The sequence below is a fragment of the Periophthalmus magnuspinnatus genome, chromosome 3 (genome assembly GCF_009829125.3).
Source record: "Periophthalmus magnuspinnatus isolate fPerMag1 chromosome 3, fPerMag1.2.pri, whole genome shotgun sequence".
Lineage (NCBI taxonomy): Eukaryota > Metazoa > Chordata > Actinopteri > Gobiiformes > Gobiidae > Periophthalmus > Periophthalmus magnuspinnatus.
This window is the reverse complement of record NC_047128.1, coordinates 26399829-26686213: the sequence shown is the minus strand read 5'-3', so window position 1 is coordinate 26686213 and position 286385 is coordinate 26399829. Positions and strand designations below refer to the sequence as shown.

The 286385-nt window shown below is 39.4% G+C and overlaps 17 protein-coding genes across 32 annotated transcripts; 5 read left to right on the top strand and 12 right to left on the bottom strand.

The window, feature by feature from the left end:
- Nucleotides 1-874: 874 nt before the first annotated feature.
- Nucleotides 875-13600, bottom strand: cylda (cylindromatosis (turban tumor syndrome), a). Of its 2 annotated transcripts, XM_033983482.2 has the most exons (17): nt 13101-13600; nt 11678-12225; nt 10288-10608; nt 9149-9254; nt 8482-8577; nt 8129-8245; nt 6462-6850; nt 5908-6073; nt 5683-5824; nt 5418-5540; nt 5252-5343; nt 5091-5157; nt 4774-4906; nt 4487-4595; nt 4155-4273; nt 3681-3897; nt 875-3523 (listed from the first exon to the last, which is right to left on the bottom strand). In XM_033983482.2, the coding sequence occupies exons 2-17, from the start codon at nt 12167-12169 to the stop codon at nt 3339-3341; spliced, it is 2874 nt and encodes a 957-aa protein (XP_033839373.1). In that variant the 5' UTR covers nt 12170-12225; nt 13101-13600; the 3' UTR covers nt 875-3338. The 2 variants fall into 2 exon arrangements, with proteins under 2 accessions (XP_033839373.1, XP_033839382.1); XM_033983491.2 differs by lacking the exon at nt 8129-8245 and having other exon boundaries at nt 13101-13586.
- A 179-nt stretch (nt 13601-13779) lies between these two features.
- On the bottom strand, nt 13780-18413 carry nod2 (nucleotide-binding oligomerization domain containing 2). Its single transcript, XM_033991877.2, has 11 exons — nt 18228-18413; nt 17363-17894; nt 17153-17279; nt 14974-16759; nt 14818-14901; nt 14668-14751; nt 14513-14596; nt 14309-14392; nt 14151-14234; nt 13990-14073; nt 13780-13910 (listed from the first exon to the last, which is right to left on the bottom strand). The coding sequence occupies exons 2-11, from the start codon at nt 17867-17869 to the stop codon at nt 13841-13843; spliced, it is 2994 nt and encodes a 997-aa protein (XP_033847768.1). The 5' UTR covers nt 17870-17894; nt 18228-18413; the 3' UTR covers nt 13780-13840.
- A 12920-nt stretch (nt 18414-31333) lies between these two features.
- Nucleotides 31334-53500, bottom strand: nkd1 (NKD inhibitor of WNT signaling pathway 1). The gene is made up of 10 exons (XM_033991669.2): nt 53346-53500; nt 53223-53255; nt 52911-53029; nt 39225-39279; nt 36450-36553; nt 36236-36331; nt 35709-35847; nt 34799-34880; nt 34407-34540; nt 31334-33782 (listed from the first exon to the last, which is right to left on the bottom strand). Exons 1-10 carry the CDS (start codon nt 53368-53370, stop codon nt 33262-33264), a joined length of 1308 nt encoding a protein of 435 aa, XP_033847560.1. The 5' UTR covers nt 53371-53500; the 3' UTR covers nt 31334-33261.
- A 27833-nt stretch (nt 53501-81333) lies between these two features.
- brd7 (bromodomain containing 7) lies at nt 81334-87956 on the top strand. Its single transcript, XM_033991612.2, has 17 exons — nt 81334-81433; nt 81756-81949; nt 82028-82121; nt 82393-82453; nt 82534-82678; nt 82754-82864; nt 83466-83629; nt 84306-84420; nt 84929-85004; nt 85084-85191; nt 85269-85404; nt 85760-85877; nt 85968-86018; nt 86572-86629; nt 86843-86986; nt 87567-87707; nt 87789-87956. The coding sequence occupies exons 1-17, from the start codon at nt 81385-81387 to the stop codon at nt 87860-87862; spliced, it is 1839 nt and encodes a 612-aa protein (XP_033847503.1). The 5' UTR covers nt 81334-81384; the 3' UTR covers nt 87863-87956.
- Nucleotides 87957-87966: 10 nt separating this feature from the next.
- adcy7 (adenylate cyclase 7) lies at nt 87967-115944 on the bottom strand. 3 transcript variants are annotated; one of them, XM_033991609.2, is made up of 27 exons: nt 115814-115943; nt 101289-101909; nt 98367-98564; nt 97632-97796; nt 97394-97543; nt 96290-96450; nt 95101-95212; nt 94862-94989; nt 94636-94794; nt 94363-94495; nt 94105-94278; nt 93906-93949; nt 93159-93218; nt 92536-92613; nt 92377-92446; nt 92188-92285; nt 92021-92105; nt 91312-91449; nt 91074-91175; nt 90774-90970; nt 90563-90674; nt 90335-90493; nt 89916-90062; nt 89721-89828; nt 89513-89627; nt 89053-89177; nt 87967-88931 (listed from the first exon to the last, which is right to left on the bottom strand). In XM_033991609.2, the coding sequence occupies exons 2-27, from the start codon at nt 101460-101462 to the stop codon at nt 88785-88787; spliced, it is 3339 nt and encodes a 1112-aa protein (XP_033847500.1). In that variant the 5' UTR covers nt 101463-101909; nt 115814-115943; the 3' UTR covers nt 87967-88784. The 3 variants fall into 3 exon arrangements, with proteins under 3 accessions (XP_033847500.1, XP_033847501.1, XP_055088483.1); XM_055232508.1 differs by having other exon boundaries at nt 87996-88954; nt 115814-115944; XM_033991610.2 differs by lacking the exon at nt 93159-93218 and having other exon boundaries at nt 115814-115942.
- Nucleotides 115945-116047: 103 nt separating this feature from the next.
- tent4b (terminal nucleotidyltransferase 4B) lies at nt 116048-128002 on the bottom strand. 3 transcript variants are annotated; one of them, XM_033991611.2, is made up of 12 exons: nt 127133-128002; nt 124439-124562; nt 123580-123626; nt 122562-122682; nt 120104-120211; nt 119583-119711; nt 119101-119314; nt 118892-119018; nt 118619-118722; nt 118350-118525; nt 118139-118282; nt 116048-118064 (listed from the first exon to the last, which is right to left on the bottom strand). In XM_033991611.2, the coding sequence occupies exons 1-12, from the start codon at nt 127621-127623 to the stop codon at nt 117906-117908; spliced, it is 1944 nt and encodes a 647-aa protein (XP_033847502.1). In that variant the 5' UTR covers nt 127624-128002; the 3' UTR covers nt 116048-117905. The 3 variants fall into 3 exon arrangements, with proteins under 3 accessions (XP_033847502.1, XP_055087864.1, XP_055087865.1); XM_055231889.1 differs by having other exon boundaries at nt 116048-118282; nt 127133-127968; XM_055231890.1 differs by having other exon boundaries at nt 116048-118282; nt 119101-119301; nt 119573-119711; nt 127133-127951.
- A 483-nt stretch (nt 128003-128485) lies between these two features.
- heatr3 (HEAT repeat containing 3) lies at nt 128486-135550 on the bottom strand. Its single transcript, XM_033989426.2, has 15 exons — nt 135276-135550; nt 134815-134987; nt 134183-134270; nt 133934-134034; nt 133414-133523; nt 133072-133212; nt 132688-132980; nt 132118-132208; nt 131279-131433; nt 131112-131194; nt 130904-131040; nt 130740-130828; nt 130447-130590; nt 130209-130385; nt 128486-130056 (listed from the first exon to the last, which is right to left on the bottom strand). Exons 1-15 carry the CDS (start codon nt 135408-135410, stop codon nt 129943-129945), a joined length of 2031 nt encoding a protein of 676 aa, XP_033845317.1. The 5' UTR covers nt 135411-135550; the 3' UTR covers nt 128486-129942.
- A 127-nt stretch (nt 135551-135677) lies between these two features.
- On the bottom strand, nt 135678-137860 carry cnep1r1 (CTD nuclear envelope phosphatase 1 regulatory subunit 1). Its single transcript, XM_033987723.2, has 6 exons — nt 137780-137860; nt 137386-137457; nt 137212-137285; nt 136183-136292; nt 135982-136036; nt 135678-135897 (listed from the first exon to the last, which is right to left on the bottom strand). The coding sequence occupies exons 1-6, from the start codon at nt 137802-137804 to the stop codon at nt 135856-135858; spliced, it is 378 nt and encodes a 125-aa protein (XP_033843614.1). The 5' UTR covers nt 137805-137860; the 3' UTR covers nt 135678-135855.
- Nucleotides 137861-138692: 832 nt separating this feature from the next.
- Nucleotides 138693-139902, bottom strand: LOC117393725 (arylamine N-acetyltransferase, pineal gland isozyme NAT-10-like). The gene has a single exon (XM_033991724.2). The coding sequence runs from the start codon at nt 139893-139895 to the stop codon at nt 139020-139022; it is 876 nt and encodes a 291-aa protein (XP_033847615.1). The 5' UTR covers nt 139896-139902; the 3' UTR covers nt 138693-139019.
- Nucleotides 139903-140752: 850 nt separating this feature from the next.
- sdr42e1 (short chain dehydrogenase/reductase family 42E, member 1) lies at nt 140753-142607 on the top strand. The gene is made up of 3 exons (XM_033991632.2): nt 140753-140805; nt 141164-141231; nt 141466-142607. The coding sequence occupies exons 2-3, from the start codon at nt 141176-141178 to the stop codon at nt 142562-142564; spliced, it is 1155 nt and encodes a 384-aa protein (XP_033847523.1). The 5' UTR covers nt 140753-140805; nt 141164-141175; the 3' UTR covers nt 142565-142607.
- LOC117391222 (Wilms tumor protein 1-interacting protein homolog) lies at nt 140783-160948 on the top strand. Of its 5 annotated transcripts, XM_055232432.1 has the most exons (9): nt 140783-140805; nt 141164-141231; nt 148633-148734; nt 153825-153892; nt 154984-155046; nt 155136-155266; nt 155385-155436; nt 156628-156696; nt 157917-159195. In XM_055232432.1, the coding sequence occupies exons 3-9, from the start codon at nt 148689-148691 to the stop codon at nt 158070-158072; spliced, it is 585 nt and encodes a 194-aa protein (XP_055088407.1). In that variant the 5' UTR covers nt 140783-140805; nt 141164-141231; nt 148633-148688; the 3' UTR covers nt 158073-159195. The 5 variants fall into 5 exon arrangements, with proteins under 5 accessions (XP_055088407.1, XP_055088413.1, XP_055088418.1 ...); XM_055232438.1 differs by lacking the exon at nt 141164-141231 and having other exon boundaries at nt 140789-140805; XM_055232443.1 differs by lacking the exon at nt 140783-140805 and having other exon boundaries at nt 141150-141231.
- A 6332-nt stretch (nt 160949-167280) lies between these two features.
- On the bottom strand, nt 167281-171375 carry gpib (glucose-6-phosphate isomerase b). The gene is made up of 18 exons (XM_033991390.2): nt 171186-171375; nt 170970-171060; nt 170819-170887; nt 170602-170721; nt 170425-170508; nt 170212-170358; nt 170008-170079; nt 169890-169934; nt 169757-169810; nt 169338-169398; nt 169161-169204; nt 168928-169080; nt 168726-168855; nt 168273-168349; nt 168065-168193; nt 167809-167884; nt 167648-167714; nt 167281-167553 (listed from the first exon to the last, which is right to left on the bottom strand). The coding sequence occupies exons 1-18, from the start codon at nt 171302-171304 to the stop codon at nt 167430-167432; spliced, it is 1662 nt and encodes a 553-aa protein (XP_033847281.1). The 5' UTR covers nt 171305-171375; the 3' UTR covers nt 167281-167429.
- A 697-nt stretch (nt 171376-172072) lies between these two features.
- Nucleotides 172073-193518, top strand: LOC117393659 (granule associated Rac and RHOG effector protein 1-like). The gene is made up of 14 exons (XM_033991646.2): nt 172073-172162; nt 182673-183935; nt 186015-186227; nt 186671-186811; nt 186887-186982; nt 187584-187745; nt 188362-188517; nt 188971-189068; nt 189256-189381; nt 189470-190599; nt 190944-191112; nt 191275-191412; nt 191487-191562; nt 191640-193518. The coding sequence occupies exons 2-14, from the start codon at nt 183438-183440 to the stop codon at nt 191979-191981; spliced, it is 3345 nt and encodes a 1114-aa protein (XP_033847537.1). The 5' UTR covers nt 172073-172162; nt 182673-183437; the 3' UTR covers nt 191982-193518.
- A 13-nt stretch (nt 193519-193531) lies between these two features.
- On the bottom strand, nt 193532-194374 carry ss18l2 (ss18, like 2). The gene is made up of 4 exons (XM_033991647.2): nt 194254-194374; nt 193930-194006; nt 193759-193849; nt 193532-193678 (listed from the first exon to the last, which is right to left on the bottom strand). Exons 1-4 carry the CDS (start codon nt 194320-194322, stop codon nt 193616-193618), a joined length of 300 nt encoding a protein of 99 aa, XP_033847538.1. The 5' UTR covers nt 194323-194374; the 3' UTR covers nt 193532-193615.
- A 621-nt stretch (nt 194375-194995) lies between these two features.
- On the bottom strand, nt 194996-200971 carry lsm14ab (LSM14A mRNA processing body assembly factor b). Of its 2 annotated transcripts, none has more exons than XM_033988929.2 (10): nt 200660-200971; nt 200138-200301; nt 199928-200060; nt 199352-199549; nt 199124-199204; nt 198109-198285; nt 197875-198025; nt 196278-196304; nt 195749-195983; nt 194996-195676 (listed from the first exon to the last, which is right to left on the bottom strand). In XM_033988929.2, the coding sequence occupies exons 1-10, from the start codon at nt 200781-200783 to the stop codon at nt 195653-195655; spliced, it is 1314 nt and encodes a 437-aa protein (XP_033844820.1). In that variant the 5' UTR covers nt 200784-200971; the 3' UTR covers nt 194996-195652. The 2 variants fall into 2 exon arrangements, with proteins under 2 accessions (XP_033844820.1, XP_055088433.1); XM_055232458.1 differs by having other exon boundaries at nt 194996-195673; nt 200660-200959.
- A 452-nt stretch (nt 200972-201423) lies between these two features.
- LOC117390659 (transcription initiation factor TFIID subunit 4-like) lies at nt 201424-251455 on the top strand. 4 transcript variants are annotated; one of them, XM_055232412.1, is made up of 15 exons: nt 201424-202771; nt 203158-203312; nt 205932-206072; nt 207025-207168; nt 207652-207774; nt 207986-208075; nt 208877-209062; nt 212176-212251; nt 213139-213253; nt 218620-218789; nt 220837-220967; nt 222856-222981; nt 225122-225178; nt 235562-235684; nt 249753-251455. In XM_055232412.1, exons 1-15 carry the CDS (start codon nt 201448-201450, stop codon nt 249924-249926), a joined length of 3135 nt encoding a protein of 1044 aa, XP_055088387.1. In that variant the 5' UTR covers nt 201424-201447; the 3' UTR covers nt 249927-251455. The 4 variants fall into 4 exon arrangements, with proteins under 4 accessions (XP_055088387.1, XP_033844334.1, XP_055088391.1 ...); XM_033988443.2 differs by having other exon boundaries at nt 207022-207168; XM_055232416.1 differs by lacking the exon at nt 205932-206072 and having other exon boundaries at nt 207022-207168.
- Nucleotides 251456-251874: 419 nt separating this feature from the next.
- LOC117393756 (BTB/POZ domain-containing protein kctd15) lies at nt 251875-273919 on the bottom strand. Of its 3 annotated transcripts, none has more exons than XM_033991759.2 (5): nt 272818-273093; nt 271125-271300; nt 265530-265674; nt 260608-260913; nt 251875-254316 (listed from the first exon to the last, which is right to left on the bottom strand). In XM_033991759.2, the coding sequence occupies exons 1-5, from the start codon at nt 272827-272829 to the stop codon at nt 254158-254160; spliced, it is 798 nt and encodes a 265-aa protein (XP_033847650.1). In that variant the 5' UTR covers nt 272830-273093; the 3' UTR covers nt 251875-254157. The 3 variants fall into 3 exon arrangements, with proteins under 3 accessions (XP_033847650.1, XP_033847649.1, XP_033847651.1); XM_033991760.2 differs by lacking the exon at nt 272818-273093 and adding an exon at nt 273116-273919 and having other exon boundaries at nt 251918-254316; XM_033991758.2 differs by lacking the exon at nt 272818-273093 and having other exon boundaries at nt 271125-271694.
- Nucleotides 273920-286385: the final 12466 nt, after the last annotated feature.

The window sequence follows — 286385 nt, the reverse complement described above, 5'->3', positions numbered from 1 at the left end:
ATACTTTAGCCCATCTGTTCATGTAGAACCAGCTCCGGCTAAATTACCACGCGCTACGAGCGGCTGGCATATGCTGTGGCATAAAGCTACAAGAGGGCATTGTGTGCCAGCTGTTGTGTTGACAAATACTTATCAGGCACTTCTGAAGTCAGCTTGCTAAGCTGGTTTCAAGTTTGACTAAAAACTAAACGGAGGTGTGGAACATAGCTCCTGTGGGGAATGCATGTATTATACATGCTGCATTATCTCCGGGTAATGTTTTATCAGAACGCCTGCCAAACTGGGTCACTACATATCCTGGGCTTAATCTCCTCATGTAGGCCACATCCACCACCAAACCAGTACTGAAATAGGCTAACCACAGTGAAGTATTTTTATCCTTGTGTAAGCATGACAAACTAAGATTGTATTGTTGTAAGATATGTTTATAAGTCAGTGGATGATCACTGCTTCTAAGATCTGCAATGAAGATCAGAATGATCTTATAAAAAAAAAAAAAGCAGTAATTTTTCTTAAAAAAATATATATATATATAAATAAATAAATAAACTAAAAACAAATAAAAATAAATACCAGTTCATCAAAAAGGTTTACACTGCATCCCCTTAACATTTTCTTCCAGTATTGAACAATTTTAAGTATCATGGTGGCACAATAAAGTATAATAAAAATAATACTAATAAAAAACTTTAAATATTCTATACTATAATACTATTAACTATTAAATGCAAGAAAATATGTATATACTTTGTTGTAATAGTAGTAATTTTAGTTATGTATTACATCCTGGGGACAGATATTGGCTGCAGCTGCATACATTATTATTATATTTTTGAAAACTAAATAAAATAAAACAGTGGTCTTGAGTCCTGGAAAATGGGCTTTATTTAGATAAGATTTACAGGAACATTATGGACATTACTTTCCACCTGTCACATGTCTGCAATGCACAGATGCCACAGAATAGTTGAACTCTCTCATAGAGAACATGCTTCAGTCAGTGACCATAACAGTGCAGTTCACACAGATAGGCCTGTTAGATCCCTCGGTCACAATAAACTGCTGCAACACCAAAGAAGAGGGAGCCTTGTTTAAAAGCAGCCCCAAATACTCACTTTATAATTCCTCTGTGACTTAAGAAAATAAGGATTTGGACAATTGTATACTGTAATTTCATCCTAATGTTGGTTTCGTTTAATTTCAAATGGTGTGATCCGGACAATAAATGATATGCAGCAGGTGAAACTACATTAGAATGAAGTTATTTTTGTTCTTTAAATACATGCAGATATACAGTTTATAGTCTCAAAGCTTAGCACCCTGATGCCTCTTCATTCTTTACACGTTTCACTGTGTCACTATTAACATTCAGTAGTTGCTATTAGGACAGCGTAAACTACAATGATTCACTTCAAAATACAGTTGAAGAGCAAAAGGTGCACCCAACCCAGTATCAACCCTGTTTCAACTTCTTAAAAAGGGAGACAACTTGGTCGTCAGATTTATAATAAATAATATATTTTATTAGTAGTAGCTAAAAAGAAGAAACTCTCATTTACGAGTATTTTTTTTTTTTTTATAAATGTTACAGTATTTTTTCCTTATGGCAGGGCGTATCAGTCGTGTTGACATATTTCAAAGACAGTCTTTAAGAGACAGAGAAAAGGCTTGGAAAAGAGCAAATATAAATTAGTCAACACTACATTATGTCAAAATCTCACAAACCAAACACTGCATGTGTATTTTTCACAACACACTTAAAAAAAAATGACCAGACCATCCAGTCTTGTTATATAAATGCATGGAGGAGTGCTCACCCAGGCAGCTTTACAATAGGAGCCATTGTACAAGTCTCCCTTCATGCATTTATCTGGCATCTACTCTGCATCAGCAATGCAGGCCATTCTTCAGAGCTTAAGAGGAAAAGCAAATTTGTATTCTGTAAGACAAAACTCTTATGCTCCCCAACTAACAAACTAGCACTCACTGTGACTTCTAATGGCAGAGCAAAAAGCACAACCTAAATGTTTCCTGATAGGTCCACTTAAGAAAAGAGCAAAAGTGCAGCATTGTTTGAACAAAGAATGCAGTAAAACATGAGACTTTTATAATGGCTACGACTATTTCTGCTGGACATATAATGACATTTACACAGTGTAATGGGCAAATGGACAAAGCGGTTCACAAAGAACAGAATACTCTGGTCCTAATGCAATGCACACTAGGTTGACATCTATTTTCATTGTGTCCTGACCTGGTTGTATATATGCTACTAATGATTTACAGAGACTACAGCAGTATATAATAGGGCTGCAACTGACCATTATTTTAGTAATCAACTAGTCACAGATTATTTTTTGATTAGTAGACTAGTCAAAGAATTATTTCTTTTAAAAGAGTTTCAAAATATTTTTCATAACAATTTAAGGTTGAAAGATGGTGACTGTATTATTGATGTTAAAACAATTTTTTTTTCACATTCTAATTTAAAGAAAACATACCAGTATGCCATTTATCTGGTATTAAGTATAAAGCTATAACATACATATATTATTATTTTATGTTGTGTTCATTGTAAACTGCAATATTGATTTAAAACAGCTTAGTAACAGACGGGTATTGTGTTCAAAACTGCAGAACTTCATTTACATGTTTTTATTGTTGAAAAATGGCCACATGACTTTTTTGAATCCTTCGTATGATCCAGAGTCTAGATTTATAAAATAATTTCAATAAACTACAGAGCAGGGGGCAGAGATAGGTAGATGCAAATTGTATGAGGACAACAGAAGATTACTCAAACATGCAAGAATCAACAGAACACTCTTAGTAAGCTTATGATGAGGGAACACTGTTATAACATGATTAAAAGGCTGAATTTGCATCATACATCCCCTTTAATAATGCTGCTGTCTTTGTTATAAATGGTCATTTGGCATGTGTGGCATGCATCTATTAAATAATCCAAATCATATTTTGATAATCATAGTGACTATTGCAACCCTAGTATATTGGTAGGCTGAATATGAATATTATGTCTTGGGTTTGTTGAACTTTGTCCTCCTTGTGCAATAAACCCCTAACGCTCCTTCAAAATATGAAAGAAAGATTTGTAAGGCTTGCGTCAGTATCTTACAGGCTGTGAGAGCAGAAAGCTACATGGGACAACATGAGAACCACAACACTTAACTATTGCACAGTGCAAAGAGGATCTTCATCCGGAGGGCTGGACACCCCCAGAGCTGGCTGCCTTTTAAGTTGCATCTTTTAGTTGAGTTTGTCGGTAAATATGTTGCAAATGGAGGGTGGAGTTGTGACTAAAGCTTACAGAGATGACTCTACTTGTACAGGCTCATGGTTGGGCTCTGGTACATGCACATGTAAGCATCACACAGGAGGCGCCGCGCCTGCCCTTGGATACTCTTAGGGTCCAGGGCGTGCAGTTCTTCTGGACTCATTTTAAGGTAGGCTTCCACCTCTGGACATGGAGACACCTGGGGAATGTTAAACCCATTCTGTCCTCCTGCACACACACCACACACACAACACACACCACACACACACAGGACCCATTAGATGGTAGTAAATGTCATAATAGTCGAAGAGTGAAAGAATTATTACATGAAAGTAATTTTAAAATTACCACAAGAAGCATAATGTTGTTAGCCACAGGTACTTACCATCACGGTCAGCCATGCTATCAAAGAAGAGCCAGGCTGAGTCCGCACTCCCGTATTTGACGAAGGCCACATAGTGACTGGTTTCTATACAAAGCACAGCAAACAGCTCCATCCTCTGGCGGGGGAAGCTCCCCTGTCGACCCATTCCCTCTTGGAGCTCCTTGGGGACAGAAAGTTTACCATGTCGATGTGCTTTTCTCTTCGGGTGGAGATGAACCTGAAAGCAAATATTTATACAACCCAACTTAAATGTGAGCGGTATGATGTTTATTTTAGTATAATGTATACTATGGGGTCCAAAATCACACTTATAAATAATTAATCCAATCAAACCATATTTTAACATGAGTGCTTTGCTAAATGTTCTTTGCAGAGAGGCTGTGCCATTCCCTGGTCTACAGTGCCACCAAATGGACATTGTTGATAGCCACCTATGGTCAAATTGCTGATACTTTGGTGCCCTCTTTTGGTTACCTGTGTATTGCACTTCTCACAGAACTGTTTTATCTTGCCAGCAGTGATATCTCCATCCTCGTAGCAGTCTCGACACTCGTACAGAGCCAGGCCGCCACAGATTCGACATTCCCTTGGAGCTGGATAACAGAACAAATGACACTGTGAAAAGTAGCACTTGAAAAACCTAAAGGCTCACAGCTTTAAAGAAAGAAGGAGGACTCCTTTATCTCAGCAGAGTTGCAGGGACAACTCAGAGGAATTCCATTACCAAATGCCAACTGAGCTTTGCCTTTCTATTGATCTACAAGACCACTCCAGCACCATGGAACCAAATAATGGGCACAACTCACTGTCATCAAGTAGGTCTGTGATGTCCAACTCCAGTGAGGGGAAAATCTTGTTGAACATTTTGAAGTCCTTGCCAAAGCGGGGCATCTGGATGATAAGGCAGGAAGGAGCCTGAGGTGGGTCAACAGACACTCTCTGTTAGAGGGCATTACATCAGCAGAGGACAGTGCTCAAATACAAAGATTGTGAGGGTGTTTTATCTATAGTAACTAAGAAGAGTAAAAAACTAACTTAAAAAAAAGCTAACTTGAGTTAGTATGTAGCTATTTGCGAAAATGACTTCAATTACCTCAGCAAACTTGAGGTCACTGTTAATGAAAGACCATTCTAGAAGTTGCTGGATTGTGGGAACACCAACTTTGTCCTTTTTGTCCATAAATATCTGATAAAAATAACAGTCTTGAACTTTTTGACCAGCTGACCTGTAAAGAGAAGCATTTTGTGTAAGTGTAAATAAAATGTAGTTTTGTTCCTATGCCTTACACAGATGAATTGTGTGATTTCACGCAGTTTAAAAGAACCTTTTTGACTGAGGCATGAAGAGCCCACCCGAATACTGAAGAAAATTTGAGTACTGAGAAAGACATTGTTTTTTCATCATTTTACCTTAGTTTTAGTAAAGGATCCACTCTAAGAATGTGATGAAACAGGATATTTAAAAACTCCTCCGGGTCTAAAGAAGAAGACGAATGAAGACTCATTGAAATAAAAATATGATAGTGATTGCGCAATAAAATATATTAAAAGGGAAAAATGTAGTACTGTACCTTTCTCTTCTGATGTAAAACCTGATGCCGCCTCCACCTTCTCCAAAATTCTTCTTAGCTTCATAATTTTGGTGGCACACACATAACCATGTCTGCAGGGGCCAATTGAAGAAAAAGGTCAGAGTATGTTCAACAGACAGTAATGTTTTAAATCACGATCACTTACATTCGCAGGGGATTAACTATCTCTGTGCGCAGCAGCTCCTGGGTCTCTCTGTAATATTCCACATCTGTCTTAGAACGTGGTCTTAGCAAAACCGTATCCAGAACAGAGCTAAAAGCAAAAAGACTGCAAAGAAAAAACAGAATGTCAAATATAAGACTCTTTGATTATAACCTTTTACTCATTTATGTTGCTGCAGGGTTCACCTTCCATTTTGACTAGTGTTTCTGAATGAAAAATGTAAAACCCCAAACCACTGCATACTGACCAAAAGAGAGTAGAGTCCAGGTAGCAAGAGTTGTAGTGGCCCTGGATGCCCTTCTTTTTTCCCACCATCACATCTAGACCATCGTTCTCTGTCCGGGGTGGAGTGTTTTCATGCACCACCTCACTTAGGTAACCCCCAAAAGCTGCAGATACAAAAATAATACATTTATAAAGGCACAGTCTACTCTAATTTACCTTAAAACCCTTTCCCAATTCTACAACTTACCAATGGAGTTGCATCTCTCTATGGGGTTGGAGGAATGGTGTAAGGAAGGGAAGCGGGAGTCGGGCCGACAGCACTTGAGCTTTACAAACAGGGCTTTTTTTGGTGGACAAGTAAAGTAACGAGTACCTTTGAAGGTTCCATCAGTGCAACCAGGACACTCCTCTTCCTGAACATAAAGAGAAGAAAAGCACAAAATATATATGCATACATACAACAAAGTCATTGAGAACATTTTCTAAAAACAGCCTAAACACAGGCTTTATAAAACCTAGACTAGATAATGCTTGTTGAATTAACATTTTGAACATTTCTTATTACAATAGTGCATTACAAGAGTTTTTTGCAATAATAATAATAATGCATTTGATTTACATAGCACTTTTTGGACACCCAAAGGCAGTATAATAGCAGTATGCCCAGGAGTCACTGATGCTGTGCTTAGCATCTGAGATCAAACAAGATCAGGTATTCTCAAGTTCACAAGGTCGTGTTGTATTTTTCATATTCATTATGGGTCCATCCTACATGCACTCACACACCAGTAAACAGCTCACCAATTCCAGTCCAGCCAGTGGTTCCAATAGGCCAGGGGGCAGTCCCACCCAGCGAATGACACCACACAGAGGGGGATTCTCCTTCACTTCCACCAGAGAGCCCACCTCCAGGCCTGGCTGTCCATGAGGCGGTGTGGGAGGTCGAGGGGATGATGGTGCAGCAGGTAACAAGGCTTCAGGCTGCTCCCCCATCACAGACTGGACAGAGAGGGACAGGGATCCATGGCTTATGCTATCATTGGGCCCAGTCTTTCTGTTCAAGCTAAAGGGCAGGGAGTGGAACTTGTTATCACTGGACAAGGAGGCTGAAGGGGGTGCTCTGGAAGGCGGGGAGGCCTGGTTAAAGTCAGGAGGAGTTTCAGTGAGTGATTTCGCAGGGTCCTCTCCAACTGTAAGAGAACAAGAAAATAATAATCAAATTTTCAGCTTACACAAAAAATGTTTAACAGTGCTTTTATGAGAAGGGTCATGCCATGGTGGCACTTTTCTCAATGACAATGAAAAGTGATGGAAGATTCCAATGACAATTTTCTCATACAGATTACACATTACAAATTACACATTCAGTACAGTAAAGTTACAGAATCTACTCAATGGAGAAAAATGAGAAAGGGATGGGTTTCAGTGTTCCACCACTAGATGTCAGAACAGAAGAGATTTTTAGCCAGCTAGCAGCCAGATATTTTTAGAAATGAAAAATGAGTAATGAATGTGCTTCTTTCCATTTCTTTTTATTACTTATTTATTTTTTGTTCCAGGACAGACCTTGGGAAACCACATTTCACTACCACTTTCTTGCTACATAGAGAATGTTTAATTGGATGTTTTAAGTTGCATCTCAAGAAAGTGCAATCATAGAACAATCACAGGATGGCTGAAAATATTGGTGTCTATGTATAAACACCCACCCAATTTGATCCACACAATATAAAAAAATATAGAATGAGCTCAAAAATAAAATGTGACCAAAGAAAAAAATAGGCTTTTATTAATGCATTAGTTGTTTAAAGTACATTATTCTAAATGTTGTATTTGTGCAGTGTAATGTAGGAGAAAGTAGTGGTGTCAACATTATTAAAAGCCTTCACACAACACAGAACACATGCACGTGGTATTTGACACCGAATAGGATGAATAGTCAAAACTGGTGGACAACTCTTCATAACAAGCTACTGCAACAAACCACATTTGTGCTTCTGCTGAGATTGTGTTTCTAGCATATTTTATTATTGTTAAAAAAACAAAACAAAAAAAAAACCCAACAACACTAGGTTATAATAGCAGGTATTTAGAGTTTACTGCCATTTTATTTTAACAGAAAACTGTACATTATAAGTATCATGCAGTTATATAGTACACTATCTGACTTACAGCCTATTTTGGTTGATAGAGCACAGTGATAGTTGCAACATAAACTGAGTAGTCGTGCTAGGCAGCATTTTTTGTGACTGTTAAAGACTTGACAATGTTGAACAGACTCTTCATACATTTGTTATTTTTGTGTTGTGCTGTGCCGTGCCGTAGAAATCGTACAGTAGCACAATAAGCCTCTTGAATCAACAGAAAAAACAGTACATATGGACATATTGTTTTCCTCTCCCTGTGGAATGTTGTACACAGGAGCTTGTTGGGAAGATGACCAACATCCCAAGTGACCCATGTTTTACCTTCATCAATGTACCATGTGCTTTTGGATTTGGACTGAGCAGGGGGATCAACAGAGCTGCCATTTAAAGTATAGTAAAATTCAGACTTGCTTCTACTGCCACACTGATGACCTAAACCTGTAAATCACACAGTACAGCAACACACAGAAAAGGACAAAGTGTGACAATCATCGCTGGCCCAAAGAAGGAAACGTCTGAGAGGACTATGGAGAAAAGCAAGACCATTTAATAGGACACAGTCCATCACTCAACTGTTTGACAGTATATCTAAAAACATATTTTCCTAGTGAATACCTTAAAAAAACCAAAACTATTATGTCATAAGAGCTTGAGTAAGACTTAAATGTAAATACCTTTACTCTTTGGTTTGCTTTGGCCAGATTTGTCATTGTTGGGACCTCTGGAGGGAAAACTGTGCTTTTGCAGCCTTTGGTCCTGCATGGAATATTCTACAAAGAAAAGGCAACACTTTAAATCATTCACATATAATACTGGCATACATTTATTTATATTTATATTTATATTTATATTTATATTTATATTTATATTTATATTTATATTTATATTTATATTTATATTTATATTTTCTCTTATCTGGCCCTTTTTAGTAGTGTATATGGCCAAATTGGTAAACAAATTAACTATGATAAAATTCTAATATTGCAAATAATTATACAAACCTATCATCATTGTTACTTTTTAAATGTAAACATAGGTATGATTAACTACTCTCGTAATAAAGATTGAGATAAATTAATGTAATTATAATGTGTACAGTGATAGCAATGATAGCAGCATGTCCTGAAATGATTCAATATGGTATGGTGAACAAAGCAGAACCACAACTATTTCACTGGATAAAAACAAGTGTCAACAAAAGAGTCTTTGTTAGTGCTGCAGGCAAAACACAAAGTCCGAATACTCATGAAGAGGTCAGACCCAGCACAGCAGCAGTTTCAGAATCAGACTTCACATGTTTAGCAACAAAAGGCAAATTAGCAATGCTAGACTAGTACTTACCTGGCATTACGTCACAAATGGGGACTAGTTTTGTATGCTCCAAACTGGCAAAATTACATAGTAGCTTTCCATCAAACACACCATCCCAGTCGCCAATAGGATTGTCCTGAAAGAATTGGACACATAGTGAGGTGGCAGTCTCATCCCATGTGTCAAGCTTCCGCTTCTAATGTTGTAGTGACGGAATCTGTTATGGTCTTATTACTATAGCACACTTATGTTTACTCCTCTCCTCCTCCGCAGCAGCAACACAACCATGCTTTTCCCTCATTTAGTGTGAAATCTTGTGCTCTGACAAGCTATAGTCACTCCAGAAAGCAGGGCGAGGCTGAACACAGAGAGTGCCAGAGCAGTGGGCTCTCCTCAGCTGCCTGCTGGCCCCTAGCCATGCCGTTGGGTCATAGAGCACAGCGTCTTTACCTCACTCCCCTCGTGACTGCCTTGCCTTTGTGTGGGTGGCTCAGATACACCGAGTGGGATGCTGCTGCCGCTGCTGTTGTTGCTAACAATGAGCATTCTAATGGTTTTGTTATAAGTTTCAATCTCTCTATGACTACAATATCCTTCCCACCTGACAACAGTAGTCATAGATACTAGCCACTGTGAACCCCGGCAACAGAGCTGTAGAGTAGTAAACAGAGCCCTCTGCTTTATCATACACATTGATAGTCTTGGGAAAATGAAGACCATTGTATAAACATCTAAATCAGCTACAATAATATCACTATGTACCGGATATTCTTCTGGGAAAAATAAGCTTGTAATGTCATCCCTAAACCACAGAAAATGAATGTCTACACTTTTCCTAGCTATTAGAGGCTTTTAAGCTATAACATTTTGTACAAAAGATTTTTTTAATGAAAAAAAAAAACTTTTTTAAGTTGACTTCAGGGGTTCTGCGAAACAATATCTTGTTTTATGTGTGCATAAAAATGACAATAAATTGAATCCTGAATCTTGAAAAATAAACTTTAGAATTTAACCAGTAGCAAAACCCTTATACAAGATCTATGCAACAACAGATTTGTCCACATTCCCCCTCTGCTCTGTATGTATGGTTTCCATATATTCTTCTGTAAACAAAGGTCTTGCTGTTTATGGAAATAATGTCTGTCTCTTGTAGACAGAGGCTTACTCACCATGTCCACTCCTACATAGTAGCCCAAACTCTCATTTCCTGGCAGCAAATCACAAAAAATGATGGTGCCTCTCTCTGGGCCGCCTCTGGTCTGCACTAGGACCCTGGAGTTGATCTCCAGGGGTGGAAGTGGAGGATAGTCCTGATCATCATCTACCAGGCTGACATGTTCCACATCCAGCTCCCCCAAACCATCTTCATCATCCTCTTCCCAAAGTTCAAGTTTGTCCAGGGCCACAAACACACCACACTCGTCTTCACAGCGGAAAAGCTGTCGGCCCTGATAGGAGCCCTCTGTGAATCCTTGTCCCCTGCCCTCCTCCTACATGAAGACAAGATCATATTACATAATAGTATTAAAAAAAACAATTAAAAACATAACAATAGAATGCCCATAATCCATAATTGTTTTTGTATAATGCACAGTGTAAGATCACTAACCTCTGACCAGTGGAAATTGGAGAAGTTACAGAAGTCAATATAATAATATTAATAAGTTATTTACAGTTTACGGAAAGCCCTATGTTAAATACAATTTATAGAGGAAGTATTTTACTTCTATGGGTTATCAACTGCCAATACATAACATATTTAAATCACCACATTACCTGTTGTTGTTTTGAAAATGCTATATTAGCCAAAAACAACATATTAACCTGCAAGTTTCACTTGTTTTTGATGCTCTAAGTCTCCCCTCTCTTTGCTCTCTGCATTAAGTCGCTCCTCCTTCAGAGTACTACCACAACACAATCAGCTTGCATCATGCTAATGAAACTACTGCACATCAGTGTGTACAGTTTTGCATCATGTTTTTGTATATTTATGGAGAATTGCTCTGTGGGAGCATGGATGAATTGAGCATTGCACAGAATCTTACAGCTAACCATAAGGAGGGTTTGAATTTGCATAATTCCCTCTCTTTAGAGAGGAGAGGAAGGTCTCTGTGTGCAGGAGTGCTGCCCCTAGAGGTGGAAGTGGGGCACTTTGCAGGATTCCCAGAGGACAGGTTATGTACTGTGTGAAATATGCATGTTATGGATTTCATTTTATGGTTTATTTTCCACTGTACAGTGATTTAAGAACTGATTTGTATGACATGATTCAACAGAATCATCCTGACATGATTTGGCTGTCTGAAGTTCACCTATTGGTCATTTGAAAATGTTTATGTGGCAGGCCTGGACATTGAGACTAAAGACTCTTAGTTGTGACTGTTATGATGGATATTGTGACATGTATCTATGACTGACACTTTTGAAAGTGTCATATACACTCAAATGGGCTGGGCACCTTAGTGCATGACAGTTAAAATAAAAAAATATTCATTCATGTTTACTGTAAACATATATGAATAAAATCATACCAATGTGAGGATTAAGCAAGGCGCTTACCAGTAATTCAACTCCAAACCAGATCCCAGAAAGAGCCCTGTCCGGCAGCAGAGAGCCCTTAAAGCGGACCACACCAGGCAGCGGGTCATCTCCTGACCGGAGCTGGACACGGACCTTAGAGCCACAGTCAATGTCTCGCACACGCTCCAGACGCGACTTATTGCAGAGAAGGCTGTAGCGTTCTTCACAGTTGGTGATGGGGAAGAGGAGTTCAGCCAGTTTCTCATCAAGCTCAAGGACGTCCCGTTCATCCAGGCTAAGTACTACATTGGTTTGGTCAAGTATGCGCAAACTTTTCTTGCCCTTGCAAGGTGGCAATGTGCGCCCCAGGCTATTGCGCTCCTGGCACGCCTGGCCAAGACTTCCACGAGGAATCCTCAAGGTCTTTTGGGGAGGCTTCTCTACTGTGCACTCTTTGACCACCATGTAGAAGCGCCAGTCCTCCCTGAAGCCCCCACTGGGCTTCTCCTGGCTCCACAAGGCAGAGCTCATGGCTGCCCGATAGGCAGTGAGCTGCACATCAAGGCAAGCCCGAGTCAACTTTATATCTGGCAAAAAAAAATTAAATATTAGTTGACATACAGCCTATTCTAAATAAATTCTGGCATGGAGACAACTAGAGTTGAAAGTTATGTGAAACATATTGCAATTTCAATTGAGTGAAAAATCAAGGTGGTTTGGCAAAAAATAAAAAAACAAAACAAAAAAAACACTCATCTCTATGTCCAATAAATCAGAGCCTAGTGTCAACATTAACAAACATTAATACATTTATTTTGTGAGTTTATTTAATTTAATTTTAATTAATTTTATTTAATACTTGTAAGTCAAAATGGTACATTATTTAATAAAAGCATTAGATCAAATTAGCATTTAGATCTGATATCAGTTTATCATCTGTCTTATGGTATTTCAGTTTGCCTCCACTTCAAGAATTTTGACTATTCTGATGACACAGGTTTAATTATTATGAGGTATAATTACAACAGTTGATTGTGTATTAGGTATTTTTTTTAGAGCTTGCTGTGCATAAAAGTCTAAAGGCCAACATACAAGACTGATGGAGTTCCCCTAACACCTAAGCGGATCACATGCACTGTACGGATCAGTTGTTGTCAACAGAGCTTCTGGAATAAATGGTACAGGACCAAACTTTGAGCAAAAATGAATACTTACAATACTTATACGTATCGAACCCTTATATTAACACATTACTTAGGTCTTTGTAAAAAGAAAAAGACAAAAATAACAAAGCTGGTGTTCTAATAATAACAACATACACTGTTGCTTTGATAAAATTAATGAGAAATCAAATGTGTCGTCGGAGCTGTCAGCTGCGCTTGGGAGGGGGCAAAGTGGCTACAGCACAACAAGCTAATATTCACGTAATAAGCAATTACTTTCAGTAATGAGTACGCCTTACCTTGGATGTTGAAATGATGAGTCAGACTGCACAAATGACTGCCATCTCAAGAGCCCATTGTATTTGTACTTAAGCTTCTGTAAAAAGGCTGTGAGGCTGTATGCTCTGATTAGCTAAAGGGCTAGCTGCTGTTAGCGCTCTATGCAGCGGAGGCTTTGAATGAGGTAAACATCACGCTGGAGTCACTTCAGTCATCTCAGGGGCTGTTCGGTGAATGGCAGATGACTTCCACCCTCTTAACCATAGTGGCAGTCTGTAGATAAGAAGATTCTCGTCGGAGAGCGGAGATAGTTGTACAATGTGCTGCTTTAGATATGACATGTATTATTTACAGGAGACGACCTCACAGTGCTCAAAAGTATGCTGTCATCGGTGTTCTCGTCGCTCATTGGTCAGATTCATCAGGCGGACTCGCTGATTGGATGGAAATGGAGGCTGTGACTTAGGCCCACACTGTGGGGTTTTCCCATTGACAGCAGCTCACTGTGTTAGGTTGCAGAGTAGACACTGAAGGAAATGATGCTCTTAATGCAACTAAGTTACAGCTGAGGCCTACACTCTATTTTCATAGTTATAAAGTATGGCATTTATAAATTAGATGTCAGTTCTGCAGATTTATAATCAATGAATTTCATTTCAATTTCACGAAAGGCTGGAAATAATTAAATCAGGGGGAAATGTGTGATTAGTAGCTTAGTCTGTTTAATACAATTTACAAATGCACAATCAATATAAGGCTTTCAGATGATCAGTCGGGACTCCTGTGCAAATTCTTCAATGTCCTCCTCACTGAGGTGATTTTTTTTTAACCTGCCATAAAAGAAAAGAGATAATAATCCACTAGGCTACAAGAAGAACAGGTTTGAATGGAGACAAATGCAGCACGCACCATACAGACTTCACTCTGATGTTGTGTTGTAATGCTTCTCTCAGGCTGTCCACACCTGGACGGGTTATGCAGTTGTCAGTCAGCCTTTGGTAGGACGTAGTTCAGTGAATATGATGTTGTTGAACCAGGTTTATAAAATGTTCTTATAAATGTCGACTTACCAAAGCTCTTCCAGTGAAGTGCAATTCCTAATGACATTGGCGAGAGCAAAAGCTCCAGCATTCCCAACACCATTGCCTACCAAACTAGCATTACAAACAGAATTGATTATCTTTTGACAAAAGACAATATAAAGCTGTTCCGATTGCTCCTGCGTTACCTGAGCCACACCAGGGATTTGCTGTTTTCTAGTGCATAAGCAAGAGCTTCTGCTCCTGTGTCGCCTATTTTATTTCCCCAAAGTCTGGTGATGATAAAAAAATATATATTTTTAGGTCTATCTATTTCACAGACTACAAGGACATTTATTTAAACTTATTTACACTTATTAGTTCTGTTTGAATAGTAGTGTACTGTGCAGTACCCTAAATACTTCAGTGAATGATTCAGTTTCAAGCCTTCTGCCAGTTGTTTAGCTCCTTCTGCACTTATATTATTATTTCCAAGTCTGTAAAACAAACAAAAAAATGTTTTGTACAAGCAATACTTAAATAATCATTCTCAATTCTGTGAGCTGACCTCAGAGCAAAGAAATTTTGCCTGTTCTTCAGGAGCTCCGAAAAGTATTTCATGCTATTATCAGTAAGTTTGTTGTTAAAAAGCCTGGAAAATTATTATCACTTTATTAGAGTTGAGACACAGATGGAAATGTTGCTATTTACTACTTACGCAATTTTTTGGAAATTCTCACAGAGGATTCCTTTTGTTATCAATTTGGAAATGCCCTCATCTGATATGTTATTGTTTCTGAGGCTGCAGAAAAGACAAGTGCATCAGTTCTCCCTCTGTTTACAGTGCAGTGTTTAATAATATATGAGTACTTACTACAGTGACTGGCAGATGTGCAGACAGGGAAGAAGTTGCTCTATGCCAACATCCCCAGCAGAGTTGTAATCAAGCTGGAGGCCCACAGGGTTTTTCAAATGCTGCAGGACATAGGCCAGAGCAGTGCACTCCACTGGACCAATGTTGCAGTATGTCAGTTTGAGGTGTTGGACATCCATCTTGCTCATGGCATCTTTAGCTACTGCGCTCTCCTGCATCTCATAGATGCATTTGATGAGCCACACAAAGCCTGGCATTGCATGCATACTTTTCTTTTCTCCTTGAACTGGCTGAGGAATGGATTTGAAGTGTTTGTGCAAGGATTTGGACAGACATTTAGCCACCAGTTTAGCTCTTTTCTCTATATTGGCTCTGGAGCAGCACTGGAGCCACAAAAACTGATGTCTTTGGGACAGTAATCCACATAGAAACATTGCTGTTATTTGTATATTTTGATGTTTCGCTTCTATGGTGTCTCTGTCGTCTAGGGGTTTTTGCTGTTGCTCAGAGCTGGACAGACAACCATGGAAACATGTGCTGCCAAGGGGTGCCATCAGTGGGTCCTGGGTTTTAAAGAGTCTGGGTATGGTGCAGTGTTCAATGGTAGTAGACAAAACAATGAAGGCAGCTGCAAAAAAACACTGTATTGTTACATGGAGAAACTCAAATGTTTTAATGTGGTTTGAAGACATGCTTTTGCTTTGAATGAGAAAACCACTTCCAACGTCCATCTCTGTGACCCCACATTTGTTCAGCTCTGCCTGAGAGAATACATAAGCAGAACAGTTTATTCCAACAAAGGCTAGTTGTCCCAAATGTAAGACAGTTGTGTGATGCTGCAGCATCCAACTTAATCCATCAGTTGTGTTAACTGAGCTATGACGCTGGAAGAAATGCTGCAGAATCATAAGGTAAGCATGTGTAATCGTCTTTGGACTTTCCTCATGACCGTCCAGTAGCTCCTTATGGCACTGAGAGACAATCCAGCACAGGACTGGACTATGGCACAGTCCCAGTAAAGCTCTGTTTGTTTTTAAGGACTGCAAAACTTTGACTGCCACTGTTGGATCATTGTGGTGTTTCCTCACAAAGGAGTCAATGCCGCTAGGGGAAAATCCTTTTAGAATCACCTCTTTGCGAAGGTGCTTCTTCAAAGCAGGACTGACAGCTTGTGGTCGACTACTCACTATTTTGCGCACTCCTTTCATTAAACACCCCTGGAGTAAATTAAACAAGACTATGGGAACTGGTGCACACTGGGTTGGGCAGCAAAGTCTCTGTTCATCTGAAAAAGTATCTTTGAGTTCATCCAGGCCATCAAAGGTAAAGAGGATGAGATGGGGATTGTCTAAAATGAACTGAAAAATCTCATCTTTGTCCCGGTCCGGCCAACAACAGTGCTGAAACAGTAAGTCTATAACAGACAGCTCTCTTTGCTCTGAGTTTAATCTCCGACAGCTGAATGGGAACAACAGAAGAAATTCTTGTAATGCTGCCCCTCGGGCCCAAAGCAGGTGCAACCTTTGGAGGAGGGTGCTCTTCCCACTGCCTGCATCTCCAGATAGCAGCACAGTGTCAGCCTCAGTGTTCACTGTGCCCACCACCCCGATTATGTCCTCCAGGGTCACACACACACAATTAGCTTCACTTAAGTCCTGTGGCAGCTCCAACTGGCCCTCTGTGTAGATGTCATCCAAACGCATGACGCTGCCTCCTCCATATGTACCAACAAATGATGATTGGGCCAAAACGGAACTGCTCAGCTTTTTCTGGTATCTAGAAAACTCTAAGAAAAGAATGTTAGAGTAATGGCAAGAAGACGAGCATCCACCAAATACAGTTAGCAGTGTTTTATTTCCCTCAACTAGGAATGGTATGTGTAATTGGTTTTAACATTTGATTTTAGCATATTCTGATTATTATATATTTATAACTATTTCCTAAATTCCTGCAACACCATAAAACTATTTTGGTTACAACAATTAATATGCAGCTTCAACTGATTACTGATGAATACTTTTTCACTGAAAATATTATTATTAGGCCTAAATGTATTTTTCCAACAACTTACTAAATTAGGTTGATACACTGTATGTAAATAAATGGTTAACCTAAACTTTCCGTTGTGAGAACTTCCCCAATTAGCTTAAAAATGAACAAAAATTAATTCTATTGATACCTTTAGGTAAACTTTGTTCACTCCCTTTCACGAGTGAACCACATGTCTGTTGTTGCTGAGCATACTTTAAGACAACTTCTCCTGCAGGATCTCCTTTGGCCAGGACAAGGTCAAGCAAAGTTCTCACCTGATGAAAATGTAAATTAGATCAGTTATGGCTTTAAAGGATCATAAAAGTGGCACTGTCATATAAATGCTCTACAAAGTTACCTGCTGTGATGGTGTCCTTGTGGGGAGCTTGACCACGTCACAGTCCAGTGATGAAAAATGTCCTGAAGCAACCAGAGCATCCAAGAGTCCATCCACGTCTTTAAGCTCACGTACCAGTCTGGCCCTTTGCGTCATCAAGGCGTGGGCACTTGTTACGTCCCTCTCTTCATTTATGTTTTCGTTACTCCCAGCACGTGTAAATTTGGGCAGAACCTGTTGGAGTGCCGTCATCAAGTACATGCATGGCTCCACACCTTTGGAAAAAACCAGGTCGAGCAGCTGCCTGGTGTTTGTGTGGAGTGACCGCCCTGGCACAAGTATATTTTGGTAGTCCTCCCATGTGAGCTGCTCCTGTGACAGTAAAATATCCAAAACGCTTTCCAAATATTCACTTGACCCGCTACGGCAGAGTGCGTTCACGATATCTACCCTTTGTCTCAACACAAACTCCTGAGCCAACATCGTTGTTTTGTGTTCCTCCAACATCGTAGACTGAATCAACTGCATGGTAAAGACATCCTCCACAGGTTCACTAAGGAGGAAATGTTCATGGTACATCTTAATCCAGCACAGACCCAAAATAATGAATTACGCACAATTACGCACATGGCCTAAATCTTTCTTTCTTTATTACGCACATTGTCTAATTCTTTCTTTATCTTTATTTATACAGGGGAACCCAATGAGAGCACTTTGGCTCTTTTTCATGGACGCCCTGTTTAAAATTAAATACAAACAGATACACAAACAAAACAAATAAATGAGGGCCTATAGCCTAAGTCCATATAAAACATAAAAACATGTGCCAGTGTGTGTATAAAAGTTTGTTACCAAATTATTAAATTAAATTACTTTTAAAACTTACCGTCAGAGTGCTCTGTAGTCCATGTCTCTACTGATATATGTTATGTGCGCTTCCTCATTCCATTTTTAGACCCAGTGAAACCAAAACTGTGTTACGGAAACGACAAACAACACCATCACAGTCAAAAGTCAAGCAAGCGTCGATTATTCAAACTTCCAGTGCTTCAATTTTGTAGAGTACCAAGACGTGACGTGATTACGTAGCGCCTAAGTCAATTTACTTAGTTCAGTGTCATTGCCCTCTTCACATTTTGCTTGCCCCGCACTATGCAAGAAGAATCCCCTACCACTTACAAGTTCAACCAAGCCATTTTAGTTACTTTCTTACTGAAGTCGTTAATTATTTATTTACAAGATTTTGACAAAAAAAAAGTTAAAACACAATTAACGTACACACTTGCAATACTGAGAATCAGCCACAAGATGGAGATATTTGTCTGCATAAGTAAACCAGCGCGTCCTTATTTTGTAACATGTGACTTCAATTATTGTCTTAGGCAGCAGTTTAATTGTGTATGGGAAATTGACTAATCTGCCTATTTTCCCCCCTAAGAAATTTGTAGACAGTTTTTATTGTTAAAGCACAATTGTAGATTTGTTTGTACTGCATTGTGGTGGACACTATTTTCCTGTATCTCGAAAACAATTTGAATACAGAGTTCAGGTGTGTCACTAATTCTGCTGTTATTCAAATCACAGCAACACGTTTGGATATGGAAAAGAAGTTTAAGACATTATCAATAACACACACAATTCTTGAAGACATCTCTTTAGAAGTAGCCCAATTTTTGTTTCTTTTTCTCAACTTTTCAAAACCCTGCTGCATATTGACATATCACATTTGAATGAAGAAAGATTTATTTTCAGCTCTACCAATCTAGCCCAAAGAAGTCACAGTTTTCACAACTTTGGGCAAGTCCCAAGTCTGCGTGGGGACATAAAGGGATGTAAAATCAGATGTGTCATAATCATGTGTAATAATAATTTCATAAGCCATAAAGATTTGTCATATTTGCAATTTAAATGCATCTATTTTTGTAAGTAGATCTGTCTTCTCATCTGTCATTTTAGAACCCTGAATGTATTATTTAATATTTCAAATAATCACAACTAACTATAGGGATGTGGGCGGGTATAAGGGGTAGGTGAAAACAGAAATTTGCTCAAAGATGCATGAATCAATTGAAATACAACTTTGAGTAAGCTAATGGTGGGGGAACACCATTATAATAAGGTTAAAAGCTGAACCTGTGTTGAGTGTTCAGTGTTCAGTGTCATGTTCTAACTTTTGTTTTGTTTTTTAAATCAGTTAGAATTAGTTGGTTGAAGCCAGACACACTTAAATGAAGTTATAAAAGTTAAAGTCAGTTCTTTGAGAGGCAGTTGACTGAATATTAAGTGTCTTGCTACTGTTTACCAATGTACCCTCAAGTGCTCCATTCCTGTTTAATTGACAGAAAATTCAAGTTTACACACCACTCTCCTGTTTTCTGGGATGGTCCAGTTAAAGGCCCTCATCTCTGCGGCGCACCCGGGGTGTGGGTGCTGCTCTCAAGGTTAGCCCGGGCCCCCTGCAGTGCACCCGCTGTCTGAGATGGGTCCTACTTGTTGGACATTCATTACCCAACCCTATTTGGGCCTTTCATCTGGAGCTCTGTGCAGCACTCATGGTAAACTACAGAGGCACCTTGCAGCTTGACATCTCTCCATTCACTCTGTACCTTAAACAGCATGCTGCCACATCAAAGCGGCGCGCGGCCTTTGATGCTGCAAAAAGAAAGAGCTCAATGATCTACTAAAAACCAATGCAACTTTCTGGAGCCTTGTTTTATTCATCTGCGCACTCTAGAAATTTGTGAGAGCTCTACAAACGTCCAAACACATTTGTAGGAGCTGAACCAGGCTTTTTGCTAAATTTTGTCAAGTGGCATTTACTTAAAAGCTTGTACTTTGAATTAAGGTCATTGTAGAAAGTGCACCTCTGTGATTGGAGTTACTTTAGCGCATGTCAGGATCATTCAAAGCCCTCTATTTGGGTTTCTAGGTTTAAGTGTTTTATCTAATGTAAAGTGCTCTACTGAATGTTCATGTTCATGTCCTATAGTAGATCTTTGACCTGAGTATGGCCAAAATCAAAGACTTACATTGATTTTAAGAAACTTGTTTATTTAATCCTGTGGTTCTTAAAGGTGCCCTATGTAACTTTTCTGGTGGAGGGAGATGCTGTCTGCTTGAATAGTCCTTAAGCCTCCATGGGACAAGCAGGCTCTCAATAAGAATTCATTTTTTCCCAGGTATTCTTTACCAATAAACCAACTCTAATGGAACAAATGCAAGATAGGTAAGTTTAATGCTTCATCATGGAACATCCCAGGCAAAGCAATAATATCTCAATTAATTTAAACTGTGGTTTCTACTCTTCTTAATAACTTTTAAATTGTAATACAGGTTTAGTATTGATGTCATCTAGGATTAGCAGTTGAATTAAAAGTTTGAGATTGTCTTCCTGCTTTTTTACTTAAAATAAAAGCTCTTTCTTTCTGTACTATTCTCTCTATTTCTAGAAAGTAAACAACCTGGAAATTCTTTGGTTACAGTATAATGTGAACATGCTCGTGTTCCATTATTTACACTGTAGGTGCATAAGTGTGTCAGTGGGCTAGAGTGTGGTTCATCTTGGTGAAGGAAGAGTATAATGAAACCATCAGTCATCCCACTCCACACTAGGTCACACATGTCCACAGCATCCCAGGGGGCCCTTAGATACATGGGCACATCTGATCCTGCTCTATGGACAATATATAAGAAATGAGAGAAGTATATCTGTGCTCTTCTAACCAAGCATCTTGTTATTTGACTTTCAGAAATTGACCGATTCTCATTGTCGAGTAGTTTAAGACAAATTTAGTTATTACCAGCTGCCTTTGTGTTGTCCTGAGGAAAGGATTGATGATGATGTTGTGTGGGGCTCAAATAAAGCATGTTTTTCAAATATTAAAGAGGTTTGTGGTGCCTGCCTGTCATTAATTCAGTGGTCCATAAGAAATGAAGGTAAAGAGAAACATCTGTCTGATACATGCCCTGTGCCAGGTGGAAGATGTTAAGATACTTGTATTTCTGGGAAGGACTATTTTTCTGTTTTGTTTCAGGGTTGATTGGTTAGATTTGAGCATGGCAAGCTACATGTTTTTTGATTTTGCAGATTTATTTTTTCAGCATTTTAACCATTCTTCCTAACTTCAACTACGAATAGGCAGAACATGTAACATCTTGCTTTGTTGTAATTTTGAGGAAAACAAGATGGTTCATTTTAAGTGGTTTATCCTCCATATAAATGCATTTAAATCCCAATTGCTTGCATCTTGTGTGACGAGTTCGCAAACCATCTTACCAATTTACTACTATACGAGCATCTAGAGTTGCATCACCAGCCATGCACACTAAATCCTGTTAATTGATTAAACATGTTTATTCCACAGAATGTAGACTAATTCCATGAGAAATGAGTAATAGCAGGACAAGATTCCAGCAGTAGGATGACCTTTACAGTGGATGTCCGCTGGGTCGCTCACACACAGAACTGCAGTGGTGTTTTCTAATCGAGTGAACTTGACAATAATTGAACTGTTTTATTTTGCCCTTCTTATGCCACATAAAAGACAGTCATGCCAATTAGCTTTAATTCCCCTTTTTTCTTTTCATGCTCTGGAGCAGGCACAAACCGTCATATTGGGATCATTTGCATTATCCAAAGCCAATCTGCTTTGAAGTTCTGAGATCCTGTAAGAAAAAGGATCCACTTATCCCACATGAAAAACATGTTCAAAGCTCATAAATTCAGTGGAACAGATGTACATTATCATTGGATTTGCCTCTCTCCCTCTCTGCTCTGGTATTGGTAATAGTCTTCCTCATGTCCTTCTCATCCGTAGCATTTAGCATCTTGCTTTTACCGCGTCTCACACCCTGCTGGGCCAGTCCTTACTTCAAAGCTGCCGTGTATTGCTGGAAACAAAGCGCACACAACATATCATGGCAGCCTCTCATTTCCACATATTTAAGTCAATATCCCTGCCATCAGACTGGTGGCAACTCATTTCTACACCCATTTTATTATTTTTATTTTGGATGTTACTATTTATTGTTGGGATATTAGCAATTAACTTCAGATATAGTTGTCTTACAGATCATTTTCAGTGCAAGTCATAACAACGTATTTATTCTTACCAAATGCTTTCATTTTCCATTGATTACATATAGAATATATCACAGTTAATGGTCTTTATCCTTCTCTTCTGTGTTCTTCATAAACTGCAGTGTTCTCCAGATGACTGAAGTGAATATAATTACTCAAGCTAGTTGCTATGAGTTGTACTCATCTGTAAGAAACTCAAAAAATATTAAAAATGTTGTGTACATTACCATTGGGATTTACATGGTATAGGCCATTAATGAACCAATGAAATTCTTTATTTGTGGTCCTTCCATATATAGATATAAAGATTATCTTTACCAGATTCAGCTTTTGCTACTGCTCTCCATCTGCTGTCCCCATGGTGCACACAAGCATAAGAAATACATATTACGATACATATTACTTTAGATTACTTTATGATTAGATTAGAAACCAGAAAAGTTATTCCACTGCAGAAACCTGTCAGGAAGACGACTTGGTAATAATGCATCTTGCCTGGATCATCATTGCATGCAAAAATAAACTTCAGAATATTAGCACCCCTCCCTGAACCGCCACTTTAACGTGATGGAGGGGTTTGAGTGCCCGAATGATCCTGGGAGCTATGTTGTCAGGGGCTTCATGCCCCTGGTAGGGTCACCCATGGCAAACAGGTCCAGGGGGACAGGTCAGACGAAGAGTGGTTCAGAAGCCCCTTATGACGAGTGTTGAATCAAGGCAAGCTACGTCGCCTGGACCGGCGTTACCGGGGCCCCGCCCTGGAGCCAGGCCTGGGGTGGGTGCTCGACAGCGAGTGCCTGGTGGCCGGGCCCCGTGGGCCCCGGCCAGGCTCAGCCCGAAGAAGTGACGTGGGGCCGTCCTCATGTGGACCCATCACCCACAAGAGGATCCATAAGGGGCTGGTGCATGAAGATCTGGGTGGCAGTCGAAGGCGGGGGCCTCGTCGACCGGATCTCCGGACATGGAGACTGGCTCTGGGGACATGAAATGTCACCTCGCTGGGGGGGAAGGAGCCGGAGCTTGTGCGGGAGGTTGAGCGTTATTGACTAGATATAGTCGGCCTCGCCTCCACGCACAGTTTGGGCTCTGGAACCCAACTTCTTGAGAGGGGCTGGACTCTCCATTTCTCTGGCGTTGCCCGCGGGGAGAGGCAGCGAGTTGGTGTGGGCTTGCTCATTGCCCCACAGCTCAGCCGCTTCGTGTTGGGGTTCACTCCGGTGAACGATAGGGGCGCGTCCCTGCGCCTTCGGGTCGGGGACAGGTCTCTCACTGTTGTGTCGGCCTATGGGCCAAACAGCAGTGCAGAGTACCCGGCCATCTTGGAGTCCCTGGGAGGGGTACAAGACAGTGGACCGACTGGGGACTCCTTTGTTCTCCTGGGGGACTTCAACGCCCATGTGGGTAACAACAGTGACACCTGGAGGGGCATGAATGGGAAGAACGGCCTCCCTGATCTGAACCCGAGTGGTGTTTTGTTATTGGACTTCTGTGCTAGTCACAGTTTGTGCATAACAAACACCATGTTCAAGCACAAGGGTGTCCATCGGTGCACGTGGCACCAGGACACTCTAGGTCGGAGGTCGATGATCGACTTTGTTGTCGTGTCATCTGATCTCCGACCGCATGTCTTGGACACTCGGGTGAAGAGAGGGGCTGAGCTGTCAATTGATCACCACCTGGTGGTGAGTTGGATCAGCTGGCGGAGGAGAAAGCCGGACAGACCTGGCAGACCCAAGCGTATCGTAAGGGTCTGTTGGGAACGCCTGGCAGAGCCTTCTGTCAGAGGGGTCTTCAACTCACACCTCTGGGAGAACTTCTCCCTGATCCCGGGGGAGGTTGGAGACATGGACTCCGAGTGGGCCATGTTCTCCACCTTTATTGTCGATGAGGCCGCTCATAGCTGTGGTCATAAGGTCTTCGGTGCTTGTCGCAGCGGCAATCCCCGAACCCGGTGGTGGACACCGGAAGTAAGGGATGTCGTCAAGCGGAAGAAGGAGTCCTATCAAGCCTTGTTGGCTCGTGGGACTCCTGAGGCAGCCGATGAGTACAGGCGGGCCAAGCGTGCCGCGGCTCGTGCGGTTGCAGAGGCAAAAACTCGGGGTTGGGAGGAGTTCGGGGAGGCCATGGAGGAGGACTATCGAACGGCCTCAAAGAAATTCTGGCAAACCGTCAGACGCCTCAGGAGGGGGAAGCAGTGCTTCACCAACACTGTTTACAGTGCGGGTGGAGAGCTGCTGACCTCGACTGGGGATGTTGTCGAGCGGTGGAAGGAATATTTTGAGGATCTCCTCAATCCCACTGTCATGTCTTCCGAGGAGGAAGCAGAGACTGGGGACCCGGAGGCGGACTCGTCCATCACCCTGGCTGAAGTCATCGAGATGGTTAGCAAGCTCCTCGGTGGCAAGGCTCCAGGGGTAGACAAGATCTGTCCCGAGTACCTCAAGTCTCTGGATGTTGTGGGACTGTCTTGGCTGACACGTCTTTGCAACATCGCGTGGCGGTCGGGGACAGTACCACTGGAATGGCAGACCGGGGTGGTCGTCCCTCTGTATAAGAAGGGGGGCCGGAGGGTGTGTTCCAATTACAGGGGAATCAGCCTTCCCGGTAAGGTCTACTCCAGGGTACTGGAGAGGAGAATCCGACCGATAGTCGAACCTCGGATTGAGGAGGAGCAGTGTGGTTTTCGTCCCGGTCATGGAACACTGGACCAGCTTTATACTCTCCATTGGGTCCTCGGGGGTTCATGGAGTATGCCCAACCAGTCCACATGTGTTTTGTGGATTTGGAGGAGGCATTCGACCGCGTCCCTCGTGGTGTCCTTTGGGGGGGTGCTTCGGGAGTATGGGGTCCGGGGCCCTTTGCTAAGTCCCTATATGACCGGAGCAGGAGCTGTGTTCGCATTGCCGGCAGTGAGTCAGACCTGTTCCCAGTGCATGTTGGACTCCGCCAGGGCTGCCCTTTGTCACCGGTTCTGTTCATTATATTTATGGACAGAATTTCTAGGCGCAGCCAGGGGCTGGAGGGGGTCTGGTTCAGGAACCACAGGATCTCATCTCTGCTGTTTGCAGATGATGTTGTCCTGATGGCTTCATCGAGCCAGGACCTGCAGCAGGCACTGGGGCGGTTTGCAGCCGAGTGTGAAGTGGCTGGGATGAGAATCAGCTCCTCCAAATCCGAGGCCATGGTTCTCGACCGGAAAAAGGTGGTTTGCCCTCTCCGGGTGGGTGGTGAGTCTCTACCCCAAGTGGAGGAGTTCAAGTATCTCGGGGTCTTGTTCACGAGTGAGGGAAGGATGGAGCGTGAGATTGACAGTCGGATCGGTGCAGTGTCTGCAGTGATGCGGTCACTGTATCGGTCCGTTGTGGTGAAGAAGGAGCTGAACCGGAAGGCGAAGCTCTCGATTTACCGGTCAATCTATGTTCCTACCCTCACCTATGGTCATGAGCTCTGGGTAATGACTGAAAGGACAAGATCGCGGATACAAATGGCCAAAATGGGTTTCCTCCGCAGAGTGGTTGGGCGCACCCTTAGAGATAGGGTGAGGAGCTCAGCCACACGGGAGGAGCTCGGAGTAGAGCCGCTGCTCCTACACGACAAGAGGAACCAGTTGAGGTGGCTCGGGCATCTGCTCAGGATGCCTCCTGGACGCCTCCCTAGGGAGGTGTTCTGGGCATGTCCCACCGGGAGGAGGCCCCGGGGAAGACCCAGGACACGCTGGAGGGACTATGTCTCTCGGTTGGCCTGGGAACGCCTTGGGATCCCACCAGAGGAGCTGGAGGACATGTCTGGGGTGAGGGAAGTTTGGGAGTCCCTGCTTAGACTGCTGCCCCCGCGACCCAGCTCCGGATAAGCAGAAGAAAAAATGGGTGGAGAATATTAGCATTTTGTTTTTGCTTTCTTTATTTCTGACATGCATGGGATGGGGTGAAGTGGTGGTCTATGGGAGGAGCATGATTACAGACCATGACCTGTGGGGTGCCCCAGGGGTCAATTCTGGGACCCCTGTTGTTCAATTTCTACATGCTGCCATTAGGTCAGTTAATACGCAGCAAAAATTTGTTCCACCACAACTATGCAGATGACACTCACATCTATGTCTCACTGGCAGCAGGTGAATATGGACCAGTGGATTCACTCTGCCACTGCATCCAGTAGATCTGTGTGTGGATGCAAACAACTTTCTCTAGCTAAACTCAGGCAAGACTGAAGTCATAGTCTTTGGCTCAAAGAAACATAGAAAATCTTAGCACTCACCTCCAGTCTCTCTCTCTAAAACCTTCAAATCAGGGTAGAAATCTTGGGGTAATAATGGGCTCAGACTTGAACTTAAAATCATCAACATCAACAGCTTTTTACCATCTAAAAACATTGCAAAAATCAAAAGTATATTGTCAAAGCCAGCCTTAGAGAGACTTATCTATGCATTTGTTTCAAGTAGGTTGGACTGCTGTAATGGCCTGCTGACTGGCCTCTCCAAACGAGCATTAAGACAGCTGCAGTACATTCAGAACGCTGCTGCTCGAGTCCTGACTAGAACCAGGAAGTACAAGCACATACGCCCTGTGCTCAGGTCTCTGCACTGGCTTCCTGTAGCCCAAAGAATAAACTTTAAAGCAGCTGCCAAAGTACATCTCTGAAATGTTAGTGCCACATGAACCATCTCACACTCTGAGGACTTCAGGGACCGGCCTCCTGCTGGTGCCCAGAGTCAGGACTAAACATGGGGAATCAGCATTTCAGTTTTTTGCATCTAAAGCCTGGAACAGTCTTCCTGAAGATGTGAGACAGGCCTCAACTTTGACGATGTTTAAATCCAGGCTTGAAACACTTATGTTTCACTGTGCATATGACGGAAAGGTTTTTATTCTGCACTCTTCTGTTTTAATGTTATGCTTTGATTTGTGTGGATTTTAATGTTGTTCTTATTCTGTAAATCACTGTGAATTACTTTGTGTACAAATTGTGCTATACAAATAAACTCACCTTGCCTTGCCATGAGTTGAACTTTCTCTTTCTTCTCATCTCCTCCTCTTAAGCTGTGGACCTCTAAGCGTCTTCTGCTCTCATCTACTCTAAGACACAAACCTTCTCCATCACTTCTCCTGAATTCCTCTGGACATCTCTCTCAAAGCACCCATCTGCTTCTCTCAGGCAGTGGACCTCAGGGTTTCTTTTCAAATACTACTTGCTGCTTAAATGTTAGTTTTGTTGTAGCTGTGCTGATAATTGAAATGTATGCCTACAGTGTGTGGTGCAGGCAAAAGAGCTTGCGAATATTCAGTGTGACTTCAAGTCCTGTGGCAGTTTGGACATACAAAGACATGTACTGAGCAGGTGCACTCCAAACTCTATGGCAAACTTTGCTCAGTGGCGAAGCACACACCTGAATACTTACCATATAAAAGTCCAGGCTGGTTGAAATGAGAAGGACAGTGTCTCCCATGGTGTCATTTCAAAGGCGTGAATGCATTACCCAAGCGTTTCTTTGCACAGCTGAGGAAAATCTCCATGAACACCAAGGCTATTACCAATATACTGAATGTGAGCAGTTGAAAGGAATGCAGATCAAAGTCACAGAAAAAATGTTAAAAAAAAATAAAAAAAAAATGTTTCATGGTAGTGAGCAAAGAGCAGCCCATTCAGTTGTGGCTCGTGTGAGGTGCTGAGTTTTCCAAAGAAAACTTTAAGGTTTGGGTCTCTCTTTGAGAGCAAAGTGGTACAGTACGGTCTAGCGTAACTCAACAACTTACAGTTTGAATTTAGGAAGGAAAAACACTGTTACTACTAGAGACATTTTGAAGACATTTCAAAAGATGACATGTGCATTGGTGTAAAAGTCATTGCAAGTTTCTCAAATGTGCCTAGCCTTGATATTTTGTATGCATACTAAAGTCTATAGATATATGACATCTAAATGTCAGTCTACAAAAGCAAGCATAATTGTGGAAAACATTCAAAATGTTTTTGTAAGCCTAAATGCGTGACTCCATTGAGTTTATCACCCTTTAGGTGAGAGGTAATTCTACAAATGGCTTTAATTTGTGAAGCTGTGGCAATAAAGCCCTGGTAAGCTGTGTTGGTCACGAAAGGGCCTTTGTAATGATGACATTAGCTCAGAAGAAGCAATATTGTGTTACCAAAAGGCAGACCCTGATGGTTGGCTGTGTCCAGAGATAAGCTGCTAAGCCCCACATAAAAGTGAGTGTGTGTGTTTGGGGCATGGCACAGGGAGCAGCTGTGGGCCACCACATCTGACACCAGGCTGGCGATGCACTGACCAGCACTCTCATAGTGAGTTGCTGTGAAGGCTGCCCCAGACCCACACTGAAGAGCTGTCACCCCTGGGCAGGACCTCCAGACTCCACCCTCTCAACCATGGCAGGCATTTTAAAGGGGAGGTTTAAGTTGGGTTCAGTTAATATTATATATATTATGGATAATTGAATTCTAAATATAATTTTCTTCTGATTATTAAATTAAAACTAGTCCAACTACATCATCCAGTGTTACGTGCCACTGTCTTTGTCACCCCTTTTTGTTACAGCTAGTCTGATCAGCCACTTGTTTCCCTGTGTGTGCATTGTTAGGTCAGTTCTGCCATGTGATCAGTTCTGTCATGTGTTGTGTTGGGAGTAGATTTTGTTCCTTCAGTTGACATTATTTTTTTCTGCAAATTTTTTTCTTTCCCTTACAGATGATCAAAGGGATATTCCACACTGTTCAGCTCTCTGGAATTGATCTTATATCATTTGAATTTATCCAGATAAACATTATGTATAACCCGTGGTGGAATGTAACAAAGTAAAAGTAGTTAAATACAAATTATAGACACAGACATCTGTAATTTATTTAAGTACATTTTAAAGTGGATAGTTTTTGCTTTTACTTCACTACATTTCAGAGCAGGTATCTGCACTTTCTACTTCATTACATTTTTTAACTGGACTGTAAAGTAAAAGTATTTTTTATTATTGTCTGAGACATGCTGAAAAACTGGGGGGTTTATTTTCAACTTGCTCACAATTTGAGCAAACAAAATATATAGAAAAAAATGTATTCAGTTGTTTCTGTTGAACAAAATTCAGCACAAATCTGTATCAAAATCACTAAATTTGAAGCTTGATTAGATCTCAAAATCTGTGTGAAATACTTTTTACTCTTTAAGTGCATTTTTAAATGGGTATTTTCTTTTCTTACGTAGGTTTTTCTTTTACTTGAGTATTTTTTGCCCTGGTACCTGTTTTTTTATTTATGTAACATTAACTTATATAAAGCACAACTTCATGACATTCAGATGGTTTAAGTTGCTCGCATCAAATTAAACATCTCACATATTCAAACTTGAGAACACTATCTTGGGCCTGCTCTTCCTCGTACTATGTAACTTACATGTCCTGCACGTGTCTAGAGGGGAGAGTAGAACATAACTCTGTCCATGGCAGCCTTCAATCAATGTTTATTTATAGAGCACTTTACAACACTCAAGGTGATCAAAGTGCTTTCCAGTAAAATCAAATTAAAACAAGTTAAAATCATACTAAAACAGTAAAATAGGAGAATAAAATAGAATAAAGTACATTAATATAACAAATTATAAATAATGATAATGTGACACAACATTACTAAGTGTTGAAAGCCAGTCTGAATAAATATATTTTAAGCCTGGATTTAAAAAGACCAAAGTTAGTAATGGTGCGCATATCAGGAGGCAGTTTGTTCCAGAGTTTGGGTCCAGCCACAGAGAAAGCCTGATCACCCCAGTGTGTGTATTTAGTTTTTGGAACTTCCAAAAGGAGTTGATTAGATGACCTCAAGGCCCAGTTTGGATTTCGGACCACCAACAGTTCAGCCAGATAGGGCGGGGCGAGGCCATTAAGAACTTTAAAAACAAAAAATAAAATTTTAAAATCAACTCTAAAAGAAACAGGAAGCCAATGGAGCGAATAAAGGACTGGGGTGATGTGTTGGCGTCTGGTTGTGTTAGTAAAAAATCATGCTGCAGCATTTTGTACAAGTTGGAGGCGACCCAGGGACGACTGAGAGACACCAACATAAAGTGAGTTACAATAATTTGTTAAAAGACGCTGTCAATTTGTTTATCAAATTTAAAAGTGTTGTCAAGAATGACCCCGAGATTTTTAGCAGTTGGTCTGAGCCTTGAGGTCAGTTAGCCAAGATTTAAGGGGGCAGAATAACCAAACAAAATATATTCAGTTTTTTCTTCATTTAAGTGCAGAAAATTTTGTCCTAACCACAACTTGATATCTGCAATACAATTGAACAACGATTAAAGCGCGTCATGTTTCCTTGACATTACAGGTAAATAAATCTGAATATCATCTGCATAGCAGTGGAACGCAAGCTTGTACTTGGCTATAATTGACCCCAGGGGCAGCATATAGAGTGAAAACAGGACAGGCCCAAGAATGGAACCCTGGGGTACTCCACAAAACAGGGAAGCAGTAGAGGATGATAATTCACCTATCTGTACTGAAAAAGCCTTGGGTCAGACTGTCCTCTGTAGGTGTAAAAATTACTTTGCCAAACTACACAGATGAGCAAACATTTCACAGTGTTTCAGTAGTTTCATTTAAAAAAATATCAAACTATAAACTATGAACAATGTCAAACTATAAACTATAAACTACAAACTATAAACAATGTCAATGGTGAACAATGTTCTGTTTTATTATTTTTATTGTTTTGTATTTAAATATTCATATTTGTTAAATGTTGTGTGTCCAAATTGTGTTGTCCATATGTGCTAGATGGTGACAAACCAATAAACACAATAAGGAAGGAGGACATAAAAGCAATGTTGTTTAGTGATACTTCTCCCGATGAAAACATGGGTGACACTAGCGACTGTACTAAAGCAACAAAGGGTTGAAAAATAAGAACTCAAAATTTTTAAAACAGGGATATCTTTAATATTGTAAAATGGCATTTCCCTTGGCACAGATTTGCAATTCAATAAATAAAGCAAGTAATCAATAACCCATCTACTTTTTATTTTATCTAAACCATTTTGAAAACAAGTAGAAAGGATGGCAGTGATGAACTTTGACAACATCATTGTATGGAAAAAGAAAAAACTGATTGAATTGTGCACTGTAATAAATGGAGTGTGGTAGCTTAATATTGAAAATCATAAATAAACCTTAAATTCTAAACATGTTGTCCAAATGACAGAAATAATGCATAATATTATAATTTGAAGAACTTTTAACAGCCAATCACATGCAGCATCGTATTTGGTTACAAATAGTGAGGGTACTAACTTAAAACAAAGGGACAGTTTATCATAGTAACTATAGTTGTTGTTACTGTCCATTTAAGATTTATGCTCTAGTCTGGACCACCCTGCTGGAAGGATAGTGACCAGTCCAGATGCCATTTCCACATTACACGCTACACTAACACTATTTCAATTATTATAATGCTATGAGGCTAACTTAGCATCACAACAGCTGCAGAAGATGACTGCTGCACAAGAATCCTGCTCATCCCAACCATGATCACATCCAACTATGGGGCAATGAATGGCAGCTTGTACTGTTTTACACTGTGTTAACTTCAAGGCACTTCTCATTAAACTAATTCAGATGTCATGTAATTATCAAAATGCATGTTAGCTTAACTCATAATGTTAAATAAGTCCCTCAACCATCCAGAGAACATAGAATATCCTATATTAAAATTAGCAGACATTGTGAAGAGCTCCCTACAGAGACAGAGAGGCATCCAGTGTAGGAATGAGACAGCTGAAAGAAGCCCCGCCCAACCACACCACATGCCAGTCCTTGCTGACAACTAATGGGGTCATAGTGGCAAATACACAGGGCTGCATAGAAAAAAGGGGCAGAAATATGGCAAAAGTACTGTTAGAAAAACGCTGGCTAACTACCATGGAAGAATATAAATATGAAATGATTAGGTTTCTAATCCAAATTTGCTCAAAAGAAACTACAGAGCACTAATAGAGAGACGTACAAAAAGTGGATAGGATTTTATACAGTAGGTCAAGTGGTCATAAAGGACAAGCATAATGGTTTTAGTGAATACAAAGATATCACATTATCAATAAAGCTTATAAAATTGCTAACAATATACACCTATGTACAGTAAACGTTAATAAAAGAGTGTTCTTTACAACTTCAACACACCTACTCTTTGTGTACTTATTTTAAAAGAGCCGGTAAAGGCTTAGCTAAAATCATAACAATTAGGATTATATTAGAGGTAGCAGCAGATTTGGGATCTCGGTTTATTTTTCTTCTCAGCAGGTTCCTTCATATTTTTACCATTGGGGATATTGCATGTTCTAATAAGAATCTTCATATTTTTTGCAATAATTGTGGCCAAACATCCAGCTTTATACAGCATTCATTCAAGTGGTATCTCCATAGACACCAGTGTCGTGACACCCACAGGACAACAAAAGTCTTTCTCAGAGACACACATACACGCATATGCCCTGCTCTCTCCTATCCACTATCCTTCATTAATGTTCATTTTTACATCACAGTCTTTACTCTTAACATTCTCCCATCGCCTTAACCCCAGTGGCTTAGTGGTTTACAAATGTGGTGCTTTTGATACAGTTCATTTGTTATTTGAGAGCTTTGTGAAGCAGCAGCTGTGATTCTCATAGCCATATTGTGGCCTTGGATTGTGTCCCTGTTGCTTTACCAAACTCTGTTATGTCTGAACCATTTCCTTATAACAGTCTTTGTTGTGGCTTCCCAGTGACTGTCCTCCACTCCACTAAACCCAGTCAGTATTTGGAAAGAGGCTATCTGAGACAGTAGTTCACTGGAGCAGTTCAGTTTGTAGTTGTTCAGGACTGGTAGAAGTGGTGGTAGTGGTGATGGTGTTCGTGGTGATGGTGATGCTCGTGCCGCTGGACCACTTGCGCACCGTCGTAAAGCACCACACTGGGCATGTCCCGCACCTGCTCCTTCTCTACCACTGCCCCAGTAGTAGACACATGTCCCAAAGCCCGATAGCCCTGACTGTCCTTGGACCTTTGCTTGAGCTTGCGATAAGGTGCAGTCGATTGGTGAGGGGGCATTTGGTTGGGCAGGGTGGGGGCAGATGAATTTCCTCGGCTCCTTATTGCCCTGCTGCTGTTTTGTGCAGGAGGCGTCCGGCTGTGGGTCTTCGGAGAGCGAATCCCGTGTTTGCCTGGTTCGTGCACTCGTAATCGGACAGCATGAAGGCCATCTGGGGTATCCACTACAGCCTGCAAGCGGCGATGCTGCGAGTGAGAGTGCCCGTTTTCAGGTTCTTGAGAGCGGGAGCGAGTCTGGTTTGATTGCCTGGTCTGGGTCTCAGCTTTTGTTGTCTCTGCAGCAGGCACTGTGATGGAACATGGAGTAGTATTTTAGCAATAGACCAAGAAATACTACAGCATTCAGATTCATTAATGCCACACTTACGCTGTTTGCTTTAATAGATAAAATTTCAGACCTATATTGCACTTAATTCTATTACTTTCTTTTTTTAAAGATCGTTTTTGTGCCATCTTCAAACATATCTGGACAGTAAAGCAATGATTTTATTGTGTGATTTAGACGGCAAGAAACTGCTACTCACAGAAATGATGGGGCAAGACATATTTTCCTAACAGAACCATATTACAGTGATACATCAGTAAAGGAAAAACAGATATTTCAGTTTATTTCCCATTTGCAGTATAAAAACACAATGGAAGAAAGGAGAAAGAACCCCAAAACATACAGTTATTTGTTACAACTATGACTTCACTTCTAATGTGAAAACTATATTCCGATGGGCCTGAGACTAGACTAGTTGCTCTATATAACCAGATGTCTGTATTGGAAGTGGAAAGTGGAAGTGGAAGATGGCCAGTATTTAGCTAATTGAACTAAGTGGGTGCTGAAATAATGAGGACTTCTGAATAGTGATGACTTTTTGTTCATTTTTAGACTTAAAACATGTCTACGTCTCTTGCCCTCTTACCATCACCAGTTCCGAAACGAGATGTATAGTTCTCAATGCCAGCTAGATCCAAGTAGTGGTTCCTGCGCTCCAGGTTCTCGTCCACACAGTGGCGCTGGCAACCCGGCTGGGTGTGGTGGTCACTGTGGTGGCGCCTGTGAACATAGCAGTCACCTCTCATTAGGCGCCATTGGGCATTTCAACTTCAGAATAATGTGCTTGGTGAGAGTTAAATAAGTGTTCTTTATGACCAAGCAGCTGGAGAATGATGGTTGGGGAAGTAAGATTATGACTGGAAAATCACAGGTTTAAACCTCAGCACAAGCAACAAGGCAAAAGGATGAAGGTAAAAATAGCCCCAAAGTAACTTTAAACATGGATTCCAGACCAGCCTTAAAAGGATGTTGGTTTACCTTTGGAGAGCGCGAGTCTTTTTGTCTGCACTCTTAGGGTCTTCTATGCACTTGTCATTTTTCTCTCTGCCGTGGGACGTGTCTGTTTATGAGCCAAAGACATGAGGCTATTATCAAAGAGAGCTTCACACACGACAGTCAACCACACACACACACACATACCATAACAGTCACACAAGCCTAGAAGAAAGCAATCTCTGTTTTAGGATTTGACTTTGAAGATCTATAGAGAAGGAAAAACAATGCTTCATTTATTCTATTTCCATCTTCTGCTCTGTAAAGCACGGAATGAATCAAGTTGACCTCAGAAAGAGATTATTAAGGATGCAACTTCTGAGGCAGCTCGAAATTAGGATGAAGGCACACCCCAAAAGATTCAAAGCTAGTTCTGTCTCTTTTGCTCAGATATTTATAGCTAAAACAATAGGATACAAACACACAGGAATATATACTTTTTTCAGCTATTTCTCCCTGACTCTTGTTTACCAAGTCGTCAGCAGTAAGAAAAGTTAAGTTGAACGTAGCTATATTTTGCGGCAGCTCAGAGGAGGGGGGTTGAAAAAAAAGAACATTTGAGAAAAAAATGGCTGTGGTTATCAAAAGGATTCAGCACAACTCTTAAGGTTTCTTTCAGAGTATTTGAAGGCGCAGGGGGTGGGGGGAGGGGAGCTCTCTTGGCTCTGTCACTCCCCCCATCATTAAAAATGAACCCCATTGAGTAGAAAAGATGGAGCGATGCAGAGGCTGTGAGGAACAAAGCTGTGACAGGCCTGAAGCAGTTGCCTTTCTGCGTGACGCACACAGACGTCTCTGGGTGAGCCGCCAGAGCACTGCACATGGGGACCCAGGCGTGCCCTTTCTGCCCCTGTGCCTCCAGCATCAGTCTCAGCACTACTCAAAATGAACAAACCTTGTGGACAGCTTCTCCACCGCTGGCTAGAGTCTGGGGCTACAGAGAGCTTGACCCGGAGTGTCTTACTACTGCTGGGGGAATGGTTGACAGAGGCATCCACCACTTCATAGATGGTGTGAAGCAAGCTGGTGATATCCTACAAGATACAGTACCGTGGATAAAGTGGTTAAGCCTAACAAATGGTATTATGAAAAAATGAGAAAAGTTTGTTTTAAAATCTATATCACATGTCTGCCAAGTATATTTTAAGTAATGTGAAATAGGAGACAGTACAGAGAACGGGAAGACACTCTTGTCAGTAGCTGAAGTGATCAGACATGGTCTGATCCTGAGTTATACATTTATGAAAGAAACGTCAAGGCAGAAGCAGGGGAACATGACTGAGACGTCAGGCCTCATACCACCAACGTTACAGAGGTCTATACATCTATAGATTTTTTCAATGTTATGCTATGAAATGAAATTTAGTAGGATTTATTTAAGTAGGAGGTATTAGTGAACTGCGCAAAGTAAAATATAAGTACCTCTCTCGTAACTTTGCCATTGTTGTCAAAGTCATAGAGGGTGAAAGTCCACTCCTGTCTGTTATCTTCCTCCACAGACACAGCACACTCCAGCTCCTACAAAAGGCAACATTAATCCATCAAATGTACAGTTCGAGTACGCTACATGCAGTCCTATTGCCCTAGTTTCTTCCAGAGGGAGGCAGTAAACAGTGTGCTGAGGGCTGACACTCACTTCAAACTGGAGCTGTTTCTGCGGCCCTGCGGGAGACTGGCGGTCCCTCTCCAGCATCTTCTCCTCCGCACAGCAGCTGTCTGTCTTCTCCGGGGGTAGAGCCACTGTAGAGAGCCACACGTGAATAAAAGCCAGAGCCTGAGGATGGAAACCTTCGGTGCAGTCATAACCTGAGGATATGCCATTTCCTTCATGTTCCTTCTAAAACACTACTTCTAAGTTTGGCAGTCACAATTAAGATGCATTAGAGAGTTGTAATCTTGTGCTTTATGTTATTATATGCTTAAAGAATTGTTTTTGCAAAGTTGATACTGATATAATTACTGATATAATTACATTAAAATGATAATAATCTGGAATCAAAATGTCACTAATGGTAAAACTGTAATAGTAAAACCATACACTGTAATCATGTCCTGTATGTCTAGCCGCCTATTTGTAGACAGTCCCTGTGGGAGCACACAGAGGAAAAATGTCTGACATGAAACTGAAAGGGATAACATGTCTCCAACACGAGAGCCTTCTGTGGTATTTGAATATAAATGAGCGGGCTAAGGACAGAATGTGAACTTCAAAAGGCCTATAGGAGGCCCCTGGGTCTCAGCTCAGTGAAACAGAGCGCTCCATGCTATGGTGTGACATTTAACATCTATTCTCACAGACAGAACACAGCCTACAGAGGGGATGTTTAATATGTCATGTGCATTGTCTTTCCTACACTGTATGTTCACCACACTCTGACAGACAGGGCCAGGGGAAGTTGAACACCTTTACACCCTATCCTAGTCAACTGCAGTTTGTCTTTGTAATTTGGGAAAGTTTAGTACCAAAGGACAGCAGACAATGTTAACACTTTTTTAAGTAGAACATAGTTCCGGCAAAAAACCAAAAAATTATACATATTAAGTTATGTTATTGCTGTGTTGTGGGAAGTCTATTTCACAGATTTTTTGTAAAAAAAAAAAAAAAAAAACCTAAAAAAAACTGGCAGTTATCAACTTTAAGGAATACTGTAATCTAATATTATTGAGTTCATTTTCTATTGCACAGCTGTCAGTGTTTAGGCACATGATGTTTTGGTCTGCTGCAGGCCACAGATCTATCATGTGTGTTTGATTCACAAATCACACACATTTAACTGAAATATGGAGGCAATATACCCCTGAAAGCCACACTGGATTACACCTCTGGTCATTTATCTTAGCATAAGCATCAGACTGAAGTGCCACATCCAATCAGAGTCCTCATACACGCGCCACACCCCCTCCTACCCCCCTCTGTCCCCCACACTTTGAAGTTCCGTTTTCAAACCTTTTGGAAGAGGATCAGAACGGCTGTAAAACAGAATCACTAATTAATTAAGCCAAGTCAAATCTGAAACACTGTTTGTTTGCTCGCCAACAGAGCAGACACAACAGCCCCATTTCTCTCCTCCTGATCCAGAGCAGATCAAAGCGGACCTGTCTCATCCCTGGGCAGAGGAAATGCCAGAAATGAAAGGCATCATCCCAGGGAGCTTTTACCAACTTTTGGAGAGGAGCAGCATTCTGCGCCCTGCTGTTTGATCATCTGAGGTGTGCACAGGAAACGTTGTGTGTGAGGGCAAATCTCTTCCATCACAGACTCAATCTGGTGGAAGATGTTAATCTGGAGCTAATGAAATGCCAGGAGGAGTAACAGTAATCTGCCTCTCTCACCTCAACACAGTGATAAGCCTCTCTCTTTGAGAGAAACACCCTCAGAGGATTGGCTGGGGGATCTGAGAGGCAACATGAGGGCACTGTGGGTTGGCACAGACACCACTGTCCCGTTCCAGCGGCACTGCTCCGCACACGTGCAGCCACTTGAACAGAGCCGAGTGTGGGTTAGGTCTGAGCCAGCTCAGCACTACAGAGTACTGTATTACACCAACATGATCTGCCTCAGATCTACGTCTGGCTCCAGAGAACAGGTGAATTCAAATGAAGATAGACCACAAAACACTGGCAAGAATGAGCTGCTCCTGTAGCCTTAGACAACTGCAGAACACTTAGAAGAGCGAATAAAAGCTTGTGTAAGCCTTTCTTTCTGAATGCTTGCTGCATCAGTGTAACATATCCTAAGGATGTTTCATCATAGAGCCTCAGTTCTTTTTAATCTGCAGAAAAGTTTTCAATTATGATGGTCAAGTCATTTCTCTACACACTTTTCATTAGTGGTGTTTGTCATAATCTGAACACAGATTCTTCATGCATTACAAGCCAGTTAATATTTTGATTTATATTTTGATTATAAAATCCCTGTGGTGACGCTACAGCCAATATTACAACTATACTTCACATTAGGATAATAAAAATACCATATATAACCCTGTGTAGTCAAGACAAAATAAACAGAGCAGCCCTGTTTTAATGAGGTCCATCTGTCTTAGGTTGAACCTTTAAGGACTAATATTCATACAGACTCTTAATATAAGTGTCATTGTATTTTCCAGTCCATGAATCCAGCTAAACATTTTCTTACAACCTTCACACCCGCCTAACACCTCATGTTGACTTTAGATGCAAGACAAAGGCTTTCTCTTAGTGGAGCTCTTAATCCAGGATCACATCACATCAGGGATAAAACATGGGGGAAGGAGGCAGTTTGCAAAGCCCATAGGGGGAGGGTAGGAGTGGTAAAGAGACTGTCTCAGCACATTGTTGGGACTTTGAAAAGGGGCATGGAGATATGCCATACTGATAAATGAATGTAGTATGTTTTCATTTTAAATCAAAATGAATAAATAGTTCTTACCTTCTAAACGATAGTGTTCATTGCCAATTCCTTCAGCACAGACGTCAGTAGAGTCCTAAAAAATGAAAAAGAAATATATCATTGGTTTGAATCTGAAAGTTTTCACATAAAACAAACAAGATTAATGACGCAAATCCCAAGTGGCCTTCCCACAGGAATCAATGCACACAGATTAAAATTATAGTATTTCCAACTCTTTATATGGCCAAAGTTTGACAACTGTGCACCGGGCTTCCACAGAAGTAGACATTTAAATTGAACATAATTGCAGGACTGGGACCAACTGGCAGAAAGAATTGAAACTATGAGAGAAGTATCTAAATCACGACTGCCTGAGCTACAGTAGGTTCTGAGAAAGAGGTTTGGGCTGTGGGGCTATTTCTGTGGAGGCTGCTTGTTGTTGCAGAGATATGCTTGTTTTTATCCTGGGTCATTTTCACCCAGGCGTCCTGGCAGCTCTGTATGTGAGTGCATACCACAGTGACCGGAGAGACATGTGATCCACAGCTTGACCATGGAAAGGCCCGATCAGGTGTCCAAGTGGCATTACAGTCATTTGCCCCAAAAACATGACTTATTGCATGACAAACAGAAATAGTAATATTCTCCTGCTAAGTAGGCCTGTCACAATGATTACTATATCCAGTTATTGTTTAGCTGGAACAATATATTTTGGGGCCAATATTTATTGTGTGTACTTTTTCTTTGTACCACTGGGACATTTTTGGTTATTTTTTGGGTATATCATAAGATTTTACTTGCAAAAGGTTGAATTCACTTTTATGACTCATTATTATACATCCTACACAGTACTACAGTGTTTCATCCTGCCATTTATTTATTGCAGTTCATATTTTTTAACAATTCTATTTTAGAATAGTTTTTATGGTTTAAATCTGCTCTTGGGTTATTATGTAAATTCGTTTCAATATTAGCATTTATTTATTTATATTTATTTACATGAGCAATATATGGTACTTCAAAATTTGTTATTGTGACATACCTACTGCTAAGCCAATAGAAAGACCTAGTTCATTTGTAAACTTTGCCTCCATTTGCATTTATTCTCTGTGAACTAACGTGTTTACATGCTAAGGGATAACAATCAATAGCAGCACACCCTGTTCTAAATGTAGCCTATAAGTTCCAGTCCTGTTAATCAGACGTTATGTTTTATGTTTAGTAGAGCATATAATTGGACAAATGTCTCTGCTCCCCAGTTATAAAAGAGAATCTTTAGACATAAAAATAATAGTTTTGCTTTGACCCCCTGTGTGTGCCCTGACCTGGAGAATGGAGCAGGCAGGGTGCTCTCTATCAGATCATGAGGCTGAGGCAATAGAGCCAGGTCCCTGGATTAGCCTGTGTTTGTTGATGGTATGAGCAGGTCAACACTCGTACTATTATGGTCTGGACTCATGCCACACCTCTTGAGCTTGTTTTAAGCCCAGCTCAGTATGATTAATATCAGCCACAACTCTTCAGCCACAGGCCTCTAACTGAAAGAACCACTGCAGAATCAGGATTCGTTCAGTTCTGGGACACACAACACAGGCAACATCTCTGTTTTTTTAAGGATGAATGTTCCAAATGTATTGAAGGTTTTGTCCAGAACATAATAAAGAGGTAGATGAATGGGATAGTTTCTTGTTGCCTGCAGTGATGTATGGGAATTTTATTGAAGGTTGTCTTGGAATTCTCATGGTCAGCAAATTTTTATATAAAAGGGGCTTGGTTCAATATGGAAGTATACAGAAAGCCTTCATTTGATGAATGTAGTTTTGAACAATCGTTCGATTTGTGCTGAAGAAAACATGGTCGGTTGCAACAAGACAATCAAGACAAGATCCCACAAAATATACTATTATTTTCCCACAATTGACTGATCCAGTAAAACACATCAAAAACAAATTAACAAAGTGGTTGCAGCTGCATCTTCTATGAAGCAGACCAGCAAGACAACAGAGGAGGTCTATTATATATATACGAAAGCTAAAAAAATTGGGATGACAATACAATCAAACCAGTAAACTTTTCATGCTTTACATGCTTACTCACAACACCATATTTCATTTACTTCACATTTTACACAGACAACATTAAAATAAACAGTGGTCAGGATTGTTCTTCAAACGCCGTTAACCTGCCAAACAGAAACAGACCATATCTCACTAAATCTTTCTATAAACTGCACCTGATATCACACATTCCGATCACTCAGACAGACCACCTCAGACAGTCCAAGCATGATTGAGTGAAGACACCTCCTGGGGACATTCTATGAGCACATGCAGCTGGCCTGGACAAAGTGTGACAGCAGTTCTCCCAAGACCCGGAGGAGAGTCTGAAGTAGGCAGTGACATTATGACCCACCGTGCAAGCTGACAATTTATGCAACTGACGACAGCTCCCCTTCATTGCATGCCAGGGTGGGGCAGGCCTCAGGAGCAATGGCAGCCCCACTGGCACTTCATCAAAACCAGGGGAAAAATCTAATTACAACTGTGGCTGGATGCCTCCTGTTCAGTCTGTTGCCCTGGTGCGAGAAAACACCCAAAGTGCAACGACATCCAGTGCGACAGTGGTGCCGACATGAATGAGGAGCTGAGCACATAAAGGCCCATTTAGTCAAATGGGTGAGCCGAGTAGACTGGCAGCAGAGGCAAGGAGGAAAATGAAAATAGGGCCTAGTCCAAAACATGTCCTGGAGAAAGGTTTGCTATGGTTGGAAGTGCACGTTAACATGCTCGATGTAGTTAGCTTTACAGTCACAGCAAAACTGCACCCAGGTGTGTGAGAATTGTGAAAAGCACTTAAAAACTCATCGCAGAGAATCATTTGGATGCTCAGAATGTATAAGGTAAATGGGGAATAACTAGTTCTGTTTTTCACATTTTTAATACAGTAAAAATCAGGTATGGTAATTTTAACTGTTTTTTGTTAATATCGCGCACCCCTATAGGTTCGATACAACAAATCATTATTTTAGCTTTACTATTTATATGAGTTATATGAGCTTTGTTGGTGTTCAAAATGCCAGAAAGTTTGAACATGGCTACATGAACAATCATGCACATGCACTAAATATAGAGCACACAATGCAGAAAACATATGTGTGGACCCAACAAGCAAAACATGAAAAATCTTCTCAAAGTCTTAGACCTGCAAATTTGCTTAGAGGTGTAATGTTACTGGCAGAATGTCCCTGGTGAGGAAATACCCTTCCCCTCAACCACCCCAAAGAGTAAACTGAGATACACAGGAGGCAGTTTCAAAAGACTAAGCACAACACAATACACAAAACTGGAGCATGACCCATCCTCCAAGGTGAATGTGGAAGCATGTAAAAGGAACCACACAGATGGCCAGATAATGCAACACGTTTGAATAATTGAACATACAATTGATCTTATTATAAAGTTTGTTGTTTCAATCTGGACAGGTTGAGGCAGTATATATCATGCAAGCATGGCTGGCATGGTTTTAAATCAAGAAAAAAAAATGTTTTTCCAACTCAACTTCAGAAGTGAATAACTGCAAAGCTGAACAACCTGTGTAATTGGCAAAGATATATATATATTTTTTGTCATGCTACTTTATGGTATTCTTTTTTTGGAAACACAACTGTCATCACCGGCTTGTTTCCATGGAGATTTTAGTGCTTTGCCTTGAATGTTCCACAGAGAGAAGTAGAAGGCACCCCATGGTCTAGAGTTATTTCAGATCTGTGGAGGGTCGACCCTATTCACCCTAAGAATTAATGTTTTTCAATGTATTTCTGAGCAATTAAACCACCTGTAAATGAATCAATGCTGATGGATCAGTTTAATTCCATAAAAGGCAAAGTAATCATGGGAGCATACCCCAGTGCACCTTTAAGGATTTCCTAGTAATATCACTAAGGCAATAATAGGACTCTATTCATGTTTGCTTTCCAGTTCTTGCACCATGCAGCTGTAAAATGTAACAGGGCAAACTGAAGTCAAGAGCAAAGTTGCTGTTGATGTGAGGTAGTGAATCAGAGTGTGGCTTCAAAGGGGATCAGCTTTCACACATGAAATCAAGATCTCAGATAATCATACTGCATAACAAAGCCAACTGCAAGCAGTCCCATTTATGACAAGGATAGAGATAGGGCTAATTTGCCAACAGTGCCTGTAAATACAGAGCCATGGCCAATGAATGTTCACTACAGCCAAACAAGGTAAATGTGTCTGCACAAAGGGTTGTGTCCATGTGATGCAATTCTTCCATTTTTACTCTTTTTATGATTGACAGTATCAAAGGCAAACACATTTTCTACCAAACTTAAAAGCTGTCAAGAGTACCAGAAGCAAATCATATCTGCTGGGTTTTATAATACAATTTTACACCTTTGATAAGAATCAACGGCCTCTTCAAGGGGTCACAAGTGGGTGGGTCTTTGATGTGTAACCTTACATAATTTTTAAATAATGCTTAAAAATAAAAAAAATTAAAAATGGGCTATTGGGGTCGTAAAATGTATAGGAGATTTGCAATTTCTTATTTGTGGTTTGTTAAAAAAGTTACATTTTGATAGAAAACAAAACTAATATTATATCTAAACTCAGCAGGAATCGATACTATTAAGAGTCTTCAACAATCTAAACACATTTATCAGAAGCAGGGCTATGTAAAGAATTGCATTTAAATATTGATTTAAATTATTACTCTTTTCAATTACAAAATTGTTATAAATGAAAATACAATAAATTACCATCTGTTCAAAATTATAAGCACGCTTGTAATGCCACTCAAAACATGGAGCAAAGCCACTTTAAAGTGTCACATAATATTACCAATAAATTTTACTAAGTCTACAGTTCCTCTACAGGTCAGGTGGACAAGTAATTGTTTGGAATAATTGCGATTACAATTTTTGACTTACTTGAGCAGCCCTAGTGAGACTGCATGTTAACATTTTTTCTTAATATTGAAATTTTAGTATGGCAAGTAATTTGTTGAAAATGGTGTACAACACTTGCTCTTCTACATAAAGTGGTTACAGTATGTTCTAAACAACATTCACATAATTCAGAGTGACAGAACAGACTGGGCACTGGTCATACAAGTCATGACTTAAGTGTAATATGACAGTTCAGACACATCAAAGACACACACCTCCTTTGCGAGCAGACTGAGCGGCCCCACGCCTGACAACCCTCATTCTCAACACACCCACTTCTCTTCCTGCTGCACCCCAGGAAGTAAATTATAGCCACGGAGATGGGATACATCACCAGGCAGATTTGAAGGAAGCAGCTCTATGATTAAAGCATGCATGGTCAGCGACAGTGAGGCTGGAAGACAGACAATATATCAGAGGACATGCTATACTATAGGTAGACCTGTCAAAATAAGATGCTAAAATATTCTGATAATAACAACAATAATATTACAGTCTGACTAACAATATCATTTTATGAAACTAACATATAATTGTTGTTTTGGAGATATGTAATTAGAATATTGAGTATATCGTATATCTTTAATAGTATTAAACTATTAAAGATGACCTCAAAAAGAGAGAAACATTCACTGTAATCTTCCAGTCTTCTTAATCTGTGGTTAATTTTACAGTCCACTGACATTTTGGGTCTCAAGTGCAAATCAAAATACTATGATAAATGTTTAGCGGACAGCAGTATCTATGGTCAATAGTTAGAGTGCTCATCCACTAACCTGAAAGTCGACGAGTCAAAGCCCTCTCAGACCAGTCCATATTAATGTGTCCTTAGACAAGACACTTTGCCTCCAGAATCACTCTATATGGGTTTATGAATGAGAGTGTGTTTATGAGAACACTTAAAGCGAATGCAGGACAGTGGTTTGGATATTAGCCATCACTGCAATTCATCATGTTTGCATGCGTTTGTCTCAGGTATTCCATTAGAGCTGTGTACATAAAATTTTAATAGTGATCAAGATTCAGCAATGTTTAATCATCAATGTATAATGAAGACAGGGAGTACTTTGTTGAAATCAGAAGCCATGTCTCAGATCATATGGCCCTGACCTATGGGGGCCAGTTAATACAATAATGTGTCCTGCCACAACTATGCAGATGACGCTCAGATCTCTGTCTCACTGGCAATAAGTGAATATGGACCAGTGGATTCACTCTGCCACTGCATCCAATAGATCAGTTATGGATGCAAAACAACTTTCTAAAGCTAAATTCAGACAACACTGAAGTCATAAACTTTGGTCCACAGAAACAAAGCAAAAGTGTCAGCTGTCACCTCCAGCCTTTCTCTCTAAAACCTTCAAATCAGGCAAAAAATCTAGGGGTAATAATTGAACATCACATCAATAACATTTGCAGCTTTTTACCATCTAAAAAACATTGCAAAAATGAAAGGTATACTATCTAAATCAAACTTGGAGAGACTTATCCATGCGTTTGTCTGCAGTAGGTTAGACTACAATAACGGCCTGGTCACTGGCCTCTCCATACAAGCGTTAAGACAGTTGCAGTAAATCCAGAACGCTTCTGCTCAGGACCTGACTAGAACCAGGAAGTACGAGCACATAAGTCCTGTGGTCAGGTCTCTGCACTGGCTCCTGTGGCTCAGAGAATAGACTTTAAAGCAGCTCTTGGACACAAGTCTCTCCATGGCCTAGCACCAAAGTACATATCCCACATGTTAGTGCCACATGAACCATTTCACACTGAGAACCGGGCCTCCTACTGGTGCCTGAAGTCAGAACTAAACATGAGGTATCAGCATTTCAGTTTTATGCAGCTAAAACAGTCTTCCTGAAGATGTGAGACAGGCCTCTCCTTTGGCAATGTTTAAATCCAGCCTCAAAAAGTTTGTTTAGCTCTGTATATGTTTTTTATTCTGCACTCCTCTCTTTTAATATAAATTTTACAAAGATTATTTATGCTTTGATTTGCTTGTATTGCAATTTTGATGAATTACTTGTGTACGATTGTGCAATACAAATAAAACCTGCCTTGCCTTACAGCTTGGGTCATTTTAATCAAAAGGTTACAGCCAAAATATGGCAAAAAAAAAAAGCAGAACATATTCCTCTAAAGTCTGAACTCTGTGCAACTTTGGAGCACTACATTTTACATTTCTGTTAAACGACAACAATTATTAAAGTTCAGGATATTCATATTTAAATACATTTTGTTTGTTTTTAAGACAAAACAAGTGTAAAATCAAAACTCAAAATGATTCAATATGAGGAAAATGTTGATAAATATGTTATATAGCCCAGCCCTACACCTCATATTGTTGATCTTTCATATACTGAGCGTTAAGTCACATATATAGTGATCATTGTAATAGCTCTGACTATAGGAGAATGCTCTGTTCAGGGTGCTGCCAGTGCTGCACCAGCCATTTCCACATGTCAGATTAACATTGCAAACAATGATGGTCACATTACCTCACCCACATCAAAGGCCGCCTCCTCAAAGGCTCAGTGGAATATTAGCAGAGATTTACAGCCCTGCTTGGAGCTTCAGAAACATGCTGATTGGGAGTTATCGCCGCCCCTCTCTTTTTATGTGTTTTCTGTGTGAAGTTAGCCAACACTTTAATGACCCATTTACCAAACTTTTACACCTGCAAAGATAAGCTTTTATGGCCCAGTGAACCCTGCGGGAGCTAAACTTTACTCATTACTCAAAGTACCACCAGAAAATATTTAACTGCAGAAGCAATTAAGATTTATAATACCATTTATCAAACCTTTATCTTACCAGAGACAGGGAGGAAAAGTCTAAGAGGATAACAATCATTAACACAACTGCACAATGCACGAGTTCTTTATCAACAAAAACAGTGGTGTTTCTTTTTATTGGAGATGTGTGTTGTTCAAAATCCAGTCTGATGCCTACGAGGAGCTCACTTGCTGATTATCTGAGGTTGAACTATTACATCTTAGGATTGAGGTGTGCTCCCTGCATGCTTCTGGTTTACTCATGTTGCTTCCCATTGAAGAAGAGACTATAATGTTTTTTATTTGAATATTTAATCTTATATATGCTATCATTCAAAAACATTTGGAAACACTTTCTCATTCATTTTTTTTTTTTTCATTTTTTGTCTGCTTTATCCATTGTATACTGAAGACGTCAAATATATGAAGCAAGCCGTATGGAACTATGTAGACAAATGTTAAATAATTTGCTTTGTTGACAGCGCCTTGTCAACAAAGCCCTTTGGCCTTCTCTCAATGAGTTTCATCATGAAGTCACCTGGTTTTCACCTCACTGTTGTGGCTTCTCAGGGTTCATTAGTTGAACGCCAAGGGTACACAAAGCAGCGGTCAAGGCAAAGTGTGGCTGTTTTGTTTTGATGCCTTCGGTGAATATCCACAATGTAAATAGTCAAATAAAAATGCATCCAAATGTTCGACAGGTAGTGTATTTGTGTTTTTATCATGTATAATATAATCTTTAAACAACCATTGTTGCCCCGTATTTTAAATATTTATGGTAATCCAAATGACAACAAAGTATGAGTTTGTGATCCCGTCATTCTCCAGATTGTTTTTAGACTATGGCGGGAATTTTAGACACCACCATATGTCCTTTATTCATGGGAAACACTGGAAACTACAACATGGTCAAATAAAAATCTGTTCATAAAAAGGTGCTTCGTGTGTGGTAACAGTTAACGGCCTTGTCAAAATGCAGCAGATGCTTCTCTGTTTTCATCCTTACGTTTCTATGGGAGTTTTGGGGTTAACAAGGAATGGAAGATGTCGGGTTATCCTTAAAACCCATTCTACTGCAAGCAATGAGAACCAGTTGGGAATTCTGCAATCCTATAAGGAAGTTCTGCTTTAGAGGCAAATACAGACAGCCTGTCCCTTGGCCTTGGATTACAGATGGTCCATAGAGCCAAGAGCAACAAGTCACAACATTAAGTTTTAAGTAGAGCTACAGGCTAGTTCTACACAGAGAAAATGCATATACAAACTGCACACCTTTTTCTTGTGACAGTTTCACCCCAGGACATTTTCCTTCCTGTTGTAATTATGTGATATATGTCAATCAAATGTGCTGATAAGACTAAGAATGGTAATTGCTGACAAAACGTTGTCCTGGTGGTTCAAGTGTCTACTCTGTTAAAGTGAATGAGCTCCACTCTGTCTCGGGGGCCCTGGTAATTAGTCAAGACTTTCTTTTGAGGAGAGACAGTCCTTAAGGCGTCTGGGTGGCTTCAGACGCCACACTCAAGAGCTAATCCAGGGCAGAAATATGCTTCAATCAGACAGTCTACCTCAGGGGCAGCTGAAAGTTGACAGGTCTTTTAAACGTGTGCCACAGAGCTTGTGTGCACAGGAAACACCTCAGAAACTAGTGGAGTGTGTTTTTAGAGTGAGTCACTTGATCCATCATATTTCTGCACGCTCACTGGTGTTGTAACATTTCAAAGGGCTGCACTGTCTGAAAAAGCTCATTTGTTTTGGACTGAGGACACTGGATGTGCAATTCTGAGAAAGAACGGTTTCACCCCTTTATAACTATAGGGATTTGGATAAAGCTTCTGCCATGTAAGTTTTGATGTAAGTTTTATAAATACCTCTGCAACCTCACCACTAATATTCTGTTGGAGGTCAACGTTTTGTATTAGAGATCAGTTCACCTTTGACTTCTTGTTTCCCACAAACTAATTATTTCTTCAGTAACTTCCATGACTGTCCTGAGTTAATTGGCAATGGGTAGCAGTTTCCAAAAGCTGAGACACGTACATGGTACAGATATCAGCATCATTCTGTCCCCGTGTTCACTTCACTCACAGGCTCACAGACATTCACAGTGTACAGCAGACACAAGTAGCCACAAGCCACCTCCTCTAAACATCGCTCACATCCGACCTTTTAACTATGGACCATTCATTACTGTAATTACAGAGAGTATTTAAACTAAGTAAGTAAACATAGAAGCAGAAATAGACACTAGAGCTACTATACACAAGTGCACTGGGGCCAAAGGCATGCTGCTATTCTTAGGCTGTAGGATTAAGGGTTTTGTCATCACTCACTGTGATGAACGTGGGCCATGCTTCTAATTATAATACAAACAAAAATAAGGAATATGAACTGAGGAGTAGCACTACTCTGAAATAGCACTAGTCATTTGTATGCTATTATAATTATATGGATTGTTATAGTAGATTTGTGACTTTATTTCAATTTTATTTAGAAAGGAAAAGCATTAAATCTAGTAAGCTTTAAGTTAGTCTTGTCTGCAGACACTGTAGCCGGTGCAGTGAGGTCCTCCTGTGGAGCATAAACACAGCAGGGAGGGACAGCCTTCCTTTCAGCGGGGTTACTCTTCTGTTTGGTTTCCCTCAGATACATCCCCTCACACACAATCCAGACCAGCTCCAAGTCACAGGAAAAGTGTAGTCCTGGATCCACTGTCCACATGAGGTACAATGCCTCTCCAACTGTTTATCAAACCCATTTCCTCCATACATCGTATGTAAGGGTATATAAGAAAAACAAGCACATGAAGTCCCCAGTGTGTGCACTGATTAACAAATCAAATCAACAAGTACACAAGTACAGTGTGTGAAATGTCATGGGACTTCTTTAACAGTGTTGAACAACTGTTGATTGTTTCCTATTTTAGTACCATTTAAAACACTAAATCACACTCTCTCAGCAGTTATTGCCTGGATCAGAACAAGATCCACAGGGAAAACCGGTTAACAGACAGTTATATTGTTTATATCCAGACCCACTTGGAGAACACTCTAAATTACTAAATAAAATAGACTGCACAGATACAACAAACCAGCCCGATGCCTGGAGGCTCTCCACAACTGAACTGTGAGGTTCAGTATACAAAACATGACTATTTCGTACATACTGACCAGTATAATAACTTTTTATTACATTAGTTTTGGTGAGTGTATTTCTTTATCAGTGTCTATTTCATATTTCCACAATCCTTAGTTATAACAAATAAAACAAAATTCTTTGGCAATATTATTTATTATTCAAATAACCAATATAAAGACTGTAGATTTCTAGATATTGTTTTTTATTTTATTTATTTTTTTCATTTGATCCAATCAGACAATGAGCAAAAAAGCAATATAATTTTAATGACTTATATGGGACAGTGGTGTAGTTCCTCAACCAACCACCACCAGTGGCAACACATAAGATCTATCAGATGTCAACATGCCACTGGCACTACACCCTCTTCATGCTTTCCATTGTTCGTTAGGAGGCCCGTCATTCACAAAAGGGACAGTTATCCTAAATTCTTTGTTAACGCGGTCACACTGTTTAGTAATGTGACATGAGCTGACAAAAACCTACCTGCACACTCTCCCTGTCCTGCAGCTATTCATGGACTTCCACATAAGCCTTCCATACTGTATTCTCGTGGGAAAATTGAAAGGAAAACTCACAGGGCCCCTCTATGGGCAGGTGCTAGCCCTCTTTCCCAAAGGCTATGGCCTTTTCTTTTCTTTTGAATCTGGATCTCAACTTTTCTCTTCAAAGAGCAACAACAGACCCTCAGTCCCCTGGGAGCAGAGAGCCCAGAATGAAAACGCCATACGTCACAACAAATGCAAAAAAGGACCGTCAGTAGGAAATGAAAGGTGAGACGAAAAAGCAAAAAATAAAGGGATTGCGAAACCACCGTGTCCAGGCTGAGGAAATGCTTTGAAAGCTTCAGGGCTACTTCAAACAAAACCTTTTTGTAACTAAAATATTCAAATACCTGGCAACCAAGTGAGAGAGGGAGGCGGTGGTTGGGACGGGGGGAGTTCTGTCGTCAGATAAACCATTGCTTTTTAGTTTATAGTGGCCAATACATACAAACAAATAGAGAAAGAAACTGAGTGGCAGGCAGCAGGAGTTGTGTGTGTCTGTGTGTGTTGGGGGTGCACACTATTGGGGGGAGGGGCCAGAAATGTCACACAAACACCTCCCTGCAAAGCCCCTTAAATGCACAGGACCATTGGCTGCATGAGACACAGAAGGGCTTTGGAAGGAAGTAGTCCTTCTGGAGGGGAAGACGAAATTTAAATTAGTCTAGACTTTTTTACTTAAATGCAAAGATTACTGATTTAGTTAAAACCTTACTTAGTAAAATGCTAGAATCAGTTGATAAACTGTCAACTGCATTTTATTTGAATCACATTAAATGCACTCACTGTCATGGTCCTGAATACAGAAAGAAACTAGACTAAATGTTATACTTTAAACTAGATTTTAGACTGGGATTGTTTACTTATAGCTTTAATTATTGACCAAAAATGCATACATATTTTAGTCATTAATAATTACTTTCATATGGCAAAACTACATGATGAAATATACCCATTAAAACATTGAAAAGAAATGGAGGCTGCAGTAAATGTGCTTTATCTTACTACAGCTAAGTACAGTACATTCATGAAGCCAGTAAGTAGGCTTAGTAATGATAATTAGTAAAAATACTGTACTATGGATGTCTATGTTAGTGGCATCATTCTGGGGTTAGTGCAACATATCAAGGATAGGGTTAGTTGCAGTCACCACACTCCACACTGGGGAGGGAGCATGCCAAGTCTCACATGACTGAGGCACATCCACCTGTGCACACCACTCACTGTCTGAAAGCCAAAAAGCTCAAAGCCACACATCATGTAGAACTGCAATGTCCATGATGAACGCTATATGGGTACGTCATTTAAAATTATGATCCACCACTGTCACATGTCTGTCCTCCCCCGGTCAAAGTTGTAAAGACACATGACCGAACAATAGGGAACAGGCTTTTGAAAGCGGCTTTGTCCACCCTGTGAAACATATTGCTTAGGAATAATGGGAGTCAAAACTTTATAATAAGATGAACCAAAACTCTTGTAGATCCTGGTCATCTGGGGGAGTATTAAGAAGTAACAACAAACTTTCAACTGCAATATTTGATGCAATGGCAAGCATCCACATTACATTTAAGAACACTCCATAAAACAATTCGGTGATTTTGTTTTCTCCAAAAGTGGTGCACACTCCAACCACGATTCATCTTGAGCTTAAGCTTACTATAGCATATAGTGAGTACGGTAATGCTCAATCATAAAAGACACCAGTGCTGATTTATAATACCTGGAAGGATTTTGCAATTTGAAAACGCTATTAAACGTGAACTTTAGACCATGTGCTTTTACTTCTAAGACACATCCAGGACAGACTGCTCTTCCCCGATTATTTGATTTCGTAGCTCACCAAACTGAGATTAAAGTCAGTGAAATCCATTCCCAAAAGACAACAAAGATGCGGTGATTGTGGCAAAGCCTATACAAACCTTCAGTATGACCTCCCTCATTACTCCTGTCTCTACCATCGAGGCTTGTCACTCACACAGCAATGCTTTCAACTCTAGTTTGATCTATCGTTAACTTTAAAATCACATGGGGCAGCAGTCTTACATGAAACTACCATTTAACATTATTTTAAAACAAACTGGATATCCTAAATTAGATCCAGACAGAATGACTATGCTGTGCGCCTTTTGTATCCGAACAGATGGACTTTGAACCAAACTGACATGGGCTTATTTTATGGGGATTTTACGCACCACACAACAATCTATTTTTAGTCAAACAAATGTTGCAAAAATAGTTTGTTAGTGACCATCTAAAAAGTAAAAGGTTTTCGTGCGAGCGCGGTGCTATAGAGGACACTCACCCGTGGAGTCAGAGCGCAGTTGTTCTTGTGTGGATAGTCCTGCTGATAGTATTTCTGCTTTGCCAGCCAGTCGTCGATTCCCTTCTTTGCCAAACAGGCATTAACTACAAAACTGTCGCCTGAAACAAAGACGTGCACATCTTTAGCTCCAAGCGAGGCGCCGCTCTGGCAGCGAACATGTGTTTTTATGAAGCAATCCCAAGTGGTGTTCACTTGAGCCGTTATTTGACTTTTAAACTCATTTTTAAATAGGCTAATAGACTGGGAAATTGTGCTGAAATAGTGGTAAGTGAGTAGGAAATGAGTGCTTACCTTCTGGACTCTCCCTTGGTTTACAAATAGCAGCTTGACAGAAACATAAGACAATAGTTACTAGAAAGTAGCGCGACACAACCAGGACAACAAAAGCGCAGATTTCCTAAGAAAAAGCCTTACCATGTTTCGAATGCAGTTTACCCATTTCTCTGCATCGAGGTGAAGTTTAAAACCATCAGAATAAAATGTAATTCCAAGAAAAGCGAATAGCCGTGGTATCCAGACAGCAGCGCGTCCGTGGAGACAGAGCAGACTGCGCGCTGCACAGCGCTGTGGCTGCGCTGGGAGACGCTCTTTGATCCAGAGCCACTGACAAGGCGCAGCACAGGAGAGATTTCCGCCGATGTCTTTCAAAGTAAAATGCTAGAAAACTGTTTCTCGCTGTAATTATGAAAGGTCAGCGTCATAATAATAATGTTGAAAACGCTTCACTGACATTTTTAATCAAATAATTTACATATAATGGGGCTGTAGCACTATTTGTTTTTTGTTTTGTTTTTTGTTTGTTTTTTTTTTATGTAAAGTTAGTTGTTATAATGTCTTCAAAATGCACTTACTAATGCAATCAACATAAATTGTTAAAATATGGATGCTCAATACTGATATTAATGGTGGTGGTGGTGATAATGAAGCTGAGGATGAAGTCCTGACATTGGACATGCCTTTAATGCATCCTTAAAATGCTTTAATCCGACACAGTGGTTTGTGCATCCTGACTCTGTCATCACATGTTATAGAGGAATCAGACTCCCTTTGAACTAGTTTGCCACAGACACACTGATGAGCTTGTTATTATAGCAACTCACAAGAATTTGCTGGGAAAGAGGGCCTGTCCCTGTGACACACTTCCTGTGCTTTGAAGAGGCCAGCGGAGAGATGGCTTTGCAGGCCTTATTTCCCATCCCTGCCTTTGAAGCCTGTGAAGGTTGGAGGGTTTAAAGCCAGACCCTCTCTTGGACACAAACTCCCAAAGCTCATATCAGTCCCATTATGTGAACAGGTAAACACCCACACGAGTCATTTAATCAAAGTAACTGTACTGGCAATGTGTTATACTAATCATAGTCGCTTCAGATATGGAAAAATAAAAATCTGCCATAAGTCATACTGCTTGGTAAATATGGTGGGTCCTTAAATATTGGAAACAGCTACTATTCCCAAGACACTATGGCTTGTGTGTTTATGCCCTTGTAATATTGTCAGGGGACAATGCCAGGAGAACCCTCCAGCGGTGGTAGTCATGGAGGAGGAGAGGGGGATGTGGAGCACATATATGACCGAGAGGAGCAGCTGCCAGGCGCTCAGTGCTTTATGTGACTATTGCCTTTATCTTGAAGAACAAAGGGCCGGGAGACTTGTAAAGGCTAAAGACAATCATGAGTGAAGTACAGTGTTGTTGATTCCTGAAGCATTAGTAGTTCAGCCCATTGTGGTGTCCCAGCATGCAATGTGTCAAACCTCAGGTCAGTGTGCAGGGGCACTCACAGCATAGGGTAGTAGGAGCACACAAAAAAAATGATTTGGAACCCTGTTGGATTCTTTGTTGAGAAAGTCGTTGTGCTTTTGCTCTATAGTGGTTTGATTTCCTGCATTGCATTTTGGATGGACCAATCACAACAGACAGGTGGTGTCTTGTGATGCAGCAAATCTATGCTTTAAACCAACCAATGCTCTGCATATCTTAAATAAGACAGCAAATGGCTACTCTACTGTAAAATAATTAATAATATAAAATAATAAATAAATAATAATTTATAGTAATTACAAAATGTATAACTGGATGTTAAGGTATAGACCATTATGCAACTTCGGTAACTTCAGTAACATCATATCAAGATGTTTATGACGTTTCTTAGAGTGTGTAACTGAGTGGGTGAAAGTGACATGCTAAAACATGTCTAAATGCTAAATAACTTGTATTTTTGCCAACGTCAGATGCTACCCAAATGTAGGCCTTTATAATCAATACTTTATGCTTCTGTACTTCTCTTTACTATCTGCTCTCCGCACAAGCTGCCTTTTTGAAGCAGAGGGGGGTAGCCCCATCCAGAACGAGGACACAATTAGTGTATTCAGCCCAAAACAGTGGGGTTCCTTCTTTGATGTGGGGATCAAATGAAGGAGCCGTGTGTTTTTGTCCAAAATGACAGGCTTGCCAGGTTTACTAATGGGTAGCTAATAGAAAGAGACATTTATGATACTCATTAATTACACAGTCTGTCATGTGCTGGAAGTAGAGTACAGTGGAACAGGGAACAAGAAAGTGGAAGCACTGAGAACGCAGTCGTAAAAAGTTGAGGGGGGATTAGAAACGAATATGTCAAAAACAAAGGGCAATCCCGAGCAGAGGTGAGAAGAGAGACCAGAAGAAGATGGAGAAGAGACAGAATGGAACAGACGAAGATAAAATAATCCTTTCTTGAGATAAGAGCAGCCACCAAGACAGCAGCTTCAAAGAGCAGGAGCCACTCTCATGGGAGTGTGCCATAAACCTTTTCCACATCTTCAGAAGGAAACTCAGTCCCTGATCCAAACACGGCTGCGCTCACAGCACCCAGCGCGCGGCAGGTGTCCCGTGCCCGGCCACTCCCAGGGAGGTGTGCATACTTCCAAGCAACACTTCCTTTGAACTGTTGGACTCATGTTGAGTGGCAATGCTGATCTGCACATAAGGTGAAAGCATGAATAGCTAATAAGGATAGATGGATCAAAAATAAAATGCGGTCACTGCCACCACAGGAAACAGAGGCGATATGTGCTATCAGCCTGGACCAGAACAAGTCCAGTATTCTATAGGGAGGCAGTTTCTCATGTGTACTGGGGCCGAGGTGACAGAGCAGAGGTGTGACATGCTAGGTACTCCTATTGGCTGACTGTTGAGCTCAGGGTCAGTTTGGGGAGTAATTAACATTGGATCAATGCACTGACCTGTGAGAGACTGGTCAGCTCCTGTCCCATAGGGCTGGGCACCAGAGGGGCTACTCAGCCAGACAGGGTTTATTTAGCTAAGCTCACAGTCTCCCACACACAGAGGTTTGTTCTGCCATGGAATTCATTACGCGGGGCTGTTAACAGTGTTTTGAATAGCTTTAAAACTGCACTCTCCACTTCTCTGTAGCCATGGTACTAATGTGTTTTGTATCATATTTTCAGGTAATGATAAGTTGGGGTTTGTGTCAATATAACAACAATGCACTGTTCAGATCAAAATATTGAGATGCTTTCTAAGGCAAGAGGCCCTTTTAGAATAAGTGTGAGTTCAGACGTTCTTTTAGTATACTTAAAGTCTGCAGACTTTGTCAACTGCAAATCAACTGTATTCAGGAGTTCTGATAAAGTTCTTGTTGCAACAGAGTACCAAATATAGAACAAGTCACCAGATATAACACTTTTGTTTCATTCCATGCAACACATTTTTATCCACTGAGCGCTTCAGTATTTTGACATTATTCTTTTAGTGTGACTTATGTGACTTTACAAAACCTTGTAAAGCATATGATTTAACCAGACAAAAGCTTGGGCGTGCTGTCAGCAGAATCAGGCATGCCTCAAGCAGCATTGTAAAGCAACTACTTAAAATACATTTTTCACAAAAGTAAAACATCTCAGAAATATAGCCAGCTCCCCCAAGCTCTGACAGTTAATAGTGTGACAACTGCAAAATATATAATCTGATTCAACAACTTTGGTTCTAGATTTAAAACGATTAAAATATAGAATTTCAATTTACTTTACAGCTTTATTGATAGCCTCCTTGGGACTTCCTATGTTTTTGTGTGTTACCAGATCAAACTGATAAAGTATTTTGGTAGCCAGTGGTGTCAGTGGGTCAGACTCAGGACAGAGCAGAGGGCCAGTGGTCCACTGATCCGTTACATGAGACCCTATTCAAACAGAGAGTGAAGTGACCCCTGAAGCCAGGTCGTGGTTCTAAGGCCCAGTGTCCAGGGAGGCCTCGTCTGCTCCTGTGGAAAGAGCCAGTTTGGCCTTTACAATAAGACAATTCATCTACATAATGAAGTGGTGTTCCCAGGAAGAGAAAGGCTGAGCGCTCAGATGGCTGGCGACATGCTCAGGAGGGGTGGAGGTAGAACGGGTGGGGGCTGTGCTGAGAGGTGATGTCATCAAAGGAGGATGGAGGATATGGGTATTGTTCAATAAAGGAGAACAATGAAGAGTATCACAGCCATGTTGTCAGTGTATTAGGAAAAGCCACATGCATATCGTACATGTTGATGATAGGTATTAGCAGCATCTTTAAATCATTTAATTAATACTATATACATATACTATATACAATATACTATATACTATATACTAATCCTTTTTTGTTTGCAGGATGCATACCGAAGGTATAGACTCACTCAGACCCACATTTTGAAAAGCTCTTCTCCCTTAGATCTTTATCATTACGTTTCATGTTTAGTCTGACTGTACCTCCAAAGAACTGCTCAAACAAATTTGTCTGAACAAAGGCATGAGGCCTGGAATGTTGCACATGGTGTGATTGGTGTAAAAGAGAAAAAAGGTGAACACTTCTTTAATATTTTTTCTGATGGATTGTTGTCCAGTTAAATGCCTTGAATGGATGCCTCCTACAACGGACCTCATTTGTGGTTCATATGACTGCTGTACCCATATGAAAGGAAAGGTTACAAACCATCCCCACCTACATCAAATTCCTGACCCCTCTCCTGTTGTCTCTTACTGTCGCAAAAAAAATGACTCATGATTAAGTTTAAGGTACACTTTATTGTCCCTGTAGGGAAATTTGTCCACTACATGGAATACTCCTCGATGACCTTAAAACGTGTGTAGTTTAATCCAAGATTAGGTATTTTCTTTGAGCAGAGTACAAATTTCATCTTATCTATCAAAGTTGAAATGCTTTTGAAAATTGAAAAGCCGCTCTGGATAAATCAAAGCAGTGTCAGAAATAAAAAAAGACTATTGCAGTTCAGAGATGATTCCTTGGAACAGGACATGGGTAAAATTCACAATGATACAAGCTCCTGAAGAGTGCGGCTGGACTCTCTTCCTTGTCTTGTCTCCTCATGCTGTCCCACCATGAGTTTGTTTTGGGGCTCAGGTTGTTCCTCTGTGGGCCCAGGCGGTTTGAAGTTTTTTTTTTTAGTTTTTTTTCCACAGTTTGTGAGTCCATAATTGGGAGCAGATGAGGAGGCCCCTGCATGCCTCCACAGTGATGTCAGCCTGACGGAGCGAGCAGCATGGAGGGTCCACAGGGGCTGTATACAGTGGGATGAATGAGAGAGCTACAGGTGGCCCACAGGCATCCTAAACAATAAGACAGACCACTAATATGATATCAACTACTTTAGTATTCATAAACATTAGTAATTAATTCTAATTATGGCTGCCAATAAATAGGCCTGTTGTATTAGTAAAGTCATCACGTAAAAAATTAAGGCATGGAAAAAATTTGTTAGATGACCTTTTGAACAATACAATAAGAAATGCAGTTTTCTTTCATCTAATTCAACACAGCGTTTGCACTAAAATCCATGTTTTATATGGTCTGCCATTGTACATATTTTACACAACATTTTGATATACATGCAGAGTGGTTAAGAACGGTTCTCCTCTGAGAGATGGAACTACCGCTACAAAAAGTGCAAATTCCATCCTGGATTTGTGAATACAACCTCTAAATTGGTAGTTAACTATGCATACAATTGTGAATTATCTGTAAATCCATAGCAAATAAAGCAATTCTGTATATTTCATTCATTTTTATGTTAAAGAAAACTTGCATATTAATTATAGTATATATATTATTTAATTACTACGATGACAAAACTCTGAGTGCACTAAATAACGCTCAAAGAGCTGTATATGTGTGAGCATAGGGCTACAAGACATTCATGGGTGTCTAGTAATTTACCATTAACGGTAAAATTAAATTTTCAGATTTTCAGACATGCTAGGAACTGTGTTACTCTTGAGTTATTTACTCCCCAAGCACAAATAAACACAATAAAGCTGATGGTTTTTATTTTCACATAGATCACCAACACAATGAAACAACATGTGCTAGTTCATGGTGGAGGGACTGTACTTTGCCATTGCTGCTGATCTAAAATATTTATTACCTCGTGCAGTTGAATGTCTCTCCTAGTCTGCATCTAATGTAGTCAGATTACACTATTACAACAGAGGGCATCCAAGTATGTACACTTGGACTTCTCCAGATGTCTTATTGGGATCTGGTAGTTTTGAACCATTAATCCTAGTTCCTGGATTTACATGCATTTTGATAAATTGGTTTAAATTGGACTAGGCCAGTTATCCGTTTTTCAAAGTGTGCATGTAAATGTATGGTGACTGTCATTCTAAACTGTGGCAAGTTCATTGCAATCAAGTGCTCCGCTTTTGTTCCAAACACAAACTATGAGCACCTAGCTCTACCCTGACCCATTTCCCTGCATGCAGGACATTTGCATGAAAGGAATGAAACTCGATGCCAAAATAAACATCAATTAAAGCTGTCAAATGGCACCAAAAACAGCTGCAGCTTTGAACGGCTCGACCAGCAGGCTTCAAAAGAGGTCGTCTTTAAAGGCTGCCTTACATGCACCAAAGGCCAGGCTGGAATTAGCACGGACCAGACTGAAACTAAAATCACTGCTGCTAATGAAGTGAATATCCTCTATGTCAATACAAATTTATTATATAAATACAACCCACTGTGAAAGCAAAGACTGTAAAGATTTGCAAATAAAATACATTTAAAAAATGGCTTGAGAAGGGTTGCTCAAATTGCAAACATAAATTTTACAGCAATAGCATGACTTATTTGCGGTTCTCTGTCCATCATGTTTAAGTCTTAAAATGGTCGCTTGATTGTGGCTGATGTTGAATCTGCATGTTTTAATCAGGCTGAGAAAACATGACTTTGTTATTATTTGTGGTGAAGCTCCTCCCTCGGGAATTCCCCTCCCTAAAACTTTCTGAGGGAAAATTCAAATGTACACAAGATTCAGACAGCCACAGGAGCAGAGGGCACTGCAATGTGGATCCAGGCTGTGAGAGCTGCTTTGGAGGAAAGACTTTTCAAAGATTTTACACCCTTTCTTACCTGGAATGTAATATTTGTGCTTGCTTTATATGAAATTAAGGTTAATGTAGGGCTTGTCTCCATGAAACTAATTATTAGTATGACTGCCCAGTCCCCAACTACAAATGTGACGACTGTATTAATATTTGAATTTGTTGCTTCCACAGAGTCTGCAAACAAACAATGATATCCAGAGCACTGTGCTCCATCTGTGGGTTAGCTAACACATATTATACTTGATGTGTTGGGATATTGTGAAACACCATTTTAGAACTAGTGCATCAGTAAAAAAAAAAAAAAAGTGAGACAGTAAAATCTCTGTGTGTTTTAGATAAAGACAGGACTTTTGAGAACCACCAAAACACAGGTCACATATGAACACAGAAAGTGAACCAACTCAAATAATTTTAAAGGGTCTATTTTTTAACATACTCCCTAATGAAAATTTAACATCACTTGTATCTACAGGGGGTGTAGTAGTGGAAGGATTTTGTACCTGTTATTGAATGCCTCTTGAGAAAGTTCAAGTGGTGAGTGTGAGTGTTCTTTTTGCATTTTCTGTATTGTTTACTGTGATTCTGTCCTGAACTGGTCAATTATTATTTTTTTATATATAAATTATCTTAACAACTTTTGATTCCAGATATGTCCTGATAATATTGTCTTAGTTTGGAGTCTGCTGTATAAAAATCCTTGGAGAACTTTGTCAAATTTTGGACATGTGCGTATTCTGATTCAAAATTATAAGAGATAGGGAATGACCCCTTGACTTTTTTCTCAGGGTCATAATAATAATAATGGCTTACACTTGTAATGCGCTTTACAGGCTTGTCAAAGCACTACAATACAGTCATTATTCATTCATTTCCACACTTGGTGATGGTAAGCTACTATTGTAGCCACAGCTGCCCTGGGCCAGACTGACGGAAGCAAGTCTGCCAATATGCCCCACTGGTCCCTCCGACCACCACCTATCATTCACACACACACCACTTTGATACTAGGCAAGGACACAACGACAGAACTTGGTCTGAGCGGGATTCAATCTGCCGACCTTCGGGTTGGGGGACCAACACTCTAATCACTGAGCCACTGTCGCCCCATATAGGGTCTAATTTTGTATTACCTTCGCATTTTTAAGGCATAGCTATGGAAAAATCATTGCAGATAAGGTGAGGCCTTCATTAGCCTTTTTGTTCAGAATGACACTAACGCTCTATATACCAAATATAATTTGCTTACAACAAACACATTTTTTCCACCCCATTTTGGCGGATGTTGCCATTTGGATGTTGTCAGTTTTCAATAACTTTGCATGAAGTAATTTTTGTCTGTCTATATACATTCAATAGGATCTGAATAGTGGACGTTGATGTTTCCACAGGCCAAACAATAAAGAATATGACTTAAACCCAATTGACTGTAGAGATGGGACGATATACGTTAATATCGCTAATCACAATCAAAAATATCGCTAATCACATTCAAAAAATTAATTGTTCGTGGCATTTTTTAATAATCTTGATCATCGCACACAATTGTAATCACCTTTATGACTGCCTCATGTCTCCGGTTTCAATACAATGTTTAGATGTTAGTTCTGGTGGGGCCCTCTGTCATAGCAGTGAAACTTGTTAGCTTCTGTGCCTATTCTGAATCAGGGATGGTTCTTCACCTCAGTCACTGTCATGGCTAGAGGGCAGACAGTGGATCTGGATTCCAGTGACGGCGCACATTTATCCACCTCCACTCAAGAAGGTGAAGCCTGATGTGTGGAATTATTATGGATTTGAAAAACAAGACCAACAAGGCAATGAGCCACCAATCTGCAAAGCCTGCCAAAAAAAGTTGCGGCTCCTAGGGCAAACACGAGCAACTTACATGCGCATTGACAAGACAACCATCCTGCTTTGTGACAAACATGAGCTGAAAATATCCATCGTAAGTAACATACCATGTGAAATAAACTACTGAATGTAGTTTGTGTTAATTTGTATTTGTATGAATAATGGTACATGTTAGGGAGGAGCTAACTGCACCAAAACTATAAACAGTTACTGTTTCAGCCTAAATATATATCTCCATGCTCAGACCCAAAGCAAACAAAGGAAACAAAGAGAACAGAGAAGAACAGAGCTAGCCATTAGGCCCATTAAGGCTGAATGTAGGCCTATTTAGGCTGAAGCTGTAAACAATAGCTGTTTACAGTTTCAGTGTAGTTACTTCCTCCCTTCAGATAGATATAAGGCAGTGTCCACCAGTAATCTGACCAGCACTGAAGAAGAGGCTTTGATGAGCAGCAAAACATCTTCACACCTTCACACAACTTTTTGTCCAGTTAACAGATTTAACTTTGGTTTTACCAGGTGTAATGGTGGGGTGTTTTGGTTAATGTTTAGTTGGTCTTTTCCTCTTCATTGCCCTCATTGAGTCACAATGCCATTCACTCTGAATAGGCAGTGTGAATGATCTAAAACTGTAAAATGCATGGGTCTAATGATGTTTTATGATCAGGGGCACATAAAGGAATTTTCTGCAAAATTTGGACGATTTCTATCAAAGTGATTTTTCTATGCTCCCGAGTTCTATTGGTCGCACTGTAGCATTAAGCATGTGTGAAAGTGTGGATTATGACTTTAACTGGTGCCAGCCAGTGTGTAAGTGACACAAATTTCAACCTGATGGGATTAAGCATTGTAAGAATTTTTTTTAAAATTGCCATTTTGTTGAAAATTCACCATAACCATGCCCAATGTTATATCAAAAATCGAACTGATAACATTTAATGGCTCATGGGTTTTGTGCCTTTTGACCAAGTTTGAAATGTTTTTGATGAAAACTGTTCAAGGAGATGTTATTGTATGCACTTTTGTTAGTCATGGGTTTGATCCAATATGGCCAACTTCCTATAGGTTTTACTTTTCGTGCCAAGTCTCATCTTTCTACATTGATTTTCTTTCAGGCTGGGCTCCCGTTGGCCCCATGAAAGTCGATTTTCGAGGTGGTGCTACTGAGTCATCTTTAATAATTTTTTTCTCAGTTTCTACAATCAAAATTAGAGCTCATCAAGTTCTAATTTTTGATAACGGTCGCTCACATGTCCATAGGTACATAATGGAAATATAAAGGGTGGCATGTGAGAAAAGCAAGTAGGCCGTTTGGTAGAAGCAGAGGAGTAAATAACTATGTCCTCTGGCTGCAGAGAGCACAGAACATGCTGAGTGATCTGGCAATACAGGTTTGGAGCAGATTCTAATGAGTTATGACTTCTCTCCCCATTTGTTCATACAGAGCTTCCATTGAGTGTCTGTCACACCTCGTTGTAGCTGAAACACCAAACAGTTTTATGCCTGCAATGATTTGGACCACATAGAGATGAGTTACATTATCATGTGGCAATTGCTGATGCTTCTAGGCTTAGGGCTGGCAGGAAAAAGATAATGACATGTGAGCCCTCTTCTTAGCAATAGTTCTTATCTTCCTTAAAGATTATAATCCAAATGTGATGGTATTTAGATCATCAAGGTAATTCTGACCCACTTAGATCACTTTGATCATTTTTACTTTTCATCATTTCATTTGTGTGTCCTCTGCCAAGACGCCAAAGCTCCACTCTGCTGACATGTGTACTACAAGTTAAAAGTATTTCCTACTGCCGACAATCGCAAACAATTTTGTAATGGCTTGACTCTAGTGAAAATGATAGGATGGAATATTGTTAGAGAAAAAGCAGTTTTAATGTTCCTCAAAAACAATAATCAGAGAGTTTGCAAATAATCTTGTAGCTCCTGTATTCTTGTGGCTTTTGCTTGGACAGAGTGACAGCGTTCTTTGAGCATCTCACCTTTTAAAGTCTGGCTGATTGTGTGATTGTTGCTTGGCACTTCTAAAGCAGAGAGTGGGAACAGTACCTCACAGAATAGCTGTGAGGTGACAGCAGTGAAACACAAAGGAACACAGATGTGATTAAAGAACGCGATAACGAGACAGAAACACAAGAGAGCTGCACTGTGAAGTCAGCTCAAAGCCTTTTACACACAGATCTGTTCACTGTCAGGACTACTCCAACTTTTTTAGAACTGTGTTAACAGCACTTTGTCGGGGTTTGCTTAAATCACACACCATTTGTGCTAGAGAGAGACAAAACCTTTACAGCCACATATGCTCCTTGTAAAAGAACTGATAACACTCCTCATACTATAGCACAATAGGCTTCAGGCTTATGCACGATGTAACTTTTCTGGATGGTCCATCATCGGCTTGTCTGCATGGAGATGTTATTGCTCTGCCTGAAATGTTTCACAGCGTGGCATTAAACTTATCTATCTTCCATTTATTTAATCTTTTGTGTCTTTATGGCCCTAAAATACATTGAAAACCATGCATTCTTATTGTGAGTGGCCTCGCATCTTGACAGATCTGACCTGTGACTTGGCCTGGTGGCTTCACTTGCTTGTTTAATGAATATTCCAACAAATAATATCTCCATGTAGACAAGCAGGACCCTCCACCATAAAAGTCATAGTGCAACTTTAAGCTTACAATGACTTCTTCGCACACCTATTATATATAAGTATATAAGTATAATGAATGGGGTCATAAGGTCAAGTCACTTCTGATTGGTCTGAAGCTAACCCAATAAAAGCAGGGTGCCCCAACTGACAAAACTGTTTTGGTGTGGTGCTTTCTATTATTTCAGGGATTTTCTTAAATGTTTTACAAATGGGGAGCCAAACTATAGTACCAAAAGGCCTTCTTTTAAATTCAGTTTATTAAAGTAAAGATAAATGTTTTGAAATCATTATAGGAAAGGGGCATGTTTGCCCTGAGCTTTCACAAACCAGAGCCCCAATGACAGCAGTTATGTCCCCCTGCTCTGCATGGGACCTTCACTTTCCCAGGCTGAGGGAGGAATGTGCTCCAGCCGACCATGTGGAGTAAAGGCCTTTTAACTCGCACTCAAAAATTCAAGAAATCTGCAAAGAATGTGTCTCCGCTGGGCCACATTTGCAGCTAATGAAAAACTATTTGCAGTCTCTATGTTCATCTGTGGGCTGGAACAGTCCAAATGGTAATTAATCGATTCGTAGCTCCTCACTGCAGTTCTTGAGAGAAATGAAAGAGGCTGTCAGCATGCCGGCTGAATAAACAATAGCCTCATTTGGACACAAAAAACACATGTGATATATTTGCTTCATTAAGGGCTGTTTCTTTAGCAAAAAGTAAGTTTTTGATATTCCCATTTACAAAGACAATGAGTACTGCCCCTTATTAGTTATTTGTGTTGACAACAGATGGCTGAAGTGTAAATAAGTCTTCCTTCAACATCCTGCTTTCTTCAAAAATGTTAAAGGGCTTTTTATGCTAATGTCAGGCTTAATTGGCATTACAAAAATTGCTCTGGCATACTGAGGGGCTTCAAGATTAGCCAGAAGAGAAAGAACAGAAGATAAAGCCTTCAAAAGGCCCATTTCAGAGGAATTATAGCCTCCTTTGAACATCATCCAAGTTTTAAATACATTAAAAGCCTGTTGGCATACATGGAAATTAAGCGGTACCAAAGTGTTCCAAAGAATTCACGGTGAATCAGACCAAGGGTGCAAGGATAAAGTGCAGGGGAATAGTGTCCCAGAGGGTATGAGAAGGACTCCTGCCATCTCCCACAAGCCTCGCTCTCAGCCATTCTTCTTCATGTCCATTCTGCTGTGAGCCAAGTGGCTTAACTCAGATAAAAGGACAACAGCGAGGAGCTCCCCTGGCAGCAGGGCCCTCACACTGTCCACAGTGCCAGCCATGCACCATTGTGTACTGCACATACAAAGGGCTGTTCAGCAGCACTAAGCACACAGAACCAGAGAGTGCACTAGCTCTGTGACTGGCCCAACAGAGACTGGAGAAACAGTGTGTGCTCTGGACACGGAATGTCAGCCATTTGAACTGCCATGTTCAGAGAGCCACCTGCACCATGTGATCAAGACATACTCGCCACTGATACTTACTCGACCTAGTCTCTATATAAGCCTTCATTTAGTCATATTTCCATTTGACTCTGTGTATCCTCTTGACTTCAATGGCTTAACTAGTCGTGGAAAAACTCTAGGCCCAGACAGACAAACCTCTACACTGGCCTTTATGAAGCACCAAATTCATTGCACTGGAACATTGCAATAGTCAGTCAGTGGGACACTCAATAACAATATTGTGTGATTTACTTCATCTATCAACTTGCCAGTTCTGTTATTCTGACAAAAGAGACTATTATAGATTGTGTTGTCAAGGTATCATTTTTATTTATTTTTTACCAAAAGCTGACAAAATAACACAGTTGATCCAAGTTCAAACTCTATCCACACAGTATTTGATCAACATCTATTCCTCACATCTGAAGAGGATTTACATAGCAAGACAAACTGTGACATGAAAGCTCTGAATTTTCAAGAGGCTGCTGTACTTCATTTAACGTTAAGACGATTTAGATCAAAAGGTTGGAGGCAGGAAAAAAATGCACTCAAAGGACAACCGTGAAAATGCATGGCCTTTACAGTCTTAAGCAGTACGAGTTCACTGGACTGGCAGGGCACATGAAAGGAAAGATTGTCCGCTCACTTTGATTCACACTTGGCCAAATCACCCCACCCCCCACCCCCCACCCCCCCACCCCCCTTCCCTCAAAAAGAAAAAAAAGTTTGTTGTTTTTAAGTCTTGCAGCTCCCTGTCACTCTTTCTTTATTTGTGGTGATCCTGTTGGACTACTAAAGAGAAAGAAACCTCTATAATGTCATTTGTTTATTACCTGGAGGATTATTAAGAGAGATAGAGAATAGTAGTTTTGCGTGCACTTCCATCATATTTATTCTGTGCAACTAATTTAAAAAAACAAAAAAACAAAAAAACAATTCACACACTATTCTGATAATTGGTCCAAGTAGGCGGAACCTCCAATGCACCTGGTCTTACATGTTCCTTAATGAGACTTCAGATATCTCATTGCTACATTCTTTTTTTTTAAATGTGAAAGTTTACCAAAGGCCTCTCTTCTCTCACGTCAGTTTTTCAGAGCAGAGTTCCAATCACGCAGTTACAGCAGCAGCTGGGACGTGTCCACTGCTCAGATGGATTCGGATAAATCAACATGCGTGTGACTGAACACATGTTGTGGAAAGTCTGACTTGAGTCTGGTTTGACAACAGCTCTGGAGTGAATCAAACATTTTCAAAATTCCAGTGCTTTAGATCAGTTTGACAAGAGTAAGTGTTTGAAATAAATCTCTCTAATAACTTTCCATGAGAAAGCCCAAAACCATTTGATTCCAGTGTCTCTGATGTGCTCCTCAAAGTGATCCACTGTAGAAGACTTTCTGAATTAACTTCAGAGAAAGAGCTGGGTAAACAATAATAGAAAACAATATTTAATCACACACTTGTGTTCATGCCTGCACATCAGAAGAGCTGCTGTCTCTGTGGTGGAGCATGAGGCCTACTTCAAATGCAGATCACTTTAATTGACACGCTGCTTCATCTTCACAATACTGTTGACAATTCGCTATTCATGAGGATAATAATGACACATACTCACTGGGTCCAGTGAGCCCACACAGTGTGGATGCTGCTCTATCAGAGTGTACACAACACACTGTGATGATGGTTAGGCCACTGTTTGAAGAAGATGCAAGTCCACTCGTTCCAAAACGCGCTCAAATGCATTCTCAGCACTTTAATGGGCCATCGCTTTCACAGCATTGCATTGTGTTTTGTTTAACTTAAACTTGGCTGTTAACCTGCTCACCCCACCACAACTTTGTGTAACTGTCACTATGTTTACATTCACAGAGAAATCTGAGTGTGCTAAACAACTGAATTCGAGTCTTTGCCCCCAAATCTGTGAGACCACTCTTGTCCCAGTTTACATGCAGGCCAAAAAACTGAATAGTTGCAAACTGTGGGCTACGAGACATTCAGGGGCGTGTAGTAACTTAGCGATAGCACTTGGCAGCTAACAAAAATGGTTCTCCGCAGCATAGTAGACTTTTCATTGAAGCTCCGGTAAGTTTGATGTTCACATAGCAGACCAAAACAAACCCACATGTACATGATGGAGAGCCCATAGTTTGTCATCTCTGCCTCTCTAAAATGAGTGAGTACACCTCCAAACACATGTGTATTATTTCCCTGGCCGTTTGTTTTTGGTTTTTTTTTACCCCATGCAGTTGCACCTCAGCTACTCTGTGCCTAATGTAAACGGACAGAATGGTTACATGCAGCAGGTATCCAAGTACATATCAGTGTCTCCAGATGTGTCATTAGGATCTTTGAATTTTGATTCACAACACCTCAATCATAGTTCCCAGGTTTACAAGCATTTTAAAAAATCTGTTTGGATTGGGCTAGGCCAGTTGTCCAATTTTCCTGGCCTGCATGTAAACGTGTGTGTGTTTAATCCCAGATGTTGTGCAGGGCAAATGAGTTGAGCCACTGGAATAGCTTCTAAACCCATTTATAGTTGATGGAGTAGCCTATAACACAATAGCAAACACCACAAAGTCAGACTTTGAAATGCTGACATTTTACTCATCCCACATGTTTTGTAAATTAGTAAAACAGATCATGACCACAGTTTAGTTCCCACCTCTCTGCTCATATGCATCAATCACAAACTGTTGAATGAAGTGGGCTACCTGTACTCCGCTCTACTTAGCTTTGCTTCTCTTCTATTTTAAACTTGGGCACTTTGCACACAATTATCCTTCAAAGATATGCTCATTGTGGATAACTTCAGCGGCTTGTTATGGACTTGTGTAGCCATGTGCACTGGGCAACCCCGGTTTTAAGAACAGATTATAATATAGTCTAATCCCTATCGCCACTGCTCTCTCCTGTTATCTCCAAATGTGTATAGTTTAGTCTAATACACAGAGCAGAAACTGGTTTTAGTCTCTGATCCCAAATTCTTTATGTGGAATCCACCACAGTACAGGGTCTGGAGCATTGTGTCCACCTCGTATCGGTGGATGTTCCAGGTAGACTGTGTAAACATGAGCTGCCACTGCCTGATTGTGCACAGCCCGTGAAAATTGCACCAAGACTCCTACACCTGTATTTGGCTGCACAGTCAGTGTCCTGCCCAGGAGAACTCAGATACACACAGAGGCTCATGGGGTTCATTCCCACAGAAATGATTCAACAGTAGGCCGGCAATATAAAGTTCTACGTCCATCATGTGTAGTTTTTTTATTTAAGCTTTTAACTCAAATACTCAAATAAGCACCATTCTTTTGCACTCTGGTCATGGTGGCAAATTACTTTTTTACGTTTTTGACATTGATGTCAGTCTTAAAACCTTGATAAGATTACGTCTTTACTTTGACTATGACTTTATTCTCGTACAGTTACATTACAACAACATTTAATGTTGAAATGTTATCATTTTATTCTTGTTGTGGCGCATAATACATTTTGTTAATGTGACCCCTATACTCCGTCGTACTATAAAGATGATACTGTTGGTGCTTAAATGTACAGGAACATGTTCCTCCCCACTTGTCATTTGTCATTAGGAATGCAACTGAATTGCTGTGATATTGTATCATCAAATGTCTTACAGTAATCTTGGGGTTGGTCACAATAATTGAAACTTCCTTGTTGAAAGTCATTGTTTTGTTGCAGCAACCACTAAAAACAGAGGGAACTGCATGGACCATGATCCTTTGCTTCTTTTCAGTGCAGAAAAGCATGAAGAAATAACTGTTATTAAGCGCTTTTAAATTGTAATTCTTTGGATTGTGACAGTAATGATTCAGACAAAGTTCTTGACAAGGCATTTAAAAAGGAAAAAGTAGCCTGCCCACAATTCTGTTAGCCTCTCCATAATATCCCAATAAATATTGTACCGTGAGATTTGTTTATTATTACATCTCTATTTGTTATCATGACTTTTTAAATGTATTACAATTTAGTGTAAATAAAATAATAAATTGCAAAATTATAAGCTGTATTTGATACTTCAGTTCAAAGACTTGAAATGACTTGAAGCTCAGCCTTTGACTTGAGACTTGATTTGGACTAGAGGTCATAGAATTGAGACTTGCAAAACAAGGACTTGGTTGTACCTCTGGTAATGTCTATATCACACCTCTGCTCATCGAAAAAAAACCTTTATGATACATGTAATTGTTTTTATTATAATGTTTTAGTGTACAACTTATTAAGCTTGTCATGTGACTGTGTCATGGGGCTGTATCACTATTAATACCACTTGATGAAGACCATATAAAGATAGAAACGTGTTGGTATGTCCTTTAATAAACGATTTTTACTTAACATTAAAGCGCCTCAGTTCAATTCTCTCTTTATGACATCAATAAGTTAATTTGATTTATTGTTTTTCTTTCTTTTTTTAAAAAAATGACATGAGAGAAATCTAAATAATTTAGATTTGTGTGTGTGAGACAGAACAGCAAATGTTGTACAGATACTTTCACCTGTCAGGAGTTGAAAAGCAATGACGAACTTTCTCTGCTGTACTCGACACACTTGGTGGTTTGTTTTGACAGGTCTTTTTGTACCCGGGTGCTGTGAGTCACTCGTCTGTTCAGGGTGACTGACCAGCAGCTAAGTGTTCTGGAGGCTGTTACCATCAGCAGCGCCCCTCAGTTCTGCTCCATCAAAACTCTGCTTTACTACAAGACGTCTGCGGGTACATTTTCTGCTACACACAGCACACGTGACAGAAATTAATTTTATGTTCTGGGAAAACATCAAAGCAATTACTTGCTGTCTATGTTTCCAACATCAGCATGCCTTCAAAGATTTAGCTCTCAGATTTTTTCATTTGAATTATAAGAAATTTTGATATTTTGTATTTATTATGTGTTTGCAAATGAAAAGCCTTGAATAATTATTGTAAATGCAAAAAGAATGAGTGGTTTATCATAAAATGATGTCTTGATGTGAGACGGAGTTCTAGTTGCTGGCACACTGCTGTTTGGCACAGGTCTGACTGTGTAATCAGTGTTTCTGACAGTGTTGTAAATGCTTTCATTGCTGTTAGTTTCCAGAATGTGTATCTCAGCTTGGGGCTATAAACACTCCAACGCTTTACAACATGCAATGTTTGGAGGTGGACAACATTAATGGGCTGGATGTTTAGAGAGTAACGTGATTTAAGCCATGGCAGGTGCCTGAGCCTGGCTGCACAAGAGCACTGCTGTCCGGGCTTTGTAGACATGATAACCACAGATGTGTAGCCAGAGCAGATGGCACGTTCAGAAGACAGAGACTCAGAGAGAGAAGCTGGTGACACACGGATAAAGACGCACCAAGCCAGCCTGGAAGAGGGACAAGCCTGTACTAAACCATGTGAGCATTTCCATGTGTGCCTGACATTTAGCACGGCTCTCCACTGACTCGGTGTGTGAGGCTAAAAACAGGCCTGCAGGCTGTGAGGGACAATGACGGTCTTCTGCTTTCACCAGCATCAAAAAGATATGTGGAGATGAACACATTATGCAGCGGCTGTCAGAAGTATACAGTGCAAATGTGTGGAGATATCTTGAGTGAACCAGGCTTAAAGACCGTCCCTTTAACAAATGGGTCTTGTTCAATTTTCCTCACCCACCACTGTTACATATCTGCTGTATAATTTGTCTAGAGTAAAGCAATGCATGAATGTGAAAAAAAAAATCCTCTTTGTAGCCTGTACTTTTCCTACATCTGGCTGTGTGCCATTGTATAACAATGGGACAAAGAGAATATGAGATGAAAGTATTACAGTGACTTAAATAGCACTGCCTTCTTATGAAATGGAAAAGTGAGAGGCAGAAAGAGAAAGTAACAGAGTTTCTCAATCAGGCTAAAGGTTTCCCATTACTCTTCTAAAGGGGAGGACTTCGAACCTGAGAGGTCACCTTACCATACAAGCAGAGTAGAGATATCTATAGTCTTGATTCCAATGGTTTGTTTTAGAGCGGATCGCTACAGATTTAAAGTGTTTCCACTGTCTCAAGTGAACCGTACCAGGCCATATGAGGGGTCTAAAGGGACTACAGGAGGTATTACTTCCCAAAGAAGCCTAGCTCTGATCGATTTCAGGTCCTCTTAAGCTAAGGAGATTTGATTTTCACAGATTCTGGCAAAAATAAAATTGCAAAAAATAGGTATAAAAAGAATAATAATAATTTCTCACCAAAAGCTGACTTGATCTTTTGATGAACTGTTGTATTTCCAGTAATGGCAACATATATGTTGATCCAACATGCTTAGCAAAACAAAACTAGTGGACACATTTCCTGTTTATAATGAGGCATCAGGGGTAAGCTTCCAGGAGGAATCTTTGTTATAGTTTCATTATTTGCATTAGTGATCATATGTTCTGTTTATGAATTTCAAACTATTTAAAGACATGCAGAAATATAACTATAAATTACCTGCTTGAGAATAAAAGCTAAATCTGATCTACTAAAGGAAATTAAATTAACTTTTAAATCCACAACCAGTTTAACAGCAGCAATATTATAAAGACATGATAGAGCAAAACCACATAGTGAGACGGGACATAACTACTTTAGCCATATCCAGTTTAAACAGAATTCTATTGAAAGGGAGCCACATTAAATATTATATTTCAGACCAATTTGTCTTCAAAAGGGGCAAAAGGACCCATTATGAGTGCTGGGCTCTTCCTTGTCTCTTAGAAAGAGATGTTAGTCATGGCTGCTTATCTCACAACCTTATGAGCACAGGATTAGAGGATCAAAGGCTGAGCTAAGTTTAACATTATAGAAAAAGTAAGCTCCTATCTTCAGATGTGCCTTTTATCCCAGCTCAGTACTTAGATCAAAATGTGGAAAATTCATATTCATTTCAGCCAGAATCCAATGTGAAATTTATATCTGCTGTTCTGGGGTGAGAGTAGGTCTTTGACTGTTCTGTTTTGAAGTGGACCCTGTTGATTGCACAGCCTTTAGAAGTACTGCAAACAAACTGTTGCAAGAATGCTAAATTAAATAAAAACTAAATAATGTTTTGAAAGGGGATCTATAATATAAAATTTACTTTATTGCGTAATTAACCATGCTGTAATGGTGTTGCCTAAAGCTTACTCAAAACTAAATTTCAGTTGAACAAGTTTGGAGATGGCTTATGGCTTAAAACTGCATAGAAGAAGTTCAGATTTTTACCTGTGACGCAACAAAACGCAAACTGAGCATTTTTACACTTTCACAGAAGACAACGTCAACTGGATTTGTGGATTAATTAAAGAAGTGTGCTTGAAACCATCAACAAATACAGTGGTTAAAAGCTCAAAAAAGTCCATCTTGATTTTGATGCACTTGCTCTTAAACGGCTGCCCTTGTGGCTCCATGTCTTTCAGCCTCTGTAACGTGGGGGACCAGTATTCTCCATTCTTGTTCTGGTTTTGGTGTTTTCAGCTCAGATCAGGAAAGATAAGAAGCAGGCGAAAATATGTTTGCAATTATCCTCTGTCTCTTCAGTGCCTCACATCTGGTCTGCCTTTGGAGGACAGACATACCAACAAGTGTGCAGGCCAAAACCCATAAAAGACCTTTGTGGGTGTTTTATCATACCAAACATTCAGATGCCATCCTTTGTGTCTTGCTCTTCTTCTGCTTCATACACTAAATGTTTCTGTGACATTGTGAAATGTATAAAGAGGGACTGTAGTTTGTTTGACTTATCTGAAAGTCAAGACAAAACATGAAAAATACATTGTTTATTAACATCAAAACATGGTGTATATAGGTGTTTATAGTTATTTTGTGGCAATATTTAGTTTGGCTAAGTGACCAAAGATTGATGGCTATAGTAATCATAACTTAGGACCAGAACTGAATTTCTGAGACGTTTCTGTTCCCAAATTCAACTTATTTTAAGCTACAAACCTGAATCTTGTAATGGGGTGCAGGTGAAATTTTCTTTTTCTAAAATATGTGTGTAACATGCAATGTGTATGGCTTACATCATCAGTCACATATTGATGGTGAACTATATATAACTTTTCAACTGGAGGGCATCTGCATGTCTCCACCTGGCATTAAACTTATCTATACACCATGGAGACAAACAGGTGATGTCATTAAAGCAAGTTACAGGTCAGATCTGTGGAGACCCCACTAACAGTAATAATGCATGTTGTTCAATGTATTTTTTAGATGTAAAAATACCTGAAATTTAATACATGCAAGATAGCTCAGTTTAATGTCAAACAGTGGACCACTCCAGGCAAAGCAAGAATATCTCATGACGCCCAGCAGGTTACACTGAGCACATGCAATTATATAATGCCATGTACGATAGAAATTTAAATTTTAGTTTTAAAAAAAAGCCTGGGTGACCTGTGCTGAGGGTTCAGGGAGGATGCTGTAGTGTGAGTGAGCAAAGGAAGAGCAGGGAGACAGGCCTGGCTGGAAATCATTAGAGCTTGTTAGTGTCCCCGCTGCCTGGGGCCTATAAAGGGGCTTCCAATCGGGGGGCTCCTCTCTGATCCGCCTGAGAGCAAAGGCACATGTAAAAGCCAAGGCAGCGGGCCCAGATCAGGCTGCGAGGAGGGTGCACGGGGTCAGCCTTATGTACAGTAGACTCGCTCCCGGCAGATCGGCAAATGCTACTTTCTTCAACCCTATGCCCCACGGCCATTAGACAGTTTAGCTGGAAAAGGGCTGGTAAAATATACATCTGTTCAGTGTCAGCTATATGCAGTTCTGCTCCGTCTGCATGCCGCCGCCAGTCTATTCAATATTTAAATCATCCGTCTCCACAAGGCTTTGATGTCAGCTGCTAACGAGAGCTGTCTGTAGCATTGACGGGACTGTGGATGGAGCTGCTGTTTACCATCGGTGACGTTCAAATCTTGCTCTTTTTCTCATTTCATCCAATGACAGAACTTGTTTGAAAAGACTTGCTCATATGTGTTTTTTTTAGGAAGTCAAATTACATTTTTATCACTGGAATCAAAGTGATAGTTGAATTCATATTACATCACATTTTAGGAACTACATAGCATTGCATCAATATAACATGTGGAGCTTGCTTTAAGTGTGACATCTAATACAAATTCTAATCTGAAATCCTACTTGAGATTATATTTGTCTCTCTAAATATAATGCATTCATCTCCCATTTTGTTGAAGCACAGTTGTAAACAAATATATGGCTCTAAAATGTTATATTTGGCTTTCTTAGTGAGTGGGAGACATTTAAAGGCGTGTTTACGGTGCAGGGCAACCCATATTCCCAAAGGATACACCCTGATGTCTGCTCCTCTACACCTCCTGAACTTTGAACTATGAGCACAAGTGTGTCAAGTGTCAAGTGTGAGATCACAACCTGCCATCCAAGTTTTCACATCACTGAAAAAATAAAACACTGAAAAAACGTGCATTCTTACTCCCCACAGAACTGGAGATGGATAATGCCTTACTGTGAAACATTCCAGGTAAAGCAAAAATATCTCCGTGAAAACAAGCAGGTGGTGTAGCACGCTTAGCAAATATACACCCAAAATTCTTTCACCCTCAATATAATCGTCCAGATATTACAAAGCTTGCCACCAGTCTGTCTTCAATGCAGTTGTGAATGCTCTAATGGCTGACATTACCCCTCCTTTAAGCAGGGCCTGTTACTGAATATCCCGTGGGCCTTAAAGGGAGATTAAAATAAACAGGGCCATAATCACTGGGACTTGCTCCTCTCCGCTGGGCTGCTGACAGAAGGAGCCCTCTCCAGGAAGCAGCCTCAAATCAAAGCTTCCTGCTCGCCACTTGCTGCTTCGCCGATCCGTATCACAACAACAAAACCAGCAGAAACAATTATTTATTCCTTTTGATGTGGGTTTTGAAGTTACCCCACCTCTTCTACTGTGCCCCCTCCTCTCTTCACCCGCCTGTTCCATGCCCAGCCCCTCCAGCTTTCTCTCTCTTTTACTCCGAAGGAAACAAGGTCATGCCAGCTTCTGTATAGGGGAGGTTCCAGTGTTCTACAGATGCTTTAAGGAAATAAAGTCAATACATTACCATGCTTTGACAATTACAATTAGGTATTTTCAGTTTTTCCATTGTTTTCAGTTGTTAATTACTATGACAACAGTTTTTCATCACTCTGAAATTCATGGATTATATAAACTTTTTTAACAAATGCTTTCATATACTTTTCCATAGAGATGTTACCTTGACTGGAATGCTGCACAGTATAACATTAACCATATTAACCTTAAAAAAGACAAGCAAATAAAAAAAATATATAAACATCTCCTACAGCTGTGAGTTAATTTTAACTTCATCAAAGTCCAGACAAGGCACAGATGACCCATATTCTTATCATTGTTTAAAGTTGTTAACTCCTAAATTGGTTTAATTGAAGGTCACCTTTAGCACCTCTAGTTTTCAATGGGTTGTGCAAGATAACTCTAAAATATGCTGTTATTTTAAGATGTCCTGTGGTTTTGAAGCTCACCCCAGTGATATTCATTTAAAGTCTAGGTGGATCACATTTCCAGCACTTTTAATAAGTTTGAAGTAAGGTGCATTCTTAATTTATTGTCTAATGTAATTTATTAATGCAATGTTATCTCTTTACTTTTTAAAGTAGATTATGCATTAAATTTAGTACCGGTACAATTTTAAAATTACTGGTGATTTATCTCCCCTTTTATTACTCCCTTAAAAACAGTATAATGCTTTGTCTTTCCCCAGTGATGTTGTGCTTGTTAAGCATTTCATTTTCCATTTTACAAGTGTCTTTAATTTGGACTTTTTGTCTGTCTGGTTTTCAGATTGGCCTGTAATTAAATGTTAGTTAATTGCACATCTCAGCAAAACAAGCGTAGGCCAGCTGGAGAAGTACAACATGGCACAATGAGTGTGGAAGTCACATTATAATGCACTCATGACATCAGCTTTAACTCTAGCAAATAATAAAAAATAATGACGGTATAGCAAAAGGGAAAAAAATAGAAAACTATCATTAACTCTAATTTAATGTCTCATTATAATTTCCCATCTTCAGACAGATTTGGCTTGAAGAACTGAGCGCACAGTGAAAATAAGGGTCTTTACTAGATCTCCACAGCTCACTGGGTTGTCAGAAAAAGTGTTGAAATAAAATGAGCCTACTTTCCCTCAGCAGCGGTTAACAAATCCCCTGGCACTACAGCAGAGTAAAGGGTCTCTAAACTGTGTCTGAACCATGCCTGCTCCACTGAACCTGTCTACAGCAGCTCCACAGAGGGTTCACGGGGTCCAATAGGCTACCCACATTGGCTAGCACATGTCAAGTTTAAACTGGTTTTAGCTGACTTTAATGTAGACCTTATACCATTAATGTTAAGGCCACTTTCTCTCATTTCGGAGGGTGTGGGTAAAAGCACAAAGAGAATTTTAAGGTACAGTACGTGTTATGTTTCTAGAGGGGAGAACGCCACCTGCAGGTCTCCATAGATTGTGGTTGGTATCACTTTGATTGGAATGTTCCACAGTATGGCGTTACCCTACCCCACAGCTTCAAGGAAAGGTCTCTCTCGTCATCCTGAGAGTCCAACAATCTCAAGAACCACCACAACCATTCTCGAATCTGGAGCCCAAGAGCAAATATTTTCTATAACTTTCCATAGTGTCTTCTCATTAGAGTTACATAGTGTACAATAAAGACTTACTAGAGAATTTAACAGGTTTGTGCAGCCAAACCATTGTGTTTTTCAGCTTGCTGTCGGGTATCATATGTGGTGTACCTGTTGTGTGCACTGACAAGGTATAAATGAAGCACAGATGTGGCACAATCTGGTACGGTAAAAGAAGCAGGTGAGAAGACGTTGGACACTCTGATGAACACAGCGGCTGATGGGCCTGTCTGACACATCAGAGCTCCCTACAACATCAGGGAGAGAGAGTAATCTTCATCCTTTCCCCATCTTCACTAACTATACCACATACACAGCTGACCATGTAGTGTGGACCAGATAGGAAAAGGCGGCTTTGAAAATAACTTTCTGTGCGTTGGTGTTTTTAGGTAACACAAAGCAACCGGTGCCAGCATTTACCTGTAGATTCTTTCAAAGGGAGAGCGACGAGAAAGAGACATACCTGATGTTTTTAGTGTCCATATCCCTTTATCTGTCTTTCATTAGCACCTCGCTCGGCCTCTTAGCGGGGCAGGCGTCGGGGAGACAGTCACTTTCTCCTGCCTGTGATGTTTTTGCAGATTACAGAGGGCCTTTGAAGCCAGTGCACTCCTCACTGCCAGGGCTTCAGACAGATTCACGCCATCTGTCAGACTGACGACAAAGTAGTGGAATGACGCTCATACACCCTCTGTTGATCCACACTTTTTATCTTTTATACTGAACATTTGGACATGGCATGAACACCACACCTGTAATTTGTCACTGAAAGCAGAAAATGGCACCGTCAGAAACACAGCAACACATTCATACGGCAGGGAATAGAGGCCATAATAAACACCCATGTCCAAATGATGTGCGCTGTTTTGCACCTTGTTAGGTCCATAGAAATGAACACAAAGAAGCGCTTCATTAATGAATCAGATTGAAGACAGTGAGCACAAACTAAGAATTTACTTTGCAGGTACGGCGCAACAAAAAATAAACTTTAACTGAATATAAAATACAAATTATACAGTATGGATAGATGATCAGATTCAAACTAGCATGGACATGGATATGGAGAGACACAGAAAGATCCCAGCCTAAGACATTAGTCAGGGATCTCTGTACTGTGAGCACTACCCAGACAAACACCTTTCCACCAGTATGATTATGTTACAAAATGTGTTTTTTTTTTTTTGAGGGAACAGTAAACTAAAAAGCATGTCTGTTTTGTGACACAAAGCTTGTTTGTGAGACCTGCGTTCACTTCTCTATTCTGTGGAAGTAGACGGGGGGTCCCAGATAAAGCCTTGAAGGGGAGGGGTGAGATTACAGACAGAGCCTTTCCACCTCAAACGCTACCTCTCCCTGTGTCGAGATGATAAACTCTCATTGAGTTTGCAAAGACCATTTCCCAGCGGCTATCTTTCAGTTTATATGAACTTTTCAAACGGCTCCAGATCTGACGCAGAATCGTCACCGAGCTCGCAGTCTTTGAACGCGGCTCCCCCGTGTATTTTCTCCACCCCAGGACCACTGTCTTCAGAGGCTCTGGCAGAAGAAAGGCTGGCATCAACAGAAATCACTGGTCCCCACCCCTCAAAGCTCGCCACACCCTTCTCTTCCACGTCCTACCTTCCCGTCCTGTCACACACACTTGGTGAAGACAGTTGCTTAAATGAATGTCATGAAAAGACAGGCAAACAGCCCCCAACACGCATTCCCTGCAGAGCCACATGTCAGAATTCCTACTTTATAAAAACACAGCTCGCTATAATGAAGCTTTGTGAAAACAGAATAAAACATTAAGCACCTTAAAGGCAAGAGACATATTTCCCCACAAAAACATAAGCACGCTCAATAAAAAATACATTAGAGTAATTGGATCCAAGTGAAGCGTGACACATTCTACAGCAGGGCTGAGCTTGAACTGTCAACCACTTTGTGTGTGGGTAAAAACTCTACCACTGAGCCACTATAGCCACACACTACAAATCACAAAATAGCTGTCAATTTGACGAAATGTTTTATTCGTCTCTGACTTGTGCGCACCTGTCTGATTTTCCATCAACTTACCAATGTCCATTTATACCCAATCCAACCTCAGTAGACCAAAGATGAGAGCACACAAAGATGCGTGCGAGCAGTAAAATTGATCATCAAAGCTCCTTCCAGAAAGTGTTTTGGTTGCAGATAAAAATAGTGGCCACATATAAGACTTTGACTGGGCTGAGTGATTGATGCTCAAAGATGCCTCCATGACAGACTGGCAGACGCGAGAGAAAAGTGAAGCAGAATGATTGGCTTCTCTTCTTTGATGTCTCTGTCTGACTTAGTGCTGATGGCTGGTTACATCTTCAAACCAGTTGTGCGTTGTCAGTTGTAATGACCCCAAATATTTCATCTATCATATCTGAGAAACAGGCTGACAACTTCTGGTGAAAACGAATATCTTTTTTATGACCAAAGCAGACTGTGCAAGTTCAGAAAATGTTTTTAGATTCACATGAGATGAAATGGATCGTTTGCTGTTCTATTTGGGCATGAGGTGAGGCCAGAAAGGCTTTTAGTAAGTAGAACATTACACATGTGCACATGTGCTATGCTGTCCAAATTACCAGCTCAGATCAGTTGGCTTATTAAGTATTTTAGATAGATTACCAAAAATCATGTAAATATAATTTGAATGGCAATAATACAAATAAAGTGTCAAATTAACGTTTTATGAACTTAACAAATCAATCCAAATATAAACTAGCCTAAAGACTACCATATGTAGTGATGTGGCATCAGAAGCACAGAGATGCTGCTAGTTTGTGTTTGTTGTGTGTTTGCAGACAGACCAAAGATGCCACATCCCTTCAGCCTGCTGAGTGGGCCTGTTTCCCATGGTTCTGTTGTGATGCTACTTTTTATGTGGAAACCATTGGTCCTTTTGGTCCTTTTTTGGATAATAAATTTCATGACATTTGACATTCGTTAAGCATGTTTGGTGCATCGACTGATCTGCTTTAATCTACTTTGGAACCCACAACTTTGTTGGTTGGAGCTGGGAGCCCATGGGACGCATCTGGACTTCAGCTGGCACAGTCGTCCTTAACAGATACGCCTATTTAATGTGCTATTAAAGGAGTCTTTTTGTTCTTTTATTTGAGTCGATATGTCTGTCTATTTTGTCCATGTGATGGAAATTGCCCATTTGCAGCCTATTAATTAAAACCATGTGGCCTACTGAAAACAAAATTGATTTAATTTAACTGACATCGCACCGTCTATAATATAATCATATGAAGTAACGAAGATTATTTGCAAGATTTTGCTTCCGACTAGTGGTAAAGAGAAAGTGGCGCATGAATCCTCCGCACCGAAAGATGGCGCTGTACAAAAAAATAAATAAATAAAAAATCATTTTCTCTGCAGTGTTTCCGCTTGACTCTCTCAAAGACCATCCGCCGGGATCAAAATACAAACAATGGGAAAGAAGCACAAAAAGCACAAATCTGACAAACACGCTCATGAAGGTAAAGAAATAATTACAACATTTAGTTAGGCAGCATTTAGGTCTGTATAGGTTGTGTATTTTCCCACTATTTGTGAAAGTAGACGTCTGTAGCATCACCATCGAGCTTAACACTGATAAAACACATCCGTCTAGAGAGTAATAAAACATACACACGTTTAATGAATGTGATTTTATAATGTAGATTTTACATGTCTGTCTTTACAGTTCGTAAGAGTTATTTTATTCTGACCGTGGGGATTAGTGTTAGCTTCTATCGTTAGCATTGTTTCCAGCAGATGGCTTTTATTTTAGGTGAACTAATTCTTTGTTATTGTCCACAGAGTTCAATGAAAGGCCGCTCAAACTAGTGCTGAAGGTGTCTGGAAATGAAGTGACCACTGGAAGCTCGAGTCGGGACACTTTCTACGATGATCAGTCCACTGACAACGACAAGCCCAACAAGGATAAGAAGAAGAAAAAGAAGAAGGACAAAGACAGGGGCTTTAGTTCACCAGAAGATAAGGGCAAGAAAAAGGTACACCGTGACTGTTTTAGAAGGGTGTCTATTTTTCTCACTGATGTGGAAGAGTATTGATAATATATTTTGTGTCAGATGGCAAAGAAGAGAAAAGTACATGATGGGGAGGGAGACGAAGACTCAGAACAATGCAGGACACCAATACGCTCTGAACTGGATAAACTAGAAGGTAAGATACACGTTAAATTAAACTCAACGTTTCTCATTAATTGAGGAGACAATGGTGGCCCCCTATAGTCTAAGAACAAGTGGAACAAAAGCGTTACTTTATACTTGTTGTATTGCCAAAAGTACAAGTATCTAATCTGTAATCAGACCTTTTTCCATTATTGGAGGCAATAAGGGATCATCAAAACATAAAAAGATTCAAATACAGATTAGTTGTGCCACCAAACTGTCAATATAATCTGTTTTTCACTTTATACTTTACTTTACTGTAGCTGAGAAAGAGCAGACTCCTCTACAGGAAGCCTTGAACCAACTTCTCAGACAGCTTCAAAGGTATTTTGTTTTTCTCATCTTGTCAATATTAAAGAGGAATTAAGTGGGATGAGACTTATTATTGTGTGCATGTTTTCTAGGAAAGACCCCAGTGCATTTTTCTCATTTCCTGTCACAGACCTTATTGCACCTGGATACTCAACTATAATCAAGCGGCCTATGGATTTCAGTACAATGAAGGAGAAAGTAAAGAAAGAGCAGTACCAATCACTGGATGAACTCAAGGTATTTACTCGTAAGGAAACTGGAGCTATTTCAGACTGTTTGTTGGATGTGCTGAATACTATTCTTTTTTTATAGGTGGATTTCAAGACCATGTGTGAAAATGCCATGATTTACAACAAGCCTGAGACAATTTACCACAGAGCTGCGCGGAAGCTGCTATACTCTGGATTGAAAATCCTAAGTCAAGTAAAAAATAATTTTATTATATTTGGTTAATTCTACAGAGTTAGGTACAGAGGGACAGTCTGCTGTGACTGGCCATGAAGTTTACAAAAATGTTGTAATGTCAGGAAATGGGTTATGGTTAATGTGTTAGCAGCAGTTTTAAAAAAAATCAAATTTGTCACCTACTAGTCAAAAACAAAATGGCAACAGAAGTTTACACTTTATCTTGGTAATCAGAGCTACGTCATCCAAATATCCAAGAACTGTTACTATAGATTGTTAATGCCGTATTCCTACCACCAGAGATTCAGACGTACGCAAGTTTGTTTGTTTTTTTGTTTTTTTTGGGTTGTTTTTTTACATTTTTCTCTTTGTAAAAATGTAACCTGCTTTTTGTGTCAGGATTACTAATCATTATATATTGTTTAAATTTACCAACAGCATTGCATTATCCATAGAAGACCATAGAGTGGCAGTAGAGATCTTCACATCAGTTTTAAAGCATTGTCTCATGCTGCACAGTCCTAATGGAAGACTAACCTGTTATTTTCACTCCAGAAGCCTTTTGATATGTAGGTTTTAGGAGCTTGGAGTAAAAATAAAATGTTTTGGTTTTCTACAGGAGCGACTGCAGAGCCTGAAGCAAAGCATTGAGTTCATGTCTGGTCTTGACCCTGCTGCCAAACAGACAGGGAAGTGTGATGAACCCACAGGACTGGACCCGAGCAGAGAGGGAGCCATGACCACAGACAGCAGTGAGAGCTCCCAGGCTCCAAGCACTCCCAGGTTGTTTATAATAACACAGAATTTACTTAAGACCTGATACCGTTTGTGTTGACGTTTTTGAGTTTCAAAGATCTAAAATACAATGGGATTGTGTATTTTTGCTTTTTATGTGTTTATACATTTTCCACTGTAGTAACTATAGCTTAAAAATCTTTTTTTTTTCGCTTGTTTTTGCAATAATTAATTATACCTAAGTAAATTATACCTAAATTTTACATATCGCACTCTGTAATGACAGAAAATTAAATGACGTAAAAAGTAGATTTACTATGTTCACTGATTCAGCAAAACCACTTTTTTTCCAAGACACTTTAGAATGTAAGGAATGCCTATGAGCGTGCTGGGTCTTGTTTGCTGCTCTCACGATGCACCCTTCTAACTGCTGTGCTGTTTCCCAGTGATATAACCAAAACCAGGACATAAAAAAGAGAAATGGCCTAGAGATGCCTCTCCTCTCTGCTTTTGTATTCAATAGTTTTCATCCTTGTGTCTCTATAAACGAGATCCATTGGTTCACAATTTGGATTGTGCTTATTGACGTCAGTAAAATGCTTACAGGTAGTTTCATAGAAGAATTAAAGTCATGCGTAGGCGTTATGTCTCTTCCTACAGTAGTTAGCAGATCAGTAATAATCAGTATTATTTTTTTCTTGTTTTAAATGTTTTTTCACTGTAGACATGACAAGGACTCAAAAGAGGACCCAGCAAAGGCAGAGAAAGAGCTAGAGGAAATCCGCAAGGTCATTGAAGAATCTGGCGGAAAGCTCTCAAACCGAGTGCTGCAATGTGATGTAAGCCACTATCTTGCTTTATTAATTTGTCCTTTTCCCTCTAAGTGCAGAGTGAAGATGTTATGCAACTAGATATACATAAGCAGAAATAATGAAAGCATAGCCTTGAAGATTCGATTTCCATAGTGACGTGACAAAGAAAAATTAAACAAAGTTCAAAGTTCACCATAGCAGTACTATACGCAGATCAGTGATACTCAAACTTCACAGTATCACTTCACAAATTATTTTCTAAATCATAACTTTTTTCAGAAACTAATCAGCCCAAATTGTGGTACTATATCTGGTGCATGACTAGTTACCATAAAATACAAAGGAACAAGTAGGCGTCTGTATTATTAGAAGTGAAATGTTAATGCACTTAAGAGGAGTCTAAAAGCGCAGCATTATCTTTTTTAGTGTGATGTTTATTTATTTGAAATCATGTATCAGTCCAGTCCTCATGGAATGATTAAGAATATCATTCAATCCAATCAAAACTCAGAAATTTATCATATTTCCTCTGTAGTTGGAGTTTGCTCGTCAAAAGACTGATGGTTCCACTACGCTAGCTATTCTCAACCCTGCTGATCCAGCAGTGGGTGGTAAGGGGTCCTTTTTTCTAAAACGATGAGGAAAATACACAATGTTTAACACAGATGTTCTATATTTTTGTTTTTAAAGATGTGGGTTACTGCCCTGTCAAGCTGGGCATGATGTCCAACCGGTTACAAAGTGGTGTCAACTGTCTACAGGGCTTCAGAGAGGACAAAAGAAATAGAATCACTCCAGGTTGCTGCATTTTCTTCCACAGTAATTACAGATGAAAAAACAGCAAGTGCTAATTACCTGTGATAATGCATTTTCAGTGTCCTACATGAACTATGGGCCATTTACCTCCTTTGCGCCCACATATGACTCCAGTTTTGCTAACATCAGTAAAGACGATTCTGACCTCATCTACTCCTTCTATGGAGAGGAGTCCAGTCTGCAGGGCTCAGACAGGTATGTGACCACTATGGCACCCGCCTTAGACGTCATTTAAGACATTCCACAATGATTTCCTGCCAGATGTTGTGTGATGGACTAGACAGACATTTGCAGATGTTTGTATCCTGGGTGGATGATTATTCAAAAGCCATGTTTTTGTTTCCACATATTAGTGGCTTTGAGCATAGTGTGAGTGTAAGTAAAAGGTATTATTATAGTTCGCAGTGTCTTTGTGACAGCGTGTAGGAGGTGCAGCGGTGGCTTCATTGTGTTTACTGACTTCTCATTGTACTACTTTAACAAAGTAGTTCTGTGCTTTTCCTTCTAATACACACAAAACAATAGTGATCTTTCTTTCATGTGCATACAGTCTATCAGAGTTCCTTGCTAAATCTGATGAATATGTGTATAAAATGGCTGACAACATATTGGATGCAATGACAAATGGAGAGCATTCCAAAATCTTGAAGGAGACTGGGAAGGAACAGGTAAATGTTATTGTATTAGTGCTTTTTTTTTTTTTTTTTTTTTTTTAAACAGAAAGGAATTATACTTTTTGCTGTATTTTGTCTTTTTAGCCTGTGGAAGAACCAACAAATACTGAAGTAGATGACAAAGATGGCATGGAGGTGAGGGATGAAATCTGGCGTACTGAAATGTCAATCCATTCTTGCTGGAACCACTTGTTAAAGTATTATTTACCACAACAAATTGTTTTATCCTTTTTCAAAATCTCCTACACTAGGTGGAAAATGGAAGAAAACTTGGCATTATCATTATATATAGTGTTTACAGATGGTTGCTGCATCATCCAGCTGTGCCAACATAATTGCTAGTTAGCAGTGACCCAGTGAGCGATGGAAAAAACGGTTCCCTTCAAAACAGTGTTAGTCATTCAGAGCTGCTATTGGAAGTTGGGGAGGCCTCTATTTTCTTTCTGTGCTGGCTTGCTGTGTGCCTCAATTGGCCCTCAGAGCAGTGGAGGAAATGGGAGTGTAGCCCTTCGTCAGGCACACAGCAAACCTCTGTGTGCACTGTGGTGCTTGTGGCTGCACTTTGCTCTCATCCCCTTCTCACGTATCACACCTTTTCTCTTGTTAGGTTTGACTAGTGGAGTGACTAAAGAGCAAGTATAAATGGCTAAGAGGAGTCATGGCACTGACCATTTTCCCTGTTTGACAGGTTATGGAATCTGAAGCACCCAAAATTGAGAACTTGACTGATGAGGAATGCGCTGAAGGTAATGGTGTGACAAAAGCCACCTGTTTCAGCCAATATGTCCTCTGCCTGGTCATTCAGTATTTACTGCCTGTTCTTTGTCTTTGCAACAATACTTCTTGTAATATTTTCAAGATTTTTACAGAATACATGTTTTTATTGTGATGCAACTCCCAGGAGGAGACTGGGAAGTGTCTGATTTGTGCTAATGTGTTGCTCTTTCTCTTGGTCACAGAGGTTCTTCACATCCAGCAGAAACTGGATGAGACTACAAAGCTACTGCGTGACTTACAAGAAGCCCAGAAGGAGCGTCTAAGCACTAAGCAGCCACCTAATACAATCTGCCTTTTGGCCCCAACCACCAAGGAGCTGGAGCTGGGTAAGAGCCCAGCTTTGTATTCAGGGCCAGCCGTAGACCCCTTGCCAGGGGTACCCAAAATGCGTCTCGCGGGCTAAACTTGGCCCTTTAAGTGGGGTTTTCTGGTTTGCAAGGGAGTGCTGAAGAGATATATATATTATATATATAAATATATATATAATATATATAATATATATAAATATATATATAATATATATAATATATATATAATATATAATATATATAAATATATATATATATATATATATATATATATATATAATTTTTGCATTAATAATTGGGCAGAGGCCAAACCAGTCTATCCATCCAAAAGGAACAGTTTATGACAATTTGATCTTAAATATCTTTGCATATTAACTCTTTATATATAAATTATTTTTATTTGGTCCTAATTAAATTCTACCCAGTGAGGGAAAAAAAAAAAAAAAAGATATATAACTCATAATTCATGCCTGTTATTCAGTGCATTTTGTAACCATCTCCAGATTTCCATAGAACTTTTTTTTTTTTTTTTACATTTTACTGACATTTTATTTTTATATATGTGTATGTATATATATATATTTTTTTTCTTTTGCAGTTGAAAAAGTGACAGGCAACTTGACAAAGCTTACGGGACAGGTGGCTCCTAGTGATGTATGCAGTCTTCATGGCATTAGAAAAGCTATGGGCATTTCCTTACCCTTCGAAATGGCAGAGAATTTCATAGACCTCTCAACAGGTAAATGGCTTGTCCAAATACTGTTCAATATACAAATAACTAAGAACTAAGCTAATCAAATATGTCTGCCTATGTTTTCAGTTCAAGAAACGGCTGAACCTATGGAGACTCTTCCAACATGTCCAGATGTGGCACCAGTTGTAGCTGTAAACTGAATCACATTTCCAAACTGAATAACTTAAGTTTTGTATGAACATTCTTTTTGTGTGATGTTTGTTTGCATTTGAAACAATAAACATTTTATATAAATGTGTTTGTTAAAGATCAGTGTTTAGACTGACTTGACATTTATTACATTCTGTACAAAATTCAAGCTTGCATTTGGTCACAAAAAGGCTAACCACATTTTCCAAATGAGATGATATAATAGATAAGGCACACAAAGATAAACATTTAGGAAATGATAAGTAACCAAAAGCCTTCACAGCAAAGCCATGGACAGGACCAAAAGAGTCACATTTAACAGAGATTCTTTATCTGGGCACAGCGAGAGCGAGCAGATGGTACTCATGCAGCACATGGATGGGTATGTGTCCTCCTGTTAACGCAGCACATCTTTTCACTGAATTTTTAAATCGTCTTTAATCCAGCCAAGCTGCACAGACAATCTCTTATGTTGTGCTCATAATATACGCAGCCTTGAATGTTAAAGCAGAACCAGCAGGTAAAATGCATTAGGAATCCAAATAATTGGAATCTTGCTGAATTAATTCATAACCTTAATATGAACTGTATGAAAGCACATTATGGCACTGCCAATCTTTTTCACATATGCGTTGCTTGTTACACAGTAACAGCATTTTGCAAAGTGTGTCTTTCGATGTATGACCCAAACCGGATCCTTAGTTTTTTCAAAGTACCTTAGGTCTTCAAAATAGATTTAACATTAGTTTTTCTATTACATTTACATAAACATTAAAGGTTCCCAAAAGTAGCTGTTCACAGGACATAAAAGTGTTGAATTAGAAATCATACAACTTGAGTAATTCCAAAGACTTCATGGTATCCGTTGGTGGCGCTTTGTGGCGTGTAAACTGTTGACTTCAGTACATGAGTCCTTCTGTCTTTCCATTGGCCTCAGCTCAGACCCATGCCCTGTTGCTTGCTCATGTCCGTACAAACAAAAAAGGTCTTTAACTCCCCCTTGCCTTTAACATTGATGAATCCTCGACATTCACATGAGTAGCCCAATTTATCGAGCACAGATGATGTTTCTTCTGTAACCTACAAGAAAAATAACCAGATTGCTAAAATAGTAATTGGAACTGTGTATATGTAAACAGTACAACAACCTATACCATAACCTATACCATAAATGCCTTAAAAGTGACAGAAAATAATGTACCTGTATTTTTCCAAGCTCCCCAGTACTCTCCATTCTACTGGCTACATTTACTGTATTGCCCCAAATATCATACTGAGGTTTTCTTGCTCCAATCACCCCAGCTATGACTGGACCATGATTTATGCCTGTAAAAGATAATGGTAGTTTGGTATACTCAAAGAGCAGCAACAGAGGTTTGGTGAACTCAAGGACTTTATCCACAGCAGAGAAGATTTTACCATGTGCAATAATCTATCAAGTTATGTAAACATTGGCTTTTGTATACTATCATTTTTCACTGAAATGCATACAGATCCTACATCACTGTTTCTTAAAAAAAGTACTGCTAAATTCCAGATTCCAGAGATTGAAAGTGCTTCCTTTTATATCAAAGTTTGGTAACTTTGGTGTTTACATTGAAGTGATAAAATGTGATAATGAACCAAACCCAGTCCCTTACAGGGCAACTGTAGATACATACCCACACGCAATCTGAAGTTGTTGAAGGAATGTCTGTTTATGCCATCTAATTTGCCAATTAGAGCAATGGCAAACTCCACCATGATTCCTATCTGGGCATTTTGTCTGTCTGGGTCCTACATTTAAAATTTATAATGCATCAGTTCAAACTTTCAGGTGAATGTATTATGGCAAATACAAGTACAGTATGTAGGAGTGAAACCTCTTACCTGATTGTTCTCCTGGCCAGGTGTGCCACTGAGACCTGCTGCTGCCATGTATGTGCTTCCGATGGTTTTGATTTTTTCAAGGCCACTGAACTTTGGCTTTGACAGTAGCTGTAGTGTTAGAGATATAGAAGATGAATTAAAGGAGCTAAGGGTGTACAATGCTCAAGCTGTGACCTACAGAGACAGAATACAAACCTCATCAAAGTCGGCAATGATCTCATTGAGCAGTCTTAGACACTCCAGGCCTTCTTTGTTGATGTCACATTCGGTGTAGAATTCTTTAAAATCTGGCACTGAGGCGAACATCACACATACACAGTCGTAAGACTTGTAGTACAAGTCCTGTTGACAAAAACGCAAGCAGTTTGGACATACAGCCCTCTAAACATAGGTCCTCTATGAAACATTATAACATTTGTCTATAACGTTTACATCCAAATGATTGCAATAAATTGGTATCATATCTACTTTGCTTTAGAGCTACAATAAAGATTTTGTCCCTTTGATATTATAAGAGAAACACACAATAACATAGTGGAATTTTTCTAGGCCTATTGTCACATTAAGATGAAAATGTCTATATACATTTGTTTACAGAAAATATGAAAATTCACCTCATTCTTTTTGTTTTCACCAACAAACAGTGAGGCCACATGTGCAGGAAGCACGTTCTCCAGGAGAAGACGGTTCAGGTTTTCTCTTGTCTCAATCTCATCCTGCTCAGTGCGGTTCTTGTACTTCAGCAAGAAGTCCTGACGAAAGCATGCCTCGTTCTAGCAGACAGATATTGCATAACAGTTTTCATGCCAAGAGCCATTGGATCAGAATGGTTGTGTGTTTACCTGTTGTGAAATGATGAGCATTGTCACCAGGAATAAGGTGATGTAAATGCAACTCATCACCTTTGGGTGCTTCACAAGCCCTAAACATCTCAGAATAGACTCCTCTTCTTGACTGTTCAGCAAAAGGCATATTGGTCATTGATCATTCACTAGTCTATCTGTCTCCACTAGATATCACTGCTAAAGGTATAAGGAACATCACAGGACTTACCTGCTGCAGTTCCAGTTTCCTGAAACTTGATTAAACAAAGCATTTCCATAAAGCTCAAAGAGCTTCTGGTTTGATGTGAGTATGAGGACATAGTAAATTATGGAAGCCAGGGTCAAGAAAAGCACTTTGAGCTCAAAGCTCACTCTCAGAAATACCCCACATGCGACCAAAGACAGTATGCAGCAGAGAACTGAGTACTACAGGGAGAGAAGAAGGCAGACAATCACAATTAGCCTCAGCCAAATAGCTGCTCAAAAAAGAGTGGACCATTTTACTGCAGGTAAAGCAGTTTTCACTTACAGGGAGGTAGTAAAGGTCTTTTAAATCCTGCTGTTGGGACTCATTGGTGTGAGTCATGTCATGAATGTCACTGTTACTGCTCACACATGTCTGGGCAAAGCACTGAAGGTAAAACATATTTGACTCACATGTGACCAGAGGACAAAATGCTTTCAAGTGTGGTATGGCAGCTATGGAGTGTAGCTGCAAATAGAAAAGTACATAATGACCTTCTCCCCCCCTCAACACTAAGACTTACCAGGTTGAACACAGCCATGATAATGATGACTGCAGTAGTAGTTGTGGCCAAAGGGAGTCGCACACAGGGCTGCTTAACCACTGCCTCTGACACAGCTGGAAGTAACTGACAGTGTATCAACTTCTCTGAGAACAGGTGCTAGACAAGAAGATGAATAATGAGCAAAATAGAGGTTGTGAGTTTGGCACACGTCTGGCCCCTAAAGTTGCATCCCACAAACCCATGAGTTATGAGCTCTAAATCTAAACTTATACTGTGTTCAAGTATTCTGTTATTTTTACAGTCTGTAAAACAGCAAAAATGTATAGTGACACATGTATAGTAACAGGCAGAGGATATCAATAAATTAAATGATACAAATAGCACCAAGGAATCTTTTCCAGAGAGTTATTTTCAACATTGTGTGAACTGAAGAGTCACCATGACTGTTCGCGCTTAACACAAAATGTCATGTGATGCAGCTTCAGAAGTGAAATTCAGATGCCACTTTACTCTTCTCCATATAATCCATCCCATTTAACTATGACATCTGTTTTACCTTGGAGGAAAATGCTATACTTCACTGAATACATCACTGAAATGTTTAGATAAATGCAGAATAATGTTTGGTAGAGTAGAGCTTGATTTGTTTAACAATTTCTCATACTTGGCTAAGTGATATGCAAGCTCTTTTTAAATGTTAAATCCAAATTGAAGGTCTCGTACCAACCTGAAGGTTTCCTGCAAAACAAATGGCCATGGCGAGCAGTAGAACCAAAAACAACACTCCAAATGTAATGCCCAGCTTCTGTTGACTAGAAGACAACAATGCAATATATTGATTCATAAAGTTAAACTATGATTTGATTTTTAAAAACAATACCAAAGCAGACTTACTTTTTTGTCACCAGTATCTGGATCAAAAAGATACATATGAAGATGAAAGTGGCACAGCCAACATAATGCTTAAACATCGGCAAATCTAGGGCTCGATACTGTGGAGAAAATATATTCTTAACCACCTATTTCTGAAACATAATAACAATAATAGTATTTTTATTATATTTCTGCTACTGTGTTACTAACCTGTTTCTCCAAGTCTTTTTTGGGGAACCAAAGTGCTAAACTGCCAGTATCTTCTGACTTGGACCACTGCCTGGGGAGGATGAGATATGGTATGTCTTGTTCCAACTAGCCATAAAATCAAAGACATTTTTAAACAGTTGCTGAGATACATCCACCTACTTGCTGCTGAGCTCATCTATTGTGGTTGTCATTTCATTGTGGAGTTCCTCATCAAATTTGCTCTTTTGGGATTTGATCCTGCATAAGAAAGGACAATAAGTACTTGGCACAGAGATGAAAGGATGGGAGGGGGAAGATTCTAAACCAAATCATGCAGTGCAGGTGATCCAGGACAGCTACTTTTTATACAACTGAGAGCATTAGTTGGAGGGAAAAAGAGAGGATTTCAGGCTGTTAAAAAGCTGCATAGAGGGAAGGTGGGTTAGATGGAGTCCGAGGTGTCACTGCTGTGCCTCTGGAAACCCCCTTCTTGGACAGGAAGGAAACACTCACAGATGCACCAGCCCAAACGTACGCCTGCCTGTCCCATGATGAGTACAAGGAGCAGCCCTCTACTATTGTTACCACGTTAGACATATGATCACGAATAGACCAGTCCTGTTAGTTTGGAGACTACCAGTCGTTCTCACACTGCTTTTTGGCTGGTAATAATATAATTTGGTGATGAAAGTAAATCATAATAGTCTAAATTTGAATATTTTATTTCAAGGGAAAAAGCAATGTGGTCACAAGGCAGTGTGGGTTTGAAAATGGACCTTGCATACCACAAAGGCCCCACTCACTTATAGCTGCTGAACGGAGGAGGAGACAATGTGAATGGCTCTTCAAGAGACTCATCAAAACTATCCAGACGCAAGAGTGAGACAAAAACAAACTCAATCACAGAAATGAACGGTAGGTCAGAAATAACAGCAACGTATACCCATATATATGCACCTGTACAATACATGTATTTAACATCTGCTCCTTAACAGGGTCGATTTGCATTTAGTACATAATGATTATTGTGACCTACTCTGAAGGTCAACCCAGATTACTATGCCAATACCAATCTGCATCTATAAGACAGACAACAAAATTGAGCAAAAGCCTTTATAAAGCACTAGGTCTGGTTGAATATGGAATGTTTTCAATAGGCAAGGGTGTTAATAGCAATGCATAATTTAATATTCGTGCACTTGTCAGCTCCTTTGCATGGCCACACAACACTTCAATGCTATAGTGAATTTGAATGTTTTAGTGCCAGATGGCCTTCCTGTCTGACACTGTGGCAATGTAGGTCACAGGTTGGAGCACAAAACACTTGGTACTGGCTCAGAAATGTATTTCATGCCAAACATCCATGCTAATTATATCATAGAATTAGTTTTATTGTATTGTATCTTAATTTAATAATCCATTATTAATGTTATATAATCTATACATACTATATCTTTTCAATTGAGCAGAGCAAACTAATAAGCAAAAATCATTATAAATATATTGAGAATAATGTGAAGTCAAATCAGATTAGATCACATTGTTCTCACCTATCAGTGAGTGCAGAACCCACAGTCGATCGAAGTGGGATGTCCTAAAAGGCAGGGGAAACACATTCAATCATTACAAATGCAAGATAACAATAGTTAATACAATGCCCTGAGCAATGTCTGAGATGAATGTTGTTTTCTTCAATCTATTGTATTTACATTGTTCATTATGAAAACAAACGCAGAAATTCTAATCTACCTTGTGGGGTTTTCCATTCACATTGTTGTCAGAGATGAAACCCTCTCGGTTCTGAAGGTGGGCAAATGGTTTCACTGCTCCCCATGATTCCAGATAACGTGTCATGCGCACAGATGCACGCATTTTTATGCCGACATTCACCCGAGGTGCACTGCGTGTCGATGAGTCCTTAGACTTGAGCAAAAAACGTATACATATTACAGCAATATTATTCATCTGTCAAAGATATTCAATATTTTTTTTCCAAATTGAACTCACTCGTGGATCAATCACTAGGTAGGTGCGGACATTGAGCTCCTTGAGGTAGGGGTCCCTCAGATGGCCATTGCCTTCCTCCACCTCATATGCCTTGTTTAGGTGTTTCAGAGTGGCCTCTGTTATGTGAACACGCCTAAAGGGAAAGGTATTACCACTATGATTATCAGTACCTATCATGATGACTGTAATGTTCTTTTCCACTTTAGCTTGAGTATCCATTACAACATTATTTAACTGTCTGACAACAAAATGTTTTAAAGAGAATTGACATACCCTGGTACACCTCCAGACTCCATGTGATTGGCCAGAGTAACATCATGAGACCACACATCAAACTGCCACTTACGAAGGCCGATAACACCGCAGAGCACATTTCCTGAGTGAACTCCCACTCTCATGTTGATTTCCACAACTGTGGCCTCCCGCACCTGTCTACAGAGCAACACTTCAACATACACTCATGTTTGACCAGTCTTTGAGTTTGTAAAGTGACACTTACTTGATTGCCTCACACATGTCAAGGCCCATTTTGACACAGTTTTTTGCATGCTTAGGCAGAGAGACTGGCAGCCCTGACACACAGTAATAACAGTCTCCAAGGATCTTGATTCGCATGCACTCATTTTCCTACAAGCATAAATAGATTAGCTTTAAGTTCGTCAGCGTTGGACGTGGTTATTATATACCAAAACAAATTAAATGTATAACTTGTGTAGAAACAAAAAATAGGTGACTAACCTTTGCAATTTGGTCAAACTTTCCAAACAGCTCATTAAGCATGAGGACAAGTTCCTTGGGAGAGCAGTCACTGGCCAGTTGGGTGAAGCCAACAATGTCCGCATAAAGAATGCTGAATGTAAAGAGAGAATCAATGTATTATTGGAATAAAACCGTAGACACAATTATATTCATATGATTTGATTTATTTTTGCATGTATGGTCAATCGTCTCCATAAACAGTCAATTTACTCTCATTAGTTACTAGTCTCTCTAGAGAAAGGTCCTAATAACCAGTGTGTGAAAGATCTAATCACTTCTGTGTGCAGTTTAAGAGACAGCTGTAGTGTTGGCAAACCTCCACAAGCCATGAGTATGTAAAGACTGCAACTCATAAACGTGTGCATGAATGATATTCATGTAAATAGCAGCACTGAATTTGACACAATCTGCAATTGAATCTTCATCTATCATCTCAGTTAAGTCTACATTTCTGTCCAAATATAAAGAAAGAAGGTAATAGCAGTAGGGTACAAAAGATGACAACCAAACGGCACAGGGACTGACTGGCCTGACGTGTTAGCACATAAGTAACAGACTAAAACAGCCAGGTGATAGACAATGGAGTTAATGACATGTCTGACAAACGTAATTATAGAGATCGGTTAAGGATGCAACCTGTCGTTCAGCAAGTGCAGCACTAAATGTACACAAACATAACAATAGGTCTGTGATTATCAAAGCCCTAAACAGACCCTTCTAAATGAGTTGGAACAATTTCTTTTGAATCTTGGTTTAAGACGTAAGTAACAGACAAGCACAACAAGTATCCTTATAAAACCTATTCCTGTATATATGCCAAATGAGCTGCTGAGCCATCTGCCAAAGTTCAGTTTAAGCTGACCCACTGTCTGTCCGCACCAGTTAAATTAATGAAAGCCTTATAAAACAAAGAGCTGTAACTGGGTCACAGCACTGAAAACATAATAAGACATAACCTTGACTGTTTAGAGAATTGGACAGAAATATTCATTTTCTCAAGTACTTTACTTCTAACTACATCATTTATATTTTGCTATGGGGTAAACAGCAGTCCAAACATTTACTTTCAGTAGTAAAAAATTATAATATTGTTAAAATGTTTAATGGATTAAGTGACATCATTTGTGTTATAATAAGTACCCTGTGATCTATGTATTTGATTTTATACCTCACATTCTCATGTCTTTTCACATAGAGGCTATGGAAGTTGTTATCTTTGACCAGCCGCTGTTGCTCCTCCTTATCTTTACAGTCTTGTAAGCGCTCCATAATTGCCAGCTTCATCTTCATGGAGATGTAGACAGGCAGAACAGACTGCAATAGGTTTTCCTGTAACAAACACAACCAGCTACATTTAGATTCGGCTAAATAAATTTTGCACCATATATTATCGTGCTCCCGATATGGGTCTGCATTGGAAATGCCACACACAAAAATGTTGTTTTAGACATTAATCTCTACAAGTATGTTTCAAAACAACTTTCATAGGTCAAAGCAAGTGCTCATGAAAGCATTTTGATGACAATCTGTAGTTCAGAAAGTGTGCGTAATAAACACATAGTACAGTTTTATTAAGGTTTGTCCAACACAAAGATTAAAAAAACATTTATCTCTCACAAAGATGGATGCTTTTGTTTTTTATGTAAATTATGAGCAGATGTTATCAGTTAAAACCTCTATAAGAATGTCCTGTTTAAGCCCCACCAATAATTAAGATGATGCATTGCAGACACGTACTTAGTCTTTTTACATTTCATTTTAGTACATTAAACCATAGGCCTCCTATTATAAAGCACTACACGTGAGTTTATTAAGTACATATCTATACAAAAATAAATGCAGTACTGACATTTCAGCAATACAAATTTACAAGTTAAGTAAATACAATAACCAAAGCAGTATGCAAATGCCACCTTTCACAACAGAGTCAGCAATAGGGTTGCAAAATTTCGGGAATGTTCAAAGTAGGGAAATTTCAATGGTAATTATAAGGAATTTATGGAAATTAATGGAAATGAACAGGGAATTAACACTGCTCAAGCTTGTCTTTTTAGTAGGAGTGATGCACAGAAGCATCACACAAACCGTGCGTATGTGTGAAGTGATTGCTTCAAGGATGTAAAAAATATATTTTATTTTTGAAATGTAAAGAAAAAGTCACATCATTTAAATAAATAACAATTAAATGAAATGGAAAAGAATACTTAATGACCTGAACAAACATCTCAAAACACATGAAATAGGCAGTGTTCTTGGACCAGAATGCACTCACCTGTTGCCTCTTCTCTATCTCCAGCTTCATGCGCATACTCAGACTTCTCAGTGTGTCCTGAAATGTTTGCCGTAGTGTTTTCTCCATCAAGACCTTATGAAAGGCTCCCACTATACTGCCACACAGAAACACTACGGCATTTGACACCAGCTATAAAACAAATGGGAAACAAAATGTGACCAAATGAACATAGTCTTTCATAGAACATAATACAGTAATTCATTGTAACTTGCTTCACCTGGTTGGGAAGATAGGGTGGGGCTTCATTGCCATAAACTGTGAGTCGAAGAGTAACAACTAAGATGTGGGATACAGAGGAGGCAATGCTAAGGAGTACCGCATGCCACAGCTGGAATGGCAGCATTGTGTACATAGTGAAGATGATGAAGAGAAAGAAAGGCACCTGCAAATACAGTTCATTTAATTAATGAGGAAAGTATTAATTTATTCCTGTAGGGGGACACAGATGTTTGGAGACCCTCTCAGTATTTATGGGGTTTAAGTGGGGTATAATGGCCAGTTAGTTGGTGGGGGCTGACACAGTGACAACAATGACAAATGACCATTCATTTACAAGGGGGAATTTAGACTCATCAATTCTGAGAAGGCGTGAATAACTTTGGACGGTGGGAAGAAACTAGAGTAACTAGTTAACCTTAGTAGACACAGGGAGGACCTATATTGTTCTCTTCTAAGACAAGAAAATATACCTTGCACTGAATAGCTAAAGGTGCACTATGTAACCTTTCTGGCTGATGATTCACTAAGCAGGTGACCAGCTCCATGGAGACAAGCTAAAGGCAGACCTTCTGTCTGAAAAGTTACAAAGTGCACCTTTAATTGCTTTAGATTGTATAAGAAGAGGAGCAGGATGAACTTTAAAATAAACTTTGTGGAGAAAATGATTACATTAGTGCTGACTTTGGATATTGCTTTTATACAGGTATTCCATCACAAATCAAAATGGCATTACCTGATCCCAAGGCAGAAAGATAGGTCCACTGAAAATGAAGGTGAAGCCCATGGACAGGTGTGTGGCCCAGATGACGAGTCCCAGGAGCCGCCTCCATCTCTGCGACAGCACGTCCGTACACACGAACACGAAGACAGCCAGAAACACACACAAGCTGGAGCTCACCACACTGACAAAGGCACAGTGTTCCTCTGCACTCTACACCAGCGCCAGGAGAGAGAACAATAAACACATTTTATTACTGCCACATTGACTGTTGGTCTTGGGTATATTTGACGCTGTAAATCACAGGTGGATTCCAATAGACTGCCTTTTGCACAGGGGCTTGCTGGGTCTGCTTATGAGCCACGTCTTGTCAGTAGACATGTACTAAAAAGGTAGTTTTGAGTAGACTTGTCACAATAACACATTTAATGTGATATATTGTTTCAGAAAATATCATGATAAAGGATCATACTGAAAATGCTACAGTTACTATGCCACTGACACGATGACCCTAAAGCAGGTTAATTCCTAAATGTACACTAACATTGAAAAACTGGAGGAAGAGTATAACTTAAGTAGTTGGTTAGTGTCTATAATGAGTCAAAGGGGTACCCTAAACAGCTCAAATAACAACAATTTTCCTACTAGTGCAAAGAAAGGGACATTTTGATCAATACTGACCCCCAAAATATTGTTTTATCTACCATATGCTGAACAATAAGTCAACAAAATAATAATAATGCTGTAGTTTTGATTCTTTTAAATGTATACATTTTTTTATTCTCCTGTCTGGTCCGAAATGGGTTAACATGCCATGTTCGGGAAAACATCTTGTGTAGAACTACTGTAGCTGCAGTTTGTAGTTTGCAGTGCCTTGCCTATTTTTGAGATTTATGATAAAGGTAAAACAGGGCCAATGACAGATAACAAAGGGTTAAAAGCAAAAGAGTGAGACAGTCCCACAAAGTCAGAGTTTATAGATCCCCGCTCGGAGAAGGCCATCTCTGCATTGTATGTTGAGCTTTCTGGTTACCATGGCAGCACTGCTAAAGGGCACTTCTAAACTGAAACACTTTGTGCTCTCAGTGTTGTCTTAACAAAACCTGTGTTGAAAAAGAACAATTATTTTATATAAATAGGATCTTTTTCAGGTTTCCCCCACCTGCTGTTAACACTAATAGAGTGTTAACCTGCTGTTAACACTTACTTTTCTTTTTCTTGGAATAAAAACACCGAGAAAAAGAAAACAAAGTCACTTGATTTTACTTGACTAAATAGGCATTGAGACATTTAGAAATTACCCAGTGAATAACTGAGAACAAAATAAATGCAATGCAGAACGCTCTCAATGAACTTTAAAATACCAAACCAAATAGAAGCAGGTAAGCACCAGTGGTTTATTGGCTTACTAGTGCCCAATCAACTGCAGGGGCAGGTGGCGGTGAGAGTAGCACTTATCAAAAAGCCAGTTTCCCATTCAGAGCTGCTCTTCATTAGATGGTCTACAGAGAAGTGGTGTTATATAAGCCCACAGTGGCTTTCTGACACTGCTACTGGACCAATAAAAAGGCTGCTTCTTGTTCTGCAACTACAATAAAAGTAATTCTTCTAGCAGTGCTATATTAAAAGAATTGAATATCACAATTAATAAATCTCAAATAAGTTTTAAATGTAATCTATGTAAAAAAGTGCCCTAGTAGTATCCATTAGGTAACATTAAAATAGCAGGAAGGTTATGGAAAAACGTATAATCTGCTAAGACAGAGGCTGTCAGTTCGAAAATGGCCAATTAGGCCACAGGACTGGGTGGTAACCTGCCTTCAACCATGCCAAAATCAACAGCACTCTGCCAATACAAATCAATCTATAGAGTACCTGCCTCTTCCTGCTGCTTTAAGGAATCTTTTAGGATTTGGCAACTGCTCCAAGTTTCCTTTGTTTCTTACATTTTAGTAACAGTAGCAGTGGACCTCATTTTCTGTCCGTCTGACAAAAATTTGTCAAGTCACATACTAAGTTCATATGTTTCAGTGAGTTATGGAACTCACCAAATAATTGTTACAATTAAAGGTACTTGGGTTGCTTGTCATATTCATACAGTATGTTCAAATATATTGGGTTCATGTTATTAAATGTGATTATGTCATACTTTTTCATTAACATTACTTTATAGGTTAGCCACTGTTGAAATAAATATCCATACAAATAATTGAAAAAACAAACAAACTAAAACTAATAATAATAATAATAATGATAATGATAATGATAATGATAATGATAATGATAATGATAATGATAATGATAATAATAATAATAATAATAATAATAATAATAATAATAATAATAATAATAAACAACTATGGGACTGAATCCACAGACTTGTTATGCTTCTTATGAATTTCCAGTGACATCACGTCTGGACAAAACCTATTCATTTTATGCAATAAGCAGAGCAGAGATTGATTTTGTATTTCTGCAGCTCTCCACAGAACAACTTCTCTTGATCACTCTAATGTAATTAACTGCACCCTTGTTTGTCCGGTAAAGATGGGGCATTCAATGTGTAATCTGCAACTTCTATCGTTATAGTTATTACATTGGACTAAGATATCTGTAAGTAACTATCATTAGGGCTAGGCAATATGTATCGAACTGTGATCTCTTTCCTGTGACAACATGTTATTTTGGTAAAATTTCCCTATCAAGATTACCTGCTTTTTATTTAATGCAGCTCTATGGTCATAAACAGACACTTTCAACCACCTACTCCTGTTGTTCACTCTAGCAGGTTCATATCCAATCATACAGCTCTAGTTACCTCTTTAAGACTATAAAAGATATGAATCATGACCAAATCGAAATTGTGATCTGAATTTTTTGACATATGAACCACCCCGAACTATAATACAGAGCAGCGTTTACAGACTTGAGACTTACCAGGCCTAGGGCGAAGAAGAGAATGAGGAGGCTTGCACAGGAGAGCATAGAGAGGCCCAGCAGCAGCACCAGAGGCTGATACTGGCTGATGCAGGAGAATTTTCGGTACAGCGCCTCATTTTTGAGTTCCTGGTCATTCAACAGGTACTTTCCCTTGGCTGGCATCACTATCATACGTTATAGAGCCATAGTAGACGTAAAAGAGATCTCACTCCACAGAACAGTACAAAGTTGGTCCAAAATCTTAGAGGATCCCCTCGCTAAGTCATGTTGTGAAATTTAATTATCCTCTGGATCCGACATTGTGAAAGAATTGTCTCTCCGGCAACTTGTCCACTCTCTCCTCTCCTCTGGGCAGGGCTATAGTGTGGCTAGTACTGGCAGGCCGCTGTGCTTCATCTACAGTATCCAGTGGGTTAGAGTAATGAGCCCGGGGCTGGAGACACAGGGGTGGAGAGAAGGCTCTTGAAGAAAGGGGAGGGGAGCAGCAAGAAGGGAGAGCGACGGGAAAGGGCGTCAGGGCACCAACAAAGACCAACAGAAATCCCACTGGGAGTGGGTAAGAAGAGGACTCAGTAGCTATACAAGGGCCGCTCTCTCCTCAACACGTCACATGGACACCTGGACAAAGACACAAAGTGGGGAAGAAAAAGTTTTAGGTTAATAGAACATCTTGTAAAAACAGGTGACAAAAAATATTTCTATCAGTCAAACACAATCTAATAGACTTCACACTCAAAAAATGACAGTGTTTGGATTTGAATTAATGTGACCAGTTTTAAAGTGCACAGGTGTGTTTTTCTAATTACTTTGTTGGTGGGATAGTACCTGTGGTGAATATTTATCACATTTTGCATCAGTCAAGAGGATGTCTGTGAAGAAATGCCACTGGAAGACTGTACAGAGACCATCAGGGGAGCAGGGGCTGAGACTTAAAAAAGGGAATACAGAGAAAACATGCAAGGCATTTGATCCATCAAAAAGAGGTATCTCTTTGTCTGTAGGCATTTAAAACAAGGCTGTTACTGTTTTTTTGTAAAAAACAAAAAGACAAGGGGCAAAAGGGGCAGGGCCTTGAGACCCATTGTATTATATATATATATATATATATATATATATATATATATATATATATATATATATATATATATATATATATATATATATATATATATATATATTTATATATAACTATATATTAAGATTTTCTGTGAATGGGTAGTCTAGCATGTCGTAATCCACTTAAGTACAGTACAATAAATATTTTCTAACATGGCTCAAAAACATTTACTTTGACTTTATTTGAAATGAGAAAGTATATGTATGACCCAAAATAATATGACCTAAAATAAGCCTGTAACAAATTATTCTCAATGTTATCAATATTTAATGAAAAGGATGGAGAGACTGCAGCTCCAAGTTCAATAGAAAGCTGAACTTTGCACTGCTGTCAATAGAAAGCTCATTTCCTGCACAAGCTAATGCTCCTGCCTCAGTGTACTGGGCTTTGTTTGTATCTTACATGGCAACAGAAACTGATGGTCTGGTCCATAAAAAGTGAGCATGCACCTATAGCCTATTTACAACTGTCATACATGTCTTTGAATCAGTGAGTATCGATACACTTCAATTTCTTCTAGGATGTCTTCATAGGACAAAAAACAACTATCAGTATGAGGCTGCTCGCTAAATGTATCTCCAACTTATCATAAACACGCTAGTGAACATCGAACAGCTGTTGAAAGCTGAAAACTGTTGAAACATTAACATATATCACTTCTGTTTTGTCCAGCAGCTTTTAAAATTTGCTTAATCCAGGACTAAATGGACAATGCTCCATTATAATAAGCAAACATCAGAGAAAATAAGAGTGCAGTTGTGGACTTAAGTTGTTTATGGAAGCCACTAAGTCAGGTCATTACACAGAAGCAGGATACTGATTATCCAGATCCATACAGCGCAGAGAGCCTTTTAAGAGCATATGCGCCTCAGAACAATGCATTTGGCAGATGCCCTGATGGTCATTACTTCTACAGCTAAAGTCACCATGGTAAAGAGCCTGCTTGTGACACTCGGTGGTATTTCTTTTAACCACAGGGATGTACGCCTCAATGGAGAGTGGTCTCTCAGTGAGCAGACATGAATAGCTACAACTCTACAGTGGCTGCCAGCCCTTTTTATGAAAACTCTGCAATTGAAGGAATCACACAGCAGCCTTGTAAACTGGCGTCACCGGAGGAGAAGCACAAAACCTGACTGACGTCAGTGTGTGCGCAGCAGAGACAGAAAGGCACAGGTCCTGGTGTCAAACAAAACAGGAGACCATGTTTGAAGAGAAATAAGAGCTAAGAAATACAGCCAGTGTTCAGCTCAGAGCTTTAGACAAACAAAAAATACTGTGGACACGCAGGCTATTTCAGATTATGTTACCAAAGATAAGGACAAATTCTAAAACAGATTTGGTTGTCTAATGTGTTTGAAATGCCCGCAAACACTGAAACAGATACTGATTTTTGGGTCTAATCAAATCAAGTCAATATTGGCTCTTTAGTGAGACAACAAGACAGAGTTAGCAGGTGGTAAATGAAAATCACAGCCAGGGCCGTGTCCTCCTTAAAAACTGAATATTCTGCCTCATGGATACTATTGCCAGAGAGGCACTACCTGAGGCCATCCACTCCCCACATAACACACTATGTGTCACAGTAAGTAAATAAAATAGGGATTTACAATATAAGGGTGCTAATACTGGTATTGATGATGTGGGAGATTTTTCCATTTATCAGTACCAGAAAAATTCCCTGGAATATTGGATGAAAGATTTTTCTATATCAATTGGAAATAAATTTGCAAACTAAAGAAGTGGCTGCATGTTTACACAGTTATCATTAAAGTACAACAACATGACAATATACCAAAGTAAAATGTTTATTTGAGATCTTAATTTAAATTTAAGGGCATTTCATAGACTTTAAAATTGACTTTGACATCAGCATATACCGCTTATCAGCTACAGTATCAGATGTCATCTGAAAACAAAAAATCCATATCAGACCATCCCTAAAATAAAATAACAAATTTGATTACTCTACATATATCACTTGAGCCTGGATGGTTTCTTTTCTGGTTTATTGGTGGGATGGACATCTTGTGCAAAGATTGACCAAATCTAAACCTTCTAAAAGGTCACTTTAGATTTTATTGCTCCTATTGTACTTCTCTTCAATGGGACCAGACACTAGAAATACAAAAGGAGCCACCACAAAGGAGAGGGTTAGGTTTTTAGCCCTCAATGTGCAAAGTTCAGTGTGGCAGACCAGTTAAACAACAGACCTCTCATTTTACACCAAATTAAATGGAAGCATAACTTTTGAATTTAACATATACAGTTACAAATAATGTATTTGTATTATTTCTTGAATAAAACATTACGGTATTCAGTATCGCTGGTGTTGCCAAGAAAGCTATTGTAAATATTTAAACTAGTTACAGTGGCAGTGAGTTCTATCTGTTTGGAGTAATAGGATAACAATTTCAGTAGCTAGATTAAAGACATGATACGGAATATTAATTCCACATAGCCTTAAACATTGTCTAGACCATAATGTTCCATGTCTAATCATCAAATTAAACTTCACAATTGAATTTGTCAGCAGATTTGAAAACAAGAGAGCAGGGCACTTAGCCTGTTAGTCTGAGTAGGTTAGGGTTACAGAGCCTCCATAAACAGATGATGTATGTAGAGCAATGCACTGGACTGATTAGATTAGGATGGCTGTCCTTTCCCATCCTCCTGTAACATCTATTGGGATTGAATTAGCTGCATTCACCAGAAGGAGCTGCTGAAAGCTAACAACATTAACAGGATGCTAGTGTCTCAGGCCTGAGCTTCAGATGCGACGGCTTAATAAATAAAGGAAGTGCGGGTGAGGATACAACTCACCAAGCTCACACATACACTGCATGCTCTCACGTGCCAAACATAGATCATGTTTGCCTTGTGACCAAGATGAACAAAGAGGTTTACTAACTACAAGGGTCAATTTAGAAATAGACTGTTGTGGTGGCCAAAGCAGTAAATACACTTTGTAAAACCACAGTTGAACTTTGTCAATTCTGTTTCCTGTAATTATTTTTTCAGTATCAGATGAAGTGAAATTTTATCCAGGATCAATGTTGTCACAATATAATAACAAAAATTTCATAACTTGATTTCGATATAAGGCTTGATACGACAATCATAATAAAAAACACCATCTGGTCTTACACTAGTTCTGATACAGATCCAGACCTTTCTAAAACTATTCAGGAAATGTCCAATTGTCCTGTTTACACAAATAATGATTAAAATGTATTGAATGTGTAACGTTTTTGGTATTGATTAAAATGTGGGTATGGATTTTTTTGACAGCGCTATCTAGAATTCAAATTACGCTCCCTATCACCATCGCCACAGAGACCTGAATGTCTCAGAGGGTCATCCCTGCTCTGTTTGCTCTGAAGAGACAGGGCAGAGCTACGATCACAAGCGGATGGCGGCCTCACATTGGTTTGATGATGGTAATTTTCCAGGCTACCATAAAACCAAGGCTGCCGACTGGGCCATCTGGTCTACCACTGCTATGAACAGTCGTAACATGCTTTAACTGTACATGCGATTTACAATGGGGATGAGAGACGTGACTAAATATAATTATGATTTTCCCTGATTAGAAACAAATACAAATGTTTTCAATATTATTTTCCTATATTATTTTCCTGAACATAAACAATACATATTTAATCACTGGCAATTAACACAAAGAGCAGTCTATTTCTCCAAACAACATGCTTTTACTGACAGAGGACTGGCTATGTATCTATCGAGTGAATTTAATTTAAATATCAATTAAACGCACAGCCTCAGTTTACACAGAATCAGAGCTCACACAGATTTAATTGCCATTATACAAATAACACTTGACGTCACTTTATTAGCTTGTATATTTTGCCATGTTTCTAAATCTGAAGCCACTCAGTCTCCAGTGCATATTTTAAACACATCGAGCAGCACTATCATTTCAGACAAAACTGAAATATGAACTGATAAAATAACACAAGAATCAAATGCACTTTTCAGAACATGTTTGTAGAGGTGAAAAAACAGGGTTAGCTTTTCCAATAAATAGGATAATTAATAGTTTTCAGAGAACATTCTATTACCTAAATAACTGCATGTAGCATTTGCAATTTGATTCATATTTGATTGCAATTAATTGTGAAACAGAATATTGGCTAGCTGTAGTCCAGGAAATGAACTTGGGCCCTGAGTAGCGCACCACCATGTTGTCTATGCAATCATTTTGTTCTCCAAGTAAATTCCTAATAAAAATCCTGCTTTCACTGCAGACAGATAAATGGTGCAGTCACTCTTACACCACATCATGAATGGTTAAATTGTAATAGGGGAAGTGTCATGTTTGTAGTGTATGATACCATCTTCACCACACCCATCTGCCCAACCTGCATCCTGTGGTTTTGACACAAAACTGAGATAGCACACTAAAATTATTCTTGTGATGGAATAAACACAGTCACAGTCACTGATAAAAATAACTCCCAACAAGATAGTATTAGTCAGTATTAGGAGGGAGCTCTTTGCGGAGCACAGGGAGGTTCTGGTCAACATCTGATAATTAAGCTTAAGGCTGATTTTCCTGGCAATGTCATACACAAGTTTAACAGAGTAAAAGAGCATAACAGACCCATTGCAGTGGTAGTGTTAAGTGAAGAAAAGAAGATAAAAACAATCATAAAGAAAAGTACATGGCTGTAGACCAGAACATCCCCTGTTGAAGACAGCAGTGCTCAGGAGGGACATTATTGTGAGAAGATTAAAATTCCCAGGTTTAGTCCATGTGCAGGATGTGACTTTCTAATTGTCTCATTGTAATTACAGCAAATACAATGAGGCTTTTGATATTAAACCATTGGTCCTTAGAGTATGCCAATAAACCTGCTTACCGTATAATGTTTTATATAAAGTAAAGACAGGTGCAAATAGGTCAAGTGACCTCTGTGACCAAAACATTACTCGTATATATATATTTAAAAATGCAAAGAGTAAATCATCTTTCTATGTATTTATTGTTGATTTGTTAGGGACAGATACAACAAACAGATTAACATGTAGTAATCTGATGCTGGTATCACATTGTTTATAATTTGCAACACCTTTGTCTGGGATACTCCACAGTAGTGCATTAAACATATATATCTCCATGGAGACAATCAGGTGACACCACTAGGGTGAGGTACAGGTCAGATTTGTGAAGATCAAGTCCACTTATATAAAAAATGCATGTTTTTCAAGTTATTTTGTTAGCGACGCCATACTATGGAACATTACAGGAAAAGCAGTAACATTTCCATGAAAAACAAGCAGGTGGTGGACCTTACACCAGAAAAGTTACATAGTGCACTATTAAAGCAGCAGTACAAAGCAAGACGATGCCAGTGATATACATAGAGGGATAAGGTTAATATACTGGGTCTCTGTCAAAAGTGAAATGTTTAACAAAGTCACTTGGCCAAGGCCCTTTTTAAATAATAAAAAGCTTTACACTCTTCTGAATGTCCCTAATAACCTATGGCTAATAAAACATGACCTTACTTCTGTTATAATTTTGGTTACTTTAAGTCAAGCATTGTTTGTGTGGATGGTTGGTCCCAGGGCATTACGTAAACATACCCTGCTTCTGTCAGTCAGTAACTACAAGAGAACCTACATATATAATGGAGATTTTCAAAGATCTATGTTCAAAGCCTAATTATAGCTGTTTCACAATGTATATAGAATAATCATGAATAGCATTGTAACAGTGTTTGTGTAGAAGGTCCCTGCACTATAAGTGTCATTTTGGGTCTATACCTCACAGTCCATATGTGCAATAAGTTCTCTTTTTCTACTAACAACTAATTATAGAGTGTTGTTGTGTTGTACTGAGCTCCTGGAATCCAATGCTCACCACAGAACTCTCAGCCGCTTTGAATAGCTGCACAGTGGTGTAGTATGATCATATGCAAAACAAATATATAACACAAAATATATAACACAATAACTCTAAAGCAGGATTATCCTCCAAAAACATTATTCTAAATGTGCAATATTAAAATATAATGCAATAAATAAAAAGCAGAAACACTTAAGTAGTTAGTTTGTATCTATAATGAGTCATAAAAGTTATTAAGTTCCCTAGTACAAAGAAATAGTACCCACCGAAGCTGAATAATTTGAGGAAAATATTTAACTGATTTTTCTGACAAGCAGAGCGGTTGGGATTAGATTTGCAATTTATTAATTTTTAAGTTTTAATAATAGGATTCTGTTCAAAGGTCACAATTTAAATGTATTCAAGACAACTGACAAAACGACTAAAATATGAACTGACAAATTAATGCAAGAATCCCATTTCAGAACATGTTTGTACAGATTGAAGCTACAGGGTTAGCGGTTTTTATGCAGAACAAGACAGGATATTTTGTTGTTTATGGAAGAAATTTTAGTGCTTCAAAAATCAAAATCGCAGCCTTTGTGGTTTGATAAAAGCGTCCATTGAAATTGTGTTTTCTAATTAGTTGCATATTGACCCTTAAAAATGACTGCTCCATTTCTAAATTATGGACAGATATAGTTTAGTAGTAGAGGCCAGTATAGCATGAACAAAACTATGACATTTACATTTAACTGAATATGACTTTTGACCATTATATTATCAGTGTATGGTCGCAAGCAAAATATATGCATTACATAAAATCCTGAGTGTGCAGGCTGTAAGGACAGTATGACATAGTGCATTGTCCTAAGCTTTTAAATGACAGTTATGCAGAGGATCAGAGGTCCTGACGCAGACGCAGCTGAGCAGGGACCTCATTACCGTGACAGTTATAGATGACTGTGCATATGGAGGAACAGTTTGTTTGGTTGAATGTTGCATTTTACTTTGGAGTCTTTAATGAAATGTATGTTGGTACTAGGTCTGTCACGATAAATACTATATAGACTTATTGATCATGTCAGAGGTGAGGGGTAACTATATATCGTAGGGTTATTTTCTCTGCACTACTTTAAGATTTGAGCTTAAAGAGTTGTATAAATAATTTCTTTGACTCATTATGGTAGAGATGTACAGATACTGGTGTCGGATATCAGCGCAGATACTGAAAAATTTCCTGGCTCAGATATCGGCTTTCGAATATCAGTCCAGTCGATACTATGGTTGGTCATATAAATTGAAGTAATATGACTATTTACTGGTCATAGTTGGCCCAGAAAGTCCCGTAATGTTTGAATTTTCATTTATACTTAAGTTGTTCTGTATGTGTAATCCCTCACTCATCCAAGTATGATTCATATTTATCTATTTTGCTAAAGTTTTTCTATAGTTGAGAGATAAATAACAGCTACACAACAATTTGGATCTATTTTTTTGTACCGGCAGATAGTTAAAGCTATAAAACTAGTGTTTAATTCTGCCATTTATTTATTATAGATCATGTTTTGTTGTTGTTTTTTGTTTTTTACAACATTGTACATTTAGAATATTTGTCTTTGCTATTAGTTTTTTTTTGGGGGTTTTTTTGTCAGTGATATTAATTAAGTTTCAGTGTTATGGTTTATCATCTATATTTTCTTCAGCAATATGGCACATTAAGATGTCATCTATTCTTCCAAAGCTGCCTCTTATATATATTTTTTGTCCTTAAAGTTACATCTTCCGGGTAAAATAAATGGTAGCTTAACCCTTTACTACAGCAGGGGTTTTCTTTGACCATCAATAGAGGCCTTGTCCAGAGCAGAACTACACATTTTACAGAGACTGCTGCAAGCCCAGGAATGTGTATGAAAGCACCGGTGTTCCACAACTGCACAGTCAGGAATGTGAGGAGGTCGTAGCACCATTTCTGGGGTTTGTGCGGTGAAGTGGCATCCTCGCTCTGCACATGTTTTAGGCTCTGCGCGATTATGCATGAACTGGCTTGAGATGGCTTGAACCCCAGTGTGGTATTTTCCAATTAAATATTAGTCAGACTCTTTCACAGTAATTCTTCTAAAACAGGGACATGTGTCTGAACTTGCTTGTCATCCTGTGAGTTACACCCATGCTTGAGCAGATTGAAATAGGGCTGCACAATTTTGAATCTAATATAATAGCATTTTTTTTAGCATTGCAATTAGATTAGAAATATGTTTTAAAAGTAGGTGTTGTGAAAGTTGGATTCAGAGTGTACATTGTGATCAGTTCCAGGTGCATTAACATTTGGGAGAAGACTGAATTGTTTTGCAATGAAGAACATGTCTGTAGAGATCTAAACTAATCTAAACTACAAGTACAACAAACTCTTTCTATAAAAACATAGTATATTTTGTTCTTTACAGAGGACATTCTGTTATCTATTCTAAATGATTGCAGCCTTTGAGATTTAATAATGGCACCAACTCAAATGTAGTTTATTAAAGTATATTGTGCAACCCTAATTTTGGAACTATGTTACTTTTAGCTGCACCTGGTAAAAAATACTATTTCAGTAAATGTAGATTCCAGCTGTGATATACATCAGTACTAAATAGACAATGCTGCAAAAGACTGGACTCATACCGTGGATGTTGATGGATCTCTTCAAGCACCAGTCTATCCCAGCATCAAGAGGGAAAAAGCACATACACAAACCCTGATACACTGGAATTAAAAAGAGGAACTTAAGTTTTTGTTCTGCATGTAACTTCAACACAGTTGACACCTTAAACTTTGATCTAAATTTCATTGGTTAGAATAGCTATAGATGGACTCCACTCTTTAGCACAGAAAGTGCATTAGTAGCTGCACATTTTCAATTTGAGCACCAGGTGTGCAGGCTGTATTAAAAAAGAAACAACTTCCTGAACCTCAGACAAAAATGTCCCCACTCTAGTTAAATGTTATTCCACCTACGCTTTGAATGCTCTCCACCACTGTACTTCCATCATCATTTCTGAGAATGCATTTTCACATTTATAATGCTTAGATTCTCAACTGAAGGTCGACCATTGCCCATGTCAGTCATTTGTGTCTCCTTACTTCCTTAGCAACCATGACTTATTTCCTCTAACAACATTGCAACCACTGCAGATTGAGGAAACGATGCAACCACTGCAAAAAACACAAGAGAATGTCTTTGTACAACGGCCTGTTTCATAGGGCTGACAAAGAACTACCCTGAAACACTGAGTCAAGGGGAAGACTGACATGATTCTATAACAAGGGTGGGCAATGGTGACAAAAAATATCTCGATTTTTACTAATTTTCTCAATAACAATATTCAGATATATATTTTTAGAAATAGAAGAAGATTACATTGGACATTTCAGTCTCTTTTTGATGCCATTTTTAATACTTAAAAAATGAAAAATTAAATATCTGCCACCTTAATCAAATATGTCATCAACTTGGATAGAAAACGGGGACTAGCATTTTTTCAGTTTTTTATTACATATGATACTTGCAGTAAGTAGGACCTTCACAAACTTGTCTCAGTGGTACTTTTCCACACAGGGTCCTCTCGTATACATTGCGTAATGTTCTTGAACCACAGAAAGCACATCCAACTGGAAATGAAAAGGGGAAAGACAGCACAGGACACCCACACGAGAGTCCTATCCACATTCGGAGTATTTAAAGGATGCGCACAGAGGCTACAGGGCATTTCGCATCCAGTAACACACGTCTCCAACACCTCCTGTATGCAAACAGGGTCAGTGACACCAGCCATATCTGGGTGGCTCCAAGCAGCTAATTCTAAAACATCATCTTATATTTAGTGGAGAGTAATGCATTAACAACTCATCACCACTGTATGTGCGGTGGAGGGAACTGAATCTTTTGTTAGACATAAGATATTTATTCTAGCATATGCTTACAGTTTTGCAGATGAGAGCAGATTGTAATTAGTGCTTTCAAATGAGACCGTGGGCAGGAGAGGTGAAGAGGAAATGGAAAAATGAGACAACAACAGAGTAAGGAGGCATTTCTCTAACAACAGCCACACAGATGGAGCCCAGAAGAAGTGATTCTTCACTTGGTGCACAAGTAAGATGACAAACCTGCTATGGATGATTTGGCTGATTTCAGGACATCAACAGAAAAATATATTCTATGTGCCACAAGGCTGCAACAACTAATCAGGGTAATTGTTATATGAACTGTACAAACTCTAAAACACATGCCCAAAAGAACTTCTTATACGACGGCAGCATTATTAAATCAAAACTTATCAAAAGATATTTAATTTGGAAATTTACTCTAACTAGAAACCACCATATTTCTACATTTTGGATTAAAATGTAATTAATTAACATAATTGTTTGACTAGTTAACTAATGAAATTAATTACTGACTAAATGATTGTTAGTTGCAGCCCTAGTTACAACACAAATACTGGCTTGTGTGCTTTTATTCTCTGGCACTGATATACTCTTACAACACAATGACAGGACAGTGAGATCTCGATCCTGTTTGATTTTAAAGGGAAGCTTAGGGCAGTTAATGCAATTTATGGTAATTGGTGTCATTAGATACAAAAACAACGGTTTTGCTCAGTTGACCTCAGCTACAAAAGCCGTTGAACAGAGCCTTTGACATGTATGTTTGGAGGATCACAGGTGAAATAGTCATGGTCCATGGGATGAGCATAGGAAGTAAACATGTGATGCCATGTGCTGTTTTGGAAAGTTCACATTTGACTGTGATTGGTTAAATCCACATGTCATTCACTCACGCTGACCAATAGGAGATGTGGATATCGTCTGTTTTTGAGCATGAGATGCACTGAACAGATAACTGAATCACTATATCCAAAACAGCATAGCCACAGGTATGAGGTCATAATTAGATTTTTTAGTATTGTGACACTAAAATCTATTACAATATTTTGAAAGAAAGGGGGTAAAATGTGTTTTATATGAAAATCAGCTACTAATCAATACGAAAACTAGTAATGAAACTAGATACTCATCTGAGCAGGTATGGATATTAAAAAAGTCATATTCACAGGACAGAAATTAACCTTTCCTGAATGTGTTTAAAATGATCTTGAGCTGTATCAGAAAGAGTGTAAAACCACATCTGGTGTCGGAATTTATATTGAGTATTGAGTCTATTCCTGAGTATTGAAATTCAGTTTGATATTTTAGTATTTTACTGTGACAACACTAAAACCTATGTCAGCTAATATTAACTGCTTCAAAAATAAGGACTAGAGTAAGAATTAGAACTGTTGTGTCAGCATAAGCATACACACAACAGGCAGGAGTGAGAGCGCTTTGTCCAGAATGCTCCACATTATGGAATTATACTTATCTATGTCTATCAAGTCAGTGACAGACAACCACACTCACAAAATACTTGCTAGATATTGTTGAGGAATTAAAACTACTTGTTATATGAATAAATGTAAGTTACATCAACTTAATGCAATACCATGGAAATTGAACAACATGAAAAGGAATATCTCCATGGAGACAAGAATATCTCCATGGAGACAAACACCAGAAAAGGTACTCTACAAAGTGCACGTTTTAAGGGTTAAACAAAAAAGAACTGTCAAGTAAAGATAAGATCACATAAATAACATAAAAGACAAAAACAACAAACACTAAAATCTGAACAGAAGCAGGTCACCAGAGGATGAAATCATTTGAGAATATGTACAGACTCTCTGTAGATGACAAGAGGCACATGTGCATTTCCTGTGCTGGTTCCTCAGATTTCCTGTCAAGGTCACTGTCAGTCAGTCAGTCAACAGTATATACTGAATGCACAAGTTTGGTAGTTACAAGCCAACTGTGTCATGTCGGAAATACTGCAAATGGACAGAACGGGTGGGGAGCAAAAATAGAGATCGCAATAGTTAATGGGAAAAGGAGGACAGATGAAACATGAAAGACAGAAAGAACTATTAGTGATGCTAATCTGCCTTCATTTGAACTTGGGGGTGGGTTGATAAAGGAAGCAACGAAAACACTTTACTTTTATTTATTACAACAAGCACCAAAGACCATAATAAGTGCAAAACCCTAACTTATGTCCCCAGTCCTCTCCGTAAAAACAACACCCGATGTAGCACTGATACGGTATGTTCCTCATGACTGAAAGGTTTTTATAAAAGGTTTTTATTCTGCACTCTGTTTAAACGTTAATTTTATGATTATTTGTGATTATTTATGTTTTGATTTGTGTGATTTTGATGTCTTTCTTATTCTGTAAACCACCTTGAATTACTTTGCGTATGAACTGTGCTATACAAATAAACTTTCCTTGCCTTGCCTCGCTGGGTATGTGTTTCTTGTATTTGATTAGATTAGTGCTTATTAACATTACCAAATGTACCCACAGTTGCAACATGTCAGAAAATGAAACAAAGAATAAATACATAATAAGGCTTGAGGCTGCATGTACCATTTTCCTTCTGTTCTTTAACTGTGCGGTGCAATACTGGAATTTCCACACTGTGGGACTAATAACGGCATATCTTATCTCTTATCTTAAAACCACTATGAGGTATCCACTGGCCGAAGTACAAGGAGATTTGGGGGCCAGTTGTAAAAATGACACCCCGTACACTCAGTGTCATCTGCCATTCTGTACAGCTATGTAAGCTCCATATGTTCAGAGTTGCAAGGCCAAGCAAGTTGCCTGCATCATCTGCTATTATATTGGGTAGTTTGCTTCATCTTTTGAATATCATTGCAGTATTGTTTTGATGTATTCATGTTAGGCTGTTTTGGACCACTAGATAGTTGTTAAATTCACAGGTTCATCAGGTGATGTCATCATCTATTGAACCGATATAGACCTTCAGTATAGGCTTACTTCAATTTAAACAGAAAGAGAAAGATACAACAAAACATCTCTGATGTAAATGGTCAACTAGTGGGCCTAAAGAATAAAAAAGTGGCACATGTTCAATTAACCTAAAAAGGCCAATGCAGCTGAATTACTTGAATGTTGGTCCTATAAAAGGAGAAAACGTCGATTTAGTAGAATCTTTGCCCTATAGATCATGTAGACAAATTGCGCCATTATACATAAAATCTCTAGATGCTTTTAACAAGAGGCATGACTCGACCAAGAGGAAAGCCAAATAACCACAATCCGTGACAAACCAGGCGCACAATTTAACTGGCCAGTCAAGAATACACACTTGGCCAACATTTAAAAAGATGTGTCTAATAGCAGGGAACCAGTCCGGATCCAGGCAAGCGCACCATGCAATTTAAGGTTTGACCAATCCAGTGGAGGATAAAATAAAGCACAAGATAATCAAGAACACACAAAACAAGTAAGATTGTTCATTTAAATTCTAGTCAAAAAAAAAAAACGATGTCAAAAACTTTGGTCAAAGAACCCCTTCCTTTTCTTCGTAGGCTGCAGTTAGGTCGTAATATCGCCGATGTTCATCTAAAGAAATCATGGCGCTAAAGAAATATTTTCTTGCGTCCCACTCTTACCTGTTGAAGATTTGGGTGAGCAGAGGAGAATATTCGGTAAATGAGCTGTAGGTGCAGCCAGTTTCGGAACATGGTGTGTGCTGTCCGTCTGTAAACACGGTGCGCTGAGCGCGCGCACTGACGCCCCTCCTCCACAGAGCAGGGAGCCTACAACACTCACACAACAATCCACACACGTTTATAACTGCATAATTATTACAAAACATCTTTTGAATAAACAAAAATCAACGACCATTCCATTGCACAATTTTATTGCATGAATTGTAATGGCTGAAGATAAATCTAAGATATGCTGAGTATAGTTGAACAGTTTAAACTAAAGGCTTCCGCCTTTAAAAGGGCAGACATTCAAGTGACCGGCAGCCCCATCTGCCAACTCACTATTACAAACCGATCTTACACGCTGCATATAAATCAGGAAAGTAAAAACATTGATCTAAGCAGTTTAAAAGGTTGACTGATCCAATGGCTCCATCTACAGGTTAGTTTTTGTACTGCAGATTACTGGTGCTGGACAAATGAGACTTGCTATGATAGACATTTTGTATAATTTAAAAATCTTCCTTTAAAGTAGACCAGCCACATCAAGATACTCTGATACTGACTTGTAAAATGGTCTCTTAAAACTTAAAAGTAACTTGGTCACTCAACAATCTAAAAAAAACAACAAAAAAAAACATTGGCATACATGCCACAACAGACCTTTCAATCCAGCAAACGGGACTTAAGCTTTACCAGTTTACCGCTATTACACATATAAGTGTTCATATAATTCTTAAAAAAATAAATATATTCAACAATACAAATGATTTGTTAGGTAAATTACAGATGAATTGTAAAATCTTGCCAACATGTTTCATGTGTTTTCTTTCGGAGTCTGGGCACTATTACAGCGGGCAAACTGGCAGATTATAGCCAGACAACAGCATGGGCATCAAATGCACTTTCTAAAACAGAGCAAAATATCTTGATTGAGTGACATTTTACTCTCAGTATGTCACAGTCTCTTTTTTAAGTATTGCTTATAATTAATGAAAATATGTGGCGAATGCATTTATAATTAGAGGTAGGTATTCCCAGGTGCAAAAAACATTATGAAAATTTGATACTACAGCGGGGGCACCTTTTTAAGTGACAAATATACAAAATGCATGTATATTTTAACTATGGCAGTAATGTACCATTCAAATACCACACACATTAGTAATATCTTAAAATGCTGTCATCTTGAGTAAATGACAAATGCACTGAGATCACCAATTAGAACAGTTTAACATAAGGAGGATTTTCAGGTAAAAAAAAAAAAAAAAAAAAAACCCAGCTGCCTTGTCACTTGCAATAGTCACTGTGCACCTACAAAACCAGAGCCCAGTTATAAAGCATTATGTCTGTGCTTAGAAATTGTACCGTGCTATATAAAGAAAATGTATTAACAGTCAAACACTTACTGCTAACCATTCTAATAAACCAGAAGTTAGCAAAAGATGCTGATGATTTATGTTGGCAAAGAAATGAGCTTCCCCTTTGTGGAAAAAATATGAGCATGTTTTCACATCCCTCAATATAATTTGTAAAAAAGTTTATGAAACATTTTGTTTTGGGGGGAATTTTAACTTTTTTGACAAACCATTGCAGAAAAAAAAAAAAAAAATCACCAATCGAAAGATATCATGCACAAGTTGTCCCAAGTGTGCTGATTGCTTTTTATGTCAAAATATCGTAGTCAGTGTTTCTGTTCAAAAAGCTTTGTTTTTTTTTGAAGGTCATTTGCCATTTCGTCAGCCTTGATCCTGTTTTTTTTTAATAAACAAGCTCACAGTTCCAGGTTGCAGAGTTAAAAAGAGACCCCTTGTTCATCATTTCCTGAACAGCAGGAGGCGCAAGAGGCATGGTGCTGACTAAATGAGCTTCAATTTTCCATTTCATTTTAGTTTGAAGAAATACTCTTTATAAAATGTTATTTTTACTTTGTTTTAAATTGTTGCTTTTCTTCCTCAAAAACATAACGAACAACAATACGGAAGGTTGTAATAAACTCAACAACCTCCTGAAGAAGACTGGTAACAGAGGCATGTTAGTCAAGAGCAGGCCCCTATCTAAACAAGTCTTCTTGTGTAGAGTCTCTCACATTTTTCCTCTTCTTGCTATTGCCTTGGTGCTGTGGCCGGCTGCTCTCATGAGCTTTGGTGCTGGCAGGGGAGCCTTTCTGACTATGATGACCGCTCTTAAGATGGAGACGGGATGCTCTGGCCTGTGAGTAAAACAAAGGGTACAGATAGGTTTTTGACATACTGCCCCATGCACCTTGTGTAAAACGTAACTTGCCTTTCCACTTTTGTTGCTTGTAGATGTAGTGGTAGTGTTATGACTCGTTCGATGATTAGCTACAGAGACAGACTTTTCTCTGTGAGGTACCAAGCTCCGGCAAGGCTGCTGTTTAGCAGTCTTACATGGTGTGCCATCAGAGTCCTGCATAAAGGAAAAAGGATTACTAACTTTTACACCTTTTATTCAATATGCAGTTAGCGAGACTTACAGCATCACTGGAGCTGGATGAGGATGTGGGTGACAGAGGAGAGGACGAGGGAGAGGAGCGTAGTGATGGAGACGGTGAAGAAGAGTTGGAAGACTGTTTACTATGAGGGGCAACATCCTCCTCATTTGGAACGTTGTTGTTGCATTCATCAAGTTGTTGGGATAGTACATCATTTTCTACAAAAAAAAAAAAGGTACCATTTGTAAACAAAGTGACTTTAAAAATCACATTGTCAGGCATATGCAGGGATTTATTCAAAATAAACGTACTGTTAAGTGGCAATTCATTTTTACATTGGTTTCCCCAATTGCTTCTTATCCATTCTCGGTACTCATCAACTTCCTGAGTAACACGGATTATTCTGCCAAGAATACTGTGAAAAATATATGGAAATGCCTTTTAAATTCCAAAAGTACACAGTGAAAATGTGACAGATATTATGTGACATTCATAATCACTGGATATTTATGATACATTGTACATATATTTTATAATTTCATTTAAATGTGAATGTGTTAAGATAGATATTTTGAAGCACTCACCTCTCAGTCTCATTATTTGGATAGTACTTGGCAATGTGTGACACAGCGTGGCTGAGAACCACATACGCATAGTCAAATGCCTGCTTGACCTGCATAGCACCATATGAGCTTCGCCCAACATCATTGTCTAAAATTATGAAAATGTTCTTGTGAGAAATGTTGACATTATAATGTATAGTTTAATCAATTCTATAGGATTGTCCTGCTACCTGGCTGCAGAGGGTCTTCAATGTAGAGCATGGAAGGCCTGTATCCATCCATCATGTTCTTCTGTACCTCATCTTTGGCAACATAACAGCCTCCATCTGTTATCCTAATGCCTGTTTTCAGGTAGTTAAAATTGCGACCATAGAGCTCAAAGAACTCAATAAGCAAGACACCAATGTTGATATTGGGACTACATACATCTTCTCTATAGTGAAGCTGCAACACAAAGTATTTAATGTCAAGATATAAATATCTCATTAAAACTATTTTAATACTTGAAATAATACAGCAATAAAATAATTGCACATAATAACAAGCCCTGGTTCTAAGCCTTAGCCTCCACAAAAAACTGGAGATCTTGTTGGCAATACAGTATCACTACGGTCTCAAATTTAATTTATATGTAACTGAGCATGCTTTCGTACAAACCTAATATAATGATAATATTTATAATGATGATTGTATATTCAACACGTTTACTGACCTGTAGGAAGCTTACAGCCATGAGAAACAGACTGTACGAGCCGATTCCTCCAGTGAAAACCTCATTAAGGTCTCTCTGCAGCAGAAACTGCTTTAGCACCAGGACCAAATAAGGCAGAACAGGGTATTTCTAGAGAAAAGAAATTACAGGGTGTAGTCTCTTGTTTCTCAAAACTCTAACACACTATGATCAAATTACACTATCAAATAGGGATGCACCGATACGATACTGCTATTGGATAATGGCACAGATATTGAAAAATTTGCTGCATTGAATATCGGCTTCCTAATATCAATTCAGTTGATATCCCGATTAGACACGAGTTGATGTACTAAGACCGTTGTCTGGTTGTGTAAATAAAAGTTGAAACATTAAGACAAAGTTGTTCTGTTGTTCCTTGAGGGATGAATAACAGCTACATAACACATTTTCAGCAGTTTTGTCTGGATCGGTGCATCCCTACTATTAAAGTAGAATTTGATAGTAGATTTCATTGTAATAGTAAATTTCATTGTACAAACCTCTTTATATTCCTTTATAAGACAAGCAGCTTTAACTCCATTTTTAACATTGAAGCTAATGTCCACCTTGACCTCAGTAAAGGAGTCAGTCAGTTTGATAATAGGTACCTAAAACACACAAACTTGATTATTACTAAAAGAAGATGACTGTAATAACAAATACATCAACAAACGTATCTTTCTTATAAAAAATGTAATTATGTGGGTAGTCCATGAAAAACAAGTTCAGGCTTACCCAGAAATCCAAGGCAAAAACTAACTTCATTTCCAGTTTAAGACTCCAATCATGAACTAGTGTCTGTTAAACGTGTACATTTCTTTCAAGTCTGATGTTTAAGCTCCCTGTTGTTGGAAACAGTGTAAGACGTGCATCTGTCACGACTAAAAGTCAAGTTGTACAATGGCAAGTTTTTTTTTCCCCATTCTGTTCGGAGAAGTGGGGTGAAAGACGGGGCTCGCTCCCCTCTCCTGCTCCTTTGCATAGTTATTTCTTTGCAGAATATGAAGTTACCTAAAAAGTTTGCCAATGTTAGTGTCCACACACACCAACAGCTACAGCACAAGGCATATTTTTTTTTTACTTTAAATTAAAAGAGCAATCAAATCTTTGATTTAAATAGGGCTGAAACAATTAAATAGCGTAAATTGATAATTTGTCTAATTAACATAATTAGATAAAGCTGCACGAAACAAAAGCACACGGAACCATAGCAGAGGTTGTTTCTGCATGGAGCCTACACAGCACTCACTGCGCGGCACTCACTGCGCGGCACTCACTGCGCGGCACTCACTGCGCGGCACTCACTGCGCGGCACTCACTGCGCGGCACTCACTGCGCGGCACTCACTGCGCGGCACTCACTGCGCGGCACTCACTGCGCGGCACTCACTGCGCGGCACTCACTGCGCGGCACTCACTGCGCAATAGTGCGATTTCCACTCAAAACGTGAGAATCTCGTTGCCCACTTCGCTTTACACAAAAAATGTAAAATAATGATTACTATATGTTTTAATTTAATTTGAAATACTCAAAAAAAAAAAAAAAAAAAAAGCATAGTATGGCTTCTTTAACACATTTTCATTTTTATATCTTATTTATTTAATTACATTTGCATATATGTGTTAATTTGAAAATAACCTAAATAAGATTACACATTTTTTTTTACATTGACAATTGTTTAATCTGTTTAGTTTCGTATAATTTTCAATTTAATAAAATTTGACAGACTCTCAAACAAATATAGGGAGGATGCAACTGAAGTGCATGTTTTTTTTGGTCTAGTGGGATAGTAGTTGTGGAAAATATTTATCATAGTCATATCAGTTGGCAGTTTGTGGAAAAAGTTGAGAATAAAAATACAGGAAGTAGCAGGTGGTTCTAAAATGGAATACCTATCTACCTATTTTTCTGACAGATTAAACATCGATTTAACAAAATAATGGTGTTGTAATTTAGTCTAATCCTAACTATTGTGTAATTTAGACAAGTTTTAGCCTACATTAACATTATGGCGGTTGCTAAGTAACAGTTATGGAAATATCCCTATGTAAAGAATATCTGCTGCCCATGTCCAACCATAAAGTTATCTATGAAACATTCATTCATTTATTTTGTTGTTAATTCTCTTAAAATGTGAATGGATCTGCATGCATTTTTATTCAAAGTTAAGGCATATTAAAATTGAACGTGAAACTGCGATAACTAGATCAGAATGTAAAGAATACTTATTTTACAAACGTATTATTAAATATATTTGTAAGTATTATGGTTCTATTGGGGAAATTCTACATTTCCCCAATGTATATTATTATACAGTTGCCGTCATTGCAATAAATACATAAAACACAAATACCCCAAATCAAAACATTGTTTTAGATCTTTACTGTTTGAATATCGCTACTGTACTGGCAACTTTAAACACAGTAACAACGAAAAATCTCAGCCCATATTGAATACGCGCGGAATGTTACACCTGCACTCTTCTGACAATATGAATGTATACAATAAGATACTCATTTATGTAAAAGATAAATGATACATACTTTCCTATGTGAAATAGAATGCCCGTGTTATGCTTGGTTAAAGATTGTATTGTGGCATGTTGATAATTGCAATAAAAAAGGAAGAGCAATTGTAAACTAAATTATAAAATTATTAAAAAATAAGACTAGTGTTTACAGTTTTAGGTTTTGCGGAACAAACTATTTATTATTTTTTGTGAAATACAAATACGATTTTATGGCTAGAAAATAGCATTTTTTTTCCATCATTTGTAATAGAAAAGCAAACAATTCTACCATTCAAGTTGTTCTCAGTGCCCACCTCAAGTTAGCCACATTGCCTGGATTGCCAAAATAAAATGGGCTTTCACTTAGGTTTGCTTTATGGAATACCCTCATGTCTCGAAAAATGCATACAAAGTGTAAAATGTGTAGAAAACATATTCTGTTTACTTACAGTGGCTTTGTCCAAAACTTTAATAGAGTTCTCATCAGCAACATTCATTCTCCGAAGTGCCTCTTCCAGTGTCCAAAGTGGAAGAGTTTCCCATTTTCCAAAAACAACAAGGTCTATGTCACTGGTAGGAAGAAGAAGTTAAAAGATTAAGGTGACAATGAATGTTGATGAAATATTAATAAATAGGGTAAATATGTTTAAAATGTAATAAAGTTATTTAAGTATTGTAAAACCAATATTTTAAAATATATTCATTCAATCCAATTTATTCACAATAAAAAAGTATGCCATCTTTCCACAGATTACTGCTCATACTATGGGGGTTATTTGTTAGAGATTGCTTCCACCAACTTGCCATATTATGAATTTAAATCCTTTCAACAAGTTGAATGCCAATGATGTCTGAAGCCAAGACATTGAACTTGTTTGTTTTATGTAGACAGACTACATACAGTAACCATAAATCAAGACAAACATCTGCCTTTTGACAGGTAATAGGAAAATTTTGAATTTTGACCTGTCCTCCAGCTCAGTGTTAAACTATAGGTATTTTTGAAAGTGATCATGTCACATGAACGTAACCCATTTCATCTCAAACTTATTACTGCATATTTACATGAACAACTTGGTCAGGCAGGCTAATGGAAGAAACACACTCTGCCCAAAAAATGCAAACTCTTGGGGCAGATTAATGTGAGTAGGTGTTTAGTGCCCACTAGCCCAAAATGTGTTTAGCATTCACATGGCCAGGAAGCTTAATTTGTTTATTTTCTCATTGTTCATTACTGCTGCTGACAGGAGAGGGACCTCCAGTGCCTGAATAGCTCACTAGAAATTGAGATTTTTAATGTTTTATAATGTTTACATTTGTTTTCTAAATGTAGACATTATTTTAAGTTAGACACCTTGAAATATTAATCTCAAAGTAACCACACACATGTTTAAAAGGAAATTAAAGAACACAAAGCCACAAGAATGCATAATGTGTGTTAAGTGCTCCACAATATAAGATGCTCACCTTGTTGGGAGATAAAGACCAGTGCTGAAGCTCCCAAAAACTTGTACCTGATGAGAGTAAAACACAATATAAATAATAATAAAAATCAATGAAATCAATGACACTTTACAGTACAGTATAACATGAACGTGTATTGCACATTGCGGATGAGATAAACTTGTTGATATTGATCTGATTATTGCAGTGAATCAATATACTTACACTGGCAGTTGGTAATTCCCCAGCTCACACAGTATGGGTAATTTTTTTTATGTCATAATAATATGATAATTATGAGTAGTGCAGAGGATAAATCACTCTAGACACAAACAGTATGTGGACAACTTATTTTGAATTGAAATGCAAATACAACAATGAAGCTGCTGCACTTCCCTCCTATTAAACAAAGTTAGTGTAACCAGGCTATTCAGCTCGTACTTGTATTTCTTGTACATTATTTGCCAGGACCTTGGGGCATTTCTCATTATACAAAAATGTAGTTACACCCTAGAACAAAGTAAACTAACCAGTGGCCACTAGATTCTTCTGGCTAATACCTTCTAAAACCTACTTGACAGAAGTTGCCATGCCTCTACCCGATCCACACTTTTCAACAAGGGGTCAGCACCTAGGAGCATTGCTTGCCCTGTTCCTAGAACAGGTTGGTAGCTGTCACTGCACAGTAATATTGCATAGACACTTCTGTAATCTTTTTTCCACCCACCTACCACAGTGTTAGCATTTGCAGCTGGGGTTTGCTGTATTGCTAAACAAAATCTACACTTGATGATAACATATTGTAAAGAGGCAAACACATTGTTTGTTGGTGTACAAATGGAGAGTGACTCTTTTATCTATGGAATCTAAGATTAGCGGATACCTCAGCACTGGGCCACAGGTCGTGGATGACTGCTTTGATTCTGTCAACCACCTCCAGTCTCATCTTCTCTTCTTCTGGTCGTGGGGAAATGTATTTGTAGAAGTCTGTTATCTCTTCATGTAGCCTGCACAGAAGACAATAGTTATGTTTTAAAAATCAGTAAGTGCAGAAAAGGAGCACTATTTTGATTATTATTATCACCAGCATCATAAACATAATTCCCAGATCTTCATGCTTTATACTTTCTAATTTAATTAAAACTACAGAAAGTAAAAGTTTTTTACAGAATGTAAATCCTCTTACGACAATGTTCACAATAGTAATGTTATTATTTCAGACACCCACAACAGTCTGCTGACTGTCCACACACAATTAAGGTTGGTCAGAAATGTAACATAAAATGTTCAAATTTAAAGCATTTTTTTTATTGAATTAACACATATAATGGTCTTATTTTGCAAATCGAATTCTTTTACAAGTCTTATTTTACAAATTGAAATAAATTATTTGAAAAGGATCACTGTCTATAGCTTAAGTCTAGACATTACATTTCATAATGAGTCTGTGTAGTCACATGTTCCAGGTAAATGTATCTTATAAGACCAAACAAGTTTAATGGTGTTAAAGCCCTTCATTGTCATTTGCGGGTGACAGGTCTAAGCTGCTAGGGCTGGCATGGTGTCTTACAGTATTTTGTAGTAGTATAGTAAGAACTGGAGATATTAGCCCATTTTACAGGTTATAGCGCTTACAGACAACCTCACGGGGCACACACGCAGTGTTCAACTTGGCATCTCCATGGCATCTTCAGCTTGTTTTGTAGCGTATGTAAACATCTATCAGGCCTGATCTGTGCTCGCCCACATGAGGAGTGATGGATTTTATGTGCAAATTTAACCATGTGATATCAGCACTGTTCTGAACCTTACCCTTTTCAAGGAAAGCTGTGTGGTTTACCAGGGCATATTTTAGTCAAAACAGGCCATGCGATTAATTTGTGTTAATCCATGTTAATTAATTTAAATATTATTTTAATTTTTAAAGCATTAACTTAAATACAAAAAACAAAGGTTAACTATTGGAATAATCCCAGAGTCATTTTGTGCAAATGATTGAAGTAAAAACTAAACAGATCTTCAGTGAAGTTGCACTGGGTTTCGTTTTTCAGTAAATGGGCCATGTGTTACTCCCCTCTCATCAAATGGGAGCAGCAAAGAAAATCAGACCTCCTACTCCACTTCCCACGATCAAATTACAACTCACCCCAATGCCAAAAAAGCACACGACCAATTCGCTCTACGAAAGGGATAATTCTCCTTATCTCTATCAGAGTAATGTTATATAATCTTGAGAAACTGGTTCTGGGAGATCAGTAGGTCAAAGCTGCACCAGATTTGGACAGCAAAGCACTGTGTCAGGCACAGCTCTTTACTAACAACTAGAATTTTATTGTGGTTTGTAACGTTTTGTTTTTGATAATTTAGATAATCTGATGTTGCAACTATATCACTCATTACATTAACATGCAGAACAAACTATGTTCATGTTCATACAGACTTTGTAGTCCTGTTTAACTCTTATCTATGCTGGTCATAAAGATGACTATTGAGATAGGTAGAAGATGCATAACGCTTTTATTGCATTTTCTAAGTTATGATTAGGGTTATGATGATTTATTATTGTTATATTATGATCATTACTTACCCCAGCTGGTTAGTGTCTGTTACATCATCATCATCATCATCAAGTCATTGTTTAAATATATGGGAATTTATCTACAGCACTCACCCACAAAATATTAGTCAAATAAAAGGGACAAACAAAACAAACATCTACTAAAAATAAATAAATAAATAAATGCATTTATTTTAATAGAATGTTTTACTGTTTACATATGTAGCTGTAGTATTTTTAGATAAACCTGAAAAAGTCTTGGATGCACTGAAACGTCTTACTCCACAATGAAAATACTACGCATTGTACTAAGGGGAGTTTAGAACTGGCTGACTGTAGGTGGTGGAAGTATGCACTCTGAGCCAGACACTATTGCTTTTACATAGTATCTAAAATAATCCGTAATTACCATAATATTTACAACTCACTGAACATGGAAGAACCATGGACAAGAGTATCAACTTTAGTATTTGGGGAGATGGCTTAGAATGAAAAGTGTTGCTATCTTCATAATTAATTTGGTAAAATAAACAAGTTGCGAATACTGAGCAGATGTAACACTTCTGGGGAATCGTCAGCAAAGTGGAAGTTGTTATCAGGGTTCAGATAAAAATGTAACTCAAGTAAAATATTGCATCTCTTATAGGACAAGTAAACATCTATAGAGCTTGCTACAGATGAATCTTAAACAAATAGAAACTTATACATGATTGTGAAGGTCGATCAACTAAAAGTGAGCTCACTCATTGTGGCTTGTCTGCACATGACTCAAAATGGGAGTGTCCGATCCGCCAGAGAACTATTGTCAACGTAAACATTGAAATCTTTCCATGTTTAAACAGAGTTCTAATCTACGGGTTTTAGATTTTAGTTACTTGAAAGGAGGTGGACGGACAGTGGTTTGCCCTCAACATAGCATGTATAGACTGACACTCGTGAGTCTTACCAAACTTGGTACTGCATAGGTTTCAGGAGCTAAAATGTTAAGACAGTTTCATCAAATCTCTCCACTAAACTTACCCTACAATTCCTTCAGAGTAGTTTCGAACTTTCCATGGCGTGCCCGTGTATTCAGTGGGTCTTCCCGTGTTAGGGCCATTGCCAGTGTGCAGGAGGCTGGAATTGTATCCAAAAGTGCTAGCTTTGTTGTCCCTTTTCCTTTTGTTGGACAGTCCGTCTGTGAGCCCTCTCCATAGCACTCCGCTCCCCAGCTGCCCTACTCCTCCAACACCGCCCCTGCCCGAGGCACGGTGGTTGTGGTTGCTGTTGCTTTCTAGTGGTATGAAGTCTTGTTGTCCTGTTATTTCTGCGTCCTCCATTGGAATACCACTGTTGGAATTAGGAGCCCAGTTTCTGCAACTGTTTCCGGACGCCCCGTTTGGAGACCCAGATGTGAAGCTGGTATTTACATGCAGGTACCCGAGCCCTTGTGTCGTCTCCCAAATTTGCATCCACAGGTTGTTAGCTGGTCCACGCTGTTCTGGTTGGAACCAGGCTATTCTCGGATCCATCAAACGCCACTAAAGGCACACTGCCCCCCCTGCCCAGCACCGAGCAGCGCTCAGCCCGTGTGCTCCGTGCCGCTAGCCAGGTTAGCAAACGTTAGCAGAAGCCTCGTTACAGCGATGTTAGCAGGCTGTCCGCTGCCCGTTACTTGTACAATCTGCTCAAACACGTCTGAGCCTGAAACAACACGCCCGATGCCAACTACAATCATCCACCAAAAATAAACTACAGCTTGAACTCTTCGTAAAAAGCAGCGCAAGTCTAACTGTAGAGTTGGGACAGGAGAAACGTGCGACTGCAGTATCGGACTGTTTTTCTGACCCTTTCCTCTCAATGGCGGTTCAGTGTGTGAGTGAAGCATGGGCAGAAGGCGCATGCGCGTACACGGGCGAAAGAGGTGGAGAGTTGTTCTTACGCAACTCACAACTGTTTTTGGTTACATAACCAAAAAATGTATTACTCTAGGATTAAAATACACACTGCATTTTTAAATTCAGTTTAATGTAAAGTTTAATAGCAGGGCCCTTTTAAGTTCATAAAAAAACATTATGACATTAATATTTGGTTATGAATTAGAAAATGCTATGGAAACCTTTGCATTATTTAAAAGTGCATATGACAGATTTGCATGCATTTAGTTTGGATAATACATGTCGTTAGTGTGTTAGTATAAATCATGGTTTATATATTTATATATATATATATTATATATATATATATATAAAAATAAATAAAAGCAGAAAGTAAAATAACTTACGTTTTAGTCAAATTGGTAATGTAACATGTCACCTGCACTTAAACCCACATCTTAAAACTAATGTTCTCAGTTTACAATAATAATTAATGTGTTAGGAAAAGTTAAAACAATGAAAAAAAAATTGCAAATGGAATGCATTTCCTGTATGCAAAATTAATCTTTCATCATTTCTTTGACTTGCCCTCCACCAGTTTCCTTCCCAGCCTGCCACTTGATTGGGGTAAAACTATTAACCATATGTATTATCACCAACCAAGCAAAGACACAAAGAAAAACAAGTGTGACAAAAGACTAAATAATTTTTTTTTTTTCTGTTTTAGTCCAAACTAGGTTAATTTGCAGCTTTGTGATCCAAAACTGTGTATGCTGTCAACTATGCTTAAACTCTGCCATTACATTTTAATGCTGCATTCATAAGATCTTGGAAACTTGGTGTCCATTTTTCAGAGTTGGAGGTTCAATCTTCAAATTCATGTCAGATTTTAAATTCTGTAACTCATGCGGAAGACTTGGATTCTGAGTTCCAAAGTCTACATCGTATTGACAGGACCCCGCTATAGGATTTTGTTTCATATCACACTGACCTTTCTACTTCACAAATTTAACACATTTAATGAATTTGAAACCAAAAAAAAGCAAAAATATCTTATTTATCATTAAGTTATCGTCACCTCCTCAGACAAACTCACGCCAATAATCCTCTGAAAAAAAATCCAATTGTCATTTGTAAATGTTTTTATGAACTTTTATCAAGTTAATCTAGCGTGGTAGTCATCTGGCCAGTCTGTCTAGCTGAACAATTAAGTTTTCAAGTTTCTGAGATCACATGAATGCCGCACAAGAGGCCTATGACATCATACCTGCAGGGGCAGAGTTTGAAGTGCAAGTCGTGCTGTTCCTTGTTGGTCCAGACCCACCCCTCCTATCCCTCCATTCTCCTCAGACATTGCCCAGTTTAAGAGCATGTCTGGACTATGGCTCTGGGCGGAGTTTAGGTCCCACTCTAAACTGTCATATGCACTTTAAGTTTGTGTCTAAGTGGTTACGCAAAGAAATATGTATATCCTATAGAAGATATGAGACAGAAATGAAAAAAATTTTTTTAAAACAAAATATACTGCAAAATGCAGTACAAATATTTAAAACAGTAAATAGAGTAAATTAGAAGAAGCAACAAAGCAATATTTGCTTTACTGCCACAGTAATAAATAAGATTCTGATAACATATCTGTTGAGGTTATCCCTCATTCGTCCAGGAGCCATCCACGATATTCAAGCTTTGAAGGTAGCCATCTCGGCAGAGTTTTTGAAATCAAGAAGTTTTGGCCAACGAGAAGCCAATGTCTGTTATGAAAGTACTAGTGCAAAGAACTAGAATTAATCTAGCGCTCCACCCCTTAGGGAAGGATAAATTGTAGCTCTTCAGATCAGTATTTTAAGAAATGACAAAGACTTCTGGATATTAACTCAAACTAACTGTCTAGATAGATGCCTTCAATGCCTGATTGGATAATTGGCCAATTTGTACATATTTAATGGATATGACCTAATAGGGCCTTCTGAAAGATCATTTTTTCACCACCTTTTCTAAATAACTTATGAATCTTCTCAAGTTGGTTTTCACATTGTCTAGCACACAAAGCTGTTGTGGGGCATACTTTCCTCTTCCCTCTTTTCGAATCTAAGGAAAAAATGCATTAAATACATTAGATATGTTTTAAAATTGTTTGATACAGACATAAATGGCATACGTTGGAAAAGGATATGCATATATTAACTATTCACCCCACAATTCACTACTGATTACTTAAGGTTAAAGATCTTGGATATTACCTTGGCCTTAAATACAGGTTGAAGTGCTTTGAGTGCAGGGAGCAACTGAATGTTTTTGGCAGCCATCTCTGCCTCATCGCCATCCGCAAAAACGTCAAATAAAGCATCAAGAGCTTCTCCATTTACAACAAGGTCAGTATCTTTGGAGGCAATTTGTAGTAAGGCATTTCCAATAAGCTGCAAGAGAGATATCTGTCAACACCACCACATTGAAATTAAACGTTAATAATGCTTGTACCTGGATTGTTTCTGCCGTGTCTTTCTCCCTTGCCAAAATACTGCCAGTTATACCCAGAATGGCAACAGCATTGACTCTCACGCTGACAACATCGCAGCGGCTGGCTGCTTCACTCAGACTCAAGAGTTGCTGGGGTGTCATACACTGAAAGAAATGTCGAACAAATTAAAAGGGAATAATTGTATATAGTAGTGAACAAGTCAAATAAACAGCACCATATTCACTTTTCTTATAGGCAGAATAATAATTTTCAGTCAGGTACAAAAGCACAAGTGAAAGCATTTCTAGTTTACCTGTGGAATATTTTTGGAAGCAATGGTCTGCAATAGTGATCTCAAAGCACTAGTTACAGCTTCTAGAAATTCAGCATCATTAGGTATTTCTGAAAAGATAACACATGTAAGTTCACTATCCACACTAAGTCTATGAATAAATTCACTGACTGATTATTGGACACCTGACTCTCCAAAAACTAATGATGAGAGGTGCAGTGCTGCCTCTTGCAGAGCTGTTACTCCTCCCAGAGACTCCACATCCATCGTAGAAAGGATACTATGAAGGCATGTCAAAGCTCGTGTCTGTACTCTCTCCAATCTTAAAGAACCATGAAGAAGCTTTGAATTTTAGAGCATCAACACATTCATTTTAGGTTTTTACATCTTTACCTTTTAATTAGACATTTCCATGCAGGATTTGGGTGGCATATCTTAATAGCTTCAGGGCTAGGGAACTCAGTCTTTTTGATCACCTAGGGAGAAGAAAACATAACACATAAAAAAGACAGAATGCATTTTTAGAAGAGTACAAAATATGGTAGGGAGAAGATATTTGCCTTTTGGGGAATGCAATGCATAATTAAAGCTCCATGAACTTCAGCAGATAAACACAAGGGAGACATAAGGCTTGACACTCCATCACAAAGGCTATCTGGCCCTAATTCACTCTCATCACTGCTTGAGGACTCCTCCCATTCATCATCTGAAGGATCTGAAAAAAAAGACATGTTGTAGAGAAATTACAATTCTAGATGGAAAGTAATCCATTTGCAAAGCTCAGTGAGTTTTGAAAAATAAAAAAAGTTTTATTCTTTGTTTTAGCAGATACGGTCAAGACAGGGCCCAGACCTGCCCTGGCCACAGACTGGTAGCCTTCTGACATCCCAAGTCTCTCCCCTAGAGCATCTCTCCCCTTGGTCCTTAGTCTCCCCTGAGCATCTGAGCTCTTGAGTAGTTATACCAGAATGACAAAGCTACATACATTTCAAAGCAGTGACTTTTGTTTCACACCCATGCGATAATGAACTTTTACACCCGAGGACAGATAAGACAACGAAGGTTTTCCTGGAGGATGGGATTGAGCCTTCACACGTTAATGTCTGGTCTGGGTCTCTTCATTTACACAATGAATATACTTAAATTTCCATCACAACACAGGTTCAAATATTTGTGAGTGAAACTGGTTATTCTGAAACACTACACATTATCCCTTTTTTTTTTTTTTACAATATTTAATACTAAACTATAACATGCATAGATTTTACATTTTCAAACTAATGAACTGAGATACCGTGTTATCATTAAATACATGGCCATAACCATTTAGGACTGCCATATCATGAATCATTATTTGGCATAGTTTGTCAAATTTCAATCTGATGCCTTCAGTACTTACCATCAGAACAACACATGTTGACAATGATCTCCAAAGACGTTTGCTGGGCTGTCAATAAAGCTGTCGCCTCTCTCAACTCCTCTCTAACCCTCTGGACAAGAATTACATACAAATCAAATTTTAGTAAATCTACATTCCCATAAAAATTGTGTAACATTGTCAGAGCATTAACGAAGTATACACAAACATGCCAGCACATGTTAACTTAAGTTAATTAATTTGTTAGGTATAAAGAATAACTTAGTTAGCACTTGTTTGTTCAAATGTTTTTGCAGTAATGTAAAAAATATAAGATCAAAGCACTCCTAATAAGACAATAGGCTAGTCCTTTAGTCGATATCTGTCAGTGGTGTCTTAGTCCAATGATTTTTTTTATTAGGTGACAAAATGATTGTATTAAGATCAAAAGGATGTATTTGAATAACCGAAAGAAGAAAGTATGGACTGCTACACTGGAACTGCCATGAATGTTTTAACACTCCAAGTCAGTTTAGCCCTAATTTAGCAAATTTCTGTTCAACAATTGTAATACATCAACAGAAAATCTCCCCACAGTAAATCCCCACTTACAGGCAATAAGTCTGAGACATCATAATCGATATTGACAGCTTTGCTGTTGCCGTTTATCTTTGGATTTGGTTCTTCTCCCTCTTCCCCCATCTCATCCACAGGAAAGTCTTTCGAGGTTTCATTTTCCACACCAGCCCCTGTGTTCAGGTAGCGGTCCTCCTCTGCCTGTCTGAGTCTAGGGATAATGGCTCCAGCATCTATATCCAAACACTGCGACAAAGTTGCTACAACAGTGTTGAGGATTTGGGCCTGGTGAGCAGCAGGAAGACTACTTTTTATGTTCCATAAAATCCCTAAAAAAATAAAATAAAATAAAAAATTACTTTCTGACTCTGTACAGCACCTACACTAAAATTTAAATATGTATATAAATATTGCAATTACCTGCAGTTAGTGCTCTGAGGAGAGTGTGAGCCATGCTCTCCTGAGATGACAGCAGCACATTTTCCAGGGCTCCAAGTACAGTAGTGTTTATGCTACACAGCAGCTCTGGGTTATCCTCAGTCACAGTGTGTAAACAGTGGGCTGGCCATCACAAAAGGTTTTAAATTGTTTAAATTGTTTAAATCGGTTGTAAATAATTGCTGAGATTTATAATCATGCATAAAATCTAGGTTAAGGGTTATGAATGGATTTATGAAGTAAGAAGAACAGTGAGACTTGTGACAATTCAGGTTTGTTTTTTTCCTATAAGATTTTTATGTGGGGTTTTACTTTAATACCTACCAGCAGATATGGCCAGTTCTACATTGTGTGGGTATTTCTCCAAACATTGGACAACCACATCCAGGAGACCAGCTTTGTTAAAAATGGAGACAGCCTGTGTATTGCTCTCACTGATGAGAAAAGAAATTACAATATTGCTCTCACTGATGAGAAAAGAAATTACAATATTTATTAACATTTTAACAATATGTTATTATGGTATATGGTACTTAAGAATCTTGCAAATACTTTGCACTTTATATTTTATTTGCTGGGCAAGTCCAGAATGATATCCCTCTGTATGAAATAGAGATATATCAATCTGGTCACCAGTCCCTCTGAACAACAGATAGAACCATGCAATCACATTAGTTTATATCAGTGGTGCATGTGAAACAAAGGGACTCATTGCTTTGTCCCCATAACTGGCTAATCCACCTGTCAATCACACCCATCTGAACTTTGGGAGATTCAATGGTGACCAGAGTCACATCTTTGTTAAGTTTGTATTTTGGATTGCAAGCTAAGAAAAATAGATTACCACAGATTCCACAGCAAGTTCACAGCTTCATTAGCGACATGCTCCACTGGATTCCTCTTATCTTCCATTGGCACAACAGAAATCTCAAATCCAGAACAGCACTAGGTAAACAAATGCCCACAACACAAAATACAATTTTAAAAGGGTAACAATGGGAAATGGATTATATTAACATATGTAAAGCCACCTTGACAAAATGTTCAGATGAAAATAGAGTAATTTACATTCACAAAAACACCAAAGTCAAACCTCTCTCAGCAGAACTGTGAGTGGAGTCATGACATCATGCTTCACCATATCTTCACACACCTCCTGACCTCCACAGGCACTTAGATTCCTGTCCAGGTGAAAAAGACCCAGAAATACTGTCACATCTTTTTTAATGTCCACATTATATGAACCATGAATCACTGTTTCACACAAAATTGTCCAGAAATGTACAACTGAGATATCGTGTTATCATTAAATACATGGCCATAACCATTTAGGACTGCCATATCATGAATCATTATTTGGCATAGCTTTGGCTTAATTGAGTATATAAAAATGTAATCTTTCAAAAACTTAAATAATGGGAATTTATGCCAAATTACAAGACTTGAAGGGCAACCAATAAATTCATTTTGGGCAATTAATTTAATGAATTTTGCTCCAGCACTGTTTCAATTATTTTTAAGCTGTGTATTTTTCTTTCTCCAACATCTCATAATGCTTTGTGTGCCCTTGTGTAACTAGCCAATGTTGGCACTCCATTTTTGTTTTTAATTACGCATACACCTTTTGGGTTAGTACGCACTGTCAAAACATTAGACACAACAAGAGTTGTGTTACTACAGGTACATATATGCATGGTCTGAGTTGTTTGGCCATCATCATCCCACCTCAGGGCTCCTGTTGCGGTTTCTCTGACAGCAACACTGCTGTCCAACAGCATGGGGCCCAGGCGCCTCACAGCATCTCTTTGCAGGAATCCTGGTATAGTGTGGCTCTGCTGCACTACGCGAGAAATGCTGGCACATGCAAACTCTCGCACATCTGCGCTGGGGCTCTGTAACTATATGAATACATTCAGGTCATCAGATTGTCATTCAAAATACGCTTTCCCAATCTGAAGTGTATTTAAACAATGTGTGGAATAAAACACTTATAAATAGTGGCAGCATGGATGGTATTGGCATTACGCTGAGGGCATTGCATCACGTTTCACCTCTGAAGTTGTCGAGATTAGATCCTCTTAGTCACAAAAAGTGTAATGTAGCATACGGTCCACAAAATTAGGACATCACAATCAACTATTACAGCTTGGTTAACAAATGTACGTGTTAATGCATTTAGTTCATACTTTCTCCAACAGCTCAGCAGCAGGGCAGCTCTCGCCGTAGTTTTCGTCCTCATCTTCATCTTTCACTGCGTTCACTGGTAAACCCTCAGCGTTGAACTGCGGACGTTTGAATTTGGTGGTTTTGCTCTTTCCCATTTCAAAAGCAATTCAATGTATTTTGAGCAGAATATTTTTTTCTGACAACTCATCAAATTAGTATGGGTCGGAGTCGGAGGCCATGTGGAAGATAGCTGCTGAACGGTGCCGTAAACCGATGACGGATAGTGATGTGTCGCAAAGTGCCGTATGATGGGGGGGTAAACTTTATACAAAACTTATGTACATTAATCACATTAACCCCCATGTCAGATGAAGCAAGGAAAATATATAAAAATAAAGAAACACATTTAACCTTTTTTTTTTAATATTAAAAATACCCACTCAGCATAAAAACAAAGCAGCTTAGTGTTGACATAAATTGGCATAATTGCACAGTGATAAATAAGTTATCCATCCAAATAGAAAGGGAGTAAATTTACTTAAAACCAAAAGACATTGCAAGCTAACAAAATGATTTGATATCCATGCCGTTAGTTGATGGTCACTGGATGTTTGGTCGTGGCTTTAGAATGAGCTTTCCAGTCTGTAATAAAAACGTAAAATATATTATATTAAACAGCACATGGGATTCTGGGTGTAGAGTTGCAACATAACATTTTTTACTTACATCATCACAAGACATGTTGTATTCAGCTAAAACTGTTCGACAACGGGCAGCAATACTGAAGTGTCAAGAAAAAAAAAATTTTTACATTTGTGTTCTGTTAGCTCTGTAATACAGCACAATTGGACATTAGAGACCTTTCAAGATTTAATAAAGTTTTAATATATTAACAATGATTAATAAAAGCTGCAAGGCAAAGGATACATTGATGGTGCCACAACCCGTTTGTGTATGCCAGCAAAGAATAGCGCAATAAGAGTGATACAGCTGAGGGTAAAAAAGGGGTGATTCCAAAGTGATGAAAAAAATGACACCTGAAATGTAACAACATAGGTATTACAATGAAGGGAAAAATAAGCACAAATGTAAGTCTAGTGTTATAGTCAAGACCCAGTTTTTCCAACTGCATGTCACACTCATGTCTTTGTTGGTCAGGTCTTCTAATGCAAGTCCTCAGATTCATCATAGCTCGAGGCTCGATTAAAATAAAGTTAAAAGATAATATAGAACATTGTGTGTAAGGGTCTGCTGGGTAGTTTGAATGGTGGGGAAGGGGGTGTTGGAGTGTAGTGGAGTAGTTTTGGTTTATATTTGTCAACAACTCAGTTTTATATTATGTTATATTTCTTTGGAGTCCTAATTCTTTTAATTTTAATTTTATTATGTGTTATATATTATCTAAAAAAAAAACAAGCCAAACATTTAAATTAGAAAAATAAAGTTCAGGTCCAAGTGTGAGATAAGTCAATATCATTAAAATCCTCCATCCTCTTCCTAGTCCTTAACCTTTAAAAGCTACAGCATGAGGTCAACAATAAGGACCAAGGAGGTGTAAGGAGCAGTGAGGAGGAGGAGCTATTGCTGCTTTTTGTGGATCTGAATCCTCCTCCAGTCCTCCAGCTAGCTAGTCAGTGCAAACTTCAGAGTAGAGTTCCAACACAAGATGATTTTATTTGAATAGTGTCACATGTCGTGGAAGTGACTTGGAAAATTAATTACAAGCTAGAGTTCAGGATTCAAGTACATCTCTGGTTAAGATATTATAACCTATACAAATGTTAAATATCATTGTTACATCACTATAATCACAAAATTTTCCTCAAAAACCAAGTATATCTATACATTCACATTTTATTTAGCTCTGTTTAAAAATACAATATTAGGGAACAATCTTTAAGAGGTGGTTGTATAAAATCACTTTATCTGCATCATTTCAAAATAATATAAACAAACCTTTTGTGTGTCAGGGTCTATCAACCAGTTCCATGCCCCAGTCGCCGTGCAAACAGACACCACTATCAAAATCACTGCAAAGACAATACATTCAACAAATTACAGCAAATATTCAGAATACAGTGCAGGTACATGCATTGAAGAAACTAAAATTTTAAATGTGGTCTAACTTACTTCTCCATCTCCCAGTTGCAGGTTGCAGACATGAGACATATTCTGTAAGTCTTCTTTCAAAAGCCTTCAAGTCTGTGAAGATGTTTACATAATATTCAACACTAGATACTCCAAAATCAGTGTTGCAGGGCTGATGTTAATATCCGGATATATAGTACACACCGGTCATGGAAATGCACACGGGTAACAATTAGCTCAGTATCACAAGCTAGCAAACATGCTACAGTTAGGTGTGATTCGCATTAGCGATCCAAAACCTGAACGCAAAAAGGCGACGCGTTCTTGTTACATTATTGCTTTTGTATCGTTAACAATAGTGTGTTTACATCTGTATTATTTGTCAAAGGCCTATAAAACTAACAACGAAATGCAGTTAAATAGTTTGTTTTAATACCTTCGGCTTGTTCCAATGAATTCATGTCTGAAAGTCTGCTGCTGTTGGCTGCCGTTGAGCTGTTCTTCCCTGCGCGCGCTGATGGACAGCCCGTCCAACCAATCAGAGCCAGGTATTTTTGACGTAGTGATATAGCTTCTTTTTTTAAACAGCATCTGTTAATCATTCAATATAATAATAACATGATCATCGTGACAATTGTTGATATAATAATTAATGTTAAAATACAAGACGAAGACAGGCTTATCCTGGTTTTTGTTTGTTTTTTTCCATCGTCATATCTTCACTGTCAATGCATGTCTTATAATTTATCATTGGGTAGGCCTAGGTGAAAACGGGGATTTTCTAAGCACCCAAGCCTCAGATGCAGAACAATATTACTGAAACATGCTATTTTTACGGGAGCATCAAAAAACAACATTGAAGCTTATGATCATGGTATACTTTTTATGTTGATGTTGCATAACATTTCCCCTTTAGGCTATTGCTATGGCAAGTTGACAACTGGTTACACCAGTGACCATTTTTAATTACCCTGATCCCATTAACATTAAAAGAACTAACATCAACCATAAAAGAACTAACAAAAAAAATCTTTTGGGTTACAATTATTAATCAAGATTAGGTTATTGTTTTCTTAAGATGGTACTGTTCTGAATTGCACTGGTTTATTAGATTTTGTTTATGAATAAATATCAGAATCAGAATCAGAATCAGAATCACTTTTATTGATCCCCGAAGGGAAATTCTCTTAGTTACAAGATGCCACAACCACGGGATAGAATTTAAGAATAAGAATAAAAAGTCATTTAAATAAGAATAAAATTTGTGCAATAAGAAAGAAATATACCTAGACCTAGAGGCCTAAATGAACCAGAAAATGGTCAGAAAAAATCATTTATATTTTATTAGTTTTTTAGTATGGTGACAAAGTGAGGGAACATTCATCATTTGATTTAGTCAAAAATGCTGATTAGCAACACTGCATTTTACAAATATAGATATAGAATATAACCTTAATGTAATTATGGACTGATGGAAGCGAGGCTGCTATCGTCTGCTCAGACCACCAATCCCTCAAGTACACATTTGCACATGCATTTTTTTTTTTACATTGTCTGCATGTAAGCCAGAAAAGCATTACTATTTTAGCCCCATCGTTTCCATTGCAATTCAAGTCTGTTATTTGTTTATTGTGATGATAACATATTCTTGACATCCAATTCGAGGCCCACTTTTTTCAGAGTGTGTACATTAATGTCTTGTCAACTGGCTGCAATTTATTGGCCAGCTTGATATTGAATTCTTCATACAGTATTTTCTCCACCTCTTCATCACTGATGTTCTTCATGTCATAAAAATCAACACCTCTATCAGGGCTGTATGTGATTTGGCTGAATGTCCAGCCAATAAGAGCTTTGAATCCAGTTGGTGTTTGCAATGAACAGATGGATTTGTTGGTAAACAGTGTTGCAGGATCTGTCTGAAGTTTATAGCACGTCTCAGTGAAATGATCCTGGCCTCGCGGCTCCAAGGAAAAGCTGTATATTGTTTTTGTTAGCTTTGTGTTCACCAAGCGTGATTTGGCAAATGCTGGATTGAGTACTTCAGGTTTTCTACCAGTTTTTTCCAAGACCCACTTGTCTTCTTTGTCGAAAAGACAGAAAACACCCGCTGCCTGATTTTGTGCTTTCCCTGAGACAAGTTCCAAGGGCTCCCACAGTTGGCTAGAAACCCCAAAGCTTACGTCTGCAATGTAAGCTTTCCCTTCTATCACAACCTTGTTTATCAGATGAGAGTCAAGAGGACCAAAGTCATTCAGAGCAGTGTTAAAAACTTTAGAGCCAAGACTTGTGCTGTTATAGCCCATTTTTTGCAATACCCAACCAAAAAGGAAGTTGTTTTCAAGGCACCAACCCCCTCGCCTGCGATTTATTATCTTGTCAAAGACTAGCTCAAGGTCCATAGTGATCTTTTCTCCACAGTGAATGCTGAGGTTTTCAAAAGGAATGGACATTACGTGCAGTTTATGGATTAACTTCAGAGTTGCAAGGTCTGGTTTCTCGAAGGATCCAGAAAACCCAATTCTTTTGAAATACTGTTTAAGGTCCATCATATACCTGTAAAAGAAACATGAATAACTTTGCGATCTTTATGATAACTTTAGATTATTTTACTTTACAAAACTTAGAAAAATAAAATCCACCCAATGTGTTTAATTCATTTAGAATATGGAATTAAGCTTGTATTCTTCAAGGTGAGATAAAAACAAAGTTTAGGCCTACCGAGTACTCTGAAAACTCTAGCAAAACTGCTGTAACCGAATGCAAACAAAATCATATTACCATAATACAACCGGAGTAAGACAGAAAAATAAAGTCTTTTTTAGTAGAGTACGATGTTAGCAGTGAAGTCAAGCAGGCCTAAAATGCTTATCTGTAGTTTAAGGTGAAAATTTGCACCTACCAATTTATGTTTCAAAGTTCATCTGTAGCTGTACAAAAATCTGCGTGAAGGAGGAAGGATGTTATCAGAAACGCCCCTCTAAACGTCTTCGCCCCCAGCACAGACTAGTTAGACTAGTTATGCAACTTTAACGACTAACACATTATTATTTTCTCACTTGTATTACTCTGCGTTTTCGTCCAACAACATTATATAGTTACAAAAATATGGGTAACGGTATTTATTTGGTGGAACTATGGGTAGAACAAACGCACACCGGAAAGACCCAAGAACTCAAGAAGTCTTTCAGAATAAAATACGAACAATGTTATTAATGGCTCGGTTTTTTTTTTGTTTTTTTTTTGTTTTGTTTGTTTGTTTTTTTTACAGTTGATATAAATAAATGCATTAGTTAATCTAATCGTAAAGCATGATTTTTCCCCAAAATGTACTTTTGTGTTCAAAGGTAAACGTAAAAAAAAAAAAAAAAAAAAAACATTAATACTTCCGGTTTCAGTCTCACTCGCGACTGGAATGGTACTGCAGCTTGTCATACGGACAACGTGTGCGAAATTTACCAGGTAGTATAGCACTGATAGGAAGATTTGGATTTGTTAGAAGTGATCATTAATATCTTGTATGGTTTTCGTTTAGTTGGTTATTTTGGACGTTTACTTAGAGCTAACACTATGTACCGAAACTATGAAATAATTGATTGAGAGATTGAGAGAGATTGACGTTAGCGCATTGCTTAACTGATTGTCATTTCCTTTTCAGATTGCCTTACTTTGATATGGATTTATTGATTGGTTGAATGCATGTTTGGTGTTTGCACAATGTGTTTCTCGTTTAGCTAGCGTCCTATGTGATTTAACATAACGTTAACGTTAGTTTAACTTTTGCTGCAAAGCCTAAGTTGCTTTTATGTTGTTATTTCAGAGTTGATTTAATATGGACCTTTCTTTTTCGGTGTTGATAACGGGTGGATGTGGATATTTTGGTTACCGGTAGGTTGTATTTTATGCTTCAACAGTCAACATAAATTGGCGCAATAAATAATTCATCAACAAGGTGGCGTTGTCACACTAATTTTAAATTTCGCTTCATGCTAGTGTTAGCATAACTACCAATGTGACAATGTAACGTTTCTTTTGTGTGTGTGTGTGTATGTGCAGTGTTACTTAATTAAATGTTTTTGTTGGATTTAACTAATTGATGTTAAATTGTGTTTAACCCTACAGATTAGCGTGCACCCTCCAGGAAAAAGGGGCCAGGGTTACTCTGCTTGACACCGCTCTACCCGTGCAAGACCTGCCAAAGAATGTTATATTTTTGCAAGGTGATGTGAGAGACTATGCACAAGTCGAGAGAGCTGTCACAAATGTGGATTGTGTGTTTCACATTGCTTCCTATGGCATGTCAGGCAGAGAACAACTTAATTGGCAGTTAATTGAAGCTGTGAATGTCCAAGGCACACAAAATGTCCTAAAGGCTTGTGTTGAGCATGGTGTCTCTAGACTAGTGTACACTAGTACATTCAATGTGGTGTTTGGTGGCCAAGAAATAGAGAATGGAGATGAAAGTCTTCCTTATCTTCCTCTCCACCTTCATCCAGACCACTACTCCAGAACCAAGTCCCTGGCAGAAATGGCTGTATTAAAAGCCAATGGGACAGTGCTACAAGATGGTTCTGGGGTGTTAAGAACATGCGCATTAAGATCCGCTGGCATTTACGGTCCTGGGGAGCAGAGGCACTTACCAAGGGTTGTAAGTTACATTGAGAAGGGGATTTTCAGGTTTGTTTACGGGAAACCTAACAGCCTCGTGGAGTTTGTGCATGTGGATAACTTGGTGTTAGCACATATACTGGCCGCTGAGGCTCTGTCTGCAGAAAAACACCATCTTTCAGCTGGTAAAGCCTACTTTATTTCTGATGGCCAACCTGTCAACAATTTTGAATTTTTTCGACCACTCGTTGAGGGATTAGGATACTCTTTTCCAAAACTGCGTTTGCCAGTGACTCTGATTTATTACATTGCATTTCTTATAGAGATGATTCATTATGTGATTGGCCCTTTCTATAACTTCCAACCCCTTCTGACCCGTACAGAAGTGTACAAAACCGGTGTGACACATTACTTTAGCATGGCCAAGGCTATGTCAGAATTGGGATATAAGCCGCACAAATATGACCTTGATGAAGTTGTCCATTGGTTCAAAAGTCGAGGCCATGGGAGAAAGGTGCAAAGCTCTGGATTTGGTCAATTTATGCTAAATGTGTTATTCGTTACTGCATTTGCTGCTATAATACTGTCTTTTCTTCCGGTAGCTGGTAGTTGATGAATTGTATTTAACTTTTTTAATTTGATAAACAAGATAAATCAAATTATTATACTGTATGTAGACATTCGCACAATGTAATTTCATGCCAATATAATGCATTGTGTATGCATGTATTGGTTATTGTTAACTCTGAATAAATGTTACTATAAAATGTTGTTCATTGTTAGCTTGATGCATGACCCTTGTTTGACCATACTGCCATTACAATTGTAATTGCACTGAATAGTTATAACTTAATGCTCTGTTGACTATTCAATTTAAAATATATTAACAATATAGTGTTGTTAGATGGCGTGGAACGCATTTTCCCAAATTATAGAATGGGCTGTCTCCGTTGTAAAAGGTAAACAAACTTGAGCTGGTCCCCTATTAAGAAGTCGTATCAGGTGAGGTGTGCTTTGTGTTTCATTTTTAGTTTGCCTGGATGAATGCAGACGTCCCCTTTATTTCCTAAAGTTTTCTCTTTTTAAAGCCGGCAGCCCCTTGCTGAGTTGGTCGCAATCATTGTTTCTCTGCAGCATTAACCACATTCCACAGAGGCGCAGTACACCCAGTCTCCATCCTCGCATTCCTGTCACACAAAAAAGTCCCTTGAATGAATTGGCATTTGTTTGCATTTTGGGATCCTTTATTATTTCGAAACGTGCACATGCCGGTTACATGCATTACACATACATTTGTACCTAACGTGCCTTTGAAGCAAACCGTGGACAAATGAAATTGGTGCAAAAACTAACAAGGAGAAATTCCTCCGCGCAGCGCGCCGTTGACTGTAAAGACCTTTCAACTTAACAAAAACCGAAGTTGACAAACGTATCCTGCCGGCTGAAACGGTAAGAAAGAGTTTGTTTTTTCCACTGGACGTTGCCGAGCAAAGGAAGACGATGTGTACAACGATGACACATACTGGAAACAGGCGACTTTCCTTAAATGAGCAGCGGGTGTACCTCCGCGTTTTGTTTTGATTTCCATGTGAAACGTAATTAGCGCTTCGCGGTGCTAGCTTGTTGGACATCGGAGCACACACAACTTGTTTGAAGCTTCGGAGGTGCAACATGGAGCACTATCAGGAGGATTTAGGACTAAGGACCACTAATCTGATGGAGGACCTTTCCTTGTATGATGCATACAATGATGGGATGTACAATACGAGAAGAGAGTTGGACTTCCCTGCTCCTAATGTTGAGCATACAAGTGCACCAATGAACGGAACGTCTGTGCTTCTCCAGCAACATCACACAGTGGAGAATTTTACATGTGGAAGTAAAGTGTACAATGCTGCTCCGGTGCGGCCAGTGAACTGTAACCGGGCTGTGTCTGCGGATTTTTGTGCGCCTCAAGGAGACACAGTGTACGGGGAAGAGGGTTGTTGCGCCCAGTCTGAAGTAGCCCTGCCGTGTTACACAGGCGAGAGACATCGGAGGTATTCTCTGGAAGTGTTGGGCCACAGGTACAGCACCGGCTCCTCTTTTGACGGTGTCTCACTCAACAAACCAGCGGCAGTGTCCAGCAACAGGTGCAACAGCGTATGTATTACGAGCAATCACGACTGCAAGTACAATGCAACCAGCCCACGATCCAGTCTGGCGTCTTCTCTGTCCTCTCAAGAGCAAAGCAAGCACGCCAGTCCCAGGTCAAGCATTAGCAGTCCTCGGACGAGTCTTGTGGTCCCGGGCCAGGACAGGTACACGAGTCCTAGATCTAGTTTAGTTCACTGTGAGGGAAACGGCATAATTAGTCCTAGGTCTAGCTATGCAAGCAGCGCTAGCGACACAAGTAAACAATCTAGCCCACGGGCCAGTGTAAACAGCTGTGACTGTTGCAGTAAGCCCAGTAGTAATCGCACCAGTGGGATAAGTATGGGTTACGACCAGAGGCATACTAGCCCCCGGTCCAGCACAGCCAGCCAATACTCCTTCACTACCAGCCCCAGATCAAGCTACTCTGACTCCCGCTATGGGCCCATGCTCAACCACGACTTGGAGGGGGGCATTTTACACGCGCCACCGCTGGCCAGCCCCCGATCCAGCATCTGCAGTCAGGATGGGACTTCGCGACCAGGACCCACTGTTAACTGTGTAGCTAGTCCCCGTTCCAGTATCTCCAGTCACAGCTCCAGGAGTTCCCGCAGCTCTAGGGGGTCAATGAGCACTTACCCGGACTTGCAAATGCCCTCGCCCCGTTCATCTATGCTGGGCACCAGTTTACAGGAGGACACGCTTCTGCAGGATTATGGGGACTCAAGTGGCCTTCAGGCTCGTGTGCACCTGCAAGGACTTTTGCCAGTTCCAGATCCGCAGCAGCTGTCCTGTGGCACTGGGGAGACGATTGGCGGGACATCCTCAGTAGTTGGTTACAGCACGAAGTCCACGGTCCAGAGGGTGAAACTTCCCTACCAGGTGACACCCAGTAGGGAAAACGGACCCAGCCAGGCTGAGAAGCGGCTAGAGGCGCTCACACTGGAACTGGAGAAGGAGTTGGAAATGCACATAAAAAAGGAATATTTTGGTAGGTAATTCCGGTTTTGGATCAGGGTCTGGGATTATTGAATTCTTGCACTAATTTTCCTTTTCCTAGTCCATTCTCCTTACCCTCCTCTGAGTGAACTAATACTTAAAACATTGTAGCACATGCAGACATGTTATAAAACAGTGTAAGGAAGTACTCCTATTCTATTTATATATTTTAAATAAATAATTTATTGTCACTATAACAGCTGAGAAATTACCTTTGAATGAGTAAGCACTATTGAAGGGAGATGGAATAGTGTACTTGTCTTCAGTGTGTCACTCTTAAACCAAAGATTTTTTTTCTTTATACCTAGTGTGGTGACACGATGGTTTTAGTCTGATTTACAGTATGCTCAATAACACCTATTACAGGGTCACCTCACACTGGGTCACATTGACTACACTTCATTAACAAAACAAAAAAAACTTTATTGCTTGGTTGTTGTTTGCTGAATTAGTAGTAGTTTTTTGCACTTGCCTTTAACTTTTTGACTTGGTTGGCTTGAGAAATGAGCTAAACAAGTCCTGACAAGGTAGCTGTCCATGTTTGAATGGCAAGCCAGACTAATGGTCATTTCACAAAATTATGGGCTGTTGGATGGTTGCACTTACTCCGAGCTGGGGCACCCATTGATGTAGGGCAGGTGGGAGAGGCATGGGCACGATTAAGTACTAGAGATAAAGGAGTAAAGCCAAAAGACTGAAAAACATTGAGGAAGTAAGCGAGCGTAAGGACCATCCAATGGGGGCTGTTTCCTTAGCAACAGTGAATATAACTGCCAAATCTGTATTTTGGGCCATAGAGCAGTGCTTGCCAGGGTTATAGTGATTACTTGTGCCTGTGACATTAAAAAAAGAAAAGGTGCGATCTTTTGCTACAAAAAAATATCACAATAAATTACTTTTTTGAAGACCACTATTTTCCAGTAAAATAATAGCCCTAAAGCATGAGAATCCCAGCAAACCCTAACCATACTGTGAGAAAACTGCAGCAAGAAAAGATTTGCACAATGAAACACTTAAGTAGTCAGTTTCTGTATTTTAACATAAATCAAATCTCATTTACTGAAAACAAATTTGGCCTATTCTTGATTATAAAAACATTGAACCTGATGGTTAGGTTCTCATTTTCATTTTTTTCGGCTCTCAGTCCAATCTGAAAGCAGGTTGAGCTACTTTTGTTTGCCAGATCCTATTAATAAGCCATTTGGACAATAAACCTAAAATTACCTTCATGATCTGAATAGTTACTACCTAAACCAGTGCCTTCAGTCAATCAGTAATCGGTGCTAGTGCAGCCTCTGCTGCTGAGTGAATGAATTCTGGAGGTTCTGAGCTCTCACATGAGGCATGGCCCATCCATATACTGAGAATGAGCAAAATGTTTTCATCAGGACCAGTTGTGATTGTAGAGCAAGATTTAGTCAGAGTTCAGACTTTTAAGGAAGAAATACATTTTTATTATTAAATTATGATGATATGTAAAATATATATTTTATTAGTAAAAGTCTGTATTGTAAACAGAAAATCCTGATCCATCAATGTGAGGGGAATATATATATATATATATATATATATATATATATATATATATATATATATATATATATATATATATATATATATATATATATATATATAATTTTTTTTTTTTTTTTTGTATTACCAAGTTACTTTGTAGTAATTATCAGACAGACATAGTCTCAGGTCACACTAGAATCCTAAGAAGTAAATACATAATAGTGACAAAATAAGTCAAGTCTATGCTCCAAAAAAGTAAACATTTATTTATTTTTAATTATTATTTTTATCTGGATATTACATTGACTTCATCATTTTGATGTCATAAAGCTATTGAAAGTATGTGTTTGGTCATGGTGGCATTGTCAAGTAATTGTAAAAGTGTTGTTGTTTACAATAATTAATTGGCATATAGGTCAAATATAATGGACTCTTAAGAAATCTTCTTGTAACTGAAACATGGCTTGTATGTGTTTGAAACCCTCTGTGTGTGCGATAATAGTGCTGCGCAAAACCTGCACTTGTCAGTAAAAAAAACAATTGAGGCATTCTCAGGTGGTGGGCAAATCAACTGCTGGTCCAGTACAAGGCTGCAGTAAATAGCATCCCCTCCATTACCTATTGCATCTCCCATCCACCCCCACCTCCCCACAAAGCCCTTCATTAACCAGCCAGCAGGGTGTCAGGCAGCTCCAGACACTTGGCACACGATTCCGACCAGCAGGCCAGACATAGTTGGTGGGGGTCAAGTCTGATCACCTGCCCAGAATTTAGAAGGGCATTATGGCAGTAGCCCGGCCTGATTCAACAAACATGGTGACTGCTGAACAAATGCACACAGGATTGGGCTGGAGGGTCATTGTCTTTTTGTGGCATTACTTTTACTGTGGGATATTCTGTATAATTGCTTTCTTTTCAACTCATAACTTTTCATCTAAAAACAGACTAAAATAAAATCATGTACTTTCATTTGAGATGTTTTTATTGCACAGGAAAATGTAGAAAACCATGCGTTCTTACTGTGAACAGATTTGAATCTCCACAAACCCAAATTGTACTTGACCTGGAGAAGAGCTTTCACTTGCTCATAATTTTACAGCTTTTCACAAATTTTATTAATTGTAACTCCATTATGTAAGTTCTTTATTACTTATTCTAAAGGCTGGTAAAACTCCATACATTGGGTTTAAAGCCTTTACAATGAGAATTAGCCACCAAACATCTAGATTTGCGTGCAAGACAAATTCGTACGATTTTTGCAAGTTCGCAAACTCTTGAGAATCTGTCTTGTTCAGCTCCAGCTGACGCATTTGTATGTGATCGGAAACTGACCAATCACAGGGCAGCACTGTGGTTCCTGTGGAAGCTGACGCCGAACAAACCAAAACAAACATGGCAGCACAACATTCGTACTTCAGCCTATTTTAGCGGAAATGTTGTTTTTGAAAAATGCGTAGAGGGATGTGCTTTGAGCATTTGTGGAAGGGTAAGACACCTGTGCTATTCTCTCAACTCGGTTTAACAAAAGTCTGATTTTTTTTGGCTTGTTCCGCTGCTGTAATGCTTTGACTAATCAACGTGAAGTATTTGTTTGAACATTCCAATCATTGGTTCTGAATACTTTGAGCTAGATCTATTCTAGATTGATGTGTAGAACTCTATCCAGAGGGTTATACATATCAATCTCACAAACTGAAAAAATGGGGCCGTTTTGGTAAATGACTACATCAGAGTTTCATTAGAAAACATGATTGCTTAGAGCCCTGTTTAGATGAATGTACTGATGTAGCATTTAACATGAATGTTAATAACCATGTAATTAACATTTCATAACATTTGTCCTGGACAAATCCTACAAAAAATAAAAAAATAACTACAACAGTTTGACAAGGAAATGTTTTGTTTCACAAAGCCCTACAAATCCCATAAACTTTAAACAATATTATTACTGATTCATTACTTACTCATTGGCAAATGTTTGTATTGCTTGTATTGCCTATTGTTATAACTATTATAACTTTTTGCCTTTAACAGGAATCTGCGTAAAGTGTGGTAAGGGTGTATATGGAGCGAGTCAAGCATGCCAGGCCATGGGCAATTTGTACCACACAAATTGCTTCACCTGCTGCTCTTGCGGTAAGTTCAATTTAACTGCTTTAAAAGCTGTATGACCATTAGGGGTGGGCACAAGACACAAGATTGGACCCATGAGGTGAGATTTTAATATAATTTACAATAATAGATTTAAATTAATTATTTTGGCTGCACACGTTTCATAAAAATCAGGCAAAAACAGAGACACGTCATTTGTTAAAAGTTGAAAAGCTTTTATAGCATTTTGGCTTTTAAGGATAAAACTATACCAACCAGGCTATATGTTGCCATGGCTCTATGTTCCCATTGTCCTCTCACATTTAAATGATAATCCAAGGCAGGGCAAGTTTATTTGTTTAGCACAATTTGTGCACAAAGCAATTCAAATAGCTTTACAGAATAAGAAAGACATTAGAATCGCAGTACAACCAAATCAAAACATAAATAATCATTATAAAATTTACAATAAAATAGAAGCGCGCAGAATAAATATGTACCTGGATAGAACATTGTCAATGTAGAAGCCTGTCACAGATCTTCAGTAAGATTTTAGCTGTATAAAACTGAAACACTGATTTCCCATGTTTAGTCCTGACTCTGGGTACCAGGCTGGTCCCTGAGGTCCTCAGAGTGCAAGATCATATGACACGAACATGCCAGAGATGTACCCATAACCCCTACTCTCACCCTGGCACTAACCTTAACTATTACCCTACAACCCAAACAAATGTGAACAAAGAGCTGTCAGAACCTGGAACCATTTTTTTCAAAAATGTCTGACAAACATGGGGACATAGAGCTGACCCCTGCCTGGATGACACACCCTCATGGGATAAAGCTAGTCCAGTCTTTGATGGTTACATCATCAACACGTCATATCTGAGGGAGTCTCCTGGTTGTCTGATGTGTCGAGAACATATGTAAAAGTTCAGCTTTTCCGACTGAAGCATGCTGCTACATTATTAGTAAGACGGGTTGTGACAAGACACCCAAACTCTGTCCCATCCTCTGAAAGTTGTGAAATGCGCTTAGAAACTTATCTTTTTACATAAGATGGTAAAAATCAAGTACAGCACCTTTAAATCTGCTCCTAAAGTCGACGTGTATGAATTGTGTCAGTAATGTTCCTGTCACCTGACTCCAGTCCCCCTCTTCTGTTTCCTGGCCAAACAAGAGGAAGATGTCTAGAGAAAGCTTTTTAGCCAGGTTATGTCCATTCATATGTGTTCCATACATGGATAACGTTCCGCCACCCCACCCCCGCAGGCACTGGATGAACCGCCTATAATTTACATGTAATCGGAGCCACATACTTCCCCATTTATTGTGTCTGAAGAAAGAGGGGTCGAATGCCTAGTGTCCAATTGCTGAAGTTGTTGAGTTTGATTCTGTCCCGGTAAAGGTGGATCTGAAGATTGAATCATTCTCATAATATAAACTTTTTACTAACTACTTGCTTTTTAACTTTAATTTCATTGATGTCATATATTCTGACTTCATTTTATGAGTGAACAGCCGAGAATAAGCCCAAAGAATATGGATAAAGTCAATAACATGATTATATCAAGATTACTTTATTTGTCCCGACTCCCAAAGTAAATTTGCCTTGGACACCCCGGCTGCCACATAGAAAGATACACACTCACTTTTCTAGAGGGTTTATTTAGTGATGTCAGTTTTGTATATTTATCTGACCTCCTGTGAATGCAGATGTTTTAAGTTACGCTTTAAAAGTAAAGGCTTTAAAAGGATAGCTAAATCTAACAAAATTAAGCTTGAGTCAATGTGCCTCTAGTGTGGTTTCCTGTAGGATCCAGGACTGCAGGGTCTGGCTAAGTTTGCTGATACATGGCTCTCTGGTAGCCTTGGGCTTTGTTTAACCATGCATAATTGAGCCCTCTCTTGGCTTACTCCCATGGTTGCACCCTTTTTCATGAAATGGCCAAGAATGCAAAAACTACCCCCTCCACTTCAGCTGGCCTTCCTCAGAGGAACTCAATAGGCACTTTACCATAGGCTTTTGGGTTCAGGCAGTGTCCGCACAGTGCAGTACGTTTGGGTTAATGGTCAAGGTCCAAGGGATCTGTGAGCAGGTGATGTTATCCAAACCCAATGTTTTGTAAATAAAATAAACTATAATTCATACCTGAAACTTAAAGTTAAATATCAATGTACAGATACTAATTGATTATAAAACTAGCACAGTTACTAGATAATCATTTGAACAAGTATCGGTATAGGACCCTCTAAACAGAAGTGGCACAGACCGTGCCACCAGACACAGTACCACATTCAAAGAATTATGTAGCAGTAAGATGATTTTGGGGAGAAACACTTGGAAAGGAGGGATTGAGCTCTGTGTAATGCATTGAGTTTGGCTGATGTGCTGCAGAACAATATACTAAAAAGAGCTGTTGATTTGTTTCAAACTTTTTTTCCAAGCATGTCAACACAACATTTAAAATGCCATATGTGAGATCTTACATTTTTATCACAAGAACAAAAGAAAAATAATTAATATAAATATCTTCAGTTTATCGGCTTTTTGACATGTTTTTTTTCTTGAGTCTGCATTCTATTCTTCAATCATTCTGCAAATCATTTATAGTTCTTGTTCATGGTCTGTCCCATTTTAAGTCAATCATGATATTACAGATGTCAAACATTAGGCTGCGTTTATGCACGAATGTATAACTGCATCTTCTGCCTCTTGTCACAATTATGACAAGAACTATAATTCCTCATTTGAACTTATTCTTTAAACATACAGTATTTCCATTTAGGCAGATGCTGATAAAATAAGCATTGCTTCAACACATAAATACTTCAGTTCCAGACAGATATCAGCTTACAGACTTTTGTGAGGCTGCTGACTAATTTCTGTTTTAGTAATTCAGATGCTGGCAGCAGGCAAACATTATCCCGAAATCCAAGCATCTTCTCAGGCCAAATTCAGACTGAGCTGTGCAGTCAGGTTTAGTTTTTTCCAGTGACAATGGTCATCTATCATTACAACAAATTCAAACCTGTCTCACCTCTAACAAGCTGCATTTAATAACTGACATCACACTATTTCTCAGTCCAGTTTTTTTCTTTCATTTCCCTCACAGCCAGCCATGTTTGTTTTGATTCAAATGTACTGTGCATTTCTTTGATTAGTTAATCCACCTGACAATCATGCCCATCTGAACTCTGGGAGATAACACTGGCCCTCTTTGTAAAGAATAGGAAAAGCATTTTGTCTGGTCAGGGATTTGAAAATTCTCATTCATTTTCTCATTGTTCCTCAGTCTTGACTATTGAGTAACGTATTTGTGGGGGATCAACAATATCCACATCATCGTAATATTGTGGGTAGAAACTGACAGAAATACTAGGTCTATGTAGCTGCTTTTTATTGTTTGCTATCATGCAGCAATAAAATGCACTTCTAGCCAAGGCATTTACTAACCATTAAAGCATTTTTAGCACACAGGGTCCTACTAAATATACTAACAAGAGGAAAAACTTTTTTTTTTTTGTCGACTAACCCATAACCTTATCATAATTTTTTTTAATCACCCAGAGAATGTATTTTGATCATCTTGTAGTTTTTGTGTTCTTTTGTATAACACAAAAAATAGTCAAAAAGCCATAAAGTGGTGCATTCTGAATCGCAGTTGAAACATCTTGGTGACACAGGAAATGCTCTATCCAGAACATGTTTAGACCCAACCTAAGGACTGACCTAGCAATAAGGAAAACGCTCTGTAGTTTGGGAAAATAAATGGTAACTTTATGACTCCATAAAGCATCATGTTGATCACCTGATTCATCATTGTTTGTCAAGATAAATACATCCCACTAAGTCTGCCTTGTTTGATTTTGAAGATGGACAAAGTCACATAAATGAGAGATGGCAAAGGAGGGCTGTGCATGTGTAGGTGTAGGGTGCTGCAGGACTGACAAAAACACAAAGAATCCCTCCCTCTCTCCCTCCCGTCGTCCCTCTGTGACATTGGGCAGAGAGCGGGTGCTGGAGGAGAGGTGTGGGGGGGGTTGAATGGGACCAGCTAGTGACCTCAGGCAGAAAGAATGTCCCCGTTTGCTCAGTCAGCCCGCTCCCCAAGTAGCGCTGCACATAGTCATGAGCGCCCAGGCCATTGTGTTCACCTTTCAGAGTCCAGAGCACAGGCCATAAACGAGCGCCCAGGACACCTCTCTTGCTGCTGCTCTCACCTCTCCTCTTGAGCTGAGCTCCTCTTGTATTTACCAGTGTGTCCACCACAAGATTTCTCCTAAAGTTGTGCTCGTCTCTCTATACAGCACTACCAAAATGCTAATTGCTTCTCTGTCTCAAAGTCTTAAAAGTCTCACCTATTGTGTGGACAGCATTCCTGGGCTGTTCCAGCCATTTATGTGGGTGTTAATGTATTGCCATTCCCAGCATAGTGACATTCGGGTCTGTCTGTGAAATACAGCGATTGCATAAATTTTAGTGTTAAAGAGAGGAGGAGGTAAGCCTTTGTATTTCCCTTGGCAGGACATGCATTAAATCAAATGGCAGCCAGGTTGGGATGACAATTAAATCTAAAGGCATTTAAAGGAAGGAACTGTAAAGTTTGCGTGACTGTTGGTTAGAAGCCAAAGAACATTTATTTTAGGAACTGTATGAAGCCCACTTTCATACCATTTTTTTTTTTTTTTAAATGTACTATAATTACAACTGAGCCTGAGTTGCCATGCCTGAAACTACAATACAATATAGACACAAAACTTTTTTTTTTTTTTCATTCTCATTATATACTGCATTAGTATAATTATCTTGAGCAACAAAATACCAAATTATAAACAACTTGACCATTATATACAGTGTTTTTGTAACCAAGACTAGTTCAGCAATGCACTTGTTATGCATAAAAGCTATACTTGGTTTGGACACAGGTCACATAAAATAAAAATAAATAAAATATTATTCCAAATCGTACATACTGTCTCAAACTGTATTAGGTTGTATCAACATTTCCCAGTTTAACAATTTTATAAATTTTATATTTAAACCAGTATGCTTTTTATAGACTAAGGACTTGTGGTTGCAGTGTGTCTGTCAAAACATGTTTTTTTTGTTCATTTAATAATAATGTTCATTGCAGGACGACGTCTACGAGGCAAAGCTTTCTACAATGTCAATGGCAAGGTCTATTGCGAGGAAGATTTTCTGGTAGGTTGCTTTTTTGAGGTTTACTATGGTTTTGTTTGCAGGTGACCATCTCAGCTGGAGGAGTCCATGAAGCTTTAGCATTGCTTTGAGAAGCAATGCTAAAATGGTCTAAAGCAATCTGACTCATGAACTGGTTTGGCCGCACAAAGGTGGAGCAATTAGCGCTTCAGCTGCACAGTGAGAAGGTCCCAGGTTGGACTACCAGGCGGTGACATGTACATTTCTGATTCATTGTTAAAATACAGTTATTGAGGTGACGAGAAAAAAGAGAGGGATTCCATTTTTTTCCCAACATTGCACTGTACCTGGTGATCCTTGGGTAGCCAAATGGGTGTAGCCAAATGCGCCTGGCATTCTGGACCGCAGTTAACGGCCGGTCTGAGAGCATTTGAAACAGGAGGTCTTGGAACCACTCCACTCTGGAGCGGGGCGAGTGTGGGGTGAACATGGCCAAACTTGGGCCGACCTACAATCCGTGGTGACAGTAAAAGTACTTGGAATTGTGCAAAAAAGAGTTCGATCACATATCGTCTGATGAGGACCTTCGGATTATTTTAATAGCCTATTAGCAAGTCTCCTTCTGCTTCTGCGCAGGCGAGCCTGGGTCTGTCTATTCAAAAAGCTTTTTCTCCTCCACCACCAGCATGTACAGTCCTCACAATGTATTTGGCCACAGGTGAAAGAAAAGGTCACCACGTATAAGTGAAGTGAGCGCATGGGGCTCATGGGGCTCTGCCTGCCCATTTGAATCGCGATTCCATTTAAATCGCAAAATACATTCGGCAATCAGCTGATGGACACTAAGGTGTCGGTGCTGCAGATAGTTACCATATTATTTGCTTGTTTGTGGTTTTAGAGAAAGTAAGTTGATGTAGCCTGTGGTGTTTTTATCAAGGTCATGGGGCACTTTAATGTCTTCATAGTGAAATTTGTCCTCTGCATTTGACCCATCCTTTAGTCCAATGGAGCAATTGGGAATAGAGGCACAGAGACCCATCTTCAGTCCAGTCACATAAAAGACTTCTGAAACATTTTAAGAGGTTGCGCTGGAAAGATATCTAACATTAAATATTCTGGTTCTATTCCTACAGTACTCTGGCTTCCAACAGACAGCTGAGAAGTGCTTTGTATGTGGTCACCTCATCATGGAAATGGTAAATATAGACAACACATTAGGGTACATTTATTTTTTATCATCACAGTCCTTTATCATATAAAATGTTCCTATATTCATGCCATGTAGATCCTACAAGCTTTAGGGAAGTCCTACCACCCTGGCTGTTTTCGTTGTGTTGTGTGTAAAGAGGGTCTAGATGGTGTGCCATTCACTGTAGATGTCGAAAATAACATCTACTGTGTCAAAGACTACCACACGTAAGTACAACTTTTTAGTCCTTAAGCTCAAGGTACACAATTGTGAATTGTGAAATGAAACTACCAGACAATACCATCATCAAAGTAATTTGTAATATGACTTATTTTTCTGTAACAGGGTTTTTGCGCCCAAGTGTGCCTCCTGCAACCAGCCTATTCTTCCAGCCAAGGTAACATTCATTATGTTAAATCGTAGCTTTTACTTAAGGCCACTTCTTTCTTCATTAGAAGCTGGAACTTTGTTCTTGCAACCGGGGCTTCAAGAACAATGTTACTTCATTTAGTTCTTGCATCGCATCAGCTGACCAGAATTTAAGCCTCATTTCTTCTGGTTCACTTTGGAGTATTGGTACAGGCCTCAAGTGTCTCCACTGTCTAAAGTGGATCATACTGCCTCGTTTGAGGGGTCTGAAGTGGACCCTGAAGGGTACAAGTTCAAAGATGGGTCTGGGGTCAATACAGTACCGCTCCAGGCATGGTTAACATGAATGAGGTGATTGGACAAAAGAGAACATAGAGTCAGGCAAAAACAATGCATCTAATATGATCCAAACCCAATGCATTACAGAAAGAGATGCTGAAAAGTGGTGGAAAGGCACAGAGAAATTAAATACATGCAGAAAAAGTAGAAGTTTTGTGTTTATGCTACCTTTAGCCTCGTCTCACCGTGTCACACTTTTTGTGAATTGCTGACAATTACGAGTATAATTCAGATACAATTTAGATTTTATTTATTAAGAAAACATGAGTTACGTTTGGGTGACGTCAGTGTCTCTCGTAGCAGCAGTCTGCCCATAGACCCAGAGCCCTGCAGGGCACTTGGAAACACAACCTGGCTGGAGGGAGCCACACCAAACAGACCATGCTAGACCGTGCCGGAGCTGCACCAAACGAACCATGAGACCCTTCCCAGTAGGGCTGTTGGACAACTGCACTGTAGTCCACAGAGGGAGGAAATGGTCACACAAACTCACTTGGCACAGCTTGGTCTAAAATGAAAGAGCTGGTTGCTGAACTCTTTCATTTTATTTGATCATTGGCCGTGTAGCGTCTATCCAAAGAACAGCTAAGCTCTTTATAAAATAAAACCCAGCTGCATTTAGCAATTGCAGAAAGGGTCTGACCCAACTGTTGTTCTTGTAAATGAGTACATTTTATTTTGTATTAAAGCAATACTTTGTGACAAAATCAGACTGTTGCTCGCCATCTGCATCCACTACTAAGGTAAACACAGAAGCTGCAATTAGGAACTGCTTTCTTTTCTTTTTCTATCAAGAGTTTATTTCAGTTGTATGTAGTTGTACTACATCATCAGAGTAGGTGTAACATGATGTATGTATCTTGTTTGGTGTTTTTTCCAGGGCTCAGAGGAGACCATTCGAGTGGTCTCAATGGACAGAGACTACCATGTGGAGTGCTATCACTGTGAGGTGAGAATTTGCTTTCATGTTTTCATTGCTCTTAACAAGAATAGTGTGATGGCAGGCCAAGTTTGGGGCATTCTCCCATCTGAAAGTCCACACTTCTAAATATTTATTTGAGTTTTGTGTGTCTTTGCTTACTGGTCAACATTTGATCCACACAAGCACTCTGAGTCTCAACTACAACTAATTATACTGGACTATTGTCTGTGGAGAAAGTGTATCACCACTTAAGTCTTTGGTAAAAATGACAACAGAACATTGTTACTCTGTGACAAAAGCACAACATTTGGTACATAACTTTAGTGATCTATTACAGCTTTATAAAATTTCTCAAACATGCTTGGAAAAGCCTATTTCAATTGATTGATTGTTAAACTGCACTCTGCTCTTTACTCTGAACTTTACTTCAAAAATTCAATCTCCAGGTAATATGTATACATTTCAAAAATTTACGCAGACATTTTTGCAGCAATAAAAACAAGTAAATGATGATTTGCTTTTTGCCAGTAAAATGCCACTATGAAGAGGTAAAAAGCCATCACTTCTGCAATTTATTTTAAGAGGTAAATGGGCCTGTCTCTTATAATATTAAGCAGTTTTTGATCAGCAACATTGTTTATAATGGACAAAATGACAATATACACACATTATGAATAAATATTTTTATATAAATACTAAATACCTAAAGAAAGCATACTGTGTCTTAGCAGTTTTGAAGAAATAAAATACAATTCTATATCATTGTGAAAGTAAATTCATTTGTATGTAGGTGTGTTTCCATCATTGTCATGTCCAAAATTTAAAAAAAAGAAAATCAGACTTTGACTTTAATGCTCAAAATTGTAAAGTATAATCCCAGAGCTCCCAATGTATGTGGCGAAACATTAAGAAAAAAAACAAAACAATGAGTCTTAGTAAAGGCAAATGCTTTTCCTGCAACATCATTTACTTGTTTAAACTAATCAGGCCATTATGTAAGCACTGGATAATTATTATATGAAACTCTGAAGAGTGGTTCACCAGTGGACAGACAAAAGCTACAGTCCAAACCTAATTAATAAACCTAGTTGTTTAAAATAATCTTTGCAGTTGGTCTAGGCTACTAAACCAGGAGACAACTGCCTCAAGGGCAATTTCCAGGTCATGTTGTAATAGTAATAATAATTAGTAATGATGTATAATATGTTTAAAAGCTGACTCTTACTATTTTTGTTGTGTAATTTTAGGACTGTGGTCTGCCACTAAATGATGAGGAGGGCCACCGCTGTTATCCTCTGGAGGGCCACCTCCTGTGTCACAGCTGTCACATCCAGAAGTTGCAGTCCCAGGTCTCGGGCTCTCCTCCTCCCAGCAGCTACCCTCTCCATGTCACAGAACTGTGAGGAACAACTTCACCCTGCTCCACACACAGGATTTCCAGTTAAAGTCAGTGTAGTTTCTGACTGGATGGCCCCACCACAGCAGTCTCATGATGGGACTGGGGGAAACGATCCTGATTCCTCCGTGGGGAGTGTGATCCCTCTAAAGGATGTGGGCTTACCCAAAGGCCCATGGTGACGTCAAGGCTTCTGACCCTCTGTCTTCGAAGTGGATGTGTTTGGGTCAGAGGAGAAATAACAGACCATCCTTTTTTTTTTATCACATATCACAGTCCCAACAGTGTTGTGGCAACTGATACCATCAGTTAAAAGCTGTATGGACCAGACAGGCCCTGGATGACCAAGATGTGCCTTCAGAGCTGCCTGTCTTTAACAGCAACATGAACTGCTAGCATAATGCTCTTACACCCAATAACAGTAGCACAAGTTGCACTACCACAAAGCTCACAACTGACTGACATTCCACTTAAAGGTCTTAAACAAGACTTGAACGAGTCACATGCTGTGTCTTAATAATGTTATTATTAAAAAAGAAAAGCCTAGAAGCACATAGTATGTCATATTATATAGAAATATATAAACTATATATTTGCAGATGTTTCCACATACAGATCTTGACTTTGACTTGGCTCATTTGTTTCTTCTTGAAAAGACGTAAATGATGTGTATCCTGTGGTAATGGGGTCCAGGCACCATTTAAAAACTCAGATGCACCTTCAGTCGGTTTGGTCTGCACCCAGGCCTGCTGGGGTCTACTGGGGTACCGTCAGGACACATACCCTTTTAGCCTGATATTCTGTATGATAGAGGCCTGTTGGAATAGCGGCAACATTTTTAGCTTAAGTAAATTGTAAAAACAAACTGAGAACACTACAACAATGCATTATTTTCTGTTATTGGCTCTCCAGCATTGGATAGAGCTGCTCCATGCATATTTACATACTGATTTTCCATTGAGCAAGCACTGGTAAAAATGAGTAGCCCCACACATGTCTTAAAAGGTCCATTTTGTCTGGCTCCAATCTGCCATTGGTTTTATTTGCTGCTGTGGGGCAGAAGGTAGTGGCTGGTTCCACCCATGTTTCAAAACAGTCCTACTTATTATTTGGTGGTGGTTGTGTGAATGTATGCATATATGTAAGAGGACGTATGCTGCAGGATATAATGAGTGTATGTGTGAATAGCAAACAACGAAGTTAAATCTGTCAACTGGACAAATCTTGTAAGAGTGAAGATGTGAATGTGTATGTGTGAATATGCAAGACAAAAACTACACAAGAGGAAAAGAAACTTGAAACTTTGGGCTGTGGTGGTCCGAGAAAAAAACAATATTTTTTAAGGATGTGACTGGTAGTACAAGATTCTTCTTTAACAAATGTTTGAAGGAAACCTCATAATAGAAGACCCACTGACTTCCTTTCAGGCCCAAAGCAGAATGGATAGGCTTTGCCACTTCATAGTGACATTTCACCGTAGAAGCAGATTTGCATGTGGTTTTATTGTAGAAATTGGTTGTGATATTTTGGACTCCTGTATGACAGTCAGACTTTTTTTCTTATAGTCACAACTAAGTACAGAGCAGTAAGCAAAGATGGGCAGTAGGTGAAAGCAGACATTTTCTGAATACTGAAGCCTCAAATGCAGGACAATACAGGATTACTTAAACATGCTTGAATCAATCAATACACAACTCGTTATGAGCAAGTTCATGATGAGGAAACACTGTTTAATAAGGTTAAAATTACATTCTAAATAATATGCCTCCTTTAACGTTTTTATGCTGACCTTCTGGACATTCCTTTTGATCCCAATATGTGTAATATTGTAAAAATGTCTGAATGTGTATGCTTGTGAGTGTGGCAGGACCATGGTACAAGCACTCGCTGTATTCAGTGGGCAGCTCTGCTTCCAGTGAATTGACTCCAACATGTCTGCTTTGTCTACTATAATGCAGCATTTTGTTACATTCCAGTCATTGGACTCATATTTTAAAATGTATCTGGTGCTATATAAATGTTAAATGATAATCATTCACAAATCGCTCTTTTGTGATAAGTCTCAATAATACTACTGAATGTGTAAAATAATTAGACTGAAACAGGCTATATGAAAGTACTGTCATTTATGTTGCAAAAACTTTTCGAATGTAATAGTGTTTATCTCTTGTGACATGTATTTGTAAAGTAACACGGAAAGGGTAAAACATTGCCTTCATCTAGGGTTGGCAATATTGACAAAAATGAGTATATCCTTCCCAAAAATGTAATATTCAATATTCAGAGAAGTTTGTGGCATTCTACCAGAATTGTACTATAACATCTCAATAATGTTTTTGTTGGGGTTCAAATATGGCACAAAACATGAATGAACTGTAAAAAGTGCAGACATATCACATGATCCCTTAAGTTAAAAGATTATACTGCAGGTTTCTGTTATTTTTATTTATTATGTGTTTTGATCTCCAAAACAACCATTTACATGGAACTAGGGGTCTAATGATATGTGCTGCCTGAAAGACGACACTGGCCTTTTCTGAACAGGAAACAGGGAGCAGAGTGTATCCTCTATACAGTTAAATTATGTCACGTTTTATGCATTTTATCTAGAGCACATTGCTAATTGTCCCATAAATGAAAAGGTTGCTTTTATTTTCTGTTGGAAATCATTTGGAAAGAAGAGCACTGCTTCCTCTATCATCCACGATGGTCATATATTTTGTATAGCTGTATTTTGACTATAACTAGGTGGTTCATAAAAAGGAACCTAGATCTATTTATCTAAACATAAAAAGTTATTTAATGTATTAAAATTGGGATGTATCGTTTAACTATAGATGTCATAATCTGCTTTTTCAATAAAGTGGTTTTGTAGCTAACTACAAAAAAGGCATGTCTATATATATATATATATTTTTTTACTTTTGCTTCCAACAGTATGGTGCATAGAGAAATACTTAAAAAAAAAAAACTTGGAGTCAACATTGCTCCCAAAACAGAGTGGCTGTACATCAATATTGAAGTATGAATGTTCATAAAGCATGATTTGAATGTTCAGCTCGTTCAGGAAACAATGTTCTCAGAAGACATGCAACTGCTTAAGAAAAAACAAAACAATTTGATGAGTACTCTCAATTTGACGAATGACTAATGTTAATGTTGTATCTACAAAATGTACAGTATGGGCAGAACAACAAGCAGATTATAGTTGTTTAACATGACAATGACAGGTATTATAAGGTGTTCATGAGTCCATCGGCAGAAAGGAAGAAACTCCTTGTGGCGAGAGGTTTTGGTCCACCGACCTTAGCAGGAACATATACACATGTGCACACACATATACAAAAATAATGGTTTCAAGTGTAAAGCCGTGTGGAACTTTTTGCCAGACTTTCAAGGAAAAAGATTCCATAAGTCACTAACTAACTGAGCCTATATTTCCCTTTTGCAGTTAGGCCTACAAAAGTGATAAAGCTGTTGGGATGGTTGAGACTCGAGATGTAAGATGTAGTTCATTGAAGAATAGTCTGTGGAGTTCTGCTGTGAGCTAAACAGTGGTATTCAGTGTATGAAGCTGCTTTCTGGTGTAGGCTGACAGCTCGGTGAGTTGGGGCACAAAGCAGCCTTTATGTTAGCGAGGTTCCACCCAGTGACACAGCGAGCCTGAGAGGTAGAGGAGCCGGGGGGACTGGCTGGGAGGTGAGCTCTGTTACACAGCACAAAAGAGCACCTTCCCTCCAAAGCACACTGGTTCCACCATTGCCAGGAAGTTAGTGAAAATATGCTTGCCACAGGATTACCTCATTGGTAATCTTTGGTTTCCAATGGCCCATTCATTAATATACCCTATCCTGGATTCGTTCTTTCCTGCTTTTGTGTAAATAGTTTGTCTTGTGATGAATCCTGACAGATGAGAGACACATTTTCCTTATATTTCACACCTCTATTCTCTAGAACCAAGGAGTCCAAACTATATTATTGAGGACACAAAACAGACAAAACAAGCCATTAAATCACTGAAATGAAGAATCACCAATTTAGCTTCATGATATCAAGTACAATTTGGTAGCATTCCTATTTCAGTGTCAATGCAGCCAAGGAATCTATTAGAAGATTTTGATCCTTTTGATCTGCCACATAATAACAACAAATGGCCAGTATTAAGGATGATCTGATATGGATTTCTTTGATTCAATACTGATCTGCGATATCTATCTTGCTTTTGTGCCGGAAAACTGATATTTTCCAGTACAAATATATTAAGACCTTAATGTTTACACTCACGACTGAATTTAGGTTGCCAGGTTTTCTCTGTATGTTGACAGTCCAAGCCTCATGTGAAAGCTCACAACTGCCTAGAACTGATTAATGATAGGCTGCAGGTACTGGGATTTAGGTAAGGATTCAGATCAGAGAGAATAATTTTAGGTTTAAACCAACTGGATTTCAGCATTGAAACTGGCAACCCAAATGAAAGACTCATGTAAGGCTCATTCTGCTTTCTGATGGAAGGATCATCTTGGGAACCAACACCAAACTCTAACATAAATAAATGGGACATCATGTCTAATGTTTTTTTGTAATTAAGAATAAATCAGCATTAGAATTGTTTTCAGCAAAGGCTATTTTTGTGGGGAAAAGAACAAAAACTAAACTCTGGCTTTCCAGGAAAATAAAGATCACACAAGGAAAAGTATAGTTAAAAGGCCTTTATTTAAATAGCCAAAGCTAACATGTACGGCAGAGTAGCACTGCCAGTTCATACTTAATCAAAAATCGGTTATATAACGTTTAAACATGATGCTATCACGTTATTGCCTGATACAATATCAAAGATACTCCAACTGTCCATGACAAGGCATAGCAACTACCAGACAGTCCGAGCGGAAAATAACCACCAAACCTCCATTCTCTACAGTGAGTCAGTAGCTGGTAAGGGCGATTTCCAGCTCCACTGAGCTGCCTAGCAGCCTCAGGGAACTTGGAGATCACCTCTCTGCCTCTGATAACTTAGTCTCAGAACGGGGGAGCTTAACCCGCAGACAGCCTGTCCACAGTTTCACGCCTGAAGCCCATCACCTATTTGTGGTTTTGCCTCTGTGTAGTACCTGCACTGGTTCTGGGAAGGACAATGGATCCACATGTAATATTCACTGATTACTGCGAAGAAGAACATTGGACCAATTAGTCGATCAGAATGACGATACATGCACTTAAGTAGGTTTATTTATTGAAGGTGTAGGTTTGTGTCAACAACAGAGACCTGCTTCTTGCTGTATGCATGGCTATAGACTATGGGTACATACCTCAATCTGTTTAAAGAGGGCAACTCAAGTCATCCATCTCCCATAACTCTGAATTGTGGAGGACCACAAGTAGCTCACAGCGCTGACATGATCATTTCAGTGCTCCCTCATCTTACCATTGGTGATGTGGCCTTCTTCTTCTTTCAGTTACTCTGGGATGTTGAATGAGTTCTACATGCTAAATCATGTCTCAGGAAACAGAGTGATATTTTCTGTCACTTCCTATCACAACATAGATTATGATGAAACCATTTTGTGTTGCAGAAGATGGGCAATTCAAATAAAACAAATCAATGCCTGTGCTCCTGCCTTTCTGTAATAAGGTGACTCCAACCTTAGGGTTGAATGTTTCTGAGATGCATGTTTGTGATGAGTGTGTTTTATATTTACAGTATATGAGTGGCCTTTGCCCGAGGTCAGATGCACCATTATATGGAGTTAATATGATTAACTGATATTCAGGAGCAGGACCACAACCCAGCCTCCTTCTGCTACTCTCCAGCAAACCACAGCTCACTTTAACCACAACTCTAATTACCCAGAAGCCCTCTTTATACAAGTCTATCCGGGCAACACTGTCTGGCTCCTCTCTCTCGACCCCTCTCCACCACTCCGTGTCGCTTGTTTATCTTTCAGCCTGAAGACCTCACTATCTACAGAGAAGGAGAGAGAGACAGAGCCTCCATCCTGAGTCTCCATCCTGAGTCTCCACCCAGCCTCCACATTTATTCATATCATAAATAAATCTCTTTATTGTATACCATTGTTCTGTGGCATGTTTCTTGCTCGTGAAAGGGCAAATAGTAACATGCAACTCAATGGAAGGATTTAAATGGTAAAAAAAAAAACTATATATATCAGAAAGATGAACTTCTAGGCAAGGCAAGGCAAGTTTATTTGTATAGCACAATTCATACACGAGGTAATTCAAAGTGCTTTACAGAATAAGAAAGACATTAAAATCACACAAATCAAAACATAAATAATCACAAATAATCATCATAAAATTACCATTAAAAGAGAAGAGTGCAGAATAAAAACCTTTATAAAAAACCTTTCAGTCGTATGCACAGCTGAACAGAACTGTTTTGAGTCTGGATTTAAACATTGTCAAAGTCGAGGCCTGTCTCACATCTTCAGGAAGACTGTTCCAGGTTTTAGCTGCATAAAACTTAAACGCTGATTCCCCATGTTTAGTCCTGACTCTGAGCACCAGCAGGAGGCCGGTCCCTGAAGTCCTCAGTGTGCGAGATGGTTCATATGGCACTAACATGTCTGAGATGTACTTTGGACCTAGGCCATGGAGAGACTTATACACAAGCAGAGCTGCCTATAAGTCTATCCTTTGAGCTACAGGAAGCCAGTGCAGAGACCTGAGCACAGGACTTATGTGCTCGTACTTCCTGGTTCTAGTCAGGAACCGAGCAGCAGCGTTCTGGATGTACTGCAGCTGTCTTAATGCTCGTTTGGAGAGGTCAGTGAGCAGGCCGTTACAGTAGTCTAACCTACTGGAGACAAATGCATAGATAAGTCTCTCTAAGTCTGGCTTTGACAGTATACCTTTGATTTTTGCAATGTTTTTAGGTGGTAAAAAGCTGCAGATGTTATTGATTTGATGTGGCTGTTAAAGTTCAAGTCTGAGTCCATTATTACCCCTAGATTTCTTGCCTGAGTTGAAGGTTTTAGAGAGAGAGACTGGAGGTGACTGCTGACACTTTCTCTATGTTTCTGTGGGCCAAACACGATGACTTCAGTCTTGTCTGAGTTTATCTGGAGAAAGTTGTTTTGCATCCACACACTGATCTGTTGATGCAGTGGCAGAGTGAATCCACTGGTCCATATTCACCTGCTGCCAGTGAGACATAGATGTGAGTGTCATCTGCATAGTTGTGGTAGGACACATTATTGTTGCGTCTTAACTGGCCTAACGGCAGCATGTAGAGATTGAACAGCAGGGGTCCCAGGATTTAACCCTGGGGCACCCCACAGGTCAGGGGTATTTTATCTGATATACACTTTCCAATTTCAACAAAGTACTCCCTGTTTTCTAAATAGGACTTGAACCAGTTTAGTGCTGTACCAGAGATGCCCACCCAGTCCTCTCGTCTTTGTAAGAGGATCCCATGATCCACAGTGTCAAAGGCAGCACTCAGATCTAACAGGATCAAGACTGAGACTTTGCCTGCATCAGTGTTCAGGCGGATGTCATTTGTCACCTTGATAAGAGCAGTCTCAGTGCTGTGGTGGGGTCTAAAACCTGATTGGAAGACATCAAAGGAGTTGTTAATTTCAAGGAAGTTAATAAGCTGTTGGTAAACAACTTTTTCGAGGACTTTGCCTAAAAATGGCAGATTTGAGATTGGTCGATAATTGTTCAATATTGTGGCATCAAGACTGCTCTTCTTTAGGAGAGGCTTGATAACTGCAGTTTTCAAAGCACTGGGGAATGTTCCAGATTGAAGTGACATATTAACTATGTGAGTGAGTGGTGATAGCAAACTGTTGAGCACAGACTTAAAAATTTACTGGGTAACACATTAAGGCAGCATGTAGATGAACTCAGACTGGTGACAATCTCTTGGACAGTTTTGTCAGTTACAGGTGCAAAGTGAGTCAGCTCTAAGTGTCTAGGTGGCTAGAATATTGTGCAATTGTAGTCCAAATGTGAATGAGAAGGAATGAGGAGAAACATGCAGCCTAACACAGGACTCATCCGGATCCCTCTGTAACCCCCAGGGACCATGGAAAAAAATGACTTGCTGTTTTCATAGATGATTTGTTTCTGTTTTATATCCCCCAGAAGGAAAGAGTTATGTTACACAAGATGGCACAAGGATATGGTGTGAACAAACTTACATGATCTAGTAGTATATCTGGAGTGATTTAAATGAATATGTGATGAGCAGTGGTTTGAGTGAGTGGTAAACTCAGTGCAAGAGGCCCATTACCAGTCTGACACCACCATGAACTTGGGACGGCACAGTCACTGAGACAGGGGGTGACATTGCTATGGCAACCACCGCACAAGGCCAATTCTGGACCCTACTTTAGACAGGGGGTCAGACAGAACGAACTAAAGAAAGGGAAAAAATGAATGAGAAGTTCAACCAGTAAAGAATGAAGTGGAATGTGAGGGTATGCACAGCCATTGTTCAGAAAACATCCCAGGAACGCTCACAGAACCTATTTCATGCTTTCTTATTGCACTTTGAGATGGCTTTCCAAGAAATATAGCCTACCCTTTTTTTTATCACCCCTCAAACTTTTTGTGTCACCAAAAATTTGACATCCCTATGCAAGCATAAAGTCCTTTCAATACATTCAAGGTCACTCTATTCTGTACCATGTCTAACAAGAGATAAAATGGACAAGTTCAGTTTGCAGTAAAGTATAGTTGCCTGGCAACCAAAAATGAAAACCATGCAGAGCAGAGGGGTCATTTAAGTTTCACTTTGCCTGTATAAAATCTCTGTAATTGAACTCTGAGAGGAAATTTGCAGACACCATGTTGCAAAAATGTATGAAAAAAAACTGAAGTTACCATAAAGGAATTAAAATCCCGATTCTGTAGAAGAGAGCGTTTATTCTGGGAAATATGCAATATAGAGACCTATGTTGCCAGTGCTGTCAGAAAATGAGGTGTTTGGACAGATTGCTTTTAAGGACAGCTATGCAAACCAAATGCTGTGTAAGCCTATGTTTGTTTTTCTCTCTAAATGGATGTATTTGAGCCAGGGGATTTGAGGGGAGCAACAGTGCACAATTTTGACCTTTGTCCCTTTGTTCCATTAGATAAATGTTACAGTGTGCTGAGTGATGGTGGGATCTGGCTGCCTTATGCCCTCTAGTGACAGAAACAAGTGACTGTTTAGTCAGTGCATTGTGCAATAAACATGTAGACATAGACAGTTCTATTTGAATTTTCTTCTCTCTGTTATTCAAAGTGCAAACCAGCAAACAAAAACATTTAAATGCAAGCCAATGTGGTTGCAAACTGTGTATGATGGAACAGCTGCCTTCTTTGTGGAGCTGAAAACATTGTTGGAAAGGTTTGAGGTTTATGCAAAGTTTTTCTTGAGGAAGTTGATGAGTCCGTTGGTGGAAGAATCATGAGACTGGACTTCTTTAGAATCCTGCAATTCAGGTTCAATCTTCTGAGCCAGTTGTTTGCCTAGCTGCACACTAAAAAGGGTAAACAGAATGTTTAAATGGAAAAGGATGATTAAGTTATGTTTTGTGCTGGCTAAGAACTAAATATAAGATCATTTTAGCTTACCCCCACTGGTCAAAGCTGTTAATCTCCCACATTACACCCTGAACAAAGATCTTGTGCTCATACAATGCTGCAACAGAGTAGGTTTCCACATATTTTTTATTTTATTTTTTTTTTACTCCAAAATGTTGGATAAGTGATTGCTTATGGTGGCTAGTGCTTACCTATAAGTGCTCCTAGGGTGTACGGAGTGAGTTTTTTGAAAATGATTGAATTTGTTGGTCGGTTTCCCTGGAATACCTGGATGAAAATTAAATCATGATCATTTTAATTTGTGAGGGAGATCTAACTTGGTATTCTTTGAGGCCAATCCTCATGTGCTGAAGATTATCTAGGTGCATGAAAGAGTATCTAGATATTTTTTCTTGTTTTACTGTACATTTCTCATCACTACTTACCCATACTTTTCTATTTACTAACTTTATGTGGTAAGATCTTTTCCAAATCTTCTCCACTGAGTCCACTGGCCTCCAGCTCCTTCCTGGCCTCTTCAGTGGTTTTGCCTCTCATCAGAGCCTCTGTTTGGGCAAGGAAGTTTGCCAATAGGATCTGTAAGTGATATATGAATTGTGTATTAAAGGGAATGTAATAAAAATGTATTTTCTAACATTTCTGACACCATAACTACCTTATGGTGCAGGCTGTTCCTGATTGGGTGCTGAGATTGAGCTGGGATCAAAAAGTCAGAGGGCACCATGCGTGTTCCTAAAGTGAACAATTTGATAGTGAGAAGAGTAAACAAGATTCTATTCCTTTCGCTCTATCACTCCTTTTCTACCCCCTTCTCTTTTGCCCCCTCCCTTAAAAAGCTTTGTCTTGAAAACAAAACAAACTGGAACTGGAAAATACTAATATATTTAATCAACTGTCACAATCTTACAATACACTTTTGTACTGAACTGTATTTTAAATGTTTTTTGTTTTTCAGATGTTTACAGAAATATAGCAAGTTTTACTACAGATCCCACTGTAAAAGCCTTTCTAAATGACCCCTGGATTCAACCAACCCAGATCTGGAGGTCAGTTTTTGCATTATTACCTGCAGTGTCAGTTTAAAGTGGATGAATGTTGTTATGTTTACCCTGATGGATAAGCTGATAAAAGGCATGCTGTCCATTGGTACCAGGCTCTCCCCACACTATGGGTCCAGTGTGGTAGTTGACACGAGCCCCATGGTTAGTTATGTACTTTCCATTGGACTCCATGTCTCCCTAACAAATGCAATTTATATGTCACATTTTCAATATGCATTTCCTTTTATTCAAATTTAACATGCTACAAACCTGTTGGAAGTATGCAGTGAAGCGGTGCATGTATTGGTCATAGGGTAACATGGCATGAGTTTCAGCATGGAAAAAGTTGATGTACCAAATTCCCAGCAAAGCCAGAAGTACTGGGGCATTCTTACTGAGAGGAGCAGTACAGAAGTGGTTATCCTGAAGGTGAGACAGAAAATAAACAGTGTAACCAACAGAAAATAGAATTTACTCTGGTAAAACTCCACATTTGTTCTTACCATCCAGTGAGCTCCCGACAGAAGCTTCTCGAAGTTTTCAAAACCTGTTAATGACAGATAATATTTTCAGTTTATTTATTTATAAATACTAAGTATAATAAGTATTTTTTAAACCAAACTTATGTTATTATTTACGTGCATTATTAGTATAAGTATATTGTGGTCATTGTCACTTACCAATATGGAGAGCAATGGACAAACCAATTGCTGACCATAAAGAAAAACGACCACCAACCCACTAAAAAACAAAAAACAAAAACAAAACAGCAGAAGAATAAGCATTTTTTTTGTGTCAATGAATAAGAAACCAATCTCATATTTTTATATGCTCTGCATAACTATGTATTATGTTTTAACATTATAACTACATGTACTTCGCTGACCTTTGATGCAACCTAGCCTTTACTGTAACCTGTGCAAGAGAGAAGGTCACTCCCATTAATAACTGTGCACTGCAAGTGTGTACCCAGCAGCTGTGAGCCAGTGACTCTGTTCCACCAACTTCAGAGGTCATAAGTCAGGACTATTTTTAGCATGAATGTGAATTCGTAACAGAGGGGATATGCTGTAAGTCTGCTGTGTTACGGAGCACTCACGTCCCAGAACTCAAACATGTTTTCAGTGTCGATGCCAAAATCCTTCACTTTGGGCTAAGGACAAACACAAAATAAAACAATAAGCTGTGACTGCATAAAAATCCAAAGGTGTGCAATGACTATAATAGCTTACAGCATTTGTAGACAGAGCCACAAAGTGCTTGGCAACAGCAGCTTTCTGTGGAATGATCGAAAAAACATTTTAGACATAAGATTTCTTGAATTTTGTTACATTCTTTTAAAATACTCACGTCTTTGGCATGTTCAAGGAACCATGCTTTTGCAGATTCAGCATTAGTAATGGTCTCCTGTGTGGTGAATGTCTGAATAAAAGTACAATTATTATTTAAAATTGACAAATTAAACTGACATTTTGACACAAAAGTGTCAAATCTGATGGTGAAATGGTTTTGAAAGATCCTAAAGCCATGCAGCAAGCTGAACTACAGGTGTACCTTGGATGCAATGATGAAAAGGGTAGTCTCCGGATTGAGCTGAGCCAGCGTTTTGGCAATATGTGTCCCATCAATGTTGGACACAAACCACACACGTGGACCATCTTTTGCATAAGGCTTGAGAGCCTCAGTTACCATGAGTGGACCCTATAACACAGAACGTTATTATATCATGGCATGTGAAAAAGAAGCAATCAGCATAAATGCACTTACAAGGTCAGATCCTCCAATCCCAATGTTTACAACATCTGTGATGGTCTTTCCAGTGTAGCCTTTCCACTGTCCACTACGAACTCTCTGTAAGAGAAACCCGTGACCATAATACACTATTTATTTAAATGTAAGTAGAATATTTTATGATCTGACAATGCACTGAGTATTTTTTCTTACATGACAGAAGCCCTTCATCTTCTCCAAAACTTTGTTCACTTCTGGCATCACATCTTTACCATCGACCATGATGGGCTTGTTGCTGCGGTTCCTCAAAGCCACATGGAGCACAGCACGGTCCTGTACTCCCACAAGATAATTTTACACATCAAAGCAAACAGTACATTTTGCCAAAATGTTACCCCTTTGTTAAAGTTTGTGTGCAAAACTAGCTGACCTCTGTGAAGTTGATCCTCTCACCGGTGAACATCTTCTCCCGAGCAGCTTCAATTCCTCGTGACTGACCCTATAATCAAGGTTAATTTTAAAAAGCCATAACAATTAAGCCAGCAAAACATTGTTGAGTTAGCTGAAAAAAATTTACATACCAGATCAATCAGCATTTTCATAACTTCATCTGTGATCAGATTCTTAGAGTAATCAAGAAGAATGTCCCCATCTTGTGTGTTCAGTGTTAAGCTGCTCAAACACAGACAGAGACAATAATACTACCCTACTGTTTTGTAGACTACTGAGAATATGTTGGTAGTGTCAGTGTGTGCAGTTATTTTACAACCATAGTAAAAAGTAAATACAGTAAATACCTGAACTTGTTGAATCTCTCTTTGTCACTCTCAAACAAGTGCCTCATGTTGAGGCTGAGAGCATGAGCGGTGTACCAGTCTTGCAGTTTGTGGAAGTTTGGGTCGTGTGTGAGCCCCATGATGACACTACAGTCTTGCTTGCTGTGCTCCAGAATCCAGACTGAGTAGTGCAGAGTTGGACAGGGAAATGTTTATCAAGGGCATTCAGACTGGATCCTTCTGTGCCCCTCCTACAAGAGACACACAACCCAAGTGCTGTGCAATGAATCAAAGCCTAACCTGCTATAACCCCAAGACAGTTCAAAACCAATTTTTTTAAATGTATATTATGTAATTAAAAATGTGCTAAATTCAATATAATACCAATCCTAAAATGTGTGCTAACTTTTATCTAAGTTTACCAAACATTAATAGCCTGATAGTAACTTTAATTGACAAGTAAACAGTTATTATTGATATGAAAAGTAATTAAATTCCCATTTTACAACGTTTCATGGGGCCTAAATCTTGTTTTTTTTTGTTTTTTTGTGGAATGAAATTATGTCTTATTACGACCTCTAGTGATTGCTATTAAGAATTACAGTTTATCTGCAGCGTGCAATAGTTTCAATTTGACACTAGAGGGCACACAAAGGCTGATGACTCTAGATCTGAATCCTTAATCTATCACAACGTTATCTAAGAACAACATCATGTCCCACTGACGAATTAACTCAATTTGATGCAGGAGTTTAGTAAGGGAAGAAGAAATAGAAAGATATATGGCTACAAAGCATAACACATGTATCTTCTGCACGACACAAATTATTTGTGTGACTGTTTTTAACGCAGAGAACCTGTTTTTCATGTTTGTTTCCTCCCATGTTGTAGGTTTACTGCGAAGGGGTCACCGGATGTGTTGATCTTTCAGTGACGCCATCTTAACTGTGGTCAGAGACGGGGATACGCTGTCAAGAGAGGGTGGATGCCTAGAGCTGGTAAGCGACGTTCCTAGTAACTTAAACGTGAACATTTTTCTAGTTTGTTGCATTTACCGTGTTTGCTCGCGATGGCCGTGGTGATCACCGAGCATTTTCCGCCGTTAGTTGCCACTGGGCCGCTAACGTTTGCTGAGGCTCTCGCTAACGTTTATAGCCGTGTCGCAGAGAGCTAGCTGAGCGGCTACCGTTAGCATACGTAGCTCTGCAGCCTGTAGCTTGTTCATCAGCGAAAACAGACAGATGCATCCCTCATCACACCCACTGCTCACTTAATTGCATATTTTCACATGTATGTAACTGTTATACTTTACTGACAGTGATCTCCAGCGTTTACTCGGTCTACGCACGCTTCCATCGCATGATTTTTATTCTGATATATTTAGCAGCTGGAAACGACTGTCCGCCTCTTAAAGTAAAGGGCGAGCGTTTCTGTTTTCCCTTATTTAAACGACAGTGCTTGTTTGTGTGTACGGTAAATGGGGCTTAAATGCAATTGGCTTTGGAAATAGGTTAATTAGGTGTTAGACGCGCCGACCCGAGACTGTCCCATAGCCTAGTCGACGCAAATAGTTTGTTCACCTTAAATACCACATCGTTTACTTAACTGCACTTCAAGCCAAAGGGAGACATAAATAAAAGTGTCAACCTGCCTCCTAACCTGTAACCGCCGTGTTCAGTCGTGATTATAAACCCACCAACACTGAATCTCCGTGTGATCGCTTGGGATTGAAACATGTCGGGTTAAATGTCTTAACATTTCTTTATTATTACCACATCGGGAAAACCGCTTCCACGCCGTCAAACAATCAGAGCGTTAAGAGCTGTATTTACAGTAGCTGCGACATACCGTTCCCATTTCGTCTTGGAGTTTCGGTGAAACCGTACAACTGCGCTTGCGGGAATTCTCCCACACCTTCCCACTAAATAATGATAAAAAACAAACAAAAGGAACAACAGAAGTGAACACAAATATTATGATCAATTGCCTAGTGTGTAGTAATGGTAAGATGTAAGCACTGGCTGTTGCATTTCTATGTGATGACCCCAGAATAGGAGTGCTGTTTGATAACATATAGAGCAGCATCAGGTTCCTACTATAGATAGAGGTGTTGTAATCTAATCTCTTGTCCTTTTCAAAGAAATAATGCCTAGTTCTAGTGAAAACTATTTAGACATACACCATGCTATGTATTAATTTGAAGTTATAATTTTGCTTTGTTTACATCCAACAATGTTACCTATTATTATGGTCGTTAACACCAGGAGTTAGCTGTATTCATTCTTAAACCCAAATTTGACATAACGTTGCCCCACATAGACATACACTGTCTAGCAAGGAAGTTTCTCTTTTGGAATTTGGCTCGGTGTGTTTACTGTTGAGGTTTGTTCTTGCAATTGTAGCAGAAGCCAGTCAGAGGCCACCAGTATCATGTTCAGCAAGTACCTTTTATGTGATGAGACAATGGTAGTGACAGTCTTATTGTTTGGTCTTTAGCAGAATAGTTTAACAAAGTCACCCAACACACAAGGCCATATTTGGAATTTGGAGTGATAGTTCTGCAAATGATATGGCAATAATTTGAAACTTAATGTAAGGCTTGAAGTTGTTTTTGTCTTTACTCTGATGTGTAGTACATAAGAGAAATAACCTTACTAGCACAATTCATCCACGCAGTAGGTTTTTGAAACGCTTCTAAAACTATTGAGACTGTCTACAGCTGTTACATTGAAACAACTCACGCTGTGCTCTGCAGATTACTTCCATTTCAATGTCTTGTGTTCATCAGCTGTTTCACTGCAGTTATTAGCTCAGCACAGTTTGTCAGTGCTCTGTCAGTTTTTGTCAACACATGACCTGCTCAGGATGCATGTGTGAGGAAATCCATGCAAAGTCACAAGACGTGTGTTTGTGCTCCCTTTGGGTGGAGTAGAGTACCTCCAGCCTGCACAGTCCCGACTGATACTTCCTTTCAACAAAAGAGCTTTCATTCTTTGAATCATACACACAAGCAACTGGGGGGTGGGGTTAAACAGTCCATGGTATTATTAGGATTAGGAATTTCTGCAATTTCTCAAGCAAGTCCACTCTATTTCCAAACTGTTCATCTGTAAAACTGTAAGTTTGTCAAGTTCATTTTACACAAAACCCAGTGTTCCAAACAAGTTTTAAAAAAAACAAAACAGATTATTGTTTCATGTGTTGATTTTTGTTTGCTCATTTAGCACATGTCTGGAAGTCTTGTATTGAATTAATATGATTAATTCTTCAGACTTTTACAAATACCTTTGAGAAGCTTAACATAGGTTGTTTACTTTTATTAAGTTGACAAAAAGCAGGATTCAATGCAGTACATGATGGATGGCTCACGATATATCACAATATGGTGATGCATGCAGTAATTGATATATCACTAATTTAAAAAAACAACAATAACAACAGTATTACTTTGTCCTTTCCTGCGCAAGGTTAACAGTGGATGTGTCAAATACATTGCATTAACAAGTTTCCTTCCACTAGCAACCACTAACAAGCAAAATAATTGTAGCACTCACATTAAATAACATCTGTAAAAGATACCAAAAATTACTCTTGGCAAAAAAAGTAAGTGTACGGAGGCAATGCTGTGTGAATGGTAAAACAATTGTATTGGTAGTAGTAGTATTCAATTATTTCCGACTGTACATTGAGCATCATCTTGTGTACAATATACTACAAAGGCGTGTCACATCTGTCAGCATCTAGAATGTGAGAGGGGTAAGATTTTATAAGTTTACACTTCTTCCTACTCTGATTTGAGCATAATTGTACTACTCCTCAATATCTATCATAATATGTCATGTTGCTACCATAATATTTAAAGCTGCTTAAATAAATTCCCTGAGCTGATATCTGTACAGCAGCCCACAATAATGACACTGTATCACCAAATGTAGTATCATGATATTTCGATATTTTTGAACACCCCTATACTTAAGTAGAAACTACACCATCTGATTGCAAATGTGAGAGTGTGGAATACCCGTTCAACTATAGCTGCTAGCATTGAAGCTGGCTATTGGCAAGAAAAGCATTCTAGCAGAGGCGAGTTGAACATTAATGATTAGAACGAGCGTGCTGTAAATGGACTTTAAAAACATACACGAGCACTTACTTTAAAAACGGTGCCGCTGTATCAGTGTGTTCGTAGTGATCGCTATTTTATTGCAGTATTGCTCAGAACTTACCTGGGATCCAGAATACACACTTCTTCACTACGTTATGAAAATGTGAGTCTGTTCACTGGTGGATCTTCCAGTTTTCAAAAGGGTGGGATTGACAGGTGGATTTTCCAGCCAGGGCCATGCATGGCCCATTGTATTGGAAAGATTACTAAGTAAGGGATTACTGTAATCACATTATTTTTTTTGTAATGCAGTAATGTAACTAATTTTGATCAATTTTGAAATTGGATTACGGTTACTTGCTCTAGTAACTTGTAGTTACTTTTGCTTGCCAAAAATTTATGTAATTCACAGAACTGTGTCGCAAAACAGTAAAAAATATAAACAGGAGCACGGGATGTCATGTTCTGGTGTCATGCAGATCAGCTATGAGCCAAAGCAACACCAGTGGTGGTTTATGGAGGACTGTGTCTCTGCTTCATGTTAGATTCTTTAGCATAAACTGTCATTAGTTTGTAGAATTCAGGCTTTTTATAAGATGATTTCTGAGCTGTATGTTTTTCCTTTTTTCAAAGTAACTTATAGTAATCAGTAATCAGATTACTTTTGAAATAAAGTAATTAGAGTAGTAATTAGATTACTTTTAGACTGAGTGATCAGTATTCGGTAGTCAGATTAGTTTTTCAAAGTAATTTGACCAACACTGTTCATTTCACATGCATCACTGAAAAAAACAAATCTGATTGCACGATCACATTTGGCCAGGCTTGAGACGCAACTGAGGGCGTGGGGACCAGACTGATATCCACAAAAAATGCAGAGATATCATTCTGGATTTACCAGTCAAGCTCAGAACAAGTCCGGGGATGGTTTATGAGCTAACATTGCAGAACACTTACAATCGCATACACAACAATCTGAGCACTCAAATAAAATTTTCTAAATACTAAACGGGATGAATGAAACAAAATAGTACTCAAGGTATTTTGAGGGAGCAATGTGATTTAAAAGCCTAATAAAAGGCAATAAGGTCTTGTTGACTATAGAGCCCAGAAGCATGGGAACTCTGGGCCCTGTCTCCTGGGAAACCAGTTGAGCTTGAGTTTGTGGTCAGCTATTTGCCCTTCAGTTACATGTTCCCACTGTGTTGCAGGAGCCTTATCCTCTTATGATCAAGTTAAACTGAGAATAATGAGGTGCAAACAGAAACACAGTGCTTTTAATAAAGCTGTTTCTTTACTTGCATTCAGAGTTCATTAGCACACTGTCCTGTCTGTTACTCACTACCCTAATAGACAGGATATGTTGGGGGACAGTAGTCCAGATCATTAGGTTAAGCTGTAATCATTATTATTCAGGTCACATTATAATCCTAAAAGCTAAAACATAATAATTATAACTTACGTTGTGATAGGGAAATCTGCAGCTATACAGTTATTTGTGATATTGGAGAGTTATTGGCCCAATATTGAATTTTCTTTTTAAATATTTGGCTTTTTTATGTATGAGTTTTCTTTTTGAACAGCCTGATGAGTAGAAATGGAAGTACAATTAGGTTAAAACTGTGGTTGTATGTTGTTACACAATCATGCAATGATGCAAGAGATAATGCAATTATTTCCTAGATAAACCTTGTTGAAAAAGTTAATTTGTGAATTTTATTATAACATATACAATTTGTAGCACACACGAGGGGAGCTGGTGTGTGCAAATGCAAAATACAGAAGTACATGCACACATGCAGGACCATAGTAGCCTTCATGAATGAAGCTGATGCAAAGCCTTTCTTTACAGCTTTAACTTGTTGATAGCCAGAGGTTGGGCTCTGAGCACGTCCTATTGTCCTCTACAGTACTGAGCTCACTCTGTTTGCTGACTGTCCCAAACTGAGTCACGTATGTTGCGCAGAAGCTCTGATTGAAAAGTCTACTCCAGTGACATTCATACCTGAGCTCAGCTATCATTGAGATTCTGCTGCTGATTCTTATGTACATGATTCTTTTTTCTGTTAATTTCAGAAGTGCCTCTTCTTTAAGACCAGTGTACATTAGCAGTGTTTTATCTTTCAGAGAAACGATGTTTGAATATGGAAAGTACTCTTGTAGCTTCTTGAGCATCTTTCAAAGTTAATTTTATATCGCTTATTGAACTATGAAAAGTTGTAGGACTGCACAATAAGAACTTTATCTACTTTTTGTTCAATAATTATATCGAAATATTAATATTGTATTGTTAATAACAATATCAATATAATTATCAAAATTGCTAACATGTTACCAATTTTAATGTTATGATAGTTTTAAGTTACCAGTAATAAGTTTAATCTTTTAAACAACTATTAAAGCATAGTACCTATAAGTAAAAATGACAAAAATCATTTTGGGGGAATTATCACAATTTAAACTTTTATGGTCTTCCCTTTTTATTGCTGTAAACAATGTTTTCCCATCTCTAGATGTATATATAATACATAATTATAAAGCTGTTCTGTTGGAGGTGAAACATTATCTAAGGTAACCTGATACTGATGGTTGACATTTTTTGGTTATATAGCCAAAGTTTGTGTCTTAGTGTGCCTTCCCAATATTGCACAGCTGCATGTGTGAACTGGAGTGTTTTTCTCCTGCGGGCTGGTATGATCTGACCAGGCCCTCCACAATACACCCCTTGTGTGAGTATGAGCGCTGCCTGCCTCAGCTCCTGTCACACAGTTGCTCACAGCACTTGTCCCATCATTTGGGCTGACCCTCTTGACCTGTCTGTGAATCTGTCGCCCCACTCAAGCTCAGGGCAGTCAGTACCTCCTCCATTTTGCTCTGATAAAACTAACTATAACATTTAGTGGTCTGTTTTTTTATCATGTATGTTGTATTACTTTATTGTCCCCACGGAGAAATTTGTTTTGAAATTGTAGATTTCACAGGATGCACAACAATCATACATCACATCACCACACAACACAAAGAAGACATAATAGAAGCATAATTCATACAGAGTATGTGCCACTAGATTTTTTTTTTTATTAATTTGTGGCTGCCTTGTACCCTGTTTTTTCTGATGACTTTTTGAGTTCATACTAAAGTGCTTTTTACAAACATGCACTTTCAGATGGATCACAGCCTGCTCAGATGCAGATCATTATTTGTACGTAGTCACTGTCTCTTTTCCCATGTGGAGGTTATTGTCGGCTGTTTGTCCAGGGGAGGAGTGACTCGGTGTGCAGCCACCTCTGGTGCTAAAGTTCTGTGCATTTGACCACAATAAGTATACTTGGCGATATACTTAAGGTGCCTTCATATTTCTACTTGGGGTATAGGTCTTGCTTTCACTCCTCGTGTCTTATCTCATTCATTTTTACCTTCTGCACTCACTCAATAAGCTGCACTTTGCATCCAATTGTTTCATGATAATTCCAAATTTAATATCTCACCAGTGATATGATCTAGCCCAGCCTAATAGTGTGAAGAATTAGTTTCTTCGTTAGCTGTGAGTTGGTTGATACTGCACTGATACATCATCTTCTCCCACCCCCATGCAACACGCTCTTCCTGTGTGCAAATGCAAAATACGGAATTAATTGACATGTATGTATTGCACCGAGTAGAAAAAGAGGCAGACAGCACCCAGAGATCTCCTGGGTGCGCTGTTTGTAAAGGACTCAAGGAACTTCCAGGGGAAGGCATTCCTTTGCTTCATTGGCAACAGATGTAGGAGCACGATTATTCCCCTTTTGAGCTGAACTCCTCGGAGTGTCTAAAAACAGTGACTGTAGACTGAACGGCAGCTGTTTAGGCCATGGAGGCCGAAATAGACTTCACGAGAGACTAATACTGGTCCAGGACTGTGGCTTCAGCAGCAAAAGGCCTGTGGCTCGCACAGTGGTGCACAGATAAGGGGCTGTCAGCACGACTGACCGGCAGCTGTTCTGTTTGTGGGGCTGACTAGTATCAGTTTTTCAGACTTTTTCACACTTGTTGGCCTCAAAGATCCAATTTCAGTAGAAGGAAAAAAAACAACTTTAATAATAAATTGACTACAATCAATACAGAAGTTTATGTAATAAGACGTGTTGAGAGTTGACTGAAATAAAGATTTTAAAAGGCACCAAAAAGAGCAGATAAAAATGCTACAAATGTGCAGTATAATTTTAAAAATAAGAGTATAATATAGTATGGGGATTTTGTTGTTGGCAGAAGACATTTCATTATTTAATTATTATATAATTGCAAACTAGAGTTGGCGATTGTCTAATAAACTTACAATTTTGATTCGATTGTGATATACTATGGAGCTCTACTATTAGGTGATATATCTGCTCATTTGTGTTTAATTTTACTCAACCCTGACAGTTACAGGCACATTTTAGCACATTTCTGATGTTATAATATTATAATTTTGTTTCTGTGTGAATATTGTCATCTAGAGTTTTCTGGTCATGTTGCCACTTGCCAGAGTTGTGCATGTGCACAGACAGGTACATCACACTTGGCTGTGTGACTTACTACACAAGGACATAGGCCCTCAGTTTTTGTCACTGGCGACAGGGAGCTTGCTCCAGGAAACCTAAGCCCCATCTTGTTGAATCAGAGCAGCTGACATGTGCGGTGAGTGAGGAAGTAGAGCTAACATTAGCACTGAGCTCCGTGTTAGAGGAGGAACAGAGGAAGCTGGCAAAAGGCCAGTCCTTCCGCGGGGAGGACTCTGCATCACATGCATTTGTTTGGGTGCAATCTCTAATACTGGAGGCTGGCAGCCAAAGGAGTTCCCTTGTTAATATTGATGCCATGTCGACCTCACTTGAGCAAATCACTTGCAAATTTGAATACTGGAATTGGACATTTAATTCAATTTATTTGTACAGCCCAAAATCACAAAAGCAGTCAAGTTAGAAAATCAAACAGTGAAACAGTCTCTGGTCAGTAATGGACAAGCAGGTTAACCAACATTTACAGGAATCAAGCAAATGGATGTTCCAGGCACTCCAGCTTTGGGGGGGCAGTGCAAAAATGACACCTCGAGGAGAACCCCAGTGAAGGAGAGAATTTGCAGATGGAAAAAAAAGTTTGTTTTGTGTCATCATAGCCAACCCACAATAATATGCAATTTTGCCCTTTCGAAACATAGTCTAGAAAAAGGCAACAATTCAATCCAGTGCTCTCAAACGTTCATCATTGCATTGTCTCTTTCAGGTATTGACTTATTGACTAATAGACCTATCAAGAAGATTTGTTTTGATAAATTAAGGTCTTTAGTCCCCCATTTTTGTCAGGCTTAGACAAATGCCCATTTTCTGATGCACTTGCAAGTCATGACTATGGAACACAACAATTAAGGAGACTTCTCTTTAAAGCAAACTTTTTTGCGCTCTTAATCATCCTACTATTGCATTGTCAAAAACATAGAGTTTAACTTTGCTTAATTCAAAAAGGTTTCAGGAGTCCTGTTTACTAGGTCTCCTTTCCCTGAGCACCTAAGAAACAGTTTTGTTTCAGTTTTATTTAATTTTATTTTTTTATTTTAAAAATTTTAAAGCCCCAAAAAATGTCACCAGAATTGTAAGCATTTTGGCATTTAAATGGCATAATAGGAATGTGAACTCATATATATTATATATTAGTATACCAGTCCCTATTACCAAATGGCTTCTCAGGCATATTTTATTGGTTCCTGTTGTGAAATTTGTGAGCTGCATTTGACCCATCAATCATTGCTGCAGTAAGTGATGTTACGGTTTTAAGTCATTCTCAAACAGTTCTAAGGATGTGCACCTGAAAGGGGGAATTGTAGTTCTTTCTCTTGCTCCTACCACTGCCCATTTACTGTGGAGGTGCTATGTATGGGCTTAGGGATAAGTACCGTATTTCCCTTTTTTCATAGTTTGGCCGGGGGTGCGGCTTGTACTCAGATTCGACTTATATGTGAAATTATTAAAATATATAATTTCACATCTTTGTTATTGTTACACTGACAACTGCACGAGGCTTGGTTACCAGTATGGCAGCCATCTACTTCCGGAGCAGGCAGAGTTGTTCAGAAGCGACACCGTGGATGAAGAATTCAATGGATTTTGTGATTTGGAGTGAGGTTGAGAGTAAACTTGTTAGCTTGTTTTTTATGTGTTAGTTATCTGAATAACTGTTACTACCTTACGTTAATATACATAGCAAGCTTTGAATATCTGTAATCCATAGACTGCACTAGTTAGGGTCTGTCTTAATAACAGTTGACAGTGGCTATTACTGCATCTTGAAATATCAGCACAAGTTGCACTGATAATAATAGAACAGTGCACTGTTGACTCTTCCTAGACTGGATGTGTAAACCAACTCCTTATGTTTTGTGCATCAGATTATACATTTATTCATACATGCAATTTGCTGGATTAACTCAATGGGCAAGCATGTCTTTAAGTGCAATTTTTTTGGACTATGAAAAGGAAATGAAATTGAAAGGTCAAAATATCCATGTTACACAGAGAATATTATTTGGCAGTATATTATCTATTAAAAAAACAAAACAAAAAACTAATTTCTAACAGATCACAATGAATGATGTAATCTCTCTAAAAGGAATTTAATAGATGATTGTATTTAATTTGATATATTTATTTAATTTTATTATAAAAAGCCAACAGGAGAAAGGCATTTCTTGTATTGCTCTAGCATGATAGAATGAAGGTATTGTGTCTCCCACAATGTGAAGACCAACAGATCATTCACTGTTCTTCAACAATGGCCTCATGCTGAAATGTGTGTGCAAAGCGTTCACCCTAAGCAGACCGCCAGATTCTTTTCAGAGATCCAATGAGGTATGCTGTAATCGTCCATATAGGGACAGGCATAGGTCCTTCCATATTAAAACAAATATGCCTGCTTATGAGGAAAAACTAAAGGAAAAAATATGACAGAGGACTGAAAAACAAGAGAAATGTAATTTTTTTTGTAAATGATATGAGACCCATGAGCTCCTTAATTTCACATGTGTCACAAAAAACAAACCTAATTGAACAAACATGGTTGGTTCTGGCTCAAGATGTGGGAACCAGACTGATGTATATCTGTATAAAAGATGGAGATATATCATTCTGGATTTGCCAAGAAAAATGAATATCCACTATTCTTAAGCATTTTTTTCCTCAAATCAGAGGATAATCATGATAAGAAAAAGTATTGTCTGAAGATGGTCCTCTTGGAAATAAAAATGGCACTTGGAAAACACACACACACATTAGAAAGTCAGAAGAGACACAGCTCTGTGAAAAGATGGGATGTAAAGAAATCAAAATGGCTGTAACCCATTTGATCAAAAATACTGAACTTGGTTTTTTTTCTGTTTCTACCCATAGGAAATGACCAAGAGGCCTTACAGATACATTTGTGCTTTCGTCATTCAGTCTGCATCCGCTGCCCACAGCGAGATCTGGAAGCACACTTGTTTCCGCAGTGACTGATATCTACCTCAGCCAGCTGACAGGAGAGACCAAGAGCTCCAGAAGATTTGACCAGACAGAGTCATCGTCTCGTGCCCTGCTCAGAAGAGGCCTAAAGACAGACTGGATCTGTCTTCTATTCGCCTCCACAGTAACACTACCAACGTGGGCATGAGAAGACCTCCTGTCTCTCTAGTTCCAGCACATACTTTCCACAATTTCATGATTTCTTCCAGTGTTTAAAATGAACTACTGCTCTTAGTGCAAGTGATATATTTCATATACATGTTGTAAGCTGTAAATATTCTACTCTATGAAGGAGTCCTCCCCCTTTTCTGAAGGAGAAGTAGTAATGCACTTTAAAAGTTGTGGCTGTACTATCATCTTTTCCCATTCAATAAGGAGAGGTCATCCTTAGCTACATTATTATGATTCTTCTGTTAGACATTTTGCTGGTTTTTAAGCTGGGCCTGAAGCATCTGCAGCAGTGCTGCAGGTCAGCCTTTTGATTGACTCCTCTCACACACTTCTGAGATGTGCCTCTGGCAGGTGGAGTCCCCTAGATTTGTTTTTACAAAACTTGAACAGGTTCAGGACAATTGGATTGAGTTTTTGTGAAGGATAGAATTATTTGCATCAAAGACAGGACAAACAGGAGCTTCCGGTGCTGGTGCACCACTTATGTATTGTTGTAGTGCGCAGGAAAATAAAATGGACTACAAGCGTCGCTTTTTGCTCGGCGGGTCCAAGCAGAAAGTGCAGCAGCACCAGCAGTACCAGATGCCTGAACTGAGCCGAACCCTGAGCGCCTCCCTTGCCTCCACATGCTCAGCCTCTTCAATGGGAACAGGGGTGGTGAGTGGCAGTGGACACCCACCTGCTTCTAGTGCCACCACTGCTGTTGCCGATATTCAGCAAGGCATCTCCAAGTACTTGGATGCTCTTAATGTGTTCTGCCGGGCGAGCGCCTTTCTCACAGACCTGTTTAGCAGTGTGTTCAGGAACTCTCATTATTCCAAAGCAGCTATGCAACTGAAGGACGTGCAGGAACACGTCATGGAGGCGGCCAGCAGGCTGACTGCTGCAATAAAACCAGAGATCGCCAAAATGCTTATGGAGCTGAGCGCTGGGGCTGCCAATTTCAAAGACCAGAATGACTTCAGTTTGCAGGATGTTGAGGTGAGTTTGTGCACAGTCCAACACAAGACTCATATTCTCAGCACAAAGTTTATTCAGTCACTCACTGTTGATTGTGACTTGTTAGTGACTTGTGACCTGTTAGTACAATACTTGACTTTGTGTTGTGTAAATATTTTACTTGTAAGGCATTTGGCTCACTTTTAATCTGCTGAATTGGAACACATCCCAAACTTTTGTCTCACATGTCTTTATGGTATCCATTGGCTCGTGACATGTTCTCTTTTCCCAATGCTAAGATGCTAAGAGGTGCGCTGTCAGCTGCCTGGTTTCATTATTCAGAGTTTCCTTGCTCCAGTGGCATTCTCATGCCCAGTGTTAAGCCTGTGTCAGGATCTAAGCGCCAAGTGTGAAAAACACTCAGGAAGTGAGATAGAAAGTCACACTGCATACCACACAATCTTTTCACTGCTCTCAATCTGATATAATGCATATTATTTAGAGCTAATATCAGTCAGTGTAGACTTATGATAAAGCATGCGCTTTACGCTTGTAAACTGAATTACTGTTTAACAATACAATGTACTTATTAATAAAGGGGGTACATTCATGCCACTGTCTTTTAAATCCTCACAGTGTAATTGTGAGAGTGGACAATAGCTCTGGCTAGTCATGAGTAGGAATGCAGTGGATGTGGCTTAAACCATAACAGGAAGCACTTTTGAACCAGTGTTGGTTGGATTCTCTGGGTCTACAGTTGAATATTCTTTTAGGTTATTTTATGGTTACACCCAAATGCAAGTAGATGCACTTGTGGTCAAATTCAGGTCATAAAGGGTGTTTGTGTAATTCCTGATGAATCAAATACTTTTGTCTGGTACAGTTATTCTAGTGTCAGATGGAGAACATTCTGGCCGATCACATAAAAAAAAGAAATACTGATAACCAACTGATTAGCTTGAGGATGACATGTGACACACACACACACACAAAAATTATCTACTGACTAACTCCATATAATAGGTTTGCTAGATTTGAGAGGATCCCGGTTTTAGTTTGGCTATGCTTCTTCCTGATTTCTTCAAATTTTTATTTGTGCAGTTTGATATACTACACTGCTATTAACATTTCTCTCGTGTGTGCTCTTGCTTCCTATCAATGTATTCATTTCTTTTTATAATTCATATCATTCAAATGTATGAACAAAACAAAGAAATGACAATCAGTGAAGTATATATAAAGAGAATTAACATGAGGCATTTAATCATTAAGACATTTAAACCATAGCACATGTACAAACAAAAACTGTCTGCTCTACTCCATTCAACATTTTTTCACATGCTGCACCGCCCATCAAGCGCTCCCTCCACATTTTCAATGTAGGAATCTTGAGTCGGCTGGATTTGGAAATTGTGGAAGGAGCCCAAGTCACCAGTCCAGTACTTATCACCTTTAACACAGGCTTGCTTAGATGAGGCCCTTGTCCCTTGTTCCCCAGCAGACACAGTCTGGACTAATTGGAAGTCAGATGCCATCTAGTCAACACTTTCTTTCATATCAGCATAGGCCATATGGAGCATCTATCAAAGTACCTGTGGCATTGCCAATGTATTTGTTTTTTACATTTACATATTATTTATTCACATGTTTATAAAGAATATATCATATATTCCATATTATATTAATTACTCATAGATCTATATTTTATATGACTAGCCTTTTCTTTTTCTAATAAGTAAATGCCATATGCTTCAGTTTGTACACCCTGTTGTCATCTCACCCAAATAGCAAATACTTTTGCCGTTACAACATAGTTGCCCTCTGAAGATATTTTCAGCTGGTACCTGAAAAAGAACCCATTGCCAATAGTGGACTCTGTGGTGTCCAGTTTCAGTACTTGGAAGCCTGTTATTCTGAAGTGCATTTTTAATAAAAAAACAAAAAATTTATAAAAACACAAAACCTCAATAAAATATATTGTCTACTATGGATGGATAAATGGTATGGCTACCACCAGACTTTTCAGCTGAGTTAACGGATTTAGTCAACCGTACAAACTTGCTCTGCTTTATGGTTCCAATTGTGTTTGTAAGCACAAGTGTTATTGTGTTTGTTTTGTAGGTGTTGGGGAGGTGCTTCCTCACGGTGATGCAGGTCCATTTCCAGTTCCTGTCCCAAGCGTTACAGAAGGTGCAGCCTGTGGCTCAGTCATGTTTGGCAGAAGCTCTGGCTCAGGCCCAAGAGCGTTGTGCCAATATCCGCTCCCAAAGCTCTGAGCATGCACCCCTTACAGAGCTGGACGAAGCCTCTCGCTCATGGAGAGGGGCAACTGAGGTATGTAGTGGTGACAATGGGTGCCACAGGATCTGGGCTTTCTCATTAGATTATGTGTATGGCCTGTTTAAACTGGAAAGCTGTCCAGCAAATAGTCTGAAGAAATCTCATTTCCTCTTTTAAGATAACGTTTAGATCCTGTAGTCTTCTGCGGCCATGCTGATACCTGCTAAAGTTTAACTAAAGCATTGGTTAATGGTTTTAATGTAACAATATTTTTGCCTACACATACAAGTTGTTAGTAACAAGTATTGATTTTTGTCATTTGCTCCTGAACATGTAAAAACATTACATCGCCACACCCAGATCCATCCAAACAACTTGACCTCTACAGTCTTGAGATTTGTGTGTTGTTTTGTTTTCCATGTTCTTTTACTGTTGCAAGAGTCTTATTATTCCATTAAAACGGTATTGCTGTAATGTTTGGGGTGTTCTGTTCTTAGGCGACAGCAAGGCTAAGAGAAAGAGGCCGAGATGGCTGTCTGGCAGGCATCCAGGTTCAGCAACTCTTCTGCTCAAACACCACCACTATTCCTGAGCACCAGTTGAAGGAGCTCAACATGAAGATTGATAGTGCTTTGCAGGTACTCAAAAATGCAATAAGGGCAGCTTTTCTCATCACTGTTTGCTGTAAAAGTTGGTTTGTCTTTTAATTTCAGGCATATAAAGCAGCACTAGAAAGCCTGGGACATAGTGAATATGCTTTGAAGGCCGGCTTTCATCTCAGCCCCAAGTCCATAGAGACTGCCTTACAGGTATGATCATTTTGTATAAAGAGTATAGTTATGAACCTTGAACCCCAAGACAAGGATGAGTTGAAATGTATTTGATGATGAACGGGGTTTAACGGGGTTTAAACCATTATACCAAAAAAAAAAATGAACCAAAGGGACTGAAACCACTTAACAGAGGTCTGATTAATAGGACATTATTAGTTATGATGATGGAAAATTTTGTAAAGTATATATTCTGAATGTTGGCCATTGGAATACAGTGTATTGTCATTTTGCTCTTCTTGATCTTGTGTTGAGATTTCAGGGCAAACCCAAATTTTAAGACAATTCAAAATTGTAATTCCTATTAACTGCATATTTTGTTTCGATCATAGACTGTATAGTCTATGGTTTTGGCCCAACTAGCCTCAGAATATGAATTTCTAACAAATTCCCATTTCAAAAATAGCTATTTTTTTCTTTTATGGGCTGCAGCTCCCACTACAACCCATGGAAAATGTATGCTTCAATTGATGTTAAGTGGGTTAATATTTGTCATGAGTTTAGGTTATATGATTTATTAATTTAAGAAAACAACACTTTCTGATTTTTACTTATTTTTATTTTGACCTTTTGTGAAAAGGGCTGTTGTAGTGACGCAGAAGCCCAGCAGGCCGGCAGGATGCAGACCACCCCTCAGCCAATCCAGTGTGAGCTCCCAACCATCCCAGTGCAGATCGGCTCGCATTTCCTCAAAGGAGTTTCTTTTAATGAGTCAGCAGCTGAAAACCTTAAACTTAAAATGGTACGTGCTATGTAGCATTAGACACCCAAAGGTAGATTTATCCCAACTGTTGGCAGGACATTGTCATCTTCCTGTAGGAAGGGATTACTTTGCATTACTTCTGCCACAGAGTACTTACTGAGGAGTAAATGCAAATGAATACAGCACTATATCAATGCACACAGACTGTGGCTTGCAGCCAGTCAACTGGGGATCATAAAATGAGCTCAAGCAAGAACAACTGTGTAGACAACTACACCAAATGCCATAATTTGCCTTTGTGTCTCTTGAATAGGCAAGTATGATGTGTAAGGATCAGGATTAGATTTTACAGTTAAATGTATAAATTATAGATATTATAGAATTTTGTAGGAATAATTTTAGGATTCTTGGAGCAAAACTGATATTTACAAACCATACCTAAGAATATGAAGTACAACATTTGCTTGGATGACGACAAAACATATTCACTCTAAAGGTTTTATCCAGTTGACAGTTTTCAATTTTTCTTTTGCTATACTAAGCCTATTTAGACCTGCTCTCACTCTGCACTAAGTAAAAAAAATGATAATTGTCAAAGAATTATAGTAGCATTTAGATGCAGTTGTGCTCAATTTGGATTTCTTTATTTCTTTAGCACACAATGCTGCAGCTCATAAAGGATGTGTTGGGCCAAAATGGAGTGACCCCTAATGAGTCTCCTGTCACAGAAGTTCTTAACCAGGTCTGCCCATCCAGCTGGAGAGGAGCGTGTAAGACTGCTGTCCAGCTGCTCTTTGCCCAGGCTGGTCTGGTGAGTTCTTTCGTTCTTTTTTCAGGCATGTTAGTGTTTTGGGGGATATATAGAATTAATATGAAACGTTCACCAACATTCATGTTTTTACTTCTGATTCTGTTTTGAATGTAGTTTTTATTTGGCTGCTAGTGAAATCTGTGGTGTACTGTGGAGACAACTACTGCTTAAATCATAGTAAAACATACACTAATGTCAGATTGTTGCCTTGACTCTCACTGCCAGCACATTTTCCTATTATACACTTGTTTTATAATAACAATGGTGTAACTTCCTGCATTTCAGGAAATAAATTCTCCCATTTGCTCACTGTTGACAGCAGTCCAGCTGAACTTGTTTAAACCTTTAGTTTCTTGTTTTTTTTGTTTTAAGTTGATCATGATTCTAAAATTCATACTGTTATTTTTTGCCACGTGTTCTTATGTGTATTTATGAATTTGTATAATCTCATAGGTGGTTGTTGACACAGCACAGATAGAGAATAAAGAAGCCTATGCCCCCCAGATTACATTGGAGGGATCTAAGGTGTTTGTGCAAGTTCCCTCTACATGGTAAGTGACCTTGTTGTGCTAGAACAGAAGTTGTCTTTATTTCAAAATGGGTCTGGAATATGAGTACCTTTAGGCTAACTGTTAGGTGTTAATAAGAAATGTGTATATGGATTTATTTAATGGGGTACACAACTGGGAGATGGTTAGGTCGAAGAGGAAAATTTGATTTTCTTGCAAATATATTCAGGTGCCTAAAGGAGGACCCGGCTACAATGTCCTTGCTTCAGAGGAGTCTGGATCCAGAGAAGACCCTTGGGCTTGTAGATGTTCTGTACACTGCAGTGTTTGACATCAACAAGTGGAAGGAGAGAAAGTATGTTTTAGGCTTGTTTAAAATGACAGATTTATAGCAAGATACAATGTGGTAGCTGATAAATGACATGTTCTGTTATTCTTTGAAGAGAGCAAGCCCTTCCTACTATCCAGATTCAGTTACAGCGGGAGAGTCCAGATTACAGCAACCAGACAGAACTGCCCCCAGGTACCAGCTCAAAGACCTCCAGTGGACTGCCAAAAACTATATCCAAGCTGACGTCTAAATTCACTAAAAAGGTTTCTTCTAGCTCTAATAGTGGAGGGAGTTATTCTATTCCTAGCACCCCATCTCGCAGTACGCTAACAAACAATGCTTCTGAAGAAAAGAAGAATTTGGCTAATAGTGATAGCAGGCTACAGAGTGTCCTACCAATGGGGAGCCTGCCCTGTGGCCCTGCCTCCACACAAAACCAGCTGGCCAATGGATCTGCAGCTGATGACCAGGGAATGAATCTGCCCACTGACCAAGAGATGCAGGATGTCATTGACTTTCTCTCAGGATTTAATATGGGCAAATCCCAGCAGGCGTCACCCTTAGTGAAAAGGAGAAACTCTGTGGCCTCTGCCAATCCAGCTGAGCTCAAGCCCCCCAGTGGAGCCCCTTCAGCTTCTCACTCCATCTCTCATAGCACTCTCCAACCTCTCCAACCCACCCAGAGCCTGTCCCAATCACAGCCACAGGGCGGGCCTCCAGCCCCCATCCAGAAGCAGCAGCCCCAGCCCCAGGCCCAAGCACAGCCAGTCCCTTGTCAAACACAGCAGCAGGCGCCTCAGCAACAGCAGCAGCAACAACAGGGCCCCAGCCCACAACAGCCCTCTCCGCAGGCACTGCCATACTACCAGCACCTTCTGCAACCCATCAGCCAGCAGCAGCCTGCTTCTCCACATCCTCCACAACCTACTCCACCTCAGGTCCTGCCCCAACAGAGAGTGGCAAGCAAGTGGCTGGGCACCTCTGGGCAGCAACCTACTGCACAAGGGCCCCCAGGAGGACTCTCACCTCTAGGACCCATTGGGCAGTGGGGCTCCCATGGACTGCCAGACCTCAGCTCAGACCTGTATAGTTTAGGCCTGGTCAGCACATATATGGACAGTGTGATGAATGAGATGTTGGGTCAAAAGCCTCAGGGGCCCCGCAACAATACTTGGCCCAACAGGGACCAAGGTGATAGCTCTTTTGGTGTCTTGGGTGACACTCTCCCCTTTGATCCGGCAGGTAAGCAATAAATCATTTTCAAAAGAATAACAATGTATGATTTTAATATTTCAGATCTGCCATCTATTTGTGAAACAAAAAACACAAAACTGTAATAAATACCAGTAATTCTTCTTATAACCCACATAGATTATTGGAACTAACTCCCAGTGCCTCTAATGATTAATTCCCATAAATAATTATTCACGTAAGAGAGTTTGCTTACTATTTAGTACTGATTTTACAAGTCACTGTTATACTTTACATTGCATTGTAGCTCAACAGTGTGAGCCCTAGGCACATAAAAACAGAACAGCTGATTGTGCCAAAACTTATAGTTGCCTTTATCCTCTTTGTTTGCACAGTTGGCTCTGACCCGGAGTTTGCACGTTATGTGGCTGGTGTCAGTCAGGCCATGCAGCAAAAAAGGCAAGTGCAGCACATTCGTCGTCCTAGCAACAGTCGCAGTAATTGGCCAATGCCTGATGAGCAGCAGCACAGAACCTGGTCTCACCCGGAGTACTACAATGAGGGGTATGTATGCAAAATGTGAGCTGCAGTGCCATTAACAACTTGACGGATTAAACATTTCACAACCATGTAATTGTAGTCATTTGACAATGAAGGATGCTTCTCAAAAACATTATTCTGAGTAAACTATAGCCTCTAACTTTTTTTTTCTTATTTTCCCTTCAGCGATACTGTAAATAGCAGTTGGTCAACCAATCAAGGGGATTCAGCAAGCTCCAGTGATGAGACCTCCTCAGCCAATGGGGACAGTCTGTTTTCAATGTTTTCCGGCCCTGATCTTGTGGCTGCAGTTAAGCAGAGAAGGTATGTTGCAGATACTTGAACTGAAAGTTAAGCTATCCCTTACCTGAACTTAAACTTGAATAATTTGTCCATAGAAAACACAGCTGTGGTGAGCCAGAGGTATGCACGCTGCCCTCGCCACCACTTCACCATATTGGGGATGATAATCAGGTAAATTTTCCCCTAGATTTCTTTTGTAACAAATTGTACCTAAAACATACCCCATTTTGTAATTTTCATTTTTACAGGACAGCAAAACTAAAACCTGGCCCCCAAAAGCACCCTGGCAACACTCCAACACTCATACTAACACCATGCCCAATCCCAGCTCTTCCTTGTACCAGATGAACATCCCACCATCATCACAGTGGAGTGATTCAATGCAGATGCTTCAGTCGCCTGTGTGGTCCACTGCCAGTGATTGCTCCTCTGCCACGGGCATCTCCTCTGGTTTTCCCTTCACCCAGCAGCAGCAGCAGCAACAGCAACAACAACAACAACAACAACAACAACACAAACACATGACCAAGGGCTTTAAATCCTTTCCCCTCAAACATGAGCACAGGCCTTCTTACCTTCATCAGTACTAATGACATAGTAGTCCTTAGTTCATAGTACTGAAGAGCGCCTGGAGTTCTGATCATCTGTGAGCCACATGTGTAGGAATGCACTTGATAGCCCATACCTTCAATTGAAGATTGCATGGTGACCTGCCTAGTATAAAGTTGTAGACTCACTGGCTGGCCACACACCAAACAAACCCATTGAACTTACACCAACATTTCTTGAACTGCCATATTTTAATTATATTTAGTAGTAGAAATGCTAATGGTCGTTTCTGTCTGTTGAGCTAACCAGTCTATCTCCTCAGACAAGAGCTGGAGACTTGCAGCTTCTTCAGCTAAAATTTACAGTAAATTTGGTGTGGGTTGCCGAGGGGCAGGAATACTCTTTTTGGGCCCATAATATACTGTGTCAACATAGCTGTAACTGCCAAATCTCACAAAGATGACCCAGACTACAGCTAGCATCTACTGTTTCATAGCTTGTAAAATACTGAAGATAAAGTATAAATATTTAGTTCTTTTTTAAAAAAGGCTTTGAGCAGGCTCAGCATTAATATAGTTTGTCACTGCAGTGGTGTAATTTGAAAGAAATACACTGCTTTTTCAACAATTGACCACAATTATAGCAGTAACTGTGTGCCATGTTGGTATTGATAGCACTTGCAGAATATTTTTTTCCAACCAAAGCGTGCAAAGATGACTGGTGCTGGAGAGATGAGCGATAGAAATAAGCAGTGAAGTTACAGACCCCAGTGGATGAAAGCTTTGGGAGACTTCACATAACCCATTTGTTTCTACAATTGATAGTTTGTTTGAGATTAACACTAACTCCCATAAATGTTTTGAATAATACAATATTTTTGTGTATAGTTGACAGTATTAATCTTATTTTTGTATTTTCTTACATGTTATACCATTACTGTATGTTAGTATTCTTGTAGGCATATTTCATAATACATTTTTTCCACCTCCCAACATGTGAAAAGCACATTTTCATATAGTTATTCTTTCATCTTATATAAAAGTTACCAAATATGCCATTTTAAACACTACAATTTGGTGTGATGAGGGTGTTTTGGATCCCTTGTTTCTTTGGTTTCCATATGGCAATGGGTTGAATTTAAGCACCCAGAATGTTATCTATTGTGATGTTTGCGGATGCCAATGTTGCCTGTATTTGAGAAGACACCATGTTTTCAGAAAACTATGTTAACATGTTTACAGAGAATTGTTTGCTGTATATACATAAATATATCTTTTTTATAGTTATGTGCTTTGCACAATCAAGATAGGGTTTGTTGCTTTTTGTCTGTTGTTCCCCAACTGTTGCAGTCTTCTCACATACATCTTTACAGACCCTGGACTGTAACCGTTGGCTTCTCAGCTGTGTCAAATGGTTTACTAGCAGCTTCTACATAGTAAAAAATACACGTTGCCCTGATAGAAGATATGAAGGGGAACTGCTTGGCTTATGTTGCTTGTTGTTCTTGAGCTGGCAACTGAATCTTTACAAGTGTACCAGCAATGCAAAAAAATAAATAAAATTTATTAGCAGTAAAAAGTGTCACGTGGTTTCCATTATAATAAAAAAACCAAAACAGTAAAGGATCAGTGCCACAATGGTTACTTTGATGATATTACACATACAAACTACACAATTACGATCCATCTAGGTGACTATTTGCGGCTGATGTTGTGGAAGAGGTTTCACCAGATGTGGCCTGGAAAAGTAAAGACAAGATGACGTCTTAAACCAGTACATAATACCCAAATGTGTCTGTCATACAGTACTTATTCATACCTTTGAAGACGAATCCGATGGTTCTGTGTCAGGACTTGCATCGGCTATGGTTGCCAAATACACTATGTTTCTGTGCAATATCTGTTGATATCTGGGAAAAAACGACGGACAAATAGCACCAGAATATGAGCATGCCTAAATAGACAATGGACTTAGACGGCTGTGACTTACTGGACACACTCCACAGCTCGTCCCTTCTGCATGTATTCTGTGATACATCTCACCAACTGGTCGTTCTCGTCCAGCAGCTGAGGAAGAAACATAAACGTTACGTTATTGAGCATCAAACAAGACACTGTTCCCAACGCAGTTCTGCCAGAACCCTGTTTCTAACTTCAACAAACCATAATACTTCTTTCTAAACCCAACTCATTAAAAATGCCGATAAATATGCATTTACGAGTATTACGCCCATATATGATCCATATAGTCATAATTTTAGATAATCTTGGAAGACTGCGTGGGGAGCGACGTTGTGAGGTTAAAAAAACCTACTTGCTGTATTGTTTCTTGGCTAATTTTCGCTTTCCCTCGTAGCCTTTTTGGCACGAAAACGATGGACATGTTGATATTGCGGCGCTTGACCTAATGTGCTATGCTACATCTTACTCTGGAAGTATCAGATACGTGAGACGTACGCGTTTTACGCGTTACGTTTTTAGTTCTTCGTCAATTTCCATACGTTATCGAGACAGGGTCTGTTATTTAGCGCCCACCACTGGACTGGACAAGCAAAGACAATTTATAATACACCTGCGCCATCTTGTGAACTTTAGTACAACTACAGTGATCTCATACACACAATTTGTAAACATAACCAAGAACCATGGCTCTACCTCTTCTTAATGTATTTTTTCTTTGACGTTTGTAAAATCCTATATTGAAGATTGCAAGGCATGAAAAGAGCCTTTGTGGTTGCATTTAATGTGCCATGATGTTTTTTGTCTAAACCCATTAGAGTAAAAAATATCACTGCTACGAGAGTTGAACCTTCAAGCCAATAACCTTGCCCATTATTCTTCAAAGAAAAATGCAAAAAATATTTGGTCACCTTTGCAGCAATCACTGCAACTTCAAGTTAGTTAGTTGAAGGAAGAGCAGTGAAAATATAAAAAAATAAATAAAATAAAACATAGTAAAACCATAGCTGTAGTTAAATTAATGAGACTCACAGATGCAGGTGCATTTCATTTGCTTTGTCTTACATTGTTACTTTGAGTAAACTACAAATCACAGAAAAACAAAATTTTGGGAAAAAATATGTCAGCTTTATTTTTACTGAAAGATTCAATTTGGCTGCCCCATACAAGAAAATAGCAATTAATAATTACCAATTATGTTCTGTTATAATATCTTACTGGCTTGGTATATTAACAAATATCTGTTAAAAATGCAGTGGACAAAATAAAGCGCCAACGCTGTATGCGTGGAAAAATACCTATGCTTTAGGCTGCCATACTTCCACAGGTGTGCAGATGTAAAAACATGATTGACAAACTGACCATGTAACAAAAGGTAAACAGAGATGAATTCTGAAAAAGATACGTTCCAAAATATGAGCAACACATACATTCATAAATCACTATTTTAGTTTGAAGGCGTTTCCTTAATTTGGCTTTGTTACATTGACTTACTGGAGAAAAAAAAAACAACAAACCAGAACAAAATCTAGCTACTGATCACATAAAGTGATCTACTCACAGTAACAAAAGTGATTTTAGCAATTCACTTGCATTATCAACTCTTTAAGTAAAGACTGTAACAGATGTAAAAAATATTTCAGGTACAGTCTTCAAACTCTTTTACTGAGTATTAAACAACAGGGGCACAGTTGCTGTTGAAGTGACAAAGTTCATGATGAAGAGCTTCACTTCTTTGTGGTTTGTTTGTTGAATTATGCTGCAACTTTGTTATCCTTCTGAAAGATGGGTAAAAGTTACACATTTAAAATAAACAGCTTGCACCACCGTTTTTAAAATGGGTTATTTACCCTGTATTCAAAGTCAGAGAAGTCCCGTCCTCTTCCTCCTCTGTACCCCCCTCTGAACCCAGGTGGAGCACCACGAGGAGGCCCAAATGAACCCCGGCTGGAGGATCGCCCACGTCCTCCTCGAGGCCCAAATCCTCCCCTGCCACGAAAGCCGCCTCGGCCTCTGTGCCTCAGAGGAATGCCAAAGGTCTCTGCATTCATGCGCCTCTCCTCTGCCCAGGTCGGCCTTCTGTCCCTGGCACCAGCACACAAGACTCAATATACTTTGTTGTATAGAAAGGACAAATGACCTAAATATTTCATGCAAAAGTTCAATATTCTAAGGACCTGGGTTAACATTGTGACTGAAAACACAATACAGTACACTAATTATTCCTTTAACTAGTACCTCAATGAAACTAACTTTAATAATGAAACAATGTTCAAACATTATCACTATAATGAAGAACAGTAAAAAACAGATGAGAAAGTAGGAGCTTTCTTGTATCACTGCTGCCTCCTTCACAAGGACTTAAAACAAATTACTTACTTTGAAAATCCTCTTTCACCCGATTTCCTTAAGAGAAAAAAACATGCAGTTAGGTCTAAAAGTATTAGGCTAGTGACCAAAACCAAGATACAGTTATATAGTTGGCAGACACAGAGCAGATACTAAGTTTTATTTTGCAGCCATTCACGTCTGATAGGGAATATCAGAAACGTTTTATCCTCAGCATCAAAATTTGAGCAACAGTTCAGGTCTTTAATATGAAGTTGGTTCTTTTCAGGGGGTCTAAGGTAATTATCAAAAAACAACAAAAAATAGGAAATGTGTCAAAACTACAGTAAAGGCCAAAAATTGAAGAGGACATCCAGAGCCTGGTGATGTCAGTTAGTTGTTTATTGACTTTTGAGCCCTCGAATGAGGCAACTTTCTTTAAAAATGGTTGCAGTTTCTTTATGTTCCCCAGGATTTTCTGGTTCAGTCTCCAGTTCAGTTTTATCATTCTCAACCCACTGTAGTAGCATGCAGAACCCAAATCTTCAGGCACACGCTCCCCACAAAGGAATTTTCTATTCACAACTTGAAGTTCTGGAACACATGGACATCACCAAGGGTTGGGTCACCTCAGTCGTGATAACCTGGAAGCTCTATCCAGTTCTTGCTCATCTTCAATTACTTTTGACACATGAAACAGGTGGCATCATCTTGGAGAGCTGCAACTCCTAAAGCCTTGCTCCAATTTGGGCATCGATACTGTCAGATCGAAATGGAGTTTAAGCCCATATCAGTTACATTCGCTATATAAAGAAACAACACTGACCACTAAATGTGCTGCGTAACCTGCGCCGGCACCAATTTTCATATCAGATGCAATTCAAAATGCTATTGTGTTTAAATATCTACACTGTGTCTGCACTCTTTATTTGAGGGTTACTGCAGCCCTATACTCAGCTGACCAGCTCCTGCTGGCTGTGCCCAAAGCCAGACTCTTTGCCCAGACTATAGAGCAGCCTCCTTCTGCCAGAAAGATACTCGCAGTCTTTAACGCAGGTCAAGACTAGACTTAAAAACCCACTTCTCTCTGGCATTAATTCTAGTTAAGAAGTATATCTTGGGTGTTTTATTGGTGTCTATGTATTGTATTATCTGTATATTTGTTTTTTGCTCATTTTTTATGTGAGGCACTTTGAGCAGCTTTAGTTGTATTTAAAATGTGCTATATAAATACAGTTGAAGTGAACTGAACTAAATGGTAAATAAATGGTCACATTTATATAGCGCTGTTCTACCTTCAGAGCACTCAAAGCACTTACAGTACATTAAGGAACCACTCACACACACACATTCACACACCAGTGTAGATACACTGGAGGTGAGGAGCGTTGAGTGTCTTGCCCAAGGACACAATGTCAGCATTCATCTATGGGAGCTGGAATCGCAGAATTTGAACAGCCGGCCTCCAGATTGGAGAACGAGCACTAACAAATGAACTACTGTCCCCGGTGTTTACCCAGTAAAACTACCTAGTAGTGATACTCTGTTCATCACAGTGATGTTATAATTTTACTGCTTAGATGAATTCCATCCCTAGATTTGTTTAAATAAGACAGGCATGAAAAGGAAGTTAATTAAATGGATATACCTTGAGTCATCACAGGACAGGTTATCAAAGAAGGACTTGGATTTGTCATAGTATGTGTTAATGACAGCATCTTCCACAGCTGCTCCCTCATTAGTTGCATGTTCAGACTCAGCACTTTCCTCTCCATTTAGTGCCTTATCAGCTTTGTCATCTGTAAGTAGTGCCAAACACAAATATGTTAGTCAATATTCCTACATGTAATTGCAGTAGTTGTTTGATTCTGCCATTGTATACCTTTGAGTTTAAGCTTGTTTTGTAGTTCCTTATCAATATCATCTTTATGAAACTGAGCGTTGGCAGTTTCAAAGTCAAAATCCTCTTCAAACTTCATAGTACCATCCCTGCGCATGTTTACTCTGCCTCTGCTGCGGTTTCCTCTTCCACGACCACGCCGTACAGCCTGAGCAGAAGCTACAACAAAATATAATATATGTCAGTATCATTGCTCATCACATAAAACCAAGGTGGCCCAGTCCAATTTTCTCTCCCAAGCAGGATGATCGGTTAATTTAGAATTCCTGCTTAAAGATGAAAAATAAAATGTTTATCAAAGTATTACCATAAAAAGTAGCTACATTTAGCAATATAATAATGCTACTGTTAATAATGTGTAAATACCAGTAAAATGCAGACACAGAGAATAAAATAGAATACATTTGCTCAGACTCAAGGACAGGACTGCAAGTTCCTGTGGCCCAGTCGGTGCATGGGAGCTCACAAATATAATGCTCTGCTGACCAGAAGAGGATCCTCCTTCACCCTCTCCTTCACCCTCTCCTTCACCCTCTCCTTCACCCTCACAGACACTTTCTCACCCTATCCTTTCTGTAGAGTCCATAGCGTCATTGTTCACGTTGCCTGTGTGACACTCTATTAAACCATACTGACTTTATGTTACAGACTCTTGGTCTGCTTTGGTGCATACACCAAAACAAACATCCTTGCAACCTGTTCCACCATAGTCTCGACAAAACACAGAATAGACATTATGTAGCACTGTTGAATTTCTTCATGTCGCACATTATAAATTGCCATCTTTAAGCACTACATGAACCATGCAGCATCATGCCTCTAATGCACTTTCTCAGTATGCCATAAGCAACCTACCTATATGACAATAAAGGCACTCTTCAAGAGCTCAAAACATATTGAGTATTAAGCATCCCATTATTATTCTGCAGCTGCTATGGAATTTGCCCTAGACAAATTCCCCTTTGGGGCAATAAAATATATTTTATACATTTCTTACCAGCTTGGTGCTTATTAGCATCTTGGCTTTCAGCAGTGACAGTGTCATTTTCTGCCTCAGGCAATTTCTGAACTTCCAAAGCTGGGAAAAATAAAGTATGCAATAAAGTCAATTCAAAATATATTATATAACTCAAAACATTCAAAACACTCAAGTCATTAAATTAAGTTCTTCTATGTTTTCTAAGAAAAGCACTAAAGCAATTTATGATGTGAGATTAGTCCTTACATTTTCTCTGTTCCAGAAGGTCTGGTGGCTTCTGGTTGACACTGGTTGAAGAGGTGGGAGGGGCTTTGGACACTGATGCTACTGACTGAGTCCTTTGTCCTACAGGTGCAGATGGAGCAGGAGCTATTGTCTGAGGTGGCTTAACTTGTTCTAGGGTTGGACTTTTGGTTAAGGCATCCAGTGAGGGACTTGTGCGATCTGTCAACATTTTAAACGGTAATCAACTTTTATTATCAGAGGTCCACATCATAATGACAATCATGGCACAGTGTTGAAAAAATATAATTTGAACTATCCATCCATCCATTTTCTTCCGCTTATCCGGGGCCAGGTCACGGGGGCAGCAGTCTAAGCAGGGACTCCCAGACACCCCTCACACGTCCTCCAGCTCCTCCGGTGGGACCCCAAGGTGTTCCCAGGCCAGCCTAGAGACATAGTCCCTCCAGCGTGTCCTGGGTCTTCCCCGGGGCCTCCTCCCGGTGGGACATGCCCAGAACACCTCCCTAGGGAGGCGTCCAGGAGGCATCCTGAGCAGATGCCTCTAGCCTCTAGTTTGAACTAGAACACAAGATTTACCTGCTACAGTTGATCCAAATTGATGGACAACTCCAAATTGACTATAGGGTGCCACAGGTACACTGCTGAAGGAAGCAGCAGACTGAAATGATGAGGATGGTGCAGCTCCACTGGCAGAAGATCCAAGTGAAGACTAAAACCATAGCAAACATTGTTGAAACTGACTTTAAGGCACAAAAGCACAAGAACAATGTAAAAACTGGAACATACTTGAACAATGGCAGGATCATGTGGAGGGGAGGTAGTCGTCTTGGGTGCCTCACATACAGTCAAATCCTTTATGTCACTGCCTCTGAAGATGATGTACTCAAATATCTCATCTCGAGGAGGAATAGGTCTATCAGTCGGCCTGTCTTCAGTCCCAAAAGAGCGAACTGTGAAAAACAAACTGATCCTAGTTATTCTTTACATGGAAGTTTATGCATGTAATCCATACACATCATATAGTGGGTGACTTCTAGTGGTGGAGTTTAACTTTATTAATTCTTATCGATCGTGTTTGAAAGTTTTCACTGTCCTCTTTTGTGTCAATTTGGAAAAATGTGACGATACCTCTGATTCTCTTCTTATTTACCAAAATGTAAACAAAGAACTGAGGACAACTCCAACAATTATAGCATAGCATTAGCTGCAACCAGTCAGCTAACTAGCCAGTGCAACTCATTTTATTTACCTTTTACAGTTCTAATATTTTCCTCAATTTGTTAACTTACATAAAATGATTGACCTTACCTTTAGCAAGAGCCACAGTCGAGTTTAAAGTATCAATAGTGTACAAAATGCCTTCATAGCGGATCCCGGCCTTAGAAATTAGGCTAATTTTGCTGCCAATGTAAGGCGTCCCTCCTCCACTCATATTGGTGCTCAGTTTACGCGCTAAATCAAACGAATTGCGTACAGCCAGTAAAAAGCAGCTGCAAATTAAATTGCGGCATAAAGCTAACTACATTACACGAGAAAATGAGTTAGCCACACGTTTGAGTTGAACTAATCTACCACCACGACATGGCCGTTTTCATTTCTCTTCACCCGCCGCTAAGCATGCTGGGAGAAAAAGGATGGGGGGCCAAAACAGGACAAAGCATTTGACCAAGTTTCCTCCTTTTAAATCCGCCACATTTCACCCATAATTTTATCAACTATGCATATGTTGTGCGCTTTGTGTATGTTTTACAAACACTATGTAATCGCAATACTTTAATCTGTGCAAAGAAATAGCGGCAATTTGCTGTTGCCTCACCTTTAATAATACAAGGGTTGGTGTTTTTTCTTCTAGATTTGACTAGAAGGCTATAACCAGGCCACAATTAAGCGACATTTGTGTGCATGGTGTCGTGTAATTACACAGATATATGACATGAATAGCAAGTAGAGGGTCAGTCCTTTGGAGTACCAAAGGTCCAGTCTGCACGATCTGCAACCCTGTCTGCTCCCTTTATATAATGACGTAAAACTCATTCCCACAATGCCTAGTAACACGCATGCGCTATGTAAAATACAACAGCTATCTGTGAGCAGAGATGGCGGGCGCCTCCGACCCCCTGGAAGATATGCTCTTTTCAGAGGTGGATGAAAAGGCTGTGAGTGACCTGGTGGGATCGCTGGAGTCTCAGCTTACAGGCCAGAGCAACGCAGCGGGTAAAGCAGACGAAAACGGAGCTGCTGGCTCAGTGGCACATGCTAACCATCACTTGGGAAAAACGCTCCCAGCTCCAGGAGGTATCATAACACAGGAACAACAACAACAAGGACGCTGTAATAAACCTGGGATGCGCCAGGGTAATAATTCCAAAAGCGCTAATCCAGACAAAAGCATCACTTCTCCTTCTTCGGACTGCTCACAGTCTTTCGGTGAGACATCCACTCCTCCACCTGCCTCTGTGAACGCCTCTAGCAGCAGTCTACAATCACATGGAGCATCCATCACAACACTAACTGCAGCTGGCGTGTCAACTCTGACATCGACGGTCAGCATCAGCACCGCAGCAAACCGGAGCCATAAGGTTTCCTCCAGTCCGAGCGAAACCTCAGCCGGGGTTATCTCACCGAGAAAGCGCATAAGTACCCCGCGGAGGACTGTTGGTACCCGGGTTAAGACTTTGAACGGAGCCGCGGTAACGACGAGGAGGAACAGCAGCGCTGCAACAGTAGAGTCTCCCGGAGACAGTAGCGCATCACCCAACTCCCCCAGGCCTGCACATCCCTCTGTGAACACTTCAACTTTTACCCTTTCATCAGGACAGGCTGCGATTGCTCTAGACCGGGGTACTCTTACCATTGCCCTCCACAGACTACCTAACCACATCGTGGCCAGCATAGCCCAAAACGGTACCAGTGTATCCGCTTTGGTAGAGCGGGGTGCTCACATAGGACCCGTCAACACCACAGCAGCTCATCACAGTACCAAAGAGACTGGAGACACAGTAGTGTCTCCCTCTACTGAAGAATCTCTCTCTAAATCTGAACTGTCAAGTCAAACTGCTAGTATGAATTCAGATAAGAACTCACCTGATACTGCCTCTCCCCCCACAACATTAACAGCTACAACAACAGTAACCACTACAACCGTCAGTCAACCTCTGAGCTCTACATCAGTTGCTCCCAGTAGTGTTTCAGTGGTGGCAACCTCATCTATATGTGGTACTGGACAAACTACACTAGTAACTACAACTACTACTGTGGCCAGACCAGCGGCCCCCTTGCCAACACCCGTTGTGGTCACCTCTGCACAGCCCCGTCCAGGAGTCACTCCACCTCAAAGGATTGTAACTCCTCAGTTGATTGTCAGACCACCTCAACAACAAACAACAATACAGCTCCCTCCTGGGTTCACCATTCCACCTGGTAAGGTTTAAATGATTGAACTCCCAGACCAACAAAATCTTCAGTTCACACATATAATAAAACATAAAAGAAAGTACTTGTTGGGTTTTATTTTTTCCTTGGTAATGAGAGTATCCAATGTAATTTGTCTCAATGTTTAAAATCCTTCATCTTTTTTTCTTTCCAATCATGTATCCCCTGCTCGTGCACACTTGAAAGCAGTATTTGTAATCAGAGAACATAAAGAAGATTATCTAATAATATTATAACAATAGTTCAAACATGTAAAAACGTCCTACCACCAGTGTACATGAATGAAACAAGTTTTAATCTGATCTATTTTGTGTAAATCTGTGTCAATTGAAATAACCCACATTTTCCATTATCCATTCTTTGGTAACTTGCAGGAATGGTGTTGGTGCGCACAGAACTTGGCCAGCTTGTGATGGTTCCTCAACAGGCCCTGGCCCAAGCTCAAGCCCAGGCACAGGCCCAAAACAACACCAGCCCACGCCCAGCCACACCCACCACTGGGACACCCTTCAGAGTCACTACTCCACAGGTGAGAAACCCATATAGCTGTGTGTCATAGTAAATATTATTATTAACATGAATGCAACATATATGTTGTATTTGTGATTCTTTTGTGGAAAGTATTAGGTAACAATGCTAGCAATCTAAAATTTTAAGTACATAAAACTGAAGTAGTCTATTACAAAAATGTGTTTATTATTTTACATCTTGTATTTTTTTGTTATATTCTACTTTTTGAAAAACATTTACTGAATATCATGATCAATTAAATCCCTTCTCATTCTTTTTTATATTATTTGCAGAATATTTATGTTTTTTGTTTATATCAATACCTTGATTCATAAACAGACATTACACTACCAACCGAAACCGACCTAAAATATGAATTGGTTAAGTTGCAGTGAATATTTTCATCAGTCATCATAGGATAAGTAATGTTAATAGGTGAATTAACATCTTGTTGTCACTTTGGGAGCACTGTCATCAAACTTTAAAAATGTACTAAATTATTAATAAGATTTTGCTTATTGTCACATGTGGATTAATCATTAATGTAAAGGTGGATACTGAAAAAAGCTCCTCAAAAAATCTGTTTTAAAATAATTGGAAGTTTTCTATCCATTTGTATACTAAAAATTTATTAGAGGCAATGGAATTACCTAGCAGCTTTTTGGTATTTTAATTTATTGCAAAGACCTAGAAATCACACTAGGGGGCAGTAGTCTTTAGTCTTTCTAGTAGTATTTTCCACTGAGGCACCTGTATAGGATTTAACCTATATTACCACCATTGCTTTACAGTAGCTGGACTGTCTTTTCCATTTTTTGAGGGAAGTTAAGAATACTGTGTAAGAAAATCAATGAATAATTTATATATATTTTAAAAGAAAAATCACCAGGGTGAATTTAACTGCACTATTAGCGCATTAGTTTGTCTATTTTATATTGCATTGTTTTGCTTAAAACCTAACAGTATTTCTACAACACCAGTAGTTCTACATTGATGTTTTGCTGCATTTACTGTAAACGAGGCAAACTCTATATTAAAAATAAAGGTTGGAAGAATTAAGGTTATCCTTCTATCCAGAATGAGTCCTAAAGGAAAGCCTCTCTGAAAAGAGAGTCACAGATTGTCATTGGCTTTCACAGTCACATTGAAGACAAATTAGCAGGCTGGGGCATTGCCATCTCGACAGGAAAAGCTGGAGCAGAGAAATGAAAGGGAATGGTGTTTATTCCCAGGGCTCAGTGCCTCTGTCGGCCTGTCACTCTTCCCATGACCCTGAGGGGAGAAACGGAAGGCATCCTGAGCTTCCTTCCTTCCATACCTGTTAAATCATTCATCATCCAACTGCCTGATTATTTTAAAAACCTAACAAGGCTTTGGTTCTCTAGTTTGTGTATGTGAGACACACAGTGCTGGAACTACACGCTGATGGTGAGATGCACCCGCCGGTGGCTCTAAATATCTCCTAACCTCGTCTGCACCACCTCCACCACTCCTTTTCTCATCCTTTTCTTACTTCCTTAGCTAGCATATTTTAAATGATACAAAACTTTTAATACAGGGTCCCTCCTCCTGTTTGCTTTTCTACTTTTCTCTTTGATGGTCTCCTGTCCTTAACAGAGTTTTGGTTCTTGTACAAGACAAAAGCAGTCAGTCATGTGTCTTCTTGAACATATTTTTTGCAGCCATCATGATTTCTTGTTATGGAACTTTGCGGGTATCCCAGCATGTTTTACTGTGACACAGTTTCAAAATATTTTGTAAGATTTACATATAAGCTGAAGCTCATAGGTCACTCATGTGCCTTTCTGTTCATCCTCAGATCGATTTTCTTCTGTTAGTTTTTCTTTTCACTAATAGTCTCTTCCTAGTGGGGCTGAAAGATTGTGTAATCAGATCACAATTGCAATTTGATTGATTCAGATCTCAAAAGGAGTAAAATCTTACAAATTCACAGTTAGAGGTATCACGATTATTTTTTTAATTGATAGTTGTGATTGTTCAGAGAGAGTGCAATTGTAAGAACCACTAATATATAATGATGTCAATATTAAAAGGAAAAAAATAAATAATTTAAAATCAATCTATGCTTGTAAATTGCTTTTCATCTGTATTCCTTCTCTTCTTCTTTATTATTCAGATTTTGATTTCATAAAGCTGGCTTTTACTAGAACAAATTGTGAATGAAAGTGAATTAAAGATTTTATGTGTTATCATATTATCGTGATATTTCACCAAAATTCAATATTTTAAAAACCCTATTCATAGTAAACATTAAAAAAAATTTTGATTTTCTGTACAGTGTATTCATAATTATAGACATTTTAAATTGAGTAATAATTAATCATTTTTACTACATTTTCAGTTTCAGTTTAATTTTGCAAATATAGTCTGTGTCAATGACACGGATGACATGTTTCACAAAATGTGCAAAAAAAAAAAAAAAAAATTGCATATGATTTTATTGCTCTCTCAAACATTGAATAAAAAAAATTAAAATAACGGTAGTAGTAGTAATAGTAAAAATAACAATTAGACATTTTGCTAAATCATTCAGCCCTAATATCTACTGTCTGTTTGTGTTGTGAGAACACTTTACTCTATGTGCACTTTTTGTCCTGTGTGTGTTGCTCTCCTCCAGTCTCCTGTGACCCCTCAGACCAACAGACAGTGTGCTTTGACACCATCCAAGATGACCCCTTCTCCCTGTCCTCCTCCATCCAGTCCTGTCCACCAGACCCCATCGTCTTCCTCCTCTTCCTCCTGTCCTGCACTGCGCCCTGTGAGATACTTTCACTTTGCTTTGTTTCAGTTCTGCCCCTGTCTCTTTTAGCAGCATTTGTTGGTTTGATTGTAAGAATAGACTTTACTGGACCATTTAAAACATTTAATATTATATTTTAGCAAGAATAACATGCTAAAACTATTATAGTTAAATTGAGTATAATTATTGAAATTAAATAGAGACTTATGTCATTAATCCCTTGTGGGGAAATTTATTCTGGGCATTCAACCCATCCTTGAATACCGTTGGGGCAACCTGTAAGTAGAGCGCTCTGGGGACCTATCTCCAGACCTTGAGGTAGGCTTGGTCAAGACTACAGCTGGATGAGTGCCCATGCCTATTGTGCATGTTTTGGATGGATGGGAGATAACCAATGTGCCAAGACAAATCCTGGCCACATACATGAAGAACATCCAAACACCACACAGAATGGCCTGGTTTGAGGGTTGTATCTGCAGCCTTCTTACTGTGAAGTGTGAGTGCTAGCCACTCTATTTTCGATGATCTGACAATAAGGTATTATTTAATTATCTAATCAGTTAAATAATATACAATATCTGTGATATGCATCTATCTGATATGAATATTGTCAAGTATGAATCAGACCTATGAGAATTTGAAAGCAGACACTGTGTCATAGGAAGTTGCTGAAAGGTTGTTTTATTGTGTTGTTGCAGTTAACCAGGAAACACTGACGCTTTGAGCTTTAAGAACATGTTATAGATCTATAGATAAGAGTGACTAAAACACATCCTGAAGATGTTTGTTAAGGCCTTTAGTCTTTCTCAGCCTCCAGCTTGTTCCTCCTCCTTGTCTGTTGAGTGATGCTGAAGTCAGGACACCAGATGTGACAGGACCGCTGTGGCGCCTGCCTCCTGTTCTCTGTGGCCTTGCTCCAAGCAATGCGTCACGTCCTGTTTATCTCTCTGTCTCTCTGCACTTTCAGAAGGGGCCTGTGGCAGTGGCTGTGACGACGTCGCAGCAGACCCCTGTGGTGATGGCCCCCCAGGCTTCGTCCCAGGCTTCTTCTCAGCCAGTGCCAGCGGCTCAGACGGCCATCGCTGCCACACCCGGAGCACCTGTCGTGTCCCAGGTCTGTTCACCGCCCGCTTTGCCTCTCCACACTCTCCAGCCTCTAGGGGCCGGTGCTGTCACAGCTGCCAGCAAGCTGGCTGTGTCACAGGCTTAGCCATGGACTCACAGCCCCACACAGCTGGCAGTGGACAAGGAGTCTCGCACATGCTCACACTCATAAATTCACACATGCACATATAGCATCCCAAGGACATGCAGGAAGCCTACATTCAGTGACAAAGGCAGACCTATCTAGCCTTTTGCATGTTGAGTCTACGCTGCTGTTATAATGGACAAACACACTGAAAAAACATGATTGAAAATAGTAATAATAGTAATAATAATGGGGTAGAGTGATAGAAGTGAGGCTGCCCCTCTGCCCATCAGCCCACCAGCCCATCACCAATCACTGGACATTACACATCACTGTAGATGAAGCAGTTTGATGTATTTAACTTAATAATATATTTATTTATTTATTTTTTATCTATTTTTGCCCTAGGAGATGCAAGAGAATGTGAAAAAATGTAAGAATTTTCTGGCTACACTGATCAAACTTGCATCTCACAACTCTCCATCCCCTGAGACATCCAAGAATGTCAAAGCCTTGGTTCAGGACCTACTGGTGAGTCAAAACATGATAATAATAAAGTAATTGTATTGCCTATGTCAGTCCTTAAGATGGCAGCATAAAACTTCCTGGATAATCTCTGGTGACTGAGAGAGAGTCTCAGATTGACTGTGGTGTAATTGTATTCTTAGATTTCAAAATTGCTGTCCCTCTTACTGCATAATCAAACAGTAACATGATGACTCTGTTTCACTTTCATGGACAGGATGCTAAGATTGAGCCTGAGGAGTTTACCAGCCGCCTCCAGACTGAGCTGAAATCATCCCCACAACCCTACCTGGTTCCCTTTCTTAAGGTTAAACATTTTTTTAACTGTCTCCCCATCACAGTTTGCTGCCACTCAAAACAATACTAATAAATCAGTATTTTTCTTAATCTCTTTAACAATTTACAAAAGTTAAATGTGCACTATGCATACTTTTTTGGTGGAGGGCCTGCCACCTTCTTGCATCCATGGACATGTTATTGCTTTGCCTGGATCTGTGGAGAGATGAGTTCTTTAACTGTAAGAAGCCATGTTTTTTTAAGGTATCAATAATCACTTGAAATAAATGCAATATATGTTTAATGCAATACTTTGGGATTTTTCTGGCAAAGCAATACCAGATCCATGGAGTTCTCAGACCCTCCACCAGAAAAGTTGCAGAGTGCACATTCAATAAAAATATGTTTAATTACCAAAGTAACAATAAGTCTAGTATTTTATCATGCCACCTGCAATGATCAATTTTCCAATATAATATAATTAGATTTGAATGCCCCACAGTATGCTTTTTGTAATGACACACATACTCTGCATATGTCCCTTGGCTCGATTTCTGACTGTGTGCGACAATGGCCCTGAAGTCAGTCCGTCCAGTAGCCAGCAGGTTTCCTCATCCAATTGTGATGAGTGCACATCAAAACAGCCTGTCTCCAAACACATTCAAAGTCTGTTGAAGCACTCAGTATGAACTAACTCTTTTGAAGTTGGACTTTTCACATTTAGTGTTGTTTTTGACAGAGCATACACATTATGTAAATGTTTATTCATTCATCAGTCAGAAAACACTGCATTAACTGAAAATAAATGTATGTGTTACACTCTCATCAACAGAAAAGCCTACCGGCCCTAAGGCTGTCCTTGCTGAACAGTCAGCAATCACTGACCCAGCCTCCTCAGCAGGGAGTCAAACCCGTGCCCGGCAGTGTGGCCCCTGCCATCGTGACTGGGCCAGCTGTCCGCGCACGGCATCCTAATAGTGTGACCACCACTATTGGTGCCAGTACTCTTCCTGCAATGGTATGTATAGTCCTTACTGTTAAAATTACCATATAATATTATGTTGAATATGTTATCTAGGTTTCTACATTGAAATGGGACCTTCCAAGATATCATTACTATATAAATAGTTTACATGTAATATTTCTGTATATCAGTCAGGTAGATTTCCTTCACTGGTAACATATGATAGATGTGGACCTGCAGGGTTGTTTTGTTTGTTGGGGTAACTCATGTTATTTAGTAAATCAGCCTCAATAATGCCAAATGGAAAACAAATCGAATGAGGCACTGACATGTTGCATCATCACCTTTCATTTTTACATTTTGTGGATAGTTCATTACAGAGAAACAAATTATCCACTACTATTCTATTATACAATGTTTGTGTCACATGATAACAACTTCAACTCCATGACCACTGTGACTTCATCTCCAAGACCAGTATGGTTGTGAAATTTGTGAATGGTGATTCAGTTTGTAAACACAAAAATTCAACCACCCCAAATCACAGCATGTCCTGAGTGAGTGCTGTGTGTGGGGATTTATCATTTTGGAGACTGAAATCTGCATAGTCAAGTCAGACTTTATCTCTGTTGCACATTTGACCAAGTGATGGCCATGGTAAAATAGTTAATAAAACATTTCAATAAAACACAGTGACTTTAAGGGGACTTGCCACCATGCAAGTCAAATCATCACTATAAATTCAACAATATGGTATACATTTAGGTTACTGGTTTAAAAAGGGAACTGCAGTCACAACTGAATGGTTGCCATTGCATCACATAAAACTTTTTCTTCTCAGTATATGGACAGGCCATGCGTCATATGAAGTCGCAGAACCTTCAGAATTCACTGCACTAGCACTAATGAATGATTGGTTGCAGGTGTTGGAGGTTAGATAGTGAGTATTCAGATCATAGATGATCCTTTTAGATGTATTTCTAACTGGTTTTAATTATGAGAAATGGCAACTCAAATGAGAGATTCATATGAGGCTCATTCTGCTTGCTGATTAGATAACGGTCTTGAGAACCCACACAACAAATGAAACACAAACAACTTGGGCATCATGTACAATGTTTTTGTAATTAACAATACTCCCTTTGTTTTTAGTAAAATAAGATTTTATTTGAACTTTTTTTTTAACCTCATATCTGTGTAAGGGTGTTCAATTCCCCAAATTTTAATTGAGATTCAGTCATTTAAGTGATATGTTTGGGTCCTCTTAATCGAGAGGTCTACAGCCAATTGTCTGTTAGAGGAATGAAATCTGCCTTGGTTATGTTCTGGAAATGAATGTTGAAAGCCACCTTTTATTTTTAGTAGGAAAATTGAAAATCAAAATTGATCCATACAAGAAAAAAAATCATGAAACATTTTTTTGTCATATCACCCAGCCCTATATCTGAGGACACACATCGGTCATATTTATGAAATTTGAAATAAAAATGATATATACCCTCCATGGGACAGAGACAACATTGCCTTCTTTTATTGACATTTGTCTTCTTTTGATGCGCTGTTCCATCTTCCATCTCTTTGCAATTCTTCTCACTGTATCTCCACCCACATGACTTTATCTTCACCCACCCTCCACCCTCCCTCCAACCTCCCTCCACCCACTAACAGTAAAAAGGGTGAACCGAGGTAACTAGGTCAGCCCCAGGTCATTTTGAAAACGTCCATACTCTATGTTCAACATGCTCCTAGCCTCTCTCACTCTCACCATTGCTTTTACTCACATACCAACACAAACACAAGCTACAACACAAAACATTACATTAAGGTCGTTTTCACACATGTTTGTGCGCTCTGTGGACTGACCCCAGTGCGCACTAGATTTGGTTCTGTTTAGATTTAGATCTGTTTACTTTTGGGTCGGTCTTGTTCATCAGCTGATGTTGTCAAACTTATTTCAGTGACATCGCGGGTCTCGCGGGTAGAGCTCTGTGAACACGCGCACACGCTCCTTCCTCTATGTGCGGTGGTCTTTTCTTTCACCTGTGGCTAAATACACCAAGAGGACTGTATGCACTGATGGTGGAGGAGGAAAAGCCTTTTGAACGACACACAGACCCAGGCTCACCTGCGCAGACAGGCAGGAGGAGACAGTCGCTGATATTAAGTTGATCCAATTTGCCTCATCGAACGTGTCAAACCACAGCTCTGCAGCGCCAATTCATCCGAGCGCTTTTTTGCACAGTTACTAGCACTTTTACTGTCACCGCGGACAGTGTGGTTCGGCCCGAGGTCAACCTCGTTCACACCGCACTCTCCGGAGTGCGGGTGGATCCGTTTGGAGACCCTCTGTATGAGGCGCTCTTGGAGCGGCCGTTCACTGGTGGACACAGTGGGAATGTTGGGTTCACACCGGCCCGAGCCCACTGCTCTCGGAACAAACGCTTTTTTACGTCGTCCTAACTTGTGGCAGTGTGAAAACGACCTAAATGAGTGCTATGGGCACAAAAGCCAGACAAATGTGGCATTAGGCAAACTGTAAAGTTTGTTTGTCCAACTCTATTGATTTTACCATGAACATTTCTAAACCTTAAAAAATAATAACTCACGATGTGAATTTTGTCTTTGCTTACTCCCAAATTATATCTGAGCTCTTCTAGCTAGAGCTATGAGCTAACTGTGCTGAATGTATTTCCTTTTCTTCTATCCCCACAAGGCCCTGCAGTGCATCTCTGGGACAAATGGCCGGTGTCTTATTCTGTTGCTTGAACAGTAATATAGCATGTGTCAGGGAAAGGAAAACAAGGTGAAAAAAATATGCAGTAAGAAGCAAACTGGAATCAATGGATGACTAGGCCCAAGGTTGAGCCAGCGGCGGCTTCTAAAGACACCAGTGACTCTAACTTTCCACCATAGGCTCATATTCCTGTACTGCTTCTTGTACTATCTATTCTAACTTTGTCTTGTGACTTTTGTTTACTAATGAAGATAATCAAATTCACACACATGTTTTGACATACTACAAAATGCCATCTTTTCTCTTAACTGTACATTTACTGCTGAACTGGACAATATTTTTTTCTCCTCATTGATGAAATGCAGATCTTTGTTACAGTTACTGATTTAAACACTTCATAAGTGATCTCTCATTAACATCCTTTATCATTTAGGGTGTCAAGGCAACTGGTACTGTTGGTGGTCAAGTGCGCATGCCAGTGGTGATCACGCAGTCCATCAGAGCACAAGGTAGACTTCACTTTAAGACAAATCTACAAATCATTTTGTTATATTATTTTGGTGGTTCTGTTGTGAAATGCAAAAGTCCAAGCTCAATCGCTTACATATGGCAACACTTTTTCAAACAGCCTTGCCAAATTCAGCCTGAGCTCCTGGTGAAATAAACTGAACTGGCAGTAGGCTATAAGATCTGTAAACAGATAGGAGCCACAGAGAGACTAGAACAGGTGTTTTTCTGCCTGCTTATAAAGCCTTCTCAAACATTTGTGCCGCTGCTTACTCACACTGATTCACAAACCCTCATCCCACTGAAGCCTGCAAATATTGCCCCAATACAACACGAACGTTGCGCTCCCCAAAGAGAGCGAAGTGCTCTCAGGTGTTGTGTGAGTCTTTACCTGTTTTTGCTTATATGTTTATGTGTGCGCACACAATCAGAGGTGCATACAAATTTGATCTGCCCCCATCCTCAAGATTGCCTGTAGTGAAAGATCTGTAGGTTGTTTTATGCCCACAAATTGGAATGCAGGGATGGTTCTAAAAATATGTTTTATGCCTCTTGGCTAGGAACATGCCTGTTAAAATCAAGTTTAAATTCACTCTGTCAGTCCTTGTGCCTCTCTGGAAATCATGTCTGGAAGCAGGATGCAGTTTAGAAGTGTAAGGAGTGCCGCTGAAGTGCAGTGATATTGACAGAATGATGCTCTCCGCACCAACCTGGGGAGTGCGACAGCCCCCCTCCCCGAGCTCCTCTGTCCTCCCCTGTGAGGGTGGCAAATGCAGTTCAAGGTAGTCATTCAATAGAAAGATATTTGATGCAGATGTGGTGGGACACTTCCTTGATAAGATGACTGCTTTACACTTTTTATATTGTTTCTTTTTTCTTTGCTCAACAGGCACAATGGGGAAAGGAACCACCATTCAGGCTGGCAAAAGTCCCATGGGCCTGGCTGTTCAGATCTCTGGGAATCAGAAAAACAAGCTCAACGACCCCGGAGGAGGCTCTTTCAGGTAACATTCTCCTCACTGTAGGTTCACAGGTGATTGTTCCTAGGAGCTGTCACATGGGGGCAGCATTTCACTTAACTCTACATCACTACAGGCTACTCTCTTAGCTACAGCTTCTCAAGGGGGCTTTGAGGTTTTCCAGTTGCCTTCCTGGCCACCTGGCTGGGTGATGGAGAGTCCCAGAGTCTGTGCCTCTCATCCTAAGATCATATTGATCACCACCTTGACTGGCCTTCTTGAATCAGTGTCACAACCCATCACCTGAATACAAATGAACAAAATCTTGATTTAGAAATAAGTTAATTGGATCCAGATGGTTAGAATTTCTGGATGCGGCTCTGAAAATACCTTTGGTGAAGTCAAACATATGGTATTTAGCCAGAGGCTTTGCTCTCTCCCTCTTTTTCCTTTGCTCTGGTCTTGTATTCGCTTCTGCTGGGGTTTTTTCTCCAAACATAAAAGGTTCATCGCCCACATACTGGCCTTTGTTGTCCATGTTTGTGTAAATGTAATATCTGTGTGCATGTCTATACATTTGTCTGAGCATAAGTGTATGTTTATAGTCACTTGTGTGCCAATAAGATGCATGACAGCCTAAGTTATCAGCATAGTTATATTTTCTTAGACTGCTACAAAGTCCTTTTGGTGACTTTATTTTGCGGTTAGTTATTGCTTTTTGTTCAAGTGCATACAGTGTAACTGAGGCAGCTGTTTTGGCCTGGCCCAAAGTGACCGCAGCAGAAGAAGAGTTTGGGTCACATGGGCCAGTGGGTTCATGGTAATGGTTCCCATCTCCTGGGGGCAAAGGCAGTGCCCAAGGCTCTTCATTGATAAACCAATAAATCTTTAGCTTCATTGGTAATTAAGCTGTCAAGCTCGCTTGTTACTGACAACCTTTTTCTCCCTACGGTTATCACGATGGCCCATCACAAACAAACACACTGGTTCCACAACAAGTCAGATAATCCACAGCACCATATTCATAGATGAATGTAGCTCCTTTAACCTGAGCTGCAAAAATAAAAATAATTAAAAAATCAATAAAAAAATCTCTCTCTCTCTCTCTCTCTCTCTCTCTCTCTCTCTCTCTCTCTCTCTCTCTCTCTCTCTCTCTCTCTCTCTCTCTCTCTCTCTCTCTCTCTCTCTCTCTCTCTCTCTCTCTATATATATATATATATATATATATATATATATATATATATATAAACTACACCAGACAAATGTATGAATATTCCATATATAGTATATTAGGTATAGTAAAACTGTGTTTAACTGAAAAAAACATGCCATCTATTTACACATGCTCTTAGACTATTTTTTAACCCTTTTTTTAATCCCTCATGTCATTTTCAATTGTTTGCCTTCAGTGTATGATGCATGGATTATCACAGTCTGTAATGAAAACATTATTTCCCTACAAATTTAGATATATTCTTGTTATATAGTCATGTTATATTGTATATTGTATCACCAGTGCATCGGCCACTGTTTCAGTTGCTAGCTGCCTACCTTCCCCAGAACTATCACCATTCTTGGTGACCTCTCATTTTTATCAACTAATGCTTGATCAGCAGCTGACGGGTTTATGTGACTGACTGTTGGTTCTGCAGAAAGGACTGATGAGGGGTCCCTCTTGAAAATGAGACATTAAGTCTCAAGAGGCTCACATGTATATATAAAGGATTAATAAAATTATGTTAATGCTCCGTATTCTGATTTCAATTGCCTCCTTGATTCATTATTTTTATGTTTGTTTCTGTTCTAATAACCTGTGCACCATTCTTGTCCATTACACGAGTGTTCCTCTTACAGTGGTCTAAAGTGCTGCCATCTGTGTTTTGACACAAACAGAGCAAGTATTTCTGTGATTAGATAATTCAACTGCCAATCACTACTACTGGAGAGATAAGCTCCCTCCCAGATTATATGTCTTTCTAATGCATAGAAAAGCTTGTCATTTCTGCACAACCCACCTTCTCTCTGTGCAAATGGAGTGAGTGGCGTGTGTTATACTGTCACTATGAGCCACTGGTCCCAGTGGGCCAGCTGTAGCTCACACACACTGCAGGGCCTGTGCAGGGCCTGTGTAGGGCCTGTGAGGTTTCCAGTGCGACTGCAGCCCCCTGTAAGGACTTGTGTTATGTGTGTTGTGTAGTTTACAGTACAGAGTGAAAGCAGCTGCCCCAGTGCTGTCCTCCCCTCCTCCCCTCGCCAACCCTCTGTAAACACTCAACATCCGCTGTAATCACAGGCGAGCCAGCCCAGGCCCTCAGCCTTCTGCCAACCTCCAAGCTCGGGCTCAGTTCCTCGAATCCTACAATGTCCCCAAAACGCTGGATGCAGACCTCTTCCCGTAAGCACATAAACAATTTCATAACTGCATCGAAGAGGCAGACGGATGCTTATTTAAAAAAAAATGTTACAAAAGTGTTTAATCTCAAATTCCAGTTAACACTGGAATGAAACAGGCCTTTTCCATTGTCAACTAGCAAAGCAACTATAAACAGTCTCTGTGGAAACCTGCCCTGTTGTTCTGTAAACTGACATGTTGTGTGCCCAGTTTGCTAACAGGCTTTGCAAATAACACTGACTCAATTAAAAGTTAAAAGTGACCTCCCACAACTGTGCTGACTAAAATATTTGGAAACTCAGCAGCCACAAGATTGGATTATGTTCAGAGAAGCGTGGTACCATAACTTATTCATAACTTTTTCAAATTTTCCAGATACCGTAAAAAATGTGGAAATCCAAAGAATAGATTGCAGTTGTTTAATTTGACAAATCATGGGCTGCTTTATCTTGCTCAAATAAATTTTAAATCCATTAACATGGGTGGTCAGATGAATTATTAATAGATGCTCATGACACGGATGAGGTTTCATTATTCATTTTTTTAGAATGTTTAGTCAATAGAGATATATAAACCAATCAGTATATCAGGCAGTGTGTGCACTTTTTAGCTTATCGCCTTCTCTGTCTAAACCCCTCAGACTCTCAGGCTTTCAGGCTCTCAAAAGTCTACTTAGTCACTAAGATCAAATGAGAGCCCCCTGCTTGGGTACTGAGGGTGGAGATCTGGACATACTTCTCTGCACACATCAACACTCATATGCAAGCTCTAAATGGGATGCAGCCCTCCCACCACCCATGGCGTGCCCCGCTGAAGCACAAGCTTGATATGGAAACGACATGCATATGTATTCATGTGACCGCTGGCTCTATGTCCCCGAGCAAAGCTGAACCAATAACTGAGAGGCTGCTCTTTAGCTTCTGTGGAAGCTAATTACATCTCTGCTCCATTAATGCTGAGGTATAGTCTGAAATATTCTGCATTTCATATCTCATTCCTTCCTTTTAATGTCAGGCCTGTCCATGGAATTCGCATTTCATTTGCGCTTTAATTTGAATGCAGTTTTTGTCACATAATACTAACTCTGCATCATACATTTCTTATATTTTGTAGGAACACATGGGACTTAATGTATTGATCTGAATAAAATAAATCTCTCTTTATGTCCTTACCTAATTGGCAAAGTACACATTCAGTTCAAACCAGTTTTTGTATGAGATGTCCAGCCGAAGGTCGGAGGATGAATTTCCACTTGAACCAAATTGGTGTTGTTGGGTCCTTAGGCAAGACACTTTATGCACCTTGCTTAGTATGAATGTGGTGTGTGCGAATGATGGAGCTGATGGCGCAGACTGGCAGCCATGCTTCCGTCAGGCTATGCCAGGGCAGCTGTAGCTACAGCAGTAGCTTCTCATCTTGAGTCTAGATTGAATGAATAAAGACTACAGTGTAGCACTATGAGTGTCTGAGGTGAGGAAAGATTCCCTGCTTAAATTGTTGCCTCTGCGACCCTGCACCGGATTAGCATACTTCATGGGTAGGAATATGTCGAGTAAATATGAAAGTATATATATTCATTTTGTAAATATTAAATGTTTCTTTAAAGCTCAAGGACTTTAAAGAATAACAAGCAACATAATACATAACATCTTGTAAAGCAAAACATAATGCAATTCTTGTAACCGTTGTCACCAGTAGAATGTTGCTAATATGATAAGGTTTTTGTTAGGTGGTAATCATATACAGTTTGGAGATGGGAAAGTTGTTGCCTTTTTTACCTGAGCTAACATGGCCTCGGGCACTTCTCTTTTTAGGACAGGTCATGTTATTCAGGAGGATGTGATATCCATGGGGAAGAAAGCTGCATGGCCCAGGGTGCAGCAGAGGACATAATTCAATGCTGTGTGTTGTCTATGTGTTGTGTGTTTTTCAATGGTGGAGGAAAAATAAAAATAAAAAAATAGGTGTATGAAGTTTGAAAGGGTGCCTCTAATTGTCTTTGTCAACCTCCCACCGTGGTGTCAAGTTTCATATCAGCTTTATGCAGTCAAGAAACAAGGAGGGCCTCAGCAGGGTGGAGTTAGCTGATGGTGTGTGGCTTTTGTGTTGGCCCTGGGCTCTTAGGGCAGCACAACGATTGTGCCAGCGATGATGTCATGTTCTTGTTCGTATGACTGTGGAGGTGAGCCAGTGAGAGAGGGGTCACCCTGTGTGTTCTGTGCTTCACTATATCAACAAAATTTAAATGAAATTCTCAGGGATAGTCCTGCAAACACTAAACCTGATTTAAGTTGTACTTCCAGAACTTCCATTAAAAAGATACACACACACACACCTACAAAATAAATATGCAAAACAAATTAAATTATGCAAAAGGTTAACGCCATACAAAGGTCTGTACCAGTGTGTTGAGTTCTAAGGACTTTTGTGTGTCTTTTCACCACCACGGGACCTCATTTTAGGATTACTCAAAGCCCACATGGGTGTAAATATAAAATTGTGATCTAAAATTATACTGTTTTGCTTAGCTCACAAACATTTTCATCATTTTTCTGCCAATCCCCAACAGTGTCTAAATCACATATAAACACTTCCAATACATAATAGGTACATCAATAACTTTGTCTTTACACACTTTGTCTTGTGTATTGTATATGATTCAAACCGTTCTGAAAAATCTGCCATGAAGTTGGCTCAAAATACTCCATTGCTATTTCATTGTCATTATTAGTTTGACTTTTAAAAAATCTATTCTATGGGCCTTTGTCTGACAGTAATGGTGTTCTGTAGTAAATATAACGGGAAGGCTGGTGAAAAAGGTTTGCTAAAGCACATCAGTCCCCACAGTTGCCTTCCCAAGTGGTTATTTCCCTTGTGCCATTTGGTCACGTTCTGAAGACTGCAACCAACTCTATTTTTTAGAGTCTCAATTTGAACTCAATTATAACTCCACCTTTTTAAATGCTCACCTAGAAAGAAAATGACATTCAAATTTAATCTTTAATGTATTTTTTTTCAGAGATGATGATGACATCAATGACGTGGCCTCCATGGCTGGGGTAAACCTCAATGAAGAGAGTGCACGAATTTTGGCTACCAACTCAGAGCTGGTGGGAACCCAGATCCGCTCATGTAAAGATGAAGCTTTCTTACATCCAGGCCTACTCCACAGACGTATTCTGGAAACAGGTGATACTACTGTAAAAAACATATGTACAATAACAAATGTTCACTGTAGAAAATCTGTAGAGAATCTCTCTCTTCTGTGTTGACAACATATCTGTACATTGATTATGCGATCAGAAAAGACAGTTCTGATTTAGTCTTTTTGTTGCTTTTTGTTTGGCCTTGGTTTAAATTTGATGCACTTAACAATTCTTTCACCTCCTCTAATGAATTCTTCAGTGAGTGTCTGAACTGACTGAACCCCAGGCACATACATAAATACTTTATGGGTTTATCTTTTGAAGGCTGGCTGTCAGATTGTCCTTTAGTCCAAAGGAGCAGAATGTAGAGGAATGAGACTTGGCAGTAAGTCACTCTGATCATACACATGATTGCAGGAGCTAATCAATACCGGCAGATAGTTCTAGGTTTGCTTGCTGTATCACATGAAAATGATAGTGTCTTCATTACCACTTTGCCATAGGCAGTAACTTTTATTGCTTGGAATACACTTTAGGCTCTTGCTGCACGGTGGAACCTGTGAAAATGTGTAATGAACGTTATTACTCAAAATAAAACTGTGCCTAGTATCTTGCTCCTGTGCATCAGATCAACACACAGTGTAATTCCACGTGACGGGAGTCTAGCGCCCTCATTGCGCTTCATCTCAATTAAAGAATCTTTTAGTGCAGCACAGAGGCCCCGAGGTCACATTTTGTTTCATAGACTCCTGGCATGGTTGTTACCCTGTGACCTCGAGGTAGATCTTTGTTTAAAAATATAAATCTGACCTTACGGAGGAACTCAGCATGATACAGGGCAGGAGGCTACGGCGCTCCCTGCTGTGCAAGTGGCACTTATGCAGCTTTGTTGTGTCAGTGATTGGTCTAGCCACACTCCCAACTGACAGCAGTCCAAGGGAGGCTCCCGAGGCCTGCCAGCTCCGTTCAAGCTCTATTTTTTTAAATCAACACCCATAATAAAACTTGTGCTCTGTGTTTCTGTGTTCTGAGTCATTGCTAGACAGATAGTTTTGTTAGATTAATGGGAAAAGTATATCTAGAGGTTCACATGATGGCCACCTGCATATTTACATTGTGATTTTTATCTCGTGTTGTAAGCTGATTGTTTGTATTCTCTTTTATTTCACTCTGTATATTTCCCAGTCTCTTTTATTGCCTTGTACCCTTGGGACAAACATCGGTGCCCTCCTCCTCTTGTTTTCTTTCATGACCTCAGGCGTGTCCTTAAACCAGTGTAGGATTGTTCATTTGTAAAGCTGCACACACTTCAAGCCCCACTATGCCCAGGAACCACAACACAGGCACAGCATGAGCTCACTACAGCATCCACAGAGCAGTAATGAAATACATTTAAAGTAAATAAATAGCTCAGTGATTCTCAAACTCCTCACAAGTTATTACCACCAGGACAAAGTGAAATAAGGGACCCACGATATGAGAAAAAGTGCAATATATGACAAGCATGTTCAGTATTATTGATATTATTGATTCTATTATACATTGTTTATGTACTAGTTTAGCTTAGTCTTTATTTGAAGGGACAATGTACAGAGAGATTAAGCTAATGAAAATAGAAATGTTTCATACCAGGTTATAGCTAAATATCTAGTTTCCATCTGCACTCCCTGATTTACAGAAATAAATCATACAATGCAATTACACCAATCAACAATGAGAACAATTCACACTGTCCACTCTCTGATCCATACACTCAAGACACACAAAAACACACATAGAATACAACTACACATCTCAAACAGCAGTGAGCATTTTACATTTACAAAATCATGAGTTAGCTTAACTTAATGAAATACATTTTAACCTATAATTTCAAAATTGTACTATTAGAAAATATATATTAACCTACCATGTCTACATTCTACTATTACATCAGTCCATAGATAAAAAACAAACAAATATACCAGTGTTATTCAATTGTGTGTGGTATTGCAGTGCGGACAGGTTATATGAGGTGCATAATATGCTCTTGTCCCAATTGTTATGACTGTTGTTAGAATGTGCAGGTAACACTATGATTGCATTCACAGCCAAGAAATATGGAGTCACAGAGGTACCAATGGAGGCAGTGACATTCATTTCACACGCCACGCAGTCTCGACTTCGGACAATGGTGGAAAAGGTCTCTACTATTGCACAGCACCGACTTGACTCCTGTAAGGTAAGGCAAACACAAGCTTTGACAAAATTGCTGTTGATATTGCAAATCTTGTTTAACTGACAGTGAAAAGATCAGTAATAGAAAGTAATAATAAGTTTGTCATTCTGGTCTGTCCTTACTGCTAACATTCAACTTCAGTGAACATGCACATCAACACGTTATTAAAAGGTAATCAATCACACAGTAGCAAGGTGGTACATGCCCTTAAGTTTACAATCAGTGGAAGTTTTCTGTCACTTGTGAAAACTTGGGTTTGTATACTTTATATGCAAGGTTCTTAATCTCACTTATAGCAAAACCATATAACCGTATAATTGGTAAACACGCTCACTTCCACCTCCACTTCAGCTCAGAGATGCGGGCATGGAGAAAAGAACTGAAGGAAACTTTGAAAGTGTGTTTTTCCAGACAATACGATAGGCGACAGCGCTGGAGCGGTCCCCATCTTGTTTTGTGCTTTTGCTTTTCGTTTGCTGGCTTTTTGTGGTTTTGTAATTGAGGTTTGTGAGAGACATAGAGCTTTGTAAAGCCACTCTGTTGACATCAGCGAAAAAAAAAAGAAGAAGAGAAAGAAAAAGACCAAAAGACAAAGCGGCCTTAAAGAGCAACCGGGCTTCGGCAGCAGCGGCGGTGGCAGGAGCTACGGCAGGAGTGCAGGCTCAGCGCAGCAACAAAGACTAGTGACTGGATGAGAGAAGAGGGGAGCAGGAGGGGGGCAGAGGGGGGCAGGGGATGTGCCTCCTGTGATGTGCCTTTGTGCTCTGTGCCATCCAGCTTCTCTCACTCACGGAAGCACGCACACCACTGACAGTGATATCCAAATCGAGTTTGAGAGGCAACGTAAAGTCAAAATTGTGGGAACAAGCCATTATCCTATTAACTTTTGATGACCCAAAAAGTTATGTATGTCTTGTGTCTTTCCCTTTCCCATGTATGAATTGCACACCATATTAAAAATACTATTGATATCAATAGAAAAAGTTAGCTTTTGAAAGGGGGCGGCTGTGTTTAGTGGTGTTCTTGTGGTATTCTGCATGGGGTTGGTGGTTAAACCAAAATATGCATTTAATGAATAGGCAATTTTAACATTATAAAACAATGCAACAAACAGACTTTTACGGTCAGATAATCTGTACCTATAATATTTGAAGATTAACAACTATTTTAACTCTAAGGATTTTGCTCATTACAATTTTTTCCCATATTGTGCAATTCTACCAAAGTTGGCAACAGGTGCAATAAACAACTTAAACCAGACAATTTGTCATGTATTGAACAGCCATGACTGCATTATCAACATATTACTCTACCAGGAGGAGGCATTCAACAAACTGTTGGGGCCAGGAATTGCTCTCATGACGCTGAGGGGTCAAAGTGATCCCACAAGTGTGTTGAAGCCTAGACCCCTTGTCTATTGTGCTACTGCATCCCAATATACTGTGGCTAAAGACGTTATTGGGCTTGTGAGCATTTTTTCCCATAATAACATAGCTGCAATTAACATGAAATGCTCATCAAATATTGGTAACAAACCAAGTAATCCACACATGCAAAGGAATCAACCTATAGATGAAATTATGAATTTCAGTCGTTATCTCCGCTGAACCATTGCTAGGGTTTTTCTTCTTGAATGGATCACTTTGGCTGAACCAGCTCTTTGAGGATAAAAAAAAAGCTTCAGTGAAAAATGAATGTCAGTAGCACCTGTGGAAATAAAAAATGGCGATGGTCCAATAATACCCAGCCAATTTACAGCCGCTCTAAAAAAATATTGATAATGATCTTTAACCGAAAGACCAATTTGGATTGAAATAAATTAATCAAGAGCCAATGATCACCACTGAATTATCTCTGTGCTCATTACAGTCCTTCTCTGTGTTCTGCACAGGAGGACGAGAGCTACGAGCAAACTGCAGATGTGCGTTCCCAGCTCCGGTTCTTTGAGCAGCTGGAGAGAATCGAGAAGCAGAGGAAGGACGAACAGGAGCGAGAGATCCTACTGAAAGCTGCAAAAGTATGTTTTTGTTTGCACTGCAGTATTCTTATGCAATAGTGTGTGTTTGTGTATGACTGTCTGTACCTCTGCGTGTACAGCTACATGTACCTCTGTGTGTATGGCTGTATGAGGTTATACTGCATGCTCTGGCCCTGACAGATGAATTAGAGTGTGACACCAGTAGATGAAGTGACCTCTGTATGTCCTCTCAGGCTTCTGGCCTTAGGGTTCCTCTGTCCTGACTTTCTACTGGACACGGTGAGGAGAGGTCAACTGTCCTGTAGAACACAAGCCCCTTATATCCCTGTGTTATCCCTGTGTTAAGTATTGACAGCTCAGGTGAAATAGAGCATCACTTGTACAAAGACATGATTATCTATATGAAAATGTAAATACATTGTAACAAATTACAAACACCTGAAAGTTATCTGATTAACAGTCAAATCACAACCTAAAACCCTTTAAAGCCCCTTTTGTCAGAACATTTCTTGAAAGAATATTCAAAAAGAGAGACAGCAAATCTTCTGAAAATGAAAATGCCCTGCAGTGCAGCATTAGGACAAAGGTGGGTTAACTTAATTAATTTTGAATGGAGCCAATGTCCCAGTAAAAATCCTCATTGCAGCACACCTTACTGTCTTAATTGCACTATTACACTCAAGCCTCTCTATGCAGGATATTAGACTATCTTTTGGTTGATGAACAGAGACCACCAAACCTCCTGCCCATTTACGTTTGTCACGTCCTCATGTTTGTTTTGGTTTGTTTGGGCGCTTCAAACCTTTGAACCCACACAAGCACAGATGCTGGAGCTGTACATGGAATCTCTTGAGTTTAAAAACTCAGATAACCTCTTTATTAATACCATTATGATTTGATTTATGACTTTAGTTTAAGTGACTTACTGAAGAGACATTTCATTACAAAACTGATTGTATTGTACTGTATCACATTCTTAGTGTGTCTGAGTTTGGGGGGAGCCAATATATTATCAACACCATCAACATGTTTATTTTTACTGACATAAATAAATATTATAAGTATTGACCCCACTGCTCTGTAAACAATCCAGTGGAGGTCAGAGTCATCCCTCTCACACACACCTCCCAGATAAACTCTAAGTTACTGCTAACTGACCTTTAAACAGAAGACACTAAACCAAAACACCCATGTCGTCTTTTAATTTTTCATAACAAGATTTTGCTCCAACGTGGTGCCCGAATGATAACTGTCTTGAGTGAGGATCTTGTTAACAAGAGGGCTGATGCGTTTGTTTTAGGTGAGATACCAGTCAGTACATGAACAGCCTGATATATATTAGAACAATTTGCAAAGAAACAAAAAGGGAGATACATTGACTACAGAGTGTCATGTGGAATTGAGAGAGTTCCTGTCAAGTAAAATTGTTAATTGTTATAGTGTGTAGAGGGAGGGTTGATATTTCATGCAGTATATCTGTATCTACCATTTACATATTGTGGTGATGGTTTCCTTAATACAAGTACTTTTTCTTGAATCTTATTTGACAATAGTGTTAGGCGACATGCTGAAAATTATATCACAGCTTTTTAGAGTCTTTTGAGAGAATGTTGAGATGATCAGATCACAATTAAATTTTGTATTACCACCTCGCCCAGCGTGTCTGCGTACACTGGTGTATGAATGTGAATGGGTGAGTAGATCCTTGATGTAAAGCGCTTTGAGTGCCTTGAAGGTGGAAAAGCACTATGTAAAAATGTGACCATTTACCATTAAAATAGTCAGGAGGTGCCGTTATACCTGGGATACAACATAATTCAATAGTGACTCAATACGACATACACAGAGCTGTGGTTCTTGCCAACACCCTTTGCCCTATATGTGTGTATGTATGTGTGTGTGTGCTGGCTTGTGCAGAATTTTTAATAACCTCTTTTGATTAGAATCCCCTTCTAGCGGCTTATTTAGGCCCGGATTTGGAGTGGGTGTAAAGGCCACAGCCCCCGGGGGGGGTGCTCCATTGCACCTCTCTGAATTCAAATACAATGTCCTTGACACCTGAGTATCCTGTTCCCATTTTGCACTATTTTTGCAACAGCAGCAACAGATGAATAGTGAGGGAGGGGGTCTCCTTAAACCAGCTGTTAACCTGTGTCTCCCACCTCCCTTTGCTCCACAGAGCCGCTCCAGGCAGGAAGACCCAGAGCAAGCTCGACTGAAACAGAAAGCTAAGGAGGTAAGCTGTGCCGAGATCATTATCCTTGACATTTCCCCGGCTCCTGTGTATTAATTTTTCATGCCTCTCTACATATGTAATGCCATTTAAAATCTGACTTTAAAAAAGTTGGAGGTATTTTCACCTCAATTGATGCTCATATTTGGAACATGACGCTTGCTATTTCTGTCCTGATTCTCTGGGCAGAAAAGAATTCTAACAGCGACACGTAAATGGTTTTTGGTTTAATTTATATTTGTCTCTGCTTGGTCTGTTTCTTGGAAGACTCTGACAGTCCAGATTCAAGCATGTGAATAGGTCAGTTAAAGAAGACATGCTTTTTTCGGTATGTATTTTGAACTATAAGTTGATCATCATTTTACATTATATTCATTGTAAACTGTAATATGGATCTAAAAAGGCTTAATAATAGAAATGGGTCCATTTTCTTTCTGTTCACTAATGATTAGTGTCCAAAGAGCACCAAACCTTTATCCCAAATATTTGGGATTGTTTCCTGCTATGCCTGACCTCCAAAGGATAAAACAGCGTAAATAATAATTCATAGATGAATGTTTTTCTTTTTGAAAGAACACCAACTCTACACTGCAGCAATAACAAACTGTGTATTTACCGCATTCACTTTTTTCGCTACAAAGAATGTTTTCTGTGGTTTAATAGACCCTTGCTGTTATGAAAATGAAAACACATTATACTTTTACGTGCCTTTGTTGACAGTACAATGCTATGTGCTGTCATACTAAGTTGAGGACTTCAATAGTAAAATCCCAGTGGAACTCAAAAGTAGACCATCTTCTTTTTGTGGTTGGTTTAAGTTGTTTACGCAAACAACACAGTGATGTCACAATAGAACTTTGCATTTCTTTTTTCTTTGTTTACTCCAGAAGAACTTCAGTGGTTGATGTTAGTGCTTGGCTTGCTAACAGAGATCAAGAGGCGTGTGTGTAGCTTTCCGAGTCAGTGCAGACAGGAAGAAGAAACAGGCAGCACCATTCACCTGTTGTTGATGTGCAACTTGCAGAGCATAAATGGTTACCACTGTGCATAGGGTTTTATAAGAACTTTTGTCCATTCATGTAAAGTTTGTGTTGAGAATGTCTAAAGTTTATCCCCAAATTGTTCAACATAGAGGCAGCTCTGTGACCATTTGCATTGAGAAATATGAAGTATGCTTGGCTTAAGGGCAACTTATTGTTTATTTAAATGTAACATATTTTAACACCATTCTATTTTGCTGAACTTCTGACCGACCTTCAAGTGACAAGTGGACTTTCCTGTCCCCAGGTGTTGGCAGGAGTGTGCCTTTGCTCTGCCTCCTCTGTGGACATCTTTTGAGCAACATTGAGCTCTGCAGCAGTTAAGAACATTCACAGTAGATCTCAGCCTACCCATAAGCCCCACATATGCAAATGAGGGCGCGTAATAGGCAGTGCGATAGGTTTGCCCCAGGGGCTATGTGATCAAAGTGGATCTCCTCCCTGTTAAGTGGCAGTCCGCTCATCATCTGGATACGGCCAGATTAGCTCCTCGTGTAGAGACGCATCACACACGTATGCACATTTTCATTTTCATCAGGAATTTTAAGAAGGCGGTTTAGAAATTGTTACTTTATGTAATGCTTTCCCCACAAGAAAGTGAAACTCCATGTAGCCCCGCAGCACACAAGCGCACATACACAACCATGTACAGCCACACTCCCACACCTATTTCTTTTTTGCTTAATGGCCGTCGTTTCTCAGCCCCCGTGCCTCTCTGGTTTTCATCACCTGACTGGCTCAAGGGGACAGAGCTGGCTGTTTGTGTCACTGCGGAGTCTGTCGGCAGCTCACACATCTGTGCAAATTTCATCAGGATAATGAGCCCAAGCTACTCTTCCAGGCGACGGGCAGAGGAGCCAGCCTCTCCTAAAGCCCCTCTGCACCGTTCACACACATAAAATGCAGCCTGCAAACAACCATCATTTTGGCAAGATGGAATTACAGTGTGTTATATACTTGAACTAAAGTGTTGGAGCATAAATGATTTGGTTTGTTTGTGGAACCACAGGTGTAGTGCATTGTGGAAGTTATTGTTCACTGTAGTGTCTACACAGCTGCTTATCAAGTATATGAAATGAAAGATGGCATTGTTTCTAACACCATCATTTATGTGTGATGCCTGATGTAGTTTGTGCAGTATGAAGTAGATACTGGACTAAAAGAAATTATATTTAAACATTAATAGATGGGGTTAAAATGTAGAGTGCAACAAGTGGTCATAGTCTGCAGTTGTTATAGCAAGAGTACTTTTGATGAATATCCATATCTGGTTTTAGTGGTTGTTGCTTGCCATACACCAATTTAATAATTTGTAACAAAATATATTTTTATTCATATATATATATTTTTTGTATTTTCTGTATGTCTGATTTTTGTGTGTGTGTGGGGGTGTGTGGGTGTGTGTGGGGGTGTGTGGGGGTGTGTGTGTGTGTGTGTGTAATTTTCTCTAATGAAGCTTATGACTTAAGGTGTTGCTTGGGCCATTGTCATTCCTTCACAACTTCACTTTTCTTTAACCTACAACTGTATCACTGGTAGTCCTGGCTGTGCAGAGGTTTTGTGTTAGGGAGAAACACAACAGTCTGGCGCCTCTTGTTTCCTCTATTCACTACCATTTGGCCGAAAGGTCAGATGGGCTATTTCAGAAATGCCCCCAGTGAAAATCAATGGGCAAATCGTGAAGCTCAGTTCCCGTTTGTTGTCGGTGGTAGTGGTTGTGGGTCTGTGTGTTTTGTCCGCTCCATCACTGAGGCAGGAGGCCAGGCAATGCCTAATCATTGATAGCCAGAGAATGGGCGAGAGAGAGGGACGGAGACAGAGACGAGGACTGCAGGGCGAAGGGAAGAGGGAAGGTAGAGATCGAGAGGGAGTTATGGCCAGTGGAGATACATCACTATGTCAGATACACAGAAACACTGCAGCCACAGATTCATCATCACAACAGCATCTGCGGGCACAACTGGACACAGGAAACAAGTGAACTGAGGAAGAGGAGAGCGCGGACAGGAGAGGAACGAAGAGGGGAGAGGGAAAAAGACAAATTGGCCACAACAGCTGGACAAATTTGGCCAACAGCTTTTGCTTGGGCCGGGTCAACTGCGCTAGCAAACCAGGTCATCGAAAGAATACCAATATTTCTACTCAAATGTGGGCTGGATGCAGCTGCTAGATGGAGCTGCTAAAACTGTACATATGGACCAGACACTATAAAATGGACTAGTCTGAACTTATTGTGTGAACGTAAACTTTTGAAACCTGCATTTAGAATGTGTGGTGTTTTTATGAAGGACAACCTCATACAGTTTGATCTGAACTATTGCTATTATATGAAAGTGATTTGTAAAAAAAAACCAAAAAAACAAACAAAAAACCTTTACCAGTCTACATGAAATCAAGTGACTGCCCAAGATCCCATTGGCCCTTAAACACTTAACATGTAAATCAAATCAGCAAATCAAATCACAATTTGAATGGATGCAATTTGTATATCACAAAGGCCACAATTTTTGAAGTACCATAATTTTCATCTACAAACAACAAAATATAGATATCATCTGAGAACCACTAACCCTGTAGATTAGATCTGAACAAACACTGAAATGTGATTCTTATGTTATTGTCTCAGTTCATATTTCATTTTTTTTGTCAATTCTGCTAGTCTGCTGGACACATATATAAAGTGAACTTTGAACAGAATCATTTCATTAAAACATAAAATTGTGAAGCCAACAACAATCACAATGCTCATCAGAAAAATTGCAATTTGATATATTTCCTAAATCGTTCAGCTCTAACATAATCAGATCAGCTGTCATGATGGCAGCATGATGTTCCAGCCAAACTGGAATGCTGCATATTGGATATTCTTCTCTTAAGGCACATTTATATTTGCCCATTTTGACACTGCACCTTTGCCTGAAATATCATGAACTTGAACTACATAAATTCTGACCCAGTTAAACTTTGTACTCTTACTGCCTTCAATTAAAAGCCTTAAGTTCCTGCTATGTGTTCATAAATAATACCAATGCCATTGTGTTTAGCCTTATTTTAAACCAGAACAGATTATCTTTCTGAATATAGCACATTTTATGTAAATGTAACCCTCTGTTCGTGTGCACTAGGCATTAATGCACATATCCCTGATTTTGGATTGGCCTGGCTTCCTCCACAAGTGACCAGGTCGTGGAGAGACTGGAAACCACCCACACTGAGTGCCCCGTCAGCCAGAGCCTCGCACTTCTCCAGAGAGGGTATGCTTTTGGGTCAGAGGACAATGGGGCAGCCACTTAGTTTTTATTAAGCCAGTTATATCTGCAAGTTCATAGGCTCTCATCCTCTGGCCCTCCACAAACTGCTCAGCTCAAAGAGGCACTCTTTCCCTGTCAGGCAAGCCCCAGGGCAGCAGCCATTTTCTCTCTCTTTTTGCACCGACCTTCAAAAAGAATTCCTGCTGTTTTGCGTGTCCCAGTCCATACACATTATATTCCCTGTTCTTGCTGTTCACCTTAAAGCTACTTTAAAGATGCTGCTTGTGGTGGCATGTATTTTATATTTTTTTGCTATGCAGCTGTTATATATTTTTACTTCACTTGTGCTCTAACTGTTGGTGATAATTGATAATGATCACTGAATGTAGGCCTTTTGAAGATGTACAGAAGGCTAGTGTATAGAAAGTCTATTTTTATTTGCGGCTTTGTTGTCAGTGCACTGAACTTCCGCTTCTTTACCACCTCCAGACATATTACAAGAAAAAAGAAGTGGGCTTTAAAAGTACCTTTGGAGTTCCTGTGTGTTTTCAAGTAGTACAAAGTGCCGTAATGAGAGGAAAACAACAAAAAGGAGATTTTGCCTCAGAGGAAGATAGAAGCTCGTCTTCTCGCTCATAAGCCTGTAGGTTCTCTTTTCTCTTTGTGTAGCAATCCTTGGGACCGGAGCGACAGGGGAATTGGGTGTGCTGAGCTATGCTGGTGGCGAGGTGCCAGCCTCCTTTGCTTGGGATATCAGTGAGCAGGAGGCAGGACACATTTCAATTAGGCAACAACACTATACACACTGGCATAGTGGAGAAACAACCTCTACAGCTACTGTGGCAGCTCTCTGACCTCTGCCTGATCGCTCCTCCCACATACCACTGTTCCACCTTTTCATTTAAAAGTGTCATTTCAGTGGAATGCAAAAGGGCAGGACAGTAGGGAGGGTCTGTGAGAGGTGATGCTAAGTGTGCCAGTGTGGCCTGCATGTTCCATTAGATTGTCATGTTGGCTAATTAGAGAGCGGCAGCATGATTCACCTTGTTAATTAGGAGGACTTGCACACCATGTGCCTGAGGGCGGTGAAGGCAAGAAGAGCCCAGCCTCAGAGCCCGCCAGTCGCCTGCTGCCTATGAAGATTCCCCTTCTCATCTACCTTCTTTTCACTAGCTTTTTTGATTTGCAAATGAATAAATCATTGAGACCGTCCTCTCTCCAAGTGTGAATATCTGAGTTCTCATCTTTTCCTGGATGCAAATTAGACGTGATCAATAGAAGGTGACGAGCAGCGAATCTAAATCTAAAAAAGAAAAGAGACCAGGAGAGAGAAGAGTGCTAGACGAAGCACGGCAGCAGAGAATGAGACAAAGTGGGAGAACATTTAAAGTAGGAGATTCTCCTTAGATAAGCAGTATTTTTAATGATCACCTCTAACACTTGTCACTCTGGTAGAACACTGACAGTACGTGCTTTTTGCTGATGCTGTCTGTATCACAGAGAGCAAATATTGTGTATGTGCCAAGCGTAAATTATCAAACCATTTTTATTTATTAAGTTTTCACAGTCTACATTCTGTAGTTTGCAGATATCTTGCAAATGAAGAGATAGTGTAAGGTTGTGGTAGTGACTCTCACATAATGTCCTTAGCTATGGGCACAGCTCACAGCTCTAAATAATTGGTCCTTGTCCCTGCAAACTCTTCTGACACATTGAGCTTCAGAAGAAAGTAGGCACTGCAAGCCCAGACTGACACATTAAAATGCATGTGCCTAGGTGGAAAATACAATCAGGAAACCGGTTAAGCACATTATTTTGTGTGACTTTTAGGGAACAATAAAAATTACTTTTAATTTGTGGATACAAGTGTATAATGGAACAATAAATAAACACAGTAAACTTACATACACTACCGTCTAAGATAATAATATAATAATGTAATTTAATGTAAATATAATGCATAGTTTATTTTGAAAGTGGGGTCATACTGAGGCTTTGTTAGCCATTAGTACAAAGAGGCTGAACTGGACTCTTTACCGTTAAAGTGCAGATGGAGAATAGAAAGCTGATTGGTTGTTGCAAATGGTCTTTCTCCCTGCAGCAAACTAACTGCCAGGCAATTCACATGAAGAAAGGCCCCAAGATGTAGCTAGCAGATGTTCATGTAATGTTGGCCATGTGGGTGTCAGGTGAATGAGATCCATGCACTAACAAAATGCAAATAATAGCGCATAGCATAGCTAAAATTTCCCTAATTTTTAAAACACACGCAGACCCATTTTTAAATGCTGCTGAAAAGAAGGTGAAGTTACTGTCTAAGAACACTCTTGAGTGTAAGCGGCCATGCCAAGTTAGAGTTTTGCTCATGATGTATTTAATTTTACTGGTTTGTTGTTTGAGGTTCACAGTTGGACTTTAATAGATGTGTTTCACAAGATGCATCTTTAAGATCTATACCTTCGTAACACACTGCATTTAAATCAGTTGTTACTATTTTTCAAATGTACTAACCAATCAAACTACACTACGTTTTATGAGATGTTATGGCTGGTCCAAAAACAATTCATGATAGAAACATTACTTTGAACTTTTTTAGCTGACAGATTGACTGATTGAACAAAAGCCTGGTGCAACCATCTTGATGGATTGGATTTAGGATTGGATTATGCAGATTTAGGATTGGATTAAGGTACTAAATGTAAAAATATAAAATTCAAGATTATCTTCAACAGACTAAAAGCATTTACAATAGAACAATATTTATTGCATTTGGTCCTCATGTGATCACTGCTGTGAATGATACAATTTTGACTGTGTGGAGTGAAGTTCGTGCAGAGCTATTATCAGAGATTAGACGCCTGCTGGTGCAAGCATCATAATATACAATGTATGCATTAGGGCTATTTGGTGAATGAAACGGCATTGACCAAAAGTGGCATATGTTATGTGTGTATAGCGAGGTGCTCCCTGCTGTGCCCTGTTGGACCAGAGCTGGATGGAGGAGGGGTGTAAGACCCACTCCAAACCCACAGTCTGGCTTTTGTACTTTGGTCTTTGTAGGGACCAAAGCCTTTAGCTTCCTTCACAGCCCTTGAGCAGCTCTGACGTCAAGCAGCGCGTGTTCTGCTCTACCAAGGACATCTGTCTGTAAGCGTCTGGACAGCCGCAAGCTGCCCCTCTGGCCAGTAGGAAGGGGGAGAGGGAGAGAGCACAGCCTTTGTTAAAATGGCTACGCTGGAGAATGACAGGTTGGTCATCATGTCTTCTGCAGTGAGACTACACTGAAGCAGTTTCCACATTTAGGACATCTTTGCATCATAAGATGACATATACTGTACTGCTCATCTTATTGCAACAAAGCCCTGTTATTTCTTCAGATCCTGACAGACAATGTTGCACTTAGAATGTCAAGATGTCAAATAGGTTTGCAAAATGTTGGTAATTTTCAAACTTTGAAATTGTCCATTGGATCTCAAAGGATTTTATGGCCACATTCACTGCAATGCAGTGGAGAGTATATGGCTTAATGAAAATATACAAGGAATTAAGATACCTACCTGAAACTTGTTCCTTGAAAGTTGGACATGAACTGGAGCTTAACAGTCTGATTAATGACAATTTATTTATTGCAACTCTGTGCTTTCTTCATCACTGCCTAAAAATTATCAGTGTCAGATATACCACTGCGATGACCACCTGGGTTTAGTGAGGCCCAAGGTAGAATGGTAGAATGCCCTAATCCACTGGGCACAAATGTTTATTTCTGTGTGATGAGACAAAAGTTCTAATTAGACTTTGATAAAGCCGCAGCAACTGTGCTGGAATATTCGAAACTTGATTTAAGTTCCTGTGGACATTTCTTTAGTAATAATTGTAATTGCAAAGTTCCTTCTTTACTGTTAAGTAACAAAGAAACACTTTAATTTCACTTTTATACTTCTTTCATACATTACCTGACCTTTGCTGATAATTGGAGTTACCATGTCCATTTCTTAAAGGCCATTCAGGCTGTAAACAATGTGATTTAAGTGACTTGAGTTGCACACATTTTTGATTGATCCAACCTGGCAAATATATGCGCTTTACAACTTATTTTTCTAGCTGCTTCATGATTACTGACCTTTACTACACTATATTACCTCGTTTCATATTTTGATAAGCGTAACAAAATATGTGAATGAATTGTTTTCCTGTCTGTGCCACATCAGTGGCTGGTATATGCCTCTTGCCAGTTTTATTAGCATTTCTGATATTTGGAATTGTAATTGTGCAAAATATCTAATTTTGATTGTCGTCACACTAGTCACAGGCTGGTTAAATACTGTCCTAGATGCACAAACGGTTCTTTTAGCTATGCCAACATTTGTCTCCTGTGAGCAATAAAACAAAGGTGGATTGAAAAATAATGGTATCAGAGTGGCACCAAAAATCAGTCCTTTGTGTCATGGCGGCTTCCTTACGGTCGAGAAATGTGGAAGGTCTGCAGATGGTACAATGAAGACTTAATTTATCTTACAGTCATAAATCTAAGAATGCAGGCAGTAGCTTTGGGCGTTTGAAGCCCATGTCTGGTGCCAACTGCCAGGCAGAGATGCCGGCATCCTGGTGCCATCAGAGAGATAGTGGTCCTATCTACACCACTGCACTTTCTGTCCATTTATTTCTTTAAGGCCCACAGAGGTCTTTCTTTTATCCGTGAATCTATACATGTTATATACTTCATTGCAATTGCGATTCGACTGGATCAAGTTAGTCTCCCTTGGCCACTGTACACAAAATCTCATTTTATTAATTGCATGTCCTATGAAGAACCCCCAGACTCAAAACATTATTATTATCTTGATTAATGCCATCATGTTGTTAATATTAATATAATAGTTTGCCTAGTATTTCAAACTATGCATTAAAAATGTAGTCTATTCTTCTGGTTTGCTCTACTACTGTATTATTTCCTCTTCTTTGTGTTGTCAGCGTGTTTGAATCTTTCAACAGTTCCGCCATGCTAAATGTGAAGTGGCAACACCCTAAAGGGCATGCCTCGCCAGTGGGCTTTTCAGAAAAAATCAGAGGCAACTGCATGCACATTTTAGATTAGACTTTGTACACCAAAGCAACCTTTTACAGAGTGCCATCTGAAAGTAACATGAAATTTTCTCCTGATCAGACAACATGCATGCCTCACACAAACAGCAGCATCCACAGAGCACATGCTGAGCGCTAACATAAAAGAACATGAAAGACATGAAAGCGCCCATCGATTGTCCCTGTTTGCTTCAATCCGGGCCTCTCTCCCCCAGCAGGCAGTCACGCAGGCTGGCTGGTGGGTAGACATTCCCTGTGCTGTGGCCAAGATTGATAGTGTGCACTGTGTGTGCATGTTGGAGAGAGTGCTGACACCCTCTGTGCCATGGCCTCGGGCTGTCACACGTCCAGCCAATAGAAAGGGCAGCTCTTAGCATCGCTGGGCCCCCCTCCCAGCCCTGCAGCTAGACATGACATTACTTTGGGCAGTGTCTCCCCCAACCTCCCCCTTTTATACAGCATCAATTGCAAAAAGTAATTGGCAATGAAGCCATGTGACCTGATCCTTTCTCTCACATGGGCACGCTTCCTGATTTGTGTCAATGACTTAAAGCAGGTTACCAATTTCTAAGTGATTTCTTAACATTTTCTTCACTTCTTCATTCCTCACTCTTAAAATGTTTTATATTGTATATGTATTATGACACTGTTCATAACAATATCAATATTGTTGTTACATTGTTCCTTAAAAAGAAATGTTTACAAAGTGACAATATAGCTCTCTTCCTCTCCTTGTGTTTCTAAGTTTCAAATTGGTCTTGGATTTTGCTTGTCAGAACTTCATATTTTCAAAATTTAGCCTACCCCATGCTGATATCTCACAGTCAGATTAAGAATCACCTCACCTCAGCACTTAAAGCTAGTTCATGGACAACAAAAGCCAAATGGTTATAAATCTTGTAAATTGTTGATTGTTCCTTATTCTATATGTTGTTACATATATAATTAGCTGTATAGTATGCATTGTGTATTATCTGTTAGTAAAGACGTGTCTTGTTTCTGTCTTTTAACAGATGCAGCAGCAGGAATTAGCGCAGATGAGACAACGAGACGCAAACCTTACAGCCCTAGCAGCCATTGGTCCACGCAAAAAACGGAAGCTAGACTCACCTGGGAGCACACCATCAGGGACAGAGGTAATGTTAAGCTCTCAAAAATCTCTGGCTTTATAAGTGTTCTTAAGGAGGAAGTCACATAAATCTTTGGTTCATCCAGAAAATGGAGTGTATATTCTTTTGAATTAACTGTACTGTGTTGGTTAACTCTGTTAGTTCCCTCAATAATTGCATCATTGGTAGAGATCGACCAATATGTTCCATGGCTGGTTCTGATGCCAGTTTTTTGTAATCCAAAGCAACCAATACCAAAATATCGGCTTATGCTGGAGCTAAGCCGATAACCGATACACTGAATCAGCCAACCTATTGATTGGATTGTGTTAATATACCTTACTGTCCCTGATAAAACAGCAGTATGCACTTGCATTTGGGAGGTTTAGGCAGAGAACAGTGACATACTCTCCTGTGACTTGCCTCATCTGCTCCTAATTAAGCTGAACTGTTGCAGAGGATATGCTCCTGCTCAACATGTAGTGACTTAAGCATTATATTTCATACACACCAAAGTCTGTAAGTCATTATTCCCTCTGGGCATCAGGGGGAGCGTTCACATTCATCAAATATGATGAATGTAAAATAGGACTGGATTTTGAATGCCAATTGGTCATTTTAATAACCTGCTTATTGAGCTGCATCCTCGCATCCTTCGCTTACCAGCAATATGCTGTAGAGAAGCATAGCAAAGTAGCTGGTAAAAAGCATAAATAACAAAATAAATGCATTACTTCTGGTCTTTGAATACAGTGCCTTCCTCTTTCAGAATGATTTAGCCTGATGGGCAATAGCCCACGACCTTACGCATTTTCAAACAATGCTGTCTCAAACTGAGGTGCCTGATGTAAACATGGATAAACATTGTTCTAGTAGATTTTTTCCCCTTTGTCCTCTTTTTAATGTTGTATTCATGTTGATTAGAGGGCCATAATGAATTGAAGTCACACCAACCCCCTCTAGTGTGGTTGTGGAGGGCGGAGGAGGAATCTTAACTTATTTTCACTTGGTTTTCACCTCCTCACATTTCTTCATTTCACATGGGCTGGAAGTGCCGGCGGCGTTCTCTTTCCCTTCTCCAGAGCAAAGTGAATGTGACTTTTCTAAGGGGGTCACAGGATGCCTGCAGGCCTGTGGGTGTTACTGGACTGTTGCCTGCTCTTAGCTTCACTGAGGGGCTTGTCATAGATTTCATCTCCACTGAAATGAGCCGGGGGCCCTGGCCAGGAGCACAAGCAGCCAACGTTATGAGGGCCCACGCTGATTATTTCCCTCTGACATCGCATCCTGAGCTTTCCGCATTAATCCCAGACAAAGGCAGCCCTTCAGTGCTTTGCCAAAACTCAAATTAGGAGCCAGATAATGGCCTTGCTGGGATCCTACATAGGCAGAGCCCTAGTGAAATCACTCCTCCCTATTTCTTCTTCGGCTGGTTTAGTTACTAATCAGCCCACCTTTCTCTGTGTGTTGGAACTCTAATGGAATTCAGGTGACAGTTTCACTGCACTCACTCAAACCCATTTGCCCCTGCATTTGGCTAGGCTTGGGTATGTACCTGTATGGCCACAGGCTTTGAAACTGATACCATTTCAGACCCTGTCTGTCTCCGGTCTGTTCTAGTCAGTGGAAAGGAACACTGAGGCCTTAAAGGACTCCCTCCTCATGGAGGAGGAGACCCAACAAGCCAGTAACCAGTCTCTGAGGACCTCTGACCACTGACCATCACCACCATATGCTGCCTCTATAGAAGCCTTGGCGTATGAAGTGATGTTGTGCAATATATGCCTTTAGTATATACTTTCACATTGTTTGCAATGCATTTGTTTTGCTCTAAAATGAAGTGTGCATTTAGGTTTAATGGTTAAATATGCAACTTAAAATTGTTCACAATGAAAATAACATCAGACTGTATTAGACTCTTCACTTGTTGAAAATTATGCTTTTCTTTTTCATTATTGAGTTTGTGTTATGACCTGTCACCTATCGTTACGGTGCATTCTGCTCCAATGCCATGTCTGTGTTGTGTTTGAGATACTTTCCCACACTATGAGGCCTAGAGATGTCTAATGTCCTGTGGTATAAAACAGAGCTTTGAAACATCCTTGACACATTTACAAGCTTGCCGTTATCACTGCGGCACTTTTGCCATATATCACATCAAAGCAAGAGCTTTGTTTGTTGACGTTCTGGTGACAATGGAAGCTGAATTGCCCGGTCAAACCACCATGGTGTTTTTTCTCCTATCTCTCTCTACCAGGCACAGTTCGAGGGATAAAGGTAGGCAAGCGATTTAATAGTGCGCAGTCTATTTTTCCATTTGAATTCATTTCACCTTCTTTCTTTGAGGCTGTAGATCAGAAAGAAGGAGTGAGGCAATAGAGTGAGAGGGGAGAAAAGCACAAGGAAAACTGATGCCCTTTCCTCCAGCGAAATTAACAGGAATCACGTGGAAAACAATCTGAGTCTCCAATGAAGGAGGAGGAGGGGGGGACCATTAAAATTAGCCCCGAGCTATGGACTGCACCCAATATCACTAAAGCTGCACTCACTACAGATGTGGAGGCTGGCTTACAGGCAAACTATGCTCTGTTCTATAGCTACAATTAAAATCAACCTCGCTGCCAAAAAATAGGAGGGGGAACGAGGGGGTAGAAAGGCAGACATAGAACATCAAAGACAGATTGAAATGTGTAGTCAGTAATAAGAGTGGTCTCCAAGCCCCGAGGTTCTCCACGGTCCCCTTGTTAATGAGAAATTTTGACCTCTGGTTTGTAAGTTAAACTTGTAATCTCGGTTAATGAAGTAAATCAATCCCAACTCGAGAGTGTTCAGTGTCTCTCCCTTCTCGCCTTCTCCCCGCCAACCTCCCCTCTATCCTCAGTTCTTTCTCTCGCCGCCTCCTCGGTCCCTCCCCGTGTGCAGCCTTGGACTGAAGTGGTCAGGTCTTCAACCAGACAAACAGGAAGCCAGCGAAGCACAAGTTTTCCGGAGCTAGAAGGGCTTTGAGGACTCAGAGGACTAGGACACACCAGGCTGTTTGGTTAAGGCCAGATGAACGCTCTGCGAAAGGGCAGTATTGTAAAGACTTGCTCCTCCTTTCAACCAATTGAGGTTAAACTGCCCAGTCTATTGGCGTGTGTATTTCAGAAAAAAAAGAGTTATGCATTGGCTTTTAAGGTTTACAGATCTTTATGATTTTATTTATACTGCCTTTATCATTTGTATAGCACTTTTTTGGACATTCAGAGACCACTGGCACTATTCATCCACCCTATACACTCATCCATATAGTAAGCTACAATTGTCGCTACAGTTGCGCAAGAGTATACTAACAGAAGTAAGTCTGTGATCTGCATAACCTTTATATTACAGTGGGACAAAAATATAATACAGTGATGGATACAAAAATGACAAAAAAAACATTTTCAAAAATCTGGCAAAACAGCACAGAATTCTCAGAACCCAAACACAAACTTTCACCTCAAACAAGTCTTCATGTCTTAAGTATGCGCATAATCGGAATAGGAATCTATAGAAAGGATAGCATCATTTAACCTTCCTGTTTTATTCAACATGAAGATCCAATTTTATCCTTAACCACACAAAGTCCTTTAGTCCATGCTTTAACCACTGAGGGATTGCAGTGGGTCGTTAGCATAACTCATATGGATTTATAATGAAGCATATTTATTCCTATGTGAGTCCCCCTTCTTCCAATACTACATAAATATGATTAATAAGGGCACACAGAGGCTGCTCTTGGGTTAGTAATGTCAAGAAGATTGTAATATTAGTTTGACTTGAGCTCTCAAGGCAATGGTGTAGATCCAGGGAGGACACACAAGACAGAGGAGTCTTCAGAATGGTTACAGGGGCTCTTTGGCCCAATGCCATGTGTTCTTAGAGCTTTAACCGAGCGCACTTGGACAACTTTCGCTTCCCTACTCTCCACAGCACAGGCATTCTCACTAAGGGTTATTCCTTATGGTCTAGGGTTCAAGTATATGCAAAATACCACCATAATTTGCATAAAGCAGACCATATTTATTGTCTCATAGACAAGATAAAAATAGATAAAAAATATACAATAGCATCTAAAGACTCTTTATACATTATGAAGGAAACTACCTTAAAACAATGTGAAAACAATCAACATTATTGAATGTTTGATCAGTGATGATTGTTTACAAAATCCCTCTCCTTTACCCACTGACATATTTGTGGTCACTATAAAGGTCTTAAAAAGATCTTTTTAAAACTATGTTTAATCTTGCAGTTAAAAGTCTTAAAGCCTATATAATATTGATTCATTTCATTTATTTGATTAAATAATATTTTAGTTATTTTGGATACTTTTTAAATTATTGTTAACCCTTTCATCTCATTATTTGGATAAGACACTCCTTTACATTCATGGTCACAAAGTAGTGAACTACTCCATTGCCTTTAAAACTTTGCCCTGGAATAATGGTTAAATATACAGTTTTGACAACAAAGTTAAGCCTGGGGCACTTAAAAGATACCATCTTAAAGAAATTAATTACCTCCCTTGTTAATCTTGATATAATTAAATTTCAGAAGAATAAAATTGCTGTCTTTTTTCTCCCTCCCCCTCATTTCTGTGGAGGCGGGTTGATAATAGCTGTCTCTCTCTGTAGCCTGTTAACCAGGGATACAGGGACCGCCTATAACGTCCTGGGCCCCTGCTGTGAGAGCCCACTCCTCATCCTACACTCACCACTCAGGGATAATCACACTAGTCTCCATCTCTGTTTCTCCACTGTGCACCTGTGGGTTCGGAGATTTCACAAAAAGTGCTAATAAAGCTGTCATCGCAATACAACTATTGTGGTGGCTCTCCGAAATTTCTACCTTTGTCTAAATATTATATATATATATATATATATATATTTTTTTTTTAGGACCACCCGTCATGTTGTTGGATTAAACCTTGATTGCTTATGTGCACCACAACATTACCTGAGAGCAGCACGTTTTTCCTCTTGTTTTGAATTTAAGTTTGTTTTCTTTGACTGTGAGTTTTTGTCAGCTCCATTGTCAGCTGTCAAGGTTGGAGCCTAGGGAAAGAAAGGTGGAAAATATCTTTCATTAGTTGCTAGCAGGGGGGCAGAAGAATGCCAATGAGGGCAGGGGAGAGATGCTAATATGTCTGCAGTCGGCAAAATACTATAACTAAGAAGCAAAAATGCCAACCAAGAGTAATTTGAGTTTTCCAGAATCTGATTCAGGGCTTTTCATTGAGCATGCATTACATTATGCATCCTTCCAGCAGCAGCCAGCAGTGCTTAAAACTAAAATACGCTCAACTTGTCACTTTGTATTTTCCAACGCATCATTTATTTTTCTACAAAGAAATGTTACTGTAAATCTATATGGAAGTGTATGAACATGTGAGTGCAAAGGTCAGCAACAAATTAAATAGAGATTTCAAATGTCACTTGACTCATCAGTCATCTTGTGAAAATATGACCTATCCATACTATTATTGTTTAACTGTAGCATCAATTACAGTCAGCCATACAGCCATTGTTTTTATTGAAAATATCACAAAATATGATTCTTTTGTTATTTATTAAAGCACTCATTATCATTGCTCTTAACAATCCCCATTATTCTACTTTGTAAGGCTTTACCACAAGCCCTAAAAGTATTTTTCCTCTTAGTGTCCCATTGGGAGAGGCCCAGTTTTTTGCTTCCAGATCCACTCCAACAGCCCCAATAACAGACCAGTAGCTATTTAATTCACTCGGAGCAATTCCCTGCTTTTCCCGTCCTTCACTTCAAGGGCCTTTTATATCATTGTATTAAACTATTGTTGTGCTACACTGTCCTCAATTTTGGTCTTTTAGCACAAAACAGATCATCTAAAATTAGCTTCAGAAAACAGTGAAAGAGAACAAACAAGGCGATCCATTAGCGAGGATGGGTTATTGGCTGACTTGCCTCTTCTTATGGCGGCCCATTAAAAGTGATAATGTGTGCCTGCAGCAGTGCCTGGGGAGGGAGAAAGAGGCCATGGAAGCCATATTTCACATGCATCACACACTGAAATTAAATAGACCAATGTTCCCTAAAAAGACTGAAGTACATCTCCTTCTGATGTGCATCCCGGGCAAAAATTCATTGATCTCAGAATGTCCCTTGGCAATTATAAAATATTAAATCCAAGTCGCACTTTTCAGCTTAGCTTAATTTTTTTCTTCCCGCTTCTCACTGCTTTCCATTTGACCAATTTAGAAAAAAATAATAGAAATGAATGGCCACAAAAGAAAAAAAACAAACCATTATACAGTAAGCGAGTGCTGACTTTTAAATAGCTTTTGTTATGATATTTTCACCAATCATTAAATGGGATGAAGTCGCATGGCAAAGCAGTGCAACTTGCAGTTTCTACTAGTGCACTGGGAACACAAAATGAGTATAAGGGACACCAGGGAAAGACATGTCTGACATCTCTATTTCTGAGCGCAGGTCTTCTGAGAGCCTATAGCATGCTGGAGATGCCAAATATTTATCAGCTGTTCTTTGTCAGGTCTCTGCCCCTTTTTGTCCCTCAGTGATTAGAAGAGACATTCTTGCTAATTGCTCCCCACATTAAATTGAACATATCTCTCAATAAATGTAACCATCCAGCTGTTTGACAAGGTACACAGTTCATTAGATCCTGTAGCTTGTTTGTTGTTTCCCTAATTAAGATTTAGAATCGATCATTGGCGGTGTAATGTACAGTATAGCCTGCCTTGCACTGGGAGGCTCATGCTCAGAGAAAAAGAATGGCATCCGCTTACTAAAGCTTTACCATTTAGCACACTGACTGCAATGGGAATTAGACATCCTGCGCTAATTAGGGAGGCCAATTAACTGTGAAATTTAGGCATTTTTTGACAAATAATCTGCAGAAATTCAATATCACTGTGCTCATGAATTGTATTGGTAGTCTGAATGCGGAGCAAAAGGACATTATTGTGTCTGTGTGACTGATGAAACTTGTCGCTTACCATTAATGTGCTTATTTCAGTGCTAGTTAGCGTGAGATAATCTATGTACATCTAAGGCACACATCCATACAAACTATTCAATTTAACTAGCATTGTAAGTAGTTTGGTGTTTTCTTTTAAATTATGTATTTCAGAGGAGTGTTTGACCTCTTCTTAAATGACTGTGGCGCTATTGGTTTTGTTTAGCTAATTTATTTCCACTGTATATGTTCCATACCTCTTGCACCATCTCTAAAGCAGAGCTGTTTCTGTCTTGTGATTCATGACCACATGTATTTTTTAGATGTATGAATTATGTATTTGTTGGACTAATGAACGATCTTCAATGATAGAACTTTGGAGACTTCAGAATGGCTGGATATGGCCTCAATTCCCCACATCGCACATTTCTATTATGCCAGTTGTAGTTGTGGATTCAATGCCATTTGAACCAGTTGGTAAACTTTAATGTAACTTCTTCAAGTGTTGGCTTTTGTCACTTCACACCACAGTCCTCCTCTGCTTGTGTGTGGTCCGACCTCTTGATGGCTGTAAAACAGGCTCCTGCTCCCTCTCTAACATAGCCTAAATGCTTTATTTCAACAGACATGAAGGCTTGTAGCGCCATTCATTCACCATTCACATCTGTGTTCTGTGAAACAGGAAGCCACCATTGCGCCAGGCAATGTGTGAGGTTGTATTAGAAAGTGGTTTAGAGTTTGGGGCTTTGCTAGAGGTGTGTTTGCTGGGTGCCAGTGGGCAAATCCTGCAGCAGTGCGCCTCAGGTGTAGGAAGAATCAAGTACTTCCTTTTACAACATATGTAATTATGATGGCAGACAAGAGTGTGGGTTTAAACCAAGTCAATATGTAGATAAGCGTTATATACACAGACATGCACACAGCTGCCTAATGGTGAATTTGTATGCAAGATAATGGAGCAGGATGCCAAAATGCAGTGCAGGTAGAAAGAACGCCTTCTGGGCCTGAGAGATGAACCTGATGGGAGGGAAGCGGCTTCGGGAGAGTGTGAAACAAGAATAAAAAGCTAAAATTGTGACCAAACTGTACCTTTTTTTTTTTTTTTTTACCAACGTTTAATTTCTATTGTCACAAATTTCAATAGTATAATGTTATTAAAGTATAATACGTGTATAATATAATGCTATTGCAAACATTTAACTTAACTGTTGTGATTGCACTATAATATCACTACTTTTAATATTGCATGTTTCTTAATGTATATTGTACATTTTTCATTATTCAGACTGGTTTTGTTATAATACACAGCGGATTATTTTGTAATCTAGGTTAAATTCCATTAAAAATAGGAAGTATAGACCTTATAGTTTTCTCGTGGTGTTGAAGAGACTGTTTCATTCTAAGCGTATATAACTTCAGCAGCCTCATGCCCTAGCAGCTTTTATGATAAAAACAATGACACTTGGGGTCAGAGATGCTCCATAAAGACCCCTCTATAAAGTTTTATTCTGTCTTTTCTCATAAAACATGGAATTGTGCTCCTTTCCCTGAAGAACCTAGATTTCAGAGAGTTCCTCTTCTTCAGAGAGCATTGCCCTGCCTGTTTCACTTAGCAGGCATCGCATTAGTTGCACAGGGACCAGCCGCAGCACCACAGAAACACAGTCTGTAATGGCTAAATTATGTCAAAAATGGCCCCATTTATGTCAATTTGAGATCAAGGACCTAGTCTTAGTCAGAACCTCTGCTGTAAATGCCCTTTTTAATCTCTTCATCTACATATACACTGCGGCCCCTTGCCTCTCTTTTTCTTGTAAGTGAAATATGTCACAGATCATAGGAGGATTTATGAAGAGGCAGACGTGCTGCTGCCACTCGCTCCCATAACTCATTCCCTAGTCAGTATGTGCGCCGACCTGGCTTCCTCTTCTGCATAAGATTTTGCTTCACTTTTTTATAATTAGGCCATTTGCAAGATGCCTTTCGTTAACTGTGGTCATTTATGTTCGATATACACTTTGTTAACTGGTTATTCCTATTTTGCGCAACAACATCAAAGGGCAGACTATGAACCTCATTTGGCAACTTCTCCCAGCTATTCATTGCCTGCAAAACACTCTAGTGCCGTGATTATTAACTCAGTCACCACCCTCTCATTCAACTTGAATTAAAAATTAAAAAGCTGCAGAAATGACAGTGCCACACCACTGAAAGTAAAGTGTGGAAAACCAACAAGGGCTCATTAGTGAGTAGTTCAGAAGACAAGCATTCTGACTTGTGACTCATTACACTCCTCCTATTTTAACTCTAATTGGGTTCATTTTATATATGAAACGTCTTCAATATTTAATGTAGGAAAAAAAAGTTTTACTTTCACACTTATTCAGCCCAAGATACTTGGCCTGTATTAATTGTCCAGGTTATCAGAAAGTCTGCCTTGCTGCAGCTTCTTTCTACCACAAGGAAAAGAACTACATAGATAGTCAAGATGGATGCAATGACTATAATCAGATTAATATCAGCATGTTATCTCTATTTAAGTCCCTGTAATTATCAATAATATTGTGTGTGAAGATGTACGATTATTGATATTATTTGTCAAAAATAATGCTAAAATAGTTAAGATTCTTCCTGGCATCCGCAAAATACAAAGATATGGCATTAGATCCTTTGTTATACTTTACAAGTCAGCTGGCCATGCTTGGAGCACTTTAATTAAAGTGATTAAAAACATTGTTATGGCTTCCTCTGCTGTTGCCTTCACACAATCTTTTGTTTCTCCCAGGTTGAAAAGAATGAGAAAAGGGAAAAAAGCCACGGTTGTGTTTCCAGGCAGGAAAGTTGGAAGTTCTTTGTTTGGAGCAAGGTTGCGGGTGCAGCACACTGTTTAGCTTGGTGACCCTGTGACTGTCTTCTGAGGAATTGTGAGCAGCCCTGCAGAATATGCTGCAGGCTAAGCTTTCATCTTAGCAGTAACCTGTGGACTTTGAAACTCAGGGCGATGGAATTGCAGCTTTGTCAGTACACTACTAATTAGAAAATTCCTGACCTCAAGCAAGATGTTTTAATTATGTGTTGTGTCAACGAGTTTGCAGATTTAATCCACCGTTGATACACACAAGTGCGCACACTGTGTCGCACATTGTAGTACCTCAAGTGGAATGGTTCCACTATCTGCCCATATAACCTTGTGCTGCTCCTCCACCCTGCTTGTTAAGAGCCATCACATGCTTAAGAAGCCAAATTAGACATGCACTTAATGTGTTGGCTTGTACATTGTGACAGTATTGTGCCGAGTGTGAGCTCTCTGTTGCAGTGAGTCAGTGAGAGAGAAGCCAGGAAGGGGTTAAACAGAAATTGAGCGGGGATGCTGGGGGCAGCAGTGCTGCAGAACATAGCAGTGTTCGTGCGAAGGCAAGTCATTTCCCGAAACACTGCAGACACATGGCCTGCGGCGCTCTAAAACCTTTGGAGACCAAAATGGCTTGCAGGAGTTAGAAGTAATAAGGTGTTTTTTTGCCTTCTTTCTCCTTGACTGAAATTCTGCACAGTTGCTATGCATCGCCATGGAGCTGTGTAGCTGTTTTTATGTTTTATGTGGGCATTAAGATACTCCGCAACTGGCCATTTTTGAGATTTGCTATTCTTTAGTTGTGAAGCAAATGGAAGTTGTTTCTTTTGAAAGTAATTCTCCTATTTTTCTCCATGATCCAAGTGTCTTGAGCTGACTTTATCCATATTGTATTTCCTCTGAGAAAATGCAATAACGAAACCTGAGGAGCACATATGAGGGAAGAGGCAGGTACATGCTCTCTGCTTGAGAGCTTGTAACAGCCCAAAACATCACCAGGCTTTAGTATGGAACCTGTGATGCGAACAAAGGCTCTGTGTTGGTTGGACGTTAATCTGCGGTATTAGTCCATCCTGACCTCTTTGATTATCAGTGTGCAGAGCCAAAAGCCCTTTCATCCTTTCTCCTGGTTTTGTTAATCTTGGCTCACTTGTCTGCTTCAAAGGAAGCCTCGGCATATAATCTGGCTACGTACATCTGTGAATTATTATTCTAATTCTTTATACGTTTATTAGAGCTGAATAAACTCCACATCAAATACATCACTCGGGCAATGTCAGAAAGCCCGGGGCACATCAGCCGACATCTGTTAACTCTTTCAAAATGGCCTCATCCAGCATGTCTGTGGGCGTAGAGGAGCGAGGGAGCATGGAGGCGAGAGAGAAAGGCTCTGGTGCTGATTAATGGCGGCCCTAGAAGAGGCATTTGAGGCCGAGTGTGGAGCTGAAGCGGCCTGCACTCCCACGGCCCGGCCCGGCACTGCTGTAAACACTGTGCAGGGACAAGGCAGCGTTCCCCAGATCAAATGCAGCGTGGAGCACAACATGTGGGAAAGTTTTGCTGCCTGGCACACAGTCAGTCAACCAACCAGTCTTTCTTCCAATAGATTAGTGATGCAGTCTGCTGGATTTCAGGCCAACCACGTCTTCATTTACCAAGTTGTCCTAAGTTATGCTGCAGGTCGTCTTCTGCTGTAAAGTACTAAACACAACTGAAACTACTGGACACATCAAGACATACTTCATTCAAAGTTACTCAACAATTTGAGCTTATCTTTCCTTTGACCTTAAAAACCTAATACTTTATTGTTTAACAATTAAGCTGCCTGTCTTCACTGTGCCATATACAGTATACCAAGCCTCGAGCCAAATACCATAGTTTAGAGACTTCTTAGCATCAAAGTACAAAACAAGTTCAGGAATGTTGCATCCTCAACAGCTTATGTGTTTCAAATAAATATAGGAGTATTCTCTGCTAACGCCTCTTGATATGACAGTGTGTTACACGTGTTCCATATCAGTATAGGCCTGCTGGTTAGTGTGCAGTTGGAGGTGTGAGGAGCACAGTGCTGAGACAGCAGCTTGAGCTGAGTGGCGCACTGCTCTGTGAGCCTGGCAAAGTGGGCCATTAACCCAGCGCCTTAGGCTGTGACCTGGGCCAAGTCCAATATTGGCCCGAGCATCAAGGCACAGGTGCCACTCAGAGTTCAAAGCCACGCATCAGCAAGAAAACCCCACCCTGACTTTCCCACAAACAGTTCTATGAATTGTTTTTACAATATTATTTACTCTTTATGATTTCATGTTACAGCAAGTATGAGTCTGTGTTGATTATGCATTGATTCAGAAACCTTCACCCCCAAATAGAACTTAAAAAAGACTATGTCAACTTTTTTGGAAGGAATGTAAGAACCTTGAAATGGCCTGAATGTGTGTGCCTGTGCTTTGTGTCCCTCACTTCAGTCAAATGTCTGAAAAGATGTATCGAAGTATCGGTGTGCACGCTGTACGATGGATATGTTATATGACATAATGCCTCGCAGCAGCCATCACACATAAAATGACAGATGCTGTTTTTTGCCTCATGGATCTTTCCTGGCCAGGCTGATTTTTGAGTTTGACTCTTTGCTCTCCGCTTTAGCTTCTTTTCTCCCTTTTTTTCTTTGTATGACCTCTCAAATTCTGCTATTTGCTCATCTTAATTGCATTTTAGACACAATTATTGTGTAATCACTGGTGAAAAAGTGTGGCCACAGATATCTTGAGCTTAAACTGGCACATTGCCATCTGCTTTGTTTAGTATTGGTGTTTCCACCCTCACCACGCGTCCTCTGCCATAACATGATTTTCTTCCTCTAGTGGCTCGAGAGAAACAACTCCATAGATGCCAGTAACAACATACTGGTGCTTGGGTCGCTGGCATCTAGTGTCTGTGATAGTGAAGAGTAAGCCTTCTACAAAAGAAGTGACCTTTCTGCTTGTATACAAATCACTAAGGGCTGTTCTGACCCTAAACGTAACAAGGCATTCTGAGAGTGGTGGTACCTGAACAGGGTTCTAGTTTCCAACCAGGAGACACTTGATAATTTCCATTCAGGTGGATAGATGATGCTTGATTAAGTCTGTGTCCGTGTAATTGGCATGTCAATGTCCAGATCCTTGTTTCACACATAGTTAGTGGTGATTGACCTCAAATGTTTAAGATGGCTCCCAAACCTGGCGTACCGTGAGCTGCGCCAAATGAAACACCCAAAGTCAAAAAATGGATATGAGCTAGCAGAGCAGTGGCCTGGCTACCTTCACTCATCGACTGGAAGTTAGCGAGTATACATACAGATATTTTAGACAAAAGCCAGCTTCTCAGGCATACTTTGTTTTGCCTCTTGTAAATTCATACCCATCATATGTTTGCAATTAAGGCCTGTCTGTACTGTGTGTTTACAAAGCGCTGCAATCAGTGTAATTGTGAGAGGGTGTTCCTGGCCTGAACATCAGACCTGCCTCTTGTTGCTTGGTTCAAGTGGGCACTCGCTGAATCTGTTTCACTGTTTCTCATTTTCAGTGTAAATGGATTTGTATCATCCTCTCACTATACTTTGCGCCTTAATCCATTTAATTTTTTCTCATGTTCACAATGTTAGGTTTGCCATTTTTTTGTTTTGTTTTTGTTATCATTGATATCATTTCAGCCAGTGTAAATGTAGAGTTGCAAGTACTGTGTACTGCTCAAGTTAGCTACTTTCAGGTATCTAGTGTTTATACTAGTTTGCAAATTGTCTAAATGAGAGAGAAGATTTTATCTTGAAACAAATGTTTGAAAAACTGAATTTATAAAATTAGGCCTTAGTTTTCAAGCCTTTTGCCATGCCCCCTTTTTAGTCAACTAACTGATCGGCAGCACATGCCTTTAGTTGATCAAGAATTTCTTTAGTCAGTTACAGCTAGATAAAATCCTCATTCATTGTCAATCACCACCCAATAGGGGGCATGGCTAACTGAAACCAATCCCAGTAAGACCCAGTATGGGGCCTTACTTACACACATTCTCTTTGAGCAGTAGAGAATTTCTATTATACCTGTCTCTTTTATGATTGTAGGGTGAAGCCCGAATATCTTCACATGATGGGTTAAATAGGCAGAATTTTCCCATAAAGTTTGTTCTAAAAATGTTCTTTCTCCAAGAGCATTAAAGTTTGTCAGACACGAATGTTGAGTTAAGGTTTGTTAACTGGTATATGTTGACTCTAACCCGTCATTCTTTTACAGGTTGTTGGTAGTATGGCTGGTTCACCAGCAGGTTCCTCAGCCCCCTCCTCGTCCTCACGTCAGTACACACGCCAGCGCATAACTCGGGTCAACCTCAGGGACTTAATCTTCTACATGGAGCAGGAGAGAGACATGGCTCACTCCGTGCTGTTGTACCGGGCCTTGCTCAAGTAGCGGACAACCTCCTCCTCCTGCCATGTGCCTTCAGATCAGGTCCAGCGTTTCAGCTCTGTATCTTCTCTGTCCTCTAGTGATGTCTGTTGTCATTTTTAAAAAAATAAGAAACACAAGAAAAACTTACAAAAATGTTCTTATCACATCTTTTTGTATCATGCTCATGCATGTGGTATATTTCCTTTACCTATGTTCCACATTTGATGGTAGCTGTTTGTTAAACATTGTTAGCAGTATCTTTGATAAACCACCTCAATGAACAGATTATTTTGTGGTAACCTCAATATTCAGTTTGAGCTATTAGTTCAAAGAATGTAATAGCTGAACACTATACGAGATTACTATATGTTGTAGATTCCACATCACAGCATCCACCTCGATCCTGTACTGTATGTGTAAATATTTGGATTATTTTACAGCATGTATATTTTACTACACTTTGTAAACAACTAAAAATAAGAATCCATATGTCAGTGTTATATATGTTTTAAAACAGATGAAAATTATCTTTTTTTAAATTAATGGAGTGTGTTTCAAGGCAGGCAGACCCTCTTAAGGTCACATGACCACACAAAGTTTCTAATACGTCACCACAGATTCTACACTGTGTAAAAATAGTGCTGACTTGATATTGTGTCCTTGGATGTTGGTTTTAGCATTAGTAGATTTTCTTGCAGAGGGACTGATCTGAAAAAAATGTAAACATAAAATTCTATTTCACTTAATAAATACCTATGAGCCCCAAAACTCTGCAACAGACTGAAGCTTAAAGGTGTCTGCAGAAGCACTTAGTTCACCTCCGTTATGTCTCGCTGCATTCACATTTGGAAACTGAAGTCAAATCATTCCATTTCTTTGCCTTTTATCATTTCAATTATATGGCTTTTTAAAACATTTCATTGTTTGTTGCCTTTTTAATCAGCCATGTATTATGCACCATTGTCATTTATGTTTTTTTTTTATATATTATTTAAATATTGAACTCTATGCAGCTTGTATTCTTGTAATTACAAAAAAATATGAATTTTAAATTCTGACTGCACTTTTTTATTACCTTTTGCCTGACAACTAAAAGTTGTCCCTGTATTTTAGAAAAAAACAAACAAAAAACTTTTAATTAGTAAACGATGTTGCCAATTGTCAGCTTTTTAACAGTGATATATTTAATTTTTCTTTTTGAATTGGCTTTTATGCGTGACACATTTTGGTAAAAATGAGCTCTATGTTTACTGACAAGCACAACTCACTGGTGGAGAGTCCAACAGTTTCTGTGGTTTCAGGCGCTTTCACAAGTGAACATTTCTACAACTTTTTAGCCAAAAGACTAGAACAATATTCCTGATGTACTCACAAAATATCTTTTCAGTTGAGAATGATTTGTAAATATTCTTTACAAAATTATGTGATTATTAGAACCACAGTATTTTTGGTAAATCGTTGTACATATCTTGAAAATGTTCTGTTTGTGTGAAAAACAGTACTTATGTATTTGTACCTATTTTGTAAAGGAATAAATAAGCTGTTTACTAAATGACACTGATCACTGTCTGTTTTTATCTCAAAAGTCAGCACGCTAGTCTGAGCTAGATTTAATGAAATCTACATAGCCACTTGCTCTTTTCATTACCAAGAAAAATAAGCTGTTCTGCCTTTTCTAGACAATTTTACCAAAGTCAACTTCTAATGCGGCCTGCTTCATTTCCATTTCTAACGCTGCACACGCTAAGTACAAACTCGGTCGAGCACCGCTGCTCAATGATGAAAAGTCCCTCTAGGTTTCTGCTGCTAATTAAGCAGGAACATTTTTGAAAAGACTAAACCGTTTAACTTGGTGCAAAATATTGGGCTTTGGGAGCATATTGGTTTTCTCACACCAATGGCCTCTTCCTTAATCCCTCCAGAGGTCTAGATAGGCCATCTTTCCCCAGACACTAGATCAGTATATGTACAGTACATCTTTTTATTATCTCAAATGAGCAAGAAAAGTCCAATGGTGACACTGTAATTGACCACATGCCCTGTAATATCACAGTCTAAATGGATGACACTTTTTTTAAATAATATACATTTGAACATTAGTATACCCTTTTTAAGTTCATATGTACACAATGGAAGTCTTTTCCTGTATTTTCAATGAGACAAACATGCCTCTTGAAAAAAGCCCAGAGTAATGCTTCTTCTTATGCAATAACTGTACAAACAAAACCTGCTGACCGGTATACAATAGTGTGCCTTGTAGTGGAGGTGGCCCACTTTGTCATAAAGTTGGTTACAGTTCAAATGTAACTTGTTATTTGTCGTGTTGCAGAGCTCTCCGACGTGCCGTGCTGCATGTGCGTTTGAAATCCAGAGCATGGCCATGACAGAGCAGCAGGGGGTAGCACAGACCCAAGTTTTCTAGTGGCACATGAGGGGGGGCCCTGGGGAAGAACGCAGGGGGCAGAGCAGTGCTGTGCGCACTTGAAAAGGGCCCTGGTTGACCATTCCCTTTGAGGCGCGTGGATGCAAAAGCCCAGGCCACTGGCAGGTCAGAACAAACACGCACTTGATTGTGAGTGCCAGAGCAGGCTGTGGGCAGAAGCTGACATGGGGCTGGGAGCAACATTAGCCCCGCTACACACTCTTTAAACAGCAGGCCATCTGTATTGATCACACATTAAAGTCAGTTTTTAATAAACATATTTGCACTTTGTTGGAATAACAACTCAAACAAATGTTAGCAACCACAAAAGATCTGAACATTTTTGGGAATGCAGGAAAACTTGCTTGCGAATAAATAGTAAAAAAAAACAAAAACTTGGCCTTTCTTGTTACTGTCTTTGATCCAGAAGTGTTGAGAATAAGACCAAAAGAACAGGATAGAGTAAATGCCGCCCACTCGCCTCGATGTGGAGAACACTGATGCTGAGTATAGTTCACTTTAGGAGCTGCCAAATATACACATGACATTATCACAAGTGACAGACCCTCTATCTGATCTAGACCTGCGCCATAAAACAAATGAAACAACTGCTAATGCCCTTTGTCTAAATGCTATTGTTTTGTTTTTAGTTGTATTGATAATGAGACTGCTGTGATTCAGATTGCATTCTGCCATTGTATCCCTGGGCACAACACTTCACCCCCATTGCCTTTATATATGTATTATTGCTGCGCTTCAAAGTGGTTAGAGAGGGTATCATCTGTAATGGATCAATTGGGTTAAACAAGTCAATTAGGGCTGGATAACTCCAATGCTATGTGCAAATAATATATTTTTATACTTTTATAGTACATCTCTTATTGGCACAGACATACTTTTCAAGACCTCAACATTCAAACTCAACTGCAATTCTTTTCAGTTTGTGCAATCAACCCAGCCTGGATGAGTCCTTAAGGGATATGTTTTAGCATAGATTTTCAAATTACAAACCACTTTTTTTCAATGTGTACCATACATTTGAGTATAAACATTGTTGAAACTCCCAGGTTCTATTCCATGCGGCGTTTGAACAATGAGACTTTTTCCGTCTCGGAATGCACAGCCAGCCAGATCGCTTTAGCCACATAGCCTGCGGCCATCTTGAGTTTGTGCAGCTACTGCCAAGAAATGCTCTCAACAAGCTCTCCAAACGTCTAATGAATACAGCATTCATACATCCTTCATATTTGAGAAAAAGAGACATTTAAAATAATCCTATTAATAATAATTGTTTACACCATGTCATGATAGGAACAATAGAAACAACAATGAAAAAAAAAAACAGTAATAAACAATCATTTTGGCGAACAGTGCTGTTGTTTGAGGCCCATACAGAACAATGGGGCCAATGGGGGCAATAGGGTGTATGGACAGGGGGTAGGGGAGTTTATAGTCATAGTCCCAGACCAGACTACACGTGTCCCCAAAAGTATGAATCTTCCCTAAAATTACCACAAATAAAACAAGCAGAGCAGAGTTCAAATAGTCCCAGATTCTTTGGGCGCTGTTTAAAATATTCAAAAACGCATGTTGCTGATGCGTGTTTTTTTCTTTGTTTGGTACTACATTCCCCTTAAGTGTTCTGCAGAGCTGGCAAAGGTGCGCATGCCTCTGCTATTTATAAGAATTATACCTATAGCTGTCCAGTGCAGTAAGTGTTTTTGTACTAGAGAAGGGGCAGTGGGGTTGGGGTGATCCCGTGGAGGCAAGGGGGGACAGGGGACTGAGAAGGTGGGTACTGGGTTTGAAGTTTGTCTCTACGCTGGGGCTTTAGTCCAGAGGTTCCTGTTTTATTCTGATGGGGGTATTGATGCACAGACTCCGCCGGTCCTCGCGACACAGAACGTACTCGCTGAACTGGGATGAGTCCACTCCACCACCGCACGACGCAGCCACACTGAAGCCCTTCTGGAAGAGACGCTCCAGGACCTGCACAAGAGACAGATAGAAACAAATGGAGGAGATGAGAAAGGTAAATAATTCTTATTTAGGCACTAACAAATGAGACTGAAATGTGTTACCCACATTTTTTGCAATACTGATGCCTTTAATTGCCTGTAATTTGTTGTAGTGCTATGAAATGAATCTATAATTTAATAACCATTTTAATTGAAATAGAAGTTCAGTTATTTCTAATCATCAATGATATGCTTGGGTCTTTTTAGTTAAGATCTACAGACAATCCTCTGGGCCAATGAATGCAGAGGTCACACCTTAGAACGAATATAATTAATTTTATTACATATAATGAAATTAAAAAATTAAAATTGTTCAGTATGAGGAAAAAAAAGTGACATATTGCCCAGTTGTACTCAATTGTAATACACATTAAAGCCACTATCTTTAATTAGATGAGTCCACCAGTCCCCCCCATCCTTTAGGTTGGGAGAGGATGGGGGGTGGGAGACAGGGTGTATTCTCACATAATACCACTAGATGCTAGCTACAGTACTGCTGTCTGATATTACACCAAGAGACTAATCAAGTTTTCAGTTTCTGTTTCTGATTCTTAATAAGATGATATGGTATATAAATGATCAATTTAACAACCATAATTATATTTTCAGCAAACACAATACCTAGCCAAATACACAAAATAACAAACAATTTAGACTTTAATCTGCGTGACTTAATACCAATAATTCACTTTCAAATGTACAAGCACAACTGAATGTGTTTGAGTAATTAACCTGCTCACCATCCTTTCACACAGGACTTTTCTAAAACGCACACTGCAGTCCGACATCACAACACCTCTGTAATATTCATTCTGCTTGTGAATCCGACCCGCGGCACAAGCTGAAAGGAAAGAGGCAGCCGGGCACGTTGAGGTAAAGGGTCTGCCCTGCGTAGTGATTACTGCAGCTCCTAATTTGCGTAATGAAGAGAGCTGAGGTCCACAAGTGATGAAGACGTGTGAGGAATAGTGAGAGGGAGTAAGGACATAGGAGATTGTTAGCCCCTAGTACGCCATGTGTATTCACTTTGAGATACTTGAACTCAGTTTTATCTTCTGTTAAAATTTTGTTTTTGTTGAGGGTATATCTAACTAAATCCCACAGCAGTGTATTTACTTATTCCCACGTCCTTTTAATGGAGTGTGCAGTACATAAAAGTGAAAGGTCTAGCTGAGGGCAAAACCCTTCTTCCAAATGCGTGGCTCGAAAAGTTCACACAAAATAGATTACTTTAGACACTGGCAAAAAGTACACATTTGAGGGCATTGGATCATAGCTTAAACAAAATAAACGTAATGAAATGCACTCTGCTCACACACACTCTCTCTCTCTCTCCCACTTGTTGAAGCAATCGGAAAGCAAGCATTTCCTAATTAAAGCACAAATGTGGGATGACATGCTGCTAGAACGGACCGCTTGCTACAAAAAATTAAAATAAAAAGTTTAAACGCCCACTTTTTAACGTCCTTGGGCCATACGGCGCTGACAAACTTGGTAATGTGTGAGACAGAAGGGGCGGCCAGACAGCTGATGGTGCGGACGCCTAATTAAGAGACCTGCCCAAGCATCAAACACTCTCCCCAAATCCATGACAGATGACAGAGGAGTCTAACGATTATGGAAATGATATTACATAGGCTGCTTTGATCATTGCATCACATTGCATATTTTTTTTAACCCCCCGATCATCTCATGTGGGACTCGCTTGCAAAGATATTGGTCACAGAGGAGAATGGCCCGATCAATAAAGATACAGAATACTTTTATCACTTAATGGCACAGAAGACTTGAGGGTATTATTTTAGATAGTTTTGGGATATTTTAATGACTGTATGAGGCCGAGCTGTGAATGAGAGCGCCGTAGGGGGATAAACAAAATAATTAAGATGGGGTTTAAAAGACCACGGGACAATGCCCTAAAATCTATCCCAGATGATGACATACAGAGAGCTTTTCCTGGTTGGTTTGGTTCAACAGTGCGCACCGCAGGCCTTCAGATCCAAGCTTATGTTGTACTTCTCTGCTTATTTTCCTGACCAACTTGAGCGAAACCATAACAAACTACAAGGGAAGCAGAAAGTCGCATGCAAGCAAGCAACCTACCCGTAAGAAGTTTTTTTTTCTTTTTTTCAAACACGGGGATTTGTGTGAAATGGAATTACAGCTTGTTAGTATTCACGTCTGCTAACTGTACATATCCCCTGCATATATGTTTGTGCCCACAGTCTGTTTGGAGATCTTTTATGAAAGATGGGATTTATGACTTTTTAAACACAAAATCTTAGTAACAAAGACAAGTTACTCCACAAAAAAGGACGCGATTCAAAGCAGCTGACCTTTTGACCTTTGCATCATTTTTCAATCAACATAAAAAAAAAATATAAGTTTCTTTCTTATGTCACATATATGTTTATCCTGTGCTGCCTCTTGGCCAGGACTCCCTTGAAAAAGAGGTTTTTAATCTTAATGGGACCTTCGTGGATAAATAAAGGTTAAATAAAATAAAAAAAAATCCAGACAAACATTCACATTTATTAACTAGACAATCTGAACTGCTCAGGTTGTCTCATTTCATCTTTCCGATTATATAAAAAAAAAAAAAGTGAATTTTATAGTAAAGTGTCATTAGTATTGCAAACAGTGGTGTCAGAAACATATTCTTAATCATTTCACATAAATATCTCTACTACTACTACTTCAAAATAATCAACTAAACTTGTACCCATGTGACATTAAAAGTTATTTCACACCCTAATGTTTTACTGATAATATATTCTGTCTTGAGATGGAGTTGAACAATCTTGCCTCTGGCTTTCAAAACACAAAATATAGAACACAAAGTCAAGATTGAGCCCTGAACTTTGCCTGTGACTATAGCTATTTGAATAACAGCCCTCTCTCTGTGCACCATCACTCTTGACTTTGACAGATCAGGATCACTCTCATGTATTCTGGCTGTAGTTGCGCTGGGATCAGCCCTCATACTCTGTACACCTTTCATTCACTGAGCTGCCACCCATCAGGAGAATAACCCCTGCTCATCGTAGCTCTAGTCGCTATAGCATTTATAGCAGCGAAGATGGCGGTGTTGAAATCAAAGTGAATGATTCTTTAGGCTGTGAACCAGTGCTCTATGTATTATTAATGGTCACCGGAGTGCACACATTCAGGAGAGACTAGACATTTTCACCATATAAGCTGTCACACCAATGACACAAAATGCTTCTTCTGTCTTTAACTATTTAAAATCTGTAATGTACAATCAAAATGAGCTGTACTGTACACTACAAGTTTTGTTCTTTATTTACAGCTTGTATCTGGCATAAAATAGCCAAGATGCTTCCTTTCCAAATGAAGTAATGTCTCTGCCAAATTCTCAACAAAAATGTATTTGGACAATGAGGATGTAGCTTGGCAGTACAACATACACAAGCTGGCGTTATAAAGCTCAAATACATGGATGGACAGGCACACATGAATTGAGTTGAACTGAAAAGTATAATAATATGTAAAATATAAAAGTCAATACATATCAGTAGTTTATTTTAAAATGTCTAAAGTGTATTATTTTAGAACAATGTTACAATTTAGAGGATTAAAGTATATATGTACGGTTCTACAAATAATTATTTACCATTTTAATTAAGACACCACCTAAATCTATGGCACAATCCAAAGTTCTGACTATTGCTTCTTTGTTTTTAACAATTAGTTTATTTAAATTATCTTTTTAATATGTTTATGTGTGTAGGTTAATTACAGTCATGATCATGTTTGGACTTTAAAAGGAAAAACACTTTCTCTTTCTGTCTCTCTTTTCTCAGGTTGTAAGTCACTTTTCAGAGCTTGACTGATTGTCCAGTTCTGTGCATAAAATTAACAGAACATTGACATTGACATTAATTATGATTACTATTAACTCCTCAAAAGCCCAAGGAGACAAAAACATAGTCTTCCATAGTTACTAAACATACTTATCACCGAGTACTAGTATCTCCCCTCCGAACACAGTAGCAGTTTGATAGAGTAGCGGTGTGACATAGGAGTCTATTGGGGCGTGTTGTGTGGTGGTGCGGGCACAAGGGGACAGGGAGGCCTTGTCTAACACTGGCTGCGCTGTCACTTTGATGAAGGACAGATTGGACCAGGCCTGATCCCAGTGCTTTATCACAGTGATGTATGGAGCGGCAGGATGGGCGCGTGGGCACACCTCTGTGGCTCTTTGGCTAAATGTTTTCCCTGTGTTAAACTGTGGAGCAACATCACAGAACAGGTGGTTTGTATTATTCTCTAAATTCCATTGAGGGAAAATCATTGGCCAAGGTGGGGTTGTTTATTCACATTCTTGCACATTTGAATACACAACAAAGACAGTGAAATGAAATAATTATGCGTTTTGAAGACATCATAGTTAAACAACATGACATCAGAAATACACTGGTTGTGTCAGAAAGGGCATCTCTAGAAGATTCTATGCCAAATATGCAAATCACATACGATCTGAAGATAATTTGTTTGTTTGCCTTCAGAATTCTCGATTCAGTGGACAGTAAATATAAACTGCATTCTGGTTGTTGTGGCTAGTAAACAATAAAAACTGAGTAACATTATCTTATTGTGACCATATTGAGTATCACATGGTTTTTCAGTTTTGCAGCCTGAGGCGAGATAGCAACAGTACCTCCGTCCAGATAACATCACTACAGTCTGCCATAAGTTCTTTTTCTGTGACAGAGAATAAATACAAACATTTAAAGGTCTTGATAAACAACTCTATGTCCTGTCAGACCCCTGTCCCTGTGGGCAGGGTGTGGTGTCTGTTACCCAGGGTCGGGGTCCAATAATGTAACAGGATCATAGTGTCTTTGTCTGCGCAAGGACACAAGGCCAGCACAAGGATTATTTAGCTAACCTTCCCATACCTTCACGCAACAATGAGAGAAGACAGAATGAGTAAGTTGTTTAGAAAAATCTCCCCTTACAGTGAAAAACACCTCCATCTGCTCCGTGTGTCTTCATCTACATCAAGCCAATGAGGCGGGCCATGTTCTGCGCTAGCATATGTGTCTACAGCAGAGGGCGAGTGAGTGTGAGAATAAAGACAGCACTTTATGCCAGTAAAACTGACTAAAGGAAACAGGCAGCTCCTATGGATACAGCCAGTGTCTTCCTCTGCACTTTACCTCTTAACAGGATTTGATTTTGGCTATTAAAGCCGCACAATAAAAAGTCCTTTCAGACTGTGTTAGTGTGATGCGCTCACATCCAGCAGCAGCTCACTGGTAAACAGAGGGAGAAAATGTTGTGTTAGTTGATGCGGCCAATTAATTATATTGCAAGTCATTTAAAAATCTATAAAAGAAGTATAAACCGGTTTAGGCTGTTTGAGAAATTGTAAGTATGGTATTAAAAAATGCAATACGTGTATTTCAATTGCCTGAGGCAATGTTATATTGGAGTCTCTTTTTTTTAAAGAAGCTGTGTCTTGAAAAGGAGTAAAGCGTAAATTATGCATATCATTTCCCCCTCTTTTCCATTCCTCTTCTTCATTTTTCTCAGGAAAACATGGCCGCAGTCCATGCATGCTTTGTCCGCCTGTCGGGCTATGCTCTTTGGAGCGGTGTCTGGAGCAGAATAGTGTTGAGGGAGGGGGTGGGGGGTGAAAGGGGGAGGAGGGGATGGAGGTGTCAGAGTCCACATAGGGCCTGAGAGAGAGGGTGCTCCGGGGCCAGGCTCGTCTCAGCCCAAGCCTGCATGTGGCTGTGGGCTCTGTCTTACACTGCGCCTGTAGTGTGAGCTTGTTATTTTTCCACTTCTCCCTTTCACACAGCTCTCTAACTTTATAACTCATCTGACTGGGATGTTTCTCTATGGTTAATCTCTAAATGTACCACCATAGATCAGGATTACAAAAGGTACGATTACCTCACAGCTTTATGATATTGCGTGACATGATTCATACAGAGAATGGGATTGAGAGAATGACTGAATTATATTACAAATTTCAAATGATTGACTATGGAAAAAGACTCCCATCTCTCTGTACTGACATAAATCTGTACAGTAGTGACAGTTGCTCAGCACTGGGCTTTGCTTTGTACATCCAAATGAAAAGACAAGACACACACACTGTCAATCCAAAGTCAGACAGTAAATACAAAGAGGTTATTTAGAAACAGTGAGTTATTTTGTGTTACAATAACCGTGATTTTAAACTCTGCTGGCACAGACATGAAAACAGATCAGGCAATGTGGACAGTACCTGCACAGAGTTGAGCCTGCAGTAGCCGTTGAGGGGGAAGCGGATGACATGCGTGGGGTCCTGGTTCCAGCCAGCATTCACAGAGTTACACATGACGTCTCCGGTCTCAGGGAAGATCTCCTCGATAAGAACCTTCTCTCCACTCAGAGCGATCCTCTCGCCCAGGTCGGGTGTGACCCGCACCACCAGGCAGTCACAGGGCTGGGCCATGCGTCGTTGCTCACGCTCCTGCTTCCAGCGCTCCAGCTCCTTGATCATGGGGGTGAGCTGGTAGTAGCGCGCCTCCTCATACAGCAGGTTGAAGTCCTGCGCACAGGCACACATAGGGTCACAAGAGGGCATTGTACTCGGATAATCTGGAAGTAGCTTTAGGATGACAGCACTAGGTACATTTATGATGTTGCTAATGGTTTACCTGCAGCGACTAATAACAAAGTGTCCTTGAGCAAGAGACGTAACCTCTAATTACCGAGGGCACTTTGCCCTCTCCAGACAGACCTGGGTGGCACATCTTCTGACATGTTATGAGATAGAAGACTTCCAATTCTATAATTTAATAGTTGTGATTTTGACCACATATGACATTAGTTCAGGAGTAAAAATGTGATAGAAGAAAACAATAAATATGCAATAAGTTGGCCTTTGATCATCAGGACCATTGTGTCCATAAACAAAGCATCTCCATTCTGCTCTCTGTACAAAAGCTGTTGGCAGCGCGGCGTTAGCCTTTAGCATGTCTCAGTGAGTGGGCTCCAAAAGGCCGTGAGTGTAGCTCCAGTGAAGTGGCCCGGTGCATTCCTGTATGCAGTCTGCAGCAGATTTTCAGCCTCTCCCTCCAGGACATGGCTTGCTCAGGGCAATTTGCCCCTGTGCTCTTGCCTGTAATTTCCCACTAGACCAGATGGCACAATCATTCACCGCTACCATTGAAAAAAAAAAAAAAAAAAAAAAAACAGGCAGTGGAGGTTCTCCATTGAAGGAGGAGGAGAAAGGGTGAGGAAAAGATATGTGCAAGTGAACATGAGGATAATCATGAGCCAAGAGTTTAATGTATTCATTGTATGAAGTGAATGTTATGCTAATGAGGACTGTGTCCTCATGTTAAGCTGCTATTAGAACAAGATTTAATTAGGTTAGAACTAAACAATGAAAATCTTTTGGCTAAATAATTAGTAATTAATAAATCCCTCCTCTGATAAGTGGCAGAAGGAAAGACAGCTTCATTCAGACTAATTAGTTTAGACATCAATGTCATTTATTCTTATGCTTTCACATTATGAATAAACTTTGATTTTGTGCAATGTAAAAGTGACCTGCATATTGATACTTTGAGAGCAGATGAAATGCCCTTGAAAAGCTAATTGCTGTGGTGTGTTTGCACATGGGAAAAAACATACATCTAGAACAGTCTTACTGTACATGAATTCCCCAGAGCCCTAGGACTTACTGGACCTCTGTTGGGAATGAAACCAGCAAACAGCATCATTAACCCTGCTGCATCTGTCAGACTCTTTGGCTGCAAGAAGTCTTCCTCACCACTTTTCCTTCATCTGAATGACACTGACTGTAACTCTACATATGGTTTGAATGTTGACGCAACACATCATAAGCTGATGGTCCAATATTTAAGCAAAGTGAGTCGTTCTCTTTCTCTCATTCCTGTGGTCTTCTTACACCAGCTGACACTGATAGAGAGACAAGGCGCTTGGGGCTTCTCTCTGTATCAAAGTGCAACTCCTCTTCCTTCACAGGTCCAGAGTCGTGGATGGATATGTTTTTAATAGGGGTCTGACTGCCGGCCATTTTAGTCATTCTGAGCACAACACAAGGCTAAGGCTAAGAGCGCTAAGGTGATGATGAGAGAGACAGGGCCAGCTCCTCTGTCCTGTCTGCTGCTATGCTCCTATGCACCGCTGCTAGCTTTCACAGACACTTCAGTCCTCCGATCCTGTGTCCAGACAGGGCCGTTTGAGCTTCAAAATAATGATCCGACCTGAGCGCCCACCGGCAAGGCAACATCTCAGGGAAGGACAGACAGGGCACGCACAAAGGCTGAGCCAGAGCTGATATGAAGAACAAGTAAGTGATGAGATCTGTCACAAGAAACTCCCCAAAAGTCCACTGTGTGTTCTGGCAAAAAATCCACACAAGGAGAGGTTAAATGGGACCTGCACTGTATCCGTTTGTCTGCTATAGGAGCTGAACACCAAGAACGACAAAAGATGTTCTAACTTCTAGTAGAAATTATATATGAAAAAATAAAAAATGTACATAGGTGACAGAACTTTCCCTTTTTTAAAAACAAATCAAAATTGTTTCTCTGTTTATTTGGTCAGGATAGTGTACATTAATGAACATACATGATATACGGGATATACAATAAATCTGCCGGATTGTTGCCATGGGCTAGTTTCCATCTGTGGTCTCCTATTTGCTCTCACAAACACGCTCACACATTCTTACACCAGTGTACATGGACACTGAAGACAAGATGGGTGATGTGTATTGTTCAAAGAAACAATGACGGTATGCACTGGTCTAAGCGTGAAAATGCTCTAACCACTGAGCCTCTGCAGCCCCACTATGACACCTGGTATTCTCAGCAGTCGCCCATCCTGGTGCTAATCAGGCCCAGCCCTGCTAAGCTTCCGAGATCAAAAGAGATTGGACATTCTTATGGTATGTAAGTAACTTGGGATATAGTATTCGGAATGACCCAGTAAAATTCAGTTTTTCACAAGCTGCCTTACCCATCCACAACAAGCTCTAAATACCTGCAAAAACAAAGCATTATTGATTTGAGCCAGAATAAACCCACGCGGATGCCGCTAACTCTTTCTCCGCTCTGTAACCGTACTCTCAATACGACTGAGCAATGCTTACAGTCGTGTGATTAATTGTACTTTGAATAATGAGATGAGGAGGGTTATTAATGGTGAATATTTTGTTCCACTCATGTAAGCTGAGTAGAAGTTTTGCATTTTCTATTCTGCTCAGACGTTCACATTGATTTAGCAAAACACACAGCGCCATGGCAGCCAGCAGCACAACAGAGCCAGCCCTGGGGCGACGGCAGCCCTGATTGTGTTCCAGATAAGGACATGCACTATTCACTATTTGCATTTTTCTCCCTTTGCCTCCACACAAATTGTAAGGTACGCATATCAACACACAAGCTCATACAGAATAGTCATGATAAGTAGGAACAATGACGCTGTTGCATTTATTCACAGGGGTCGCGCCTGATTGGACTGTCAAGGCGTTATATGGAAGCAAATAAGAAAAGTAATGGTTAGTGATTCACAATATCATTTGCCAAACACGCTGTGCTTTCAAGTGTTGTATAAGGTTTGGATATGGTTCAAATCCGGGTAGCCTGGGGAGCTGGCCGCTGGACAACATGTCATGAATAAATGAAAGATGCAAAAATTACACTGCGATATAGAAATGAACGTGCTGTTCAATAGTGCAAACATGTAATAGGTTTTCACAATTACAGTTTATTATTAGTTTGGTTTTGGCACGGAAGCAGCAAAATTTATTAGAAATTAAGAGAAAAATGTCTGCCAATCAACAAAAGTAACAGAAATGTCAAATGGGTTGCGTAGAAACAAAATGCCACCTCAATTTGCACAGCTGACCCAAACTCATGTGTGGTTTTAATTATTTATTTATACCCTGCCTGAACACAAGCTCATTTGTAACAGTTTACCCTCACACTCACTCATTCGGGATTTGTGCCTGCAGCGCCCTTTATTTCTGATAGGAAAGTCACTGTTCAATACCTGGCATTAATACTTAACAGCTGCTGGCATAGAAAAACTGTATCTTTTATAATTTGTAAAATACTATTTAATGCAGGGCTGCGTTTTTGCCATCAAGGTGTGCTTTTGGATTATTTATCATTATCAGCGTTTTTTGTTGTTCTTACTTAACATACAAACCACCCTATTCAATCTGCAAAGCATGATAACTTGGGTCAAATGTATCAAATTTTGCAAGTGGTCGTAAATAATCGAACTTGTAGAAACATTTGCAAAGCATTGATAGCTAGACTAAAATTTTGGAGCTTGGGCTGTATTGCATATGTGCAAGCCCTGCAACTGAGTCACATAGAAGCTACAGTAATTACAATTCTTATAGTCTCTCACCTGAGTAAAAAACAGACTTTGAATGCAAATCAATAGTAGTGCAGGGCTTGACACATTAGCACTGGCTGTGCTCCATTTAGCTGGCCACATCAACATTACTGTACTTACTTAGTGGTCTATATTTCATTGTGTGCCTAATTACTGCTTGTAATGTTCTTGTAATTAACATTACGAAGAGAAGGAAGTGGGAAGTGTATTTGATGGGTTTTAAAGATTATTTGCTTATTACAGTATATATTTTTGGTGACATGCTATTTTTAGGGTGTACTTATCGATCTAAACAGCTGCTAATTTATGTCTTAATTAATTACTTTCACACTAAACTTCTATTAGTGCTTTTGAGTATGATGTTAGGACATTTTTGTACATGAATAAGTGTTAATAAGTACAAACTACCTTTCTTATGGTACTAGGCCTTAGGATCATTATTCATGTCTTAACATCATACTAATATGCATTTACTGGGACTTTATTAATAGAGACACTTGTAAACATCTTATTAGCAGTAAGGTTATGTAGAATAAAACATTAATAAAGACTGATATAACCCCTTACGAATATGCAAATTAGTGGCCAGTTAGATGTTAACAAGTGTACCCTAAAATAAACTGTTAACATATTTTTAAAGAAAAGGCCAGTGTTACTTCTCTCCCTCACACTGGTAGAGTCTATGTTGTTATGGTATTGAAACTGTGCAAGTCTGTGAAACCAACAAATACACAAATCATTGACCATTTGTACAGTGTGCGGAGCTGTGGGTAGTGCTCATACCTTGAAGTCTTCTGGAAGGAGCAATTTGCTGGTCCTGAGGAAACTGAGAATGTAGCGGAATATCTCTCCATCCCGGTCTATGAAGTAATGCTGCTTCAGACTGTCCAACACGATGGGCTCCGTGCCATTGAACAGGCGACTGATTCTGGAAATTGAAACACACACAAACACACACACACACAGACATAATAGAATGAGCAACTCCCTTCAAATGCATGAAACAATTACCCTCCATTTATTTTTCAATTTTATTAGCAGCGAGCTCCAAACGCATTAGCATCCCAGGTTGAAACAAGGGGCTTAAGGCGCACTCGCTCCATTTCAGACTTGTTTGAAGTGTCCCTTCTGCAAAGATTACAACAACACACACGCCCGCTGCCTGTACTTACAAAAAATTAATAGCATCAATGTAGCATTACAGCTCTATTATTCCAGCTGTCAGAGGGAATGGGAAAGAGGTACGAGCCGGTGGAGGACAACAAGGCACACCTGGCACAAATGTGTTTTATTATCTGACCAAATGTTTTAAGACTTGATGGTTTTGGGCTCTAAGTATGATAAACAGTGAAGAGAAGGAAGGCAAGAGATTTATGGCCATATTAATTTGTAATACGAGAAAGGTATATATGTACTTTATTATTAACAGTATAAGGATACATAATAAGGTATACATTATTGTTACTTGTGGTTGTCATGTTTCCTTTCTGATAGCACTGGTCAAAATGGTCAAAATGGCTTATGTGTTGATTTTAATATTAATTTGGCACAAATGTTATACCAGACGCCCTTCCTAATTCAACAATCCATTAACTGGGATTACTGGGACAGCATGGGAACTAATGAGGTTCAACTAACATCTTTAAAATTATAACAATGGGAATATTTAATGAGCTTGTTTGTACAATGTATAATTTAACCTCAACATTTACCTAGATTTGTCCTAGATTTTCCGATACCTGATTCCTTGACTGCTGGAATCTTGTCCTCAGAAAGCAAAAAATGCAAAATACTTTTAAACAGCTCTCAAATATTTCCATAAGTGTTTCAAATTGCAGTGAGACCAACACCTAAATTGCACTCATTTACTTTCATCTTTCCCTCTCTGTGCTCCTGTTGCCTTGGCGAAGTGAATAATCCGTAGTAATGATTTGCACTAGAAGTTGTTGCGTGTAACCTCTACCCGTTTCCATGCCTTTTGAGAAACTGCTCTTGGCGCGGTGCTGCGTTGCTGCTATTATCTTCATTTTGATGTAATCAGCTCTTTAATCACACAACTGCCTCTACATTAGCTGACAGAGCGACGTGACAAAGAATATTATAAAACCTATTTGTAACCACATGTGTAAGCCTGTGGAGGAGAGGTTGCATTGTCTTGCATTGATTTCTCAGGGAACACTGCTGTAATCCTATCCCTGAGTTAAACCAAACCACAGCAATTTATCATTTTACACTATAAAGATTTGGAAAGTCAGTATAAATGTGACTTTTCTTTGAGTGGACTGCACTAAAACCACACAATAAAGCCTCTGCTCTCTCCTTTTCTCTGCCTTTCTTTTACTTTCTGTCTTTCTACCGTCTCCATCCTTCTTCTTCTGCCGTACTCTCTGGAAATCGATGCAAAATGCTTTATAAAAAACCAATACTCATCTCCCTGTTTGGCCCGAGGTGTTCCTTTCTCATATGGTCTTGCAATTCTTCCAGCTAGAATTTCACCATACCCCTGCAGGCTACCTCTGTTTTTCATCTCCACTTTTTTAAAAAGCAATTAAAATGCTGCCTGTTTTTCTTTTCTTTCTCTCTCTCTTCTCTGCTCCCGCTCTCACTTTCTCTCTTTTCTGTGTTGGTCTGCTCATTTTTGCCTCTCATGCAAGAGGCACAGAGTTTTCAAACAGGTTGGAGCTTATAGTAGTGGACAACTTTAACTACTGGCGGCGATAATATTAGATTCACACGTTCATTTTCTTTGTGAATATTGGCACTGTTGCTCCCTAACAATATTTTTCTGTCAGATGCCCTTTCTTAGGCACCCTTTTCAACTTATCCAGGTTTGTAACATTTATTATAACTAAAGGACATTCAGAAAATCTACAATAAAGACTTAACAAAGTATTTTAAAATCTCCAAATAAGTTATGCACAGAATAATTCTATTATTTTTCTATAATATATATATATATCTATTTTCACAAATGAACTTTTCATTGTAAAGTTACATGTCACATGACGGTAATTCAATGCATTTATTCACAAGATTGGAAATGCCAACGTTGTTTGTAATCTGTTTAGAGCTGGTGCTGATTTGTCTAAGTAAAATCCAACAGTGTCTAAATAAGTAAATTCCAACAGTGCAAACTATGTTGAAGGGTTACGTATTTTCCTTAATTATGAAGCTTGATTTTATTTACTAAAATTCGATCACTGCATTGAGACACATGGGCAGCTGTACCTAATAATGTGGCCTGTCTGTGTATAAGCATAACAAGAATGTATAAATATGCTACAAAACGTGAAAAAGCAGAGAGTTTGAGGAGGGAGGAGGTGGGAGTGGGAGGTTATCAAGGACAGAAACAGCTCAGATGTGCCACCCCAGCCGTACACAGGGAGGCCACGCAGCAGGGCAGTGGGTGGGCATGATCTGGCAGGATACATGCAGCAGTGTAACTCAGTATAACAGCCGGAGGATAAGAGCTGAGGGAGGTGGGAGTACCCAGGTATCACTTAAACACAAGCTATCTGGAAATGTGAGCGACTAATGGACAATGAAAGCCAAAAATGTACGAAAGCTGGAGGTTGCCTGAGTTTGAGATACAACTTGGTTATAGGTATCACTACATTGTCACTGACATTTTTACATGAGCTTTTAAAATGTAGTGAATCTGCATTAATATTTCAATGTTTCAACGCTGATTTTCAAACAACATACTGACCTATATTAAATTCATATGTACAATATAGTAGAGAATTGCATTGAGTCTGAAGTATTACTATTTATCTGCAAATGAATTCATATAATTAACTTTATGGCAAATTTATAATTCTATCTGGTGTGGAAGTGCATATATTATTGGAATAAATGCAGCTCAGTGTTTAGATTCTGCAATAAGATAGTTTACGCAGTTCATTTGGTGGAATAATGGCTTTTAATTTCTGTAGCAAATGAAAAATGATTGGTAACCTTGTTCATTCAAAGCACTTCTTGAACTTTTATTTGAGTCTAACTTTGGTTTGTATTTAACCCCACTCATAATTTATTTAAAGGCAACAATTTTAAGTTTTTTTTTTAAGTTCAGTTCATTTATTTGAGCAACATTTGAGCAGGTTTTTGCAAGTTTATGTACAATAATAATTAATGCTACACTATATCAACAACAATAATTAATAGAAATTGTGATTGCTCCCAATAGATACATATTTTCAATATAATAATTTGGCCTAATTCTCCAGCGGTTCAAGTAACTGATCCACTGCCTCATGTGAATCTACGCAGAATTACATCAAACTTTCATGACCCTTGTCCCTTAATTTGGGCCATATAGAAGAAGATGAACAACCAGACATTAGTTACTAGACTAACTTTCTCTTGGCACTCTGCATTATTTAGCACCAATCTATTAAAAGTAATCCTCAACTTGAATCTCTTTAACCCTGTTCTTTTATACTTGTCATCTCTCTTATCCTTGCACCTCGAGACTGGACAGAGCCATATGCGCCGTATATGTATATGCCTTTGCTAGAGTGATTGTTTTGCTTTCTGCTGTCAGCCATTATCCTAATTCACACAAAAGAGCCCCTCCTTCCTCCACTGGCTGAGGCAGAAAGTGAAGCCCCCGGGCCAAATGTACACTGAGGAGGCTGGGAGAGAGAAAAGAAAGAGACGTGGAGGAGAGAGTGGGAGAGGACGCAGAGGAGAAAAGGGCTAAGACAAGAGAAAGAACATTCACACTAGTATTATTCAGCTTACAACTCCCCATTGCTTGACATTGAGGAGCTTGTCAGATATGGCAGTTCCCCATTTCCATGATTTCTATTAATTATCCAGGCTGAAATTAACTGAACAATATTAAACAAACGTCCAGTGCATATATGAGTTTGTATTAATTATACAGACTATACAATCCACTTGATAAATTTTTCCTCCATAGTCTAATAATAAAATAATCCAATAGTGTAGCAATAGTGACGCCAGTAAACTACCAGTCACCACAAGACAAGATAAATACAGAGGTTTCCATCATGTTATAACACATAAAATCAATATTGATGCCCCCAGAGTAGAAATACCAAGAGAAAAGGATGAAAAACTTACATTTCTTCATGCCAAAATGTTATTATGAAATTATATGACTAATAATTCCCTATAAAGTATACACAAATACTATAAGAAAACTTTGCCTGTTTTTGGTTCTTATGGATATATTAAAAAAGTGCACGTGTTTTGTCTTTAGTTGTCATGTAATTTTATTGGAAAAAATATGTTAAAAAGTAAATGTATATTAATAAAAACATGGAGAAATGTTTACAAAGCCACTGAAACGTAGGACTATTTGTTGAATGCCAGATCATTTTCAGTCCACATGTAATTGCTACTGATTGAGCAATACAACGCCGTGGTTCCAGGCTGAAAATGCGTCTTAATAAATAAAACAATGATAAATCCTTGTCTGGGATGAGCCTCTTTCTTCTCATGACATCTTACAAAGAGGAATAAAAGAGAGAGTTTGGAGGGTTTTCCTGTCAGCGTACTCAGTGAATATCAAGACTTTATTACCAGGGGATTATGGGGGATTGTTTCCTGTAGCCAATTTGGCAGAATTTCTAACAACCTCCTGTATGTTTACCTTGGCCCACATGGGAACCTGTCAGCTGATGCACAGTCTGAGGCGGGAAGTAGTGGTGAGTGACAGGCTGTGTACAAGGGAGCAAATGCAGAGGGCTTAAAAGTGATATATTCTAAAAGGGCAATGTTTAGTGAAGTTACAATTTGAAGTATGTGTTTTCTGAAGGAAATTTCAAAATACAGAATCATAAAATGCACAATGTGGCTTATCGAGACTAAAGCAGCAAAAAAGAATAGACCTATAATTCTTCTTTTTTTTTTTTTACTATTATTATTAAATCAATTTCAAAGATCTAATTCTAATCTACTTAATTATAATGCTCAAAGCTACACTATTTTGAAAGTGTGAATGTTCAATGTTAAATGTAAATGTAAAAAAAGCTGTCACTTATAATCCACCAGGCCAAACAGAGCAAAGCATTATGAGCCTGAGTCGCACTGGCCCTGTCATTTTGACAGCTGTATAATATAGCCTAAAATAAGACACAATGTGCCTTTAAGCTTTTTGTATTTATTAGACTCCATAAAACTATTATGGCTCAAACTAAAACATTAAAGGCAGTTTATTGCTTTAATCCTAAAAGAAGATGGACCAAAGGAGATGTTATCTATAACTATAAAACTCTAATAATTTGGGTATATCTTGCACTTAATGTGGCACAGCAGAGACAGAGGCTAGTGTTCATTTAGAATAAGAGTCCAAATTATATGTTAACAGATAATTCAGAACTAAAATGCCTGAAATAGTTGAAGGGTTACCTTGAGTCGGGGTACTTGGTGAGGGTCGCCAGACTGCTCGTGTACATGTGCCCTCCAACGTCAATGTGGACAGGCGCGTTCGCCTTGGTGAGCTGCGCCGGCAAAGGGATGCCCTGAGCGGCCAGAGGAGAGACCGGGGACCGGGTCAGCGACAGCCGAGACATGCTTCTGCCCTCCTGAAAGCAAGTGTAGAGAAAAGCCATGGGAACCACAGAAAAGGAGGCAGTCCGCGCACACCGTGATCCTACACGGGGGAGCACCAACTATCTTTTCTGGATACTATCATATCACTTCCATGACTGTCTGGTCGCATGTTTAGCCCGGAAATTATTGCCACCGCTCTAATTAAGTATGTTTGCATCTTTTCTTGCAGCACCGGAGGCGAGGATCGGAGAATGCTTATTAGAGGAGCAGGGCGAGAGAGAGAGATAGACAGGCAGATATGGGGAGAGAGAAAGCGAGAGGGAGGGAGGAATGCTAGGTGCCAGCCTCCAGGGGAATAAAACAAACTGCTGCTGCAACATTCTAATTAAAGGTCGCCTTATGTGTTAGACGTGATGCGCACAGACACACCAGCACCAAGAGGACACAAAGAGTCTCTCCCTTTCACTTGACAACTTTTACAAATCGGTTTACAAGAAACGTAAAACACAATCTATCTGACATGCAAGTTGAGATTTTATTGCATCATTTATGTGACTTTATCCGAGTCAATCACCTGATTACAAAGTGCGCGCAGGTGTCAGAATTACACACTGAGGTCAACATGTGGCAAAAAACAACCAAATCATGTTTAAATCGTTTGAATTACGGTTACTGGACTACAATTGTTGGTTTTCAGTACTTTGGTAACCTGTATTAAATGAAATAATACGGCTAAATCACAGTAACTGCTATAAACAGACAATATGGCTCAGTGGCTTGATGAAAATGAGGGCAGCTGCTATTTGAGTGTAACTGAAGGCCACATGTGCCCCCCGGCTCTGAGCTGGAGGTGCCTTTGGACTAAAAGTGAGACTATTTTTCCACCGTGTTTTGTCTCGGTAGGATGTTGGGTTAACGCGATTACAAGAGGACGAGATTAGGCTGCACTGCAAATCCGTGGAGAGAGGGAAACTTGGACAGACTTGACAAGTTTGTTAACCCACGCACAATTGTGAAATACCTTTATTCCTCGGTCACTTTTTACAAAATCCTCCTAAAACGCGCACAAACACAACAGAAGCCTCTACTCGATGAAAAATTCCTTCACAACACCTGTCCACAGTGACTGTAAAGGCATGAACTTTCTCATAGGAGCAGCTATTCTTTGCACTGACCCCATTCATTTAACCGAGTATCCCGTTTCCTCTCATGACATCCATCAAACAGACTGAATACCCCACACACGGAAAACTGTCACAAAACGAGCACAAAAAGTCTGCAAAAAAACAATCAAAGCCAAAAAAAAAAGCCCCGCGCATCCAGAGCATATCCTAATTCTACCAAATACTCAACATGGCGTCTTTTTCCTGATGTGAATTAAGATCTAAAGCTTGAAACGTGTTATTCAGCTCCTGTTTGACAAAAAGGGGTAGTGTCCAAGATTTGAGAATAAGTAACACGGTTAAAATCAAAGCATACTGCACGATAAAGGCTCAAATATGTAGTACATGTCATATGAACAAAGCATGCAAATTCATTTCAGCCATACCGTTTCAAACATTGTAGTGGGTCCGGAAGAAATCCGCACCGGTAGACAGTCCCAGTCGATGTTAACGCAAGGTAAAATAGTCTAGTATTGTCTCCAAGTGCACTGGAGTTAGTAAGAACTAGCTCCTCTGTGATTGCTACGCTGTCTCACGGAAAACCTCTGTACCGGGCGAAAGTGTGTGACCGAGATGGACTGGCTGCAAAGAGTCTCTGTGGCTTTAAATGGTTCAATTGCACGGCTGCCTCGACCTGTCCTCAACAAGCCTCTTTGTATCAAAGTGCACAGGAAGCGTCCTTACCTTGAACATCGATGAGACGATCTCCTTCCCCTTTTACGCTCTTATTTGGATACGCGTAAAATCGTGCGCTCCTGGTGTAAACTGGCTCCGTATTTGAGCTTCTTATCTGCCTTTTTGCCTAAATGAAACAGTCCCTTCAGTTTGTTATGAGAAGAAGAAAGCCAATAATCCGTCTCTAAATAACAGAGCAGGGCTAAAAAGGAAGATTCTTGCTCCGGGCTGCCCATGCGCCTCTGGGCCAGGGATTAGGCTACAATTAGCTCAACTCCACTCTATCGCCCAGACAATTTTCTCAAGGAACACAACGTGATACCCCCTACTCTCCAAACGATCCCAGCTCACGTTTACTAATTTTGAACTAAAAAAGTTGTTAACGCGGTTTGCCCTCTCTGTCTCCGAGATGATTTGGAAAAGCAGAAACACATTTGAATCATTGTCATTTGGTCTGATGTAAGTCCCCAGGCAGTTCCAGCTAAGAGGCATTCATTTCCATCTCCATCTCCATTCCCAATGTAAACTTTACAGTGCCACAGTGCCGCTCTGAAAATCTGTAGCCAAATAAATAACTTGTTGATGAAGTCTCAGTAGATGTCGCAAATGTAGAGATCCTTCACCCAAAATGTTTGACCCGGTGCTTTCCCCCGCGTGCCCGCTACGCTCCCCTGTTCCTGCTCTCTCGTTGCCTTAATGTCTGGAGTTGTAATGCCAAATTTCCTGCAGGCCATTAAAATCAAATGACGTCCATGGACATGCACGCGCGCCGCCGCAGAAAGCGCCCTCACAACCTGCCTGCGGCCGAATGCGCCATTTCAATTATAGCGCGGGGCTTGGATGGAGCTATCTCCCCGTAATATTCTCACTTCACAGTCAAAACGGGCAGCTTCCTCTGTTTGGGGGGAAATACAGACTCTGTTGGATTACTGTTCAATGCTTAAACACTGGATATAATGTAAAGTCAAAGCTACGCGGTTATAGAGACAGGTGCGCTGAAAAAGCACCATTTAAGTGTTTGTATGTATGCATGTTTATTCAGTATTAAATAACTGAATAGTTGAACCCGGGGATGACGAGTATGACTCTGGAACCGAGTCTAAGAGGGGCTGTCCGGGTTGGTTTCTTGATATTTGGCGCCAACCAGTGTAGAAAGTTGTTATTGTCTCACTGAAATAACTTTACAAATAAGTTTCTGTGTTTTTTTCATTCATTGTATTAGATTTTTATGATGTACAAGACCATAACTAACTGGCCTATTTCAGTTCTTCGCGCGCCAACATGTGTTCCTCTTGTGCATCTTTATAGATCTACCTTTTTAATGAACATTTATGTTTATTTCAGGCAAAAAAAGAGAGTAACATTACCCTGGTGTTAAAGTCAGTTGGTTTATTTGGTGAATCTGACTGCAGTAAGCGCGTGAGAGTGAGAGCGTCTCCTTGAAGCGCGCCAAGTGTGCGTAATTAGACAGACCTCAGAAAGCTCCCATCATCCCCTGCGGCGCAGATTTGTTGTTTCCAGCCAGGGGTTCGAACTGGAGGGGAAACTGATTTTTTCTCTCATTAAAGGAAACAAGCCTGGAGTTACTTCAATTACATGAAGTATGCAGGCATGTTGTAAATTTAAAGATTTAAATAGCTTACAAAGTGGCCCCGGGCTGCATCAGTTAATTTCCTTAATTTATGGATTTTAAAGGGGTGTCTATGTGAAAGGGGAAGTAGGTCATTTGGAAAATTTGTGTTCAGTTTTTGGATGCTATGACAGATATAAACATTGGCTCTAAAGGCCACCTGCTCCAGAGCCGAGAGGTCAAAGAACAGATAAATACTCTATTAGAATCTTATATAACCTGGCATTGTACTTGACCATAATGAATCAATGCATGGAACTTTAACAGCAATATAGCCTCTAGTACAATATGCAAATACATGGGGTAACGCTTTTCATTTTTACACTTATATTTCAGTTAACCATATTTCGTGTATATTTATCATGTTTTCAAGAAGGTCTCAAAAGGAAAATCATTTGAAACCCAAACATCTTTTCCAAATTTGAATAACGCAGAGTGACAAGCAGGTATATAACATAATAGTACCCTCTACTGGTGTAGTGGCAAAATTACTATGTTAATTATGTTGTGAATTAAGTTGTCTGTGTCGTTTTGTGATAATGATAATGAAAAAAACAATGGCCAAAATTCAGTTGTGTTCATTTATTTTAGTGCAAACCTATCTCACTCGGTTTCGTCCTAATCTCTGCATGTTCACCAAGTATAGATACTGTAGTTTATGCTGTATGAGAGCATTGAAGTGCAATATGCTATATACAGTCATACAGTCAGATTCACCCTTTTAAATTTGAACTTTGTGAAGATTTCTTTCAAGCAATTCATACCAGATCAACACTCTTACACCCCCCTCGGGCGTGTGGAGAAAGTTTGGAAAGAACACGGAGAACTTGCTCTCAGTAATCTGCATGCCTGGCAGAGCCGGTGGCTGTCAATCGCTGGGTTCTTGCAGCCATTTGACATTCTGCTTGATGTTGTGCGTGACTGAGGTGGCGTACTGACACTTATTGTTCATTATTTCAGGGAGAGAGAGAAAGATGCAGCTAGAGAGAAAGAAAGACTTTGTCAGTGTATGAATAACATTTGTAGGGTTGCACACAATCACCTAACAAGCACAGCCCTAAACTTACCTGCTTGCTTAATGCCAGCATTTAGTTTCTGTGAGAGCTACTGTAAGGAGCTACTACAACTTGGTACTGCATCAAGCACCTAGGCCAGTCACGATAATTACTATATCAACTTATCATTCAATATATGAAAGCTGGAACAATATATTTTGGGGCTCAGTATGTATTATGGATACATTTTTTGGCAAACCTTGAGAGATTTTTGTTATTTTAGTACAATACGAAAAGATTTGGGCTGTAGAGGGTTGAATAAGTCACTCTTATGGCTAATTATTGGCACATTCTGTTATTTATTTGTTGCAGCTCAGGCCTTTTAAAGAAGCTATTTATTTAAGAAGGGTTTACTGGGATTATCTCGTTTAATTCTTAATCAGTACCATGAAGTAGTTTTAATATTATCGTTTATCGTGATATTTCCTTGTAGTGATATATTGTGCTTCATGTGTTATCATGATAGGTTTACATGCACCTGGTGGAACACAAATTGAGCTCTTTGGGGAAAAACAAAAAAAAACAAAAAACACATGAACTATAATATACTTATTTTTCCACATCATATTATATTAGAAAGGAATCTCTGGTGGTAATTGTAAATTATTACAAATGATCTGACTTTCATAGTTGTAATTTGGTATTTCCTTTATTTGCATCACCTTGTATCATCTCTGCTGTTTTGTAAGACAGGGCCTGTTTGATTTAAAAGCAGAGTCCCAGAACATGTATCAATCTGACATTAGATCCTGTTCTAGTGATTACAGTGAAATGTCTTTGACCACCATAGGCTTTATAAGTCCTGGGCAAGTTGTCCTACTTCTGCCCTTCAGCTCTCCATACAGCAGTGCAATATATTCTTGCAGAACTCATTAATGAATTCAGACCATTTTGTAGACACATTTGCAGTATTACACTCTCCAAATATAACAAAAATGTACATTCCAACATTGAGGAATTATGTCTGTCTCTGTTTTGTGTCATATGTGTTACTCTTAAGTCTGCTCAGGAACCCATGTTACTTGTTTTGCCATTGTGTTTTTTTGACCAAACTGCACCTTGTAACACAGTTCTAATTTGTCAGACCTGTCCTGAGTTACTTTGCTTGTGGCTCTACCCAGTTCGCCACACATTCACGTCTACATGTTGAATTGTTGCGCAGAGGAAAAATGATCTTATGCTTTTGTTGCTGCTGCTACTATTTGGTTAACAGTAACAGAATGAACTGTGTGATGCCTGCATATCACATCTGGTATGCATCATGTAGCAGTCCCTTGGCTTGAACGTGCCCTCGGGGGGAGTCCCTGGCACCACACGGCACCCACAGTCCTCATTAGAATGTATGTGTCACTGTGGCATCAAGCAGAAGCCTTGACTTATGCTTTAGATTTACAATCATCCATCAATGTCATCAGCCCAAGCCAGAGCAGAACAGGGATCTGCACTTTTGAAGAGAATGGTGATGCAGTTGTGACTCCTGGTACACAGAGCATCCTCCAGGGCATGTTTCTGTCAGCGGCCATGTTGTTGGGTCTAGTAATGGCCTGAGAAAGAAACTTCAGTCTCTGTCCTTTTGTTGTATGCTGCACACCCTAACAGCGGCGAGTTTTGATGTGTCTTCTGAAGGAGAGCTGCTTTGTCAACACCCAGGCTTGACACTATGGGAGCCGGGGCCCGAGGGTGACAGAGAAGGGAGGGTGGGGCCACGCAGCAGCCTGGTTAAAGAGAGGGACAGACAGACACACAGACAGAGGAGGAGGGGAGGGACAGGGGGATGGGGCTTGCTCAAGTGCCCAGTGCCTAGGGCCAGAGGAGAGCGCTCTATGCTGCACACTGCCTGATGGCCACTGGAGCTGCTGGCTGATGACATTTTCTGGTCACACCATGCAATCCCCCAACTTATTTAGTGGGATGAGACTTTTTATGCACTTGCTGTGTTTGTTCACAAAGAACAAGTTTTGGTTGTGTCGCAAGTTTTGATTCTATTACACAAAACAAGAAAGTATATGAACTATAAGACTTTGCTTTAGAGACCTACCTCATAAAGAACTGATTTATTCATTATGAGACATATGTAAAAGAATGATAATCTAAGATGTTTATTTATTTATTTATTATCTATTTACCTTTATTTAACCAGGATAAAAACTCATTGAGATTAAAGATCTCTTTTTTCAAGAGTGTCCTGGCCAAGAAGCAAAACACGCACAGGACACAGACATACTCATACACAACACCCATAATCACAAGATAAAACATCAGACCTAATTGAAACACTTGCAAATTGAAACCTTGCTTTCATAGTCAATTGAAATCTCTTAAATGAGTTCAATGAGATCATATCCTTTAAGTTCAAGTCTCTCTGCAAATCATTCCAAGATTGCGCTGCAGAGATGTAATAAATATGTCTTATTATTTATTTAATGGTTATTGTACTTCAGTGTTCTCTAATAGGTTTCATGTGTCACTCATAAGTGTATTAGTTTTGGCTCAGAAACATCACATGTGAAGTTGCTGCAGAGGAGAGCTCCATGGCTCAGTGTGCAGCTGCCTGGCGCCTGGACACAGCCCTGCAGCCCACAGGCACAACTAGATAACTCCTGTCTGATTAGCTCCTAAGGAGGACATTGTTCCAAAAGCAATTCACTCCACTCCCAGTATTAATTTAGTCCCCAGAGAGAGCCATCCATCGTGGGCGGGACGGGCCCTGCTGTAGGCCTGGCCCCTGGTCTGGTAATAGCGCGGCCCCTCCTGGCCTGTCACCATAAGTGATAGTGTTGGAGAGTTTGTAGCCTGGCCGTGTTTGTCCCATCAGGAGCTGGCCCCTCCTCTCCTGAGCTCAGTCAGGGCAGGTGTCTTCTCTGTCATGTCCATTACTCATGCTGCTGGACATAAGAAGATAAAGTTCACATATAAGGCTGGGCTACAGCTGATTCATGGGAGCTGTGAGAGCAGGCAAGAGAACTGATTTCACCAAAAAGAAATACTCAAACTTTTAGCCAAAGAGCCTATCACTTCAAAGGTACAAAATAAATAGTAATGTTCTTCTGCAATATAAAATATGAGCTGGATATTTGCATATAAGACATAATGATTAATGAAATATACCACAGAACTCAGTAACAGCAATTTTATAATTTATGGAAGACATTTATTTTTACTTATTCTGTGTAAAAGCACATGCCCTCTGCTGTTCTGTATGTGTGCTTTCAGCGGAGGCCTGACCCCCAGGTTAAACATCCGTGTACACTCTGTATGACTTCATTAAACACCTGTTTTTATTGATTTGGGCTTCATTAACACTGCTGTAGAATTGTTTTATCACTGCTAGATAATTACATCATTTGATTAGAATTTGTACCAGTTCACGTGTGCAAAAGACACCTTAGATATAGATGAAAACATTTGTACACGTGAATTTATTCAGAAACACTCACCGTGTTTAAATATATGGACGCAACAGAGCGCCTGGGATATTTACGGAGATTTACCGCCATCATATGGCCAATTGGGGGCACTGCACTGACTCAATATTCCATTTATCAAATCACTGGGTAGAGAATATGTAGATATCTGTCTTATACCATAGTTTCATTTTGTCAGTGAAAGTATTTCCACCGTATTTACAACATAAATATTCCAAAGCAGAAACTAAGTAGCAATAGGATATTCAATGAAAAAAGAAGAACAAATTCACTTGCCGAAAGAGTAGAGTTTAATGACAATGAAAAATCAAACAAGAGAATAGTTAGGTGGGTTTATGATTGTTTGATAAGCTGAAATAAACAATATGGTGACCTCTAATGACCCAAGTTTTCCCAAATTTGCCCTTCCAACCCATTTCCCACTGTGGTTTAAATTTGGGAAGTTCCTTAGAGTCATCTGAGTCGGAGCTGGGGTAGTAGTTAGGCCGATCCAGAGACGGGACAGTCCTGGAAGAAGGTCTGCAGAAGGCTTGCATCCTTGCATTCTTCAGAAGCATACATTTGGATCCTACAGGAAATCACAGAAACACATTTTTCTAATCTCAAAGTAGTTGGTTTAATGTATTGACAAGAAAATTTATTGTAAAGGATCTTAACCAAACAATAAGCTCGACATGTGTGCACAGACTTACTCCATAAACACGTTGCTCAAGCACTCAGCATCTACGTTTGGTTCGGCGCCATTGGTCACAGCTGTAGACAAAAGCACACAATTATTTTAATATAATAATAATAATAATAATAATAATAATAATAATAATAATAATAATAATAATAATAATAATAATAATAATAATAATAATAATAATAATAATAATAATAATAATAATAATAATAATGTCTCTAAATAAAACACATACTAAACTGCAGAAAGCCACACGACCACTGGTTTAAGAAACACTGCTCAAGTCTATGCCATTAAAAATGTATTTATTAAATTGACTACAATTTGGACTACAATATACACAACTCACAGATGCAGTTTTGGAGGCATTGGATCAATCTGTCTACATCACTGCCGGAACCAATGGATGGATCATTCAAGAGCTTTTGGACAAATGATTCCACTTGACAGACGACTACAGGGAGAGAAAAGAGAGAAGACCTTTATCAATAAATGTTAAATGGGAAATATTGTGCTTTATGCATTCAAGAGTCTGAGTGACTGAGTGCAATATTAGATGTGACCACAGACAGCAAATAAACAAACAAACAAATAGATAGATAGATAGATAGATAGATAGATAGATAGATAGATAGATAGATAGATAGATAGATAGATAGATAGATAGTATTATGTTGCCTAATGTCTCACCTGTTGCCAGTTGGCTGTCCAACACCAGTAAGTTCCCAAGGTTTTCTTTGAGCTGATCTCTGAGCTCACAGCGGTTTACACTGTCCTCACACAGGACAGGCACCAGCAGGGCCAGAGCCAACACCACGACAGGCTTGAGGACCATCTTGAACTGAGACAAATAAGGAAAGAAACAGGCAGATATAACTTAATTCATACTAATATATTCATGTTTTTTGGCCTTATGTGGCTCTATGAAATATGTTCAAGCCTGTGTACTTCATAGGCCTTGGGAAATTTAAGTATACGCCACAGAAATAAAAGTTGAGGGACCAAAAAAAAAAAAAAAAAAAAAGCTTATGTTTTAAAATAAAAGACAGTAATTAATTCAAAAATATAATAATGTAATATGTGGAAAATATAAGATAAGATAATCTTTTTTTTTTTTTTAACCACAAAAAGGATTTCAGTTTTGCAACACAGAGAAGGAAATAAATATGCAAAACTATAGATAAATAACTATTAAGAAGAACTTAAATCTAACCTTTATCTAATATTAAAAACGCGCTAAATAGATTTAAGATACAGAGCGGTGTAATCAAAATAATAAAACATAAGTCTAACTACTACAAGGCTACTTTGTGCAATATATGATTATGCACAAAAATGAGTAAGAAATAAAATAAAATGATCCAAACTGTGATTTCTTACCAGCTTGATCTTCTTCTTCGTCTTTCTAATTGGAGAAGTTGGAGAGTCTATATTCGAGCTCTTCACAGCTCTGTATTTATACTAAGCACTCAACTAGAACCCACCTTTTTTTGTTGACACAGCACACTTTAAGCATCAGTGCATCACAATGAATACCTTTTGATGGAAAATAAACAACAGGGAGGGACTGTGCAGGATCAAAGACTGTCTGTTCACATCATGATTAAACTAATCAGTGATCCAAACATCCACAATTGGTGCTTTCCCAGGTAGTTTATCTACTTTCTGGCTATGGTACTAATCCCGATACTGGGTAATATCCACTGTATCCGCAAGACTTGATTACTGTGCAATCTTCAAACTGCACCCTCAGATCTTCAGGTAGCATGCACCTTCATGTCCCCCCACTAAGCTCCGTACAATGGAGGACCGAGCCTCCTGTTCAGCTGCACCACGACTCTGGAATTGCCTCCCTGTCCAGCTGAGAGCCACACAGAGCCTGGACTTTAAAAAAAAATTTTTTTTAAAGCTAATATAAAGACCTTTTTATTTAATTTTTTTATTTGATTTTATTTGTTTTCAATTGTAGGTGGTTTAATATCTCAAAACATTATTTAAAGTGCATGGAGCAGACTATGAATTTCACTAAAACCTACTTATATAATTATAACATAATTATTATAATTATAATTATGATTATAATTATAATTATAATTATATAATTAATTATTATAATTAACATAATTATTTGCTTTAGTTTTTTAGCTTTTAGTCTTTATAAGTTTTTAAGTATTAATTAATATTTGGTGTTGATGACATGGGTAGAGGCATCCGGTTTTACAACTCAGTGCTACTTCTTATAATCTTGTACTTTTTATCCTCAACTTTTTTCCCACAAATTGCCACTTAACAGATAACATATATAAAAATGTTGAAATTATTTGTATTTATTTGTAAAGGGAAAGCACAATAATGGAGATTTAAAGATTTAAAAATGTTAAAATGTAAAGATTATATCCAACGTGGCTAATTTCCTTTCCTTTTCTTCAGTCCCTCGGCGGGTTGATGTAAAAGAGTTTACAGTTTACAGGACAGAGAAAAGAGCCGCAACAATCATACGAAATTGAATATAACACATCAGCACACTCACTATACACACAACACATTCTATACACACACAGTTTGTGAAAGACAATGTTGTTGACACAGCAAATGGGCCATGAAGAAGTGAAATTACCTTAGCTTCGGTTCAATGATTCTGGTTAAATAAAGGATGGAAAGAATTTAATTTATTTTATTTTTGTAACGCCCAAAATCAAAACAACAGTTGTCTCGAAGGGACAAAGAATGAAAATGATTGAACGACATACAGAAAGTATGACCAAGAAGAAATTATATAAATGTAGTATAAAAATGATTTTCTTCCATAGCCTAAACTCATAAATATTTTTTGATGACATTTTATCAAATCACTGTTAAATCTAAATCTGACATTTTCACGTGAATCTAGTAAAAGTCCAATTGAAACACTGTCTTTGTGTTTTTTTTCCTTTAGTTTACTCAAATAATTGTCAACCCTTATTAAAACATAAGATAAAGCAAACAGTAGTAGAGTTTAAGTCGGTTTCTGGGTAAAGTATATTTGTTCTTCAGTCAGAGACATTTGAACACACATTACCTATGAGGCCTATGTCCTCACATGCCCTTCCAACCTGGTTATGTGTACAAAAAAGTATTGCAGCACTTCATTTATTACATCACAGATACCCGTGTCATTGTATTTCTTATACCTCATGATAAACAGACAAAACAATGGTCTGTTGTGGGCAGTCATGATTCAAATTCCCACACAACATTTTTCATTCAGGATGTATTTTTCTGAGTAGAAGTCTATAAACTGTTTGAAATATTTGGTATAACATTAGAGCAGTAGTTCTTCACCTGGGTTCGATCAAACCCTGGGGGTTCGGTGGAGGTAAAGACACGCACCCAACTCATATGATTTGCAGACTGCGAGCGTCTCCAGAAACCGGCCTTAAATGTGTCGTTCGAATGGCGCATTTAAGGGCACTTAGGTGAATTGAGACACAGCATGAGACACGGCCAGAGTGATGCCCCGGCATTAACTGGGAAGATCCCGGTGACAACTGCGCTCTGGTTGGTCATCTTCAAGGGACCACGGAAGCACATTACTGTAATGACAGAAACATATTTAAAGAGCCCCATGCCTCTGCTTTGACATGCCGTTTGAATTTACATGAGAGCACAGTTGGTTGTGAAGTTACGGTGTGTGTTAAAATGTTAAAAATAATGAATAACATAAATACAATAAGTACATTATTGGAATACATAAGGTTAAAAATGAAAATAACTTCAGTGTGGTAGTAATAAAAAAGGTCATGTCTTTGTGAAAAGGTATGCATGTAATTTGTTGTGAGTTCATGCATTGTATTGGTTTTATTCTTTGAACACAGTGATGTTAATGCACGGTTCATTTTGTGCACCAGTAAAACACACATGTCTTGAATTTGAAAAAAATAATATTTTATTTTTCAATAAAGAAGGGTTCGGTGAATGTGCATATGAAACTGGTGGGGTTCAATACCTCCAACAAGGTTAAGAACCACTGCATTAGAGAGTTCTTACTGGGGCAGCAGCACTGGCCCAGAGTAGTATGCGTAGTAATTGTGCCGTCCATGTTATACTTTTACCCTGAACCCTGAATATTTATAACCATACTGTCCTCTGGTCCTCTGTTCAAAAACAGAACAAACAAACAAACAAAACAGACAAACAAACCTGTGGGTGACGTCATGTGTGAGTGTCCCAAATGGAAACCAGGACCAAAGCTTAAACTGCGGCCCACTACAACGTCTTTCTGCACTTAAACAATGACATAGTTTGTTCATGTCACTCAGACACATGTACGTGTGTGTTTATACAGAAAGTGTGAAAGAATTAAGAAGAGTTAAAAATACACTATTCATGGGTTTCACGCATAACGATTCCTGATTTGATGGATTTGACATGGCAGCAATCCTCCCTGTTATATAAGTAACACAATTCAAATCTAAATATTATATCTATTGAATGGGGAATGGTCCTCACAAAATTCTTCAAATCTGGAAGGAATGATTTGAATAATGTATAGCTGATGAGACAGGGTTCATTTATAACTTTGTGATTATTAACGTTAATTTTAAGAGTAAATTAATCATCTGTTTTTGACTCTCAGATGACATAACCAATTAAGGACAAAAGACAGAATGAACATTGAACAGAACACAGAACACTGAATGCATTGTGTGTTCTGGTCAGACCAGTATTTTTCTGTTTACTTATGGTGTTGCGTCATATCACATCCAGTTTGTGTTCTTTATGTGTGATGATACTGTTGTGCTAGAAAAGAATGTCTTGTTACAAAGACTGAGGCTTTTCAGGGTACAACAACAAAAGAAGCACAGTGAAGCATGCACATTAAGTACGGTCTACCTGAAGCTTGTGTTTCCTTATTAAATCTGACCTGTTGTTGGGATTACACAAAAGTATCTATCACAACAGCTGAGTCTATATTAAGTTACTGCTATTGTGTGTGAACAACATCACCTAAAAGGGTTATTTGAAAATCTTTGGGGAAAGTCAATAAGTGATAATTATCAAAAAAAGTATGGATAAAAACCTGTTTAATATATCAAGTTTTATTTATTTAATTTCCTCAAATTCTTAAAAAAAATAAAAAAAATCCACATATATATAATGTGGATGATTTGAAAACAAACAAACAAAAAAGTAAATAAAAGTGTAGAACCTCTGGTGCAGGGTCGTTGTCCTCAGCTGTGCAGACGCCTGTGATATGCTTGATCAAGTCATTTCCCTGGTGTCATTTGGTTTTGCTTGATTAATATTGCAGCTCAGGCAGATCTTTTTAATGAGCATTCTATCACTGGGAAATAGATTTGCAGCACGCTTTCACACGATGCCAAAACAAACAAAGATTCCATGTGAAAAGAGAAGATCTAACCTGGCATGCACACAGAGAGCGCCGTTTGAGGAAACTCCAGAATGTCACCAGCACAAATAGTTTTTATTAGACTAATAAAGAGCACATCTTTATAAAGGCCTGGATAGAAATGACACGCCATTGTAGCCCGTTGTGAGCCTTCTGAGACTCAGCTCCAACCTGTCATGGGCCATGTAAATGCCAGCTCAGAGGCAAACATGGAGATTAAGAGAGGAATTCATCATCATAATAGTTGAAAAATGGGGCGAAGTCTCCCTTTACAGTGCTCTGAAGCATAGCACGGCTGTTTATCACACTGGGAAGATGTTTGGGTGCCTCCTTCACGTCTGCTTCAGGCCCTTTAGCAGATTTAGCTACATATGCACGCTCTCTTCAGAGCACGTCAACATTTCTCACACACACTAATGAGGTAAACAGATAGCTTTTGTTTCTCCTCACACTTTTACTGTTCTCATAGTGCTCATGACTTCTACACAAGCTACACAAATGGGCCCAGAGTGTCAAATGAAATGTTCAAACCACAGGCGGATCGCAGCACACACATGCAACAGTGTAACCAAATATGTAAGGCCGGACACTACATACAGGGCAATTGAAGTCATGTGACAAGCAATTTTTTATATATATATATATATATATATATATATATATATATATATATATATATATATATATATATATATATATATATATATATATATATATATATATATATATATATATAATGGCACACAATATCACAGGGAATGAAACCCATGAATATTTAGCAAGGACAGTTACTCTATAACTAGTTATAATTAGTGCAACGTGAAATCCTCAGGACTCATTATGGGTCAAATTTGTTCCCTATTAAGGTTACAATTTACACCTTAATGGATTTTCTGATATACTTTTTCATACTTCATTTTCACTTTTCAACATACAATTGGTTTAAACTTTAGATACATAAAGCACAAAACAAGAGACCTTTCGAAAATACTGTAGATAGTTTATTAGTAGACACCCATCAATCAGAGGAATGTCGTCCTGAAAACACCATTTGATTGGCAGTGTAAAATAAGGCAAATGGTTTAAGATCATTTG

What these genes read in the sequence shown, in the direction of transcription:
- adcy7 (XM_033991609.2), bottom strand. Translation starts at nt 101,462, where the DNA reads ATGATAGTGATGCCAGCCAAGGGAAAGTACCTGTTGAATGACCAGGAA. An exon ending in TCTTTCTGCCTTGGGATCAG is followed by an intron (nt 97,797 to 98,366) that starts GTAATGCCATTT and finishes CTGTATTTGCAG; the next exon opens with GTGCCTTTCTTTCTCTTCAT. An exon ending in AAGACCTTTACTACCTCCCT is followed by an intron (nt 90,971 to 91,073) that starts GTAAGTGAAAAC and finishes CTCTCCCTGTAG; the next exon opens with TACTCAGTTCTCTGCTGCAT.
- brd7 (XM_033991612.2), top strand. Translation starts at nt 81,385, where the DNA reads ATGGGAAAGAAGCACAAAAAGCACAAATCTGACAAACACGCTCATGAA. An exon ending in CAGGCTCCAAGCACTCCCAG is followed by an intron (nt 83,630 to 84,305) that starts GTTGTTTATAAT and finishes TTTTCACTGTAG; the next exon opens with ACATGACAAGGACTCAAAAG. An exon ending in AGTCTGCAGGGCTCAGACAG is followed by an intron (nt 85,405 to 85,759) that starts GTATGTGACCAC and finishes ATGTGCATACAG; the next exon opens with TCTATCAGAGTTCCTTGCTA.
- LOC117393659 (XM_033991646.2), top strand. Translation starts at nt 183,438, where the DNA reads ATGTATTGTTGTAGTGCGCAGGAAAATAAAATGGACTACAAGCGTCGC. An exon ending in AGATTGATAGTGCTTTGCAG is followed by an intron (nt 186,812 to 186,886) that starts GTACTCAAAAAT and finishes TTTTAATTTCAG; the next exon opens with GCATATAAAGCAGCACTAGA. An exon ending in CCGGAGTACTACAATGAGGG is followed by an intron (nt 191,113 to 191,274) that starts GTATGTATGCAA and finishes TTTTCCCTTCAG; the next exon opens with CGATACTGTAAATAGCAGTT.
- heatr3 (XM_033989426.2), bottom strand. Translation starts at nt 135,410, where the DNA reads ATGGGAAAGAGCAAAACCACCAAATTCAAACGTCCGCAGTTCAACGCT. An exon ending in TCACAGTTCTGCTGAGAGAG is followed by an intron (nt 134,035 to 134,182) that starts GTTTGACTTTGG and finishes TTGTTTACCTAG; the next exon opens with TGCTGTTCTGGATTTGAGAT. An exon ending in TGGAAATGTCTAATTAAAAG is followed by an intron (nt 131,041 to 131,111) that starts GTAAAGATGTAA and finishes TGGTTCTTTAAG; the next exon opens with ATTGGAGAGAGTACAGACAC.
- tent4b (XM_055231889.1), bottom strand. Translation starts at nt 127,623, where the DNA reads ATGGATCCGAGAATAGCCTGGTTCCAACCAGAACAGCGTGGACCAGCT. An exon ending in GGTCTTTATCTCCCAACAAG is followed by an intron (nt 122,683 to 123,579) that starts GTGAGCATCTTA and finishes TCTTCCTACCAG; the next exon opens with TGACATAGACCTTGTTGTTT. An exon ending in AAGTTTTGGACAAAGCCACT is followed by an intron (nt 120,212 to 122,561) that starts GTAAGTAAACAG and finishes TGTGTGTTTTAG; the next exon opens with GTACCTATTATCAAACTGAC.
- gpib (XM_033991390.2), bottom strand. Translation starts at nt 171,304, where the DNA reads ATGGGGCTCACACACGACCCAAACTTCCACAAACTGCAAGACTGGTAC. An exon ending in GGATTGGAGGATCTGACCTT is followed by an intron (nt 170,359 to 170,424) that starts GTAAGTGCATTT and finishes TCTGTGTTATAG; the next exon opens with GGTCCACTCATGGTAACTGA. An exon ending in AAAAGATCTTACCACATAAA is followed by an intron (nt 167,885 to 168,064) that starts GTTAGTAAATAG and finishes ATTTTCATCCAG; the next exon opens with GTATTCCAGGGAAACCGACC.
- LOC117393725 (XM_033991724.2), bottom strand. Translation starts at nt 139,895, where the DNA reads ATGATGGACCTTAAACAGTATTTCAAAAGAATTGGGTTTTCTGGATCC.
- cylda (XM_033983482.2), bottom strand. Translation starts at nt 12,169, where the DNA reads ATGAGCTCTGCCTTGTGGAGCCAGGAGAAGCCCAGTGGGGGCTTCAGG. An exon ending in ATAGTTAATCCCCTGCGAAT is followed by an intron (nt 5,344 to 5,417) that starts GTAAGTGATCGT and finishes TGGCCCCTGCAG; the next exon opens with ACATGGTTATGTGTGTGCCA. An exon ending in TAGCATGGCTGACCGTGATG is followed by an intron (nt 3,524 to 3,680) that starts GTAAGTACCTGT and finishes GTGTGTGTGCAG; the next exon opens with GAGGACAGAATGGGTTTAAC.
- lsm14ab (XM_033988929.2), bottom strand. Translation starts at nt 200,783, where the DNA reads ATGAGTGGAGGAGGGACGCCTTACATTGGCAGCAAAATTAGCCTAATT. An exon ending in ATGATCCTGCCATTGTTCAA is followed by an intron (nt 200,061 to 200,137) that starts GTATGTTCCAGT and finishes CTATGGTTTTAG; the next exon opens with TCTTCACTTGGATCTTCTGC. An exon ending in TGCTAATAAGCACCAAGCTG is followed by an intron (nt 198,286 to 199,123) that starts GTAAGAAATGTA and finishes ATTTTGTTGTAG; the next exon opens with CTTCTGCTCAGGCTGTACGG.
- LOC117390659 (XM_033988443.2), top strand. Translation starts at nt 201,448, where the DNA reads ATGGCGGGCGCCTCCGACCCCCTGGAAGATATGCTCTTTTCAGAGGTG. An exon ending in TGGGTTCACCATTCCACCTG is followed by an intron (nt 202,772 to 203,157) that starts GTAAGGTTTAAA and finishes GGTAACTTGCAG; the next exon opens with GAATGGTGTTGGTGCGCACA. An exon ending in GAGCACCTGTCGTGTCCCAG is followed by an intron (nt 207,169 to 207,651) that starts GTCTGTTCACCG and finishes TTTTTGCCCTAG; the next exon opens with GAGATGCAAGAGAATGTGAA.
- sdr42e1 (XM_033991632.2), top strand. Translation starts at nt 141,176, where the DNA reads ATGGACCTTTCTTTTTCGGTGTTGATAACGGGTGGATGTGGATATTTT. An exon ending in TGTGGATATTTTGGTTACCG is followed by an intron (nt 141,232 to 141,465) that starts GTAGGTTGTATT and finishes TTAACCCTACAG; the next exon opens with ATTAGCGTGCACCCTCCAGG.
- LOC117393756 (XM_033991758.2), bottom strand. Translation starts at nt 271,327, where the DNA reads ATGGCTTTTCTCTACACTTGCTTTCAGGAGGGCAGAAGCATGTCTCGG. An exon ending in ACCAAGTACCCCGACTCAAG is followed by an intron (nt 265,675 to 271,124) that starts GTAACCCTTCAA and finishes TTCAATTTCCAG; the next exon opens with AATCAGTCGCCTGTTCAATG. An exon ending in GCAGGCTCAACTCTGTGCAG is followed by an intron (nt 254,317 to 260,607) that starts GTACTGTCCACA and finishes TCTCTTGTGCAG; the next exon opens with GTCCTGGAGCGTCTCTTCCA.
- LOC117391222 (XM_033988952.2), top strand. Translation starts at nt 143,623, where the DNA reads ATGGAGCACTATCAGGAGGATTTAGGACTAAGGACCACTAATCTGATG. An exon ending in GTCACCTCATCATGGAAATG is followed by an intron (nt 155,047 to 155,135) that starts GTAAATATAGAC and finishes CATGCCATGTAG; the next exon opens with ATCCTACAAGCTTTAGGGAA. An exon ending in TGGAGTGCTATCACTGTGAG is followed by an intron (nt 156,697 to 157,916) that starts GTGAGAATTTGC and finishes GTGTAATTTTAG; the next exon opens with GACTGTGGTCTGCCACTAAA.
- nod2 (XM_033991877.2), bottom strand. Translation starts at nt 17,869, where the DNA reads ATGCAGTTGATTCAGTCTACGATGTTGGAGGAACACAAAACAACGATG. An exon ending in TGAACAAAGTTTACCTAAAG is followed by an intron (nt 16,760 to 17,152) that starts GTATCAATAGAA and finishes TTCTTTTCTTAG; the next exon opens with AGTTTTCTAGATACCAGAAA. An exon ending in ACTTCACTGGAAGAGCTTTG is followed by an intron (nt 14,074 to 14,150) that starts GTAAGTCGACAT and finishes GTCCTACCAAAG; the next exon opens with GCTGACTGACAACTGCATAA.
- nkd1 (XM_033991669.2), bottom strand. Translation starts at nt 53,370, where the DNA reads ATGGGTAAACTGCATTCGAAACATG. An exon ending in AGAAACAGCTCCAGTTTGAA is followed by an intron (nt 36,332 to 36,449) that starts GTGAGTGTCAGC and finishes TGCCTTTTGTAG; the next exon opens with GAGCTGGAGTGTGCTGTGTC. An exon ending in ATGGCAAAGTTACGAGAGAG is followed by an intron (nt 35,848 to 36,235) that starts GTACTTATATTT and finishes TGTATCTTGTAG; the next exon opens with GATATCACCAGCTTGCTTCA.
- cnep1r1 (XM_033987723.2), bottom strand. Translation starts at nt 137,804, where the DNA reads ATGAATTCATTGGAACAAGCCGAAG. An exon ending in TTCATTGGAACAAGCCGAAG is followed by an intron (nt 137,458 to 137,779) that starts GTATTAAAACAA and finishes ACATCTTCACAG; the next exon opens with ACTTGAAGGCTTTTGAAAGA. An exon ending in ACAACATGTCTTGTGATGAT is followed by an intron (nt 135,898 to 135,981) that starts GTAAGTAAAAAA and finishes TTTTTATTACAG; the next exon opens with ACTGGAAAGCTCATTCTAAA.
- ss18l2 (XM_033991647.2), bottom strand. Translation starts at nt 194,322, where the DNA reads ATGTCCATCGTTTTCGTGCCAAAAAGGCTACGAGGGAAAGCGAAAATT. An exon ending in GCCAAGAAACAATACAGCAA is followed by an intron (nt 194,007 to 194,253) that starts GTAGGTTTTTTT and finishes TTTCTTCCTCAG; the next exon opens with CTGCTGGACGAGAACGACCA. An exon ending in CATCGGATTCGTCTTCAAAG is followed by an intron (nt 193,679 to 193,758) that starts GTATGAATAAGT and finishes TTACTTTTCCAG; the next exon opens with GCCACATCTGGTGAAACCTC.